Source organism: Falco cherrug, chromosome 2 (assembly GCF_023634085.1).
Source record: "Falco cherrug isolate bFalChe1 chromosome 2, bFalChe1.pri, whole genome shotgun sequence".
NCBI classification, from domain to species: domain Eukaryota; kingdom Metazoa; phylum Chordata; class Aves; order Falconiformes; family Falconidae; genus Falco; species Falco cherrug.
The window spans coordinates 18535854-18824211 of NC_073698.1; the positions used below are offsets into that span (position 1 = coordinate 18535854).

The window sequence follows — 288358 nt, forward strand, 5'->3', positions numbered from 1 at the left end:
TCCCCCCAAGAGGGATGGGGCAGAGACGTGGAACCGCAAAAGCTGAAAACTCACGGGTCAAGATAAAGACAGTTTAATAGCTAAAGAAAAGCTGCATTTGCAAGCAAAGCAAATAAGGGATTAATTCACCGCTTCCCATCAGCAGGCAAATGTCCAGCCACTTCCTGGGAATTAGGACCTCAGTGTGCATAGCAGTTCCTCGGAAAGGCAAATGCTTTAACCACAAACAACACCCTTTCCTCCTCCCTTCCCTAAGATTTTATTGCTGAGCACAATGTCGTATGGGATGGAATATCCCTTCAGACAGTCTGGGTCAGCTGTCCTGGTTCTGCCCCCTCCCAGCTTCTTGCACAGCCCCAGCCTACTTGCTGGTGGGATAGAGTAAGGAAAAAAACAACCAAAAAACCCCACCCAATCCTGGGAGCTGTGCAAACACTGCTGAGCAACATCCAAAACACTGCTGTGTTTTCAACACTGTTGTCATCACAAATGCAAACCACAGCAGGCTATTGGCTGCTATGGAGAAAGTTAACTTCATCCCAGCCAGACCCAATACAAGTGCTGATCATGTCCTCCTGCTGCTGCAGCAAAAGTCATCACAAGAGAAGAGGAATGCCTGTGCTGGAAGATGCACCTATAGAGGAGCCTGATGTGTCTGGGGATGGTGTATCACTATGTCAACCCGCAAATCAATTAAAAATCCATGTGTTAGATGTCTTATTGATGCTTCCCTGGGAGAAAAGCGTGCTGTTACAGTCCACGTTCTCTCCTTTTCTCAAGCAGAATAGATTATCATTGCACCTACGTTTATGTTTTGTCTGCATTCAAAATTCCAATCATCAAGCACTACAGTTTGATGGACCCAGGCTGGGCTCCACTGCTGGGTAAACACGTGGAGGAAGCCAGGAGGGAAGCACAAGGCCAAGGGTGTGTGGAGGAGCCCAGCCCCGGGCATGGCTTCGCAGGTGGGGCCAATGGAGAGGTGTTGGGGCCAGGACCAGGAGCGGCTCCACTGCAGGGGTGTAGTGAGGGGTGCGGCCCCAGGCACCGCTCCAGAGGTGAGGTAGGCACGAAGAGATGAGGTTCAGGGTGGGGTGTGAGAGCAGCATGTGCGCTGGCAAAATGCCCAGATCCTGGCTCTGTGCCCAGAAAATTATAAAAGAGGAAACTAGGAAAGGACCTACCAAATGACCTTGTTACCTGGGAAATGTAACTTCAGTTCCAGCGTGGACTGTGGTGATACCTTACTGGTGCGTGAGATGGTAGAAGCAATAGGAAGGGCCGAGGGTGGAATAAAATAGGCTCTGAGGAAGGCAACAGTGTGAAGAGATTGAGTAAAAGATTAGGAAAATTCCAACTAAGCTTAGAGTCTGAAGATAAAGCAAAATACTAAATTGGAACCTGCAGTATCCAGACCCAACAATCACCAGCATCGATGACTAGTAGGGAGGGTAGGAGAAACTGGTGAAAAGGACGGTGAGAGCTGCGGAGAGTCTCACCAGTCATTTGCAGAGAGAGGCAATGCCTAATCTGACAAAGCCTGCTAGTGTGTAGTTGACCTAGCAACATCTTTGGAATAATTTTGAACTGGGGGAATATTTCTGACTAGGTCATTAATTTGTGTCACGAAAGTGAAGTATTATTGACCTAGTTGTAGGAGGTTTCACCTCCGCTCTGGTAGATGATCAAACCACAATGACTCCTAGAGTCGGGAGGGGGAAGGATGCTGATTTGACTGCATTTGACCAGGAGGTTAGGAAGAGCATTGAAGACTGCTAGTACTGTGGCCTGAAGGGAAGCCCAAAGGAAGGAGTAACTCTTAGTCACTGGCTTACAGCCTTCTCCTATTCGATTTTTAATTCACATTACTTAATAACATATAATTCTCTATTATCACTGTCATAGAATTATATAATGCTCATTTAACAGAAAAATGGTAAACATCAAATTCATGTTCATGCCTGTATGCCACTACAGGAATAAAACAAACAGTAAAATACAGTACTTGTAGTTTTACATGGATCAGAAATTCTGAACTCAGACCTATCTAGAAATAGAGCTAGGCTTCTGAATGTGGAAGTTACCATCCTGCTGTTTTGTGTTCTTACTGTAGTTAGGAAACAGGACTTTGGATAGATTATTTGCACAACCAGGATATGCAGAAAGAGAGCAGATATTTTTCTTCCAGTGAAAACAGTCCAACAAAATAGACCTGAATACTGTCTAACTGCTGGGGTTAAGGGTAGATGCATTTAATATATATACTGAGGTATTTGCAAACTGGCTGAGTAACTTTGTTAAATGGGTATCCACTTAACCGTACACTTAATATCAATAATGTGTTAGTAACTTTATGAAATAAGATCTTATTCCAGTGCAAAGTGACTACAAACTGGAGGCATTGTTAATAACAATACTAGTATATTATGTTCATGTAGTGATAACATAAACTGTTGTTCAAAGCACAAGGCAATGGAGTCATTGAGGATTTTTCTTATCTTTTGTCTGTTCTTCAGTCCCCTGAATATTATGGTTATTTTCCACCCAAGTTATTTTCCAACCTAAGTTGTCTTTCTGATAACAAGATAAAGCCTGTATTTCCAGTGCAACTGCATATGATTTTACTGTAATGCTAGATTTCTGGATGATTTGAATCTCTTTATTCAGTGTCCTTTGAGTCAAATTGATGGTGAGGTTTGGTTTTTTTTTTTTGTAATGTTTATGTGCATCTGTAGGACGAGTTTGTTTCTCTGTCACCATCACGTGTAGAAGCCTGCCTTTGAAGAAGCCTTTGAAGGAGACTAATGACGTCAATTCATCTCATTAAATGCGATGTCAATGCAGGCATACATTTAAACATTTGTGAATCATGTCACTTCAACAGCTGTAGGGCTTCTATATAACAATCTACATGTCCTTGTATGTAGCTATGCTATCAATATTCTAAACAGCAATGAGGCAAAAACTACAGTGGTGTCTTAGACATTACAGTGCAACTTCATTGCTCCAATTGGATGCTCTTGGAAGACCAAAATGACAAATTACTAAACATGTGCATAAATACTTGTAAACTAATTTTAAACCAAACCAGCATATGTCACTGGTTTTGAAGGACCTGTTTTCTAAGAAAGCAAAAGTTGGTTTTGTTTCTTTTGAAACTCAGAAGAGAGGAACTCATATGTCACCAGTTCTCATCTCCTTATACATCCCAAAATCAGACCCTGAGTCAGAAGAAAGTCTCTAAAGTCATACGGACATATATGATACAAACAAATGCAGCTTCTACTCTGCACTGAAAAACTGTTAATGTTGAATTCTATATGAAAAAAAACTTTGATACTGATATCTTGATAACTGTTGATATGAGCCTTCTATTTCTTGGAGACTATCCACCTCGTACTTTCCTGACTTACTTTTAAAGGCTGCATTATGGTAGTAAAATGAAAGTCTCAGATGCTTTTGGGTTTTGTTCCTCTCTTGTCATAATCTGTTCTCCCCCCCCCCCCCTTTTTTTTTTTCTTAATATTATTTTATTGTTTCTGTATTTACATGCTGCAGAGGCAAAATGATGTGGTTAAGTGATCAGGGTAATAAACTGTGAGCTTATGTTCAGATAATGGTCTCCTACTGCTGAAGAAAATCATGAAGTAAATCCAAGCCATTTATTTTTAAGTAAATTTAAATCATTATTGGAGCAAAGTTTGCACCCTGTTAATGTTGATCCTAGACGAGAGAATGTGCAGTAAAATTAAGCTTCAAAGTTTCCAGGGAAGCTTCTCTCTTAGAAAGAGTAAAAAGTTAATCCAACACAGGAATGTCAACTGAGACCATTTGAGATATTTCAAAAGTAATACACTGTGAACGCTACTTGCACATTTAAGCTGCTGAAGACAACAGAAATGCTGATAAATTTACAATGGAGACTCTTAAAAATCTGCAGCTCATAGTAAACTTATCTGTTCACAAGAGTTTTAGTACTCTGAGCACAGCCTCTTCCTGGCAGCTGTAAGACCTGCAGAAAAGCCACTGTGAATCCCTGCTCCCCACACTCCCCTACAGTGCCGCGCCAACCTGCTGAAGTCAGGGAAATGCACTGAATTTAAGCATCCCATCACTACAGTGGCAAGCAGGGTTGAGGCCAGGTACTGCAAGGAAACATTTGCCTGAACATTTTAGATAAAGGCTTTGTAAGTAGAGAGATGATTTGATCTTTCATAACATGGTTACCCTGTAATTCCTTTTAACAATCAACTGTGTCTATCACAACATTTACAAAGCCTTTTCTGTCTTTCTGGAAAGAGCATGTTTTTCAACAGCTTATTTTTCACTACATTTTTTTTGAAATTTGAATTGATGCTCATGTCTTTCATGAATTACAGTGTATCTCCAAAGCGTCTATTTGGCAAAGCATATTTTCCCAGTCCATGCTGGCCAAGAACTGACACAGAATCTGTTCACCTTGTACAAGGATTTTGGAGGGGCCTAAGAAAATGCAATTACCCATTCCAACCTGCAGCAGCTGAGAACTGTGAACAGCTTTCAAAAAACCTATCTATGACACCAGTCCCTCCTGTTGCATTTGTTGCCCATCAAACCCCTCCCTGGAGCCGCAGTAATTGGATTCATTGCAGAAAGTCATCCACGAACAGGAAGTTTCTCGTTAATGTTACTGCAAGGAATGGGGTGGAGTGATTAGAAAGAAGATGCAAAATAGCTGCTATCAAGAGTGAGGATCAAAGAGAAGGAGATGAATGAGTGGTTTGGGTTGTTATTGCTTTTGAAAGGTGACTGAAGGGAAAACAAAGCCAAACACACACAAAAAATGTTGTAGTAAGTTAAAGCTATTGGTCTGGATTTCCAGTCCACCACGTTCACTCATGCTGCACTGTTAAAAACAATTCCACATTAAGATAAAGAAATCTTTTTATTCTCTTCTGTGAGAACATAAATACCAACTCAAATGCCTCTTCCTTATTCCTAAATTTAAACTGAAAGCTCTCACTGTGTACCCTGGCTTTTTTCCCTTTATTCTTTAGATTCTTTTCAAGAATGTGGTTTTTTAAGCAAGACTTGTCTTTTTTGTTATCCCTGTGTCTCATTCAATAGCGTAATATGGCATTATCCTGATATGTAATACGCCAATTTTTATGGCAAAACAAACAGTAAGCACAGATTTACAATGAAACACAGTAACAATAATGAATGGTAGGAAGAACAGAAGCTTTTTGTCACTCCAAATTTAAATTCTTTTTTTTTTTTTTTCTCTGAACCTGCCGATACTATCCCAAGCACAGAGGCAACCCTAGATGAAAGGACACATTCATGCCATGGTGTGTGTCTGTGAACACTCTGTGTGATGTGCCTCTTACAGTTTTATTCATCCCTAAAAGGAGCTACCTTCTTTACACGTCTGAAGTATTGCAATCAGAGTGAAGCCTAAGCCTCATGGACATCGACAGCAAAACTCCAGTGAGGACTGGATTTCAAGTTTTAACAGTATTCGAGCTGCTGTGTTTAAAAGGAAGCAAGTGTTCTGGGTCTTCTTCTAAGAGAAGCTAAGTTACTTGGATGTTCTCTGCTTTATTTACCCTTTCTGTGGTGAAGGTGCTATTTTTCCTGATGTCACAAGACTGTGGAGGGACAGGATAGTATGGAAAACCCAAACTGACCGATAGGTATTGATGTGAATGAATGAATGCATGCAGTTTTCTTCTGTGCTAGACGAGGAAAGCCAGAGCACAGCATATTCTCTTTGGACTTCATGGAATGACACAGCAGCATAAATTCTTCACAGACTGTTTACAGTCTGGGTGTAGAAAGCTGAGTACTGTTGCTATTAAAGCTCTACAGATAGCTGTCCAGCTGGACAACACACACATATACAACATAATGATATACAGCAATAGTACTGGGGCTTTTGTCACTTCTGCTTTCAGTTGCTCCTATTTGTGCCTCACAGATAATTTTTAGCAGACAGTGAATGCCTAAATAAGAATCTTATAACAGAAACAGTTTCTTCATAACACCCAGATTTTACAGGTTGTACAAATCAACTCAGAACCATCATTGGTACATATCAAGTTGGAATGCTTTTTCCCCAGGTACATTATTTCACCTTTATTTATGTTGAATTTCAACTGCCATTATACTACCTAGCCAGTTACCCTACAGTCTTAACAGAAAGTCTTTTGTCACACTAGATAACATACCGTCAGGAAGAGCAAGGCTGCTCTGCAAGGAAAGGTGAGCCAGGAGAGCAGGGTGACAGTGAGAGGCAGGCAGGGACAGTGTCCTCCTATTGACAAGGCACGATCCCACAGCGCCTGAGCAGGGTGAGCGGAGCAGGTCCTGTGGTGGTCATCTAGTTCAGCCACATGCCATTGATTGCCAGACACACAAGTCTGTGGTGATCCAAGGTCCAAGGTCAAGCTAGGGAGTCAACTCAGTGCATCAGAGTCCATGCCCAGATCAGCGAGGTGCATAGCCAGGCACAGGCAGACTCACAATATAGCTCCAAGACCAGTACTAAGGTGTTGCGACGGAGGGAAGACACAGTCACTCAATATGAGTGATCAGCAGACTTCGTTTATTGTACCTTACAGTCACCTTTTATGCCTTGTTATAATTAGCTCATACATATTACAAAAGTTAAGCTCATTATTGGTTAGTTGCCTAAATACCAAGCCCGCCCCTAGTTTCTCTTCTGTAGTTATCTGTTCCCACCTGCAACATTCTTTTCCCACCAAAATCTTCCTATTATTGTGTAACAAGAACAGCCAAAGACAGTGTATTTTGCTTTACTTCAGATAAGCTGAGAGCGATGTGCATTTTTGTCCAGCCAGCTGGACTATGTCTATGTGACCCTTTTCAGCTAGCCAGTTATCCCCACTAAGGCTTTGCCTCCTCATCCTAATTCCATTTTCAGATAATTTCTGAATATGTTGGAAGTCATGGGCCAGGGATTACTAGCAGTGCTTTCCCTTTACTCTTCAAAATATTTATTTGTGCAAGTATGCAAGAGGCATACATGTGAGCAAGATAGGAGACTGCCAAGCAACATCTGCATAGATGAGTGCTGACAGTTCCACAGTTATCCATGTCCCCCCCGGAAGCCATGAACCTGAGCTCTGTGGTAGGAAGTTTATGCTGCCAAACTCGACTGAGCGGCAGAGTCTGTTAGCTTAGACTGAGCGGCTGCAGCTGTCAGGCTCCTGAATTTGGCAGAAACCAATCTTCTGTAGAGCTGTCTAGAGCTCTTATGGGTTTTTTGTTTATTTGTTTGTTTTTATGAGCTGTTAAACCTGTATAATTTAAATCTGAAATAGAGATGCTAATTTCATTAAAGAACACTGAACATTTTGTGAACCAGATCCAAAAAATAGCCAGTGAAAGACTTGTTTAGGCTTTAACTTTGCCCGTGAATCAACCACATCTGCTGAAGTAACCTGTTTCCTGGTTGTGTTACTGTTGACACTAAAATGATTTAAAGGATTGCTAAATGAAGTGAAACTGGAACACTAATCTGCTGAGAGGCTCAGCAAAGCTTTTTAGGTCCATGTTTTCACATGCCTTTTATTGAGTCTTTACATTAGATGAACATTAAACTCTTTGGGGAGGAATGTGGGACAGTCATTCCAGCTTGTAGGAGCTTAAATGTCATGTCTACATGTCATACTGCCATTATAGTGAGTGGAGATCTAGTCAATACAGCTAATGGAGTCTAGAGGGGAATTCAGATGACTAAATGAGATGTCTCTTTCAAAATGAGCCAAATAGCTCTACAGTTTCCAGTGGGATTAAATATAAGCATCTAGTGCCCTAGGGTATAGAAGCATCTGCACAAGGCTGGCAGATATGACATGGGGCATATGGGACATCTGTGCCCTTCTGGAGAAGCAGCTGAAGCTTAGGCAGGATGCCTTACAGCATCTCAGATGGCAACAGAGCAACTGAACCAAGCCCCTTCGTTTAGATGCCGCTATGTATGTATCTACAATCTGGAGCTGAATTCCACCCCCGGGAATCTGATTGTCAAGAAATGTTAAATGGTTATGTTGGCTTGTCTAACAAAAGTATACAGAATCTCCCATAAAAACCCACTGTTTTCCTTAACAATGTTTCTGGTTTTGCTTTCTCCTGAGTTCTTACGATCAGCAGTAGTACAGAAATGTTACTGTTAGATTCAGAAATCCAGCTGTTCAGGCTCATGGCTGTACACCATCCATTGTGAACTGACCTTCAGTAGGAAACTGTAGACAAACCTGCACAACCTGAAAGAAAATCTCTTGCCGTTGCCTTGTATTTGCAAGTGGGCAGATCTGGGCATTTAGCGCAGCAGCTTTCCTGTCTCAATTTTTTAGAATGCTGCAATCACTCTGGTTTTCGGAGGTCACCTGTGGCTACTCATGCTGTCACGACAGCACTCTTTTCACCTGAGTCTTGACAACACCTTCTACTTGAAAAATGTAGTGCAACTGAAATAATAAAGCATGAAGATAAATATATTTTTGATGTGACTTTGCAGTTATATATGGGATTAATTTGGTTTGACAGCTTTACAGTTCATGCAGCTGTTACCCATATGGGCACACACTGCATTCCTATAGGGAATTGGCAGCAGGAATGGTTGAGTGGTATGGACATGGTCATGGTCATGGGTCTGGCCTCATCTGTCAGCATAAACTACCAAGGTTGTTTACCTTCAATTCCCTTTTGCCTTCCCACATTGCCTTTCTGTGACTGACCCCCAGCCCATGTCTCTTCTCTAAAATTGGTGTCATGACCCATTACTATCAAATATAGATCTAATGAGTATCAACATTTAAACCAAATGTGATTTCTACAACCAGAAGTATGCACATAGATAGGTCAGGCTGGGTGGATTACACTTCACAGCCATACAAAGAGGTGTTATTAAGTCATTGTAAACAGGAGAGAAATGTGCACCTCAGAATTGAGCAATACACCTAGTGAATAAACTACAGAATCAAAAATAACATACTATGACTCTTTCTCCAAATGCAAGAATAATCAAGCATATAAAACCAAGGATAATAAAGTATAAATGCCTGCCACATAAAAGTGCAGTGCCATTTTTTACATATCTGACAAACTAAATATATTGTACTATGCTAATAGGCTGTGAAAAACAATACATTAACTGCCTCCTGAAATGAATCTGAAGTACAAAGAGCCCAAGAACTGTGCTAAATACAAGTATTTTTTTCCATAAAGTTATTTTCTAATTAAAGGACAGCATTTCAGTACGTCATTTTTATACTAAGCCTCAGTAGCACTGCGGTGTATACCATTCTGTTTCAGAAATGGCATTCTTTCAAACGGTGTGATCATCTGAAAAGTTAACTAATCTTTCGTAATTGGATTTATCAACTCCATCTGAGTTAGGAAATCAGCTCAGTTTGCGAAGGAACTGTAAAATTTGTTCAAAATCAAACACATATTTATGGAGTTCCCTGAGCTGGAATAACAGCCTGTGCCTTGGGACTGTACACAGATCCTGACCATCACAAAAAGAGCAGGCTTGATTATTTAATGGTTCTTTCCGTTGTGTATCTATTACGATCACAGTTGATTACTCATTTTTATTTCTACAGGTCTGTTACGGCCCCTAGTGGCTTATATACACCTAAACATCCTCATGGTCCCGTCACCGAAAGCTCAGAAATGCAGAAAGTGCTACAGGGCAAACCGTAGGAAGCAGTGAAGTGATAGGGCCTGCAGAGCCTGGGTGTGTTTGACAGTTCTGTGAGGGAAAACAAGTTTCAGCAAACCCCATCACATATTCTTGCAAGATTTGTCATGCTTATAATTTTCAATCCAAACACTTCTGTTGACTTAAAGGAAAAACGTTTTGATTTTGTATTTGCTTTAACCTTCCTCCCGCATCTTCATAACAAAAAAATCTACATATCATAACATTTTGAAGAGACGGATGGTATTATTTAAAGACTGAAAGAATGACACAGTACGTCATTCATTTTTTTAAATTACTTTCCATTTTATAGGCGGTCACCTTGTCTGACAACCTGAGTGAAAGCTTCTTCCTTGACTGTGGAAGTGTTTTCTTTGGTTAGGGCTTTCAGTACAACTTTCCCAATGGTCAGGTGGGCCTTCCCTAGCAAAAAGTTAATTTTGAGGGTCCTGCAGACCAAATCATGAATATTATAATCACCACCAGCAGTCCATAGAACACAAAAAGTCCTTTGTTATTCCAGAAGAAATGTGTTTATGCCATCTTATTAAAAAGTTCTTCAGCTCTTTTCCTAAAGCATTCTGTTGTATCACACAATATCATCCAACACTTCCTGACCAACAGTATCAAGATTTTTTGGCATTTCTAGAGACTTGACAAGCTGGTTTTGCTTCTGTATTTGAAGAAACTTGTTTAATTTTCCCCCTTTGCTGTTTTTCACACACATAAAGTGTTTTTGAGGCATCATGGCACAAAGTTTAATTTTATCGTGTAAACTTAAATCTGTACTGAGTGTGGTTTTCACTTAAACATTTAGTAAGTTGGTTGCTGTCATTCTGATCAATATAATTAGCATGGCATTTAGCCAAAATTCTGGTAATCAAGAGAACAGCAAAGCATAAGTCCTCTTTCCCCGCCACCCCCCCCCCCCCCCCGACCTTTTCCTGGTCTGTTTCACCCCAGATTTTAAGAGGATAACGGACTTATAACCTGCATCTTCTGAAAGAATTCCAATTTGCAAACTTCTTGAAGGACAATTTTAACAACTGAGGCCTATTTCCATAGTGGTGGCTGTTAAATTGTCCATGGCCAAAGAAAATGAGTGAAGGACTGGAGGGCCATATTTCTCTCCATGAAGTCATTGTTTGTCATCTGGCAGGCTCAGGCTTGAAAAAGCAGCAGCTACTTTCTAAAATTATTTTATACATGACAGTTGGCTTTTTCAAACTATAAAACTATTTACCAATGTGGAAGGAAAAGACTTAATTCTAAAATTAACATTCAAATCCAGATACCTGTAAGATATCGTTCAGAATTAACTCTAGGTTGCTTATATATGTCTGTATTACTGAGGTTGCAACCACTAGTTTACTCCAAGAGTTTTTAAGCTGCACCATGCATTCATGTTTAGAGTAATAGTACGACTACTTTTTTTCCCAGAGCAGAATACATTTTGGAGTGTCTACTGAAAACCACATTCCTGCAATTTATATATTTGGTAAAAGTGTTTTCATTTTATTACTTCCACAAGAAGAGCACATAATGTCATCTACAAAATCATATTTATTTCATTTTGGGGAAACAGCAGCTCATTACTAAGAGGAAAGTACAAGGTCTCAATTATACCCCACAATATTCTTGGTCATAACTCACAATATTTATTCATCACAACTTACCCATTTGCTCAGGCCAGGAATTACTGAAACAGTGTTTCTACTGAGTTTTTGAAAATCTAGTTGAAGTTTTGCCTTTTAAAATTTAATTTCTTGGGTGATAGCCTTTTTACTATAGGGCTACCCAACATAGGAAAACCCATGGGCTTTCTTAATTTTTTTTTTCTGTACTCCTTTAGACAGATAAAAATTCATAATTACTTATGGGAACATTCTTTCTATTAAAAATAACATTCATAAATCTGACTGCCATTTGCATATTGTTTTTAAAAAAGCCTGAAGTTACATCATAGTACTGCAAATATTACACTGAAGATCCATCCTTTCACTGTGGGTTTTTTCAAGCTTGCATGTCTCATTCACAGACACTCAAGCACAATCCTCAGATGCAAAATCTTACATATCTCCTGAAGCATAGCAAGTTAAGCCTTGGAAGATAAGGAGAGGAGTGTTGAGAGACTCTTGGCCTCAGACAGCCTCTCAAGTAAATTCTCCTAGCACATGGCTGTTTCATTGAGAAGGGGTTTAGTGGTATTTCATTGATATCTTGTACTTCTGGGGTCCCTTCCTCTGGTTTGCTGATTACTTTCTTAGGTGATGAAGATTATGTGGAAAAAAGGAAAGAAAACAGGTCAGTACAAAACAATCAAAGATTTAATGGAAACACCAAAGTTTAACTTAAGTACACACAGTGTTATTATTTTTTTCTTAAATAAAATCAGCTTCTAGTTATCTTAAATTCCTGTAGAGATTTGTAAAGGGAATATTTAAGTGGGGTATGTGGTATGTGAATGAGAGTCTGAGCAGCAGCATGAGGTACCAGAAGAAATGGCACAGCAGGAGCGCAGGGAACGATGCACATGTAGCAAATGAAGAGATTAAGACCAACCATGAAATGCAAGAAAGAATATAAGTAAGAATGGGGAATTGGCAGGATGGGGGTGTAGGGCCAGCTGTACTACGGCCATGCCATGAAGAAAGCTCCACAACACAGATACAGAGCAACAGCTGTGCGATACAACTCAAATGAGGCTTTTGTCAAGAAAGAATATAAAGGATTTCAAAGATTGTGCACCATTGTCACCATTCAGGACGAACCCAGAAAAAGTGATTAGAGCTTGACTGTCAGGGCACAGCAAGGGCTTACTGCTTCCTAAGAGTCAGGGGCTAAGGCTGCTAGCACAGTGCAAGGGAGCAGGGTGTGCTCGTGGGTGGCAACCAGGGTCAGTCAAGAGTCCCGCTCATCAGACGAGTCTGTGGTGATGAGGCAGGTCCAAGGTCAAGCTGGGAAATCAACTCCCTGATCAGGGTCAGGATGAGGATCGGGTCTGGTGGCCACAGCCATTGACAACTGATAACCAGGCAGGTCCACACTGACAAAGCAGGTCCTAGGTCAAGCCAGGAAGTCAGTCTGCAGCTCAGAGGCCCAACGGGTGGGGTCTGCGGCCAAGAACAGGCATGGCTGTGGCTGAGCTGGGGACCAACATGACATAAGACAACTCCGGCAGGGCCTGAAGCTGCAGGGTGGAGCTGGGCCAGGGTGTAGGGGGAGGACTCAAGTGCAGCTGGTCAGGGCCATTAAGGTCTACAAGTGCCCTCAGGGCCCTGACCTTGATACTTGGTGCCCCTTGTCCTCCTTGTCACCATAAATAACCCTGCCCAAACACATGCATGTTTGTGCATTTGAGTAGGAAAGACTGAATCTGCATGAGAGTGAAATTATGAAGAATGACTGTTACTGAAACAGGTTTTTTTAGAAATCAAATATTACCTTCTTCTTCTCTGTGGTCTTGTATAGAGAGCCTTGTTACATTTATTGTTATAGCATACTCCCTTCCTTCGCTTCTCCAAACTGCAAGTAAACAACCATGCTTGAATCATTTATTTGTTAACTTGTAAAAAATAATTTTTTCTTCCCTTTCTCTTTATTAAAGTGAAAACCAGAAGGATCTCTGGTTTTGCCACAGTTTTAGGGTAGTACTATTACAAGACAGCTGAAGTAGTCTTCCACATCATAAATAAACGGATTTTAATACAGTAGAATTTGTTCCTGTATAAAAGGGAAACTTTTACAAACCATTGACTGTTTCTCAGACAAGCCCCTCAGGGTGAGAGGACAGCAGAGAAAATAGAAAGGTGGCTCCTTTTTTTTTGCAGGCTCCCAGACTTCCAATACAGGGCCGCGAGGCTCTTCAGCATTTTACCTTCTACTGCGGGAAACAGGACAGGCTGCTTTTGACTTTCTGGTTTTCCGTTCCTGGTATATGGATCCCTTGGCTAATGAGCAAACAAATCATTAAAAAGCATCGGAAACATATAAGCATAATTAACAGTGTTTTTCATGACAGCAGCAGAAAAAGTTGTTTTAGAAATAGGACAGCAAGATATTGTTTTTAATGTAACTTTTTTCATTGTGGATTTATGTCTGTGGTTACTCATGGACCACTGCTGCTGTTCTGCTATGAGTGAGATGAACCTGTAGGCAAAACATAGGCCAGGTGAGCAAAGACAGCATGTTCAAACTCAAACCTTTCACCTGTACATTTACTTACAAAAAGGTTAAACTTACTCCATCAGGGCAACAGCAGGAATTCTACACAGGAGGGTTTCTGGTTTTTCTTTTTCTATTACAGGCAGACAGAACCACTTAAAGTGGCAGCTGAGCCCTGCACCAGTCTGATCATGTCAGGTTGGGACCTTCTTTTGTATGTCAAGTTAATGTGCTGTAATCATGGGAAAGATGTTCCATCCCCCCTCCCCAAGCACATCCTTCGGGGTGGAACTGCACCTCCTGCAAACAGTTTTTAATCAGGTACTTCTGGAAAAAAACATTTCTGTTTCAAGAATAAAACCTTCAGTATCCTTCCTTATTCATCTTAACAGCAAATAAACACCTAGAGAAAACCACTGAATTCAAAGCTGTACCTAGGAGGAGAGAACCCACTGGGACATATTTAATGGAGATATTTCCAGCCTGTCCTGAAATTAGGAACTTAATGTATTTTAAAGAGGAAACAAACATTTCTATGATCACGGGTTTGCCTGATCTTTGGGAGGAGGGAAAACATCTTCAGTGACACACTCAACGTATGTACGGCAAAAGTGGAGCTAATTAAGACACTCCCTTTTCCCTCAGCTTTCTGGAATTCCAAACCCTCATCAGAGACAGTAATTATTTTGGGAGTCTTTCACTGTTCCCCTCATCAGCGTGTTTACTTCCTTCTTCTGACATTGCATAAATATGTTTGTCATTTTCTCTTCCTGATGTGGCACAATAACTCTGCAGCCTGGTTTTGGGTTTTAATTCTGCATGCCCATGTGGTACTAAAACTGACTCAGCGGATCGTTTCTGACCGAGCGACTGCAGAGCGATGCAGACCTTCCCCCCAGAGAGAGGTTAAGAATTGGCCCATGCAAAGATAGTGTAATACACATTTGCAGGTGTATTAAATCTGATTACTTGTAGAGATACGTACCTCTTATAGAGACCACCCCAGGTAAACATGTTGGCCCCCCTGTGAGGCCCAGCCAAGCCATGGCGCAGCGCAGGGCTCTCAGCCAAGGCCACCGGCTGCAGCTGTATTACCAAGGCTCAAACACACATCCAACTGCGCTTAAATCCAGCACCTTACACGCAAGGCCCACCGTATGTCTGACAAGTCCCTTCTGATTTTTTAAAAATGTGGCAGTTTTCCCCTGTAATAAATTAGCAAATAAAGCATTAACAGAGCTTTCATAGAACTCTGCCTCCTCATCCCTTGCCCCACTGCGCTGCAGAGGACTGAATTTATGTCAGTACTAAGCACATATTCCTTTTCTATTATGGCATCATTTCTTTACGGTTTTTCATTTCAATTTTGTCATCTCTGTCACAGAACATATTTTACAAGCTGCGCCAAGAGCCCATTTTTTGGGTTATACTAGACGAAGTGTGATTTCTCTTCAACTCTCGCGCAACCTCTCCACCTTTCCACAGGTGAGGGAAGGCCCAGAGCGCGGGCTCTCTCGGAGCGGAGCCGCGCCGAGCGCGTCCGAGCCCAGCCGAACCCGTCCCAGCCCGTCCGAAACGAGCCGAGCCGAGCCGAGCCCGTCCGAAACGAGCCGAGCCGTCCGAGCCCAGCCGAGCCCTCCCCGGCGGCGCGCCCGGCTGACGCACTCCGCGCGCGCCCAGCCCCGCCCCCGGCGGCCGTGTGGGTCCCATGCGGGGCGGCGGGGGCAGCATGGGCCGGGCCGGCAGCGATGGCGGCGGCGGCGGGGCGGCGGCGATGGACCCCGTGCGCAGCTTCGAGCGCTGGAAGAAGAAGTACACTCGGCGGACGAGGAGGCTGCGGCTGCAGCGCAAGGAGAGGAAGCGGCCCGAGTGGCAGGTGGAGCGGGAGGTCATCGGCCGCCTGGTGCAGCGCTACCCCGAGGTACGCGTGGTGCTGCCGGGCCGGGGGGGAGCGGGGCGGGGGGACGCCAGGCGGGCGGGCATGGCGGGCGGGCAAGCGGCTCCTCTCCTCGTGCGGGGTGTGTGTGGGTAGGGCTGCGAGGGGGAAGCTGTGAGGGGGAGAGGTGTCCTGGTGCGCACCCCGCGTTGGCAGGGCTGTGCCTCTGGCTGTTGGCGGTGCCTGTAGGTAGCTGGTTTGTTGGGCGACGCTGGACGGTGGCAGGCAGAGGGGCTTTCACCCCCTTGAGGCAGGGATGCGCCTCCATTCCTTGCCTTTCGCCCCCCGGGCAGAGGAGGAGCGGGCGGTACCCGCAGTGCCCGCGGCTCTGGTGGCGTGGCCGGGCAGGCAGCGGCCCCCGAGGGGCGCGGGTGGGCGGGGGCGCGGTGAGGAGGCGGCTGTGGCCGATCGTCACCAGTGGCGCTTGGCCCTTCTGACCAGGCGGCCAGCGCGTCTCGGCTGCTGGAGGTGGGACACCAGGAGATGGGACACCTTTCTCTCCGTAGAAGCTGCCCTACAGGCAGACATCACCCTAGAAGAGCACGTTGTTTAACCTCAAGTCAGGACATAGGTATCTGAGTGTAGAGCCAGGGTTGGTGGCCTTGGTTTTGTCACCCAGATTGTCTTGCATCCCTCTGGGGGATGCTGGCTTTTGAGCCATGCTGCTTAGTAGGTGGTACCGAGATTGTGAATAATTCTGAATAACGGCTTAGGTGTGCTCTGCCTGTGCAGTTGCTCTGCATCCTGCCAACTTTTGCTGAAGTTGCAGCTACTCCTGGAGAGAAGCGTGGCAGTTGTACGTGGCTATGCTGCACTCAGCGTAGCTGGTAGTAGAGGCTTCTTGGTGGTTGTAATTTGATTGAGCAGAAAGTAATGACAGGTCTGGAAGAAACATGTCTGTCGCCATGAAGAGGTCATATTAGCTGCTTTGGTTAAGATTTAGCAAGGTAATATTCTGATGCTTCACACAATCGTGGACTTTACTGGTTTGCAAGCAAACGATGTGCTTCTGAAGATGGTCAAATTATTGTTTTGAATCACATGTTATTTCTCAGGGGGAAAAATGGACTTACTCATAAATGATAAAAATTAAAGATGGTAGCTACATAATTAATATATTTTGTTGTGGATAAATCTTGAGTTAGCTTGATTTGGCAATGTCTTTCTACTCATGGTAGAAATAGAGGATTTACATGCTGACTGAAAGCAGACTACTGGAATTGTTAGAAGCTTGCATTTTTCTGAGTGGGATAACACTGGTGGTATGTACCTTTCGTTGTGGAATGAAAAACTTACATTGCTACAGTACAGTTGGACTGCTTGTTATAACCTAGAATGAGATTGCTGCCTCTGCAGGCTCTCTGGAGGGGGCACATCTGAACAAGAGAGAGAAAATGAATTAAAGCAGCTTGGCAAAGGCAGCGTACAGAGTTTGTGAACTGTCTGCACAGAACCCAGGGTGGTGGGCTTATTGTTTGTATACCAAACTGCAGTGCATACACAATAGATTGCTTTGTATTTCCATGTATTTGAACACAGGGAGGTGTATAGTGAAACTAATTTTGCATGTTGTCAGGCCCTAATCGTTTCTACATTTCATTATAGCTTGCATTTACTGGATAATGCCATATGCAGATTAGGCTGCAGTGTTACCTTAGGGTACTATGGCAATATCTGGTTATTCTTTCTTCTCTATCTCTTGTTTTGGAGTCCCATCACTGGTCGCTTAGTAATCTGTGCAGTAGTGTCATAGATAAAGTGATTGAGTTCAGGGGGTAGCTTTTCTTCTAATGTAGTAGACACATGTGCAGAAGCTGAAGCAGTATGTTGCTCCTGTGTACTGAAATTATATGTGTGTGGCATGGATGTATTGAGAGGCAGGAGCAGGATTATGAGAATCATCAACTGGAGGAGATACTGACTTTTTGGAGTACATACAGCCTCTGTGAGACTGAATGGCCAAACATGACCCCTATTCACGTGTCCTTTGCCCTTAGTTGGATTCATTTGAGGAAGATGATGACAATGAAAAAAAATCTAATTGGTTAAAAGGAGGCAGCAAGAATGCTTGAAGAAAAGGTGTATCTTGGGCATTTGGTCTCAGAGATGAAATGGCAGAAATATTTTGAAAAATGATCTGTGGGAAGCCAACATTCCCCCCATTTGATGCTGCATTTGCCTCTTTGTTCTCCCCCCACACAGTGTATATGTTCTCCATATACAGTTCTGCTGTATTTATGCTGTATGCATGTAATAAATGCCAACATACATACATTCCTTTATATTATTACATTAGTTCTTAGAGGGAAAAATTGCTATCTGTCATACCATTCCACTTTACAGGAATGCATCCGTGATAGGTAGTGGGGTATGACTCTGTTGCTCACAGATGTTTATAAGCAGGAGAGGGGTCTAAAAGGAACACACAAACAGTGAGTTAATGAAACTACATTCTTTAAGGGAATAATGTAACTCTTGCTTTTCTGTAGTGTGGTCAGTATTCCTTTCTTACTTTAATAGGGTGGTATATCTGGGTTGTGGTGGGTAGATGTACAGATCTCAGACATTTTAGTTTGAATAGTCCCCATTCTGATTTTCTGCAGCAGTCTGTTCCTCTACTCCTAGCCTGAAATGTTTTGTGTAGTATTTAAATGCAGTCACTTTTCCCTGAAACACATCCTATACATTTGATGCTTGCATTTAATTTCCACTCATTCTACATAGATTTCTGCTTTTACCGGCCTTATAGTCACCTCTGTCAATTACTTCCATAGATACTTGTGTTTATTTGTTGTGTATATGGCTATGTGAATATGTATATATGCTTCTGTGCCACCTATGTGCATTTCTGGGATACAGGTGATAATTCTGTGTCTCTGTGGAGCTTGGGGCAGCATAGGTAAGTGTTGGGTGTTGGGAGGTTGTGTCTGTGTGTATTTATAGAGGTTGAAGAGAGGCTGGTAGTGGTCATGCATGTATCCATCAGAATGAAGACAGGGTAAACATATGTTTGTCTTTGGATAGTTTTGAGGGCTCCTGGTCTCAACTCTTCTGGGGTTTTGCTGTCCTCTAGCTCCAGGAGTCTCCTGTCTGTGAACATACAGGTGGATGCCCACCTAGCTTTCTGTCTTCAGTCCTTCGTATCTCCTTCTCTGGTCCCTGACAAGGTTTTCCACTTGGTCTCCTGCATTTCTTCCCTATTACTCTGGACCTGGTTATAGTGGGGGTGAGGACTATGAGGAAGTGCCATGTACTTGGATCTTCAGGAGTCTCCAGTGGGTTCTGCACGAGGCAGATACCTTCTTAAAGATGAGGGAATCTGAAAGCTCTTCAGTAAGCACCTCTCTCTGAGGAGCACTGGCTGGGGTCTCTGACGTGAAGGCTGTGGGTGGGTTGGGTCTTCATGTGCTTTTGTCATCTTACATGTGGCATGGAATAGGGGTAGCACGGCTTCTGGATGCAAGAGGATCCACCTTGCACCCCCTCTTAAGAGTACATTGTTTATAATTTCCAGTGTGAGAATGACTGCAATGGATAAAGAGGACAAAATTAAACAAGAATGAAGAGATAACCAAGATACTTTGTTACTGGATTTTTTTTGTCCTTTGTTGACATGATTGTGAATGTGTGGCATCATAAACGGAAAATGTGAAATTTAGTTTCCATTTTCCAAATTTAGTGTGTCCAAATCTTGGGATTATTTTCTGTGTTATGTGTTCATAGCTGATCTGTTGTCTGTTGATCCAGTGACTTTGTTGCCTACCTGTGAGGCTGTTGATGGACATAGTCTTCTTCACAGAGTTGTGCTCATGAAAAGCATTAACAGCTTACCTGATGTGCTGGGAAGCTGTATGTGTAAACTCTTTCGTCAAGTTAGATCAGAATAGCATTTGAAGTATTGGAAACAAGGTGGCTGCTCTCTCCTAGAGCAGATTAGAGAGAGCTCACAAGTACAGATTTCCACTGGTTGGTGGTGTTTTGCACTGGTGTGTGTAGGTATGGAATAGATCTACAAGACCACCTACCTCTAACACCAGTTCTTCTCACTCCTGCCATTTAGACTTCATTTAAAAATAACCCAGTATCTTTGGACTTTTAAGGGTGCTGCAACAGAGAATTCTTGTGCTCCTCTAAGTTTGTAGGGCAGAGAGATAATACAGGAAGCTTTGTGACATGGCCTTTCCTAACATTCCTGTGCCTCACTCTTTTAATACTGTTTTCACTTTTTCCTTCTTGGACATCTCTAAAACCGCTAGGCTTATGCACGTAATGATTTTTTAAATTGATTTAGAGGAGTTAAAGGTAGAAGAGTGGAACAATATTTGTCTCCTTTGAGATTGATACATCTGTTCCTGCTGGGTCATCTAGATTTTTAAAAAAGCTGACCAGTGAAATACTTCAAGCAGCCTTAATTATTTAGAAAGATTTCATATTGCTGCAATAGCCTGTTCCATGTGTCACAAACCTGTTAAAATCCATCCCTTTAGTTTCACATAATGAATTGTTTGAATTTTTGTTTTCCCTCTCATAGGCATACTGTTTTCCTGTGCAGACAGTCTCTTGGTTGAAATTAAAATGAACCTGTACATATCACTGACTTATCCTTTAACATGCAAAATAAGAACACTGGGAATTAGCCTAATATGCAGTATTGTTTGTGATAGATAATATCTTCGAAATTATCAATGGAATTCAGAAGTATTTGTCAGAAATTGCAATTTCTGAAAGTCAACCCCCCCCACTTGTTTATAGTGATTTCTGATAGGAATTTCCCCCCCCCTCCCAGAAATGTAGGAGCTTAAAGTACATGCTTCTCAGCACAAGTAGGTTTTATAAAAATAACTCGCCTTTAAGATTTTTAAGTAACACTTGGCAGAAGTTTAATTGCTCTGCTAGGACACAGTGAAAGTTTGAAATTACTTTGCAAGAGCTTTGTCTTGAACTATGTCAAAACCTGGTTTTAATAAGGATGTTATTTTTTTTATATACCTTTTATTTAGAGATGAAATTCATGCACTAAATTACTTTTCTTGCTTTTACCAGAGAGAACTAGACTGAAAAGAGTAGTGCTGTGACCTAGGTGCTTTAAACAGGTATAAATCCTCAGTTTTTTCTAATAGGCAGAGCCTGTATGAGGCGTGGTACTTGAAGTAGATAGAAGTCTGATCTGACAGGTCAGTAGCTCTTCATTTGAGGCTGTCTCTGGAATTGTTACTGTGGCTTGTCAGGAACATCTCAGGACCATTTTGCTTGGTCCCTGTGTTGGGAGATTTCTGTTCAGCAATCCGTTAGAAATAAACGATACCTATTAGAAATGTACAAATCGTGTAAGCTCAGAGTTTGACAGTTGGAAATTTCAGTTTATGGATGCTAGTCAGTATACATGCAAAGCTGTTGTAGTCTCTCTTCCTCTTCATTTGCTCAGGCTTTATAGATACGGTAGTCGCCCTCCCCGCCTCGGGAGCAAATGGACAGTGTGGGTGGCAGGTGCTGTTCTTCTCTTGTCTGATCAGATTCATGTCCATTAGTGAAATACGGACCCACACGTGGAAAATGGATCTCTCCATTTGCTGGCATTAGCTACTCCGTCTGTCCCAGAGCCGCCCCAGGCCCCGGTTTCCCCAGCCTCTGAGGGTCGTGGTCCCACTCCAGTTGCTGACACTCAGCGCTCGTGCTGCTGCCCACCAGCCTGGCTGGAGGGTTGGGTGGTGGGCGCTCACCCGGGCTCCGAATAGGGACTGTGCCCGCACAGAAAGTCAATAGTAAGAATGTAAGAGTAATTACTATTAGTAGTAATAATAATTATTCTTCTTGTTATGTAAGAACATTTAGTAAGACTGTAGGGCAGGCTGTGGTGATGAGGTGCAGGGCTCGGTCAGACGAGCGTACGGACCAGCCAGCTGTTACCCCGACCAGCCCCTTTTATCCCCTTTTCCCGCTATTTTCTCACACCGGTTCGTCCCCAGTCCACCATGATCCCTCCCTTTCCCTGCCATTGATCGTCCCCTAAATGTCCCATAACAAGTCTTGCACATTCCCACAGACCCCTTACAACACCTCATATATTGTACAACATCCCCAAATGTTTTTCCTCCACAGCTCCCTGTGAGTCCCCACGCCCCTGCAGGCGCTACCCCCTGCCAGCCTTGGGGGATGGGGGGTGGCCCCGCTAACGCCTCGGTGGGGTTCACCCAGGGACCATGAGTGGAGTGCTCCCCTCTGGTGCTCTCGAGGAGCAGCTGAGTCAGGGTGGTTTAACTTGGTGTGCAGTGATGATGTTATTGGGGCTCCTTCCCTGGCGTTGTTCTGCTGGTTCTTGTGGGGGTCTTTGAGTTCAGTCATGAGTCTTCAATCACATAACCTAATGCTAAGTTTATGCAAAAAAAATCTTGAAGCTCGCACTGTAGAGTCAAAATGGAAAAGTGGTGCAGGGGAGAAATGTGTTTGTTATCTGGAGATATTTCCTGAAGCGTTTGTTTACCAGGCCTTTACCATGCGGAACTGTTTACCTACTTTTGTGATACCTGACCTTATACAGCAGCTGGAATGCACTTCATACTCATTGATTCCAGGGATATGAAAATATAGATGGGAGAAGGACAGCTAAGATCTAATAAGGTTGTAGGCTGTAAGGAGGCTGCCAGCAATGTTTGCATGTGGGAGCCGTAAGGGTTAAGTTGTTGTGGGTGCAGGTGAGCTGCTCTCTTTTTCAGGAAGGTAAGGGCTGTGTACTTTGCAGCATAGTAATGTTTTTTTCATAGGCTGGAATGGTTAAAAAAGAAACGAGGTAAGAGCTCCGAGTTGCGTCTTATGGGGTATGACAATCATTACTCCATTTGCAGTACCCTCTAAAAACAAACTGCTCCCCTGTGGATATTACCAGGAAAATGAATGTATGCTTAGTGTGTGTGGATCATAAACTTGGTGCTCATTGCAGCCACACAGAAATATGAAATAATTGGCTAGTTATGTGTTTTGCTGTAGATACTTTATTATAATCTCTACTGGCAGTTAGTCTGACTGGGACACTTTTGGAGAAAAAGGCTACAGAATTTCTGTATTGCTTAGCATGAGGCTTAATTGCAAGTTACGTGTGAGGCTTGTGGCATGCTGCGTTGTAGAAAATTTAGACCTTGCTTGCATACTGCAGTATCTTTTTAAAATATGATTTGAGAAAAAAACCCCCACTTTTTTTTCCCTGAATAATACTACATCTAGTTTTGGACCCCTCGATAAGAAAAAGATGCCAATAAAATGGATCCAGTTCAGTGGAGGGCTGTTGAAATGGTGGGGGCTGGAGCACTTGTGCTGTGAGGAGAGACTGGGGGAGCTGGGCTTGTCAGTCTGTAGCAGAGATGGCTTTGCGGTTGAGATGGAGACTTCACAGGAGCCCTAAGAGTCCCTGGGGAAATTGTTAAGGAGATGGCACAGGGCATAAGAATGAGAGATGAGGTATAAGCTGGCAGGAGAGAGGCTTGGTCTGAATTGCTTTTTCCCTTTGACGAGGACAGTCAGGCGGAGTGAGGGACAGGTTGCCTGGAGAAGCTGTCCAGTCTTTATCCTTGAGCGTTTTCAAGGCTGGAGTGGCTGGAGCCCTGAGCAGCCTGACGTGACCTCAGAGCTCACTTGCTATGAGCAGGAGGTTAGACCAGGGGCCTCCTGAGCTCCCTTTCAGCCTGTTTGTTCTGTGATTTCATGATGATCTGAGCTTTAATGTGTATCTTACTACTTACTAAACAGTTTATGGTAGAAGGGTGGTTTGGCTTAGCTCAAACTAGTATAGGTTGCCTGACCAGCTAACTTGGCTCAGGTCATACTGAACTACTACATCTTTATGTTAACAGCAACTTAAAGAACACTGTTTAATTTCTGTTATGCTTGGATTGTAAGCACTGATTAAACTTACCTTGTTTCAGATAAATGCAAGTGAAATTCAGAGATTTTCAGATTTTCCGTTGTCAAAGAAAACCCTAAAAGGTGAGTATGAAAGTTTCCTTTGGAAAGTAACTTAAGTAAAAACTAATATATTATTTATCCACATCTGAACATTTCTTTGCTTTAAATTAAATTTTAGATAACTGTTGCCATGTACAGCATTTTCTAAATGGAGGAATATAGCTCTGGGAGAGACAAAAATAAAGATATTTTTTTCTCCCCCTACTTGTTCCTGTCCTACACTCTGTCTTCTCTTCCTATACTGCAAATACTAGGATTGCAGGAAGCTCAGTATCGTGTGGTAACAGAGATACAGAGGCAAACCATAGGTTTGGCTTTACAAGGTAAAGATGTACTTGGAGCTGCAAAGACTGGATCAGGCAAAACCTTGGCTTTTATTGTCCCGGTAAGTAATTTATATCCTTCCATTTGTACTCAAACTAAGTTATCTGTGAAGTATTGTATGTCGAAGAGCTTAGATTAATAGATCCTAGGAGAAAAGTTGTAATTCAGCTGATCTAAATGTTTCACGAAAGCCAAGATACTAATTTAATAAAGCTGCTTGAGGTTCTGAAAGAAGTATATTTTGGCCATAGGAATATTCTGACAGAAGTTCCATTTTGATGCTTACATTGGTAGACATGTGTGATTTAGGAAGCGCTTTGTTTTCCTCTCAGGAATCTGGTGCAACTCTAGCAGTCCAATTCTTTGAAAACTAAGTGTATGAAATATAATGGTGAAATTTCTTCAGTTCCTTGGATGTTTTTAGATGAGTGGTTTTCACCCCTCTGAAATTTTAGGATTTGGACCTTACATAGCAAACTTAAGCTTAGTGATTGTGGACTTCCATTTCCTTATTGTCTTTTGTCAACACCTTAGAAATCACTTCAGGTGCAAGTGGGAAAAAGGGCTGAAAAACCCCTGTTGTGGGCAATACAGGTTGGACTTTTACTTAGAACATCATACTCTCCATTTAATTTCTTCAAGTTGAAGCTGTAATTGAGACATTTGCTTAAAGCGCACATATAAGTGGATACAAACCTCGTGTTTGTATTAATGTTTTGATTATGGAGGTTTTTTTGATTTAAACATTCCTTGCATTTTTGTGAGTGTGCAGTTCTTTGAAGCCTGTTCTGTCAGTAACTGTGGGAACAGTAGTAGATTGTTTTGAATACCCTCTCTAGTTGAGAGAGGATTTATGCTTTATGCTGGTTTTTTTAGTAAAGAATAAAAAAAAGGTGGCTTCAAAAAGTAGTCTTGTGAACTTGAGAAACAAAAATGAGATGACCCAGTTAATCTAGGAGTAGAAGTACCTTGTTTTACAAACTTTGTTTTAAAACAGTTTTAGGGGAGAAAAGTGATGAGAGGAGCTGGAGAGATGGAGTGAAATAAAAATTAATTGTATAAGGATACTTGACAGCCTTCAGTATTTCAGAATACCTCAGGTATTCATACATAGGAAATTTTTGTGTTAGGATTAGCTGACTAAAACAGTGTTTTTGCAGTGTGAATTTATAAGAGGAGGAGTAATCCTGGTCTGACGTGTATGGCAGCTTTAGTTGAAATGCTCTGTGTGTGGTGTGTGTGGATAGTAGTGCTTCAACTCTGTAACCAGAATTAAACCTGCAATAATGGACTTTCTTCTAGTTGCTCATTCTGTTTCTGGTTCCCACAAAACCTTATGAACATGGAAGTTTCTCATGATTTTCTACACTGATTCTCATGCAAACTATTAAGGCTCAATTTCCAAAATTAAGCACAGTAGGATTAATTATGCAGAAAAATGTTTACAATTCACCACCCATTACTGTCTGTCATAGATTGTTACTAGGGAACTTTGCTACATCAAGTATCATTACCATCAATTAGAACTGATATATAATCAAACTATGTGAAATGTATACTGATGTTTCTTCAAGTCATTATTTTAATTAGTATGGCTTTATCTTTTTTATGATGCTTTTTGTTACAAATTTGTTGTTGTTACATATTTTCCTTCTGAGATTTTTATAATGAGAATATGGTAATTTTTTTCAGGCTTTGGAACTCCTGTATCGCCATCAGTGGACTTCAGCTGATGGACTGGGAGTTTTAATAATATCGCCTACCCGGGAACTGGCATACCAAACCTTCAAGGTTCTGCGTAAAGTGGGAAAAAATCATGAGTTCTCAGCTGGCCTTATAATTGGAGGAAAGGTGTGTTCTCTTTTGAAGTTTGCTGTATAGAAGCATAAATGAGTGCTATATTAAGTGCAAGTTTAGGAAGGAAACCCTGGAAATAACAAGTTGGGGAACAGAGTAGTTAATGGCAACCTATTAGTGACAGTAGGTTCCCATTACACTCGTTTTCCTGCCTGTGTGTTCTGTGTCTTTTGAAGCTTTTGCATATTTATGGTCTTCCCAGGTTACATGACTGGATGGACCTTTCTGCCAAGCCTTCCAGGACTATTCTCTTAATTTAGATTATTCTTAAATGCTTTTTGCTCAAGCCGCAAGTGTGAGCATGCTGAAGAAATTGTGATATCTCTGTAGAAGGAGGAAAGGCTGATCCTTGACTAAAAACTATCAATAGGTTAAGCTGACCTGACTGTCTCTGGTACTGGGCTTCTGGTGTGAACAGCTAGAGCTAAGCTGGTTTAACTCCTTTTCAGGATCTGAAAGAAGAGTCTGAAAGAATCCACCACATAAATATGCTAATTTGCACTCCAGGACGGCTTCTACAGCACATGGATGAAACTTCATATTTCTATGCATCTGATCTGCAAATGTTGAGTAAGTTTTTTTTGAAGTACTTGACAGTACTCAGAAATATTTTGTAACAGTTCATAACTGTGTGGAGTACTTTCCTGGGTAAAAAGTTTATCCTAATTACGGTAGGCAGGTGGAATGGCATTTAAGTTCACAGGTGTACAAATTAAAATAGAAAACAGCAAAACGCCTTTCTTGTGTGTACTGTCTTTGAAACAGTTGCTGAGCATGCCTTCCTTAGGATGCTAAGAACAAGTAGGTGAGTTAGTAAGGAACCCAAACCTGATTGTAGTATTCTGTATAATCCTTTAGATCTTGGCTATGGCTCTCCAATTTTCCCTGACATGATAATTAACCATAGAGAATATCCATTACAGTGTGTGTATTTTGGGCCAGGTCTAGAAAACACTTTGAATGTTAAGACAGATTGCTGCTCCTTTCATTGTTTTGTTAGCATTCTTAACATTGTTTCTTTTCATCCTTCCAACCTGAATAAAAATTTCAGTGTAATGAAAAGGTTTGCCTGCCACTAAGTAGTGCATAATCTTTAGCATAGCTTGAGGAACTCAGAAGCAATTAAGACGCTAATGAAGCTGATAAAATGTCAAATTATGCTTGCTACACTTAGTACAATTCATGGCAGTTAGACAGGGATTGTGTTAAACATAGGCCCTTTTCTTAAAGCTCTGTCTCTGTGCTATTCTGTTTATACCATGAGTTTTAATGGTAGATTCAGCTTAGGTACAGGAGAGTCTGTTTTGCTGTCATGAGTAGTACAGCACTGTTTTATATTCCTTGCTTTTGTTTCATTAGTAGGACAGGGAGTTTGTAATTTGCAGTCTGTGTGCAAATTGCCAAACTGTTCACTTGAAATGCTGATTTTTTATGCTTCATCATGTGAAACTGAGAGCTGTATTGCATAGATTATGGGAAATGCTAGGATTTCTGTTGCAGTTCTTTAAAAATACGTATTGTATGGAGTACATGAATATCTAAGGAGAATCCTGTCATAGACAGTAATTAAGTTAATCTCTGCAGTTTAAATAGGAATGACATTTTGTACTATATGGATTTAATGTATGATTTTTTTCCTTATAAATAAAGCTAAACCTGCTTTTTCTCAAATCTGTCTCTCAATTCAGTTCTTGATGAAGCCGATAGAATTCTAGACATGGGGTTTGCTGATACAATGAATGCAATCATAGAAAATCTACCTAAGAAACGCCAGACCTTGCTTTTTTCTGCCACACAAACAAAGTCAGTGAAGGATCTTGCACGGCTGAGTCTCAAAGATCCAGAATATGTTTGGGTTCATGAGAAAGCCAAATTCAGGTATGTTGGGATAATTTTTTTTTCCTGGGGTAGTTAAACAGACAGTGATCCCACTTAACTGCTTCTCTGACTGTCAGTTCCTTGAATCAGAAGTTATGTTGTGTATCCTCCTCCTTCCTGCAGTGTCTGATCCTGTTGTGTGCCTTCCTGAAAGCAAGGAATTTCCAGATAAGAGGGTACTAGTTTTGACTGAATCATTACAGGGAGGCTGAACTTGCACTTCTCTTGTGGCTCCTCAGGCAGCTTCTCAGACTGGAAGTTTTTCTCCTCAGGAGCAAGCCCCCAGAGTGGCTTATAGCCTGAATGGAGTAGTGTCCTGGCTCCAGCAGCACTCATTTCTGAATTGCTCCTTTTTTTGTTGTTTGGCTTCCTTGCCTCCTGCATATGCATGCTTAACTGTGCAGAACCACCAGATGTGTTGCACAAATACAGTTATTTTGTGTGCCCTTGATAAATCTGGCTTTCCAAGGAAATGCTACCCTATTGGGAAGGTGCAGAATGACAGTCTTGTTTGTGTGTTCACTGTTAGATGCCCAGAGGAAAGCATGTGGCATTAGGCCACATGCAGTTAAGTCTTGTGGCTTTCTGATGTGCTGAGTTTACTGTGTGCATTCAGGACTCCAGCCCTCTGCACATGAAATAAATTTGTCATGCCATAGGTTTGGATCAGAATAGGAGACCCTTGCTAGGAGTGAAGTATGTGGTCTGCCAAGCTCAAACAATTTAATGTGTCACTCATTGAAAAAATGTACATGTTGCTTTTAGGCACATTTTGTGGTTTTTTTTTGAAATTTAAATGAAGAATGTTATTTAATATTTTGCATTTCTGTGGGCTCAGTCATCTAAGTGTCAAATCGCTTATGAACATGTATGATTCTTCTTCTGCTCTTCTATGAAATATGCATATATTTCCATATGTAAGATGCAGCAGAAAGGTGAAGCATAGTGCTAAAAATAGCTTTCCCAAGAGCAAATGAGAAATCATCAGCAAAATGAAGAGCAGAACCAGGTTGAGTCTTGAGGTGGTTTTCACTATTTGATTTGATTATCTCTGCATTGTACTGCAAATATCTTTTTTAAAAATCAGTAATACTGTCAAATGCATCTTAATTAAGCATGGTGGCTAGAAAAAATTGTGTCGTTAATATCCTCTTAGCAGAAAAGGATGTACAAGCATAGTATGTAGCTTTCATTTTAAGGACTGACTGTACCTCGGTTTCACAGATCTTGCATTTTTTTGTGAAGTCTATTTTAAAGTACACTTAATTTTTTAAAATATTTGGGAGAGTGCAATTTGATAATAAACTGGATTAAAAAAAAGGGAAATATTAATTTGTTTTAGAATTTAACTACCTTAGTATGTAATAGGTTATTGCCTTATGAGAAGTTTCCTCTGAAAGACTCAGAAAGGAAAAGGTGTTGTGGCATAATTCAAATTGAATAGCAGAATAAAAATTGGAACAGTGTCTTGTGATTTCATCCTCCCAAGTGGCCACCTTTAACAAAGTAATTTTGAAAACCCTTGGTGTGTTTAGGGTGAAGCAGAGAGACTGTAAGAGGTGGGTATTTAGATGTATTTCAAGGGTAAATATGCCAAAGAATTCTTAAAAATTTTATTTTATTTCTTAAAGAAAAGAAAGGTGAGTTAAGATGACAGTTCAGAGCTTTACAAAGTCACCCTGCCTGTCAGTATAATCAACAGAAGTACATCAGTGCTCTTTTTTTGGTGTATGATTAGACTGTGCTTTGATGTTGCTTTAAGCACAAATGATGCTTTAATAGGACTAATAGACAAAATTGCACTTGAAGTTAAGGCAATTTGAATGTCTTGGATTCTATGGATTCTTCATTGGCTGCTTAAACATAGAAACGGTTTGGCTTGCCAGTAGTAAATAAATTTAGAAGTAACGTTGAAAGTCATCCATCCCTCTCCATTGGCTTTTAGTAGGGAAATTGATTTGTCTTTCAAGAGAGCTTTCTAGTGGGGTTGCTAAGACTTGTTCCTCAAAGTAGGAGAACTTTCCATCCTGACTCTTTTCTTTTTCTGGGCATTTGTCAGACTCTCTTTACTTTGAAAGGTCAGGCAGCTCTGTAGATATTGCGTGCTTGTATATTCTCTCTCTTCTCTTTTCTTTCTCATTTTAATGTTATGGGAACTGATGGTATCTAAATGTACTTTTTAGATCATTTATTTAATTTTTTTTCTTAGTACCCCGGCAACTTTGGATCAGAACTATGTTGTTTGTGAGCTTCAGCAAAAAGTAAACATGTTATACTCTTTCCTGAGAAGTCACTTGAAGAAGAAGAGTATTGTGTTTTTTGCAAGCTGTAAAGAGGTATGGCTGTTCCCCTCCTTCCCCTGTAGCATTTTAAAACTATTAAAATGAAGATATTGATGTAGATGTCAAGGCACCAGAGCACCAGAGGGGTGAGATTCTGGATTAATTTGCAATAGGAAATTGGCAGAGAAACCAAACATCACCTATTCCTGTAGGCATGTCATGCAGGGCCTCGCTGACAGAAAGCTCAGTGACCCAGGCTCGATGCAGGAAGGTCCTGGAAACCTCGGTGTACTCAGCCATTTTTGTGCTGTGCTGTTAAAGAAAGAAGGCTAAAAGTTTTGTCACTAAGGGCCAGTTATTTCAGTTTTGTCTCATGGCACGTTCCATAGTTGGGTTACAGAGTATTTTAATAGTTGTACCTACTTTCTTTACGAGCTTTTCAATCTGCCTATATAAGAAATTATAATTATGAAATAGTACAGGGAAAAAATTTTCTTATGGTTATATAGGCAGTAATCCTTCAAATATCTACTTGTATATATGTCCTGGGACTGTTCTGTTGAAGTTATTTGTATGTGTTTGTATGGCATCAGTATTCCTATAACATACAGTGTGTATCAAATATTTTACCATATACAATAGTTTAGTAAATATTCGTTGCAGTTCTTCCACTTGTGCAAGAGGTTACACTATTTTTTGTTGTTCTGCAGGTTGGCTGGTGAGTACAGCGAGGTGGTAGACTTAGTTGTACAGAAATTCTCTGAGCTGCAGCTTGTTCCTGCAGTATACGCAGTTTCTTTAGCTATTTCCTTAAACATTAGATAGCTGCCTGCTATAAAATAATGCTACATCATGGTATTGTATGTATGGGTAAACAGATAGCTTTTGTAAGAGAAGCTGTTGAAGCTTGAAATAGTAAACTAAGACCATGTAGACTGCTTTGAGTTGCAAGTTTATGCTTGCAAAATACACTGTATACTTCTAGTGTTGTCTAAAAGCAGTGCTTCTGATGGACTTCGGATATTTTGGTCCCTTGCATACACCTTACTAGTCATGTCCCAAGTCATTCTTGTTGTTACCTACTCCGGTTCCTTTTAGGAAACGTCATCAAAAGGCAGGTCAATATTTTTCCACAGTTTGTTTCTTCTTTAAGTACCTGGGTGTGTGACAAAGTCTCAAAATAGTGTCTCTTGTCTCTGATACGGAGAAAAGTGTACTTTATTTGATGTGCTAAGGCAGTAGCTGGATATGAACTTGACAAGTTAACTTTGCATGGTATTTTTTTTTCCCCTCTGATTTGTTGGGTAGGTCCAGTATCTATTCAGAGTGTTCTGTAAGCTTCAGCCTGGTCTTCCTGTACTGGCACTCCATGGCAAGCAGCAACAGATGAAGAGAATGGAAGTTTACACTTGTTTTGTTCGGAAAAAGGCAGCAGTACTTTTTGCTACAGATATTGCAGCTCGTGGCCTGGGTATGTTCCCACAGAAGCAATAGTTATTCACAAAGTGATGATCTAACCCTGTTGAAACTTTTATCAGCCTTTATGCTCTGAAGACTGACCTGATTTGTAAGAAATGAGGTTGTAGTTAGCTTAAGAGCTCATTAGCGTATCTCAGATGGGATATGCTGCTTAGACTTCTGCTGAAGGCCCACTTCATTTGTGCTTATTTTTTCTTTTTGTCCCAGAAAGACCTGTGTTGCCACTAGTTTTGTAATGGTATTTGTTATCAGCAGAAGCTGCCATTTATTATTTATTTATTAAAGTCTGTGGACAATGTATTTTTCCAGCCATGTACTGTGACATATCTGGTACGAGAGAAAATGGAAATAGTGATGTATTTGCTTACCACATGCCGTAAGGCAAGATTTCAGCAGTTTTGAGTATTTCTGATGAACCTGTATCCTGTGGGTTATTCCAAAGCAAATGAAAAATCACTAACCTAGCAGTATGTGGAAATGAAAACCTGAAAAAATTGTAATGTCTGAACTATAATTAGTAATATGCACTTATACGTATAATACATTATATGACTGTATTCTTAAGGAGGCAGAAAAATAGATGAGGCAAAAGGCAAGAGTATTTATAGAACCTGTTGTCATTACCTGCTGAATTATGATTTATTTCTTTATATTTTCAGTGGATACTTTGGATTATTTTATTTTTTAAGTACTTGGAGGCATTTAGGTATGACACAAGACTTTTCAGGAGTCTACTTGTTCTTTCAGATAGCAAACTCTGTTGTCCAAAATGTAAGGTTTTGTCAGTATGCTACAAAAGGAAGGAAGGTGCTCTAAAAACTGAAGGTAGAAATGAAAACTGTTTACCATACCTTCTACACTGTCAAAATCTCACCAGTGAGGTTCTAATGTGGGTGTGATTGTTTGGGTTTAGAGTGTGAGTATGTTTGTGGAATACAGCATAGCTACAGACTTGGTCAGGAAGGAACAGGAACTTAGTCCAATGCAAAGCATGCTGCTGCTGGCTGACATGCAGCAGTTAGAAAATGGTTATTAATAATATCATTCACATTCAGTGTCGACTTCTTTGTCAGGCATGGTTATCCCTCCCATCTTTGAGAAGGACTATGATATTTTTGTATGTGGACAGCTGACGTAGTGCTGTCTCACCACAGCTAGCTTCGAACCCTGATGGTGCAGGATATTGATGCTGTATGTGAAAAGTGGGTCATATGTTGTTATTTAATTATTAAATGTAGTGGTGTTTTATCATCTGTGTGACACAAAGCATGTCTGTTCTTGTCAAGTGTGAAATTATGTTCCATTCAGCGCACTGCCATAATTTAGGAAATGAAGGCACCATTAATTTTAGCTTTCTTTGATGAAGAGAATGATTGTTTATAATATGATAATAAGTGCAATAAACTTTATTTTTATTTCAGAGGTTGCGCTCAATGTATGCAAATTGGTCTAAGTGATGGTTCTTACAGGAATTAATGCTCCAAAATAATATGTTGCTCTTGGATAGGAGGATTTTGAATACATTGAGCTTAAATTTTGACATATTTTTTTCTTTACACAGATTTTCCAGCAGTGAACTGGGTCATTCAGTTTGATTGTCCAGAAGATGCAAACACATACATCCACAGAGTGGGAAGAACAGCCAGGTTTGTTTTAAATTTTCATTAATATTTTAATGTTGTAAACTAGGTCATTATAGGAATAAATTGGCTAAAGACTCACTTGAAAAAGCTCAAGATAGAAATTGAAAAAAATCAAGATATTAATTGGAAAGAAAGAAGGGCTGTTACCACACAAAGACCCTTTTGATTACTGAAGAGTAATGGTTTGACTTAATCATTTCTTAGTGAGCTTCAGAGATTCCTTACAGCAGATGGGGAAAAAATATCCCCAGTTGTTTAATCTGATCAGGGAAGATTAATAGTGAGGAAGCAAAAATCTTCTTCTGCACTTGGCAGGATTACCTTAAAGGCTGAGTTGTTCGTGGGTGGAAAAGCTTGTTTTGCTACTGCCATTTGTAGATGAATAAGGCTTTAGGTTGTGGATCCAATTTCTTTGTGTCATTGAAGACTCTTCAAAAGAATGGAAACATTTCTTCCTTATTTTATTTTGGGGAGGAAGGAATCAACTAATGTTAATTACAGGTTAAATTTTTAATTTTCAAAGTCTTTGTAAAATGACATTCTTAGGAATAGCTTTAGTTAAGGTATTTGTGGCTAAGCCTTTATGATGGGAGTTACCCAGATACACTGTTGAAAACCCAGTCCTTGATCTCTGAAGTAGATTTTTGAGAAAACAAGAGCTGTCATTGCATATAATTCTGTAGATCAAAACCTTTATGCAATTATGTGAAGGATGAAATGCAAGACCTGGCATTATATCTTGTACATAATTTAATTTGTTTGTAGTGGGATTTGTAATATAGGTGGTTGTCAAATGTAATGACAGAGCAGTTACTTAGAATAGGACTTCAGCACTCTACACTATAGGAATTTGAAATCTGCCTTCCTGGATCAGATGGCATTACATTTTGGTGACCGGAGTAGAAGTGTGTGCTCCCAGCCCTCTTTCGGAATGTGGAAGTTCTAGCCATGCTTTCATTGTAATTGGGAACATTTCTGCCCAGTTATGTTCTGTGTTCTGTGCTCTCCATTTTCCTATCTACCTGTTAGAACGGAATGGACTAATAAATTTTTAAGTGCTTTTTGGAAAAAAACCTGTCAATGAACAAAATCAGTGAATGTTATATATAATTAGGTAAAACATGTAGCTATTTGACTAAATTCAGATCTAGGTGTAATCTCATGCATACCAATTTAGAGAAAAACATGTAGTCAGAATTCTGGGGTTTCGTTTTTGGTGTGTTTCCCCCCTCCGTTTCCCCCCCCCTTTTTTTTTAATCCTTGTGTGTCTTCCACAGAAGGCTTGTAATTTTGTCTTTATGGCATAATGTCATAGTGAAAGGGAAAATAATATATTTGTTACTGTTTGATTGGCAGTTTCTAGGAGGCTTCTTGAGCTCTTCCTGAGCTGTGTCACCAACCTAAAGCACCTCCTAGGAGTTATAATTCTCAGGCCTTTGCCCGATTCTCATTCAGTGCTGAGAAGAGTGATTGTAAGTAGGCTTAGAGAGGGGAAGCAGCTACATGAGGACAAGTAGCGCCCCTTTTCCTTAATGCTTTTAATAAGACGTCACTCCGATGAGGACGTTAGCTTTGCAACCTTAAGGGTATATCTTCAGTGGCCTCTTAAATACAACCTTCTGTGATTGCTTGAGGGACAGATGTAGAAAATTGGGGTAGAGAGTCTGTTCCGTAGGCCATGGGCTGTGCTGGGTGCCTGCCCTTTGCCTCACTGGGCTGTTGTTTACATGTGTCATTACGTGAATTTTTCAGTAGCCAGACCTTACAGAAACTGGGACTACATTTGAGCAGGTTGTTTGAGCTGGCATGGTAGTGACTGATACTGAAAGCAAATTCCTTCTGTAGGAAATGTTTTATGGGTATGTTCTGTTTCTTAATCTGTTACAAAGATCAAGGAAGGCTTAGCTAGGCTGAGCTTTCATTTTGGAGAAACATATATGTGCTGTCTTCTCAGAATAAGGCAGTCCTGGAAATAAATTTGTTTAGTGACCTTAATGGCATGGAATAAATTTTTGAAAATAAAACAAGGGAGATGTCTAATAGTTTGAAGTGAATACTGTGCACTAAGTAAATATGCTAATGCAGTTTTAGATGTGGATAATTGAGAATGTACTTCTCAGTGAACTCTTAAGTGTTGAGTAGGAAACCACTTGTTTTCAATAGCTACAGTTATTGTGTTCTAGAAACTTGATAAAAATGAACTGTAGTTTAGTAGTCCTCATTAATGAGGTTAGAGATAATTACAAATTTTCATGGTTTATGAGTATATAATTGCATAGAATGGAAGCTAAATTAAATAGCTCAACTAATTAAGGGACTATGTTAAACTGTAATTAAAACTGGGATGCCAAATACTGTTTACTTCTGAAATCAAATTATTTTGTGATGCAAAAGTAAAGATGAAAGTTGAGAATTTATTTTGGGGATAAGGCTGAAAAACCTTTTACTAACAATCATGGATGTGTTCCCACATCTGTTTTACAGTTTTGCAAAGCCTTATCTAAGTTGGAAGATAACGATTGATTTTTAGGTAGATAAGACCACCGTGTTCCCTAAATAGCGTTTCACTTGCATTTTATCCTGCTGAAGAACATAAATTGCAACTCCTGCACTTCTGATTTATGGTAAAGTAAGATCAAGAAAATCTGGATGTTGCCCAGTAATGCTTTTACTTTATAGTAGAATTGGCATATCTTGAGTGTGTGAGGTAGTTTTTTGGTTTTTGTTTTTTTTTTTTGTCTTTTAAACTTGAAAGTTGTGCTGCGACTGGAGTAATTGGAAGCTATTTCTTCCAACTGCTTTTAAAGTATTTATTTAAAGTCTTAACTAGTTCAGTAACAGAATTTCTAAAATACTGACAGTAATGTGGCCAGGCCCATAAATATTTTTCGCTATATTTTTGTCACACAATCTCTGGGAAAAGTCTGTAATTTAAACTACTTAATCACAGTCTTTTCCTGGGGGCTTTAGTTTCAAAAATTCTAATTAAATAAGAGCTGCTTGTAGCAATTGTATGCAAAGCTAATTTCTTCAGGCTTTTAATTTATATTGATGCCTTCTATTCTGTAGCCTATGAAGCCTACAGTTGAAAATGTTCTTTGATTGATTTTGTGAAACAAGTTACAGTGCCACTAGGGGGCAGCAGAAGGTAATAGTTTCTGAAGCACGCTGGTACTGTTTCTTCCCTGTTTTTCCAAACATAATTTGTAAGTTGTATGGCATGAAAAAAACATATCTAGGAATGCTTTTATTTCAGTCTTGATTTCATTAATGAGTTGAAGACACTGAAAAGTCTATTAATCTTTCTATTCACATGTAAATATCTTGTATTTTGGATGTACCTGCATCCTGGCACATTTTTACAGTTAATTTCTTTCTTTCCTAACATTACATTTCTCCTTCTACTCTGTTTTTTTTTTTTTCTTTTTATTTTTTTTTCCTTTAGAGGAAACTTAGAAAAACTGTTAACTTGAGTGATTTTTCTGTTGGGACTCTCTTTTTTAAAGACACTGACAGTGGAATGTTAAGCAGAATAAATCTTCTTTTGCTCTGGAGTTTTTATCTGTGGTATGTCCAGAACCTTAAGTAGGATTTAGGTCTGACTCCAGGCTCAGACTTCTGACGGCATTCAATCCAGGGTAGTTGGTTACGTTTCTTAGGTGCTTAAACTGATATAGGAAAATCAGCATAATTTTGTTGTCATTAAATATAGTGTGCATACAGGCATTGCATGCTCTGTCTAGCTCTACATTGAGAGGCTGTGGAGTCTCATTTCTGGAGACGTTCAAAACTCGGATGGGTGCGACTGTGCAGCCAGCTCTAGGTGACCCTGCTTTAGCAGGGGGCTGGACTAGATGATCTCCAGAGGTCCCTTCCAACCCTGACCATTCTGTGATTCTGTGATAGGCTTTTTGCCTTCTAGTGAATTAAATTCTGAAAACAAATGGAACAATAAAAGTCCATCTTTGCAAACCAGTACACTTTGTTGCCTACTATCTTTGTACTGGCTGGTATGATGATTAGAGCCAAGTATGAATAAGGACTTCAAAGATCTATAGGTTTTTTGATACCTTGTGAATACTGAAGAATATACACACATCAAATTGTGGAAGGGTGAAAGGACCAGATCATATAATGATCTTATTCTGTCATGAAGTAAAATGCTTTGAAGTATGCTCATTGGGCTCTCCTTAAGTAATTGCACATTATATGTGTGAAAGTGAGACTAATAATCCTTTAGAGTAATCCTTACAAATGGCAGTAAAACATGTGAAAATGTGAATGATTTAATGGAACTTTTTAAGGTTTGTTTTTTTTTTTTTTTTCCTTGGGAAATATATCCCAGGCATTCATATCCTGAATAAACAGTACAGTCAAGGTGGCAGCTCTTTGAGTATTGTTTTTATATTTAAGAACCATTGAAGCACTTTTGCTGATGTTTCTTTAAAAAAAATAATGCATTATTTAGACCATTTCATCGTATATTGCAGTCAAGTCATGATCCTAACTCAAGGTAAGTAAAATAGCTGCTAGTGGAGGTTACAAGAAATTGTTGACATGACATACTTGCAATCATATTATTAAATTCTCTAAAATTAACCACTGTATCCTATGTTCCTGACAGTGGCCTGCGGTGCTGCAGTCATACTGACTGGCACTGTGTTATCCATTAGAATTCTTTTCATAATGGCGTGGTATGAATGTTCCAATACACTGAAATATTAAGTGGCTAAGGTTATTACCTGCTGACATGAAGCTATACTCTAAGCTGTAATAAAAATAAATAAGCACATGTATTTTAATGCAGTAGAGGGGACACAGATGCTGTGGAAAATTATTTGCTTACAGCCTAGGCTGGAGGACCCAATGACCTCCCAAGACCTTTTGAGTTCAGTTTATTCTGAGATAGCGTGGTAAGGCTGGTGAGGCACTGCCTATTCTTGTCCATTATTTTTTATGACTAAGTCTGTCTGGCAAACAAGGACCACCTATCCAGTATGACTGACTGAAGGGGATTAATGTTTTGTGGTATGAGTGAAACCTGGTTGGATGACCTTGGCAATAGATATAAATGGGCTACTGTCCAGACAGGAAAAGGACATGAAGTGATCGGAGGAAAACCAAACCAAAGAAACACTAAAATAAACCCCAAAGCAATCTCTGACTCTATAGCAATGTTTAGTGATAATTTTCTTGAGGTACTGAACTAAGGTCTATGCAATGGAGAAATAGGAGTGAACAAAGCACCAGAAGTGAGCTAAAGCAAAACCAAAAAATTAAGCTAGTTCACTTTTTGTTGTTTAAATGCTCTGTGGGACGTTGGACCGTTCACAACCGTTGTTCTCCCTGGCTGAATTGAGGACCCAGCAGTCAACACACGATGTCTGAAGGGTTTGCCCAGCTGTGAATTAGCATGCATGCTTTCTGGTTTCTTGTAATTTTTGTTGGGCTGATTTCGTAGGACTTGCTGTAGATGGTACAGCGTGGTTTCAGTTAGCAGTGCACACAGATCTCTTGTTAAAGATGTGTTGTTTTAAAGAAAAGTATCTATTACAGAAAGAGACCATTGAACATGTAGATGGGATAGAAATTTAAAATTCATGCATTTGTTTTCTGTGCTTGTTTATCACTTAAAAAACCAGAATAACAAATTACTGCATTACAGAAGAAACTCAGCAGTGTACAAGATGTGATAAACAGTAGATAAAACTCTTCATGCTCCTGGGCTTGGAGAAATAATGTTTTCTTGATCTGAGGCTTAGATTTCACCAGTCCTCATCATGTCAGAAGACCCATAAGGTAGTATAATTGGAAACAAAGTTTGGCTGATTTGAGCCCAATCTGAAAGACCTAAAGCAGTTAGTTTGTTTAAGAATTATGTTTAAAATTGGAGCTTATATAATCAGATTTAATAGTTGATTTTTAAAACAAAACTATTAATTATTGAATTTCTGTGGAAGGCCTTAGGGGTAGATATGGATATTAGTTTCTCTTTGTTGAAGGATAGTGTGTGGGTGAACAGATTTATTTGTATGTGTATCAGATTGAAATGGGTCTTCTCAGAATAAACCTGTCCATTTTGATATGTTTGGAATATATTTTTATAGATTTCTTATGTTGTTACTTTACATAAAAAGAGTTGAACAGACAAACATCTGCATCGATGAAGTGCTTTTTCTTTCACTGCCATAGTTATTTTATGAAGGAATTGAAAAGAATTTTAAAATAAAATATGAACTGCATGATAGAAATAATAGAACTTGACTCGATCTAACTTTTTTCTAGTCTGTATTACATTAAGCATGATTGTTCGTTTTTTGCTAACCTGTAGAGTGGGAAACTGCTGTTTGTAACCTACCTTCCCAAAACTAGATGTGTATTTGCATACTCAGGTGGTGATTCTTTCTTTTTAGGTACTTAAAACTGATGAAGAACTGTACTGTGCTAGGTGTTTTTTTGGTTTTTTTTTTTTTTTTCCCTCTTCATCCTTAAATCTCAATTGCAATAGTGTTTACATTAACATATACCTCTATACTTTCACTGGCATATTCTTTCAGTCTTTACAAGGCTAAATCTTTGCTCTAGAAGCAGGGGTCTATGCTGCTTTTTGAGTTCTGATTATCAGTGTTTCCATGGGATGAAATTGTCTTGTTCTGGATTCTTGATGGAAACTAAAATTGTATGCAAAGGTTTAAAGAATATTATTGTCGCAAACTCAAGTGCTCCAGAATATTTATGTTCTGCAAAGGGTGAATGTTGTTCACTGTGAATGGTGCACAGTGAATAAATAACCGCTTTAACATGGTGAATAATTTGGCTTCACAGGGGAAGTAACTAGAAAACAGTTTGTATTAAGTTTGGCAATCATGTGTGATGAGCAAAGCGGAAGAACAGTACAAATCCTTAATTAGAAGGTGTATTATAATGCACAAACATAAAAGACCAGATGAATTTATGGACTTGGTTTTGATGCTGTTCCAAATGCTTAACTTACTGACCTTAATGTTTTAAGAAAAGCAGTCCTTTGCCTTACTTCTGATAAGTCTCAGATTTGATCTGGGTGAGAAAGGGACAGTTGAGAAGCTGGTTTGGCTTCCTTGATGCCTGATTTCCTTTCTCTGAAGGGATCTGCTGTGGAGAGTTTCTGCAGTTCAAATGTATCTGAAGATGGCTTGTTGGCTTGGAATGCAAACCTTTTTAGGAATGGGCTTTGATTTAAGCTCACAAGTTTTGCAGTGATACCTTACTTCCATCTGTGTCTTTTGACAGATGAGATGACAGCATATGTTGATACTATCCATCCTGGCCCATTTCGACTGAAATTAGATCCTTAGTCAAGTCAACTTGGTAATGTCTGATTTAAGTTACAGATTAAAAAAACCCCAAAACCCAAAACACATGGGTGTTTTTTGAGTATGATGGTAGATGTGTGACTTCTAAAGCGTAAAAATCATATACTTATGGTTCCTTACATGTTCGTGTGTGGTAAATATCTTCAAAAACATTATCACCTCCTTTATATTGAGTTTTCTGTAATGAGAAATATTCCAGTTCAGGGAACTGTGGTGCAAGTATTTTTATATCTGCAATCCTCCTCCCCCAAATCTTATGATTATGTCATCAGTTCCATTTTGTCCTGTGCCAGTTTTGAAAATAGATTATTTTTTTCTTGCCAAACAAAGCAGAAATACTGCCTTTAACTGTCTTGAAATTTGGCATCAACTTATATCTTCTGAAATACAAATGTTAGGGAAACATGTTGCAATACATCTGTTCAACCTGTATAATATTTCTTTTAAGGTCTGCATATCCATGCAGAGTATCCTTACAGATCTCTTTCCATTGCTTTCCCATAATTTTTTTTTCCTGTTGGATGTTTGCCCTACAGCAGAACACTGGTGCCCGATGACCATCAATCAGATGGTTCCCATTCCTATTTTATTCTGGTATCACTGTGACTCATATGTCTTTGACAGTTAAAATACGGTGCATTTGACTGAACTATATGTTACGATGGTCGTGGCAAGGATGTAAAATTACTCTAAATGTAGTTAGAACAAACTCAACTCTAGCTGCGTGGAAAGGTGGAATTTATTAATAACCATGATATGTTTTCACCTGTTGCCTTTGTGATAATTGTACTATTCTTTCCTTTAACAGTGTTGGCTAGGGATATACGCAGCCTTTGACTGGGTCTGATCAAGGATACATTAAGATACGTTAAGATTAGCAAAAACTGAGTGTCTGTTTGGCCTGCGTGAAAAGCATTTTTTCTCATCCTGTCCTCGCTGAATCGTCGCCATGTTATTAGTTTCTTCATGCTTGATACCAGCTGTGAGCTCAGGATGATACTCGGCCAAAGTTTAATATAGATTCTGTCATGATGAATAAACCATCCTCTTGATTTTAGTGTTTTAGTTTGTTTATTTTTGGTACAAAATGGAACTATTTGGCAACTCTTTGTTTTTCATTGCTAAGGAAATGGTGTTCCTGACATTTTAAACCATTTTTCTACTTCTAATTAGTCAGTATCACATTGTCCTAAATAATTTATCCCAGTTCCTTCTTGTCCAGCCCTTGATGCTTGCCCTTGATTGCAGACATCCTTTTTCTCATCTGCAGTCAGTGTGAATATATCATGCCTACCCTTTGCTTTATAATGCTAATGATGATTTGTCACAGCTTGCTTGTAAGTCAAGATTGAGTTGCAGAGAATTTACTTGCCTTTTGATAAGAATTGAAGCCAATAGATGCTAGAAAAAAAGGCAGATATGAACTAGAAGTACATGAATTTTATTTTTTTTCCTCCAAAGGCTTTCTGTAGGTAAGATGCAATTTTCCATAGAATTGGAATGAATTGTCTGGTATCCTAAGAGACTTTTAAAACCACAGCGTAAAGATGAGTCCGTGCTCTGGTTTCTTGATAGCTTGAGGAGATGACAGGATAAGTAATATCACCAATTACTACACAGTCCAAGAAAGTTTGATTATGTTGAGGTTGTTAATTTACTTGTCTTCAGCATAGCAGAGGTGCATACCTAGTGAATAATAAAGCATCAGAGTGAATTAGCCTTTTAGGCCAGCTGTTTGGTTTTGGTGATGATGGAAAACTTGAAGGCTGCAGTCAGCAAGAATGGGGAGAACTTCTAATGTCTTCTCACCTGCAGAAGAAGTCATCCTTCTGCTAAAGAGTTTCAGCAGCTGAGGTTGACTCTGCTGCCTTAGTGTATATAAAGGTTTAAAGGTTTTATCTGTCTACTGAAAATAATTAGGGAAGTGTTCTTTTGTTGGCTGTAGTGGAGAACTTTACTCCCCTAGGATACTAAGAGATGTTCTTTTCTCCTGTTTTAGGCATTGTAATGGAAACACATTTTGAGGAGAACATCTAAGTGTTCTTTTCTTTTTTGTTCATGCTAGTTTTTACTAGCTTGTGCTTTCATAAGTATGCAATATAGAAGCTTTTAGTATAAAAGAAAATTTTTGAGAACTTAATTTTCCACTTCAGCCTATCTTTTTGAGGTTATCTTTCGGACCATAATTTTATTATTAGAATATTACCAAGTTGTTCTTTTTTGAGAAATAAGATAATATTTTACCCAAGTAAAACTCCTTTTTTATAGGCTTGCATTTTGCTTTCTTTAGCTAAACACCCACTGGGGACTCTGAACAGATACAAACCTTCCCAGATGGTACTTAAGATTGTTTGATTTTTGGCTTTCTCGATTCTGTAATGATTTCATTTTTGTGTTTAGCTCTGAAGAACAGCATTAATATTAAACAGTCTGTTTTAATTAATTATATCACACAACATAAAAATGGGCAAAACCTATTCCTCCTTAACTTCAAGTACATTTAAAATACTGGCATTTAAGAGTGAATATTTCCACAATAGCTAAAGAAAAAAAATTGCATCAGTAGTTACCAGATGTCTTTCTGTCCTTTTGAATTTCTGAAGACATCAGCTCTGAGAAATATTTGCAATGTTGCCTTTTTTTTTTTTTTTTTTTTTCTTAGTTGTTGCCAAAAGGTGAGAAAGTGTAGGTGTTTGGAAACATCCGTCTTTTCTTTGTCTATTTTCATGTGATTGTTTCATTACTTAGCTATTTTCTCTATATAAAGGCTTTGCAAGACTTAGTGTAAACCTTGTGTCCATAGATGCCGGATTTAATGCTTGTTTTCTTCTCGAGGATCTATGGAATGTGCCTTTAGAATTAAAATCTCCTGAATTCGTACTTTCTGAAAAGATAACTGACCTAACATATAACATGTTTAGCACTAGGAGCACCTTTCAGGGGTCAGATTGAAGGTTTATCTGGTCCTGCATCCTGGTTTGAGAGTGATCTTCTGGATGCTGAGCAAAATCTATAAAAGCAGAACTAATGTAGAATGATATTTCCTGTACTGTATCATTCCAGTTTGGGTTTGTGGCTTGCAGGGTGGCTATCGGCACTCTCTGACCCTTGATGGGTATTTCTTCCATGATTTGTATGGCACTGTCCTTACATAGCGTGTTGCACGCTGAATAAAATAAATAAAGCAACAATTCAAGAATGCCAAGTCAGGCACTCCAGCATAAATGCCAGAAACAACAGAACTACACAAATTGCTTCATGCCTTTGACTAAATTTAAGGAATCTACAGAAATCCTAGAATCATAGAATGATTTAGGTTGGAAGGGAACTTCAATATCATCTAGTCCCAACCCCCTGCCACGGGCAGGGACACCTCCCACCAGACCAGGCTGCTCACAGCCCCATCCAGCCTGGCCTTGAGCACTGCCAGGGATGGGGCAGCCACAGCTGCTCTGGGCAACCTGTGCCAGGGCCTCACCGCCCTCACAGGAAATAATTTATTCCTTGTATTTAATCTAAATCTACCCTGTCTCAGTTTAAAGCCATTCCCCCTTGTCCTATCACTGCATGTCCTTGTAAAAAGTCCCCCTCCAGCTTTCCTGTAGGCCCCTTTAGGCACTGGCAGGCTGCTCTAAGGTCACCCTGGAGCCTTCTTTGTTCCAGGCTGAACCACCCCAACTCTCTCAGCCTGTCTTCACAGGAGAGGTGCTCCAGCCCTCTGAGCATCTTTGTGGCCTTCCTCTGGAGCCACTCCAACAGGTCCATGTCCTTCTTGTGCTGGGGTCCCCAGAGCTGAACATGGTATTCCAGGTGGGGTCTCAGGAGAGCAGAGTAGAGGGGGAGAATCACATTCTGTTCATGCTTCTTTTGATGCAGCCCAGGATACAGTTGGCTTCCTGGACTGCAGGAGTACATTGCTGGGTCACATTGAGATTCTTGTCCACCAGTGCTCCCAAATCTTTTTCCTTAGGGCTGCGCTCAATGCATTCTCTGCCCAGACTGTATTTGTGCTTGGGATTGCCCTGACCCACATGCAGGACCTTTAACCTGGTCTTTTTGAACTTAATGAGGTTCACACAGGCCCATCTCTCAAGCCTGTCAGGGTCCCTCTGGATGGCATCCCTTTGCCCCAGTGTGTTGACCCCACCACAGAGCTTGGTGTCATCAGCAAACTTGCTGAGGGTGTACTCTATCCCAAGTGTCTGTGTCACCGACAAAGATGTTCAACAGTGCTGGTCCTGGTATGGACCCCCGAGGAATGCTACTCGTCACTGGTCTGCACCTGGACATTGAGCCATTGACCACTGCTCTTTGAGTGTGGCCATACAGCCAATTCCTTACCCACCAAGTGGTCCATCCATCAAATCATGATTCGTAGGTGTTTATATAGTGTGATCAAGACTTTTTTGCCTTACTGACAAATGAGGGAGTTCTTGCTAAGAGACTAAACAGACATTCTTCCCAGATATTGAATCATTCACATAGCTCTTCTCAGAATCCTTTCCTTTCATAGCATCTGTTTTGAGGAGAAGAGCAGAACAGTGTGTAATTCTGTACTCTAAATCGGTGAGAGACTGGTATTGGCAGTGATATGATGTCTGTTTTCCTGTCTGATACAAGCCTTGGGTAGAAAAGAGAATATTTTCATCCTTCTTTCCAACAGTGCTCTGAGAGCTTAGGTTCTTTTGATGAATAATTAGCTGCCTTGGAACTGTGATCATCAGTTTTTGCCATAAAATGCAAAGTCCTCTAAGGTTTAGTGGCTTTCCAGGATTTCATTGCTTGTTCAAGCAGTGGCGGTGTCTGACATGCACCCACTTTCTGGAGATATTATCTGGAATTTGGCTGGGTTAAAATACATAGAGCTTTCTTAGAAGGTGCACTTGGTCTATGTACGAAGTAATTCGCAACCCTAATTATTATATAAAGGGTGCGAATATTCATGAGGTGTTTGGTTAGCAGTGGGTTAGGTCCTCCCATGCTGCTGGTAAAGATGATAAATTGCCTTAAACCAAGCATATGGGTTGCTTTAGAACTTTGTTTTAGAAAGGTTATACAAGCTCATGTTTCTGCATTAAGAATGTTTTAGGTCTACTGATTAAATGGATTAAAATCAAGTTAGTATAGTTTTTGTACAGTATGTCTTCCTCACCCACAAGCTTAAAGCAGTATTTTTTAGGACAAAGTCCAAATGTCTTACCATTTCTTTTGGTACTTTTACCAAACTATATATAACCAGTAAATTTACAGTGCTGGTATGTGGCAAAGACTGTCCTCTTACATCAATTTGACTTCCATGTAAAATTTCAAAACCTAGAATGTAAGAGTTAAAATCTCATGATAAAAAACATTTATTGAACGTTTTAAAATTACCTGTAAGAGTCAGTCCCCAAACCCATCATGTATAGCATTGGGGAAAAAAAAAACAACCCCAAACCAAAAAACCTACATCTGAGAGTGTTTTGTTGTGCTCTTTCAGATTCACCAAATGAAAGCAGAGAGCTGTAATAAAAGCTGTCAGAATGTTTTAACTGCAGATTTTGTTGCTACTTGCATTGCTTACTATGCTGTGACAGATAGTGTTTGTAGTTTTCAAACAGTTCTGCAGTACTGTTTTTGGCAAGTGATGACTGTTTATACTTGGAGAAATGTGGGCTCCCTGTAGTCTATCTGAAATGATTTTTATCCGTTAATGGTATGATTCTTATTTGGTGTGCCTGAGAACATCAGTCTGCGCTCTCTGGCCTCCAACTTAAAAGCTCTTTTCTTAAGGCAAGGAGCGTTGACTGAATACTTCCTTAAACAGCACTTGTCTCCCCTTTTCTGTGCAGGAGGACTGAACTGGCATTTTCTTCTGTCATTGATGAGCTTTTATTGGAAAGATGTGTGACTTACTCTGGCATTGTCTGTAGTCTCTGACCCAAGGACAAACTAATAACATCTCTCAGCCTTCTGCTGACAGTTTATACCTTTTGTAGAATATCCTTTCGTTGATGGTTCTCTTGATGGAGATGAGTGAATGCAGTTAAAGACCCAACTGGAGAACGTGTGCTGGAGTAACAGAAGCTGAAGATTTGTGGAATTGCAGCAGACTGACTGAAATAAAGACAGAGGAAACAGTTAACGTTCCTTATAGAAAACAGAAAGGACAAACCAGATATGCTTAAGATAGAGAAACATTTTACTAGTGTAAGACAGATGAGAGTGGAGTAGAAACAAAGCCAAAGGCCTGTTAATGTAGTAAATAATTTGATATAAAACGGCACTTTAAAGATAACACAGTGAGTATTTTCTGTTTCAGATAAATGGAATACTGGTAGTCATAGCAGTTTATGTATAGGCTTATAATCTGCTGCTGACTAGGGGCCTTCCTGTGAGTAGCTCTTGTCAGTTTAGAGCTGCTCTACATAGTAACTTACTACTCTCTTATTTTGCTTTGTCCCATGCATTGCTCTGATCAGTTAGTTGTCATTTGGATTCTGTCCAATTTTGGCATATTTCTGAAATCTAGTTGGATTGCTGTTTTTTATATAATGGAAGACTCATTGCAATATTTTCCTATCAATCTGTACTCTTAAGAACTATTTGTGAATGTAAATGAAGAAACAAGATATGTGTTAGGATAGATAAGAACTTAGATAATGTGCTAACTCCTTACTACTTCTTCAGTAGGACTTAAACCTATTGTTTTGTTTGTTTACTAGTGCTCTTGGGTGTTTCTTTCTCCATGAACATCGTCAAGTTACTACATTCACCAAAAGTAGGAACTTTTTCTTACACAACATAGAAAGTCAACAGAAGGTGCTTTAAGAATAAAATAGAAGAATTTTTATGTCTGTGCCAACCACCTATCTTGAGAAATTACTAACTCAGCTATATTTGATACAGCTGTTAAGTGTGCTGAAGAGTGAACACTAGGTATGTTCTTAGGGGATCAGTCTGAGGTAGTTTTTCTTCTGCACCTAAAAACTGCTTCTATAAATGGAAGAACTCCCTGATTTTATGCTTTTCTTTCAGATGTCTCTGTCACCTGTTAGAAGAATAGCCTTTATTGGATGTGCCAGTAGCTGTTGTTGTTGTTAGGGATCAAAGCACTTACCCTTTTCTAGCCTTTGCCTTCTTTCACTTGCAGGATATGCAAAGGAGAATCAGTTGTTACCAAGTGTTAAGACTTGCCTATTGGTAAAGGATGAATTCAAGCACCTAGACCTTCTAATATTGTAAGGTTTGATCAAGTGCCACTTGATTATCACTAATGTTTCTAATCCAGGGAAGAAAAGATCCGCTGATCTCAATCCATGTCTTAGCTCTTGACGTTTAGGGCTCTAGATACAGTTTTGAAATCAGCTCAGGTGGAAATATTAGCAAGTCACTTAACTGGTTTGCCTCTTCTTTTCCCTTTGTAAAGTGAGGATTTTTGTCTGCTCTTTGGGCTGCTTACAAGGAAGCAAATGTAAATTCTTGTCAATTATTGAAAACATCAACAAAATCTGTGTTTTTTGTGTGTTTGCTTGAGGTCTCTCTTTTGGTTTGTTTTGTTTTTTCCCCAAACAGATACAAAGAAGGTGGTGAAGCTTTGTTAGTATTGCTTCCCTCAGAAGAAAAAGGCATGGTGGAACAGCTGGCACAAAGGAAAGTACCAGTCAGTGAAATCAAGTAAGTGACTAATGGCCTGTCCGTTTTTCAGCCTTCTTTCGACAGAAATAATGTGTGATGAGCTATGACAGTCCTGATAAAGTGCTTGAATTGCCTAGAGCTGACAAACAAGGGAGATCATTTTGTTTCGATAGTGTTGTAGAAGGTAAAGACCTTGAGAGGTTACCTATTGCATCCCCTTTTCCAAAGGTAGGATCAGCTGAACAAATCATTCCTATCAGATACTTGTCCAACTTGCCAATTAATATCTTTACAATTTCCAAAACGATCTTGTCTATACTCAGCAGTTCCTATCATTAACGTTTTTTCTTCAAATACCTGATAAGCCTTCTAAGTAGTTTTAAGTGAGAGATTTCTGTTGTTCTGTGCCAAGAATGTATGGAAAATTATGTATGCTCTTACTCTTTGCAACTACTTTTTATGTAATTGAACATTATCATGCTATCTCTTTTATCTTCTTTTCTTCTGCAGATTAAACAACTACAGTTTCTTTAATCTGTCCTTGTAATTTTTTTTTATACCTGTCATTCTTGTTTCTCTTACCTGTCTTTTCTTTAGTTCTAGACTGTATTTCTCTAATTTTGTTGAATCAACTGAAGAACAGGAAATAAAAGATGTGACTAAATGGTCATTTTACATACTAGGAAGAGTGTAATGGTGAAAATCCATACAGATCTATGCTATCTGCACAAAAGAGAACTGACTTTCTGAGAAAGTTGCAGAAGCAGATAATGATACCATGTAAAAATAAAAAAAACCACTTATCTTTCCAATTTCTATTAAATGCAGAGTAATGGACATGTAGGAAAGACAAAAACACTAACTGAAAAAATAATAAAAAACCCCTGCCACTAAAAAGATTCGGTGGTAACTCCTTAATTAGCAGCTATAGGTAGGAAGGAGCTAATTGTGCTTTAAGCCTGTCAGCCAAATACTAGATCAGAAGAGGAAGTAGAATGTGAAGGAAATATGGAAGAAGAATTGAAAGCAAGCCAGAAAATGTGCTATGAGCCTGACTCCATTTTGAATACTTACTTAGTTCAGGTTACACCATGCCAAAAATCATAGAGTGGACCTAGAAGAAATCAGAGAAGGATAACAAGGTACAAAATTAAGTTTCTGTACCAGTGGGTATGAGCAAGGCTAGAACTGTTTTACTTTGAAAAGCTGTAGTTTCAAAGGGAGGACATGAATATGTGAGCAAAGAAGATAATTAACTGTATGCAGAAAGTGTTTGTGGAGCAACTGTTTTTGAGAAGAAATCAAAATAGGGTGAAACATTAAGTGGCTATTATTACCTCGTCGCTTAAACCTTCAGGTCTGCTCAAAATTAACTGGTTGTCATTTCTGTAGAGAATAGGAATACGCATGTAGCACTTTCCAGTCTTAAGGTTTAATTTTATTTTTTTAAAGTATTTTTGATGTATAGGATGTGCCATTTTGAAGGCACTTGTAAGCTGCACTTGTGAACGCTGTTTCTATATAAAAAACTGAGTACACAGCAGCCAGTGAAGTAAATACACTTTTTCTGGTCAAACATGTGTATTGATTCTGTGTAGCATGTGCATTAACTTCAAACATAAGACGACCTTTGCTAAACCAGTGAAAATAAGGACTAGAATGGAGTCAAACGCTACTAAAAGTCTAATTGTGCTTGAAGCTTTCTTTTGACATGGCTGTTAAAAAATAAAAAAAGAAAAAAAAAACAAAGAAAAAAACCCCTAACACACAGCAACAACAGAAGAACGAAATAAAACCACTCAACTGAGTATGGATAATGTCAGTAAAGAAACTGAGTTAGTCTAATACTTTCTTTTTAAGAATCGTAGTGCTTTAAAAGGATCTGTTGTATAACTACCACAGCCTAAGCAAATTGTCTCATTTTCGAAACTATCTTTTTCATAGCTATTCAGCTAATTTATCTTATTTTGATATTCACTAAATGTCTGATCTCATGCACATTATAAATATTTCACCTTTCTTTGACAGCTAAGCTTTTAACTTTTTGAGCAATGCATTTAATTATTTGAACAGCTTATGATAGAAAATAGTAAAAAGGCTCTTTAGCCTATATTTAGCCTTGTAAATACAAATTGGTATTTTTGTACCAGAATAACAATTAAATTTTAATAAGGCAAATATATAATATCCCCCCACCCCCCCAATGCATTTTCTATATATAAATCCAAGTTAGATATGTCTCTGGAGAGACATCCATGCCTGCATATTTTTGACATTCATGCTAATCTGATGTTGCATCAATTGAAAACTCTGCTTTTGCTTATTAATTTTTTTTTTAAAACTTCATCCTAAAAAATCATTCTTTTTCCAAGACACTAGGGCATATGTATAATTAATGCATTTAAGTAACATTCTTAACTGGAATCATTATAAGCACAGTCAGGGCTTTTGATTGATAATGCATTTTAACAGCCTGCCCCAAAATCCAGTTTTGCAATCTACAAAACCTGCCTTATTAGTATTTGTAACATAATGAAGGGGAATAGTTTTACTTAGAATTGTCTGTCTAGTGTGGTTAAGGCTTAAATGGTTTAGCCTTGTGCTTGTAAGAGGCTACAAGAAATTTTTTTTTAAGGACTTTAGTTAATTGCTTGTAGGTTGCAAACTAGTTTCATCCCACACGTTTTTAAGTACAAATTTTCCTACGTTGTTTACTTCTAGCCAGTTTCCCAATTAATGTAACCCTGGTGTGTTTTGTCAGTTGATAAATTGTTGAAGAAGTTGCATCAACCCATGGATCATGGCCCAGGTCTTCTGCTGAAGAATTCTGGTGGTGTTTGTGCATACTCACTCAATTACAGATTTTCAAGAACTGAGAGTTAGGAAGTAATGACCATTGCTCACTGCCAATAGAGTTTAGCTCTTTGAACTTCTGAAATTAATTCTGAAAGTTTTTTGTTTCTAAAACATCACTGTCAAAGTGTTTGTTTTGCTGATCTTGTTAACCTGTTGTTTTGCGTAGGGACCACAAGAACCCGTTTTCTGTTACAAAACAAAAAATTCCTTGTTTTGTATTTTCTGACTTGCAAACAGCTCTCAACATTTCTTTATTTCATTTAGCCAGAGCTTTTAAAATAATTCCACAACTTGAAAGGAGAGGGGGGAAGCACTTTTTTTGTTTCTTGAATACCTATTCAAAATGCTAGGGTTGGGCTGTTTTCTTAATTTCTAATTTTAAATCTAAACTCCTGGTAGATGCTGTTGGTATAGCATTCCTTTCTAATAAGCACAAGCTGCCAATTTACAGGTAGTGCTTTTAAAAATACTCTATTTTTTGTCGTTTAAACAGAGCAAGAGAAAATGCTAATTATGTAATAATAAAGACCATATTTTTGAGCATTCAAATATGGCAAAAAGATATTCTGAAGTATTAAGTATTATGTACACATTTATAAGGACTTTATGATTTCAAGTTTAAGATGCGCATTATAAACTGAAATTATTTTTGATAATACATTGAGACTACTTCATCGCATCCAATTTTGTTGGGTAACAAGATAAGAGCTGCTTCCTAAGGGGGTATCATAACAAATTTTGTGTCTAAAAATTTTTAACAAAGGAAGTGCAAAGATGTAGATACCCATAATGTAATACTATGACAAAAATGTGGTTCTTGAAGAAAACAACAATAACGACAAAACACCTTCTTTTTTTCTGACAGTGGAGAATACTTGGATATGTATTCCACATGACAGTAATAGTAATATTGAGGAATTGTTTGACTGTTAAAAATTTGCTGCCTCCCAGTTACCATGATTACTGTAGGACAATCCATTGATGTCACTAACCAGTGTGATTATGCACCTGTATGTGACCTGCTGGTGTGAGGCTGGCAACTCTGAGCAGCCCTCCACAGATCCCAGCTCTTTGTCCTCTCTCCAGTGATCCAGGTTGCCCAGTGTCATCATAGGGAGCCACGTTCCAGGCCAAAAGCACAGAGCAAAGCTTGCTGCTGGGTGGAATATGGAAACTGTTTTGGTACAGCATGGCGATACGGCCTTTTTGGTGTTTGTTGAGCTTTTTTTGTTTAAGTTTTGCTTTGGAGGGCGTGGGGAAGAGAGAGTATCTAGTTAAAGCAGTGCTTGTATGCTGGTGTTAAAAATGGGGGAAGTGAGAGGGAAGCAAGAGTGCATATTGACTAGGAGATAGAGTGCTGTCTGATCGGTTCGTAAGACCAAGCAAGCTGAGTTCATATTTACATCATGACACAATCAAGTGTGGCCGTTAATGCAACTGCTAGGCAAAACAACAGTTCCAAAAGTTTATACTACTCTTTAAAGGGAAGGCTTGTGCCCACAGAGTAAGAAAAGAAAAACAGCATAGTTAAAATGACAATGTCATAAAATCCCCTTCTAGTCTTTGCATAGTTGGTTCTTGCTCACTGGTTCTTAGCTGTTTAGTCAAACTTATAAATTATGATAATTCATTTAAGTGTTTAGATTTTAGGTTTGTCTCTCCGAATAGTCACGTGTATATAATTATTATTAAAAATGTATTTGTTCAGAAGGAAATAACATGGAAACTCATTAACAATAACCAGCTTTCTTATTTTTGGAATCCCGGCATGAGGCGGCATCTCGCCAGTGAGTGGCTGTCATGGTACAGTATTGGAGGGGAGAGAATCCAGTATAATGAACCTTTTTTTTTTTTTTTTTTCCCTTTAATATTCAGTGTTGCAAACTTAATCGTTAACAATTGCATAACCTCAAAGTGTGCTTAGGGCACCATATTCTTGGTTGACATTGCTTAAATTTGTACCACATTATCTTGCCATGCTTTTAACTGTAAAGTATCTTGTATTTTCTGTCTTTCAAACACTTTTCTTGCAAATTTCTAAATTACTAAAATTTATGTGCAATCAACAAAACCGTCTAAGATTATTTTCCATTATGCTTGGAGCCCCAATGACATATTGTCTCCTGTAAATAATGAATCTTATTCCTACAATAATCAAGTCATAGAAAATAAAGACTAAGAGTGGGCCCAGGTGAGAATTGGAACTCAGTATGCATTTTGAGTTTGACAGTGACAACAGTGAGTAGTTGACAGTCCCAGCTACCCTTTGAGTACAGCTCCAAGGACAATTTTGCTTTTATTTAAAGATTTCATGGAGACCATGTTTTCCTAGCCTGTGAGAATGTGCAATGGCCAGATGCTTTGCTGACACCGAATATGACACCTGCTATTTCTTTCCTGTTCTTAAAGCCTGCTATGCTGCTATGGAGGATAACCAAGCTGATTAGTCATGTTTTGCTTCTGACTAAACTATGTTGGCCATTGTGTGTTTTCTTATTTTCTTTACACACTTACAAGTTGTTTTTTGGTGTCAAGAAAAAAAGTTACATTATTAACTTCTTTTTTTGTCTCTTTTGAAGATGAGCACTATGTTTACCTGCCCTGTCTCATAGATTTTTATCTTTCTCTGATGAGTTATCAAGAATAGATACAACTATGTCTCATTGTGTTTTGACTTTTTCTGTAGTTGCTATGCAGCAAATTTCTTTTGACCTAGCTGATTTATCAAGGTACCTGTTGTCCTGCAATTCTGATGTGAGCTTGGACTGTGATGTGGCTGCTATTAGCTGTTTGATTGCAGCTACCACATTGAGTGAAGACAAGGGGGAAAAAGACACTGGCTAATTTAAGTGTCTTGAGGTCATCTCTTAGTAGCTTTCCCATAACTTAACAGCAATCTAACACTTCTGTGGGCTGTCTCACTACTGGTGTTCATGCTTTTTTATTATTTGTTTGCTTTTATTTTGTTATTCATGCTATCCCTTCTTTACTCTTTTTATCTCATTGTGTGCTTGCAATTCTTATTTTATCTCAGTGTGTTTGTATTGTTTTTATACTTGTCCTCAGTTCTACTTCAAGCTTTTTTTTTCAGGTCATTGTAAACATGTTGACTTCATCTATCCAGTTTTTTTACTCTTCCTCCTGTCTTTCCTCTGTAGTGAGGTAGCATGCTTTGTGTTTGTACTTTCTACAATTTTGTATTAAGCTAGCCATTGCTTTTATTTTGCTATTCTACCATTTTTCCTTTATTAGGATCATAAATATTATTATTGTTACCTTCTCAATCTTGCTTTATAGAATAAAATCTAGAAGAGCCTTCTGTTTATTTACTTTTTCTGTCTTTGGTGTCTTGTGTGCATTCCGTCCTGCATTGCATTTCAAAGACTTGTTGGTCAGTTTGGCCCCCACATGAATTTTTCATTCCTCTTCTTTTATTTCTTATGTCTTTACACTTTCAGAGCAAATTGTGTGCTGGCTTGAAACTGGAACTCAGCTTTTTGATCTTTCACTAAAACTGTAGCTAAATAGCTCTTGTGTGCAAACTGGAGTTTTCTACTGGCTGTATCTGACAGCAATAAGAAATTGAAATGATGAGGGAATAAAGCTTGATGTCTGTAAATGAAAGTATTCTTTGGTAATACTCTCCAAACCCTTGCTTAATTGCTGCTTTCATATTTAGTAAGAATAATAGAAGATCATAATGGCTTATGTTACAAAAAATGACTGTAAAATGTTTCTTGCCTAGTATTTTAATCAGAGCTGTTTTTTACACAAACTTACTGCAATGTTAAAGAAGCATGACTGTGGTTCGTTTTTTTTTTTTTTTTTCTTGACTCTAGCAAAGGCTGTGTTTTGTTGTACAGTGTGGGATGACATGGCACACAGCAGCAAGAAACAGACTAAGAAATCTGCTAGTTGTGCATCTCTTTTGACCTCTGCTTGTGGTGTAACCTCCTACCATGTTTGGTAGGTTGTATGATACACTTAAGTGGTATTAGCAGATCAAACCCAGAAGTAGGTAAGAAAAGATCTGGGCAAATAAACCTGGAATAGTATGGGGCTCACTGGAATAAGTGTAAAAATCCAGAGTCTGGGATAGAACTTACTAGGATTCTTACTAGGTTTAATGGTATTTTCTCTAATACAGTCATGGTTCTTTATTCACCTGATCAATATCTTGAGGAGCTCTTAAATCTTTTTGATCTCAGTGTCCTGTGTTTTTGCTCATCTGGCTGTAAGAAAGAAGTACTTAAACGTCAGTATTCCCAGGGCAATGGATCTTATTTAAACTTTCAAAAATGCTGAGAATTTCCTTATGAAGACTGCTATCTCAGTGAGTACTAGGATACATTATGCTTCCGGGGTTTTTTTCAGCATTTTTATAAATTCAGGAAGTTTTTCACTGCCAATTTTTGGCTTTTCATTGGAAGAAGTTTCACCACCTTCACTGAAAACTCTTCTCTAGATAAAAAGTCGGAGCTCCCATTTGTCTTTTCTGTATTGTTTGAGGAGTGTAGAATTCATCCTTAATATGGTTCCATTCTAAGTTGTTTCACAGTGGTAATAACTTTATGCATATTAAAGCAAGGCAAAAGACATTAAGATACTCTTGAGAACTTTTTAGGTGCTTATTTTTGTATGTTCTAATAATTAAAACTAACTTCTTTTTTTTTTTAATTAGAATTAATCCTGAAAAACTTACAGACATCCAAAAGAGGATGCAAGCTTTCTTAGCTCAAGATCAGGAGTTAAAAGACAAAGCGCAAAGGGTAAGTCATCTGCTGCAGTATAGTCCTTTGAGGCATGCTAGTTGAATAGAACTGCTACTGGAATAACTGACCTGCTCGTGTATGCCCTAGCAGCAGTGTTTGGAACTGCTAAATTATTCTGAGTTTTAAGCTTTAAAACACAGCATCAGTAGAAACAATAGTTATGTATTAGCAGTTGGTGGTAAGTATGCCTGTTATAACCTGTGTGAGTTCATATAGGCTCAGCACTGGCTCTGATGAGCACATGACGCTGATAGCTGAAGAGCCACCTGTCTGGCTGTGGCTGTGCTGCCAAAGTTAAGACATAGGTGAGCGTGTATTTTCTTCAGAGTCTTGGGTATGAAAGTAATTTTTGCTTTAGTAGTTACTGCTTCTCAGCTGTTTGAGGGTTTTTACTGTTTTGTTTGAGTCTTTCCCAGCTGTTTGAGATCTGAACCTGGGGAGGAGGAGCTCCATACACCAGTACAGGCTGGGATCAAATGGCTGGAAAGCAACTTTGATTGCCCCAAGTCCTTTTCTGCAATTGGCATAGTGAACGTGACTGAACATGAGCCAATGACATGTCTTTGCAGCAAAGAAGGCCAATGTGTTCTGAGTGTCATCAGGTAGAGTGTTGCTGGCAGGTCAAGGGAGGTGGTCCTTCCCTTCCCCTCTGCTCAGCCCTGGTGAGACACTTCTGGAGCACAAAGCTTGATTCTGGGCTTCCAGTACAAGAAAGACATGGACATACAGGAGGCAAGACCAATGAAGAACCACAGAGATGATTGAGCACTTATAATATCTTGTCTATTAGGAGAGAAGTATGTGTTAGACTTGAGTTAGAGTCTTCTGAGTGGTGCCCTGTGACAGGAGAGGAGGCGATGGGCAAAAACTTATATACAAAAAACCTCCATTTAAACCCAAGAAAAAAATAATAAATTGTGAGCATGATTGAATACTGGAACAGGCTGCACAATCTCCATCGTTGGTTATTAAAAACTGGGTGTGTTCCTGAGCAGCATGCTCTAGCTGACCTTGCTTTGAGCAGGGGTTTAGACTGCACGATCTCTGGAGGTTCCTTTCAACTTCAACTATTCTGTGATTCTGTAAAGCATAAAGCTGTTAAATTAGTACAAATACATCTTTGTTTTTGTCATGTATCCTTGGTTCATGATGAAGAATAGGACTACGTACCCTTTTCAGTTCAGTAACCCTTTTGGCTGGAGGGGATAGGTAAGTTGGTAGTTCTTCCTGAGGGGACTTTTCCTGGGGAGCTGGTACAGAACATTTTGAAATAATGATAATGATGATAATAATAAGTTACTGAAAAGTAGCAGATCTCATTCCATGGCTTAAGAAGTTAAAAACAGGAAACCGTGAAGGCCTCGCGTATCCACTTTCTTTATCAATTTTTATTGTTGTATCTCCTGAATATATACAACAGTTTGTACTTTCTCAGTGGTAAAATCCAATGCATGGAATAAAGTGTTTTAACTTTCACGTGGATTTAAATGAGAGGCAAAATAGCTTAGAATAGCTCTTCCAGGTAAGATGGAAATGTGTGTATGGGACTATGAATGGGATTTCTTTGCTGTGCTGATCAGTGTTGGGAGACTCCATGAACTATATGTGAATTTCACCAAGATTTTTAGCAGGTTTGGGGAAGGTAGGAAAACTTAAAATAGCTGAGAAGGTTCCTGGACTAGAATGAGCTGGTTGTAAAAGACAGTTTGTATGCAAGATGGCCTGTGAAACATTTCTGGGCATTGCATTGCCTCTTAACACCACTAGATACGTTTTCTGACCTTTCCCTGGTTTTACAATATTTTTAGGCCATGAACTCTTTGAGATAGAGCTGACTACTTGTGTTATTGAAGTGCTGCGATGTGTTGGTTTTCTGAGGTTGGTTGGTTGGTTTGTTTTTGAACCGTGTGAATAATCATGAGCCTGTGAATTCTGTAGTTGTACCAAGTGTCTTTCAAACTATGCAAGATCAGGAGTTCAAATTGAGGTGAAAGTAAACAAGATGATTGGAAGAATAATAAGATGTTTAGATTATTTTTTGTTATACGTATAGGTCAGGTCTAAAGAGCACTTCCAAAGGCCAAATAGTCAGAAATCCAGAAATACCAAAGCCTGAGAAATACAAGATTGCAGAAGTTCTGGATTAGTGTAAATACCTTTCTATTTGTCTGAGCTGTTTTGGGGATTGGTGGTGCCTGGAGATATTCTGGTAAACTTGCATGGTAGGTTAAAATGAAAAGGAGATCATGAATGCTTAAAGAGACTAAGAGTTGTAGCCTTTCTGTTGAACTGGGATCTAAAATGAGGCAAGTTGCAATATTTAAAACTCTTTGAGATTCATCTCACCTAACTTCAGATGTCCTATGTGCACTAGTCTTCCCGAGCTTTTATTTATAGCTGAGAGAGAGGAACGAGCACTTGTAGGAGGCATCCTGATATAGACACCTTAAACTGCCGTTCATCCATCCCAAAGGGTTTTTATTTGCACTGCAAAGGTAGCCTGTGAGGTGATCTAGCTTGGATACCTGCAGCAGAGACACTTTACTGCGTCAGAGGAATGTCATTCTTAATTTCCTAACAGGGAGTCTTAAATCAAAGTGCCTGAGGAAGTCAGTGGGAGCTTTGTGAATAAAATGTCTTAAGGCAATGTTCGAGGAACTACTTTTTGAAACTATTCCTTGCGTTTAGGTATCCCAGGTTTTTGTAGAGCACAAAGTATTACTTGTAGTGCATGGAATGGCAGCGTAAGCTTCATCCTGACACTGCACAGGCCAGATGTACTGGTGCCATATTCATACTGGTGACATGATCATCTGCAACTGCCACAGGAAGTTGCAGTTACACCAGTTTGTACCAGAAGTGACAGAGCAGCTGGTTGCGGGAAGATGAGAGTAGGAGGAAGCTGGCATCATCTTACTTAAAATGAAAATACTAATAAACCTCTGTGTTTCTGGCTTTGATTTTTTTAAGATCTCTTAAAAGTCAGAGAAAGATCATTCTGAATTGGGCAAAAGAAAATAATGATAAAGTTTCAAAATAGCACAAGAATAAAATCAAACATAGTCTGGCTGTCGGTGTTACAGATGAAAAATGAAATTAATTTGGAAGATTTAATTGCCATTTAATTACCCTTACAGGCCATTTTTTTTGCAATTTTTCCTTTATGGGTAGCAGTGCAGTGTTGTCTTGCAGACAGTCTGTGTGTGTGTGTGTGTATATATATATGTATGTTGTGCTTTAAAATCTTGAGGTATGGGCAAGTGGTTTATCATAGAAGTTCTCCGTCTTAATAAGATTTAAGTATGGGTGTTCAGATATGCTATGCAAATGTGCCCCAGTAGTCTTACATATCGATGTGAATAAAATGACAAAAGCAATGCAGATGAAATCCTGACCTTGGATATTATCTGAAATGCTGGGTTTCTCAAAGGCACGAGTGTTGTGCTGTCTAGTCTGTCTGTTGCGAGCTGCCAAATTCTTGACATTTGTAAGAAATAAATTCCCTACCTGAATGGTTCAGATAGCAGTGAAACAGCACAGCTATGCACAGTTCAGCTGGGATGCAGTTTACTGTGTTGAAGGCATAAGGTTTAAGTGATTGTGTCCTCTAGGCTTGTTGATTTACTTCAAGATGCTTTTACTTTTTTTAACAAAAAGAAAATTCTTGATTATTAATTGCTTCAAGAAACGCCATGGTTCATTTGATAGGACATGGTTCCTCTGCTGTTGCTTGGCAAGAGAGGGTGAATCAGATTGGGGCTCCTTTGAAACCTCTGCAGTTCTTCTCAGGGACTGATGCTGCCTTTTGGCATTTCTTGTAATTTTAATATTTAATACGTGTTCATCCAGTTCTGAAAAACAGTTTAAGAAAGAATGTGGTTTTCTCGCTAATTTGAATGTTACTGTGTAGGGGGTGCTGGGACACTGAAGTGGTGCCTGTCCATTAAATTCTTTGTTGCACCCAGAGGGACGTGCAGTGTGTTACAGCCTGGGATTCTAGTCATGCCCTGCTACTCTGAATTCTGTCAAAACAGCATGTAAATTGAATTTGGTGTGTTTTAACTTTTAAAACCATTATCCAAGAAATACATCAGTAAATCAAAATTTAAATGTAGCAAATTAGTAGAGCATAGTACTTCTTGCCTTGCATATTTCTAGTACTTGTACAGTAATCTCAGGTGGTTTTGGGGGCCTTTAGCTACTATTGTAATTGAGCTGTAATATATTTCTGATGCCCAACCATAACATTTTTCCATTATAAGTTAATTCATATAGTATTTTTGTAATGTTCAGTTATTAAAAAAACCCCAACATTGCAAGTGATATCAAAACAGCAAAAGTAGCAGTAGACAACAGCAATTAATAAAAAAGTAGGAAAAAAGTTCAGACTGAATTTGCTCTCCCTCAGCTGTCCAGTGTGTGTGCACAGAATGAACAAGTCTTAGGAGAATTAAGTAAAATCCAAGAGAGATGACAGTATTTTAGCATGAGGTTGTAGTGGAGGTACTGAAACCAAATCAAAATCAAAGTAGTACTTTGCTGTTTCTGTACTTCATTTCTCTTCTTGTAAAGTATCTATGCTGTAAGCCAGTTTACCTCGTGTAAGCTCTTGGAGCAGGGAATATCTTTTGCTGGAAGTGTTCACAATGCCTGAAATAACAGAGAGTGAGATCAGCTGAAGAGTTTAATCATCAAAATATTACTATTGAAAGATCTTTGGAGCCTCTTACCTTAATTAGATGTCCATTTCTTTGAACACAGAGCAATACCATTCTGCATACAGTCCATGACAAACTTGAAAATTTTTTTTGAGTCTCAGTGGCCTGAACCCTGTTGACAGCTGATAGGTGTGAGTTAGAACATCTGGCATTTGTCTGGTGGTTCATTCTTAGTTATTGTAGAGCTTGATGCATGTGCAAAAGGTGTGTTCTGTCTGCCCCTTATCTATCACTTACTAATTTCTAGACCATATGTACAAAAGATATACTAGTAAAGTAAATGGATGACTGTAGATTATCCAGCAGGTTGTTGGCATGCAGTGACTCATACAGATCTTCATATCTGCAGCTCTCATTCACAGAAAAAAAAAGATATTTCTTGTGCTAACTTGCTTTTTTTGATCTGTCACAACAGACAAGAGGTTCTGTTATTTATTTTCATCACTGCTTGCTAGACAGCAATAGATTAATGAGATCTGTCAAATTTGAAGTCTTTTCCTAAAGGGGACTAGTTATCTTCGTTAAAGTATTAATAATTTAATGTGAGCAAGCAAGGGTTTTATTCCACATGTCATTCTTTGTAGCAGCTGAATAGATTGTGCTAGCACCTTCCCCTGCTGAAATTAATTGAAGACATAATCTGGACAGGAAACTTTACTGAAAAATTTAACATTTGGAAAAATGAGGAAGTGAAAATTTACCTCTGTAACGCAGCGTTGGGCAGCTTGGGAAATGTAACTCCCAGCTCAACATATCTTACAATTAATAGTTTTTATTTCAGTTTGCCAAGGGGCAAAGTCTGACTATGACATTGAAAAGAAATATGAGACAGTATATTAAGCACCTTTGGAAATTTTTTTTTCTTATAAGCATTTACAGAATCCCCATGAGATTGATGCTTCTAACTGTTGGGTCTTTTCCTCCCCTGTCTCAGGTTAACAAGAAGTAGATTTATTATTATTTTTTTTAATTCCAGATGAATTATTAATAAAATAATTTTCTCTGACAGGTGCCTGTATATAGTGGAACAAGGGTGTGATTATAGTATGCTTAAATATAACCCTGTGAGCCTGATTTGCTGTTGTTTCTTGTGTTTGCTGATTTAAGCCTTGTAGATAGGAGTTTTGGCATATGTTAGAAATTAGGTTACAAGCAACAGAAATCCGAGCATCTTTTCTGATACTTAGACTATTCCAGTACTTATGCTGCTGCTGATAGGCAAAAGTAAACTATGTAAGAGAAACATGAGGAAAATAAGACTATTTCCATTTGGGAAGAATGGATTGAAAATGCAACACAAGATAAAGCTATTCTGTTACTCAGTGCTTCCAGTTTTCTTGATGAAAGTCTAGGATTAATTGAAACTTCGACCTTGAACTGGTCTTAATAAATGCTGTATAGTGAATTTATGTTGGTCACCTGAGTTGCATTCATTGACTCATAGTTGTGTACGTGATAAGCTGGTGGCAGGTGCAAGGTAATATGAATTATTTTGGGCCACGGTGAAAGGCAACTACATTGAGTTGAATCACTTTCTGTTAGTAGCTAAGGTTAAGTCAAGACATCTCAGACTGATAGCAACAGTCTGTCCACCCGATTCAGGTATCAGAATAGCATAACAACACTGAGAAGAGCTGGGAGAAATAAAACATTAAATCTGTGATGTTTCCTTCTCACAAATTTGAACATGGCACTGTTGAGAAATTCAGCCAATTAATGTGCATTTAATGAAATATTTCAATACTTAAAGTTGCATCACTTCTGTAGTACTGATAAATTTTGGCTGGTGGGTATTGTGTAAAAGAATTTCAGTCTGAAATCGGTGTTAGACCACTTAATAGTGAAATTTTGTTTTGTATTTAGAGCAAAAGTATAATGTTAGTTTCATATGTTGGTAATTGCATGGTTTCTTTTTTAGTTAAACACTTTTATTTTTCTTTCAGTGTTTTGTATCCTACTTGCGCTCAGTTTACTTAATGAAGAATAAGGAAGTATTTGATGTTTTCAAATTGCCTCTAGCAGAATATGCCCTGTAAGTATGATCAACTTGGAAAGTGAAAATTATGATAGCTTTAAATAGCCATTTTGATGACGTTAACACACAAAATTGGACTATATTGTAATGTATTTAGACTTTCATATTTATGCTGTGCTTTTTGCATACTTTCCAGGACTTTCTAACTAGAATTTAAGTGTAAAACCAATACATGTCTACAGAGAGAAATAACTTTTACAGCAGAAGGTACATTTGCTATATATGGTGGAAGACAAAACTTGTGAAATAAAAGGATAGAGAACAATAGGTATGGTTTCTTTCCGTGTCGTCCCTGCCCGCCCCCCGCGCCCCCCCCCCCCCCCCCCCCCCCCCGATTCACCCTTCAGACTCATAGCTAAATGTCAGCCTCTTAAACTGTAATATTTAAAAATAAATTGGGGTATCTAAAGACGATATATTGCAGTCTCATTTTGAGTGTGATTGGGACATTGCTCCTTGGAGGTAAATTACTTTTCAGAAGGTTCAGTGTGGTTGGTACAGATCTGCACTGAACTGAATAGCATCTATTTTACTATGTCTTTTTTGTACATATGTGAACCATTCCACATTTTGTATGGGAGGGAAATTAATTTTGACAGGTTGACTTTATAGATGACAACCACCTGAGATTGTTTTAAGATGTGAAGTTTTCAAATAGTCTCATGGGACAATAGGGTAGTCAGAAGGGAGCAGAAAGGTGCTCAGAGGTGCATGGTAAATTAATTTTATGTCTCTGGGATTTCATACAGAGAATACTTAATTCTTCAAACTTGTCAGCACATGGCATAATGAACTGAAATGTGACAAATTGCTAGACTGTGGAACACCTGGTCTTCCTGTGCTGTGCTGCAATTAACACAATTGTTTTTTAAGGTACATCAGCCTATTATAAAAGATGCCTTCTTACTTTATGGACTGAGAAATTTTTAAAAAGGAGAACTAGCAGAAACTTGAAAAAAATTCACTACATGCATTGCCTGACCCTTCACCTGTGTGATTTGTCAACATCATTAAATCCTTATTATAGGCCTTACTATGATAATTTTAAGTGGCAGAAGATTAGGGCTAAGAGGGATGACCACACAAATGTAACCAGTGTTTAAGAAAGCAACTGAAAGATGGTGGTAATGCTGAATTTTCAGAATCCCAGTGCCTCTTTTTGGATTTCAGCATGGTGTATCATCTAGTATCTGATACTGATGTGGACAGAGTAGTCTACAGTTCTGTTCTTCTCAGGCCTCTGTGCCAGGATTTGGTCCTTCATCAAAATAAATTCTAATCACAGCATTGCAAAGTTACCAATAAGTCATTGCTGTATTAAAATGGAAGAAACCAGACAGTTGTTTGGAGAGAGTAGGAGGGTTTAGTCAAGACTCTGAAATATATGGAAGCGTAATCAAAGAGTCAGAAGATAATAAATCTGGGAGGTAATTTGGAGATTCTGCTCTAAATGAACAGTTTGTTGGCACTCTTCTTCCCTGCTCTCCAGACTGATAGTCTACATAAATACACCTCACAGTCCTCTGGCTTTCAATTCAGTGCACATCCACTGATACAGTGGATCAGTCAGCTAAATTTATCTGAAAGGACCTCAGAGTCTGTTATGTTTGAATTCTGCATTCAGAAGCAACCTTGGTTTAGGTTCTGTGCACAAAGCTCATAGCAAAACCTAGAATGAGAATCCTTTCTTCCCTTCAGTGTCTGCATGTATGCTCTGAAAAGTATTTCAGCCTTTCTGTGGAGATTTACTGCTAGCTTGATAGATGTTACTCCGCTAAAAATCCTGCAGAGAAAATAGGCTGCTTGATGCCCCTGTCAGGTTTGCATTTCAGTCTGTCAGGCTGTTTGCCCACTTTCTCTGTTGCTCTCTCTTCTGGTACATCTGTGCACTGAGATTCTCTTAAGCTCTGTTTGATTGCGTCTGCAGAAAAACAGTAGTCTTTCAGATTTTTCTATATTATATAAAATTATTCTTACATTATATAAAAGTCTTAGATCTAGAAAACTATATATAAAACAAAGTATGTGTGCGTTTATACACACATGTATTCTAGAGATTGGTCACCTTTCAGCTATGGTACATTACTATTCTCTCCAGTATCCTGTCATTACAAATTGCTATCAAGAATAATTTGCTGGGGGAGGACTTGCACAGGCCTTGTGTTAACATAGGCAGCATTTAAGTTTGGTGAGGGAGAACCTTGATGTTTGCATAAAAGAGAAATTTGTCTTTTCATTGCAAAGGACAGCTTTGAAAGCATAAGAGAATGTAAACAAACAACAGGGTGGAAAGGAATAACTAATTAGTCTGGCCTTCTGAATAGGAGACAAGGTGAAGAGGAGGCAGGGATTTAAAGTGCCTGGGAAGTAAGATATTTCATTTTGTTAGATCTGAAAAAAAAAATATATATATATATATATATATATATATATATCAGTCTCCAGGAGCAGATCTTAACAGGTGAGTGTGCTGAATGGACAGGTTAGTCACAGCTTGAAGGGACTGCCAAGGAAGGCAATTTCCTTTGTGAAATTTGTCATGTCTTCCAGGAGGAATGCAGCATAGTTTTCTCTGTCTATTCATGTATTGGTACGTAGAAGAATAAATAAAGCAGGCTGAAGCCAAGTTCTGAGAAGTACCTGATAGATACAATATAGTATCTAGCTAATTTTGCAAGTATGGCTTACAGATCAGTGTTACAAAGCAACAGTCTGAAATGGGTGATACCAGGATACATGATTGATCTGTCTTCTCACTGACCAGAGAAAGCACTCAATGCACTCACCCGGGTCCCCCTGGCTATGGTTGTTGGCGTGACCCTTACTGCGTGGTCAGGGCAGAGGTTATCTTGTTCTTGCTGCCATGAGTAAGTACAGGGCTGCCCATCATGTCCCCCAGGCAGCGCCCATCACAGGGTTTGCACATCTCATCATTCATTTGCAAGTTCTTGGCTCTCCTTCTTGCTGCCCTTGCACTTCTACACCCTAGTTTCCTTCCAACTAAAAAACCTGCCCCAGTTGCTTTTTCTCAGTTGTTTCCTGTCGCAGACTCTCCAAACTATCAAGCTGCAACAAGGTCTTTTACCATCTCATACCAGCATACTCTTCATGCCAGTCCCTCTGCTGCCTTCTCCTCCTCTCTCAGCTTCTTCCTGGGCTGCTCTCCCTTCATTGGCTCTCAACCCCTTAACAGAACCAGCCACAGCTGCACCTTATCTACATCAGCCAACCCGCCGCCCCTGAAGCCAGCCCACAGCTGTATATTATCAATGATAATTAACCCAGCTTCATTCTTCTACGGTTTCCAGTCTTTTAACAGAAAGTATTTCTCATGCTGTTACCTGGTTAATCTCAGTCTCACACAGACCTCAATATACCCCCCAGCGACGTGTAGGGTTCAGGCATTTCTCATGCAACTCCCTCTCATCCACTTGGAGATCCAGCCATCCCTTTCCAAGTTTTCTGTAACTATTTCTGTGAGCTCCTGAGCTTTCTTATCCTGCTATACAGATCTCTGAATAAGCTGCAGTCTCCTCTCTCAAGGTCCAGGGTCATTATGCTTTTAGTCATCATCCTAGTTTCTTCTAGGATCTTGAACTACCTTTTCTCATTTTGCAGCCAAGCCTGCTATTGACCTTCACTCACCTTAGAAGTAAATGTACTTGCATATGCATGAGTAGCAGTTCCAATAGAGTGCCTCTTGGAGTTGATGTTCCAGCTAACTTGGAGAAACGGTCTTTAATGCACTCTGGAAATCTCTGTTGTTTGTGCTCTGCTGTGTTGCCCTTTGAGCAGGTGTCGGGGTGGCTCAGGTACCAAGAGCACCACCAGGGTCTGTAACTGCAACGTGGGGGCTTCTGTTATTTTTGTAAAGGTGGCTACACCTTGGTCTTCTAAGTGATTGGATTCCAAAACCATGACATTCTCTTTGTTGGGCTTCTCTTTGATCTAGACCCATAAACCCTTGATTAGCTTGTCCCTCCTTATTATTAGTAGAGTACCGTGCATTTGAGCTCTTTACCGTGGAAGGGATAAAACTGGCTAGTAAAGTAAACAACACAGCAAAAGCAAATTCTCTGTTCATTTTGGTTATTAATCAGACCATTTGGAAAGCCTGTTGATTCAGATTTGTGTCACTTCAGTTGATTTGCTCTCTGCTGTTTTCAAATGGTTGCTCATCCTGTCTTCTGCAAACATTTTAAATGTTAAATGTAGATGTAGCATATATTGCAAGGCAAGTAATACCACATTTCTTCTCTTGATATAGCTTCTGGGATTATTTAACCTTTTTCAGGCTATTTTAAATCTTTGTCTGTACCTGTTCTATAGTAAAAGAAATCACTGTGCTTTTTATATGTTCAAATCATTCTGGAGAAGTTCACTAATGGAATATGTCTAATCTATTTAGTAAATGTAGTAGCTTTAGTATTAGAGTGAAGCACTAACTTGTACAAAATTGTTGTACAGCAGTTCTGCAGAAGTGACCTTCACATTCTTTAGAATGGGCTTATATTTCAAAAAGGACTGGAAATCTTGTAGGTGCATATTAGGAACTTCTGTGACACTTAAAAATTAAAAGATTATACTGGTCTTAAATTTTCTGTTACTTGTTTTGTGCAAGGACAGATTTTGCACTGAGTGTCTAAGATTCTGTCTTTTTAAAGAGTTGAGAGATGCCCAGCTTTTTACCCAAACCAAATAGAGGCATAGTGAGGTTACTGTATTAATGTAAACATACTCAAGATATTTGTATAAGCATAATTAACAAACCTCAGAAAAGGCAGTGTTTTAAGTCTGTTACACCATTCATTTGAATGAATTTTAAAAAACATTTGCTAAGTTTGATTTTCCTTATTAAATAGCAAACAAAAGTGGTATTGTTTTTGAAGCCATACAATGTTCTTTCTTTGGAGTTTTACTCTTTTACCTTATTTCCTGAAAATCTTTGTCAACTTGCTTTGAATTGAAGGGGAGGTATCTGAGCATTGTAGGGGTTTTGTTCAGTTACTTCTATGAATTCCCTGACCGTTGTTAGGGAATGATGATATATGGCCATCTTAGTTTCTGTTGATGAATAGAACAGTCGGCTGTACTTCCATTTATAGCAGCAAAAGAATCCTTTGGTTTTAGTATTGCTTTTAGAAGCTGATTTAAAATGTCTTTCTGTAAGAGCTTTCTTCCAAGAAATCATTGTATTTCACACCAAAATATGAAACAGGATTGTTTCTTGGTTTGTCAGCTGAGGACTGCAGTGTGCTGTTAGCATGTTTTTACTGTTCTGCCTTAGAATTTATGAAATCTCACTAAATAGCTTACCTGCTTTTTTTGTCTGTCTTTATGAGAAAACCTTGCATACTTTTATTCCAGAAGAGTGTATGAAATGCCAGGACTAAAATCAAAGAATAGCTGTAACTCAGTTGGAATAGGATTGTGATCTGAGTAGCATCTAATGGAATCAATGAAAACAAGTCTTGTCCTTTCTAGTTGATGGAAAGAAAAGCTGGTTCGTGTATTCTGTTTTGTTTTGTGGTTGTTTTTTTTTTAGTATGACTGAACTTTAGATCTGGCAAATGGTTAAGAAATGAATTCTAAAGAAACTGTCAAATCTTACAATATGAAGAAATTTTAGCAGTAGTGGAATGTGTTTGTCCCAGATTTTTCGCTGGTTGGAATATACTCTGGAAAAGAGGCAGAATGCTGACATTTCTTTGAGAAGATAGGTAATCAAGAGTATTTGGGGTTGGTTTGTACGCAGCTTCCTTTAAGCTTATCTACTATTACTTTCTCGGCAAATTTGATCTTAACATCTTCCCTCCCCAAGTCTGCAGGTGGTATTCTTCTGGTTCATATGTCATTTGAATTCTGATAGCACTGGTCTTGGTAGGTTTGCTAAGCAGTGTAGAAAAATTGGCCAACACTTAAATGGTAATTAATTTTACGCTGTTATTAAAATAAGATGACAGTGCAGAACAGCAGTCTGGCAGGTGGGATTTTGTATTTGCAACCCTGTGTACATTGTGTCTGTCTGCATGAGAAAGAGAAGTGAGCACAGATTGTGTAGTTGCCATACAGTACTACTGCTGCTTGCAGTACTTTGTCAACAGCTGTCAGCAATACTTTGTGTAGAATAATGTTGTGAAATCTCGAAAAGCAATAAAGTGTTTCTCTTGCAAAGGATTTTTTCTGCTACTTCGATCGCCTTGCTGAAGAGATTGCACATTCATTGACATCACAGCAATCTCTTTATATGTGTTTTACTGTGTCTGGTGCTAAGGCCCAATTCCAGGTTTGAATCTCCTCCAGCTGCTGCAGTGAAGCATGACATCTGCTTTGTTTGACTGTTTTTGTTCCAGTTAGTCAATAGGCCAAACTTTAACGCTTAGTTTCATTGCAAAGGTAATTACTGTTAGTTGTTGAACACTGAAACAAGTTTAAGATTGCTGGTTGCTCTAATTCCAGTTCCCAAATGCATTGTGTTATCCTCTCAATAGTGCACTGTCAGTAACTGTGCAAAATACACTGGACAAAACCTTCCTTTGATATAAAAATCTATTTGCTTTATTATTGCTGTTAATTGCTTGTCAGAAATACTTGAACAAATTAACTTTACGTTAAAATTAAGACTTTAGTAATTGAAAAACTTGTTCCTCATCCTAACAGTGTGGGCTGCTTTTTGGTGCATGTCCACTTTTCAGTGTTTTAACCTGTGGCCAGTACCAAAACTGCCCTGTTTAATCACAGGTGTGGTTGCCTTTGAGTTGTTTGTTTGTTATTTAAGCAGGGTGCCTTTCCTGCTGATTGCTCAGTTCCACTGGCTACCATTAACAGTTCAAGGCTTTCTGGGGCCTAGAGTCCACTTTTGCTGCTCTGCCATACTGTTTGGATGCTTGATGGATTGTTTCTAATGACATTTCCACCAGGAAGCATAGATTTTATTTTTCCTCTGTGACATAACTCACGTTTCTTTATTCAGAGCAGTGTTGTAAAGGTAAGACATAATGCTGTCTATATGAGCAGCATTGAGAGGAGAGGTGGTGTATAACTGTGCATAATCTGCATCGAAAGAGACTAGTCTTTTCTACGTGTGTGAGCATGTGTGTATATGTAGCCATTTTAGTTTGTTAAATACTCCTTTGTTAAGTATATGTACAGCCTCTGAGTATTACAAACACCATCAGTTCTGTATTGTGTATTTTTAAATATAGCTGTGGTCTCTGTGTGTTCCTTGCACAGTACCTGTGTCCCCCCACATTTTTTATTCACCTAATGAGAAGGCTCATGAACTCTGAAAGAGACTTAAGTGTTGCTTTTTTAAATTTGGATTTGGTCAGGTGTAATAATAGTGGGCAATTACAACGTTTACTGAAATCAAATGATCTGTTGGAGACAGAGTATCTGCATCCAGTATTGTTGCTATACATTTTTGCTTTTTGGCTAATTTTTGGCCCTTCATGTATAAAGTATTAATATAACTGAATTGTCATGAATAAATGGGTGAAGTAATAGTGTTGTTCGCGCTGCTAGTTCCATATGCCATGAAGGTAAAGCCTTGCTGTAGAGGGATGTAGACAGGTGAGATTTCCTTTAAGGGAGAAACATCTTTTCCTTAGCTTTTTCTGCATTTAGTCACTCCATCACTGTGAGATGGTGAGGGTCATGTTCTGGGTGCACTTCTAGCAGTGAAGGGCTCTCTGAAAGAGATGAGTGCTCTCTCGGTCCTTGACATGACACCTGTGTATCTGCAATACCAAATTACATTGGTGTTTCTTCCACCATATATTACTGTGTATCATAGATAATTTGCTCTTCTCGAGAGCTTTTTCAGGTTCTTTGTTTGCTTTCTTTCCTGGGAGAATTTGTAACTCTTCTTGAGAGTTCTCAGTTATTTCATCTTCCTTCCTCTCCCAGTGTTTGCTTGTATTTTTCAAGCTAGATTGTCCTGTTTTAGCCCAAATACTGTTTTGTAAATATGTTGGTCAAAATGTATCAATATGAATTACCATAATTAAAATTGAATCACTTGAGCCATCAATGAGGGCTTCTAATGTAGTCAAATTTTGTGTATCTACCTTTCAGATTAATTAATTTGTTTAATTCCATGCTTTAGATCACTGGGTCTTGCAATGGCACCTCGTGTGAGATTTCTTCAAAAAGTTCAGAAACAGCTATGTGCAAGTGAGGCAGCTGATGGGACAGATCACTTGAAGGAGACAGAGCAAAATAAAAATGCCCTCTCGATAAATGAGGAAGGAGTGGAGAAATGCAGAACTAATTTCAGTGGAAGGTTGTCTGTTAACAGAACAAAGGAAAAGGAGAGAAGGAAAGAAACTGAAGAATGTTCTGCTGCCAGTGAAGGTGCTGAAGAGAGTGAGTCTGAGGATGAATCAAAAGAAGTATCTAAGGAGGAAGAAAAAGAAGTTCCTGTACCAAGTAGGGTACTAAACCCAGCCTCTGTGCAGTCCTTTGAAGATGATGACGATGACGCTGAAGATATTGATTTGCTGACAGTGAAACAACGGAATGTTTTTGGTGTGGAAGCTAAAGATAATCCAGAACAGGTAAGTGCACTTTACAGTAAGGCTTGTGAATCTTAATGATTTTGTATTGGACATGCTCCAAGTAAGGAGGAGGAGAAAAGACAACATTCTGCTCCTAGCAGAATACTCGCTTGAAGTCAGATGTGTTGTCCATATGTATCAGAGGTCAGAATTGCTCCCAAAAGATAAGTGGTGTGACTTAGGCTTTTATCATTTTGTATTTGCATAAAAAATATCCTTGTAGTCACTTTAGTTTTTCAATAACATGATTTGGATACCTGGGAAATGTTGATGGTTTTAATTCTTATCACTTACTAATTTGCTTGTATCTCTTTAAATAGCTGCCACGTTCAGTCATAATTTTGATGCTGTGCCACAGTTCATAGCACAGTTCATGGGAACCAAACTGCAATATATGATGAGCCACTTCCCGATACAAATCATTAAATGATCTTTACAATAATGTAACCTTCAAACCGTGATTTTTACTGTCAACAGGATCTTTACTATTAGGAATTGAGCCAGTATCAAAGAGAGCCAGCATGCACTTCTTGTAAGCATGGTTCTAAAGGCTTATTAAAAGTATTTATGTAGATCTTTCATTTCCTTGGCGAGTAGCTTTATAATTCAAGTTTTCTATGTCCTTGGTGTTCTGAGAAATATTGCTTTCATTTAATCTTTAAATACAGTGTTACAGTAAGGATGGTTTTGGGTTTGTTTTCTTTTTCTTTTTTTTTTGCGTTGTTATTTCTATAAAACAGATTTGGTAATGTGCATATTGTGAATTTTTTGTGTATCCTTTACTATCTAGCATTACATATCATGTATTTCTGTAGTAAAGGGATCCAAGTGAAATAGCCATCTGGTTCAGCAAGATGTTTTTCTGATCTTATATGCATGCAAGGGGAGCCTCCTGTTAAGCAAAATATTTATTTTTCCAACTGGTATTTTAAATCTTTTTTTTTCTGTGCTGTTATTTAACAGCACAGGGCACTTGTCATGAACTTGGGCTATTCAGCCCACTAACTGCATTTATAAGCAGCATCTTTCCTTGAGTATTTAGTGAAGCATATAAACTAGCTTTATCAGGTAACTTTGTCGAAGATGTGCAGTTGAAGAGTAACTGTCTGCACTCTTTCCTTTACTATGAGGAGGCTGCCACAAGTGCCATCTTGTCTGAGAACAGGGAGGAGGATGCTCCTGGAATTACCTTTCTGTTCCTGTTATTCTAAGCCTGAGCTGCCCTGCCCTGGCACAGCCACTGCCTGGCTGCGGCTTATACTTGTTAATAAATTTCAATTTCATGTAGAAAAGAAATTGCTCCTTTGAAAGCAAAGTGGAGCGAAAGATTTCTGCCTTAGTTAAAAGAATGGTGTTCTCACAGCTGTCATATTGCTCCCACAATTTTTCATTCTGAAATAGACAGGCAATTTCATGTTGCTTTTGTTTGTTGGAAAGTGAACTGGGAAGTTTTGTTCAGGAAATGGTAAAAGGAGAAACTTGATGTAAAAGAATGAACAAAAGAAATTTTATTGAAAGTACTAGTGATTTAGAAAATAATTTGGAACCTTGCTGGGTAACCTTTTAACATTTTTCCAGCATTAAACGTTTATAAGTTAGTGTATGCTCAGGCAAGTCAGACATTATTTTTTGTGTTTCAGTGTTAATAAAACTGCAGTGAGGGTTAGTGGTTTGTACTAGTGGTTTGTACTTGGCGTGCAAGTGTGGAAGGCCTTGCATCACCTGAAACCTCTTGTACATGGGGGCATAATAATGGAATAGCTATTTTTCTAAGTAGCTGTGAACAAAAAATCAAAAGTTTCAAGATACGTATTATGATGTACTTAAAATATAATCTAAATAATCTCCTTCAGAAATGCCTATGAGCATACTCTGCCTAACTGCGGGAACTATTCTTGGTTGATGCATATGATAGTGTGGTGTTTATTATTCTATGCCGCTTCTATATGAAAATTCAACAATTTTCACAGTAAAATAAGGCAATAGTGGAATGTTTCAAATGTAATGATTTTTTTTTTTTGTTTTAGTAGGAATAAGAGAATAAAGGTTCCTATCACTAATCATATATTGTCTTTTAATGTTTCGGTATGCAAATTCACATAATAGAAATTACATAGAAAGGTGCAGGCATTGTGCATCCTTTTTTATGTGTATGCCTCAGCACCACATTTTGTGGGTGTTAAAACCAAATTGGTAACTTCCAACAGTTCCTATGTGTTTTCACGTGTGTTTATTTTCTGGATAAAGGTTTTGAAGTGGTTATTCAGTTTCTATCTGTTCTGCATCAGTTCATATCTAAAGAATTATAAAGAACTGATTCCTCTGGTATGTGAGAAGCACTGTGCAGTGTGAGTGCAGTTTTCCTGTTGCTGTGTGTTGCAGTGTCCTTCTAGGGAGGTCTTGGGAACCAGTTTAACTATAGCGTACTGAATTGTTGCTGCATTTCTAGGATGACACAGGCATTGATAGTATCAAATGCTGCAGAGTCGGGAAGTATGAACATAGAGTGTATACTTGACTAGATCAGTTAGGAGGTTTTTTAATATCTATTCTGTGTGTTAAATAAGATGTGTTTCCACAGGACTCCTTAGTATGTGATCATCTAATTGGGAAATTATGAGCGTACCCACAAAGGTTGAACTGAGTTTGCATTTATGCTTTTAATGTGTGTGATTGATTTTGCAATTTCACTGTTCTTAGATTATGCTTCTTGTTGACAGCAAAACAGTCCCACTGCAATTGTTGAGCTTCAGGATGTTTTTGTAAATGGAAACATTACATCCAGTTTCAATGTTTTAATAGCTGGTTTTGGAGACAGCATAGCTTCCTCATCCTTGTGTCTTCCCTAGCTCCAGTGGAAGAAAGGAGCAAGAGGAGGTGTTAGGCTGGCTCCGAGTATCCTGTGTGGTGGTGTAGTGCCCAGACTTTTGATTCCAGGTGGTGTGGGCTCATCCATCTTTGTAACAAGGGGAAGGAACTAGGCAAAAGGAGCAGGCGTTATTTAAACTGATGATGGAGTAGAAGGGGATTTGTGTGACTGACTTAGAATATTTTGGTTTTGTTGACTGTCCACGGTACCCAACCCAACGGTGAAAGGTAGGTCATGGTGTAAAGTGAGACATCCAATGTTAGTTCTTCTAATAGCATGACTTGTGGCTCGATTCCTCTCTTTTCTCTTTCCCTTTCTTAGTGAGGCCCTTGGCTGCGTGCATACTTTGTCTCCATCATTTTGTGACAACAGAGAGAAAGAAAAATCTATTCTCTGCCGTGCTGTGTAAAAGAAGCCTTGGATAAGATGAAAGCTATTGGCAGATATTACAATTTTGTTATGAGCTTCTGAGCTCATTTTTTAAGTTACTCACTAGTCGCCCTATTTATGGATTTTACTTAAATATGTTGGGATTTTTTGCTGGTGATATAACTCATGGGACTTATGCATAAGAACATTGTACTTCTAAATAAAAAGGTCAGCTATATGCATAGAGGCATTAGCACATATGCAATATTTAGCTGTTGTGTTAACATTATGGAAATCATTAGTTTAAAGTGCATTTAATGGTATTAGCAGTATTTATGTAAAGACTGTAAGTACTCCCTGGTTACAAACTTCGTTTTTAATGCTATTTTTATGAAACTTGTTTTTGCATTTTGAAATGCAAATGCTATACTTCTTAAGCTTCGAGCATTATTTTGAGAACTAAGATTAAGCCTATAGTAGTTTCTTCTTGGATTTGTTCATACTTTGACAGCATGTGATGTCTCACAAGATGACTTAGACTTATCTTCTGCTATTGAATTTTCTGGTGTTGGGTGCAGAATATTGAACTCCTGAGTTCTTAAGATTGCTGTGACTCCCTCCCTGCTTCCCCATCTCTTGTTTTATGGACCCCTAAGACTTCTCAAGTGGGGTATTTACTGGCTGCTTGGAACACTCTAGTAAGCAGAAGAATACAGAGGGCTGCCTTAAATCTAATTGCAGATTCCTTGGAGTTAGTCTGGACTCTTGAAGAGCCCACTGTTTGAATGCTGTAACTATGAATTTTATATGCTACAATTCTGTCTCAGCTAGCTGGCTTGCCTTGTAATCCAGTAACATTACGTATTGTGGAATTTTCTTACACTTCTCAGACACATAAACACTGTAAACTGACATATTATGACCTGGGTATGTATGTGTTTATAAAACCAGGAAAGAACAGACAAGGGTAAATCTCCCTAACTAGAGGTCATGGGTGAGTCTAAACCAAGAAACAGAGTGATAGCTAGTTGTACTGTGGACTTTGCACAGGAAAGGATCAAGAAAACATCATTTAACATGCACCAAAGTGAGGACATAGTCCTCTAGAATTTTCTTCTGTGATGTTGAGAAGAAAGCCTGTTACACTCCACAGAAATCAAAATTAATTTTCAGAGATGTGACTCATCTTGATTGCTTCTTTTACATTGGCTTTTCCTTATCAATGGGATTTATCCTGTTCCATGTTATGAGATTTTCACCAATCTTGTGTTTATATACTGCTTTTTCTGTGTGAAGCATCATCTCATTCCTTTTACCAGCTCTTACTAGCTCTTATTCTTACGCTTTTGTATTAATTAATTTTAAATTTGTGACTTTGTCTCCTTGATGCTTTTCAGGGGTTGGCAAGATAGAAACTATCCAAAGGAGAGAAGAAGCAAGGGAGCAAGCTGGCTGACTCTTGTAGTGGCATTTTTTCCCTTAGGGATAGCCTTCTTTGCTCCTGCAGTAGCAGTGTGTTGTGTCCGAGAGAAGAAAGCTGCTTCGGGCATCCTGCTAGCTATAAAAAAGAACAATTCCTTGGAGACAGGTTGCAAAGCTAGCATTCTGGCAGAGAAAAATATAGAAGTTATTTATTTGTAAGTTAAATAAAAGTCAATACTGTGATACATTATGTACCATAAATTCTCCTTCCTAGAGAATGCAAGTGCCTTAGGTTCTCAGCCTAGTAACAGTGTGCTTGTGTCTTTCTAGTTGAATTACAGCAAGTAATGATTTATACGAAGTACAAAATATTTGCATACAAGTGAAGCAGGCTTATCTTTGGATATTAGCCCAAGTGATTAAAGGATCCAGTGTTATGAAAAAATACCTTTTATCAGCCTTGAGTGGGAATGAAACCTGCTGACGGTACCTCAAGCATCTTTATGCACAGCAGCCAACACAGAATGCATTCCACAAAGTAGATGGAAAATTTTAAAGAAATCACATTTTCTTTCCATGCAATTTCAGTAACTTAAATACAACCAAAACTTGTTTTTTTAAGAGTGTCTATGATGTGCAGTTATATATTCTATCTAATTTTTAAAAGCCTAGTAATTTAGGAGTGCTTCTGTAAGCTACACAAAGGACAGAGCAAGAACATTTTGTGTTCTTGGACTTCTCCTCCTCAGATTTGCAGGGATATTCATTCCCCTGGCTTTATTATTTTAAATTAGAACATTCATGACTTGCTAGATTAAACTGCGTAACAGAGGCTTTTCAGACAGTCCTTTGTAAAAAACCACAATCCACGTTAAACTCCAGATCCATAGATCACTTATTGTTTTAATCTTTTTTTCATTGCTCTTTCAGGTTACCTGCTTTAGCACCCTTCTGTCTGCTCCACGTCCATCTTCCAATTTCTCTAGTGATTTCTATTTCAGATAATTTTCTAGCAACTTACTAAGAACTTCCATAGTTTATGAAAAATTCACTTCAAATATTTAGATTTCTTGCATCTTTAAGGCAGCATTCCAGATATTTGTGCCAATCCCTGTGATGTGTAGGAAAATTTTAAAATATATAAGATTTGAAGTGTCTGAGTTACTGGTAAGCTATATATTTCACATAAATATCTGCTATATATCTCTTAAAGTATGTGTGCAGCACAAAATTGTCATTTTAAGTATTTTTAATCATGTTTAAAATCTGGGTAGAAAGTATAATTTATGAATTGTATTTGAATGTCTGTCCTTATTACAGATGTTAGCTTTCTATACCATAATCTATGGAGTACATAATTCTGATGTGCTGGGCTTTGCTTCTGTGGTAAATTTTACATTTCAAGGTACTTTTGAACCATTGTGAACTGTGGTATTTTTGAAGCCCACAGTCCATGTTGTGGACCTTTGTTGTTTTTGTAAATAAGCATCTGATGCAAAAAGATGCTAGATGTGTAAGGGACTTGCTTTGAATATTTTTGTTAAAGCTTTTTGAAAAGTACCTTATCCTTTGAGCCAGGAAAGGCTTCCCCAGATCTGATAGGAGTTGTTCACAGGTCAGTGGCTTTTGCAGCTGGCTGCAACATGCAGCTTGTCTTCTAGAACAAGGGATGTTCACAAGTTAGTAGCAACTCTAGCACACTTTTGAACTAAGCAATGCCACCTTTTTATTTTAGTTAGTGAAGCTGTGGGTTAAAAAAAAATCCTTAATTCCATATGCCATCTGAATCAGCCTCACAAGTTGTCTTCACTGTGCTGAAGTATCAGATCGTTTGCTGTCCTAATGAATGGAAGCTATTTTGCAAAGTGTTTCTGTGACTAACTTCACTGAAGGACTTTGAGCTCATGTTGAACAGTGTAAGTTTTGTACCTGTTCTTTAGTGAAGATCTTTCTGCAGGATTGATGGTTTGTCCAGTGCAGAGTGATGTGAGCAGGCTAGACTATTACGTGCTCAGGTTTCAGCATCTGGTGCAAATTCAGCTTGCAATGAGGTATGCTTTGTCTTGTGATTGAATAGACCCAAAATGACTGTGAGATGCATGATCTTGTATCTCAAGAAGTATTAGGGTACTGTATGATTTAAAATGATTCACTAAAATTTCATTTGTTAAATACTTCTAGTAGGTTACTCAGGCCTGCAGTAATAACCTCAGTTTTAATTATGCTTAATCACTGATGTATAGCCATGTTTAATATATCGCAGCAGTTTCATAGATGGGGGTGAGCCAGATACTCTGCATTAAAACTGCCTAGTTTTAATCAATATTCTCCAGAACCATAGGATTTTTAAAATCTAAATTGCCACGGTTTCCTTTAAAATCATTAGTGCCTGAATGGTTGCTGAGTGATGGCATTGGAAGTATTTGTAAGTGACACAGTTTTTGGATAAGTGATTTTCTGTAAGTTGAATGCTAAAATTGGGAAATGCTACTAGAAATCATATACAGCACTAATTTTTAAAGGCAATGCTGCTTCCTGAAATAGTAATAAAGCAGACTGGCTAACAAATAGATCTGGCTACTGTCAGCAAGATGTGTAGTTAAAATTATGAGAATTATTCTTTCCTGTATATGTGAGTATCTTCTCCAATACAGACATCTGCTACTGCAAGCACTGCTTATTAAACTGCCCATACTAATTTTAAACTATTTTGGGGCAGATTTCTGAATTTGTGTCTGAGCTGTGTAATTTTTGGCTGGAATAATTTGATAATTATCGAAAAAAATGATCGTGATTTTGGTGGTGATTCATCAGCTGTTAGCCAAAATGAGTCCCTGGGTAATTCATGACAGTATCACTAACATGCACATTGTAATTTTATGACTATTTTAAAAAGGAGAAAGTCTGTGCAGTACACTTTTTCCAAACAGTGACCTCCTGACTGGCCAGGAGCTAGGCCAGTGATCACAGAAAATCCGTTTGGTCATGTGGAGCTGATGCTCCTTGTTTCCATAAGACTTTTGATTTGTCCCACCTCTGAAAAATTGTAGTGTTGGCAGGAGCAGCTGGGAGAGAGTGTCTTACCTTCTGAAGGATGGGCTCTCTGCTCTCTGTTTTGGGTGTAAGGAAACAGCTACTGCCTCTGGGGATAAAAAAATCTCTTAAGGGAGCTTTACTTTGAATGAGTGAAAGGAAATTAAAACAATTAAGGCCACAGCCACTGGCTTTATTTCAGTCAAAAATAAATGAAATGTAAATGAAATGTAAATCTCTTTGGGCCAGCCTGGTGGTGAAGTCTTAGCGATCTTTCCATCCTTCATTACCTATACCATGCTGTTCCTGTGGTAGCTTTCAGCTTATTTCAGTGCAGGGTTTTTCCTCTCCTTTGCCCAAGCTGCGCCTGTGTGTGTTCCTCCTGTGGGAAATCTTGATCTAGCTGATGCTCACTGGATCAAGATAGACTGCTTTGTCTGCTCCTTATGGCCCTGTATGCTCTGTATGGACCCCTGTGAAGTAATAGGGTTGTGCCTGAGAAGTGAGATGTCTGGCAAACATGCCCGAGGAAGATGTGGCTGTGTTAGTAAATCCCTCAGAAAAAGCACACAGACAGGAGGTAGTGTTGATGTCCTCGAGCAAGGGAAACCCACTGGAAAACAAAATGGCAAATGTAACTTTTTGATAAGCTAAATGGCAGTATAATTTCTCTCAGATCCGTCACCTGCATGGCCAAGATCACAAAGCATTATTTAAAACTGTGTTTAATAATATTTTCCTGTGTTAATGTTGACTATGCTTCTTGCAAAGAGACTGTGCAGGTAGGCACCTGGAAAAGAAAAGCCAGCATTGCTAGTATTGAGATTTTAAGATCAGCTTTTCCTGTTCATTTTAAACTGGATCTGCTGACAGTGCTATCCTTGTTTCCATAATCTCTGCATTGAGCAAAACTAGTGTTAGTTGATGTTTTATTTCCATTGATGCTTTCTGAATCAGAGTGCTAGATAGAGGCCTCAAAACACCAGCTCTGCAGTGGCAGTTTTCTATCAGGTTCTGAACAGAAGGACTGGGTCTTGCAGAGCATAAAATGACAGCATGTATTTCTGTGTCTGTAGGTCTCTTGCTGCCTTGGTGGAGAAATAATGCGTATACCTCATAATTTTTGGGAAACAGTATTTTTGGAGTCATCACTTCCCCCTGTAAATACAGTACTAGTCTTGAGTCTGACTGGTCTGTACTTTTGGGTGGTGGTCTTGCATTTGGCTTCCTTATATCTCATTAGTGCAGGGCAGGGGCTTCTGGTGAGGTGGCAGATCCCAGTGTCACTCCCAAACTTTTTTTTTAAAAAAAAAAAAAACCAAAAAAACAAGCCACAAAGGGCAATAAAGAACAAGCTGATAATACCAAAATGCATATTAACAGCTGCATTAAGCCTTTCTGTCTGAGGCTTGTTTACATTAAGATACACTGAAAGCCAAAATGTACTTCAGCCATAGCTGTTCACAGACTTGGGCTGCAGCAGGCACATGTTCTGCAGGATGCTGTTATATTCCAGCCAAAGGAAGTCATGGGTTTGGGCTTGCAGAAATGGGTAATTCCTCAGTTTGCTCATGTATTTTGGGAATTGCATGCTGATCTAGTATTACATTCTCTCTGCTAAAGAATAAATCTCTGTGAACTGTTGTTACTTCCTGTGATGTCTAGCTGTTGTGAGATTGAGCATGGGAAGAGAGCAACTTTTAAGGACTTCTGTGAAAGTTTACACGTCCCAGCCCATGGATGAGTTCTGTATTTGCAAGACAGGTCTTCACTGTGTTTTCTAATGGCCTGTTTCTTGATGTTTTCACTTCAGGTTGAAATTTGACTCACTTGAATTGGAAATGGAAGTATATTTGCAGAATGAAGTTAAAATTTTGAATTGTTGTTTTCATGGTGTTTTCATTGCTATTTGTGGAGCAATTTTAGGGTCTCAGATAAAATGCTAGTTGTTTTATTTATCTTTTTTTGTTTAACAGCTGTGGGTTATTGTAATTTGTTGCTTTCTCTAGCTTTTGTGCTAATAGCTTCCCAACAGTGTTGTCTGAAAAGTATAAATAAGTTCTTATCTATTAATTTTTATGGTGGTCACAAAAAGCTGGAGCTTTATAAGAATAAGTATGCCATCTGAAATATATGTATGTGTGTGTGTGTGTGTATATGTTTATGTTTGTATGTTACATGTCAGAATGATGTGGTAATAAGAAAATAATGACCAGTAGTGGAAATCAGGAGGTGCTGTCAGTGAGAGACTGGTAGGTCTGTGGGTGTTGATGCAAAGTGTATTTTGAGCAGTAGATTGAATAGAAATATTCTTCTGATTTCCAGCTTTAGGACACAGATTTTGAATAGGAGTTTCTAGTGTGTGGCTCTTAGACCAATTTAGAAGCAGTGTTGGGAGAAGTAGGTGCATTGTAAAAGAAAGCTTTTTAAGTAGCTGTGACAGAAGCAATTAGGACTGATGCCAAGAGGGGATTGAAGGGAGAAGGGAAGGTAAGGTGAGAGACCAGAGCTGAAAGGCAATAGTTTTGTGTGGGAATGACAAATATATAACCCATCTTTCCAACCTGATCCTTGGGGATCCTCAGGGGTACTGTCTGCAGATTCCCGTCCTCTTAACATTGTGTTTCATGAAAAGTTGTACCACCTTTTTTGTGTTGATTTTTGAATATGTGTGTGTTGTTCAGTTACCACAGTTTTGAACACTGAGTGCTCAATTAGTGTGTGATGTCTTTTCCTACAGCTCTTTATTGCTACAGTAGTTGCATTTTATAGATGCAAAGGGAAGTGGTCATCTGGTCTGACTTCCCTGGATATTATAACCATGTTATTTTACACTGTCATTCCTGTATTGAATGCAGAAATGGAAATTTGCATAAGTGCATCTTTCAAAAGGCATCCTGTCTGGATCTAGAGACATGAAGATTAAAAATCTGCCACTACTAGTAACTTTTTCCAGTGATTTAACTCATTTGTTCAGGTTGTGTTGAAGAGGTAGATACAGGATTGAAGAACAAAGACAGCAGAGGACATGATAAGAGGACAGCAGCCAAGAGTAAAGATATTCCAATAAATATTCCTTTGGCCTGCAAGAGAGGCTTTATTTTAGCACATAGAAGAATGTGAGAAGAAAATGTGATACCGTTATGGAGGAGGTGAATGATAGGATATAAATTGAAAATGCCATGTGCAAATGCAAATTAAGGCAGCATTTAGCTTAGGGACACTTTGTTACTGAATGTTATCAAATGTTGCAAGTAATTTGGAAGTCATACCGTAGTTCCTTAGGTATGAAAAAGATGATGTGGGAGTTGAAGGTTGAATATTTTGACTGACCGAGCTTGAGTGAAATTTCTGCTCCTTGCTGGTTCAAGTATTATAATTAGCTTAACAAGGCAAGCCTTAAAAGAAAGAGAACTGTTTTATGTACCGTGTCTGCAGGTAGTTTTTTCTCTTTGGTTTCAAGATCAGCATTTACTCTAAGCCAAGGAGATGTTACATTTTCATCAGTCAGTTTTGTTCTTGTGGCTCTACTTTCACAATCCTTTTTTAATGTGGGAAACTTAAAGCATAAATTACTTTGACTTCTCTCCATTTTCAAGAAGTATTTTATTTGGTTTTAGTGCAGCTGAATTTTTCAGTGAGTCATTGAAGCTAATCAATCTTGATATTTCTCTGTTACTGCTAATCTTTTATGCTTGGAAAAATAACATCTTTATATTTTATTTTATCTTTGGTCACTTTTTAAGCACTTATGAGCAATAATAGTCTTCTGAAACATTTCATGATGTAATGTAGAGCAGCTGCTAATGATTAAAACTAAGACAGCTATAATGGAATATTTACTGCGTAAAATGAGAAGATACTAATAAGTAAATAGTGGTATGAGAAATGTTAAATTCTTCTAGTGGAAAAACACTGGAAAATCGAAATGTAAGTTTAGGTTAAGTCTTTCTATCAAGTGTGAGCATCTCATTGAAACACAAGTGTTGGCATGCTGTTTTCAGTTTTTGCCTTTAGTTACTGGAATAATAGTTAAAAGGAATTTCAAATGATGCTGCTGTTAATGTACTCACATTAATGTAATGTAAGTGCTGTGGTCTCTGAAATGGGTGGAGCTGTCTTGGCATCCACCCTGTGCTAGTGTTGGGGTAGGTGGTAGCTGATGTGGTTGAAAACTGATTTCGCTTATTGTCCTTTTTCTGTGGGTCTTCAGCCTGAAGAATTTATTGCCTGTGTGGCTGTACAGGCATCTCTGATTTCCTTCGCATGGTAACATATTCTCGTGTTGGAACTTCTTGACCCTATCTACAGAGCCAGGCAATTCCTCAGATATTTTCTTGAAAAAAAGATGTAAAGTAAATCATAGCAGATCATTATTTTACATTAAGATTTTGTGCCTGTCTGAATCTTAGGAGGGAATCTAGAAAAGGGCATGCTCTCTGCTGTTGCAAGATGTTGGCTACCAAGCTGATACAGCAACTATGATATATCGGTTAGGTAAGAAAAATCTTACTATCCCCATAGGGTGAATGAGAAGGGAGTTCAGGAGGAGGCTTTCCTGAGTGCTGGCATTTTGCTGGAGTGAGGCAGGTGACAGACTGGAAATATTTTTTTTTTTTCCAGTTGCTCATCTTTGCCTGGATGGGGTGGTGGCTGTGTCCCCATGGGAGGCTGGGAGCAGGACAGGCTGTGGGGAGCTGTGCTATTACAGCTGCAGGTTGCTGCTGCTGTGAGAGGCACCCACGGGCAGGGCTGAGGGTTTGTCAAGCAAGTCACAGCTGCTTCCTGAGGGCCCAAGGTGGAAGTGCTGAAACTGGCACTTGGCTTCTGCTGCGAAACAACTTGAGCTGCCCTGGCAGTAGATGTCTGTGCTTCCTTGTGTCTCACCTGTTTACTGCTTTAGTTTCTTTCAGGAACAGTGTGCTGCACCGTTCCCCCTCTCCTGGAGGAGTGACTTTGCTGCATGGTTCCTGGTGGGTTGTATGATAACTCTGAAGATACTCACTGAGTTAGATAAAGGGGGAATTAATGGCAAGGAGTTTAGCATTTAAACTGGAGGAACAGGTAGCTGTACTGTTGCTTCTAGCTCTCCAGTCTGAATGTGAGGAGGAAGCTAGGTCAAATCCACAAAAATGAGCAAAAGCAATTTTTATGCATGTGTAACTGTGTATAAGTAAAGCTTTTACAGCTAAAGAATTATTAGCTCTTCTCAGTTAGTCATCTGAGAAATGCAGTGTGTCTAAAAGACATATTCCCAACTAAATTAGTTCTCATTTTCGGAGCAGGAAGGCTCAAATCTACATTAAAGTATTTTTATAAAAAACAGATTAAATATAAATTCAGACAGAAGTTCTGTAGAGTTACATATTCAGCAAGTTAATGTTTATATTAAATATTCAAACTTTTAAGTCTGGATTATTGATCAAAGCGTTCTTTTCCTTCTACGTATTTCAGATAGTCTTCAGTGATCCTTGTGTAGGGTTTCAGAGGACTTGGGTTGTGTTGGGATGTAGCTTAGAGCTCAGTACCTGGATAGAAAGACCATAGGTAGCTGTGTGTGAAAAAGTGTCTCAGGTTGGCTTTCAAGCGATGGAGTGTGTGCGTGCGCAGAGAAAGGGGAGGAGAGTAACGTTTCAGTTTGGAATGGTAAGGGGGGAAAAAAAGATTTTAAGTTAGGCTAATAACGTTGCCACAGAATCAGTGAGTATTTAATTTCCAAATGCCTCATCTACTAAATTTGTTTCAAGTGTTAATCTGAAGTTTCATACTCTTAATTCTCTTTGGCGCTTTTGATGAATTCCTTTAGAATTTCATCCTCCTTGAAATGTGGTGGGCGTTTTGTGATTCACAGAAAAAATGCCATGTGTTGCTGGAAGCCGTGAATATATTTGCAAAAGAGGTGCAAAGCTCTCAAGGCTCAAAAGTATCTTTACAAATGTCAGTGACTATGGTTTACCTTGGCAATGTTTGATGAGGTGGCTCAGCATAACATCAAACCAGTTCTTTAGATATGGGTAACGTGAGGTTTTCCACAAGTATAGCTGTGTATTTAAGCATAATGATGTTAATGTAGTGACAGATGTTCTTCAGTCATCAGAGATTATATAGCAGTTAAGGAAATCTGAGGTGCTGGGAGAAACCCAGGTTATTTTCAATGGTGAATTCATAAGTGGTTTGTTTTCCTGTATTTGGTTTGTTTACTCTGAGCAAATGCTATGAGCTCATTTTCTATGCTATGTAAAAACAATCGTCTTTTGTTACACATAGGTTGCTTAAAATTCACTGGGCAGCAGTTCTGTGTACATTAATGCCTGGTGTTTGTGGACTGGGTGTCTGTAGTCTGTTGCTTGCATTTGCAAAATGATGGAAAACTGTTGAAGGTCAAAAGTTTGTCTCATGATAACCTGTAATGTGAGTATGAATAGTGCATTTGGGCTTTTAAAACTTACCCATTCCTTTTTTATTTATTCTTTATTTATATCTTAACATGGAAGAGGTCTAGCTTTTATCTTTGGAGCGCTCTGAACATGGGATTTCCTATCCTGCCTAGATCAATGAATTATAACTTCCAGTTACTACTGACAGTTTCACTGTCTTGAGACAGACTTTTGCCATTCCCCTACCTTCAGTGGAGGGGCTGAAATTTACCAGTGAGAGCAGTTTAGGGCTATCTGTCACCTGCCTTTTCAAACTGTCCTTCCTGAGATCCTGCTGGAGTGTATAGCTACTGCGCTGCCGTGTTCGCAGCCTAAAAGGACTTGTACAAAATAGAAATTCAGTGCTTGTGCTGTGAGACCTGGAGCATCTGAATGTCAAACTCTATCTGATGAAATTGCATTCTTCTCCTACTTTAATAGGATTGCAAGGATAATGTAGTTTAAATTTATAGTTGTCATAAGGATAAGGTCAGCAAGTAGATCAAAGATGAATTGGAATTGACCCTGTTTTCTTTTCACTTGAGTTAATTTACTGACTTACTAGGCTACCAGCTGCTTAGGATTCAGTGCATGACTAAGTTGTGTGGTAGGTTTTGGTTGTCTTAAACTTTTTTTAAGGAATGTATAGCTTACATACATAAAATATTTAATCCTTATATTTCATATATACAAAATGTGTAGGTACATAATGTATAAAGGTAAAATGTATTATATAATTCTTCATTTATATGTATTTTCATATATGTGAACCTCGTGTGTGTATCTATTTATCTGAAAAAGATGCTGACCAAATATTTCAGCCTCCAGTGTCTTTCCTAACAAACCTTATTGCTGAGTCCCTGAACTCAGCATATTTTATATGGGGTTACTTTTGCTAATGTAGTGGCAAAAGTGTGTGATAATTAACACTGTAATTTTTGTGGTATATCTTACAGTCTCAGCTAGGAGTACTAGCTCTTAACAGGAATTTTCACATGTTTTCTTTTGTGATTGTCTGGAAGATGCCCCGTTTTGGAAGTCAAAGGCTGCACAGAAGCAGAGTATATCCCCCTCTCAGGCAATTTTGGTTTTTCATATGGTGGTTATTGAATAAACTTACTTTTGTAACAGAAGCTGTGCCTCACTTCATGTTTTTTCCTCTCTTACTTTCTCTCTGTTGTTTTTCTTTCGTTAGTGGTGATTCTGTCACAAATGCAGGAGTTAGCTGACTCGAGAGAGAGAATTTATTGCCAATCAGTTTTCTTTGTGCAGAAAGATAAATCTGCCAACTTTCTCAGGCTTGTATGTAGTCCAAAATACTGGTCATCAGATTTTCAGGAAAGAGAATGAGTTGATATTGTCTTGAGCTCATTTTTGTATGTAATCAAGGCTGGATTCAAAGTTTTCCTGTTCATCCCAGGAAATGGTGCTAGGAGTTCCTGAAACGCTTCAGGACTAGTTGTAACATACTCAGTCCTGTTTACCTTCAGGTATAGGTTGAGTTGCTGGAGGATAGGGTTTATGTTATGGCTGTGTATGGTAATGAGTAGCTAGACTTGAGGAAAATCAAGTAATTCCTCCTGGGTTATTCAACCTACAAGATTTCCGTCAGTGTATGTGGTTATGGTTAGTGGCTTGAACTTTGGATGGTCCCTGTGCACCAGAAGCGACAGAAGTCACCTAACTGTTGCTTAGCATTAGCTCCAATTACTTGTAAGGGAGGGAAAAGATTTGGGGTCTTTGGGTTTGTTTTGTTCTAGGCAAATTTCAGAGAAGGTCTTGCTCAACCAAAAGGCATATACACTAATAATGTAAGTAAAAATATATGAGGAATTGTAGACTCTTAGGAAAGAAAGCAGAAACACACTGATACGTGAACAGAAATGGGAGTTTACTAGTGGCAATTACAATTTTTTAGTTCTTCTGGAGCAGGAGTTAATTTAAAATGTATGAATTGTTAATATTTCACTTTTTTATTGTATTATTTTTGCATTGGATATGCTAATGGCAGTTAAGACAGTGAAAACTATTTCTGTTTTATCAGAAGGCTGCTGCAGTTTGTCAAACATTATTTTGTGAACATCTGTCGCTTTTAACATTGGGTTGGCAACCCCCCAGTTTTTTGATGGGGGTTTTTTGATGATCCTAACATCTGAACAGGCTGTGCTTGTATTGGAAAGCTTTGGTGGCTCGCTGCATATACAACAGGCAACGCTTCTAAATACTGGGTCTAGACTAATTAGGTTATTCTAATATATGAGTTGTTGATGGAAGCACTTCAAACTTGAGTTGAAAGACTCTTAAAACAACGACCAAAAACCTACCCAAGAACTCTCTCTTGGGATTCAAATTGAGAAGTATCACTAATCCCAGCTGTGTAGCCAGAGTAACGTGCCAGCTGTCCCAGACCTGGGTTTGACAGCTTACTGCTGTGGGCAGAGTGATGAGTGGTAGACAGAAGGGAGATGTTTTTTCATGCTGTTGGGGGTGGGGGAGGGAAGCACTTTTTTTTTTTTTTTTTTTTTTAATGGTGGGTTTCCACAGAATGAGGAAAAAACTGAGGCATCATCATCATCGTTACTTATGCAGGCATTGCCAAACTGAGTGCAATGGCATTGAATAAATGTGTTTTTTTGGTAGATGAACTATTCAGTTCTTGAAGCTGTCAAATAGGATGTTTTTCAGTGTTTTAAAGGTATTGAGATACATGGGTTAAGGTGGATGCAATTTTCTGGGTAGATTCAGAACCTGAGAAAATGTAACTACCAACTTCAGAAGGAGAGGAAGTTTCCGTTAGGAAGTGTTACAGACCTTTCTGCATGGCCTGGGACAGGTCACTGAATCTTTGGCTGTTTTGTAAAACATTTAACTGTGTGTGCTTAAGCTTAAGTTGTTATTCCTGTAAGTGCATTTACAGATTTATGGGTGCACATGTCTAAATTGCCTTGACTCACCTGTGAGAGGATAAATCATAGCTATTTTTGGAGTGCTCAGATGATTACGTTGATGGAAACCATGTAAGTTCTGGCATAAATCCCCCATGTTTTACCAGGTAGGATATCTGCTGGCTGCATCCTATTCTGTGACCAGTGGTGGCAACCACCACGCCTTTCAGAGCTGAGTGACTTCAATGGACATGGTAAAAACTAATATTTCTAGTTGTTGCGAAAATTTCAGCATACTTGTATACCTTATTGTGTTAAAAAAAGAACCCACCAAAATACAGCATCTGATGATATTCTTAAATTGGAGACTTCTTCCCTCTACTCCTCTGTGATACGAAGTAAGTATCTCAAAATTTGACTTCAAGAAAAAGGGTTTGATAAAAAAAATCCCTCTTTCATTCTACAAGAGTTCCAGAGCATTCATTTCTATCTATATTAGTTAGAAATAAGCCTGAAAAGAAAGAGATTGAAAAAAAGACTTTTCAGGTTTTTGTTTTTTTTTCCCATTGGGAGATATTGTTATATCCCAATACCCTGTTGTTCTATAAAGTGTAATGCATTTTTGATCAAACAAAATTCTTGATATCCATTACTACCTGTGCATGAGCTTCAAAATCTAATTACATATTATATGAAAAAATTTCCTGCCTTCCAGTTCAATTGTGACTTTTAAATTTCATGTCTTTTTCTTGCGTTATGAAACAGAAGTGCATCTCTGCACTTATTACATACATTCTTAAATTTTTAATATATTTTTTCTTTTTACAGGCAAAGATTCTTAATGTGTTTATTTTCTTTACATATAAAAATTATTTTAAATGTTCTTCACCCTTTCTCTTCTGTGATTTTTCTTTAATTATTTCTCAATAGAGGAAAAAAAAAGTCATCAAGAAATCAAAATAACGTTGTTACAAAGTAGTAGCTTTAAAGGATGGCTTCCTGGAAGTCTGTAGCATGGTGAGAGGATTATATTACTTTCAACAGTGTAGTAATTTATTCTGGTAGTATTACGCAGCTTTCATTTTGATAAGGTCACTGAGGGTTGTACAGCATAATCCATAAAGCTGTTTGCCTTAGCAGTGTCCTAGTGCTGAAACTGAATGGTTAGAGGTGTACAAGCAAAGAAGAATGGGGAAAAAACCTCATGCTTGAATTTCAGAATCAGAGTATTGTTAGAAATTAAGTACTAGAAGTCTGGAAGGAAATACATAAAATGGGTAATAGTACAGAAGGCTGGTAGCATCCTGGCCTGTGTCAGAAACAGTGTGGCCAGCAGGGCCAGGGCAGTGACCGCCCCCTGTACCGGGCACTGGTGAGGCCGCACCTCGAACCCTGGGTTCAGTGTTGGGCCCCTCGCTGCAGGAGGGACGTCGAGGGGCTGGAGCGTGTCCAGGGAAGGGCAACGGGGCTGGGGAAGGGGCTGGGGCACAAGTCTGATGAGGAGCAGCTGAGGGAGCTGGGGGTGTTCAGCCTGGAGAGATGTCGCTCTCTACAACTACCTGAAAGGGGGGTGTAGGCAGGTGGGTTCGGTCTCTACTCCCACATAACAAGGGACAGGACAGGAGGAAATGGTCTTAAGTTGCACCAGGGGAGGTTTAGATTGGATATTAGGAAAAATTTCTCCACTGAAAGGGTGGTCAAGCATTGGAACAGGCTGCCCAGGGAGGTGGCTGAGTCACCATCCCTGGAGGCATTTAAAAGTCATGTAGATGTGGTGCTTAGGGAGGTGGTTTAGTGGTGGATTTGGCAGTGCTTGGTTAGTGGCTGGACTCAATGATCTTAAAATTCTTTTCCAATCTAAATGATTCTATAATTTTACACTCTGAAATCTCAAGTAATGCTATTTCTGTGCGAGAGGACTATCCTCTAGCATCACAAATCAGTGGATATTCTTACAAGGTATAGAGAGGTATAGAAGATCTGTGAACATTCTGTGTGTGACCTTAGCTTGGTTGCATGACTGTAGTTAGTACAGCCTGGCAAGATCACTTGATTTTTATACTGCTTCCTCTTTAAAAAGAAAATATTGCATATACCCAGACAGTATAATAGGAATGTTTTTGTTGAGTGTTCTACCCCCTCTATCTTGTCTGCTAAGGTAACTACTTAACACCCTACAGGAATACAGATGATATGTGAGCCAGTACCCCTAATAATGCAGAAAACCTCAAGCTAACAAAGGATGCTGATTCCAAATTCAGATGTTTTCCAGAAAAAAAATGCTTCCTTTTTAAAAGGAGAAAGGTGCTCAAAATGAAGTAGGGAATAAATGCTGAACATTTGGGGTTGGAGAACAGCTATAGCTCTAGCTAGCTAACTACAGAGCTGCATAGGAAAGATGCTTCTGTTCTCCATCAAAGAGAAAAAATAAACAAAACTTCCCCATTCTCCCTTGCTTGTGGCTGACTGGCATCAAAAAAATTCACAATTATTTCTAGGGCATTTACTGCAAATTAACTTTGTTGGGTGACCAGTCACTGATGCAGTGGAACTTTTAATATTTATACTTTTGTTCTAATAAAACCTGGTCTTGCTTCACGGCTTTTTAATTCAAATAAACCACTTTCAAATTCTATTATTTATTCCCCTAAATTAAGACATGAAGGTGAAAATTGTATCTTAAGGTTGTTTTAGGAAATCTAAACAACCAGTCAACAATGAATTGTTAACTAAAATAAACTTAGAGCAGTTTCTTAAAAGAAGGCTCATGTGTGCCTTTTTTCCCCAAGGACAAATTCAGACTATAGTCCTTCCAGTATCAGATGGAAATACATGTAGGTTTATTCACTAAAACAGTCCAGATTTTAAGGTCATCTCTACTTGGAGCCAAATTTTTCAAGGTGTTTAACACCTAAAACTCACAAGAGAAGTTCTTGAGTGTAATTTGTTTGATTCCAGTATACGAATTTCACAGAATCATAGAATAGTTGGGGTTGGAAGGGCAGCTCTGGAAATCTAGTCCAACCCCTGCTAAAGCAGGGTCACCTAGAGCTGGTTGCAGAGAGTCATGTCCAGATGAGTTTTGAGTGTCTGCAAGGAGGAGACTGCACAGCCTCTCTGGGCAGTCTGTGCCAGGGTTCTGTCACCCTCCAGGTAAAGCAGCTCTTCCTCATATTCAGGTGGAACTGCCTGTGTTGCAGTTTGTGCCTGTTGCCCCTTGTCCTGTGTCCTGGTAGCACTGAGAAGAGCCTGGCCCCGTCCTCTTGACACCCACTTAGAAGTTATTTGTAGACATGGGTAAGATCCCCTCTCGGTTTTTTCTTCCCCAGGCTAACCAGGCCCAGTTCTCTCAGACTTTCCCCATAAGGGAGATGCTCCAGTCCCCTCATCAGCTTTGCAGCCCTCCGCTGGGCCCTCTCCAGTAGTTCCCTGTCTCTCTTGAACTGGGGAGCCCAGCGCTGGGCACAGCACTCCAGATGGGGCCTCACCAGGGCAGAGCAGAGGGGAGGATCACCTCCCTCCACCTGCTGGCCACGCTTCTCCTGATGCACCCCAGGATCCCACTGGCCACCTTGGCCACCAGGGCACACTGCTGGCTCATGGGCATCTTGCTGTCCAGTTCTGCTGAAGATGGTTAATATAGCCCCTTGAAATGCTGCTTTAAAACAAACATTTTGAGTTTTCCTCACTGCTTCTGAAAGCAAACTTTGTAATTCAGTAGATAATAGATGCAGACTCACAGTTGTCCTTAAGAGCTGTAGTGTATGGTAGAGGTGACTTGGTACGCTACTGCTTGTAACTTTTCCTGGCAAAGTTATTACTGAAATAATCTCTGACATTAAACCCTGAATAACTTCCCAGCTGTGAGAAAAGTTACCTGATACACACAGAGTGAGGAGCTGGAGTTTAAAATATAAATGGGTTATTTACTTTGACAGTAGCTATATGTACGCAAATCTTTGGAATCTTTTCCTTCCCTACATAAAAGCAAAACCTGGTCACTTCATAGGAATAGCTTATTTATGGGGAGTTTTGTAAAGATGGTGCACTCTGTTAAGCATTAATCAGCTCTGTGACACAGGTGGCAGTACTGCAACTTATTTGGCAAATGAAAATAATATCTTGACCTTGGCAACTGGAATATTAATAAAATGGGAAACTAATCTGATAGTTTATATATATATACACACACACACAAATGCTGAGGCTGACACACTGCTGCATGCGCGTTTACTTTTGCTAGCATTTCCAGTACTCAAGCAAGGTATGCTCAGGTGTAGGTACTTTGAAATTTGAAAGCTCCTCTCTAAACAGTGTCAAAACCCCCAAAAAGACAGCTCAGGTCTCTAGACATTCTCAGAAAGTGTTTATTCTTGTTGCATGCACTTGCATCTTAACCTTTTTTAGCTCTTCAGACCTGTGCCCCATGCTTTTAAAGTAGTGGTGGTACTTAAAACAGGGAAGTTTAAAAATAATGTACAAAATACACTTGTGTAACCTAGTATGTGATGACTCTTACCTCAGAAATGCTTCTCAATAGCTGTGGCAGCAGCCAGCTTGCAGAAGCTATTGTGTTGCCTTCACTTGAGTGTGAAGATGCACTTCAAATAACCCAAAAGTTTGAAAGCACTTTGCTTGCGCAGGTTTTATTAAATAATTGAATTTGTAATTTTGTAGTTTGCTAAGACTTCATGAGTATACTTGTCTTGGCGATTTGTCCCAAGGGAGTCTTTTATTATTTCTTGAATGACAGTCTTAAGTGCTGCACTCAACCACCCTGATGAGTGGGGCTGAGCATGTGATTGGGGAAAGGAGCTGTTACTGACAACATGTTCCCTTTTAGATTTGGTTAGGGCAGTAAATAAAAGGTACATAATTTGCATAAGCCTATTAAGTGGTATTCTCAAGGGGAACTGTAATAATTTCCAATGCTGTTTTCAGTGCTGACAGCTGATCCATTTGCAAATTAGATATTGAAAAGGGTTCCAGTGAAAGGATAAGGTGGGGTGACTTGTGGCTGTTTACACAACAGTGACAGAAAAAATGCAGAAAGTGTAGGTCCTCCCGTGAAAAGTGAGTGCCTGGTCTCATAAATTGTCCAGAGTGAATGGAAAAGCAAGCTATGTCGGTATTTGAAGAGTAAGGTGATTTCAGAGACTTAAATACAGGTGTAAAGAGATTAGCGAGCACAGTGTAAATTACATGTGGATATCTATTTTAACCTGAGAGTATAGAGACGTTTGTTTTTCTGTGTAAAAGAAGCCAAAATAAATCACAATGAAGTTGGGCATACCTTATTTGCACTGGTTTGTTTAAATCTGTTTCACAACAAACATTTATTTGAACCACTCAGATTTGTGTGGAGAAAAAAAGGGTTTTGTCCTTTATGGTGTTTCTTGGAGTGGCAGATTGAGAAAGTTCAATACATCATCCTTCTTAAATAAGAAAGCTTCTATTTAAATTTAAAAAGGGACTTGTAGAGTAACTTGACTTGATGAAAGACTATGAAAAGGCAAAAGTAAACTTTCCTTTACATCTTTTTACCATTTCCAGTTTCTCATTTAGATGTCTTCTATAGGAGACCTACCATTGTGTTACTTTACCATTCGAGAGGGTGACACAATGGTAAGGTTGGCTAAAGTTTGCATGTGACTTGTGTCTCCCCAGAATAAAATGATTTGTTGATAAGCACAGTTAGGAAATAATTGTATCAGAAATGTCCCTCTTTATTCAGAGATGGAAAGTTAGTCCAGCCTGAATTGTTGGGATGCCATTCTGTGCTCAAAATAGAGCTTTAACATTTGTCTAGGACATACGAGAAGCAAATGTTTCCTTTTTGTTACCTTTTAACACAAATGTACCGAAGTGTTTGGTACAAGTAGTTTTTAATAATGTTGACTGGTGTAGAAAAATGAACTGTAGAGGCAAAAAGGGAAAAGATTTGCACTGTTTTAAACACCTTCATTATTTTAAAGCAATATTTGTTGTAGCTTAAAAATCAGATTTTAATTTGCAGAGTAGCCAAAATGTTTTTCAAAGTCAACATTGGATTGTGTTCCTAGAGTTTGAAATTACGATTTTATTAATACTGTGTAATTAAAATGACAAGTGGAAAATTAGGACTTGGCATTTGGGAATAGTTTTATTGATGTATTCCATGATATATTTTGTGTGCTTATCCAGCCTGCAAGTGTACTTAACTACTTAGACTTTTGGCCATTTATTGAAACTTAAATTAATGAAAGCCTTTTCAAAAGGTGTTATGGAATAGTTGGTAGCAGACACTGACTGTGATAATGAGTGAAACTATAATTATCTCTGGTCTCTTCACACACTGTGGAATATTTGCATAGGTGTCACAGAAATGTTTTAACAAATATAATTTATATTTGTTGAATGTTTTCTGATTTGAAAATATGGTGCCTTCATGCTCAGGATTAACATGTCAAATTATTGTTGCAGCAGTTTTCAGTACTGTGCCACTAAAATAGGCAGCTTTGATTAACTGTTGCAGCGCAGTCAACAGGATTATAGTTTGTCAAGCTGAGACTGCCTTGGTTTCAGCACGGAAATGCTTGCAGCAGGAGGAGCTTCAGCCTCTGCCCATTTGCCTGTGTAGCTAAGATTTGCCTGCTGTTCTGTGTCATAAATGGCAGGATCTCTAGGATAAAGGCTGTAACTCTTTCAAGCACTTGCTTGATCTCTACTGGAATTCTCAGAGCTGCACAGTATCAAGAAAAAATATTTTAAGAATAAGTATTTTGAGAACAATCGATTTGGAGAACAATCAGTCACTGGAACAACCTTCCTAGGGACATGATGGAGCCCCCACTGCTGGAATTTTTCAAATGTGGCTAGACAGAGTGCTACATAATCTCATCTAGGCTCCCTTTCCCATGAAAGGTTTGGACCAGATGATCTTTTGAGGTCCTTCTGTGGTTCTGTTTTAATGTGGTTAAGTCACAGGCTGGTAATATACCTGGTGAAAGCTATGTAAACTGAGGAGTATCAGGAGCATCCCAAAGTATAGTCAGAGCCCAAGGCATCAGCTGTTCAGTGCAATGACCTTAACCTGCAGCAGAGCCAGCGCTGCTGGATGCCTGACACCATCAGCAATTGGCTCCTAAACATGCCTTTTTTGCTACAGCTCTACAGGGTGAAGTAATACACTTTGATAAGCCAAAAGCCTCATGGTTATACTCTGAAAAAATTCCAGAGCTGATGGTTGAAGAACTTTATCCGTTAACATAGTGACACAGACATGCCAGGCAGCACAAGCCAACATTAAATTGTCCTAAGCTGAGCCACCACTGTCCCCAGTCATTAAGGATCTGATAAGACATGAGCAAGCCTGACACCCCAGCTTGCTCTAGAGTTGCTCAGTCCTTCATTTCCTTTGTTGCAGTGAGGTAGGCAGAAAGCAAATATTACTGCTGATTTCCGAAGAGTTCTTGGATGGGTTCTAGGGTTACTGTGTTGCTCCTCTTCTTGACTTGGTGTCCAGTTTCAAGTGGAAGTTGAAACTGGTGCGGAGAACTGTGCGTAGTGGTTTAGGTGCAAGTGCAAATGCTGGAACTGAGCTTGTAGATTTAAAAGTTGGACCAGAGTTTTGCTTCTTCAGGCTGGCATTCCTCCTAATATGGCTTGATACTGTGCTACCTTTGGGAGATTTGGTGGGGGCAGGAGGCAAGTTTGTTTACAAAAAAACCAACAAAACAACCTCTGGCAGAACACTTCAGAATTACTGGTCTACTCCTAAAACAGTAGAAGATGTATTATTTTAGTGCTTTTCATTAGGAAAGCACTAACAGAACTGATTTCTGCTCTTTCAAAGGTGTTAAGGAACGATAGGAATAGTTAAATTTTAAAATTGTTCTGAAGCTGGTTAAGTAAAAGGATCTTTAAGGTAACATCATCTTTAAAAGAGAGTCTTCATCCCTGTATGTACTTTATTTTTCTTGAATATGTTGCTTTGAATTATATGGGTGCAAATAAGTTTAAAAAAAGAAGGGATCTTATTCCAATTTCCTGAGATTTTATGTAATTCAGTACCAAGCCAGGATAATGTGCTTATTATGAGCAGCATGTGCACTTGCTAGTATCACACATGGCTCTGTGGCAGGGTGATTGGGAAAACCTGAAGTATTCATGATCAAGTCTGTGAAGTTAATTTTGGTGACTCACATACATAGAGGAATGGTTTATCATTAAAATATGTGACTGAAGGCATTTTTCATTCTACCTGTGGTGAATCTTCCCTTTGTTGGTCTTAAAGAGCATAACATACTCTGCCTCACTTTCCTTTATTCCATATAACAAAGAACAAAGTACCTGGCTAGCCAGGTGTTGATTCCCAGGTCAATGATGTGCTGATTCAGCAGAACTGGCAGGCTTCAGCTTGCCTTTGACTTACCAGGCTCTGTGTTGAGTCAGCAAACCAAGTCGAGAGCCTTATACTGTGCTTAACTTGGTAGGCAAATTTTCCTTTATAAGTGCTGCTCAACTTGTTCTGAGGGTTTTTTCAAGTGGTACTTTAGTGTTTTAGAGGGATACTTAGAGCTACTACATAGGATTGCACAGGTTTCATCGTATTTTCAAAGCACCTAGTGCAATCTGTTTCTTTCTAATAGTGCCTTTATTTTCATAGAATTTAAATGATGGAACTAGAGGGGGTCCTTAGAGAAATCCCCTGACCCCCAAGTTCATTGCAGGACAAGAACTGCCATGATAAAATGCTAATCTGTTTTTTAAACCTTTTCCTCTCCTCAGTAATTAACCTTGAGAAATGGGATGACACGGTTTATTTAAATTGCCTTTGGTTGTTTGTTTATTTAAGAAGTAGCTGAATAACCTGTTGTATAAATTAAAGTAAATACTTGTTTGCATTCCCTGTGCCAGTGCCATTGTAAGAAAGTTGCTGCCTGAGTAGTATAATAGGTTTTTATCTGGGGCCTTTTCCACTCATAAATATTGATAATTTAGGTGATACTAAATGAAATTGTTGGAAGTTTAACTATACAAAACTAAACTGGAAACGAGTTATGTTTTCTTAATTTGATGAAAATGTGATGACTTAATAAAAATTGTTTTGACTAGGAGTTACTGATATTTCAGAGGATTTTAAGTTTGAAGTAAAGCTGTTTAGTTTTCCTTCTTTGGCCTGGAGCTTTTAATGTGTTTAAAACAGGTTCTTAATCTTTTTCTTGCTGTTCGTTTTTGTCAAGAGGAAAGGATTTGTACTGGTACAGACACGTGCATTATAAAAATGAAGGAATCTTTCTGTCGGTCAAGACCTGATGCATTAGCGCAAGTGTTTTACTCAATTTGCAGATTGGCTACATACTTTGTGTTTTGCATTTTTAGAAACAACAGCAGAAAACCTGCCATTCTTATTCTGAATCCTTACACCGATCACTTGGTGATCATCCCCTCAGCTTAAAAAGGGGAGTGAACGTTGGCTTCAGTATTGAAATGTCAAGGTTGATCAAAGTCTTGCATGTGGAATGAGGCTTACCTGGCTGATTTCCACCTCATATTGCTCTGCACCTAAATTTGCATGCCTTCTGCAGGGGTGCACTGTGCACTTTGTAAGTCACCCCATCACTGTGTGCAAGCCAAGTGCCTTGGGATGGTGGGGGGCGGTGGAGAGACTGTGGTGTCACCCCACAGCTCTGTGAGAGCTGGTGGCAAGGCAGCTCTGGCCTCTTGTGTGACCCTTGTGCAAGAGCCATCAGCTGCTGTGTATTTTTTTGGGCTCATTCACTAGGAAAGAAGACGGCTGAAAGGTCTGAGCTCATGCCTTCTGTTTCAAATGGTGCCAGTCATTTCACTGATAGGGACACATATTTCAGTCTCTGCAAGGTTATAAAGTTCTGTCATGCATTTCCTAAATTTTAACAGAAGTATGTTTAATGTATACGATAGTGAGTCATTGATTGTACAGGGAGATTCTAGAGGCCAGTACTTACCTGGCTCTTTCCCATTACAGGATGCTTATGTGTAATCAGATTAATCTTCAAAATATTTAATATGAATTATTTTTTCTGACTATGTGATATGTTTTATATAGACAAGATATATATGGAAGAGTAGGACCCTGACAAAGGTCCACTGCACCCATAGAAAACACACCAGGAGTTTTAATAACGTGAAATGCTCATCACTCTTTGCATGAGGAAAAATGACACCTTTTAAGCATCCAGTCCCTAGAAAATTCTGGAGCATTCATGCTCATTCTTTGCCTATTCCAGGAGTGCTTTATTTTCTTGGGAATTATGTACCATGTCAGGAACCTGCTTGATTGAGAACTAATAAGAGCATGTCCTAATGTAGTTCATTTAATTCTAGATATATCATTATAAACCTTTCCGGCAGGGTACCCCAGTAACACATATGTGTCTTGTTAATGTGTGGATAAATTCCATCTCTAGAATATTGCCTTTGTGTTTCCAAAATCCTCTGATCCTATTTTATTTAGCATCCACTGTTAGTGAGTTCAGCAGGCCTAACACTTGTACATAGGGTGAGTTTTGTGATGAGCCAAGTGATTATGGACTAGTTTCATGGGAACTAATGTTGGAGTTGGAATAAGAATTTTTGTCAGCATGTTGTAAGGCTTTTTTTGGTGTGCACACGAATTTAGATAGCAAATACCGCGTGATGCTCTCACTGGTCTCTAGCCCTTAAATGTTGTTTCTACTAAAATATAGATCAGTATGTTAACACTTTCTCCTGTATGTGACAGCACTTAGGCAGACTGTGTTCTGTAAAAGACTGTATACCAAGCTGGCACTGTGAGGAGAGAAATGGGGATGCATGAACTGGCAAGACACTTCAAATCTGTGAGATCTCTTGGCTTCTGTTCTTTCTTTTTGATAGATTGGAGGTATGGAATTATCTGTGGCTGTGGCTGCTTAGTCAAGTAGCATAATGCAGTAAGAGTGAATTTGCAGAGCAAACCCCGTGTCTACACTACAAACATGGAGTTATAAGTTGATCTTGTCTATTCTTGCAGACCAACTGTCCATAAGCTGTCAGAACATGTGAGGTGCATTTCTGGGGTGCATCTGCAAATCTTTTTTTCACCATGAAGGAACCCATTTCATGTGCTCTAAGACTGCTGTAGTGTCCCCACCAGAACATGGCAGGTATGAGTAATGAGAAGAATAACTTCAAAAGCATCCTTTCATGCAAACGGAAACATCACTGAAGACACACCTGGTAATGCTGATGCTATATTTTGTAGCTTAGTTTAAATGATGCTTTTTAGTACATACTTTTTTGTTGAGTAGCTTTCCTCTCTACCTATTACTGATTATCGCTGATGTTTATTCAGCACAAAATGCATGTGATCTACCATATCAATTTACTTTCATTTCTAGCAGAGTATAAATTAGATGAATGTGTGTATGTATACTCACGAATGGGCGTGCACATACTTCTGTCAGTAAGTGTTAGTGTCTGCTTACTCTGACCCAACATAGTTCTGGTAGTGATTAAGGAAGGCATTCAGGATGGAGAGGTGTCCCAGTATTGTTTTAATGAGGAACAGCATAGACTTGGTCATGTCTTACTTTCACTGAAACTAGCTGTAAGCGTTACCCTCTCCAGCTCGGTGTTATAACTCCATTCCCTAGGACTGGGTTGTCTTCTTTCCCTGCAAATGGAGAGCGCGCTGTGCTTGGACACACTTTTAGAGGACCTTTTCATGACTCACTACACTCATTAGTCCGTGCCTTATGAAATTAGTTCAAACAGTGGGACATACTGACTTCTAAACATACTGTTCTGTCTTACAAGGTCAGTGTTTTTTTCATTGCATGTTTATGCAGTTCATAATGCAGTTCTCATTTTTGATATTGAGATGTTACTGTAATGTGAGTTCTAATTTAAAGGAGACAAGAAGTTATAACTGTTTGCTCTAATTTGCTTATGAAAGCTGCAAATGTAAAATTTGAATACCCAAAGCTCCTATTAGATATTCAGTTGAAATTTTCTGCTTCCACTGGGGACGTACAAAATGGTGAGCTCTTAAAAAAAATACTAAGACAGGGATCATGAACGCAAAATGATTTCACAGCATACCCAGCCTCAGTCAGTGCATCCAGAAGTGAGACTTACAGTGTACACTTACACTGCTGCAGATTGTTAGCGGTTATCTCATGGAATTTAAACCTCCACACCAATATGAAACACTGTGACTTCTCCAGATGTGTGTGTAGCTTTCCAAGTGCGGAGCTGACACTGCCTGGTGGTATCAGCCAAATGGGGATTATCTGCAAGGTTGGCCAGTAATGGGATTATGGGAGCTAAGCAGCTGGTTTTCAGTATTTTACTTGAGGGTTTGCTGGGATCAAGTAAAGCTATCAAGTTGGGTCAAGTGTTTGACTTTTACTCAGGGCTGTTTGTCATCCCTGGTGTTAGGGACAAAACAGGGAAAATTTCTGCAGTTACTGCCTCCAGACTTCACAGCAATTGCAGTATTAAGAATTTTGAGAGCTCTTTGGTCTTCTCTAACACTAAAATCTGCCACAGCTTTTACAGGGAGGGTAATGCAGATGATGTCACTTCTCTATTCCTTCTTGAAGTACAGATATGTCACTGAAGGGAAGGGGGAAATTAAATCTGGTTCTGGACAGTGACACAAAATTTTTGATGCCATTAGCTATCCGATGCAGTTTATAAAATAGCACAGTTTGAATTTAATAGTTCTACAGATGAAATCTACTGTACAAAAAAAGTGTATTTCTAGAATACAGCTAGAAGGCAAGAAGATTCTAGTATCAGATCTATGTCAAAACAATATTGGGTTTGTCAAGTCTTTGTATTCTTATCTCTGTTCCTGAACGCAACTATTATTTCTGCTTTGCAAGGTCACATTAAATCTTGTATGCCACCAGGATATTCCTCACTATTCAGTCCTAAATTTTTTCTTTCATCTCAATTTTTCTTTTAACTCCTTCCTTGTATTTTATTTGGTTAAAATTCATGGATTCACAGCATTTTCTTTATGAACTGTTGAAATGAGTTTATAATTTTGGATATTTTATTTTTTTTTTAAGGAACACAAAGTCTGGGAATGGACTCTTGGGTTTAGGATTCAGGTTCCTACGATTGCATGTAGAAACACCACCATCTCTTCCTGCCCCCCCCCCCCCCCCCCCCCCCCCCCCCTTTTTTTTTTCTCCGATTTATCTTTTTCTCTCAGATCCATCTTAGGACAGGCTTAGGTTTCTTTCCTGAATTATTGTTTGGGAAGCTGTAATTTTACTTCTCTGATGATTAAAAAATGTCTTCTGGTTTACACGTTAATTTTTTGTTAAGATTTAATTTTACCTTCCTTGTTCTGTGCAGGCTTTATTTTTAAAACTAAATAATTTCAATATTGTATTCATTCTCAATATTTTAGGGGCATATCATTTGATTCTATGTTGTTTGAAGGGGTGTTTTTTTATATACTATATAAGTATATAAAATATATGTAAGGAGGGTTTATTATATTGCACAACCTCATCCCTGTGACCTGTTTTAACATGTAGGATTTGCATGTGGTTGCTCTGAACAGAGGCTACTCCATACCTCTGATTATCTGCGTTGCTTTGTTCTGTATCTCTTGCAAGGGATTTAGATCTATGAGGCAAGACGATCAGAGCAGATGTAGCTATCAGAATGCAGAGTGTATCATGAATATATAATGTTTAGTTTTCTGTTTTGCTCTTGATTTATTTGCCTTTTTGATTGCACTTAAGTGATTAGCTCATGTTTGAAAGCTATGTATGCACAGTGATTTTGAGACCTTTAAGGGGGTGGTACAGCTAATGTAGAACTCTGAAGCGTGTGGATAGTGCTGTGCAGTCATTTTTCTGCGTTATTTTGTGTTTTCTGTAATTCAGTACAACATTTTATTACCAGGTTGCTCGGTATCACTGTGATCCTTCTCAGTAATTTGTTGTCTCTGGATTTTTCTAACCTAGTTATTCACTCTTCCTTCAGAATTTCTTGGGAGTGTGTGGAGCAGTGAAAATCCTAGCTGAAACCCTTGGAAGATCCTGTTAACAGCCTTCCGACATTGTGAAAAATGTCCTTCACTCTTTTCTATAAATCTACTCTTTATCAAAAATAAGGGTGTTTGCCCTTTCATCCTGCAGTATTTAATCCTTTATGCTCTTTCCTGGCCTTTCCAAGCTGTGGCTGCCTCCCTGTTCTTTTTCCTCAGAAAATATCATTAATGTAGTCTTTGTGCATAAGTAATTAATTAAAGTCTGAAAATAGCAATGCCCAGACTGTTATTTCTGTTGCTAGAGTGATAAATGTGGGCAGTGGGCAGCTGAGCAGCGAGCAAGCGGGATGCAGGCGCTGACGCCTCTTGGTGAAGCAGCTGCAGGAGAGGTGCTCGGCTGTGCCCTGTGGAGCCTGTTGGCAGGAGCTCACTGAGCTGGGCTGGAGGCAGGTAATCCAGAGCTGGAGGCAGATAATCCCAAGAGCTGCTGGTGGCCTGGAGATGGCTGGTGACAAGTCAGGCAGATTCAGCTCCTTTAGGTACATTTACAGTTCCTTTGCTCTTGTCACCTTTTACACTTTTCCACTTTTCTGTTCTTTCCTACCTACTACAAACAAGCTGATAGGCCTTCGTATTATGTCAGCGGTTCCTTCCTCCCTCCAGCTATTCATATGTCCTTACCTTTCCATGCACCGTTTGTGGCTTTTTCTTTTCTCTCTTCCATGATGCTTGGGAAGTTCCAGATCACATAGTGACAGCTGCTGTTGTTGTTCTGGGAGGTTCATTCATGGGCTGTCAGTTGGTTGTGCAGCCTACAGGCCTTTTTGGCTGTGCTTAAGGGACGGGTAACCTCCTCTGCAGTCCTGCTCTTAAATTTATGGTAACACCTTCATGCGAACTTCAGTATAGCTAGATGGCTCACAGCTGAGTTACACCAGTGTCTTGTTTTTGACTTAAGTAGCAATTTTCCATGTGGCACTGTATCAAAAGCTTTATTGAAAAACAGATTTTTCTGCATTTCTGGTCTTAAAAGCATGTCTTTGATAATTGAAGAATATTGGTCAACCCCTGCTGAATCTTGCCCTGTTTTATATTTTTGTGTTCTGTTATTGTTTCCACCACATCTTGTTCCAGATGAATCACCTGATGATAGTTGCTCTATTTTCCTTAGGCTCCCTTTTGTTACTGCACTGTATCATTCTGAAAGCACGTTCAGATAATCTGTAATCCTTTATTCTTCCTGCATAACAGCTCCAGTAGTATTGTTCTTACTCTGTCTTTATGTATAGTCCTAGGAATCAGTTTGACTTCAGTCCTGTTAGCTGACCTGTTCGATTTCTTTTCTCACGTGGATCGCTATTTCTGCTGCTTGTAAGTTTCCCAGTAAGTTGTCTTGTAATGGTTATTTATTCAGGAAACTCTATAATCCTACAGGTTTGGCTTTGCTTAGATAAATACATTCTTAAGAACTTCATGCTTGTTAGCAAAACGTCTTTCCTTATGAAGCTGATCAGTCCTCCGGCTGGTCTAGCTGCTTACTTTCTCAGCCAGCCCTTTCAGGGCTTTAATTTTTCAGAGTGTCCAAGACAGTAGGTGTTGGAGCTTGTGACACTGATAGTCCACATCTGGGAAGCATAGATCCAGAGGGACCGTTTCCTTGGAGAGAACGGTATGCTATTTTCAGGGACCTCAGGCCAGATTTCACTCTGTGGGTTGTATTTGCAGTTCCCCAAACATTGTTTTTCTAAAATGCAAACTGGTAGGTTTTAACTCTGTTGTTACTTGGGTTACTTTCTGTAGTGCCTGGGGGAAAGGAATGTGATTTCTTAAATGTCCGTTTCATATCAGCCTTTATTGACCATTAATGGCCAAGGATGGTGATAAACCCCCCAAAATCTGAGAAAAGAACATTCAATAGGAAAGTTAGAATCTGTTAGTTCTCATGATAAATAGATCTTTATTTCACATAGCCATCAAACAGCATAATATACTTCAACCCAAACTGTAGGAAGTGTGGGCTGTTTTTGTTTATTATGTATTTATTGAAAACTTTGTTTGATGTTATACCCCTGACTTCTGTCCTTAAATTTTATTTTGCCCTCCTGGAAATACTTCCTTTTAGTAGATTAAGAATGGCAAGGTATATTTTGTTAAAAATTATACTAATTAACACCCCTTTTTTTACCTGAGTGTTCCTTTTGTTCTTTTTTTTTAAATTACTTCTGAATGACTATGATCGTTATATTGAAATGGTCCAAAATTGGAAACTTTTCTCAGGCTATCCAAATACAACCACGTAAGTGATGATTGTAGTTGCTATAAACAAGCAAGCATTTTTGTCATTGCCTGTACACATTGAGACAAATATTCAAATCTGCTTTTAACAGATCATAGAATGGTTTGGGTTGGAAGGCACCTTAAAGATCATCTTCCACTAGAAGAGGGACACCTCCCACCAGACCAGGCTGCTCCCAGCCCCATCCAGCCTGGCCTTGAGCACTGCCAGGGATGGGGCAGCCACAGCTGCTCTGGGCAGCCTGTTTCAGAGAGATCATGAATCTTTGTGTTACTAATTAATGTAGAAATTTTTAACTTTCTGTTTATCTCCACTGATGTGTCACTTTATGCTCAGTGTATTCATGTTCCAACTGATAGGCCTTTAACTTTTTGTGTATCTGTGAAGAACTTGTTTGTTTACCTTTAGCCTAGCATTTCTTTTATAACCTTCTTGTATATGAAGCTGGAAGGTCTTTCAGTAAGAATTGCTTTACAATTTAGCTTTGCACTCCTGTGTTGCTTTTTAAAAGCAATGGATTTTTTTGGTGTGTTTTTTTTCTTCTTCCCAGTTTTGTTGCCTATGGAAGTTGATTTGGTCTCTAATGAGCTAATGCTGTGATTCAAAACATAGCTCTACTGCTCTGTGGTGATGCATGTTAACTTTGTTCCCTTTCTGATTGGACCTTATTGTTAAATGTTTTTTGTTTTCCTTTTGGTTTTTCATCTCTCACTTCATATCTTTTCCCAGTTTCACTGGGATAAACTCTTCTTTTTAAAAAAAGTCATGCATTAGAAGAAACTATAGCACTATAAATAGTGTACGTACAAGTAGTAACCAAGCAAATGCATGAAATATTTTGGGGTAGACTGCTCTTTAGAGAATGAAAATGAATTTTAGAAGATGCCAATGCCTGTTTGAATGAATTAATACTCTTCCCCCATGTGCCCCCCCCCCCCCCCCCCCGCTTTATTATCAGAGCTTGCTATTTGTCTTCTGTGCTTTTTATTTACTGTGTTATGTAACCTCCATTTGCTGAAATTTGCATTTCTGCCTTCATGAATACATTATTTTTCAGAAGCATTCTGGGTTGATGTAAAGCTTCATTGAAATATCTATTTATTTAGGAAATACATCTCTGGAGGCTCCAAAAGAAACAATATCCTACAGTGTTTAAGCTTTAGTATTTCTGAAGTATTTATTGCTTTAAGAAGAATTGATAAAGGAGGATAGTAGGATATTACATTCACAATCAGGATAAAAATTGCTTTATGGGTATAAATTGAAAGAAATCTAAGGTATTAGAGTAAAATAGCCCCCCTATCACTACCTTCATTAAATGGCGCACAGGCAAAGACAGTAATGGATTTTTAAGCATAAAGCTTGCCTCAGTTAGAGGTTAACAGTTTGCATTTTGGAAGAGACCAGTATAAAGCTTAACACATGCAAATTCCTTTTTAACTGCTTATTAAAACAACTGATCAAATGCTTTCTATCAGATTTATTGCTTGCTTTCATGTTGTCTTAGCCATGTATTTCACTAATGTAGAGTGATACGGTAATGGCTCAGCAATAAGGCAGCATCTGATCTGGGCATAAAGGTTCTGCATTGGGTGTTATGTTTTCTTATGTAGTACAGCATCCAGGTCACAACTAACGAGGACTTGTGAACTGTAAAGGAGAAGGTTGGGACACAAAGGAGATGTGCTGCTTCACAGTGATTCTCACTCACTGGCACAGTAAATGAGAATTTCCTTTGCAGACTGCAGCCACTGACAAATAACGCTGGAGAAACTGTAGGCGAGGAGCACTTACTGTAATTACAACATTGACAACGGGGAAGCAGCAGGATAAAAGTAAACACCTCGTATTTCACTCTGCTTTCCGTTACTTGTAGCAATGGAGATTTCTATATGTCTTATGAGCAATGGGAGTCTTCTGTCTGTGGACACTTTGGGCTGAGTCCAGTAGAATCTAGTGAGGCATTTCAGCTCCAAAATGCATCTAAGTTGCTGGTTTCTGAGTTTGGAACTGTGGACCAACACTAATCCTTGAGGTTTATGGAACGAGGCGAGCTGAACATTTAAGTAGCAGTGGAGGAAGTGGAGAGGCAAGACAATAAAAAGGAGTGTCTATCCTGAATTAATGTAGATTAGCAGTTCCTTTTCCGTAGTGTAATGTAAAGATCTTGCATTTGAAGGCAAGAAGGGAACACTAAAAATCTATTTCCTTTACTAACAAAATAAAAACCCCACCACATCATCTGTGGATGTTAATAATGTACATTTTAAGTAATCTGTGCACAGTCTTGACTAAATGCAGTTTATATTTTGTTCAGCATAGACTAGAAAATCTGCAAGTAAAGACTGGGATTTCGTTGCACGAGGCAACATACTGCATATATGCGGTGGCAGAGTTGCCAGTTTGAGGCAAGAAAACAGGTGGACACAAAAGACAGATGGGGAAGCACAAGGTAATGGAGACAATTATGAGTGTTGTAATAAGCTGTAGTTGCAGTGTACCATCTGCCCAGCTACGGAGGAAAATCTGGTAATACTGTTTTTTTCATTGTAGTGCACTATTTTCTCATTCTGCCTTAAGTATGTAGCAATGCATGTGCGTATATAATTATATGCCTGAGTAGTGTCAGCTGGTAAAGTTTTTTTTTATGGTGGCAGGGAGTTGTTCCTCAGCTCTCAGCAGCGTTGAACATCCAGATTTGTGGACGCCTGGGAACCGCTTACTGGTATTACAGCGGGTAAGGGGATATCAGTGAATGGTTGATCTTTAATAATAATCCAATAATATTTGTTCCAGGCTTGCAATGAAGTATTTTCTTCTATTGCTGCATTACTGTTTCAACTAGATATGACTGAGGTTTTTAAGATTTTCACTCCTGACTGCTCAGCTAAGAATAGTTATCTTTCATACAGGGCAGAAGTACTAGGGGAATAAATGAGAGCTCTATGTCTTACATGTGGCGTTTCCAGGTTTTGACTGAATTGGAGTATTCATACGAATTTTTTTAAATCTATCCAGTGTTTGGCTTCTGTTGCCCAAATCATCCTTTAAGCTCTGATAAACTAATTCAGCTCAATTTTCACCTAAGTAGTATGTGGTTACACCCCCCACACCCACCCCAACTCCCCCTCCATTCTGCTGAGTGTCCAGGAAAGTTAAATGGTAGGACTGTTAGATTGCTGTTGCCTCAAAAACCTCTTTCCATGAGTTTTGGGAACCTGCTGACCACTTTGGTACTAGGTTTAGGGTCAAGCAGAGTGTGGTGAATAATGTAGCTGGATGTATAGCAGGATGCTGAAAATACATTTTAAAAAGACAAATGGGTGGAGAAACTACAGTTAACTAACTGTTAACATGTGATTTGGGAAGTCTGGTGAAGTTTTTTTTTTGCATCGGGAAAATGTGAAGAGGGATTGTAGGTGTTTCAATAAAAAAAAATTGACACAGCTGTTACCTTGTGATTTCCTTGGCTTTTTTGCCATTGTAATAGTAGGATGCATGTCTGAGAGGCTTAGCAGAGCTTAATGAAAAGAAAGTTTTACCGCATCTGGAACACTTTCAGAACTTCTGGCAGTGTCCTGTCCTGGATAATCTGGTGGTGGCAGGGCAGGGTCCACATCAGGTACAGAATTCATAACATTAGATGTATAGATGTATCTGATCTCTGCCAGCTTATCTGTGTCATCTGCTGCTTTTATGCAGAAAGTCAGATAAGGTAGATAATACTGGTATTGGTTTCTTGCAGCTTGGTCTGAATTATTGTGTTCTAAGCATTCCTAAGTCAGAATGTTGGTATGAATGTTTTATGCAGGGAACTCGAACCTGAAATAAAATTTCTTAACATGAATTGAATGGAAGTTCATTGATGAGGTATGTCTGCTTATGAGGGCAAGCTTAATATAGTGTGGGGAGAATCTGAGAGGTGGTTCTGGAAAGAGCAAAAGTAGCAAGGAATCAAGATACATGTGTGGAAAGACTGATACTGGTAAGTTGTGCCATTTGAAATACAACTGGTGATGTGGTCCAGTACCATACCACCTTTTTGTGGCGGTGACACAGTAGCAGGGGGCATGTAAAGAGCACAAAGGTTTCTACGGAAGAGAACGTTCAGCACAGAGCTGGTGCATTTTGGGGACGTCCAAGTGAAAATTGCTAGAGCACATCTTGAAGGGTGGGTAGGGGTGACCATAAGAATAATCACAAATTTCTCATGAGTAGGCCAGTCATCCATGATTACTCCTGTAGTAGAGGGGTAGTGCTTCCCCAGGAGTTGATTGAAACCCCCTAATGTTCACCCTCCTGCTCAAAATCACCCCACTTTGTGTGCAGAGGTAGCCAAGAGAGAATAGTTTTCCTTGGCGCACTTGTGTGCTTCTCTGCTTTTCCCGTTTGCTTTGTACCCACTTTGTTTGAGAGTCTGTCATGTTCTGCACTTTAGGTAAGAAAGGCACCAAGTCTGTAAAGCACAGTCCTGTTCTCTGCAGGATGCCCGCTACTTGCTCTGGAGAATATTTGGAAGGAAGAAATCTATATAATAGTTTACCTTGTACACAGTTGATACTTGTACTGCATTACACATTGTGCCTGTATCTTCTAAGTAAAAATGGCTCCTTTACGGCTGAAAAATAACGTATCAAACAGCGACTGCTGGCTTAGAGTGGATGGGATAATGTACTAATGAAGCAGTTCGCAGCACAGTTGTTAAAACACTGCTACAGAAAATCTTTACCCTAAACAGTTGGTGAGTCATTGTCCCTTTAGATGTGAAAGTGACATAACTGCACTTTTTACAGGATCTGATCTGAAATCTCATGGTAATGCTTTGGAGTAAAATGACTTTATAATATCCAGATGGCAGAACTCATAACTGTCATGTAGGTACCTGCTGGTCAGTAAACTTCTCATCACTATGGTTTTGTCATGGGTTATGTCAGTAGGAATCACTTATGGCCAGAGGTGCAGTGTGTCGTGAAGCTAGAATGTAGTAATGATGAAAATTGTTTTGTGTTGGCATTTTAAAATTGTAGGTAGGTATTTGGGGATTTTTCCACCCAGTTGACCTTTGGAAGAAAAATATCATTCCTAGATTAATTTCTTTTAATTTCTTATCTTTCTAGAATTGTAGTTATTTTCCAGATAAGATTTTCAGAAGGTTCAAAAGGAGTCTCATGTCCAATTCCCTTTGAAATTAAGTTTGCTTCTCAAACCACCCAAGCAATTGAGAAGCATGTTAACTGTCGAGAGTTTTGATGTCCTTATGCTGATTCTGAAAATCTTTTGCCACAAAACAAACTCCTGGTGGCTTCTTTGAAAAATTCAAGTGTTATAATTTTGCATGTGAAGGATTTAATAGCCTCAAATCTTAAAAAAATAAATCGATACTGTCTCAACCACAGTCCTTGAAAATTAGCAATCCATGAAACTATGAACAAGTAAAACCTGATTGAGCAAAAGTTCATGGAAAAGGAATTTATTTCTGCTGTGGGAAGTGTGCTCGCATTTTCAGCTTGAATATTCAAAGTCAAGATTTTTTAAATGGGAATACCTGCTGCCAATTTCAGCAATTTTTTTCCACTAAAGGTGGAGAAATATTTCTCTCCTTTTTGTTTGGTTGGGGTGTGGGTTTTTTGTTTGTTTTGGCTGGTTGTTGTTGTTTTTTGTTTGTTTTTTTTTTTTTTTTTTTTTAATTTGGTTACTGGGTGAATTTATTTTTTTAAGTAAAAGTACGATTTTTTTTTTTCCTGTACATTTTATTTTAAGCAATGAGTGGGACTTCCCAGAACAAATTTTATTAAAGCAGTGTAAATAAGTGAGCAAATGGATTCTAAAGTTAATAATCTCTTTTACATAAGCTTGTATTAAAGGTAGGTATGAAATATATTAAGAAGAAATATTTACTGGTGTATGGGCTCTGTGTAATATGTAGTTTTGATTACTGAACATTCCACATTTTCCCTAGCTAAAATATCGATCTCTTAGCACTGATGGCCTGTAGCTGCCTCATTATTTTTCCCGTAGCTCTACTAAATACTGAAACCTTCTGATGTTCTAAACAGCAAAGTAGATAAATAAGGTAATAAATTATGGCAGTTATCTTCTGGGAACTGCTAAATGGATAGAAAATGTATTATGGTTATGTCCTTGAAAGCAGCTTGCTTGTGCAACGTAGTGTGAACTTTTTATCATGCTTCTTGTCATATCCTGATTATTGAACACTGAATACCCTGAACTGCTTTTTCCATTTAAAAACAAATCAGTCAAATGTCCTTACTTTCTTTGTAAAGTTTCATGTTAGACAAAGCATAAGAGAGAGTTGCTTGCTAGACTGAAATGAAAGATTACCTTTTATCCATAATGATCTCTCAAACTCTGCTTGTCTATGTTAGCCTAAACTTGAGTATGCTTTTTTATGTTTTTCCTCAGAGCAGTTGAAAACGATAGATAAAAAGAATCTTACCCACATTTCTGTAAATGGCTACAGGAATAAAATCTGTTGAATGTATGATAAAAAGTTATGGCACTGTGAAAAGCTGTATTGTTCAAGCATGGAAGCACTGTAAAAAGTGCTTGTAAAAGCATTTCAGATTTTTTTTTTTTTTCCCTACTGGAGTAGGCATAAGTCATAGTATTGTCTCCCTTATGAAACAACTCAAAATAATATCTATGCAGCAATACAGTGGGATAACCTCCGTTTCTATAGATGCAGTAGGAAAACGTACTTCCTTGAGTTTTCTTCCTGTTACATATGATCTTTGACTTGGAAAAAAATATATGTATGAAATGCTGTAAGCGTTATCTGAAAGTAATATACATTGTTGTGCAGAAGGTCACATTGGCTGTTCTTACAAACTGGTCTGTTTGCGGCAGCAGTATCTGACTGCATTATCACAGTTACAGAAAATACTTTAGAGACGAAGGAATTAAATTACTCCTTGCTTTCAAGTGGTTCCATTTTGGATTACTGTTTTGAATGGAAAAAGTTCACTAGCAATGTGGAGAGTGCAGGTGTCTTCGTGCCCAGCAGTGTTTCTTATGTGTGAGGTCTTCTCAGGAAAGAATCTGAATGCTGAAAAATTTTAGGAGAATGTTTTTGTTTAATCTAGAATAAGATATTTCAATGTGAATGCATATGTTTAAAATCCATTTTCCTCATTGGCAGTTGATCTGCCATTGTTCTTGTTTTCTTGCTTTTCCCAGTTTTTTCTCTGCTGTTAAATCTCTCTCCAGCTGCTTTTACATTCTGGAGTTGTGCACTTTCTGGATAAGTGGTATTTGGGATTCTTCCAGCTGTGATCAATGAGTGGCTCCTGGCAGAATGTGAAAACACTTGCAATCGAAATGGGAAACATTTCTCACCATCCTAGAAATCTTGACTTTCAGACTGATTATTCTTAACTGAACAACTGTCATCTGTTGTACATGACCCATGCATTCGCTGAAACTGCTTCAGGAACTGTTTTTGTAAGAGATTAGTATTTCCCTTATCTCTTATGCTACCTACCTAGATTATTTTTTTTTTTTTTTTAATGGAGACATCTAGTGAGATGTCCATAGGACCAACATGTTAACCCATAGACTACCTGTAAGATAGATCTGTCAGCAAAACTATTTTTTAAGTAGTAATAATAGATTCCTAGGCCTAAACCTGCTTTTTTTGTCATCTGTTTCAGATTACTTTTTCAAACTCCTGATTCTTCATTGCACCAATTTTCTTGAATTAAAATGTGCAAAGTTGCTGCAGCTGAGCTAAATGGGCTTTTCCATCTCAGTGGATTGAGAATGAGCAGGGGGCAGACCTGGGCAGGGGTTATGCTTGCATTGTGTTGGCCCAGTTGCACTAACACAAGCTGTCCCCGCGGTATTACAGGCTTTGGTATGCCTGACGGCTCCACTTTGCGTCTTCACTTAAGGCAATATAGCAGTTTGTGTGTGTGCCCAGGAGCTTAGCTAAGGCTCTAATGGGATAATTCTTCGGTGGTAGTGCAGGGAAGTCCAGCCAAGAGATGTCTGTCAGCAGAGAACTTCTTAATTTAGGGAGATTTCTCAGGAGACCACATTCTGTGAATTACAAGGATGGGAATTAAGCCTGAGAACAGACAATTTACAGTTTTTTTGGCAGTACTCATAAACATGCTTCAGGAAGGGAATGTATTATATAGGTTGTATTGCTTAAATTGGTATGGTCTGGCAATTGACCTATGTACCCAAGGTATCCTGCAACAGACTTCCCAACAGTTCACTGCACTGCCACTGGGAAGACTGGAGACATTTCTTTGGATGGCAGAAGTATCTTCCATTACCAAATGTTGAACCTTTTCTTGCAAATGGTCTGGCACTTACAGCTCAAATGGTAATGTCACTCCTGTCTCCTTGCTTGTGCCTTCAAGGGACTTGGCCTGGGCATGAGGATGGGGAAGAGATTATTACCTAATTACACCTAATTGCCCTATTTTTAAAGCAAAAGAAAGAAAATGACATTAAACTGAGCAAGCTTCTTGAAATCTGCCATTGTGTGAAGTGATGAAGGTATTTCTACCTTTGCTACTGCTTCAGAAGCAACAGAGAAAAAATCTTAGCATACTTCTTCAGCATATCTGCCTACTACATTTTGGTCACTGTATCCTGGCAGCTGGAAGTATTTTTAAATGAGTGTTTTGGCTTTTTATCGGTCTGTCATTTTCATCAGTCTAAGAATTGTAAAACTGAAAACTTCTGACAAACCACCACAGAATCCTAGAGGAGTAAGGAGGACTGAGAAAATAGTAATAACCGTTCTAAGTGAAACATCACCTTGATGAGCACTCTATTCTAGCAACATGCATTTATAAGGCAGTCAAGACTGGCCTTGAACTGAATTGCAGGCATAACCCCGAGGAGGGCTGTTTGGGACCAGCTGTCTGTGGCCAGAGTGTGTCCTTCACTTGTAAATTTGGTCTGAGCCCTCCCATTTTGTTTTTAACAGATTTTTAACTCTGTCTCATGATTAAGCGCTGGGAGTTAGGCAGTGTTTAGTCTATCTGAATACATATTGCTGAAACAATTACAAACTTTTAATTGCTTCTGCTGGAGAAAGAGATGTGTATGATTTTAATTAATCTTTTAAAAAGCAGGTTGAAAATATTAATTATGTAAACTGCTATACAAATTTGACCTTTTGTTAATACTTGACTCCTGCAAAGAAAGGAGGTGTGGAGGCTTTCAGCTCAAAGGCAAGATGTTTCACAACTTACAGGAAGGTAGACAATTTTGGAGCCCTAAGACAAGTGATTGCCTAGTGCTCTGAGATTTAGTACCTGTTTCTATAGGTAGCTATGCTTACAGTTATCAAACTTTTTTGTACAACTTGAAGTGGGCATACTTTTAGGCAGGGATTTTGCCCAGGGCATTTCTGTAGTGGAACAAAAGCAAAACCCTAGCAGTCTGATTCAGTCCTGTTGGCTGTGCCGATTCAAACAGATGTTGGACCTCCCAGTACTTTTCTCATCATGATTTACTGGATTTGGAGAGCAGTGTTGCTCTGTGTGCTTTGCATACTTGTGATGGCAGTGGCACCAGGCACATGTGCATGTTTTTCCTATACAGGAATCCAGAGAGTACATGTACTTTTCCGGATGTGTATTGATGTGTGAGATTCTCATTGTGTACCTTAAAATCATAGAATCATAGAATGGTTTGGGTTGGAAGGGACCTTAATGATCATGACCATGGGCAGGGACACCTCCCACTAGACCAGGTTGCTCCAAGCCCCATCCAGCCTGGCCTTGAGCACTGCCAGGGATGGGGCAGCCACAGCTTCTCTGGGCAACCCATTCCAGTGCCTCACCGCCCTCATGGTAGGGAATTTCTTCCTAATATCTAATCTAAATCTACCCTCTTTCAGTTTAAAGCCATTCCCCCATGTCGTATTGCTACAAGCCCTACTAAAAAGTCTGTCCCCGTCTGTCTTCTAAGTCCCCTTTTAAGTATTGAAAGGCTGTTGCAAGGTCTCCCCGGAGCCTTCTCTTCTGCAGGCCAAGTGACCCCAACTCTGAGCCTGTCTTCACAGGAGAGGTGCTCCAGCCCTTGGATCATCTTCATGACCCTTCTCTGGACTCACTCCGACAGGTCCAAGTCCTTCTTGTGCTGGGGACCCCCAAGCTGGATGCAGTACTCCAGGTGGAGTCTCACTAGAGCAGAGTAGAGGGGCACAATCCCCTCCCTTGACCTGCTGGTCATGCTTCTTTTGATGCAGCCCAAGATACAGTTGGATTTCTGGGCTGCAAGTGTACATTGCCTGGTCATGTTGAGCTTGTTGTCAACCAGCACCCCCAAATCTTCAGGGCTGCTCTCAATTCTGATTTAAGAGTAAATTTTGCTGCTTTTCTTGCTTAGATTCTCAAGTCTATTTAAGCTGCATTTCCGTCTTGCAGCATGGCTGAGATGCTGGCTGGCTGTTACTGAAGGGCTGCGTATCCCTGCATCGCTGGCTCTGCTCCCTTCCACAAGCTTGCAGGAGTGCTTGTCTGACTCTGGGAGCAAAGACAGCAGAATACGATTTGCAGCTGTCTTTAATGGTAGCTTTCTGCCAATTTTAAATCCTTGAAGCAGCTTTTCTCAGGATTAGGAAAGGACCTGTGCTAGTAAAGGGCAGCGATGAGAGGGGCTGAAAGAGAAGCAGCACGCAGGAACTGCAATACCACTTCTGGCAGTGTTTGTAGTCTGTACTGAATGCATGGAGAAAGGAGTCAAAATATTCAACCTTTTTTTAGAGAAGGAAAATAATAGGTATAAAATATATAATTTTTTTATGTTTGTTGTTATTATTGTGGCTTCTCCATCAGCCTTTAGTTGTTAGGAAATTATATCTTTCCAGATTATCCATGACTGATATTTGGTAGGAAGAAACTGGCTGCGTTCTTCTTGGGTCTCTTGCTGGATGTGAACAACTCATTCATTTTATCCCCCATTTTTTTCCCCTCCTTCAGTATTTACCTCGTGTTTGCTGTGCTCCTGCCTTCGCTGCAGTTCATCTTCCATGCCAAGCTGTTCATTTGCTCTGTGACATTGTGGGGGGCCCTGATATGGTTCTGAGGTGGGCTGTGCACTCCCCATTTGGGAGCTAAATTCAAATAAGCCTCATCTTGAAGCTAAACCCTCACAGACTGCCAGCTGTTATTACCTCTTCTCTCTTCAGTGGCCTCAGTAGTTCCATGCCCAGATTAATGCTTTTACTTTTGTCAGCTCTTGTGCATTGAGAGAAATGCATTTAGAGGCCTCTAAAGGAGGAGTATGTGCCATCTATGTCAATCTACAGATGAAATAAAACTCTTTAAAAAGTAATGATGGTTATTGCAGTAATTTACTGTTGAAAAACTTATACTGCCTAAATGAATAAAAACCAGTTCTGGGTATTTAAAAAAATACATGCAGTCTTTACTATTTGTGATCATAACCTGTGAAGGATATCATCCTGGTGTGGTAACTAAATGGGCATAATTTTTGGCTTTAGTATGTGCAAAACGGAGAAGAGAGAGAGCTGAGGTAAATATATATATCTTTGCAAAGGAACTTTGGCAGATAAGGGTGATGTAGTGAACAAGATGTTTTAAGAAGCTTCAGCTGTGCTATGTACCTGGGGCCACGTGTGGTAGCTTTTGAGGGAGAAAGGGAACGTCCCTCTGCTTGCAGATGGTAAAATATATTCACCCTTAAAGAAAAACATTATGAATATGTGGTTGTCTTATCTCACCTTTTGACCTAAGATTCCCCTGCAGAATATTTTGAAGCTATAATTTTAATGATGTTATGGCATTTATGTAAGCCTTGGGTGCCTCAATGATTATGCAGAAAAGTTTTTTGTGGGTTTTTTTGTGTATGGGTGTGTTTGGTTTGTTTTTGGTTTTTTTAGGGTAACTGTGTTTTAACTACTAGAACATACAGTCACATTAAAAAAAAGGATCTTTATTCCTCAACTAAAAAGGCCCCAAATTTTCAGTTCATTAAATGTCAGCTCAAGCATTGCCTTCTTGCTGTATCATTCAATAATTACATTTCTCAGAATATCTCAATTTAACTGTCTCGTACTAAGATATTAAGTGCAATCTGGGAGAGAAGGGGCAATTCTGGTTCTTCTGGAGACTGAAAAATTACAAGTTCCAGAATGTAGTATGTTCTCAGCGCACCTGAGAGGCTTAAGGGTTCTTTTCATCCAAAAGAAGGCAGACTTCCCTTCCTCTTCCCTTCCTACCTGTCTCCCCTCAACCCCGTTTTTGAGTGTGGGCCTTGGTTCATGTCAACTATTAGTGGAGGATGGATAGGCAGGATCTTTCACCTGCTAGAAAGTGAGAAAAGAACTCGACTTTGTCATTGTTGGAGATCTGTAATAGAACAAGAGGTACAACTCGGGTGCAGGTTTTCTAGCTCCTAGACTCCACATTAATGTGTTAGAGGTTTGGGTTGGTTTTGTTGGTTGATTGTCTTGTTGTGTTTGTTTCAATCCATTTTTTTTTCCCAGTTGACAGACAAATGATGGCTACATTTGAAGTAATTTGGTTCAATATCAAAGACATGTCCATGCTCTTACTTATAATTAGCCATGTTTTGCTGGAAATAAAATCTTCGTGATGGCCTTTTGCTCACAAAAATGGAAGCTCTGGAATGAGAAGGATGAGATAGCAGTCAACAAAATCACGTTTATTGCTTGTTAATTGACATTGTATGAGGAACACTCATTCATATACTAAGAAGTAATCCTCAGCTTAGGATGACTGCAAGCAGTTCATGTCCTTCTTCTGGCTGTAGAAGTGCTGGAGAATTCGGTGGTTGCTGTGTTTTTCTGTTGGATTTTCCCAGAGGAAGGTTGTGTTGTAATGATGCATTACCTTGGAATGACAGGGAGGGGTGAAATGAAAACATGTTATGTCTTGATCCGGCACTGCAGTTGCTAGTGTTATTAGTCATTATTGTATACTTGTATATTTTGAGTCTGAGGCAGTCTTTGGGTTATTAGGATATCTTGGCTTGTACATGTTCCTTTGAAATCTATTTTTCTGCTAATCTGAACCCCAAGAATAAACAAAAGCTATGTTAATATGTTTGGCTTTGAATTACAGCCTTCTGGAATGTCTTTATCTTCATTTAGTCAGGCATACTCAATTATAACTTAATTTACATTTTTGCCTAGAAATATGTGAAGTAGTTTACTATTCTGTGTTACACCTTTCTTTTAAATAAACTGCATGAGAAGGTCATGGTCTTCTGTCACTAAAGGCCTAATGCTTTAGAAAGGGATGTCGTTGCTGCTTGTGCTCACAGGTAGTGGATATTTTTCAGTGTAATGCAATAGCTGTACTGAAAAGTTCTGTGGTCCAGTGCATTAAGTAGAGACATCTTTCAGAGTGAGATACTGTCTGATTACTGTAACTCACAAGTATCTTAAACAAAGTGGTTTTGTTGATATTAGATCTTACAATGATACACTAGGTTTTTTTCCCCTTACTACTTAAATAATAATCTTAAAGATTTGAAAATGAGGTGCAGTGATTTTTGCAGGTCAGCTACAAAACCTGATGGTTGTCATATGCAGATACTGGAGTTGTGTGTAAATTACAGAATTTATAGTGCTCAAATCAAATGTTTGTTTTGTGGGCTGGGAAGCTTCCCTAGTGCATTCTTTAAAAATCTTCCTGTTCTGTGGAGGAGTCAGAGATATATATAGAAGACAAGAAAGAAAGAAAGAAAGAAAAAAAAAAAAAAAAAACAAACCACCAAAACCGTAAGCAAGCAGAGGGAGAGGAAAAGATAGGGAGGAAAAAACCATGACAAACTGATTGTGCAGTGCTGCTCATTCATGGTTCCTTCTGGTATCATGGGTTTTTATATCAGGATAAAATATAAACCTTCTTTCTTTTCGATATATAAAATGAAAGCAGTGAAAATTTTTGTCAGGGATGGAAGGATATAAATGTAATTTTAAAAAATTTTCAGGATTGGATTTGGATTTGTAGATGATAAATGCTGCTGTGAGGATATGGGAATTGTATTTCAGGAGCAGGCGTTGGTACCCAGACATTTCTAAATTACCTGTAAAGAAACAAAAGGAAACAGTTAAAGCAGCAGTAAACCTTTTAACATGAATGGGGGGTAGAGAAATGTGTGAAATAAAAAAAATCTTCTCTCATCTAGATTCATAGCTGGAAGTGCAGCTCTACTGATGTAAGGAACCCCTGCAAAGAGAGTTTGTGTTGAAAATGCTGGTGTCTTTGCTATTGTTTAGGTGGTTATGGTTTTTAAGTTGTAATTCACAGAATAAGTACAGTAATTTAATCTAAATTTTGCTATATAATCTTTTTTTTATCTTTGCTTTTTTTACTGACTTGCTAGGAAGAGAATGTTCAGCCTCTGTCTCTGTTTACCCTTTGCCAAAACTCCAAATTTTAAGTCTTGATAGCAGCTTCTGGAAAGAACAGTCAGGTATCACATGGAGTATACATTCATTCATAGAAAAAAGCATAATAATTCAGTAGAAAATTATTTTAGTTGTTTACAGTGTTTTAGAAATATTCTAGAGAAATACTGCTATGTGGTTTCAAAAATGGGGGTTAGATTTATCACTTGAACCATTTAATAAAGATTTCTGTCTTTAAGCTTGTTTTTTGTCTATGGCTGGGGAGAAATACTGGGCATTGAGCCATTTACCGGTGACTCTTTCTCCTTTTTTCTGCTATCGTAGTCTATATACAGATAAAAATGATCTTCTAAATCAATGCCTTTCTCTAAATAAAAGGAATTTTAGCAAATACCTGTCTAAACATAGAACCAAGCTCATCATGTAAATATATTGCAGAAGAATCCAGTTGTTTTCACAAGTTGTAAGTTGGTAGTTTTTTTAATCCTCACTCTTGCATTTTGTGTTAAATTCTGAGATTTTAATTTTTAGTTCTTTTCAATTTTTGTGGCTTAATTGGTTTTCTAGAAGATAAATGTTTACTGAGACATCCTCTCTAACCAAACACTTGCACCCAAACACAAAACTCTAATGAAATTCAGATTCAGATGTGATCTTCTGTCCTAATGGTAATCAAAACCAAAGGCAAACATCATCTAAGTGCGTGGTTGCCATAGTACAGTTCTGTCTTTGCTATGGTTTCTTCTATTTGTTGCTGTTTCTTTGAATTGAAGGGCAATTTAAACGGGAATGATAGCGTGGTGAGCTGCTGGTCTTGTGGTCTTGGTCCATAATGTGGTTAACAATATTGAACAGTGGTTATTAGAAGCTTTTCTTATTTCCTCTAGTTTTTGTTTTTCCTCTCCTGTTGCTGTGATTTGTGAAAGGATTCTTATCTATGCTATTCTGCATGCTGAGTGCTGTTTTTCTTTTGAATACCAACCTGGATTTATCCTTATCTTCACAACTGCTACTGTAAAAGCCATGTTCAGTTCCCTCTGTAGGTTGTTCTACCCTAGAAAATGCTCTCTCTCAAAGTCAACGTTCTTTCAGTATGTTTAAAAAGTAAATAATGCATAGATGTAGCAAGTGATTCAGCTGTCCAGAATTTCCCTGGCTAAACTGTAATAGTGTAAGGAGTTGTGAGCCACCAGTTTTGACTTTGTTCTTTCTCAGTATTTTCATTGAAACCTTGCATGACACTAGTTAAAAAAAAGCAAAATAACACAAACACCCACACACTGAAGAAAAAACGCCACAAAACAAGAACCCCATCAATCTACCCTTTTAATTTAAGCCATCACTTCAAAAATTCAAGATCATGTTGATCTTGATACTTAACTGATGTGTTTTAAAAGTTCATAGAGAAGCAAATAGAACAACATGTAGGGAATGCTGGTTTTGTCTTTTGAGTACCAACCTATTTCCATATCTTCATAATTGTTATGGTAAAAGCTGTTCTCAGTGATGTATATAGGTACTGTGCAAGTTGGTTGGATAGCGTTGGTGAATTTAAGCTTCCTAGTTTTTAACACTTAATCAAAAAAGAAAAAGAATACTTAAACAAAACAAAATCAGCTTCACTTGTATTACATTAAAAATACATTAAATACCCCAACACACAACACGCCCAACAAAAGAAGCTTGTTTTCCTAGGAGAGGTTGTGGGAGTTGTGTTGTGGAAATGGAGGGATGGTTTGAAGAGCTTTGCACTGCTGTTTCTCAGTTGCTTTGGCTTGTGCTGGTGTTCCTGATCGCACAAAGGGGCCTTGGGTTGTGAGCAGACAGCAGAAATCAGGAAGGACTGAAATAGCTGTCATTACAGAGAGGTGGGCTGGAAATGAAAAGAGACCACCTAGCTACCACAGATCATGAGGGAAAGCAGCATCCATACATCTCCTTGTGGTTATGCCGCTTCCTAGGATTTCTTCTTCTCCTCCAGTCTTTCATACTCAATGGTAAGACAGATGGCTGGTTGAGTCTAATTGTATTACCAAGAGGAAGCTGTTGGTGTTTAGAATTTTGTAGGTGCTTGAAGTAATATGCACTGGACTTTTAAACTAAGTATCGTTATTTTGCTTCTCTTGATGTTTTCCTTCTTAGGTTTTATAGTTCAGTACAGGATGCAAAGTTTGTATCTCACTGCTGCTTCTGTGGGTAGGTGTTTGTCAGGAGGAGTGAAAGTTTCTCTCTCCTCTAACCTTATCTCTGTTGTAGGTAATCAAAGCCTCATAGGCTGAATTTGGGAGGTTTATGGAGTTGGGAGCTAATGCTGTATGGTTAAGCTGCTTTAGACTTGTGGTTGGAGGGTACTCAATCTTCTGAAAGTTTCTTAGTGCCTGCCAGATGCAAACCATGTTTGTGGGCTCTCCACAGCGTGGGGATAAAGATGGCCTTTTTCTTTGTCTTTGAAGTTTGGTAGTTTCAATCTGGCCTGTGTCTTATTTTGTGGGGAATGACTTCTGAGTCTACGCTCAGTAGCTTGCCAGGGGGTTTGACATACATGGTGATAATACAAAAATAATTTCACCATACATGGTGAAAATACAAAAAATAATACTTGCTCCTGTTGTGGGCACTTTCTTGAAGAAATACAAAATCAGTGTGTGAAGTTGAGTACTGCATCGGTTCTTTTTTCTCAGAGGTGGTTACTGTTCAGTTCTGGGTAAGTAATGTAATGATGTTGGGAGAGACTGAAAAATATTTCCAGGTACAGCACCATTCTTCCTAAGAATTGTAAAGGATAAGCAGGGGGGAGGAAAAAAGCCCACTAAAGCCCTAGAAAAGCAGTAATGCCTGTAATAGCTACCAGGACTGGAAAATGGTTTATAACATGTTTTTCTACTAATGTTTTACTCAGCCACAATAAGGTACTCCTGCCTTCAGGCGCCTTCTCTAGTCAATATTCTGTGCTTGCTTTCACAGGTTTGTTGAGTTGAAATTAACAAGGAAATTATAGCTAGAAACAAAGAAACTTTACATTTGATGATTTGTAACAGTCCAAAGGTCAAAGCAAGTGTGTTTGGGTAACAGATGCTAAGTGCTTTGATCCTGAGTTACAGAGGATTACATACTCAGTCTAAACTATTGACTTCAAAAATTGTATTAATAATAAAAAATATTCCATGTTAGAATAGCAAAATTTACTGACATTTGTTTCCGATGCCCTGTCTTTTATGAAAAAAAAATATTGAAAAATAGTAAATCTTATGTCTTAAACTTGTCTTAATTTAGAAAGTATCTTAAGATACTTTAATTAAGATACTTAATTTAGTATCTTAATTTAGAAAGGCTTTGTCATAGATCCAGCAAAGAATATCAGACCTTTTAAGCCAGAAAACAAAACCCTCTCCTTTTTGAGAAAAACAGAAAAAAACTTGCAGATTAGCTGTATCGTTTCTGATCCTGTATCAAAATGTTTGAATTTTCTGTGCTTTTAAGAGCTAGTCTTTATTCTAACTCATTAAACAACCCAGCAAGCCATCTGGCATGTGCAAAAGGAATAAGAAATTTAGGCTTTTGATTAGTAACAACAGAACGTCCCCCAACCCTGCAGCTGAGCCCAAGTCTTATGAAATGTTTATAAACTAATGTGACTTAACTTCTAATGCTTGACTGGTATATACCATTTTAAAGAGGTTGATTATCACTCTGATCTTGTTTGATCAGTTTAACTATTGCCATATCTTTGTCGGCCGATTTTATAGGGCACAGAGCAAAATGTATGTGCTGGTGGGTAGCAGGCAGCCCCTTCTCACTGTCATGGAAGCATATGAGCACCAGCTGATGCTTTAACTTGTGTTACCAACTTGAGTTCAACTGCAGAATCCCTTCGGTATCTAACAGCAACATGGAAACCTGAGCCCAGATCATGCATGCCCACTTCGGTTCAGTCAATGGCTTATTTGATGGTATAATTCAGCTGTAGAAATGGATCTACTGAGGTAGGTGTTAGTTGAACAGGTTTTGATACACAACGTTTTCTGAGCGAGCCAGTTGGTGTGGGGAGCTGCTACGCCCCCTCAGCTCACTGTAAAGTGCCCAGGCTGGTGGCTTGCTCTGGCACCAGGGCAAGGACAGGTGTGTCAGCAGAAACCCTCCGTCCTCTCTTGTCTGCTGGTGTGACAGTGCTTCTGCCTGCAAAGCCTGTGACCCCAGATTTCAGCTGTTAGCTGAGCAGTTAAGAGAGGAGTCGGTGCTCCTGCCACAGCTGCATTTGCAGCAGTTGAGGTTAACAGATGGAGATGATCTTCTGGCAGCCTCCAGCAGCTGGTGGTGTCTGCTGATATGGTGAACTCATTGTGAAGAACAGATGAAGCTACAAGAATGTGGGTTAAATGCCGACCTGCTGCTTGTAAATTGTTAGGTATCTTCTAGTACAAAAGGTGAAAATGGGGAATGAGAAAGCATAATGGCTTGAAAGTGCAGGGAACTGAGAGGATGGCACTGAAGATTAGGAAAGCCTGAGGTCTGCTATGCATTGGTATTATGCTTCTTACAATGGATGAATCAGACTCCTGCTTGGTGAGGACTTGATGCTTCAATGTAGCCATTCAGATGTGGGGTGGAAGCAAAGACAGGTGGTGGCATTAGGTATTTGGGTGAGGGGGTCACAGGGATAGCGTGGATGGGGGAGGATGCCAGGAGCTGTGGTGGATGTAAACGACCCATCCTGCACCAAGACTGCAGCCAGTTGGAGGAACACTCAGCTCAGATATGTTCAAGATAGAGTGGCAGCTGCTGGGACAGGGAATATGGGGAGAGGCTTTGAGACTTGGGGGGCAGATGTTCTGAAAGATGATACTGGAGTCATATGGAGGGAGAGGCTTAGGTGGCAGAAGAGAGACTTTAGGACTACATAAGGACTCCAGAACAGTGTGAGAGGAGGTCCCTGGGAGAGGACCAAAGTTGCATTTATGGGACCCCAGAAATACATACACCCCATGGCTGACCTGCCTGACTCTTCTCCTGGACCATGTAGCCTCTCCCTTGGGACAGGGAGGTGTCAGAAACCACTGTACTAGCTAATCCAACTTCCTTCCTGGGCTACTTCTGCTGAAAAGTGAAGTCATGTAGTTTGTAAAATTGTGCCTACATCTGTGATGAAAATGTTTTGCTATCTGAGCCTGTTTGGTCTTGAACTGTTGACGGTCGGTCAGGAGACGGTGTCTGAAACTGAGGGAGCCTTGACAGCCATCCTCATTGAAGCATTTTCAATTTAGAAAGCAATGAGTGTCCTAATAAAAAAAACAGTTTAATTATCTATGGGGTGTTTAGAGTTTTATGCTAATACTCTCTCCTGTATGTTTTTTAAAATTCTGATCTCTTACCTTTTCTTAATGCTGCATATTGTAAATCTGCCAAATTCACACACTGATTTTATCCTGTGCTTTTTAGGTATATAGTGGGGGAATTTAGCTTACCATTTGTTTCTTCCTCCTCTTGTTCCTGCTCTTTGTTTGGAAATTTTGTCCTATTCCATCTTTTTCCGTGATACTTCGCAGCATCAAAATATTTCTCAAAATCACACAGAGGAGGGCGGGGGGAAAAAGGTACAACTGGAAGTATTGACTGTGTATGCATGCAAAGACAGCCCATTGGATATTTGTGCTCTTTCTTAAAACACAAAACCTTTTTTAAACCAAGAAATGTAAACAGCTGAGGTTCACATTTAAATATAATTTTACAAAATATTGTACCAATTCGAAACTTTCAGTCACCTTTTTTTTTAATTAGCATATTATACTAGTACCAATAATACTGGCAGAAATAAAAGATTATTTAAGAAGAAAACAAACAAACAAAAAAATCCCAACCAAAAAACCCAAAAGCAACTGGTGGAAGAAAATGCTGTGGTAGTGAGAAGTAGCATCGTACCACCTCGAAGTACTTCTCTTTAAATTGTTCATCTAGACAATTCCTGTTCTTTTCCAAGTAGTCCATATTTAAAGGTAAGGATTTTATGCTTACGCAGGCTCTCAATTTATGCTCGTAAGATAAGCGGCAGGAGTTAAGGAATAGTGCAGCTTTCTGAACTGTTGAAGGTGTGCCTTGGTAGTAGTAACTGCACAGTGCAACAAAAATCGTATGACAAGACTGAGGATGTAAGTGCTGCTACAGTTACTTTTTCTATAATAGATATGGTCATTACTTCATAAAACTGTGCTGTAGCTGTCATAAACCATTTTTCCTGTTAGGAAGACTGTAATTTTTCTCTTTTATAGTTCATATTTCTGTGCATTAGTGTGCTGACCATAATGACAGTGACTTTCTGAGTTAATTTCTTTTGCTTCCTTTTATAGTGGATTTGGTAGAGAACATGAAACTGATTAAAAATGACCAAAATAAAAAAGTGAGAAAAGAAATTTAAGGTTTTATTTTTCTCTCCAGTTGCTTTGACCACTTCCTGGTATTTATCAGAAGTTTAGACAGTTCAGTGATTGTTTTTCAGGCACTTTTTCCTGAGTAGTGGAGGTTTGCAGTCTTTACCGAATGATAAATGAGTTGTGGGTCTTCTCCTATGGAGTCTTCAGATCGTCCTACAGAATATCTGGTGCTATAAAATACCTTCTGCAATGACAGTTTCTGCTTGAAATGTCCTCTGTGTGGGTTGTGTCTTGTTAGATGCCTGAAACACATAGGGCCTTTGTTCCTGAAAGGAGGGCTCTCAGAAGAAGAGCTGGAGGTTGGGATCCTCCATGCTCTTTGGTTCCATGATGTTGCCACCAGATGGGTGGCTCTGTGAAACTTACATCTGTGTATCACATCTGTGGATGTGACAATTTATTGTCCATTGCATTTTACAGAAGTGATTGAAATGGTCCTCCCAGAGTTGCAAACTACCTCCAATTTGTGAAAAGACTCTGGATAAATGTTCCAATTGCTGTCAAAAATAGAAGTGACCTCTTCACCTCTTGTTCTAACAGCAAGATTGCAGCACAAAAAAATAAATGTAACTTCAGTATCAGTGTGGTTTTTGTACAGGGATACTGTTTTGCTGGTATTTGCTTTTTCTGGTCGCTGTTGCTTTCTCAGTGATAGCCAGGAAAGAACAACCTCAACCTGTTGAAACTGTTGTTAATGTCTAGGTTTCAGAATCTCTACTGACTCATTTGTTGGTTTCCCTTGTGTCTTTACCACTTTGTTTCACTGCAACATTCTTCCTGTGATGCTAATAACTTTTGTGATTCTGAATGTTACTTAATGCTAAGTTTGCTTAACATCTCCTAGCACTGATGTTCCGCACCCTGCTGGTACTGCAAGGGACAAGAGCTATGAAATAGGAAGGTTCTTGCATGGCCACTTGTGGCCTTCATTGACACAAAAATAACTCAAGCTGGTGTGCTGCAGTGCCTGGGGACGGTGTGATGACAAGTGAGATGAAAATGGTATCTGATCAGTTGTAGCTAATGGCTTTGGTCAGTTGTACTGGATTTCTTGTCTGATGAGGCTTGCTAAGAGTGTAAACTGGTGAATCTAGTGCCCTTACCCCAGAAAGGTTAGTGAGATTTGAATGAGTCGGGTGTCCTGCTGCCGACAGGATTTAAGTTATGCATAATTTTTATCAGAGTAAATGAGTTCCTTGTGATAAGGCCAGCTTAAAACACTTTTATGAAAAGGTCTGTTAGCTCATTTTTACTGAAAATTACTCTTACTCATGTGTTTTAGGAATTACATTTTAATACATCTAATTGCTTTCAAGAAAGTTTAAAGCATATACTCTGTGACTGGAAAAAATAATAAGAAATCTCATTTTATTTTATACAGAATACATCAAAATCAAAGATGAAGAAAAAAACAACTAAAACCCAAGAAGCCAAAAAAATCTTGAAGAAGAAATTTAGAGTCAATACAAAAGTAGTTTTTACTGAAGATGGAGAGGTAAGATCAATTCAAAATAACTGTATTTTGGCGGGAACTGAATTTGTAGTTTATATAAAGACAAAAATACTTCTACTTTATATCCATATAAAAAGGTAATGCTTCTCAAAAGTGTGTGGTTTTTGTTATGGGTTTAAGTTTTGCAGAACTGCTCAGCTTCCATTTAGAATTCAGTTCCATTGGGAAAAAGAGGAATGCTGGGCACTCGCCTCTGTTCACCTTTGTATGTGTAAGATACAAAGGAGCTGTTAGTGGATGTACAGAACCGCACCTCTTTTCTGCCTGTTATCTTCAATTTCAGGTTGAATCAACAGCCTATTTTTTCCTTGCAGAAATGTAAAACAATTTTCCTGTAGCTATTTGCCAAAGCTGCCCCAAGTCTTGAGTTAATGTATGGGCGTTAAGTTCTTGGTTTTCTTCCCAGCATTCACTATTTCTAGATTAAAAGTTTTGTTAGGAAAGCTAAGGAAGTACCAATTTTTTGCTTACTGGTGGTGATGTAACAGTGCATTGAAATTTTCCAGTAATTTAATTGGAACTTTTAATAGCACCTGGAAAAATGGATTGCTTTTGTATCAAAGGGAACTATTGTGGGTGCCAGTAACTCTAGGGTTTCATTGTGGCAATAACCTTACTAGCAAGTCTCCACACTGCATAAACCTTTGTGAAATGTGATTTCAAAGCTTCAGATGCAGTGTATGTTCTTCCATTTCCAGCATTAAGAAAAAAGCAGGTGGTTGTTTTTGGTTTTGGTTTTTTTTGTTTTTTTTTTTACTTTAGATTCAGTTCAGCAAGACATATACTGAAAGAGAGGTCACCTTTACAAGTATATAATTTACTTTTGTGACCAAATAAAGCATTTTATATTGCAGATGAAGGGACTATAGGTGTATAATTACTGACATGAGACAAAATTTAAAAGGTTTTAGAGGTTATATCTTCTTTATAAATGATCTTTAAATATTTTATATTTAAATATATTTAAATATTTTAAAGATATTTTAAAGCAGTTGTCTCATCTTAAAATACATGCACAAATGTTTTATGAATCTACACAATGAAGCAAAAAGGAGTGAGAATGGAGAGAAAAAAAAGAAGCACAAAGATTGTAGTTAGAAAAGCAGCACAATAGAGAAGGGGTACCTTATTTAAGGAAACATAACATTTGCATTGATGTATGTTGTTCCTACCTTTTTTCTGAGCTGTGTAAAAGTGTGCTTCACAGTTTACTGTTCTGCTCCATGTGCTTCTCTTTGATAAAGTAAAACTCCTTTAAGAAATGTATCTTTCTAGGAAATACAAGTACGCAAACTCCATTTTACGAAAGGAAGTGGGAACAGTAGGTTGGGTTTATCAGTATTAAGGTGAAAAACACCCTGTGTGCATTAGGGAGTCCTAAACATGTTTGGTTTTGCATTATCTCAAAGACATGCTGTCATTTCTTTTTTTAAATTACTACTCTACCAATCCATAAGCAAGAACGATTTTGCAAAGGCTGTCCCCAGGTGATGACATACCACAAGTTTAAGCTATTAAGATAGGTGGGGATTTTTTTTGGTGAGTATGTAGTCTTTGTCTTTCCTTTAGAGTTTCAGATATTTAAGGGAAGCTGGATGTGTTCAGCATGTCATCCACAAGTCAGACTCGAATCATCAAACATTTCCAATCCTGGTTTTATACAATAACAAATAAAACCCTCCACTGCTGTTCTCCTTGCTTCTCCCAAAACATGAACCTGCAGTTACGTTTTTTCCGTGCACTGTGTGATGAAAGCTTATCTCGGTTTTCTCTCAATTAATATGGTGGAATATTGAATGTTTACAAGAAAACGTACTGTTTAGATTTACTAGTGTTTTGTTCTCTTGTGTTGCATATATTCAGGAGAGTCATTTCTTGAAAGCAAATATGATTTTTCTCCCAAAATGATCAGCAGGATTATAAATTATTTGTTCTATTAGGCAAAGGGAGAAAAACAGGGGAAGATGCTCAAGTGAATCCATTAAACAGTAATATGGTGTAATGCAGATGCTATTTTCAAATATTCATTTTTGACTGAATGTGATGTTAAATAAACTTATCAGGGTTTGTATTGTGCAAAAGTTTTGTTTGTTTGTCACCTTTGCAAATGGCCTCTTCTGTTTAGTCTAGAAAAACGATGTATTGGAGTATTTAACACCTCAAAACTTTGATGTGGAATAAGTGATCCTAACCATTACTTTTCTTGTTGACTGTATAATTCAGTTAGTGCAGCAGTGGCCACCTGTGCAAAAATCCAGTTTGGCGAAAGCAGATGAGGAAGATGATTCCAGTGGCATCAACTTAGATAAAGTGAAAGAGATTCTGCGGGAAGAAGACAAATTTGACAAAGAAGAATACAGGAAGAAAGTAAAGGAAAAACATAGGGTAAGTTAATTTCAACCTCAGTTACTGAAGTGCAGAAATGGATACTGTGATACAAATTTCTCGGTGAGGAGAAGTACTTAAGTATAGTACAAGTTCATTTAAATTTGTTGATTTTTTTCAAGACTATATTGCACACAGGGGGACTGTTCAGATGTAAATAGCTGGATAACACAAGCATTATGCAATACCAGTTGTTGGTGACAGTGATTTATTTACAACTTTAAACTCTGGTGGGCACTGTTTGTTTTTTTCTTTTTAAGCAGTGTTCAGTGGAAGGGTTTGTTTCACAAAAAGAAAGTGCTTGACATATTTGCTCTAACAAATAATGAAGATGGTTAGGGGGAAGGGGAAGAGAAAGAATGTCTCTAAAATATCTTCAGACTACCACTTGCCTAACATTCAATGTTACATTTCAGGTAGGCAAAATTCATGTAATGAATTGTTGAGATAGTGTCATATAATTACATGGCTGTAATTTGAAAACGTCAGTATCTGCGGTCTGGCGTCTCTCTGGCATTTAAAAACTTTTAAGTTGCAGACTGTAAGTTTGCAAACTGCTTCTGTGTTACTTGTCATGGACCAAAGTAGAGTTTTCTGACCTTGTCATGTACCAGTCATATGGAATACAGCTGGCTGTCTTTGAGTTCAGGGATTGTTCTGTTAATTGTTGTGAGAAGGGTTTGGATTTCTCCAGAAAATGGATAAATGTTAAATCCCAGGACTTTGTGTTATTAAAGGCCTGCTTTATACTCAAAGCTTCTAATTTCCAAAGCATTAAAAAGTGTTGTTTTTTTGACCTGCTCTGCAAATGCTGACTTTATCCAGTTTGACTTTATCCACTGATGGCTAACGATTAGTGCTATGTATTCCAGCATCTGTTAAGGTTTGTATTTAAACAAAATAATTTGGTGGGAATTTCTGAAAGCTTCAAGTTATGTTTAGGCATTGAAGTATTCCAGCTAAAGTCAGTGTACTTCACATGCCTAATTTGAAAGTCTGCTCCTGTAGTCCTGTTACGGTCATTTGACATCTACAAAAAAATCTCACCTCTTCTTTAGTGAAGTGTTGCATTTGAAAGCAGCTGCAAACAAATTGTTTCCTGCGCTATAGGTGAAATCATAGTCAATTTTACAGAAAGCAATGCTATCAAATTTCAAGGATGCAGCTTAATAGGGAAGGAGAGACCGACTTTCCAATCCATCTGCTATTCACTAGCAGATTCATATACTTTGACTAACGCTTTTATATGTTTGACATCAGACTTCAGTGATTAAATACTTCATCAGCTGGTCTGTTAAGACAGCTTTATCATTACAATGCCAAGGAGAACAAATGACACTGATCTGGTATTTACCTGCATTAAAAAAAATTTCAACTGTGGAGATACTATGAAAAGAGAATGTGTCTTTTCAAAAGTGAGGCAGGCAAAATGAACAGGACTGACCACATCATCAATATCATGGGCATTTTTTGCAATTACGAAAAATGACAAGTTTCTTATAACCTAATTACTTCATGAGTGTTTTTCACGTTACACCTAATTATTATCCTTTATGAAATGAAATTTAAAAAAGAATGGTAGTATGTCAAAAAGAAGGAAATATATTTTTTAAAAAAAGTCTTCTGATTCAGGTACTGTGATATATGGGTCTAGTTTTTAGGGCTACCTTAGTGCATTCAGTTATTGCATGCACATTCAGATTCTGTATTTGTGGTTTAATAATTTGAGGTGAAAAATATTTCATATGGTAAATTCTCTGTACACAATGAAGTATTCAGTTTCCTGATCGTCATTTAAGTATTGAAATGGTCTTAGCAACAGTTTAGTACCCTAATATCCAAATCTAAAGGAGATGTAACTTAAAAGGGAAGAAGGGACAGGAAGGTGATAGGTGGGAGTTCAGGATTTACTTTGGTAGAACCTTGTTTGCCTCCCTGTTGTCTCGCTAACCTTGTGGTTAATGGTGATCCTCCATCCTCACTTCAGAAGGCATTCGAGTTTGAGATACCAGTTCATTTTACCTATTAATTAATACAAGCTACATAAGATAAGGCTGCCACGCGGATTGAATGGATTTCTGTTACTCTACCTTATTACTAAGTCACCTTTTATGTCTGTGATTCTTGACAGTCAGATGTTGCTGCTTAGGAAAAAGCTGTAATAGTAATAGTTAGGCAAGTATGTCAAGTCCTGCTCTTTTGTCACATCCAAGCAGAGACAAGAACCACCTCCTTTCTCTTGGGTCATGTGAAGCTCGTCTAGTGATCAGAAGATCTACTTATCCAGTGACCCATGAAGAAGCTACATTGTTAGTATTGTGTGGCAATATGATTCAGGCTTTTTTTTAGCAGAAAATGTGTAATTAGTTAAATTCACACTACATGGAGAAGTTCTATGGCATAATTTAGGTAAGTGTTATAGATAAATATTATTTTAGCCATTTCAGCCATTGGTTTCTCACTAATATTTTTTGGGGAATTTATCGCATTGTCAGTGGTGCAAGTCATCGGTCCTTTGTTCATGAAAGAATGCTAGGGAAAAATTTGAACTGCTTCACAGTAAAAAGGAATCATGTGGTTACTTTCACAGTGGTTATTTAATAATTCTCCCACTTCATAAATTTTCCCTTCCCAAAAGATAATGTAATTGCTTAGTAGCAGATACTTAGTTGAGATTTAATATTTGGCTGGCATCTCAGTGATGTGAAGGAAGAACAACTACTCAAGTGTATGTATCGTGACTGTACTGCAGAAGCCTCATCAGGTCCCTGATCCTTACCTGAATTTGTTATTAAAAGTTTGATTGTGTATGTGAGCCTGATGGACTAATGGTGTAAGTTATTTCCTAGCCTCTCTTGGAGGGAGAGGATGAAACCTGAAAGAGATTCAAGTGTGTTAACAACAAAGGATATGAAAGCAACAAAAAGTCTAGGAGACTTTCTTTTATTATTTTTGTGACTTCAGATTTTGTGTAAGTACAGCTGTCTTAGTGCTACTTCATGTCAGTTAGAGAGGAGCTTTTGAAAGGCACATACTTTCATCCCACCTTACACGTCTCTTCACTGGCATTCAGCAGTCCCTTCTATACGAAGTCTGAAATCCATCACTTGTGAATGTCATTGCTTTTTTTTAAAATCCTCCATACTTCACTAGCAGCCAAAATACATCATGCCGTAGCATGAACTCTGTCATCTGACCTTACCTTTCTGCAGTAATGCTAATGATTTCATTCCCATCTTTAATTTCCTTCCCACAAGCGGGCTACTGTAGATCTTTGTCCATTTGACACCTTTTCTAACAGCAGATGTGACATCTGTTTTTTCATTTTCCATCTTGATTACTGAACTCTCCTGCAGCTCTCTCCATGCTAGCTTTTTGAAAAGGCCATGGCTAATTTTTTCCTATCTGCTTTTGCTTCAGATTTGTTCAAGATCTTTGCTTAACTTTTTCATCGATTTAACTTTCATCTGTTCCTTGACTTCCAGCAAGTTTCAAATGTCTGTATCTTGATTCATATTTCCTCCTCTTAATTCTTTTTTTTACTGCTGCAGCTGATGCTTGGTGTAGTTTCTTGGTTTGTATGTTTGCCAGTTTTATTTTTTCTTTAAATCAATTTTTGAAACATGCTAAATTTATTGAAGTTACTATATAGGTAGATTAGAAGACCACTGGAGACAGATGTGTTTTCGTTCTGTATAAACCAAATGTAGCAGCCAGCTACTTGGTTATGAACATCAGCAATCAAAAAGTCCTCTGAAGCTGAATGTATGCTAACACCCGGAGCCTCTATATTGGCTTTAAAGTGGTGACTTAGAATAACAAAATAATTTACAGGGTGCTATGGAAGCATGTGTTGTTTCATCCGGTTTTCTGTATCTTGCACGTGGGTTCAGATTTCAATTTAGATTTTTAGTGGATGTAGAAAAAGCAGTGTTTTCATAAAGTTGTCATTTTATAGGTCATCTTCATTGAGAATCCCTCTTTTATGGTTTCTTCAATATAATATTGAACATTAAAGATCTTGGGGGGGAAAAAACCAACTTCTTAAAATCAAAATTTGCACAAAATAGCTTTTTTTTTTAGGTGAATATGGACTGTAAACTTAATCTGAACTTTCCGTGCAAAACCATTTCTGATGGAAAGCAAAAGTATTCAGAAGGTATCCACAGGCTATTACTTTTAAATCCATTTGTGACTGTCATTTATGTGAGCACAGTTTTCAGTATGATCAGAAAAATGTTTTGCTGCATTCACAAAATGCTTGGATTAGATGAGATGTGTGTTGCAGTGCCTTAAGGCTTGTCGAAACTTGCAAAGCATCTACACCCTAATTAGGTTTCCTTCATGAGCCTCATATTTTGTTATCCTCTCCTTCTTCTGCAAATGGTGAAAAACTGAAAATCCGATAGATAAAAATAAACCTGAGGTATAATTGTGATGTAATTAATGCTTATTGAAGTTTTGGAAGCAAAGTAAATTTTAGCAGTTAAGCACAAGGGAAAGGGCAGTAACACTGATCAAGATGATGTGAAAAGAATTCTGCATTAATGATACTTAATGACAGCTCAGCGAGAGCTATAGATTTGAGCTCTTTTGAAATGTGTAAAATGTTATAAACAACAGTAAAGGGAGAAGTGAATAAAGTATTCAGAACATGTTTTCACACTCCATTTTTCAAGTTTTCAACTGAAAATGCACTGTTGTTAGGAGGAAAATAGTGCAGAGAGGGATTCATCTTGCTTCTTAATAACCTCTCTTTCTGTGCACTAACCCAAGCTCAGAAAAATGCCCATAGGTGCTGAAGGAAAAATGAATAGGAGCCTTATTTCTTACCTCGCTTTCCAACAAGTAAGTTATACTGTGAACTTTGGATGATCAGTGTGAGAAGATGGTTAGAATTCTTTTATTTTCCAAAAAATTCTATTTTATTTTATTTGGAAAGTATTAGTAGCAAACAAGCTGAGGCTGTCTTCAGGGGCCTGATACTGCAAGATGCAGTTCTGTACCTCCCTGGAAGACGTGAAACAACTGTGGTCATAGAGGTATGACAGCAGTTAGACTTCAGGTCACAGGGGAGGAATCTTTCAGAAGATGTTGCACTGTAAGCATTGTATCATGTCTTGTGTTTTAAATGTAATATATGTTTTGGTTTTTTGAGACTCCTTGCGAAATCTTCTAGTGATGCTGCTGTTGCTGGGAGGAAACTGGAGATATTTTGTGGCCCTTGTGCTGCTGAAATGGTGCTGATTTGTACCACTTGAAGGTCAGAGTTATGTGGTGTCTTGGTTTTGCTCATGCTGTTCTTAAGTCATTAGAAAATACAGAACTATTTTAGAAACTATATTGAAACGAGTACCTCTGGTTTGTCTCCTGTTCCTAAACATGTTTGTTAATGGGACAGTGGGTAGTTTTAATGAGAAGGATACACCCTGATACTTTACCCTTTGTATATTTGCTCTCCCAAATATTATTACTTTAATTAACTCTTTCCAAGGCTAAAAGAAGAAATTCTTCATACCAGACGTTATGGAAAGACTTTTATAAAATAAATAGCTTGCAATTTCAGGAAGAGTATTCTTACCCCAGTGTAATAACTTTCTGATTAAAATTCATTCTTGAAAATGGAAGACTGCAGAGTGGTAAAAGAAGCCAAATCCCATGGATTTCAGCTCAGGAGGTTTCTTCTGCAGGTCTGTTAAGATGGAGGCTGCTGCTATTCCAGGTTACAGCCCCAGCCCTAGCAAGGCTGTGCATGTATTGCACAGATGTGCACACGCAATACACACATGGGTAGCCACAGAGACAAGAGCGGCAGAAAAGATAAACGCAGGCAGCACTCACATAAACATGAACAGCACAGGCAGCACAAGCTTATTCCTTCTTCTTGGCTGATCAGGGTTGACATTTGCTAGCAGAACTGTGAACACCCTCACTCCCTTGATTCACAAGCACGCTCACATTGCTGATACTTCAGGCTCATGCTATTATTTAAGGTATCTCCAGTGTCCATACCCACACCACAGGGCCCTTACACAGTCACTGGCCTTGACCTTGGGTTTTTCCAGGTGCTGGTCTTTCCACACAGTCTCTCAGTGCCTTTCAAATATTCTGTAATAAGTTTGTTCTTTCCCATAAGACTGATAAACATATTGTTTCTCTTGTTCTTACCAGCTATGAAGGTCTGTGTGAACCTTCTCAAGGTTGTGCTTGTGTGATTCCTTTAATGTTCATCTATCAGTGACTCAGGGCTTCAGGTCTCTTGCTACTGTCTGCCTTACTGCTCATTAGGGTTAGTGTACTTGGTGTTCTGTCTACCACTTCTCCTTGTTTTATCTTTGTCTCAGTGTTAAGGTATCCTTACAAACCACATTATTACGTTCAAGGTATCCCTAGAGAGACCATCCAGGTAGATTTAAACACGGAGTTCATAGGAGTATTTTCTAGTATTTTTTGCATTAGTATTTATGCAATTAGATATTGGGGAGAGTAAGAGAGAGACTGTAACTAATTAACATACAGTTCTTTAGAATCTGGAAAGGATGCTTCCTCTAAGGAAGAAAACCAGAGTTGTAATACAAGGGATGATATAACAGCCTCAGTACTAAGTGTAGAGCTGCTGTTTAAATGGCATGAATACTTCAGAGGGCATTTAGTAAAGAAGAAGTACTATACAGCTATACAGGATATCTAGCATGCTTGGAAAGAGTACTTGGAGAACTGCGGTCACCTTATGATGACTTGAAATCTGTATGAATTGAATTGATCCAATGAAAGATATAAGCTTTCATTGTTCATAAGCCTTATATCAAGTGCGTATATCTTATAAGATATACGCACTTGATATAAGGACTTTGGAAAAAGAGATGTAAGTTTACTTATTGAGGAAGAATTCCTTTGCAGCCTGCAGTTGGCCAAGAGTTAGAAAGAAACTGTGAGTTTATTTTTAAAAGCAGCAATGCTGGTAACTTTTAACTAGTAGGAGAAGTGTGACCAAATCAGTTAAGGTGGTGGCTGATATTTAAAGTGGATTATTTTTCCTTTATATGTGTCATGCCACACTGCATTCCTTTGCGTTGACTTCCTGCTGTAATGCCTTTGTCTCTCCCTTACCTCTGGTCCCTGCCACACTCCTCACCCCGTGCCTTGGCTGAGCAGCCCCGTGGTGGGCACAGCCATGCCCAAACGGGACAGCTCTCGGGGGGATGCCCTGTGTCTTACCCCTGCCGTTGGCAGCCCTGCTCCAGCTGCAGCTCTAGGCTCTGCCTAGCTCCCAGTCCTGCAGTTGCAAATGGTTTCTGTTGATGAGACAGAGTATGATTTAAACATGTTTTGTTTATGGCTTTCTAAAGTAATATTAGAAGTACTTGTAGCATATTGTAATACATCGTTGAATGCTGTGTACAACAGTTCCAAGATACAGGAAAGACCCCCCAGGGATTTACTTTATTTTGTCAAATTTTTACTAATGATTTAAAAAAATAAAATCCAATTAATGAAAAATAGATGCTGTACAGTACAAACCATTCAGTATGCTGGAAGATAAACGCACTCGTGAAAAATAGTATTAGTAGTTTGAAATCAGTGAATACATTAATTCTGAAGAGAGATTGCATCGTATTTCAAAGGAAATAATCTGAAGGGAAAAAAAATCTCAGTGTGGTATTATTCTCTTCATTAAGTAAAGCACTTGAATAGTCCTTCACTTTGAGGTGAAATTTGTCTGATTTTGATGTAATTGTACAGTTGGTTTAATGTGGTGCTCGGTGAGGATGATAAAATTCTCTCCTGTAAAGAGCGTGCTAGTGTAGGAGCTTGATATAAAGAGAAGGTTGCTGCTGAGAGGAGCGTTTAGCTGAATGGCCAAGAAGAAAAGTATTAGAGATGGAGAGATGTGTAAAGTCAGTCAAGAGAGTATTTGTTAAAATGCCTGTCTGAGCCCTTTCATAGCTGTAGTGTGCAGCCAATGCCACTGTTGAGTTCCAAGTGCAGAGCTATTAAGAGAAGGGGAAGGGACACTGACAGGTGGGTTGACGGGCATCCCTTTTCAGTCTTAGCAGCAGCACGTCTGGCCTCACTGTGCTGCTGGCAGAGGCAAGGGCTTGCTCGTTGTTCACTTTTCTTTCACTTCAGCAGCTGGATGGGCTTGAAGCTTGAAGTGCCCTTCAGTGCCCTTGGAGTGTTTTCTAAGAGTTTTCCAGCAAAACTGGAGTTCTTGGCCTTGTCTTGTTGATGTAAAAAATAAGAAAATGAAGTAACTGTGAGTAGGTTGTTTTTGTAGACCCTTGTCAGATGAATGCCAGGAAAATGCAGCTGTGTGTGGAGGCTGAAGCAGTGCAGGCTTAGCTTCAGCTAAGATGGAGCTTCCATGCCAGGCTGCTTGTCCTGCCAGAGGATGTAATGGCACAACTGCCCAGAGTGCTAACCTTTGCTTGTCACGGGTCTTTGAGGCATCCTGGCAGGTTCTGACTGGAGCTGCACCCTTCGCTTACTGAGGCAGGTGCAGATAGCTGCGGGGGTTTTCTGCCTTCACTCAGATCTGGTGTATGAGAGCTGGCTGTTTCCGTAAGAGTGGCTGCACAGACAGCTCAGGAGTCTGTGACCTGTCCAGATTATGAATTTCCATTCTTAAATGGTATCATTCCTTCAAAACTAAAAGCGGCCAGAATCAAAATCAGATCAAGTACATCTTCATCTGCCTTTTTCCTCTACTTTTCTCTAGAAAAATACTAATGTGTTTTGCGGCGTAACTCCCATTGACTTGGTCGTTAAGGTTTTAGGTCACAGCTGTGTTAGTTTTAAACACCATTAACTAACTTATTTCCTGATGTAATTCTCTTGTGTTTTCAGTTGAATTAGGGTTACCTTTACCTCTCTTTCTGTGTGTGTTTGTGTATGTGCATACAGGGTGGAATAGAAGGGTCTGTGAATTCATTTGAAAGAACCCCTTTGATTTCTGTAGGTTCAGAGTCTGGCTTAGATGCCATTTGCACACAAAAAAAGATGGTTACTGTACTGCCTCTCTATTTTAATTACTGTGATTTAATATCTCATTCTTACTGGGAGGCTATTTGTCAGAAACAAACTGCGTATACATGTCCTATCTTGTGTCCCTTTCCTCCTCAGTTGATAACATCCCAAATTGCTTTTGTGACAATATATGTATGTTAAACATACATATGTTTAAACCAGATGGCCTACTTACCAACTTTAAAAAAAAATAAAAAATTCTATCCTTAAAATGTGTTCAGATGTTAAATGAGAATTTTCAGTTTTGTCCACTGGTTTTCTGCATTGGTTTCCTTCTAACAATGTCCTTCCAAGGGTCAGTTTCTGCTAGCTCGTTTTCCTCTTTTAAATGAGAATGCCTTTTTTTCCAGCTGCCTCTTAAGACTTTTTCCAGTGCTTGTTTAATGTTTAAGGTTGTCACTGTGCTGTTTTTTACGTGCCTTTGATGCCACACTTTTCCTGTGTTGTCTTAAATAGGTCATACAAGACCTATGTGTTTCAGTTTCCCTACTTATAAAGTAAACATTAGCTCTAATATCAGCTCTACATATGAGGTTTACATCATTATGTTTATGCAGTTTGGTGCTTGAAGAGATTATTCAGTAGATTTTTAAAACCAAATGTTAAAGAGATTTAAAAAAACCTAAATAATAAAACAAACATAAAATAATCAGAAAGCTTTTGCTTTTTACCCTGAAGGTATTAAGATTTGTTTATTTAATAGTAAACAATTTTGTACTTAATTTCCTGTTGTAGTTTAACTGCAGCTGGCAACCAAGTACCACGCAGCTACTCGCTCGCTCTGACACCCCACCCCTCACCCCCCAAGTGGGGTGGGGAGGAGGGATGGGAAAAAGGTAAAACTTGTGGTTGAGATAAGAACAATTTAATAATTTTAATAAAATATTACAATAATAATTGTAATGAAAAGGGAAGAAAAAGAGAATAAAACCCAAGGGAAAAAAACACAATACAATGGCTCACCACCTACTGCTCAATGCCCAGTCAGTCCCCAAGCAGTGATCCGTGGCTCCTGGCCAGCTTCCCCCGGTTTATATACGGAGCTTGACATTCTGTGTATGGAATATTTCTTTGGCTAGTTTGGGTCAACTGCCCTGGCTGTGCTGCCTCCCAGCTTCTTGTGCACCTGCTCACTGGCAGAGCACGGGGAACTTGAAAAATTCTTGATTCAGAGTGAGTGCTGCTTAGCAGCAGCTAAAGCATCAGTGTGTTACCAACATTATTCTCATACTAATTCCAAAACACAGCACTATGCCAGCTACTAAGAAGAAAATTAACTTTATCCCATCTGAAACCAGTTGTTGTCTTTTTAAATAATACTCAAAGAAACACCAATAAGTTGATTCAATTTTATCTTTTCAGTAGGGAATGTTGGTTTGTTTCGGTGGTTGGAGCATTGCTTGCATGTAGATGACTTGCTAATCTCTGTAACAAGACAAATATTAAACTACATAGCAATATAAAATGTATGTAAAATAAATAGTTCTCACTTTTCTTCCTTCCACCTGTGCAGAGCACAACTGCTATGGAAGAGGTCACAGTTTCATTCTGTGTTGGCTCGTGTGTGCTGGCTGTGTAGCTAGATAGTATGCTTTATGGGCTGGTGCCTTATTTATTAGAGCTGGATTTTCAGATACCAAGTTGCTTGCAAGCAGAGCAGATAATAATAATAATGAAAAAATATTTTTCATGTAAGCAGGACAGACTTGGCCTGAAATCTGAGAGAAGACAAATGTGGGATGCTGCAGTCACTTTACAGAGCATATATGTACTTCAAAATTTGGGAGGAAATCAGCTCTTGAATATGGCGATGCCAGTATGTGAGAAATGCTATGAACTTTTGAACAGCTGTGTGTATTTTCTGCAACACGTCTGGCTATCCTTAGCTATGTCCTGTCCCTCTAAAATGACAGGAGATAATAAAATACCACAAAATTATATCAGGTACTGGTTCCAGCTAAGATGTGTCTGCAAATGACAGTTTTCCAGGCAACAGGGTGATTTGTTCCAAACCTTGGCCACCTCTAAGATCTATTGTGTGGTAGACCATCACCTCAGGTGTTAAATAGAGTAGGTTGGTACCTCCAAATTACGGCATCAGTATGTAAAGGATCATTTATTAAAAATACGGTGTTAAAATCTTTGATCAAAATCTGCAGGAGTTCTTGAGCATTTAAATAAAAAGACTTCAGATGACTCAGATAAACGTGACATTTTTACAGGAAATAGGTTTGCCATAGGCTTTTAAAATTCTCTCAGGGCTAAATGTGCCATAGGATGCATTAGTTGTATTGAGTGAAACTATTTCTTGCCTTTTGGTAAACAAATAGGTCAGTGAAATTTCAGGCTGGTAAAAGAGCAGTATATCACCAAATAAAGGAATTTATTTAATGTAAATCTGAGCAGTTACAACCCATGTACAAATCCTTAAAGAGAAGGAAAGGAGACTTTTATTATACAAAAATGTTTACAAATTAAAAAGCTAAAAAAAAAAATACTATAAGAAACAAAGCTGTTAATTATACATGGCAATAAACACTGTATTTTTTCCATATCACATTTAACCCTCTGGACAAAGTAAAATGTAATCAACTGTAGAAAGAAGTGAGTCAAAGAGGGGATTTCCTGGGGTGGGGGCAGGGAAGAACCTTCAGCTTTCAAAATTGCTGGGTTTTCTCTTTTTATAACTAAAACTTGGCTTTTAAACTGTTTATGTACTCATCTTTCACATATGCCTAACCTCAGCAATGACAGAGAGCTGCCATGCTGCTATTAATATTTTTTTTTTGCCAACTTGAGAACGTAGAATGTAAATGTTAGAATATTTTCTTTTTAGTAAGCGTATTGGAGCCTTGAGGAGAAATGAAAGGGTTACGAGTTTTTGGTCTAAAGCTCAACAGTGAAAGAAAGAGGAAACGGAGTGTGAAAAGCCAGTGGCAGACTTCGTAGCTTCAGAGTTAAGAACAGTGAGTGGCTTTTCCACATATTAGAAGCTGCTTTATCCGTGGCTTTGGCACTGTGTTGGGCAGAGCTGGTTCTGTTGTTGGTTCTAGTGCAGGAAAGGTAGAAGATTTCAGTAACCATACATTTTTCTGTTTGGTTAAAAGCCAAATGATTTAGCCATATTACATGATGATGACTGAAAACTTTCATCCCTGTGATTATTGAGGTTATTAGACATCCTTGTTAACTAGATGTGTAACTGGGGAGGGGAAAAAAGGGTAATTTACAGGAAATTTAAAAAAGCTGATCAAGAAGGTCTCTGAGCTGTGCAATACCATTAATGAAGAACTAAATGAAAGGAATATAATGCTAACCAGTGTGGCTTTGTGGAAAGTAGATGTGTAATGAACTGTGTGCGTTATATTTTTATTAGAGCAGAATCTGGTTTGTAAATACATTTGTGGAATACACTGAAATTTCTGCAAGGCTTTTTACTGAAGTATTTTGATTAATAAATAAACATGGCACAAATTAAATGAACCAAAGCCTCAGTCACTGGAACATCCCAAACCAGCTTCTGATTAAGCGCGTTTCTAGCTAACCCATGGGATTTTTTTTATGGGAAGTGTGTTATTTCAAGATACTTTTTTTTTAGTGACATGGAAAAAGCTTTCTTGCCAAGTTGGGCTCAAACAAAGAAAACAGTGTTTTAAGATAGGCAGAAATACAAATTTCTAGGAAGAAGAAATTTAAAATAGAATTTTAGGACTGATAGCTCTTCCCTTACAGATACAGACCTTGACAAAGATTTGGGTGACGTGGTTGTTGATCAAGTCAATGTGAACTATTGCTGTGGGATTTTTCTGACAGGATCAAAAGGGCTGATAGAATTATAAATGTACAAACAGAAGTGACAGGTAGGACTGGGGAGGTGGCGAGATCTCAGTTATGTCTGTTCCTGAAGTATTTAGGAAAGTAGACCTATATGCTGAGAGACACCTAGAGTTAATTTTCTTCACCTTGCAAAAGAAAGTTAAGAGGAAGCATAATAAGCGCGTATCTACATAAGGAGCTAAACTTTGATAATGAAGATTCCTTCAAGCTGGTTGGGAGACTATTTGAACATGGTCTAAAAGTCAAAGATAAGTAGGCTCAGACTATTAACAGCAGCTAGTTTTGAAAGCTTGTGGTGCACTGTCCTGCAGTGAAATGTTGTAAAATCTAGATAGAATATTATTCTGAACCAGGATATAACCACTGCAGTAGAGTGATTCAGTGATTGTGTTGTGCTAGTCAGGCACATTGATCCCATCACCCCTCCTGTTTCCTAAGTCCATGAACCTGTGGTTCTTGACCTATCCAAACTTTTCCTTAAATGATGTCTAAATAATCTGCATTTAGCCACTGTTCAAAACCTGCATACACAGTGTTGCTGACCTGTGATAATAAATGAATGTTCTGGCTACTGCCTTGAAGGTGAGGTTGCTTGGTTGTGGTCTAAAGGGGCTAGAAGCACTTTCTCAGGAGTTTAAGCTGCAATAAATTATTGCATTGATTTTTGGTTAGAGTTCTTTCTCATCATCAGCGTTGATAGCCTGGAAAGGACATCTTGCTGCTGTATGGAGAGCTGTTCGGTATAAATGCAGAGGAAAGTATGGATGCTTGACTTCGCTATTGTAGATAAGAGTATTTAATCAGATTGTGATGTTTCAGAGCTTTATCTGACAGCCTTATGGTGCTGTGTTATGAAGTTACACTATAACAGAGTGTCAGCCAGTAACATATATGATTAAGTATTCATACCTCGAAACATGATCTTATGTTTTCCTGCCCTAGTAAATTGAAATAGATGAAAAAATTTCCTCTCTAAATTATGTGCCATTTTTACAAGTAATGATTTATAGCTTGATAGAACAGTGATTAACCTGGCATTCTTACTGTGTTTCTTTAGATATTCCAAGAAAATCTAGACTTTTCTGTTACTTTTTCCCATGTATGAAAACTAATGTTGGACAGCTTAGTAAGTACAGGTAGTTACAGACTTATCCTTAGATGAACAGAATCTATTCACATGAAATAAATCAATATTGAATTGTTTGATTCAAATTTGCCTCGATTGATTACTTCTTACAGCTATCTCAAAGTACATTGTCCATGTGTGTCCGTGTGCCCATATTTCTTGCTAGCAGTAGCAATATAAGAATGAATGACATCACAGTTAAAATACTCATCTGAGTCTTTGGAGATCTGTGTTTCTGGCTGTGCTGTAGCATTTCTTTGTAACCTAAGGCAAGGTAGTTAATTTCTGTGTTTTGTGCAGCCATATAAAAGTGTATATATTTTTTATGTGGGGCTATTACCTTGGCATGGTAGAAAATACATTTGTCCTCTAGGTAGCAGGAAATAAGGTCCTGGCTGGGGAAAAGCATTTAAGCATTTGCTTAGCACACTGTGTGTACTTACACATGTACTTGAAGCTGTGTATAATTGTTTTCCAGAACTGAAGCCTAAGTTAGAGCCTGATGGCTGTTCCTGCATTAGCAAGTGAAATAGCCCAGTAAGAGGAAGATTACAGAATAAGGTAGTTGGTGCAGAGAACCAGATTGCATGCAGGGTGACAGTGGTGCGGTTTACACTGTATCAGCTCTTACCTGATGCTTTTAACTGAATCACTTTGAGGGAGGTCATTCCTCTACTCAGTATTCACTGCATCCTACACACCACCGCTGTCCCCCCATACAGGAGGTCATTGACAAACTGCAGCTGAGGTCACTGAAATGGTGGTCCTGTGTGGAAAGGCTGGGGGAGCTGGCTGTGTTCAGCCTGGAGCAGAGACAGCTTTGGGGGGACCTGACAGTAACCCCCAATGCTTACCGAGAGGTCACGGAGAAGACAGAGGTGGAGCACATCTCTTCACAGCAGTGCAGTTCAAGAGGGCAAGAGATGGTGTCCATAAGTTAAAACTTATTCAGTGTGACTGTAGTTAAGACACCGTCTTTTCATATAGCATAGAATTTTTCTATCTAAAATTTTTGTGGACTACTCAGTTTAAAAGCTGCTTTATCCTGCTTTGTAGTATCTGGCATATTACTCTGTAGCTCTGTTCTTTTTCACTTTTTCAGTGGCAAAGTTTGAAAATGGTCACAGTTTTAGCAGAAAAACAAGATAACCCCAGTGGTGACCCCAAAGAGTGAAGAATGCACAACTAAACCATTTTAAAACAGTGGGTGAAAGTGGAAAGCTTAAGTAAAATCATTAGAAAAGCGTAAGTAAAAATGATCAGAAATGAGTACAAATTTGACTTGGAAGAGAAGGAATCATAACATGGATGACCCCATTATGACTCTGAGGTCGTGATGCTTAGGTCTAGTGTTTTAGAGAGCACACTGTGTCCGTACCAGACAGTACTTGGTCCTGGTGGCTTCTTTTGCTCCATGTGCTGCCCTTGCAGCCTTAAATGAAATTATTATTTTTTACTGCTTTTTTAACTTTAACAAACCTTAACTAATAAGGCAGCTGTGTTGTATTTGCCTACAGCAGTGGCGTTTTTGTTGTGTTTCTTATCATGCACTGGAGGCCCTGACATGTATCTCTGAGTGTGTTGAGGTGTTTGAACCAGACAGCTTTGCACACAGCATTGGAGAACTGTATAAAGCAGTGAGACATAAACCTCATGTGGTTTTGTCCCTGTCTTTTGGTAGGGGCAGGGGCGATGAAATCTATTCGTTAAGTTTTGATTTGGGGAGGAGAGGTTGACTTAGAGATTAACACTTCTGTACTTAGGGCAGTTGGGAGAGAAAATGGCACATACCAGACAAATGGGTCACAAGAAACTGCATTTAGACACCAATTTTGAAAATCCTGGTGGCTCTGTTCTCCTTTTCCCAAGTCTGCACTCAAACACACTGTTTTTTCTAAACAACTTTGTGTGATACCTACCAATATGCTTTGGTACCATCGTTGTGGTGATATGGCACCAGGACTGCTGCAGCTATAGCTTTCTTGTTACTCCCACAAGTGAGCTGGAATGTGACTGGTCTTCAGCCTTCTCTGTGCTGAAGTGTTGCCCCTGGACTGGTGTTAATGTCCCCTTTTATGTAGACCTGGTTCTAAATGTGCTGATACTAGGAACAGCCTGCATTGCTCAAATAAACAGAGAGAGTTGTACTCCAGAAACATCTTTGTGCTAGCAAAATGTTTCAACGTTAATGTCATCAGCATCATTAAGACAAAAGAAAAAGAGGGAGTGGTGTGCTTTTCTAAGGGATATGTGCCCTCACCTGAATTTCTCTCCTTACCCCATGAAACAGATAATTTAAAGGCTGTTCAATTGCAGGGACCTGACATAGTCTATATTAGAGATGATCCTTCGGTTGGTTTAAAAATAAACCAATCCCAATAAGAACAACAACAAAAAAAGCAGCAATAAATGTCAATATCTTGGCCACTTTTGTATGCTCAGAAATCTGGCAGGCAGCTTTGAATGAATTTTATCAATGCCTTTGCTCGTTTTCCCATAGCAGAATCCCTTTGGTAGAGAGAACTTAATGCTGTAGTTTCTGAACTGATGCAATTACTAAGCAAATGCTATGCTAGAGCATTTGGTAATAACGGGGATGTGAAGGCTGGAGAGAGCTTGGTTTAGCTTTCACTCCCCAGTTGTCACTCCCCAGTTGTTTTACCAATTCTGAAGTTAGGAAGTTTGTTAAATGGATTGGTTTTCGTATTAAGCCGTTGAGAAATAAGAAAAGTTGGACCTCTCGATGCCATTTTAGCAACCTTGTTTTAGAGACAAATACTAACTTGCCAAAATACTTAGCAACATCATTCCTTTAAGAGTAACAAGCCTTGGTGAAGATTAAATGTGAGTTTGAATCATTCTTGTAGTTTTATTTACTTTAACAGCAAGAAGGATGAGTAATACCTCAATCAGATCTTTTTATTTATCCTTTTTCATCAGTAACATGTAGGGTGAATACGAGCAGTATACCATATGTGCATCAAAAATATCTAGGTAGCTCAACTTTAATCTTAAAATATTAAAAGAAAAAAACAAACAACCAGGAGTTTGCTTTAAAACTGTGCATCTTGTTTGTTTTAGGAGAAAAGGCTAAAAGAAAAAGCAGCAAGGAGAGAAGCCAGGAATAAGAATGCACAGGTAAGTATTTTTGTTATTTTGATCCATCTACTGATTGTGGGTTTGAAACCCTGTTTTTTAACTATTTAAATCCTTTCTTTAATAAGCAATGTTGTGATTAATGACTCTTTAAAGGCATTTTCTGTTTGTTTGCTTTTTCTTACTCCCTTGCTCTGATGTGGTTATAATGAGTTGCTGTTTAAGGATACTGAGAATGTATGACTGCATGTGTATGTATGTATGTATAAATACATAAAAGGTATGGAAGCCTTTTGGAATTGCAACCTCTTTATTCTGTATATCAATTGAGTTGCAATTTCAGCTGCAATGCTGATGCCATTTTTTTTTTCCTCTGAATACTCGGTCATGTTTATAACTTGCAGGAAGTAAGATTATTTTTTTTTTTTAGTCAAATCTCATTTAAACCTGTTTCTGCTGAACCTTATATTTAAACAGTGAGTGTTTACACTGAAGTTTATTCATTCACCTAGTTAGACCCAGAAATGAAACCTTTGCTATCCTTTTTTTTATATGCATACTCCTAATTTCCTAGAGGCTGTCCTAGTTTTTCATATTGCTTGGTTTGTGATAAACTGAGATTTCATTCAGCTGCAATGATTTTCCAGAATATGGACGGAGTAATGCGTGTCATTTCTCACACTGCATCTCCTTATGCTACACATGAATAGTTATAGTTCTTGGCAGTTAGCAAATATCTTACTCCCTTAAGAAAATCGATAATGTTCTTTGTTCAATTTTTGCAAGCTGGCTGTGTGCTGGGAGGCTTAAGTATAGGAAGATGCTTCATTCTGTAGTTCTGAAGTGGAAAGTAATTACAGTTTAAGATGAAAAGCCTAGTTATACTAAGTATTAAGTATGATTCTGTCTTCAGAGATGGCAAGCTATGAAAGCTGTTGGCATCGTGACTCCCCAATCAAGCAATAGAAGTTTTCTGCATGTAATTGAATATATAGAGTTGCCTACTTTTTAATGTATCGAGCAAGCATTTTTAGGAAAATTATGGAATGAATGATTAACAAACATCTTAATATAGGGAGATACAGGGAGAAAACATTGATCAGGCTGTATCACATTCATAAATGCTGCTTGTTAGTTCTGGCTCTTTTTAAGGAATTAAAAAAAACACCCAATGTCTTGTTATTCAGCAGCTGGAGAAATAAACCCATTCCTTTCAAAAGGATCTGCTTGCTGATGTACTTCTATCCTATTCTTTGCCAAGCAAATGTATATCTTTTCCTGTTGGAAAATGAATGAAGTTGATCTCTATTGAGGAATGATATACCCATGTGTGGGGTGTGGCCCCCATGGGTACAGTACAAGTTAAACGCAGAGCCTCATCCCCAAAACCACGTAAGATAAAACTGCAATCTGATGTACCTCCGCCTCTCTTCTGTGCAGTGCTTGCACTTAGAAAGCTGACTTACTGGCCCTGGTCTAGTGTGAAATTGGCATATGCTTTCTGAGAGTACCAACTGTGCAAACTGCTATTACTTTGACTTAATTTTATTCCTGAAGTGCTTAGCTCACTCTCTGCAAGAAGGTGCAAGCCTCAGGAGCTGACATGTCTCCTTGATGAAAACTGTTGGGCTTTTTGTCTTGTTCAGAGGCTATTTTTGCCAGTACCACATGCAGCTGAGTCCTGTCATTTTCAGTGGGGCTCATTTCAGGGAAGATGCTTCCATTGGGAAAGTCTGCCAGCTTGGAGCTGGGCCGTTCACGCCTGGAAGTGGTAGGGAGCTGTAGACGGCAGATAAAGGTGGCAGTTTCCGTCTGCTAGGTGTCTGAGGAATTAATTAAGAACACTCCCTGCTTCACAGAATGTTAGAGATGAAGCCACAGTAGCTGAAGTTCTCCATAGTGTGTGTGGGGTATGACTCAAGCAGCTCCTAGGAGACACCTGGGAAAAAGGAGGAAACAGTAAACACAGAAACTATTGAAACGGAAACTAGTTTAGAAAATACATGCTGCCTAAATCAGGAGTTCAAAAACATTTGCATTTTCACTGTTGGCTTCAGAATGTGGCTTGTGACTCACTTACTCAGCCATAAACAACTCCTTCGGCAATTAATAGCGCTTTCTTAAGAGAGAAGGCAATAAGGAGAACCAAAAAAGCAGGAAAGGTATTTTTAGCTGTATTAATGCAGTCTAACAGCTGGAGAAAAGGGCTCGATCAACAATTATGAGCTGCCAGTCACTTCAAAGCAGCTGTGGTCATAATTTGGTGTTCCACATCTACCCATTTGATTCCCCTTTTTTGTTTTACTAACTGGATCTCTCTCACATTGTTAACTCCTTGGGTTACAGAGTATTACTTATTATCTTTCACTAGTATGTACCCCACTGGGTCTGACATGACCAAAATGGCGATTTACTTTCCCATTCTAAATATTAAATAATAATTCATCAATTATGACATTTACATCTCTACTTCAGTATAATTTCCATTGTCCTGTTGTTGTTTGTGCCCTGTTACTGACTGGATGGGCCTGGCATGTTATTCTTAACGTATGCTGTTTACTTCCAAAATGAAAAGGGAATTTATTTGGAACTAAAACTTTGATTTACATTTTATTTATTTTTGCCCTTTAAACCATACACTTGTGGGTTTTAATCTTAGCCTTAATTTAATCTTAGATTCTTGGATTGTGATATTCTTTAGTTTTAGGATTTTTCTGTCCTGTACACGTTCATACCTTTCCTGTGCCAGGAATCTTGACTTCTTGATGTTTTTCATTTACTCTACCTAATTTTTTTTTACTTGTAGCCTATTGTTTTGTGGAGGAGGGGGAGTATCTCTGTTTTAACTTGATTTTTTTTCCCCCCTTCTTTCATTTCAAAGTCTTAATGCTTTGCATGAGCCCAGTTTTTTGTCTGTGTGCCAACAAAAAGGAAAGATCACAGGAGAGATGGGCCTCCTGCTTTTTCTCCTGCCACAGGAGCAATTGCAGGGAAGGTTTCGCTCAGCCTTCACTGCGCTGGTGTGGGGCAGGCTCGCTGCAACTGGAATTGAACAACCAAATTGTGGCAGGCTCTGCTGAATGTGCTTGAGCAGGGGATTGGATGAGTAGGTAGCTGCAGTGTTATTGACTCCATCTTGGATAAAGTCCCATGCAGTAAATAACTGGGTAAGAAGTGAAGGCTCTTAACGGATGCTTTGGAGAAAGTATTTCTTGGAATTTATGACCATTAATTAAATTTGAGTGCAAAAGGCTGTGAAAACAGATAAAAGTCTTTTTTTCTCTTCCTATTGAAGAAAATCTGGAAACTTAGGAAGGATTTTTTTTATCATCAGATAATTAATTGTCTCCCAGTTTAGGAGAAGTTGATGAGATACAAATGCAGTGTTGTAAGGTGAGGAAATTTTGTCCTCACTTACCTCATCTTACTCTGCTGTGCCTGGAAACGTTTTGATAACAGCAGTGGTAATGCACCTGGGCTGATAAAATGGCAGACCTTAAGTTCTCAAACAGATGATACTGTTCACTTGAAGATGTTGTAGAAAAAATTAGACAACTGCATTGTCTTTTGACCAGGAAATAAAGTGCAGAAGCAGCAGCAACATGGAAAGCTGCTCAGGGGCAGTAGCTGGGTGTTACTTCGTGAAGCCAGCCACTGGCCTCAAGCAGGACATCCCTGTGCCGTGCAGTGCTCTGCTCCTGACTTTGCTCTTTTACTTCTAGTAATCTATCACTTACTGATTTCTTAGTATACATCAAGAACTTCTATTTTAGGTTTCAACCAGTATTTAAAGGTCCTTGCTCTGCAAGCAACTGTTAGCTGCAATGAAGCTAAACAGGACTGTATTTCTCCTTTAGTGAGTTTAGTGTTTTGCTAACCTGATGCCTTCGAGCAGTTTTGATGTGTTAAGATTATGAAGCGAGGAAAGTTTTTTGTAGAAAAGGCATTTTCCTGGAGAAGCTGGACAGGTCTGTGTGTCAGGGTAGGGGAGCAGAGCAGGAGTCGGGAGAAGGTGCTGTTTCCTTCGTCAGCACTGATGTGCTTTGTGATCCTCAGCTATCAGCTCTCAACATCATGCAAGAAATGGTAACTAGCCCCTAAAAGAAGGCATCAGTATCTGCTAGAAGTAGTTCAGACAACATCTGTAAGCAGTGCCAGGAGGTAAAACTTGCTCAGCCATGACAGTTGGATGCATCAATCCAGCCATGGGCAATCCTATAGCAGTGACACCATGCTGGTGTCCAAGGCAGAACAGAAAAAACAGGTCTGACTAGCAGACCAGAGACTGCTTACCCAAGATCCCTAAGAAAAATGTAGCCTGGTGAAAACCTAGGGAAATCCAACTTGAACACGTAGTCCTTAGTGAGAGGGGGTTTCTGTTTTAGAAAGGAATGACGAGGGCAAATTGATGGAATAAAGTTGAGGATAGAGATTGTTATCAGGCTGTAAAACTGATCTCTTCTGAGAGAGAGCCAAGCACTCAGTTGTCAGAAGTGCTTTTTCATAGGAGTGAATTCTTGCTAAGTAATTGTAGAGCATTAAAAGATCAACAGCAACGGCAGGATAATATGCATGCTTTGGCTTTTCTCATGTCTTCTTTTTCTCCCCTGCTCTTTCTCTCCAACATATTTTGCTATTCCAGAGGAATTAGTACTTGTGTATAAGATTTTACATATTTTACAAAATACATACTTGATACACTTTATAAACATAATTTAAGATTTTCATGGAATCACAATGAAGTAAGGAATCTTTCTACACTGTTATGAAGGGATTTCTGTGAGCATGTATCTACAAAATACACCAGGGTGAGCAGGAAGCGCATACTTAAAGATATGGCAGATTCAGGCATTGATACCTGATATCCTGTCACTGCAGGTATAATCCTCAGTATAGCATTCTGTTTTTGCACCTTGTTGCATGCTCTGTTGAGTTTTAACCAGAAAAATACTTAAAACGAAAACGATCATTTTCTTTTAATCTCCAGTACCCGCCAGGGCATTGGAGATACACTTGTTGAATGTAGCTCAAGAAATCTTTGCACCATGTGGCAAAATTTAAACAAGAAAGGGACAGGCTCTTATCTCTTGGGTAGCTGTTGCTAATAATCCGCTGGGAGAAATAGAATCTTTAAAATATTGTGAAAATTCTGCATCCACTGTGTATCATTTCTGTGATTACCGGAACTGACTTCTGTTACCTGACAGCTCTGTTTCTGCCTTGAATTTCCTTTTCCTTGAGATCTAGGCCACAGCCTGGTGATTAGGCTGGAGGGTCTAGATTTGGTGTAGGTGTGAACAGTAATTTCAGTGTGGAAAGACGTTTACAGGAGTGGAGGAGGAATTTGGTCTGTGCTCCTGTGAATACAGGTTTCCAAATCCCTTTGATCAGTTTGTCATTAAGTGTTTTTGGGAAAGTCTCAGGGGATACCATGCATACCGATGGTTAATGGTGAAGGTGCTTTGGTTCTGGATCTCATCTCATGACCCTCCCATGGATGGTTTTGAAGAGCCATTGCTTTAGCTTCCTGCAGTTTCTGGAGCTGGAGCACAGTTTCAGGGCTAGATCCTTCTGGTGGTCTGGCGGATGTAGAGATTGTAGAGTTTATTTTGTTCATAGAAGACCTAAGGAGAGGGTTATGTTGTCCTGATGCAGTCTCAGGGTAGGCTACAACTTGTCACTGCTATTTGATAGTTGTAAAGGAATTGAAGTTTTCATTGTCAGTAATTATTCTTGAATCTGCAAACCACAAACAACAAAAAAAAAAATATGAAGCAATGATACTTCTGTTCCGCTACAAAATCTTCCGGTATCTTTTGTGTGTGGAGCTTATAACTGAAATTATCATGTGAATTAGATCCCTTTTATTAAGTCAAACTTCTTACTTAAAACAATGTAATTAACCTTAGTTTAGAAGTAACTCTGGTCTGTTAGCTCTTGTGTTCTGTACGTATACCAAAAAAGTGTAAGTAGCTTTATTTATTTATTACAAGTTTGTGTTTGTATTTTTTTGAATTTCCTTGAGAAGCTCTCTGGGTAACCAAAGCAATTTGGAATATCAACATTTTAACCTACTAATTAGCAATTTCAAACAGATTTGTAAAGGCAGAATCACTATTTCAAGTTCAGGTTGTTAAATGGATGGCGTGGTTTAACCCCAGCCAGTAACCAAGCCCCGCACAGCTGCTTGCTTACTCCCCAGCACAGCAGAATGGGGGAGAGAATCAGAAGAAAACTCATTGAGATAAAGGTTGAGATAAAGACAGTTTAACAGGTAAAGCAAAAGCCACACATGCAAGCAAAGTAAGACAGTTAATTCACTCACCACTTCCCATCAGCAGGCCGGTGCTCAGCCATCCCCAGGAAAGCAGGGCTCCGTCACACATTAATGGTTACTTGGGAAGACCCATGCCATCACTACAAACATCCCCTCCTTCCTTCTCATTCCCCCAGCTTTATACGCTGAGCATGACATCATATGGTATGGAACATCCCTGTGGTCGGTTGGGGTCAGCTGTCCCAGCTGTGTCACCTCCCAGCTCCCTGTGCCCCCCGAGCCCACTGGTGGGGTGCGGTGAGAGGCAGAGAAAGGCCTTGGCTCTGTGCAAGCGCTGCTCAGCAGTAACAAAGACATCCCTGTATTATCAAGACTATTCTCATACTAAATCCAAAACACATATTATACCAGCTGCTGTGAAGAAGATTAACTCTATCCCAGCCAAAACTAGGACAATGGAAAATAAATTGCTGAATCTGAAATACTTGTATTCTAAAATATTTTTAAAATCAATGGTCTAAAATACATAAGTTAATATTTGAAAATGGCCTGTATGGAAATGCTACCTGTATTTTGCTGTTTAAGAATAACATGTTGATGCTTCCAGTTAATATAAAACTTAAATTGCTTAAAGTACAGCTCTGATAAGTCCTTCCGTTCTTGTAATTAAGAATACGTTTGATTAAACGAATATTTCTGTCATAACCCTGAACATGTAACGTGGAAGGATTCTGATGGATTGATTTGCCCATTATGCACGCTTCTGTGAACCTTTTCATTGCAGCCACCAGCTCACTGAGGATTTGAAACACATTTATCAGATTGACAATTTAAACTAATTGGCCATAGCCATAGCAATTGAATTTTGTGCGTATAATATTCACAACTGTTATTTTTAATCATATGTAGTATGTAATGGCAGTCTGCTTCTCTACATGAAATCACTGAGGTGATTTCTTCATAGTCCTGACAGAAGCATAGATTAGGGGGGCTGTGGACCTTGCACATGCCCTCTTATCCTCTGAATGTCTGCTGGGATGAAGTGGATGCACAGTAGGTCAACACAAATGCATCTTCGTTACGGTGTCTGGCATACCTATACCCTATGATTTGTTTTGTCATTGCTTTCAAATTTATGATAGAGAGGAAGCTTCTTTTTTCTTTAAACTTTTGTTGTTTTTCTTATTTTGGGGGGGGGTCAGTTCCAAGGGAGCTGCAAGAAACCAGACAAGAACTCTTATGTTTGCACTTTGCAATGCACAAATATTCGAGGGCAAAGAGATTCCCACCTAAGCTGCAGATTTCCATTTCAGCATTGATTGACTATTTTCATGTGAAGGGTATAGCACCATGTTCTGTAAACTTAGATGGGGAAGAAGAGAGCACTGGGACTTTGCTTTGTAATTGCTGTCCGTCAATAAGTAAAATTTTGTTTTGGAAACAATTTAAAGATAACTAGCCACTTTAATGTGGTTTGGAATTTATATGTAAACTAGTAGCATCTTTTTCTTCTTGTCTTCCAAGATTTCTTGTTCAGTTTCGTCACTGATTTGATGCCCTCCTCAGTAGAACGCAAATGATCGCTTAGGCCCTGCCTGACTCTGGCCAAGGAATAAATGGTGATGGACAGTGCTGGAGCAGCACATCCACCAAAAGAAAAAGAGAAGGGGGTAAAAAAAAAAAAAAAGCTGTTCTACAGTACTATAAACTACCCTTTAGGCATTTTCATCTTGGTAAACAGACCACTATATGAGTTAGTTATAATGATACTTCACTTGTTAATCTGCTCTATGCTACTAGTTAGTAGTGTCTAGTAACCAATATTTGAAATTTCTCTTCCTCTAAACCACAAAATTTAAAGCTGTTACACCAAGTTCATTTGCTGTGTTCCATGTATGTTTTGAGCAGCAGATCAAGTTGTTTATTAGTGTGGCATACTTGTTCTCCTTTCCTTGTCACAGCCCTTTGGTGCCTTAACCAACACAGTACAGTAGAATTGCCTGGCACTGAACTTTTGGAGATCTTAACTCTCTTTCCTACCTCTACCCTTAATCCTGAAGATGTGAGAAACCCCAGAGAATCCAGAAGTAATGATCTGAGGCTTGCAGCAGCTTTCACACAAAGTTTTTATTTAAGAAGTGAAAATTCTTTCTGGATCGGTAGGTCTTTCTCTGTTCTGTTGTGAAAAGCATGTGTATTCATGTGCCTGAATTCTGTCTGTATAAATATTATGCAGGTGGTTGCATTTCACAAGTAAGCTGTATCCTTACTTCCTTATGTGTTTGAAACTTTCTTAGATTGTAGACTTCAGATGCAGGGACTCTCATATCTCAGGTATGAGCTTCTTAAGAATGAGTTAATTGGCTGATGAGAAGGGGTAGTCTTTCAGACGTGTTGTGATGATGCTGACATCCTGATGCAGTAAGGAATCATAGTTTTAAATCAAGCAGCTTTGTTTTCTCAGCATCCCCCCTGTTTATATTCTTGGAATGTGTTGCTTGCAGTATTGTACATAGTCTGCTATAACTAATTTCAGCAGTCGTAATTGCTACTAGTGATGAAAATTAATTTGTGCAATCAGAAAAGCATTATCTGCATTCTGACTGATAATGCTGCATCCCCAATGTTTAAAAATTCTTCTGACAGCTGGTTTTTTTTTTCAGAATATGCTGGGGTCATGCAGTCACCAAGATTCCAGCTGCTTTATGCTGAATCTTACATGAGCGTTAAAAGAAAAGGAAAAAGCTCTTAATGGCTCTCTCAGTATATATTTTTTTCCAGACAGTTTTTAAAGATTTAGTGTTTTGTCAGAGTCCTGCTTTGCCAGGTGTACTAGATCAGCAGTGTAGTATCCCATGTTTTACCACTGTGCAGTGTTTGTAACAGGTTTTCTGTTCTTTAACACTGTCAGCTGCATTGATAAACCAAACAGTTTGTTATTAGGAAATGCCAAACTAGTAACTAACACGTATGGTTATTTAAAAGACTGCATGGGTAGTCTGGTAGGCCTCATAGTTCCCCCAGATGGAGCACTACCTTCTGTCTGGAGGAGTCTGTTAGGACCTGTGTCTTCCTGTGTTGGCTCCAGGCCTCCCTCAAGTTTTCTTTTCCTTAAGGCAATGCACAATATTGGTTTTCTATTTTCCCTCCATTTAATGTTTCCTTTCCTTCTTGGTTCCCCTCTCCCCTCTGGTCTTCTGTGACATTTTTTGAGGATTTCTGGGTTTCTTATTTCTTGCTGTTTCCTCGTCCCCTTTTCTGTCTCTTCTGAAGGAGCTAAAGTCAAGCTTCTACTGCATCTATTTGGTTACTTTCTGCCTTGTAGAAAGTAAGAGCAGAAGCAATGGGGAGCAGCAGGAAGAAAGGCAATAGCATCATCTGGGAGCAAAGCCTTAGGAAATCTGCTTAGTGTTGTTAGAGAGAAGTTCTGTGTGTGTTTATTTTGTTTTGTTCTTTCTGTACTGTCTCATATTTTCCTGACATTCCTTCAGATAAATACATACTGGTTATATTTTGCTGGGCAGGGCAATTCCAGTACTGCTGGATAAATGTTGATTTTTTTATTTTTTTTTTTCTTTTTAATCTTCTTTGGAGTCCCACCATTCCTTCATTGCAGAAAAACCTGGAAGAGGTTCAGTCTCTATTACTCCTTGCACACATTTATCTTCCAACAAGAAACCTTTTACTAAAAGAGCAGCAGTAAGGGTTCAAAGCTAATTACTTGTAAGCTAAGTAACGCCGGAATTAAAGTTGGCAGTGCTTGTCCCTTGCTGTATAAATATATGCAGATCAGGAGAGATGACTGTTTCTCCCTGTCTCCTCGCTTGCACTTCCAGCTGAGCCAGATCCTCAACTTGGAGTTTGCTTAGTGTGTAGTAAGGGGGTGGAGGAGACTGTACATTTTCCAGCTATTCAGTGTTTTGATTTCCTTAGGGTGTAAGTGCCATCTGTTAGAGAAATGGATTAAAAATCCTTTGACAAACAACACGTACACCTGAACTGTGAGCTGGGACTGTTGCTAACAACCTTATAATATTTCTAGCATTTACTGATTTTTTGATTATTTTTTTCCCAAAAAACTTTTGTGTCTTTTGACTGTATTTCCCAGACTACTCAGGTTTCATTCTTTGCTAACATGTATTTTGCAAAACAGAGTAGGATCCAGGAAATCAGAGTTCTTTTCTGGACTAGAAATTATAAGTAAATTGTCTTTTAAGCTATGCTAGAAACTACCATGGACTCACATGATGCCTGGTTTCTTTGTTGTTTTTTTAATTTTTTTTTTGTTGTTTTGCTTTGTTTGTTTTTTAGTTTTTGCTGGGAGGTGTAAATCCAGGGAGACTCTGTGTAGTTGTGGAACTACATGCTGATCTGGTCCCCCTCAGCTTAGAAAGGATGTAGTAGAAAGCAGTCTAGAAGACATGAGGAAAAAAATCAAAAACCTCTTACGTTAATAGAGAAAGAAGACAAGTGAAGGGAGATACTTCAGTCAGTTAGGAAATATCTTGGTAAGAAAGTACAGCTCTTTATTCTTCATGGGGAAAAGTCCCCTAAGTACAATTCCTTCTGAAATTGTCATGCTGTGCAGCATAAACTTACACTGTGGATTTCGCCCAATGAAAGAATTGAGCTCAGTTTCCTCCCTACCCCACCACCTCCTCCTGTGCAGATGCAATTAAAAACTGGCAGAATGTGTGTGTGAAGGGGGACACAGAGAACATGGAGCAGTAGCGTGTTGTTCCTAAAGCTTATGCTTAAATGTAAGAGCTGCTAGTTGAAACCCGTGAAGGGTTGGTTTACAAATGCTTTGTTTGTGAAACGTTAGAGGTTGGGCGGCTTAACTTGGTTCTTTATCATTAGGCAGTGCAGTTAACTGTATTGTAACAGCTGAGAACTGTGACTTGTATATGAGTTAATGTGCAGTTAGAATGACTGTGCACATGCGGAACTCTACACACAGGTCTTGCAAAAGTATTTTGTGGCATTCCTACCCGTTTTCTTCATGGTGCCTGAAGAAGAAAAGCTATCCAAGTAGTGCATAAAGACCATCCTTTACTCATCCACTAAAAAACTTACTGATCCTAGATCATTGATCATTTGTTATACTTTGGATATTTTTCTCTTTTTTTGTTGTTGTGAAGTGCTTGATTTATGTCTTTCTGCTATGAAAAGCAATTCCTTATAAAATGATCCAGAAAACTATCAGGAGAAAGTGTGCATTTTCAAATAGAAAATCTTTGCTCTATTCCTTCTTTATTTAGCTTAACTGTTTAGATCCCCCAGACTGTGCTCAAATCATCTTCATCTGGGTCAGTTGGCTTAATAACAGTAGTTTGTTACACAGTACCCAATTTTAAATAATCTTCTTCATAGTGTGTGGTGCACCCAGAGATCTAGGAATAGGTTTGCTTTGTGGTAACTCCAGATGCCTAGTTGTTATTGGTGATTTCCATTTCATAGGTAACAGCTTGCCTTGTTCTTTGCGTGGTATTTGCCTGTAGTCTCATTTCATAGAATCATAGAATGGTTTGGGTTGGAAGAGACCTTAAAGATCACCTAGTCCCACCCCCCTGCCATGGGCAGGGACACCTCCCACTAGACCAGGTTGCTCACAGCCCCATCCAGCCTGGCCTTGAGCACTGCCAGGGATGGGGCAGCCACAGCTGCTCTGGGCAACCTGTGCCAGTGCCTCACCACCCTCACGGTAAAGAATTTCTGCCTTGTATCTCATCTAAATCTACCCTTTTTTTCAGTTTAAAGCCATTGCCCCTTGTCCTATCGCTACAGGCTATACTAAAAAGTCTGTCCCCGTCTGTCTTATATAAGCCCCCTTTTAAGTATTGAAAGGCTCCTCTAAGGTCCTCCGGGAGCTTTCTCCAGGCTGAACAACCCCAACTCTCTCAGCCTGTCTTCACATGAGAGGTGCTCCATCCCCCTGATCATGGTCCTCTGGACTCACTCTGACAGGCCCATGTCCTTCTTGTGCTGGAGGCCCCAGAGCTGGATGCAGCACTCCAGGAGGGGTCTCAGGAAAGTGGAGCAGAGGGGCAGAATCACCTCCCGTGACCTGCTGGTTACGCTTCTTTTGATGCAGCCCAGGCTCTCTGGGCTGCAAGCTCACAATGTTGGACTATGTTGAGGTTTTTGTTCACTAACACCCCCAACTCCTCCCCCTCAGGGCTGCTCTTAATCCATTCTCTGCCCAGCCTGTGTTGATGCTGGGGGTTGCCCCAACCCAGGTGCAGGACCTTGCACTTGGCCTTGTTGAACTTTATGAAGTTTGCACAGGCCCACCTCTCAAGCCTGTCAAGGTCCCTCTGGATGGCATCCCTTCCCTCCAGCATGTCAGCTGCACCATACAGCCTGGTGTCATCAGCAAACTTGCTGAGGGTGCACTTGATCCCAGCGTCCATGTCGCCGACAAAGATGTTAAACAGCACTGGTCACAATACAGATCTGTGAGGAACCGCACCCATCACCAGTCTCCACTTGAACATTGAGCCATTGACCACAGCTCTTTGAGTGTGACCATCCAGCCAGTTCTTTGTCCACAAATTGGTCCATCCATCAAATCCATGTCTCCAGTTTAGAGACAAGGTTGTCGTGCAGGACAGTGTCAAAAGTTTTTCACAAGTCCAGGTAGATCACATCAGTTGCTCTTTCCTCATCCGTCAACACTGTAACCCCATCATAGAAGGATGCCAAATTTGTCAGGCTCAGTTTTTGCCCTCAGTGAATCCATGTTGACCATCACCAGTCACCTCCCTATTTTCCATGTGCCTTAGCATAGTTTCCAGGAGGATCTGATCCGGATCTGTGCACCAGGTGAGACTGACTGGCCAGTAGTTCCCCAGGTTTTCTTTTTCTCTGTTTTTAAAAATGGGGGTTATAGTTCGCCTTTTCTGTTCAGTGGGAACTTCACCAGACTGCCAAGACTTCTCAAATGTGATGGATAGTGGCTTAGCCGCCTCATCCATCAGTTTCCTCAGGACCCGTGGATGCATTTCATCAGATGCCATGGACTTGTGCACCTTCAGGTTCCCTGGATGGTCTTGAACCTGATCTCTTATAGTGAGCAATTTTTCATTCTCCCAGCCCTGCCTTTGCCTTCTGCAAAGACAACTTCCTCTCTTGTGTTTATGCAGTTTCTTCCTTTTTTGGCACTTGATTTTCCCCTTGTCCATTTTAGTGAGGAAGGGAGAAATTCTTGTCTTCCCATGTGAGATTTTCTAAATTACTGCTACAGAATTGAACTGCATCTACAATAATCTCAGCGATTTCTGTTCTCACATTGTTTCACATTTAGAGGAACAACTGGGAAGGGGACCTTGTAGTTACAGGGGTTTGTATTTGTTGAGGGCTTCTCTTGTGCAGAACTTTCCAACCATTGCCTGTGTGATGATAGATATCAAATATAGTCAACTGACCGTTTAGACTAATGAGAAGTCGCCAAGTACCCTTCTGTTTGTGACACGGGAGAAGAAACGGTCCTGTATTGTCAAAAATGGGTTACTGCACTTTGACAGTTCATTGCCACTAATCTTCCTCTTGCTTTGTGGAGAATACTTGTAAGTAGGTGGCATTGCCTTGTAAGCCATTGTGTAAAACAGTTACTACTGATAGAAAGGTAGGTTAACGCGTTTGTCAGAGAGGAGAAAAATCTTGATGAAAAGCTGAAAGAGCATTTCTAATACTATTTGCCACTTCCTTTTTCCGTGTGTAGTTGTATGGATAGCAACGTAGCAGTTCTGTGAAGTACTCCATTAATGTATGATCTTTAGGTTACTGTTGATGTGGTACAGTATTTCAGTATGTTATATAAAAATTTATATTTTCAAATGGTTGTTCATAAGGATGAATTGATTTTAAAAATCAGTCAGCTGCATGTAATAGGATTAGACTTGGTTTATGCAAGTGTGTTGCTCTCCTCTCTTCGTTCTTGTTGGATGATCTGCCAAGCTTTGAAATTTTCAGCAAGAGAAGTGGGTGGACAATGGAAAGTGAATGATGTATTACAATCACAGTCAGCTTATGTTTACATGATTTACCTAAGTGACTATTTGAGCTGAAAGCTGATGAAGATCATCAGGTTGCATTTTAAATGGCAATCTCAGTCCATTTTGTTTGATAATTCATGTGTTGTTAAAAATGTCAAAAGGTATTAGCATTTTTTATTTTCCATCACCTAATATTCTAGTAGGTCACATATCTACAGAAATAGTACTAAGGGTAATTATCAGTGTTCAAGGTATTTACTAACTTAGGCGGTGCATAGGGTTTATGAAAGTCACCCTTCCTAAGCACTTGTGCATCAAAAATCCGTGAATAATAGAAAGGTAACCCACTTCTTTGGTTAATGTTGATTATTCTGATTTAATTTTTAAAATAGTTTATGTGTTCTTGTCATATCTAGTTTAGAAGAAATCTCAAGTTCACTGGTGTTATTTTTCTGGTAAGTGGTTAAGACTTGCCACCATTTCTGTGATGCTACTGGCAAGTTTAGCTGGAAAGAAGTCTAGTTTACCTTGATGAGAAGTTCAAATGCAGTAATTATCCCTGAGCTGATTTGGCCAGTGAGGTGTTAGGCAGGGGTCACGGTCTAAGCACACAGTGACTGAGTGCTGGGAAGCAGGTTTTTCTCAAAGCAGAGGCTGTAGGTGAATCCATCTTTCCTAGGGTGCAATTTGTCAGACTTTGGTCAGAAGATATTTTATACTGCTAGAGCTTAGTTTTTAGCGTCCTGTGCAACAGCAGCAAAAACTGAACAGGTAGATTGATTACATGAATAACACAGATCTGTAGATACTGGTTAGTCTTAGCTGTACCTTATTCTGAGAGCTATTGCCTGCTTCTGTACAGCACCAGAAAACTTGTGCTCAGGGCTTGGAATAGCTATTCTTGTGCTCTGTTACAGCTACAGTGAAAATAGTGTGCACAAAGGCAAAACTATTCCAAGAATTAATTTTTGCTCAGTGCTTTTAAAGAAGAGGTACTAGTGTTAAGTGCCTAGTGCTACTGAAGTGGCTGATTTAGCTTTACTTTCAATTATTCTTTTCTGACTGAAGGGGATGTCCTTTTAGGTGTAAACACATAAGTTTGGGGTTCTTCCCACATGAATTCTGTCCCGTTTGGGGTTTGAACATTTTATTAAATCACTTTGTTTTGGAGTTTCAGTTAGGCTGTCAATCATGTATTCATATCTATTTTGGAAAAATATACAATACTAGGTTGCCAGCTCAAATCTGTTCTTATTCTTTATGGTAAAATATAAGCATGTTACCAATCCATTTGCAGTATCTGAAAATGTTTCCCAGCGTGCTATCTTAAAAGGTTATTTTGTGTATTTTTGCTGTAAGGAACAGTTTTATTTACATATCAGGTTTTCAGTAACATCAAATGCTTCTGTTGTTACTTCTGACCATATTACTGAACAGTTGCCAAATATAAACTTTATGCAAAGGCTCTAGCCATATCTTGGACCCACAAAAAATGTTAGGATGTTGCTGGTCACAATTATGCAGATATTTCACTTCAGTACCTGTTTGCAACATTCCTTCCTGAGCCGTGCTGCTTTGTATGGTGGCAAAATTACTGTGATATTATCAGTATACCCAGAAGTAAAGAGCAGCATAAAGAAGGATGCTATGGCATTAAAGAGGAGAAACAAGTATTGGAAACTGGCTTCACTGAATTGGGAAACTGAAAAAGAGTCTTGTTGAACATTTCAGCACTCGTGTATCCTCCCTTGACTTCTATCAGGGCTTCATTAAAACCTCTATCTTGTGGGTATGACGTTGAAGGGCTCTATAAGAGCACCTTGCTGCCATGATAACTAGCATCATAAAAACAAAACCTAAAGTTTACTTATGTATAAGTAAAATAATATGTTATAGGTGTATTGCAAGGCGTCAACATAAAAGGGGAAAAAAGTCAATTTTTCTTCTGCTGTCTCCCTCCCTGCAAGCCATTACCAGTTTTGTAGACCTTGGAGAGACTCTAAATGTTATGCCTGTTTCAGCACAACTATCCACAAAGGAATTAGGAAAGCACAACAGCAAAAGTATCAGCAAGTCTAACCAAAATTCAGAGGCTTCACATAGTGGAGGAACTTAAGACTTTACAGTTTGAGACTAGTTTTCTTTACTGTGAGCCTCTGCTTCTGGAAACCCTCACCTGCTGCTCACTGAAGCTGGAAAGATGTAATGGGGAAGTACCCTTCTGAATGTTCTCTCTTGCATGATTTGTCTCTAAATTTCTGGTGTGGTTGCTATCACAGGGCCGTTGGCTTGGCTTAGGATGACTCTTTCCATGCAGTCATTTTGTGCAGAAGTAAATCCTTACACTGCCTTTCTTTTCTCACTCCTCTATCACTGATACCCAGAAATCCTCTTTGTAGGTTGACTGTGTCAATTGGTTTGAGCTGAACAACCCCCCACCCAGTTAGGCTGCATTTGCTGTCGCTGTGCGGGATTCGCATAAATATTTGCATAGAGTTTATGCTTTGTTTATTATATCTTTTACTACTTTTCTCCTCTCCTTTTTCTCCATGGATGTTACTTTTATCTGCTAGGCTTCTGAAATTATCTTTTGTCCTGTTTCACTTTCTTCTGCAGATTCTTGAATTTTTTGGTGGCTGTTCCTGTCTTGTTCACTGGTCCCGTCAGGTTCACTTGGTCACTGTTTTGCATCTTAATGGACATTGTTAGTTAATTCCTGAGAAGTATCCAGGGCATACTTTTAAGTGTTGGTCACATGTGATGCACACATCAGACTGGATCTGTTTATTTTCATGTGTGCTTCTCCCTTTGCTCTGTCAGATTTATTAGATGTCTTCATATTTACTAGTGAAGCGTTTTCTTGTTGCTGGTGCTGATTTTCCTTTCATCAGAGCTCTGTGTATTAATTCTCACAGTTTGGGGAACAAGTGTTGCAGATCCCAGCAGAGTCAGAGGGCTGTGGTGTGACTGGAGTCACGGAGCCCTGGCCAGACAGTGTGTGGAGGGTGGCAGGCAGAAGAGGATGAGTAGCACTCTATGGTTAGGAGCTTCTTGACAGCACATGCTCACAAACATCACGCCAGACACAAACATCGTAACAAGCAAGGAGCTTCTCAGTGTCTAACAAGGGAGTATATATGAAGTGGAAAGGGGCACAGGTATTGCTTCAGTTCTTGGAGGTGTAGGGGCAAAGAGAGGACAAAAGCCCGCCTGGAGCTGATGTAGTTGACATAGAGGAGGATGTAAAAGTTAAAAGGCTGTAGGTGTGCTAGTAGCAAAAGGAAGCTCAAGGAAAATATGACTGATAGAGAGACTGGCCTAGTGATGGACAATATGGAGACTCAGCTCCTCTTTTTATGGTGTGTTGGAGCAAAAGTATTCTCCCAGACCTCTGGGTGTACAAGTATGATTTGGGAGGAAGAATGAGAGAGCCAGTGATGGGAGTAAAACAGACTGGAGAGTGCTTGGAGAAGTGTAACATTCATGAGAGGTCATGGATGACTGGGAAGAGGCTAGTGTTACACTCCTCCCTAACAAATACAGGAAGAGGATTTGGGGTTCTGTTGGCTGAATATATTCATCTAGTCCCTTGAAGATCATGAAGCTTGTCCATTTCCAAACATGTGAAGGACCAGAAGGTAATCAAGAACAGTCAGTATGAATTTACAACAGGCAAACCATGCCTGACAACTTGTTTGCCTTCTGTAATGAAGTGACTGTAAAGTGCTCCATGTGGAGAGTAGTCCATGCAATTTACTTTGACTTTAGTAAGACTTTTGGCCCTGTTTCCTGTAGATTTCTCATTTGGAAGCTGTGGAGGTATGGAATGAAAGACCAGTCTGTCTGTGAAGCCCATAAAGTCCAGCAGGAGAAGTGCTTGTGCTGGCTGAGGATTGACTGGCAGTCCTGCTGAAAAGGTGCCAGGTGTTATGGTGAATGCTAAGCTGAATATGAGCCAAGTGTGAATAAGGCAAAATGGGTTACATTGGAAGATGCATGGTTAGCAGAATGAATAAAGTTACTGTCTTGCTTTTCTGCCTCTGGAGCTGTATCCAGAATACTCTGTCCAGTTCTGGGTTCTCCAGGGTGGATGTGGAAAAAGTGGTTAGGGTCCAGTGAAGTCTTCCAAGATGGTCTGGAGTGTAGAGCACATGACCTATAAGGAAAGGGTAAAGGAGCCAGACCCGTTCGGTGTGCTGAAGAGGAGGCTAAGGGACGATCTTATAGCGTGTTTGAAGGGCAGTTACAGAGATGGTGGAGCCAAGCTTTTTTTGCTAGTGGCAAATGATATAAATATGCCAAAAAACTGACTCGAAAGTTTCAGGGTGGATGCTGCAGAAAAACTTGTTTACAGGGAGTGTCATGCTGATGTGAAGTAGATTACTCAGAGAGACTGAATCTCCCTACATGGAGATTTTTCAGACTTAGATGGACAAAGAAAGCCTCAGCAGACCTGATCTAGTGTTTGTGATAGACTACTTTGTGTGGGAAATTGGCCTAGGGATTTCCAAATAGCTCTTTCCACCTACCTTTCCATCTCTTCCCTAAACAGCATACTCAGTTTTGGTTCCTTCCTTCAATCTTTATGCTTCTAGAGTTAGAGCTTGGAGTTTTCAGTCAGTGGGAGGTGAGCAGATAGCAGGCAGTAGCTAAATCTGGCACTGAAAAAATGACTGTGCCACCTGCTTGTTCCTCCAGAACTTGTCTTGGCACTACACTGCTACATGTGATACTGTCTTTTTTTAAATAGTTGCATTTTTCCCAGTGTAATTATACAAAACTTACATAAAGGTCTGTGGTGGGTTGATGTGGGCTGGATGCCCGGTGCCCACCAAAGTCACTCCATCGCTGCCCTGCCCAGCTGGGCTGGGGAAGGGAGAATAAAACAGAGGGCCCCTGGGTTGGGATAAGGGGGGAGAGATGGCTCAGCAGTTGGTGTCAGCGGCAAAACAGGCTCCGCTTGGGGGAAAATGAATTCAGTTCGTTGCCAGTCAGGTCAGACTAGGGTAATGAGAAATAAACGCAAACCTTAAAAACGCCTTCCCCGCACCCCTCCCTCCCTCCCGGGCTCGGCTTCGCTCCCCATTTTCCCTCCCCCCCCCGCCGGCCCTGCCCGCAGCCCGGCCCCGGCCCGGGCTCCTCCCCGCGGGGCCACGGGCCCTGCCCGGAGCCGGCCCCGGCGCGGCCCCCGCGGGTCCCGGCCCCCTGCGGGCACCCCCTGCCCGGGCTGCGGGGGGGAGCTGCTCCCCCGCGGGCTCCGTGGGCTGGGGGCACAGCCTGCCCCGCCGGGGCTGCCCCGCGGGCTGGGGGAGCCGCTGCTGCGGCGCCCGGAGCCCCCCGGCCCCCCTGCACCGCCCGGGGCTGCGGGGCTGCTGCGCTCGCACGGTCCCGCTCCCCTCTCGCCGCGGCGGCTCTTGCGCTGCAGCTTCTCCCCCTTCTTCAGCACACGAGCCGGGGGGCTCCCGCCGTCGCTGGGGGCTCGGCCTCGGCCAGCGGTGGGTCTGTCCTGGAGCCGGCTGGCACCGGCCCCATCGGGCATGGGGGAGCTTCCAGCAGCTTCTCACCAAAGCCGCCCCGTGCCCACCCCGCTACCAACACCTTGCCAGGCAAACGCAATACAGGGTCCCAGTTGATAGATACAAAGCAAAGAAACAGCTAAAATTAGAAGAGGTAAAAAGAAAGGTTGGGAAGCCATCTGAATGATCTTGTAAGCAACAAATTTATGCCGAGTTCTGCCAGTTAGGTCTGCTCCATTTATTAGGTCAGACTGTAGTTCAGACAGAGTTCATAGAGAAAAGGATGATGTCATGCTGAAAAACTTGCATTTAACATTTTATTGAGTATCAAAGTTGGTATGTCTTTAAAATTGATTGATATAGCCAGGATGTTTGGATTTGGCCCTTGGCAGAAGGGCCGGGTCCACTGTTTGAGCCTGAAGAGAGGAAGAGGGATTATTTATGAACTTTGAAGATAATTTATTTAGAAAGTTATCGGCAACATGCAGCTGTACGATGCGCTGAATAATTGGTGAAAGGCCTTTTGACTTCATAGTGCTGCATCACAAAAGGGAATTTTCTATTACGTGTATTTGTGGGGGAATTCCATACAGTTCCCTCTGTTGCTGGTGATGCAGAAAATACAGATCCCTGTATTTAATTTCTCTTCTATGAAGTTGCTGGATGGACACAGGTCAGAAACAAGCTCGATGTTGTACGTTGCATGCTGTCTTCTCTGTGCAAACATGTTTGTTGGCAGAAAGACTGGATAGCCCTTGCTCTTCTAAGAGTGCTCTGCTTGGATTGCCATGGGATGGAAACACTTTATGGGTAGATGGTGAGGGAGTCCATGCGAGTTCATGCTCTGGTTTAGTCTGTAAGGTTTTTTTTAATGTCTCCATTGCTGTAGTTGGTAACACCAGTGATACTGAAAAAAGTCAGGAAACACCTAAATGTAGACAAAGACTGAGAGATATGTGTGGGTAATAGTCACTTCTGATCCAACTAAAACACCAATTCTGTTCATTAGCTCTGCTTAAAAAACAGTTTGCTTACTTATAATTCATTATTACAAATCCTTGAGAATAATTTTCCAGGTGCTAAAGAAAATCTGCTGTATTGTTTTTTTTCTGACAGGCATTTGAAAGAATTCCCTGTATAATTCATTAAGCACTGCATTTAAAGCATAGTCTTTGGTTGAAATTATTTTCAGATTCTTACAGATTCGTATTTTTACAGATTGCTAATTGCATTTGACTGTCAGACAGTCAGTGAATTAAACTCCCTGAAGGCTTCTTGGTAGGAACATGAAAGAGTATTAAAAAGATTAATATAGCCTGCTTATGTAAAAGGGGTTGTGTTTGTTTGGTTTTTTTTTTTCTGTTTGGTTGGTTGGTTGATTTGTTTTGTTTTCGCTATGTCAATGAGAGCATTCACAGTAGCATCAAAATATTTCAAACTTTTGGAAGGATATCGCTTTCTATGACTGCCTAGAAGATAAGTAACAAAATGTCGCGGCACCTGTTAAAAGATGGTTACAAGAATATTAGTGTATATAAATTATTGTGTAATCCAAGGCTCTGTTCTGTCTCAATAAGCAGGTACCGACTTGGTGCAAGGATCAGTTTGTAACAGTCTGAGACCTATATTCTTCTAGAGTCTTTCTCTGTGTTAAAATCTGTGAATATAAGGATGGATTTCTGAGTTAAAGGATGTGGTTTCTGCTTCCTGTTTTTAACGGTGGTGGTTAGCAGTAGGATTAATTGTGTCTAATTCTAATATTCTAATAATAGAATAATTGTGTTCAGATCTGGTTTCTGATAGCCAGAGCAAGGGTAGTGGCTGTCTCAGTAGCCCGATGTTCACTTATGAATAATGCCCAGTGAAGTCTTTTCCAGATCGTGAGCGATATGCCAGTTTTGAAGCAGGTCTGTAAATGCCTTTCTGGGGAAATGAGGTAGGGTAAAGTGACTTTGCAAGGAGGCAGGGAGAGCTCCTGGCTGGGATAGAACAGCAGCAGTGTTTGTCTGAACAGGATTGTCTGTGGGCATGTTGGAGCACTACTAATTAACAGGTAGAATCTAGGACAGTGATGCGCCTGGTTCTTGTTGCTGTTCTCTGGTATTAGCTTCTGCTTAGTAACTTCCAGAGAAAGGCAAAGTACAGTGTAAACTTTCTAGACAGCTTGGGTTTTAGTTCCTTCTCTAATACGGTACAGTGACCTCCTGCAGGTCATGCTGTTTTTTACTATCCCCTTTTTTTTAAGCCTGAAGTTACAAATTTTAGTAATAATAAATGACCAGTTCTCATAAACATTGTATTTTCACTGTGTGTGAGTAATACTTCTGTAGTCTTTTGCTTTCACCTATTCTGTGTGCCTTCTGGCTACAGCCTGAGCAGCAGGGTCCGGGGAGGAAGAGGGTGCTGTGTCCTGAATCGGTAGTGGCAGCAAGATTTTTCCTGGTTGATTAAGTCTGGAAGTATTCCAAAGAAGGAGAGTATTTTTTAATTATGTATGGTGTTGAACGAAGATGACTTAGCCACGGTGAAAGTTTTATGTTGTAAATAGAACTGACCTGCAGTTTTATAATTTTTTTAATGTTTATCAGCTAGGCCTCAAAACAAACTGCAGATCTTTTCAGCGTGGAAAGTGTTTTATTTTGTATCCAGAATATGCACAGGAGAATAATTTCAAACACACAGCAAGAAATAGCAATTTTCAAGTTTGGCTTTGGGTTTTTTGTTTGATCTGCTGTCTTTGTGGTGATTTTGAGTAGGACTTGTACCTTGTCTCTCTCCATACTGATCTCTAAAATTACCTTTGGTAGAAAGGTGCCTAGCATCTTTGAAGTTGTCTTTATATATAACCATCCTTAGAAAGGCACTTTTAGCTCATGTGCTTTTCAGACTTTTGAATCACAAGCTCTATACTAGACTAAAGTAGTGTTATAAACAATATTAAGGAAAATTAACTACTTGCCCTAATTTGTGTTTCATTATCAAACAAAATCATACAGCATCTTTTCAGAACTTTTACTTTCTTCTTGGCTCTTAATTATTGGCAGCTTGAAACATCAAATAGATCTATAGCTGCTTGAGTTACTCATCTGTAACCCTCACCATTCAATGGAAATGTTTTCTGTTGGTTTTTACATGCCACTGCTTTTAGACAGCTGCATAATGCTGAAGAAGTAAGCTCAGAAGTCTCTTTGCCCATCACCCTTTACAGCTACAATGTTTCTGTTTTTATAATATATGCGTTTTAAGGACTGTATTTGTAAGCAAAGATATTGAGTTGCCTGTTGGAAAATTATGACAAAGGCTGGTGATAAAGTATTATCTATGTCTATATTGCAATACCAACAATTTGGTATCTAACTTACTGAAGGAGCAGGAGATGTCCTCTGTAATTCTAGTCATATTCAACAAACTGGCCTTAGAACAGCTTTCCCACTGTAAGGAGCTGCTAAATGAAGTGAGTCTGCTTTAGTCTAATTGAAGGTATTTCTAGAACACTCATTGCTGGGAATGTAAGCCTCATTTAAAATAGGAGTATGTAAGTCTTCATGGACTGAATTTTTAAACTATCACTTAGCTCTGAATTCTGAAATACAATTCCTATGCATCATACTTAGATAGGTTAATAAATTGTTATCTGGTATTTTACCCTGTCTAGATTTTGCAGACCTTGTGACTGTAGTTCTGAGTGCCTTGTAATCTTTTAATGTGTTTTTCCTCACAGCAGCCTGTGATCAAGATTTACTTCTGTTCACATGTACAAACAAAGAGCAGAGGGAGATGCTGAGTGGAATCCTTAGACTTTCTTTCTGACTTTGGGCCAGAGCAGGGTATTGAGTCAGTTTTCCCAAATGTCAGACTAGTTGCTTGCTTGACAGGCCTTCCTCTCTCTTATCTGAAATGCTTTTAAAAAGAGGGAAAATGTAAAGATAGAATTAAAAAAAATTACAATGCGTACATGATGTGATGATGATACAAGTATTTCTTTCAACTGATAAGTTAACTGTAGGCTAGGCCAAGTAGCCAGTACTCTCTGGATCCGCTGCTGCTAACATCATCTTCCTTCTGAGAGGCATTTCCAAAGGTGTCTCCCAGGCAATGCTGTTATGCAGTGGTTATCAGAATTTCAACAGCTTTGTCAATTACTTGGCAACAAACCATACTGACTTTCAAATGTGCCTAGATTACCATTGAAAATGAAGATAGGGATCATGTTGGCTTCTTGAAAACAACAAATGTTTTTGTAAATGTATTAAATCGTTTCCAGGTATAATATTGTATAGCCTTCTTAACTTTTCATGAATTGATTACCAATATGTTTATGGTACTGTTCCCCGAGTTTCGGCAGTAAAGTTTGCACATCACGGTGTCAGTCCAACAAAACAGTAAACCCCACAGTACTCAACCTCCATAACAGAGTCTCATTTGGAGAGGTAAATTGCGAAGATGTAGAAAATGCTGCTGCAAGGCTTGAAGCAAATAGTCTGGGGGCTCTGGATATGGAGGGGCAGCTTCCATAATATGGCTGAAGAGGAGGATAGACGACGGTGGGCCATAATTTCTCCTTGACTGCTTTGCCTGAAATGTTCTGGACCCTTCCTTTGGAAGGTGGTTCTTTGAAGTTCTTCAGAGAAGTCATAGCATTTGAAATTGTGGTACTTCCTTGTTGTTTGTGAAGCATCCTCATGAGACAGCTTTTCTAGGAATGCTTTTTAAAAGGCAGTGGGACAGATTACTTGAGAATATTCTTCATAATGGTCAGGCAATAACCAGTAGTTTGAGGAACAACTGATTAATTTTTTTCTTCTTTTTCACCATTGCATATGATTTTGTAAGTTCGTTCATCTCTTGGTTACCTCCCTTCTTGTATCTTTGAAAGTTACTTAAAATGAAAAATTCTGTCATCTGCCATTAGAGCTAAGGCCCTGCCTTTATGGAAGCAAGGTATTTAAATGCATTTTTAGAAAGAAAACCTGAATGTAGTTTTCCATTTTTTGTATATCTGATGATAGAATTTATTTTTACAGAAATCAAGAGTAAGTATTAGTTTGGACAGTAGCAGGCTACTGGGTTTTCTTATTCTTATTGTTATTATACATTCTTGTACAAAAAATATTTGAGGGTAGCTTGATCCTAATAATACAGCTGTCACGGAACAAAAATGTTGATTTATAAAGGTGGAAATGGTCTTTAAAAGTAATTAAAGTAATTCATGCTAAGGACATCTGTTTCTGTGGTCAAGTGGTTAGAGAGGCTGTCAAAAACTATCAGTAAATTGCATGTAAAGGATTCATGATGAGATACATTGGTGTGGCTTCTATGATCAGGTCATTAAGTTACACTAAAATTAAGAGCAAGTTGTTTGTCTTTCACATGAATATATTTTAATACAATAATGATACATTTTAATTTTTATTTTTTTTTTACTTGTTTCTGCTTTTTCTGGAAGCTGCAGTTAGCACATATTGCTGAGGATAGTTTTAAAGTCTGTTAGATACCTCATGGGTGCATTTTACTCTCTGGCTCAGTTTTTAACCAGTCACCAGACTTTTTTTATTTATTTGGGTTTTTTTCTGAATCATTAGGGTTTCGAGTTTCTTTTTGTTTTGCTCTGTAATTAAGAGGTACAGCATCCTCTGAAAATGTCACTCTGCAGATTCTCAGCTTTCACAGGAACTAGGAAAAACCTTCTTCCTGAGGCATTTTATAGCTGAGATTTTTGGTGATCATACTGGATCTGAGGTTTCTCTTGCAAACTTTTGGGAAATGTTGTAGTATGTCAGGAAAGTTGTTACGGAGTGGTTGCCTGCCTTCCTCTGTTACTTGAATTTTTTGTGCTATCTTAGATTTTGTTTTCAAGCAGTTGAATTGTTGGTTCTAAATAGTAAGTGGTAAACATGTCCAAACGTTGCGGTGTTTTATTTTTCTCTGCTATTTCCAGAAGTTGTTACTGTCTTAGGGGAAATTCCTACTGTCTGAACTTACCTAAGGGCGGTTGTTTTGGGAAAAGGTTCAGTGAACCAGATGACACTGAAGATGGCAAATGAAAAGGAAACTTACACATGACAATATATAAAATATTGTCATATTGTCTGTGTTGAAATACCTTGCAAATATGTGTTGATATAGTGGCACTTCTGGCACATACTGCTTGTGAGTATTCTTGCTCTGGATGTGATACTCGCTTTTTCGGTGGCATCACAGTTTAGATAAAAATTATAACCAGTTGTCTCAAATTTTCTGTACTGTCTAATCTCAATTACTTGAAACCATACTCAGAGCAGGAGTTTTGGTCTCTCTCTTTCCTCGTTACATATATTATTAGTTAAGAAAAAACCTGAAATGGTTAATCCCTGGATTATTTTTGCATGTTGGTAGGCGATTTCTTGTTGATGTTGAAAACCTGAGCACTCTGAAAAGATATGTTTCTTCAATTGTTGTGACTTCACCTTTTTGAATTCGGCTCCAGTTGAAAAGAATGTGGAATCATTAGGTTTACAGAGTAGCACTTTGTGGAAATAAAGAGAAAACATAATTGTAAAGCAAGCAGCTTTGGTGCAAATGGGTTTAGTTGGAGGTGTTGCTGTAGCCTCCAGTCATCCAAATGTTGTCCTGAATAGTTTTTGAATAAATTACACTTCTTTTTGTGTATGTCCTTATGGCAGCTACATTAATCATAACTACGCTAAAAGAGTTGCATGCCAGCAACAATTCTGAATTTGTTTTTCTTAAATGGGAAGATCATAAAAAAAATACTCTATGGCCTATTTCTTAGAATATTGCAACATCATAAATGAAATAATACATCAACTGATTCTTGTAGCTACCTCTTCAGTGAGACACAGTGGACTTTCTAGCAGAGAAGATTGTACCTAACACCATCTGAGCAGTGAATTGATTAGGTCACATGGTGCTGACTGAGAATTAAGATTTTTTAAGATGAAGTAGAATGCCTTTCTATTTTTTTAAAAAAATACTATTTTTTTCGAGTCTTAAATCACAGGCTGTTTAATAGGGATGACCTAGAGTGCAGCCACAAAAGCTTGAACGACAAAAGGGGACGGGTCTCATGTACATTGTACTTTCAAAGAAAAAATGGTTGGAAGCACAGCCTATCTCAGATATTCCAGATAAGTTTAGTAATTTCAATTTGTAGTTTTCTCATCTCTCAGTAAGGAGACTGAAATGAAGAAAGTGACCTTGTGATTTTTTTTGTAATTTCAACACATTTGCAAGTAGCCCATCATTTGTCAGATTGTACATTGATTTCCAGGACTATAGCCAATTGTTTTCTTTAAACAAGTCAGTGTAAATACTGTTTGCATTAAAGGAGCACCTTTATTTTATGGAACTGGCCGATGTGGTTATAAAAAAAGTGCTAAACTTAAACAGCTTGGGACAAAGCCATAAGAAATTTGTTTGATCTTAAAGATGCCTGCTAGTATTTTTTAGTAACTGAGTAACTGCATACTATACTAATTAACATTTATAATTAAGATTTATTTTAAAAGCTTATACTTATTCAGGTAATTAGCTAAGAATAATTGAGCCTAGTCTTTTTTTTTTTTTTTTTTCTTTTGAGCATCATCTAAGCTAGGATTAAAGGTAGGGCACTGTGGATAACAATTTTCAAAAATTTTACAGGTAAAATAACACTTCTTGAATAGGCACAGAGCAAATGGAGTTAAATTCTAGACTTTGCTGTGAGCTGTGACCCCAGTCTGTGAGACATGCTAAAATAGAAGTGCTTTGCCTTGACTAGATTAAAAAAGTTGTTTAGATTGGAAATTTGATCAGCTATATGTAATACCTGATTTTTAGTATGCCAGTTTTAACATTTAAAGACATATTTGAGATCCTGAAATGCTGCAAGAAGCTACTGTTGTAACGAGCTATAAGAGCATGTGGTTGTATGCAGTTAGGATTAGCTTCATCTAGGAGAACATGGGCACATGGCCGTCCTGTTTTGGAATACATGACTGCATTTTAAGCTTTCGCTTAGAGCAGATTAAAGCAAATACACCTGTTTCCCCGGAGACAGTCCTAGCTGGAAATTTGTGGGAGAGGAGGACAGAGAATGTCTGAAGAGAGATGTGTGAGAGGAGTACTGAGAATGTCTGACCATTACTGATGAGGGATAAGAGAGAGTAGGATAGAAAATGTCTGAAGAGAGATATATGAGAGGAAGATGGAGAATGTCTGACCTGGCAGAAGATGAGAGAACAGCAGCTCGGTGTTGCGAAGGAGAGTAAGAAAGATAAACATGCTTATCTAGTAGCAAAAAGGTGTCTGCATGCTTGTAGTGATACATAGCTATGTAACTGCATGAATGGTTTCTACCCTGAGCCTGGTGGTACGTACAGCTGGAATTTGTATCCGGGCTCAGAGATATAAATATGAGCTTCTCTGTACAGTAAGGTGTCTCTGGTTGAACCACAACTGGAGTCCGTGCCCTCATACGCCACAGAAATTGGCTGCTTTCTGCTCATAACTTACTTTGTGCATGTTGCTTACTGATGGAGATTTGTCAGTTCATTTAATTAAGAGTGAGTTGGTAGATATTGAGCGAATCTTCTGATGTAAAATTGCTGCATCTCTATAGGAGTGCTAGGCTGTAGTAGTGTGAAGAAAGCTCACCTACTGACTGAAAGTAACTGAAGTGGTTGCATATTCTTCTGCATTGGACCACAGGGGATCCCATCTTAAAGTGGCTCTGGGCAGCTTCAAATAGTCTAAAGTGTTCTGTGAAAAGATAATTTGTTTGTTGAAAATTACATTTACTTCTGGTTGGAAGTACTCCTGCAGAAATAAGCACATCTGATGTAAATTAGAGTGCATAATAAACTGAAATTTGTTTCTTGTGTGTGAATTCATTGACATAGTCTTTCAGCCCTTCCAGTGTAGCCTACTGGATTTTCTTTTGTCTACTTGCATTAAATATTATAAATTCCTGACTATAGGAAAACATCTAATTGGTGTAGCTATGCAAGTGTTCTCTAAATACCTGATGTATGGCAGAGTAAATCGCTGCTTTTATTAACAGACAAAAGGTATTAGTTGAAAAGAGTAATAGAACAGGTAATTAAAAGCAATAAAAAATACCTTGAAAACATCATATACCAACATGCATTACTTCTGTTACATGGACAAGCAAATTAGTAATGATAGTTTTGGAGAGGCTAGCAAAAAACTACAAAAGCATGAAAAGGCTCAGTATATGTGCAGCTCACTTTTTGTTAGCCAGTTATTTTTCTTTGACACCTAGAAAATTCTTCTTGTCAGGGTGCAGAGAAGGGTATGTCAGGCTTCCGTATGGCATCTGTGAGTGACTAGTATGCTGTTCATAGGCCATGATTTTGGAAACGGTGTGGACCTCCCTTGACCCTCTCTCTCCAGTGCTTGATGATATTCTTAGCAGTCCCAGCCTCTGCGTGTGTACCTGCATTGAGCAATTCCTGTTTAATGCGTTGTTTGTAAAAGTGAGAAAAAATAATGAGTGTCAAGTTTCTCTCAAAAATGTGTATGACCTGCTGAAAAATGCATGTGTAAGATTATTCTTTATGAATTGTAAATACTATTTTTTAAAAAATCAAAAAGGTACAGGGAATTGATCATTCACACAGGATAACACAGTTGCTGCAGTCAAATCACCATTCAGTTAAAAAAAAAGAGGCAACATCCTCTCATTGTGGGAAAGGTTCCAACTTTAATTGCTCTCAATTACATTTTGTACAACTGTGCTATGATGACTTATTTTTTCCTTTAAAATGCTAGTTTTATCTGTCTGTAGAATTACTGTTTAGGCCACTAATTTAACTCTTTGACACCTTTTGAAGAAATCAAGAATATAAGACTGATCAGCTGAAACATCTTCAGACTTACTACAGCATATGCAATACATTGGTTCTTGCCATTCTACCTATATTGGAAAGAAAATAAAGTTCATAAATAAGGTACCTGCAAGTGGAGCACTTGGAAAATTTCCATTTCGGTTTTGTCTTTGTTCTGCCTCAGCTTAATGAACCACATTTGTTCAAATTCAGAGATGTCAGTGGAGCAGCAGCAAGAACATTTTGGTGCAGTAGTTGTATGTCTTGCAGTCAGTGGCTCTATTTAGCATGCAGGAAGTTTATTGTGGTTCACTTCTCATTCTTTCCAAACAGTATAGAATATAAATTGGTGCATCTTCATTTCCAAATAAGTGTTCCTTAACAAAATGGTAGTGACTGCAGCACCCATTATACAAGCCATATCAAAAGCACTGAATAGATTGAAAAGGTGAGGAGGAATAGGAAGATAAGAAGAAATTTGACAAACTGCTTGTCCATAATTCTCTCCAGGAAAATTCTAGATTGAAATTCTAAGTAATTCACATTTGCAAAATGAAATTAACTCATCTTGAAAGTGCAGTACACTGCATGTCTGTGATAAAATGAATTTATCATTTTAGCAATGAAGCACAAACAACAAAGCTAGAACCAACCAAAATAGCTTTCCAATATTTGAATTTCTTCATGTGTTATTTGATGGTAGTTTTCAATTTATGAGCACAGATCTTTAAAACATATTAACCTCCTATTATTTGTGCTGTTTATGTATATGTAGCATTTCATCAGCATATGCACACAATCTGTTGGCTATAGGAATGATGTAGTCAAGAAATATTATTAAAAGACTGATCTTTCAGGTTTTCTGCACAAAATCTTGACTTCTTGAAAACTTGTTACAAGCACTGTATATTTTGTTTCCCTGTGATTGCCATCTGTGCAAGATGCTTGTTTGCACAACTCTATACACAAAAAGTGTTGGAAATTCTTTGTGCCAGGACAGGGCCATGCACAACCTCTGGCTGTTTACTGATCTGTAAAGCAAGAGGAAATACGCATGTAAAATCAGAATTTTATGGTAGTATAGATTACTTCAGAGATTTTGAAAAGGCAGGTTTTAAGTACAGTCTGTGCTGAATTAGTACTGAAACTTTAACTGGTGGAGCATTCTAGCTGTCCAGATTTCAGGAAACGGAGCGAAGTTGCTCAGATAAATCAGAAATTGTTAGTTTCTTCTCTTGGATATTAAGTAGGTTTCTCTCCAGCAGGAGAATAGCTTTCTGGCTTTATTATAAGACTATTTTTCTAAGACAAGAGTTACTCTCAGCTTCTGCTTAATACTGATTAGCCAGTAAATCTATGTTTGTGCATTTGGTTGGTATCAAAGAGGAAGCAATGTAGAGTTTGTAAATGTAATGTGTTGATTCCAAGGAATTTGGGTTTGGACTGTTCCAAAAAGTTATTTGTCCAGATCAAATAGTGAATGCTACAGTACTAGGCTAATAAGAATGTTTCTTGGCAAATGTAGAAAGAGTAACATTTGAAGAAAAGCACTGTAATGGTAAAAAAACCCTGAGACCAACCACAAAACCACCCCTCTTTCGTATCGTAGTATCAGTATCTTGTTCTCATAGGTTTCCTGAAGCTCAAAATACTGATTCCTTTAAGCTGGGCTTCCCTTGTTTGAGAAGTACTGTTTGGTTTTGGTAATTTGGTGTGCTAGTTAGTCTAGTTCCATTTCTTGCTTGAGAGCCATTCAAAGCTGTTTATTTTGCAAGCGTAATATTTAGAGGGACAATACCTGATAAATTTGCTGCTGTTTTTTGTTGGATGAGTGGTTCTTTGTGCTCACAAGGCTGAGATCCTGGATTTAACAGGCATTGCCAGCTTCTCCTGTCTAGCAAAGATACAGGCACTTCTAACATGACTGTGTGCAGGCTGGCACAGTGTCTAATGCTCGTTCAGAGCTGCATGGTATTTGTGCGTGGGGTATTCTGTTCATTAAGTGATGGGACTCCAGAGCTGCAAGGTGAATTGCTTGTCAGGGAAGATGCAGTGGGGAAGACCTGCGGCCACAGGTGGGATTAGCCTGCTGAAAGGGTTTCTCCCACTTGCAACTGAAGGGGACCCACCTTTCTCTTGGGCAGTTTCTGCCTTCACAGTAGAGGTGGCTGAGATGAACCTGAACCAGCTATGGATTATACCAAAACCCATGGCACAATCCAGAATCAAGGTTGTGTGGCTTTCATACGCAGGACAGCAAATTGATAGCTTTACAGGGCTGCTGCTGTGCACTTCTGCTGTCTGTTCTGGGAGAAGCAGATTCTGAGAGAAAGGAGACACTTAGGGCAGTTAGGACGTCAGCCTTCTGAGCTTCACTAGATGCATCTTTGTGTTTCTTGTTTGTTATAGTTGGGGGTTATGAAGATTCCTTAAATGTGATGTATCACATGGAAAAATACAGAGACACACCTCATCTGCTTAGTGGCGAGAGATCCTCAGAACCAAAGGACAGGAACTGTGGGAATCCAAGAGCTAGTCTGAAGCATCAGAGATGTCCCAAGAATATTTTGGGGTTTATTTTTTGATAATTTACTTCCTGACAAAAAAAGTAATCCATACCTGGTATCATTCAGTGACCTAATTTATCAGCCTGTTCTATACTTGGGATGCTGAAACGGATTGCCAGCGAGGTAGCTGAAGCCCTCAAAGAGAACTGTTCAGCAGTGGTGCCTCTTCATCACGACTCTGAAGAGAAGTTACAGAACAGTGACTTGAATTATGAAGTCCCTTTAAGAAAAGGCATTTACAAACAACTTTTTTATCTCTTTTAGTTTCGCATAATGTATAAAACATGATTCTGTGCCCATTTAATGAAAATAGACAATACAAAAAGCAAGTTTAATTAAAACTCGTAACTGGAGATGTCAGAATGCTGATCACAGGTCTGAGTGTACTTCTTTCTAAATTTAGTTACGTATTCTGAATTTCATGACGGATATTATGTACTCAGTGCTTTGGGAAGTCATGCATAATGTAACAAGGATTTTCACTTAACAGTACCTCTAGCAAATATTCTCTGTGCTAATATTGTATGCCAAGTAGAATGTGATATAACAAATTATTTATTTATTTTCAATAGGTCATTAAATTTTATTCTGAAAATTTTGTGAAACTGCAAGAACTTAAAAAGGAAGCGTAGCCCATTTAACTTACACGCGTGAGGAGATAGGTTTGTGGATGCAATCAAATCACAACTGGATTTTATAATCAGGTGCCTCTACTGAGGCAGAAATAATTTTAGTGACTCTGTAAAGCTGAAATCCTAAATTTCTCAGCTGCAAAGAGTAGTAGTCCTGAAGAAAGCAAAAATTTTATTTTAAAGATAAAATGTTCACCTTGAAAAGAAACGTGACTTACGTAAAGAGGACCAAGCACTTAAGGCCTACCATTTCTCAGATGGAGAAATACTGCTACCTCTCTGAAATTATAATAATTTTTAACATTGTTTCAAAGTCACAGTTCTTTTGCTTCTTTGTCTTTAATGTAACAGATGAAAAAGATTTCTAAGTCAAAAAAAAAAAAAAAAGGAAAAAAGATTGGTTTTCATATAGCATTTTAAGTATTAGGTCAAGAGTTGAAGAATTATGTAAACCTAAATCATTGTATGACAGGTAGTGCAGAAAGTAGCAATTGATCATAATTTTTATATATGGGGTATGTTATGGTTGCTGCCTTTGGATTTTTGTCAAGATTGAAATGGTAAACACAGGTGACTGCTAATTGATCCTTTATGTGCCTTTGTAGGTTCTCAGACCCAAATAAATCTTGAGGATGTGTCTCTAGGAGGTGCTAATGGGAAATCCTGTGTGTCGGTTTAGGAAAGATTTTTAAAGATTTATTTCTGCCAGTGGTAAAACACTTACATCAATCTGAGATGACTTGGGATTTTTTTTTTATTTCTTAAGAAGTAATGATTTGCCTCGGAACCAAAAAATATGGGTTGAAGTGTCATCCTGCAATCTGATGCGTTGTGTAGATTATTGCTGGAATCCCATAGGGACCTTGGAGATGCAGTAAATGGTATGTGTGCCTCAGCAGCTTGCTGGAGGTGCATAGCTTAGCACACCAAGGCATGTGCCTGTGAGTTTGGTGTTCCAGCATTGGGGTGGTTCCAAGACCAGCAGAACATCACGGTATTCTGGATCCCAGGTCTGCTCGCTGTTTGAACAGTATGTCGTCGTATACATACAGTCGAGTGTATGGCACAGAAACCAAACCTGCTGTGGAGGTTTTGTTAAAGATGTAACTGTACGATTTGAATTTTTTCAATATGAAAACAATGTGGACCTTCCTGCATTTTGATTTTTACCTGTTTTATGCTGTGTGAAGGCTTTCAGTGCTCCACAAAGACTGGAGGGGGTGGACGGTGCTGCCTGGAGCAGGTGAGACCAGCTGAAGCGGGTGGCTGACATGGACCTCTGTGAGGTCACTGCTTGGTGGCAGTTCTCCTCTCCCACATCCTGCTCATACACTTTGCTTTTCCAGTTGCTATGTTTCACCTCATATATGAGAACATGAGCATTTCTTGTTGGACTGATCAGTCAGTCTGCCTGCTGGCTGGGTGCCAGACCATCTGGCAGATTTGTTTGTGTTTTTTTTTTTTAACTCGCGATCTATTCAGAAAGTAGACTTATGGAGTCTTTTTGTCCTTGAGCAGGACAAGCATTAGCTCTGCTTCTCAGTTTTCAGCAGACTGGACGAGCATTCTTCAAACCTATCCAGGCTGGTGAGCTGTATGATAGTTGGTAAGATCTAAAGGAGAGAAAGTGAGGAAATAGATCAAATACTTAGTGAGTAAATGAGCAATCTGTTTTCAGGCTGGCCTAACAAGTAACAGGTTTGTAACAAGGAAGTTCAGTGTAGACTCTAGAAATACATTCCAACAGTGAGATTAGCTAGTAAGTTTGTGATGAGACTGTAGGAGCCTCGTTACTGAGGGCTTCAAAACCAAAGGCAGGAATGATGAAATTATACCTTCTTCACTGGGGAGCGGGATGGAGTCAGTGGCCACCAGCCCTGTTTTTCTGGAAGTCTTTGTTTTCTGTTGAAACAGTTGCCCTGTAGCATGTATCGAAGAGGCTTCTGTGTCAGGATAGATGTCCCAACTAGGAAGGTGAGAGGCAGTTTCTGGACTTTTGGAACACGGCCATTCACTGGGCTCTTCCTCTGTCAGAGGGCACGTAACAGTATTTGTCTGTGGGTACTGAAGTTATCAGGGTAGTGAGATTAAGCAGTCATCCAGTTGCTGACAACCTCAAGAAGTTATTGCTGCAGCAGTTCAGCTAGTCTTTGAACTCCTTACAGCAAATCTGAAATGCAGAATAAATTAATTTTACTAATTTAAACAATTTAAAACAAGCAAAGGTTCTGGAGGATGATAATATAATGCAGTTAGAGCCTAAACTTTACAGAATAACTCATGAATATTATACAGCGTCAGGCTTATGTTTTATTTGATGGATTTATTTTTATTGGTAGTGAAGATAGTGCTTTTCATCAGCGTGGCCTATAAAGAAAGCGTGGCATGGAGCTGTACTAAATTCTGTTGCTGGTGGAGGTCTATTAGGGTAATAAAAGCTTACGCCTTTGAAAGTGTTGTGGGAGTGAATTAATGAGTACTGGCAATATGTCTACACTCAAGCTAGTAGATCCTGTTTTCAGTTTGCTATTTCTGTTTCCGGTATTTACTAATGTATGGCAAGTCATAATTGCAAGCAGATTGTGTAATGCCAAAAAGTCAGTAGAGCAAATGAGCTGTTTGCACTGGAGTTCATAATGAGCAGTAAAGTTAGGCTAAAATTACTTTTCCTGACAGCTTTTTAAGCGTGCTACAATCTATTTTTAAATCAATAAGATTAACATTTATCCTTCTTATTCTCCCTTTCCTTGACATTTTGTATGTATGTTGCAAGTAATTGGGGAATGTGGGGGGGGCGACCATCTTCTAATTATTGGTAACATGATGGATAAAACTCAACAGCTCAGTAAAAAGACCAAAACAGTATTTAAATACCTACTTTAATTTGTTAGATACATTCTTTTCTTTTTGAGAACTTAAAAATGGTGGGTAAAATGAAGGTATTAAGGAGAGATGTATGAAAAAAAACCCCTAGAATAGTCTAAAAATAAACAGTTCAAGAAATAAAGTTGCTGATAAAGTTTCAGATAGTGATATGATTCGGAGAACAGTCATTAACTGGGAAAGTTAACTGTGTTTTCCTAAGAAGTTGTATCCTTTCCTGGTTCTGAAAGAGTATTTTCTTATTTAGATATATTTGCTAAGTTCAATTCAATGCACAGTTAAAAGCTGAAAAACTTACTAGGATTTGAGGAACTGCTTACTTTTGTTTATTCTTGCAATCCTTTTTCAGTCTGTGAATATAAATTAGGTTTGAGGCTCTTAGCCTTACCAAAATCTCCTAAGATAGGAAGCTCAGAAGTAGTAAATTTTGTTAGCAGCAGAGAATGTATACCTTCATAAATGTTAAATTTGCAATATAGCACCTGCTTGGATGAACTTAACTTTTCTTCCATGTATCTGCTGTATTTAAGATGCTTCTACTTAAACTATTAATTAGTAACTTTCAAATAATATATGATATGCATTTTAGAAAAATAAGTAAAATCTGGTTGAAATCTGTTTCAATTTTAGATGGAGTAAGAGTCAACTTGACACTAACCATGATTAAAAAATGAATGGTAATCACTTGGCAGATAAGTGGTGGCTCTTTTATAATTTGCTAAAATCATTATGGAACTCATCATCAAAGGAAAAAATGGGACTTAAAGTAGCATAAAAAAGCACCAAATTTTGTGTAAAGTCCAGTGTAAAACAACTGTGCCTTAGAATACTGAAATAAAAGCAAAAGTAGCAGTGTTTACTTGTGTAAACCACTGTGAATTAAGAGTATGTTGATTCTAATCAGGTTTATAATTAATGATTCAATTCACTGATGTAAATTGATCCACTCTGACTTTGCTATCTCTGATTCCTCGAGAAACAAATGTAAAATAGCATTGTTTTGGTACAGTATGAAAAGTTCGATTTGTACCTGCCTGTGCAATGTTAATAACATTATGTCTAGCCATACCTAAGCTTGATCATTCAGACAGTTTTACCAAAATGTAATTTTCAGGGAGTCTGATAGAGCCATGTTTCACAAAAGCTATTCCCACAAGAGCTAAATGCCAAGGTAATCAATCATATAGTGTACTGTATGCTGTTGTTATGGATATAATACATTATTTATGCAGTATAAAGATTTTTCAGGTGTTGTTGAAATGAATAGGCAAGCGAATGAACAACTGCAAGGTATAATATGCCCTTAGCTGAAAATTGCTGTTTCCTAGATTAAAATTTGTAAAGATGCCTTCAATGCTTACGGCATATTTGAGATTGATTTGCTGCAAGTATGAACTTTCAAGGGGTAGCAGGAAGTCAGTTAGAAAGCTATAATACACTAATTACACTTACAGATGAGTGCCTGTTCTTCTACTCTTAATATTTGCATACCACTTGTATTTTGGTTACTAAAGCCAGAAGTTGTTACTCAGTCACTGGAAATAGGGTAGAGCATTTTGGCAGCAGTACAAAACCCAAAGACTGAGGTAGAACAGTGTGGGTTCCTCAGTGAGCCATTGCATGTGATCACCACTGATACATTTAATGAATATAATTAGGCACCAGCTTAGGCTTTTGATGGAAAGTTGTCTAAACCTGCAATTTTCCCCTCATTGCATTGTTTGAAACATTTTGGTTTTGTGCTGAGAATGAGATGATAGTTGTCTTCACCAGATTCATTTAATAAACTGCAATGTTTGTGCAAGAAGCCCTACAAGACTGATAGAAAAAAGTACAGCGCTGGGGAAAAAATGGCTTCCATAAATGACTACATGTTGAAATGACCTTCTTTCCTTCTGCCTGTCAGATCTGGCAGTACTTTCTAGTTGGTTTGCAGGAAAATCTGCAGTCATACCTGCAGAGTAATTTTCAAACTGTGATCCTGTTACACTACCTGGCCGAGGAGCTCGGTAGCTCAGGGCCTTTGAGGGGCAAAGGCAGAGCGCTGCTATACTTGCTGTCCTTGACAGATTTTTATTAGTTACCTACATACCTTTTGAGCCCATGTAAACTCTTAACATCTTCTGTATTCTTTGGCAAAACATTATTGGCTTTGCCACTTGCCATGTGAAGAGGTGCCCTTGGGTGTTCAGCCACATGTTCCCTAGTTCTGCTTGCTGTTGATTTAATTGCTCTATATCTGCTGCTAGCTGTTTGCTGGTTTTCTACCTCCTTCTCAGTCAGCTTCAGTGCTGTTCTCATGCCTTTTTACTCTTCCTCTTTCCTACTCTCTCCTGTTTTTTAAATAACTTCAGTCAGCTTTTCTCACCGTCATGGTTCCATTTGTCAGCACTCTGTCATCTCCATCAGATCTCTCAACAGTCTTCCTCTTTGTCCCTTTCACCTTTGCCTTATGGTTCTTCCCTGTTCATCTTTGATTCCCATTCCCACGCTGGCCTTTCTTACCTGTCAAGCTGCCACATTTCTTCATGCCCTTCTTTTCATCGGCAATGTAGCAGGCATGTTTCAGTTCTACTCAATAGACATCATCCATCCTATTCTTTAGCAACTGCTCTGTGATTTCCCTCTTAACACAGCTCCTCTTCTCTGAGAGCCCTGACAATCAGCCTCTTCTCACCTGTTGCTTGTTCACTTGGTTTTTCCACATCTGCTCCAATTTTTAGGGGCTTTGCAGATGTGACCACCCTCTGTTTTGATGTCTGTCTTCTCTAGTAGTTCATAGTTTGTAATTTCAGGAATCTCGTAGTCTTCAGTCTCTTTAACAGCGTTTTGAACAGCTCTGCCTTTTGCTTTTTTCCTCCTCTTAGTGGAGAAATCCTGTCTATGAATACAAATTGTACTAATGAGTCTTATCTCAGGCTCTCTACGCCAGCTCTACCTTTCTGTCCGAATTAGAATCTTAGCTGATGTTTCGTGGCTTGGCCGATTCTCAAGAAAGCAGTTACTATGGATATCACTGCTATCTCTCACTTTAGCCTATGCCTTAGTATTGCTGTGGTCACTTTGTGGTGCTTATCTAAATCTTTCTTAATGCTTCTTTTGTTCTTTCATTTTCCACAGATGACAAATTACATGCGCTTTCTTTCCTGAAGAGAACCCTTCTGTAGCTTCTCCCTGTACTGACATTCCTCAGCACTATTGCACACGTGATGCTACATTTTATCTCAGTTCCCTGAGTAACACTAACTCTCAGCAAGTCATCTTTTTTTTTTTTCTTTGAAGTTGCTTTACATTATTTTAGACCTGAAAAAATATTTTTCTTTCAATTAGTTGGTCTAGAAGATCTTGCCTCATATAAATCTTTATTGTTTCTCCTACTTGACATTTTAAGATATGTCTTTCCTCTTCATTCATATATATAAAATTTCTGTCAAGGGATATTATGATTTTCTGTCTGCTGGTGGATGGCTGCTAGTCTGCCTCAGAAGCTTTTTTAGTATCTTTATCCAGGATCCCCTTTGCAGCCATGCCTGTGGAAATAGGAGAGGGCAGGTCTCCTGTTGTGTCATGCCCATTGCTCTTAATCTTCCCCAGGCAGTTTGCTTCCTTGTCCTTCTTCATCTGTTCCTTTTTGTCTTCTACTTGACCCTTAGGCTCTTTGGTCAGGAGTTGTCTTTTTGCAGAATTCTGTAGAAAGGGATTCATGGCTTGGGAAGGTGGATTTGACAACAACAAAAAAATAGTAAATGACCCTGCAAGTGTGCAGCATCAGTCAGGTGCTTTCTGATTTACTCGTTACTTGTTTGCATATTTGAACAAATGTGAATCTATTGCTGCTGCTAAATAGGTTCTGAATGAAGGCAGACAAGGTCTTGTTCACACAGCAAGCAGTTGAGTCGGTGCCATGAGCAGCAATGCTACTTCTGAGTTTCTTTTCCTCAATTCTGTATTTAGGAGCACCAGTAGCAGTTCAAATAACTTTCACTGTGAGGAATTAATTTGATTCATATTTTTCTCCTTGTAAACGTGCTATTTTACATATGTATTTTGTAGAATCATTTTGACTACGTGAGTTAAGCAGTACAGTGAAAACATGAAGGTCTTGTAGGACAAGTGCTTAATGTCAGTGTTGCATACTGAATACTAATCAGTTCTTTCAAGAAAAAGAGCAGAACTAACCAGCTTACAGAAATCATGTGACTTCTGAGGTTTCCCTTCTGATTATTTCACGTCAGTGTTGCTGTTGATCTGTTCATTCTTGAAAAATACATGGCACTAAGCAAAGGGTGCTTTCTGCTCCCAGTTTCTGCTGTGAGGAGTGGTGATGGTGGGACACCTCTGCTGCATCACAGCAGAGGATGCAGTTCCTTCAGGCTTGTTCAGAAAGCAATACGGAGAAAATTCTCTTGTGTAGGCACTGTCTCTGTGGACGTATGCTGTGGTTCCCTAGAGAAGACTGATGTGTTGAAATGTTTGAACACAGAGACTACTTTGGAGAATTGCTTTCTGTGTTTGAGCTGACAGCCATGACTGCTGTGAACCTAAAAGTGGAGAGAAAGAGAGAGTGTAAAGAGACAGTCCAAGGATTACGTGAGGAGAATATAAGTTTAAAAACAGTGTTCTGCGTTATAATTTTCTGGGTTTGTTGTTTGGGGTTTTTGGGGGGTTTTTTGGTTTTTTTTTTTGAGAGGGCCTTAGCCTTGTGGACATGTGTGTTGGCATGTTTAATTCTCCCAGACTTTTGTACTCATTTCTTTTTATAAGGCACAGCAAATAAGACCCTTTTTTTTTCCTGTACTACTTGCTTACTTGCAAGCAAAATGATACCTGACAACTTAGCATTAGAAAGATTTCAAAATAAAAATTGTTTAGACTTTTCTGGTTTGAAGCCTTTGCATTATTAAATGCTTTACATCAATTTTGTTTCAGCCAGGGATTTAGTGTGCATGGTAGTAGCACCTCTGTATAGCTGCTGCCATGACAGGTGCAGGAAACTTTATACTTTGCCAGAGATGAAGCTACTACTGTGTTAACTCAAATGCCAGAGACTTTGTTTATGGTACTAAAAATCCTGGATTTGATCTGTTACAGCAAATAAATCAACTGTGTGCTCATGCCCATATATTATTACACTGGAACTATTAGCTTGCACTCCTGTGAAATCAAGCAATCTCTAGAATCAAGAGTATATGCAGAAGGTTAAGTCCTTCTGCTTATCAAAATTTCATATATTTTAGTGGGTGCTACCCATCTAGAAGCTTAGTTTCTTTTAAGTTGTATTTTCATGTCTGTAACATGAATTATATTCAAGTTAACAGAATAGTTGTTTTATTCTGACCTTTTCCACTAGAATTTTATTAGCTTACCCTTTTGTTAAAATACCATCAATAATTGTGGCTAGTAACAACCTGAAGAGTCTTGCTTTACAAGAAGTATTCTACATGGGTCTTCTAAGAGCAAATAAAAAACTGAAGAGGATAAGGTCTAGTTGTGAGACATACCCATTGTAATTCAAGTGCAGATAAGAACAAATACATTAAAAAAAAAAAAAGTCTTTGAGTAGATTTAGAAGTCCTCAGCCTTTCATTGTGATGTAGATGAGTTTGTAATTGTAAATTTACCAGATTATATTGTCTTTCTATATATACATTCATTATGTTGCTGTTAATTCTGGTATGAACTATGAGTACTTTGTAGAGATCAAGTCTATGGATAAAACGTATACTACTATTAAAATGACAGAAGCTTTACTAATATAAAAAAACCCAGAAGTACATGTGTGGAAATTTCTACGTTTTTGTGTTTTCAATGGTTCTGAACTGTTCGTGTGGCAGGAGCCATTTCCAGCACAAATTGCTTTACTGTAGTTATACAGCAAAGATTTCAATGTCAGTATATATGCACCAGTGTATGCTAGTTTGGAACGCAGACTTGCCCGTTCACTGACCACAAAATGTGGGGCATTTAGGAATGCCAAGAAAGAAAATCAAGTATTTTCACGTACGTTATTTGAGACCACTGGTAAAAGCAAGTTTCTGCTGTCTAAACTAGGCTAATTGTATTATTCAAGATACCAGGTTGCTTAAAAAGGAACAAAGAACGGGTGGATGAAATTGAGTCTTGGTGTGACTGCCAGTGATTGGGAAGGGTGAATGGTTTGGAGATGAAGCTTAGAGTTATCTGTCCCTTCTACTGAAAACCAAGAATAATATTCTGTAAAGTGGTGTGAAAACCAGGAGCTATGGCTAACTCCTCCCAGAGCCTGAAGATCAGTTAGATCATCTTGGTGCAAAGGCTACGTCTGTCTGTCCAACTGGCCACCTTGGTTTCTTCAGTCTTTGGTTTCCAGTCTTTCTGGCCAGACCCATGGAACTTGGCCAACCTTTCTGAAACAGCTGACCCTGTTCAAATCCACATCACCTCCTTTTTGTGGTGTGCCTTGAATGCACCTGTGTACTTCAGACCCAAGAGGACAGAAAGTCCTACAACAACCTGATCTCTGTTCTTGCCACCCTTCTGTATACCCAATCCTACTTAGATCCATAAGAAGAAGCGAGCCTAGGAGGAGTGGCAAAACTAATTGTGGAATGGACCCGTCACCAATTGTAATTAATGTTCAGTGTTGATGCAGGTAACAGAGCGTAGATGATGAGAGGAAGAAAGCTCGCATGACTTGGTCACAGCTCATGAAGGCTAACCTTACATACCACTGCACACATCTTAGAAACGTGGACAAAAGGTGGCTTTTCCCCTCTTAGCTTGCAAGATCCTTCCCTTGGTGGAAGTGATGCTTTCTCTCTGGATTTGAAGGCTATTGGTAAGTGTTAGGTGGTATGGAGCATAGCTGCCCAGTTTCAGCATGGTTTAGGCAGCTCTTTGTAGGTTTGATCAGCACTTGGTTTGCTCCACTGGCTCCCAGTGAGTTTTCAGTATCTTGATCTTCAAAGCAACTGTTGGATCAAACACCCCAGCTACATCAAAGGCTGTATTTCTATTTGTGAACTGCCAAAATAGCTGTATTCCTTTGGGGCAATGTAGATGATGAAATATCAGAGCAACCATGTATCAGCTGGGGACACAGTATTGTGGGTTGGGGTACAAGCTATTTAAAAAAAAACCCCACAAACACAAACTGCGAGGCAATCAGGTGAATCCAGGGTAAGACGTTTTAAAGGGAATGCTACAAAACCTCTCTGGTGAATATGTTCCTTCATAAACATGATGCAGCATGAGCTCCCATTTTTACCTGAAAAATAACTGTCAAAAAGAAGAAAATTAATAAAATTCAGAATGCTGTCAGATCATGAAAGGCATTATATTTTGAAGTATCTTTTTATACAAACTGTAATGTGCTGAATTTTTAACAGTGGTGTATGTGTGTAGGGTAACCTCCTAGCAGTATTTAATGCTTCCAGTTTCTTAGCACTAAAATCACAAACAGCACTTACTGGGAGAGGCCATATTATTAGCAAAAGCTAAAGGGTGGCATCATTCGAAAGGAACTGAATGTTGTTCAAGCATGGCTGTTGATGGATTCAAATCAAGTCTGATCAACTTCTAAACAAACCTTAAAGGTGTTGGTTTTAGCTGGTCAGAAATAATTGCCCCACTGTCCTTTATAAAGTACTATGAACAGAACTGATGGTGCCTAAACAATTATTTCTCCCCCCTCCACCTGGATGCTAGGAGCTGATAAATTGCTTAAAGGGTTGAACTTAAAAATTGCAACTCCAGACAATTTAATTGTATAAAAAACCCTTAGTAAATTAGATATAAATACCATAACAAATACGTATTCTATAAATTAAATCTTGGAAAACACAACACTTTCTGTACCTGTGCAGGTTTTCATGGTATGTTTTTTTCAGTTCTCCCTTTTTATCTGATGGTAATAGATTATTTACACCTAAGTGCTTAATGCCTGGTAGAAAGGAAACATCATTCTGCTAGTTTGAACATTTGAGTTCCTTGAGTCTCTGCTTTCTTAAAAAGGTACATCAGTTTCTTCATTTTAAGTTTCTCTTAAGCCTGCCTGACACATTTACCTGAGCTCCACCAGCCATCCAGCCTTTACAAAGAGAGTACATTGTCGTTATGCCTTGTTACAAAGACAACTAGAAGTTGAATTGAAGGTATTCTGTTGAGAAGCAGGGCAAAAGCTCTAGAGGAACCTGTCCTGTTTGCCTCATCTGGTGCGTGTTTCCAAAATGACTACAGTAAGGTAGAGTGTGATCATTGTCGACTTGGTACAGCGTGGAAGGTTGAAGGCAATGAGGTTTCCAAAACCTTCAGCACAGAAATTTTGCTGAATTTTTCTAAAATGTTGAGTTTGCATAAGAAGAATTTTTTCATGCTGCAGAGGGAGACTATGCAAATGCCGAAATATTTTCATCTCAGTGCCATGTTCAAACTGAAAGTCTTTGTGCAAAGTTTCTGTGGAACTAGACTGCAAAATACAGGGGGCAACCTGGTATAAAACAAGAGGTGGCTTGTCACCCAAGAGCTGAATTAAAATAGCAAGGTGATTTCCACTGATTTCTGTTCTCCTGACCGGCCTGATTTGATGTCTGAATGGGTTTCCTTCCACAGTTGAACTTTGTAATAAATACACATTCCAAAGCACATTGTCACTGACTTTAGGCATAAAGTACAGGTGGTCAAAATGTGTTCTTCAGTTAATCTCTTCTGTGATAGCAGTTGCCTTAGGAAGGATTGAATCCTGAGTCTGTACATTGCATCCTCTTTGTTTCTGGAGAACTTTTCCAGGAACTATGACTTCACTTTTTTTCTCCAGCTCTTGTGGTGAGTAATGTAAAGTTAAGTCACAAGATTTCATCTTCCTGACTCGCTGATAGACATTTGAAGCAAGAGGGGGGAAAAATAATGAGATTCTGTTGTTCAGCTGTGGATGATAAATGTTCATGTTCAAGTTCTTAACAGTTTCAGGGTCATACAAATATTTTAATGACTATGTAACTGGTGATACAAGAAATATGTCCTCATGATTCCTGAGGAATTAGAGAGGCGTTGCTACCAATTATTTCTTTTGTTATAGTAAGCATTACCTTGAACACAACTCTGCAGATTTTCTGCTGGAAAAAATGATTATGAATGTGTAATGAAAACAAAGGTTTGATCTCTGTGTAATTGTCTTGTATGTGCATATATAAATGACAAAACTTAGGAAACAATGAAGTCTCAACATTTTACTGACGTAACTGAGAATATGAATGAACAGCCCAAGTCTGAAAAGATAACTGCCATTAAATGTTAGTATTAAGAACTCTGTTGCATAGTGCCACACATACATATTAAAAAATACTTTGTTCCATAAACAGCTTTGAATAAGAATTCTCTCTTTTAAATATATGATGGATATGCACTGGTTCTCCCTCCCATTGCACCTATTCTTTCAATACAAGTAAAGAGCAAATATTTAATGTTTAAAGAAATTTAAATGTACTATAATTTAATGAAGAATGCTTCTCATATGTGGAAATTCATTAACAAAAAGGTGACCTTTTTCTGTTTTCTGTTGAATCAGTAATGCTAATATTGTACTAAAAGATGAGCTAGAATATATTTTTTGTAAGCAAAAAATTCTTTAAAAACCCCACAAAAACGAAATAACCATTACTGTGAAATAGCATTGGAAGTTCCTGGTAACCAACATGCTTTTCAGTTAGTGGTTATGTTACCTTGGGCACTTTACAGTGCTGCTGCGTCTGATGATGCTTCCAGTGATTGCATACACCCAGCTATAGAATTACCTTTACTGGTATTTCAAATCAGTTAAGAACAAAATGTGTGTTTAATATGTTTTTCTTCTGCCTTCTGATTGCAGATCTGGCTCTTAGCCTGTTCTTTTGCTTGCTTTCAGTGTGCTGCAGAAGTGTCTCTGGACAAGCAATAAGAGACTCTTGCAGTGCTGACTAATGTTACCCTTCGCCAGCTCATTTCCTTTCACTCACTCTATATGCAGATACAAAAGGGAGCTTTGGTGCAGTTTTTGTTTTAATTAGGTTTTTTTTATGGTGAGGTTTGTGCACATAAAGACAGTGTTCTTTTAAAACATGGTGATGGATGGAAATGGTGAAAAATCAGAACAAAATTGAGCTTTAAATATTTAATGATAAGAAATTATTTGTAGAATGAATGATCATTTAAATTAGTACTGTTTTGGAAACTCAGCTGTGTGCATGCTGATTAGATATATAAACAAAAGGTAGTGATATCTTTAATTGAAGTTTCTTTGCATTTGTTTTTGCTTTTCAGCATAAATAGGTATGGACCTGGGTTCATGTTGCTTAGAAATGCCTGTAAGCTTTTTGTTTGCATTTTTGTGTACATATACAATTGCATAGGCATCCCCTAGTCCAACTTCATGCCTGTTAGCAAAAATTTACAAAAGTGGTGCCATCAGTTCGGGACTGCATGGAGCAGAACCCGTATCTGCAAAAGCAGTCAGCTTTATTATATTATCCAAGACTTCTATGTAGCAGCATCTTCTATCCCATGTTTGTTAAGGATTTAGTGAGGCATTCCCACACCCTGGGGAGACTCCCTAATGTCATCCCAAGACATGCTGCAGGGACAGAGGGAAGCTGAGCCCCAGAGAGGAGGGATGAGGAGGGTCTGGGAGGAAGTCTGAAGAACGTGCATCACTTGTGGTAGATGGCTGAGACTCCCTTAGAGCAGTTAATTCAGCTTAAGCAGCATTTCACTTTTGAACTGCAAGGACACCCAGATGAGTTTTAAATCAGAGTATTTCATGAAATACAACTTACAGCAGTGATTAATGTGTCCACAAGCTCGTATCTCTTTGCCAGTGTGTTTCTGTGAGACAGTAAAGCTTTATGTTACTTAAACACTTACTCTCAGATGACTGTTCATTAGTTGCTGCCCAAATCTCTCAGATTTGAGATGATGATATTGGGAAGGTGGACTTTCAATGTAAATTCTTCAACCTTTAACAAACAGCCTTGGAGGAGGGCATTAATAATGAAAGAAATGATTCTGTTTTGCTGGCTACAATAGCGGTGGCCTTTGACTGCAGTTGAGGGTGGTGGTTTTTGTTGTGGCCTCCCTATTAAGAGGTTTGTGGCGAGTCACATGGACTTGTTTGTTTATCTTGTAACTCTCCATTTGTCACTTGACAGGCTGAAGAGGAGACAGTTGCCTTTCTTGCTCACAGTGGAAGTGAAGAAGAGTTTGATCCAAGTACTCTTCCTGATCCAGATAAATACAGAGATTCTGATGAAGAGCAGGATTCAGAAAGCGAGGACAGCTATAGGTATGTACACATCTTCCACGTTCATTTGGAAATGTTAATGGTTTCTAGAAAATGCTTTGTTTAGATGTTAGGAACTCATTTTACACTCATCCTCTTGCTGCCAAGACTTGGTGTACATTTGTTTGTTAGGTAGGTGCTGAACAGAAATCTTTGCTAAAGGCTATTATTTTCTCTTCTGAAGCTGTATGAGAAAGATTTTTGAGTCATTGTTGAAGGCATCTCAGTGAGACTGTTTCACGTGCAAAAACATTGACCCTGGAGTTTTCACGTGTTTCTGTGGTGGGTTGATGCAGGCTGGATGCCCTGTACCCGCCAAAGTTGCCCTGTCATTCCCCCTCCTAAGCTGGACAGGAGAGAAAATAAAACAGAGGGCCCCTGGGTTGGGATAAGGGCAGGGAGAGATGGCTCACTGATTAATGTCATAGGCAAAACAGGCTCAACTTGGGGGAAAATTAATTAATTACCAATCAAATCAGAATAGGATAATGAGAAATAAAACCAAATCTTAAAACACCTTCTCCCCACCCCTCCACCCCTCCTGGGCTTGGCTTTGCTCCCCATTTTCCGTCCTGCCCCTCAGGGGAGGGTCCTCACCCCCCCTGCCCAGCCCCGGTGCGGGGTCTCCCCCACGGGGCCACAGGCCCTGCCAGGAGCCGGCTGGCAGTGGCTCCATTGGACATGGGGGAAGCTTCTAGCAGCTTCTCATGGAAGCCACCCCTGTAGCTCCCTTGCTACCAAAAATTTGCCGCACATACCAAATACAGTTTCAGAAATGCATTTCTCTACTGTCACATTACAGGTTCTGTCTGAAAGGAGAAATGTTGAAGTCATCTGAGGGTTTGAATGAGCCCTCCATACCTGTGCTATGTTATATTTGTGCATGGTGAAGCTTGTTAAGTTTTATGATTCAGTGTTACTCAGGCTCTTCAACACTACAAACGGAGTGGAATCTGAGTTAGAAGTAAATATATAATAAAATTAACAGTGTTAAACTTTTCTTAATTTAAAACAGTGTTTTTAATTATATAAACCAGAAGATTTTGTTTCCTGTAGATTAACAGAAAAGCACGGGGTGGGGATGAGGATCTGTAATTGATGGCAACATACTGCAATTCTTCAGCACATAGTGCAGGATGACAGAGGGATATCATACGACGTCCTGTGTGGTTTTTGTCATTTGCTTCACTGCAACAAGAATTCCATTGGTGTGTTTCTGATAAACAGCCTGTCATGTAACAGATTCAGAAACATGACCTTGACACTTAAATGGGAGTATAGATCTTTATTTTTCTTTCTTCTGGATGTCTAGGTTCATAAATCTCTTGCATTTCATATCAGAAACAGCTAAATCCTGGTGGTTAGATTATCCCTAGCTCCATGTCACTGCACATTGTAGGGGCAGTATGTAGGACTGGGTGTTGGGACATGGATTTAAGGACTGGATAGCCCTAAGTTAGCAGATTGGTAACCATGTTCCATGTAGCCTATTCACCAGTGTGTTGGTCAATAGAACTGACAAGGATAGGGGAAATGCATTGCTTTTTCTGAGCAGCAGTAAATTGTCCCTTCTTTGTGCAAGGGGGAGAAAGAAGGTAACTAAGTCAATTATAGTTTCTTCTGGTTTTTCACTTCCCCAAGCTGACTGAGTATCTCCACTCCATGTAAAATGAATTAAAAAGCTGTGTAAAATGTAAATACAGCTTCCTAAAACCAAGCAGAAAATGAGACCCATCATTCATAAACAAGATTCATCCAGTTCCTTTTGTACATATGACTACTTGACTCTACCCATCAGCTTTTGATGAGGGAAGCAGTAGAATTTGTTAAAGAAGTTCTCTTTTAATGAAGTTTAAGACTTGGTATTTGTTGGGGAGGGCTATGTAAGAGGATTTGTAGGTTGTTTTTCACATGTTGGTAATGTTGAAATATTTCTGTCCATATTTGATAAATGCATCCTCTAGTGGTATTCGTGTATTGCTTGTAGTGGAACCAGGTTAATACAATGAAACTATTCTCAGTTTCTCCCGGGTAACATCAATAACATGGTTAATATTGTCTTTCTAATATATGAGATTCTAATGAGTAAAACCTGGACCTAAGACAGTGATTTGAGCTGGAGGATCATGTAAAATCCCATCTTGTTGGAAAGGGCCATCTCTGTTTGGTCTAATGCTATGAGACAAGGACCAGAAGAAAAGTGTGTTTAGCAATTCTGCATTTGCATAGGACATTAATGGAGGTGCCAAGAGAAGTATTTCAGGATACTCACGCTTCTCCATCTGGGACCATAGCAGTGCATGTTCTGTCATTTTGCCTTTGAGGGCAACTTCTGAGTTGACTTCTGTAGTAACGTGTTGCTGCAGGTAACAAAGTAGAGAGTGAATCTTGATGGTTATGGGTAGTTTGTTTCTTGGAAGGGGGAAACCCAAGAGTTTATTGAGAAAGTCTGAAGTAAAGCTTTGGTATGCGGTTGGACATTGAGTAACACTTGCCTTGTTCATTGGTGTGTATGTTGCTACTGAAGGACAGATTCCTGGAATCCGTTAAGCTGGTGGACAGCTGAACTGGTGGGAGAATGTTACCAGCAACTGAGTGTAAGAAAACCTAGTGTCACAGTACTACCTATTAAATATTTGATTACCTTAGGCATTTTCTCATTATTGCTAAATCGTTGCATACTTCCTGTAGCAAAAAGGTAGTATTTTAGTGTCACATTTCTTAAACAAGATTTTGCTTTATTTCAACTTGTAGCCTTAGCTAGGCTTAGTTATCTTGACAATACAATGTTTTGTAGCATAAGTACTTAATAATGATACTTTCAGTATCATTAAGTAACCATTTATCTAGGGGATGTCACTTCTGTCTTTTTTTATGTATTCATTCATCACTTTTTGTATTGATCCTTTTTCCAAAGATGTCAGCTAGACTCCAGATTAGCTAAGCTTTAAGAATAAAAGTTGACAGAGATGGACAGATCCTTTTGGCAGTGGTAATCAGTGCAGAATTTTTTGGAATCGATGGCTGATCTGACCCCCTGGAGTCAGAGTGTCTGCTCTCAAGGAGAGCTAAGATTCGAAGAAGGTCTAGGGTCTTGGTCATTTCCCCTTCCTGCAAAGTAGGTTGGAAAAGAAAGAACATTCAAAAAGGGAAACAGGACCATAGTAATAATTTCTGACGAAGTATTTTCCTCGGCAAAACTCAAAAACACTTAAAAAAAGAAGTCAGTATGATTTTTGTAGGCAGGAATGTTGAGTCACATAGTAACTTGCCCTAAGGTCGTGGCAGTGACACGTGCCTGGGAATAAAATTCAGTCACCCAGAGGGTCCATTGGGTGGTCTGTCTTTGCCTTTGAAACTACAACTAATCACATGTGGTAACTGATTTTTAAAAATATTTTTCGTGTTTTCAGTATGCCAGGTTTAGACATGTAAATTTGATAACCACATAGACACAGTTTAATCCTTTTTGGTTTTCCAGTTTATTGGACTTGTTCTTACTTGAGTTACTTTTTCAGGGAGTGTCGTCTTGGAACTTTGTTTTCTACAGTATTTCAGTTATCCTAAGGAGATTAGTCTTGAATTTAATCTGTACTGAAGAGAGTAACTTTGGGCACAAAAAAATACACTATATATGTACCTGATTCAACTGGAGCTGAGATACGAATTGTTTTTTCTGCCATGTATTAAGGCTTGCAGGTTTTGATTTACCAAGTGTACTTTCAGTGTGCTGTTTGGATAATGTTTGGAGGTGCGTTTAGAACAAAGTGCAACATTAGAACCTTTTCCATCGTACTCTATCTACATTGTATCTGTGTAATTCAAATACAGCTTAAAATCCAGGAAGTTTTACCAATTAATTTTTTTTAAAAAGTGATTTTTGCCTTGAGCCTGGCTAAGGATCATGTATTTGGAAGGTTGGATTTCATTTGGTCTTTGGGACTTAGCCGTGTGTGGAAGCTAATTTGTTTAAAAACTCTATTTCGGATTTTGACTAGGAGACGCTAAGGCTCATGAAATAAAGGACATTTTATATTATAATTTCTTTAAGTTAATATAGAGATTTCAGATGTTCTGTATACTTGAAAATATAATGGATGGCCATTTAATATCTCAGCATTATTCAGTTCTTTAAAAGGTGGTCTGGCAAAGGAACAATTCCAATGTAAATTTTGTTACTGTTTTCACATGTAATTTTGGCACATTCTTGCCATGCAAACCCGGATGACTTACACAGTTACATTTTTTGGCATTCATTTTATGACTACAAAGTTGCAATTTGGTTTTGCTTCCTTAAGTAAAAGGTTTGTGCAAATCTGTCCTGTCCATTTAGTGCTCTAGGGGTTATAATCTGTCTGGGTCACTTTTTTGGTCTCGGTTTGGGGGATTAAGCTTTCCCTGGCTAGGAGCAAGACATTCTTGGGGTAACAAATGTCTCAAGAACTGCCATAGCTTGAAGCTTCGTAACCAGCTTCTGTCAGCTTCAGGACACAGTACTGGTCTCAGTTGTTTGCCCTGACTTTTGGTTCACTTTTTAATAATAGAAAAGGTCCTTATCTTCCTCCAAGGAGGTTTAAAAATGTTTTTGTAAAATTTTCCATCTTTACACAAATTAACTGAATACTTTCCTGCATTTCTGTCTTGTTTGTGTTTGCTGGAGGACTGGGGTAAGGAATAGTAGATGTTTTCAGCCTTTCTTAAGAAGGCAAGAGGACTGAAATTTGGAAAGTGAGTCAAATTGCTTCAAGTTCTTCTCCAGCATTTAAGCTGAACAGGAGTTAACAAGGACCCAAAGAGCAGTTTCAAACAGCCTAGCTAGTCCTGACATTCAGAGCTTTCTAGAAGAGGCTACATAAGTTTAGGCACTGCTCTGAAGTACTACAGATAAACCTGCAACATCAAAGACCACAATTTTGAGTTTATAATCGGCAGTGATTTCCAGAAGCAGATAGCAGAGACACCGGTATTGTATTATATTATAGCCAGGCACAGGCTGGGAGTGGATTTGTCAGTCATTGCTAAGAATAGTAATTTAATTGATGTGAGTGGTGAGAGCAGCTAGGACAGGTAGCAGAAGGAAGAGGAGAGTGAAAAACTCTGGGATGCTCACAAGGGCAAGAGCAGTGGGCAACAGCATGCCTATACATAGATTTGGAAGATGACAGCGTTCAGGACAAAATGACATTTCTAGGAGTGCCTGAAGGGAGTGTGTCAGAATTAAGAGCCATTGATGGCTCCAGTGTGCAGCGCAGCATGTGGCAGTTAATCCCATGCTGGCTTGGGCCAGCCTAGGGAACATCAGTCATGTCTTTACAGGCTAAATGGATTTGGCCAGGGTGCAGGCTTAAGTACTGGACATGGTGGTTTGTATTGTCCACAACTGCTGTGACTTTGGATGGTGCCAACGAGAGCTCTTCTGGGCAATGTCCCAGTGTATTTGGTGCAGTAGGAGAGGCCAAGGACAGTTTCTAGTGGGGAGTGTTGCTGAAGCCGCATTTCTTTTAGGTGTGTGTGAATGAAAAGTGTAGTGGTCTGTTCTCTGGCTCTGAAGTTAGCTTTGAGGCTCAATATAGGTATGTCTGGAGACTTGTGAGGTGCTCTGAGCACCCTGTAGGAGGTTTTTGTGAAGTAGAGGCACAACTGAAAAAGAAAGATGCGGTGAAGGATATTAATTTAGGGCTGGAAAAAGAGGAAATCAAGAAAAGCAAGAGAAATTGAATGACCAGTAAGCCTATGGGTAATGGGACATGGTAGCAGAAGAGGCTCGTGGTGAGCATATGGCCATGGAGAAGTGGTTTTGACCTTGCATGAGGAAGGAAAGAGGTGCAGGGGATGTATGCATGAAAAGGAGGAGGGAGGATGATGGGGACCTGGTGGATCAAGAAGAGTAAATATGAGAACAATCTTGCTGGCAGTGGGAAGGAGGGGTTTCTGTTAAATCAATGCTGATGCCTTCTGCAACTCTCATAGAGCTGTGCCTAACTGTGTGATGACTTGTTCTTGGGGCTGGGAAGTACTGACCTAATGATTTCAACAAAAACAAGTAGTAACACACAGTGAAATTAGGCTTTGAGATCAGAAAATAGAACTCTGTTCTGTTTTATATTTCCAAAATTCAGAGTTTTTGCTCAAAGTGTTGGATTAAAATAGAAATATGTTGGGCTACAGTAGCTGCTACTTGCTTTAAGGGGGAAAAAGTGCTTCTAAAAGGGATAATTCAAAGCAAGTATCTGAGACCTAGGGTATCTTCTTTCAACAGTCTTTAAAAATAGACCATCTGTCCATGTTTAAGAAGTAAAAAACATTGCTAATCTTTTCTCCCTATCTGTGCCCCCACCCTCCCCATTTTAAATTTTGGGAGCTCTACAATTCATGAGTTAAATTTGCCTATGAATAAAATTCCCTTCCAGCCATACCTCTACAAGCAGGGTAATTAATGACTGCAAGCATGTAATACGAGATTAATTTTTGTATATCTAGCAACATTCATCATATTTGGTTTAAGGCTATCAATGTAAATTGTTAATGAGGTGAAAAATTTAAGTGTATCAAATAGGGTAGAAGAAAAGCAGCTAGATTTCTTAAATATTCCTTTTGCAGTCAAACTGAGTTTCTGATCTTTTTCTAATCCCTCAGCGTCCTTAAATAAAAATGTTGAGGAGGAACAAAGTTACGATTGACCTCATTGTTACCTTCTTTAAAGCTTTAATAGGTGCGACTGATCACATTAACTCTTAGATCAGCATGGAAAAGGTCTTGGACATGAGGGGAAAGGAGAAATGTCTTAATTTTGGTACTGTTTTTTTGTGATTTTATGGCCAGTCACCAGCTGACAGGGGGCAAATTGCAGTTTCTTATACCTTCTTCTTATACCAGGGTGCTGATGCTGACCTACTAAGTTTTATGTGATCCTTGATGTTGTTGACATCACATTGTCTTTTGAGATGATTAATGTGCAAATCATGGTGCTCCCTCTAATGTGTTTTATTCAGGTTATATGAGTGACTTTGTGAAGGCCAGAACTTAATATTGTAAAAGGTCTCAGTTTAAGGGCTTGATCATGGTGTTTAGCTTCAAAATTGGACGTTGAGATATGGGATTGGTGTTGATAGAGATGTGATGATATTCCTATGCTGTGGAAGTCTTTATAAGAGTTAAACTCTAGCTCACTATATGAAATGTACCTGATGGTAGAATTTTCTAGTGAAATTTGGTAACCTATGCTCTGCAGGTCAGACTAGATCCCCTGTGGTTTCCATAAACTTGTCAGCTACAGAAATTACCTTTTCAAAAAAACCCCAACATGTAGTAAGCCATCAGCAAGTGTTTGCATGAATGGAGGAGGCATGGGTTGAGTATTAACTGAAAACTCAATTCATAAATTAACTGTCAACAATTGGAGAATGATAGTGGTCATAGAAAAGAAAAGGAGAACAATGGATCTGAAGAATGTCAGTGTCAGATGAAGCTGAGGAGGCATGACTATATATGCAACAGTTAGGTAGGTGGTTAGCAGCATCTCCAAAGGCAGCAGCACATTTCAGAGGAGGTTAAGCCTTTGACAGAGGGACGTACAGCAAATTAAAATGGTTTTATTGAAGCCACGGTGACCTCTAGCTAGAGCAGTTCCAACCCAGAGCAGTGATATGAGAACCAACTCCTGAATGATCTGAGTTTTCAGACTGGTATATAAAGATAAGATGAAATTGCTTAGGGCAGATACACTGAACGGAAACTCTGGTGGTTCAGGGCTGAGTCAGATGCTGCTGCTTTATGGTCAGCAATGTCTGTGATGGGAACAGGGAAGAAAAGTTCTGTTACAGCTTCAGACATCTGATTTGAGTCCACTGCCACTTGTCTGCTAGAGCCTTTAGAAAGTAAAGGTGACTTCAGAGCGGAACAGAGATGTTGATGGTTGGCTGGAGTACTTTTTTCTGTCATATCTTCTCTATTCTTCCCATGCAATAATAAGAAGTATTAAGCATGCCGTCTTGCTGTAGCAGAATGAAGCTGGGTTAATTATCATTGATAATATACAGCTGTGGGCTGGCTTCAGGGGCGGTGGGTTGGCCGATGTAGATAAGGTGCAGCTGTGGCTGGTTCTGTTAAGGGGTTGAGAGCCAATGAAGGGAGAGCAGCCCAGGAAGAAGCAAGAGATGAGAGAGTGGGCCCTGGATGAGGTGAAACGAGGAGAAGGCAGCAGAGGGACTGGCATGAAGAGTATGCTGGTATGAGATGGTAAAAGACCTTGCTGCAGCTTGATAGTTTGGAGAGTGCTGCGACATCTTGCTGGTCTGGTTTTCATTTAAATATTTTTTTTTTCTTCTTCTTCCATGTTATGGTACTTCAGCTTTAATAAATGATAAAAAGATGGACTTGTCTTTTGCTTTTAGTACTATTACACTGGTATTTCATTACAAGTAGATTATTCATCCCTTTTCCTGCAATTGTTTTTTATAAATCTAGTTTTAGAGCTGATTTACATCAGTGGAATGGCCAGTAAGGGAATCATAGAATCATTTAGATTGGAAAAGACCGCTAAGATCATCAGGTCCAATTGTTAACCCAGCACTGCCAAGTCCACCACTAAACCACCTCCCTAAGCACCACATCTACGACTTTTAAATGCCTCCAGGGATGGTGACTCAACCACCTCCCTGGGCAGCCTGTTGCAATGCTTGGCAACCTTTTGGTGGAGATTTTTCCTAATATCCAATCTAAACCTCCCCTAGTGCAACTTCAGGCCATTTCCTCTTGTCCTGTCCCTTGTTACTTGGGAGAAGAGGTCAACTCCCAGCTGCCTACACCCCCCTTTCAGGCAGCTATAGAGAGCGATAAGGTCTCCCCTCAGCCTCCTCCTCTCCAGGCTGAACACCCCCAGCTCCCCCAGCTGCTCCTCACAGGACTTGTGCCCCAGCCCCTTCCCCAGCCCCGCTGCCCTTCCCTGGACACGCTCCAGCCCCTCGACGTCCCTCCTGCAGCGAGGGGCCCGACACTGAACCCAGGGTTCGAGGTGCGGCCTCACCAGTGCCCAGTACAGGGGGCGGTCACTGCCCTGGCCCTGCTGGCCACACTGTTTCTGACACCAGCCAGGACGCTGCTGGCCCCCTGGCCACCTGGGCACACTGGGGGCTCATGCCCAGCCGGCTGTCAGCCAGCACCCCCAGGCCCTTTCCCACCGGGCAGTTCCCAGCCCCCTGCCCCAGCCTGTAGCGCTGCCTGGGGCTGGTGTGACCCACGGGCAGGGCCCGGCACTGAGCCTGGTTGAACCTCACACCACTGGCCTCGGCCCATCGGCCCAGCCTGTTCAAATCCAGGAAATAACACAACACAATATATTTTCATTACCATTTCTATATGCTGTAGCATTCTGACAGCAAGTAAGAAAGAAGCTGCACTGGGCTTTATGGAAGGCACTGCAGTAATTAATCTTCATTAGGATTGCTGCCATGGCCTTGTGAATTAAAATTTATTACATGGAAAAAGGTTTGTGGCACAGCATGTTTGATTAGCAAAATGCCAATATTTATGGTATAAATTGTTCCTAACTTTTCTGAACTGTATTTTATTAACAGATTCATTCATTATTCCTGTATGTTTCTTTGGGAAAGAGCTTGTGTGTGCTATATTGCAGCCTGGAAACTTGACTCATGGCCTGCAATTCAGTGGCAAGGGCAGTTTGTTTCCAGAGCAGTGATGGTAAACCTAGGCTCCAAAGCAAGCTCTGATAAATGTTAACTGAAGCAGAGCCTGTCTAGAGATGTCATGGTAGTACCACGCTTTTTGAACAACAGCAGCTTGGCTGTGTGGCTGCACATTTCAAATGACTGACTCTCAAGCACTTAACAAGCTGTATTTAGGTTTTAAGACATACTGTGAAGCCCAGAAACAAGTTAAATAATAGCAATTAAAAGTTTTCTGTCTTCTCAGTATTGCCTCAAAACATACTTGTGAAATTATTTTTGAGTAGTTAGAGTTTTGTGTTGTGTAGCTATCAGGGTCATAGTTAGATCCCCTGTTTCCCAGATGCCATTCATATATGCTGGCATTTATTTAAGGGACAGGATTCATAAACCATGCTTTAGTGTTTGAGTAATAAACAGTACGTATCAAACAGTAGTATCTTCCTTCGCTGTTACAGCTGTGCAAACAGTGACCACAGAAATTACTGAGCCTGTTGATAAGTTGGCTGTTAGTACCTTCTCGCCTGTGTAAACACAGCCCAGTCCCAGTAAATCCTTCCATCAGGCAGCTTCAGACTGCACAGGTCACTCAGGCAGCTGAAAAGCTAGATTGCACCAGATGGTAAAAGGAAGGAATTATAGTCCAGCTGCATATGCTGCTTTCTAGGTGTTATAAATAGAAGACAAAAAAACCACGCTGGCTTTGGTTTGCATCTGAATTGTGGAGTTGCTTTCTAACTGTGTTGTTCTGTCAGAAAACACTTCACCTTAGAACAACTTTATTTTGTTTTGGCTATTTGTGGATGCAGCTGGTAGTGTATCAGTTTGGGAGGAATAAGGGGCTATTTATGCCCATGGAAAGTGACCAATGATAAGATGGGCTCTGCAGGGTGGACTGACAGGCCTTTGGTCAAAAGAGACCGATTCATTTGATGGTTAAGTGCAGAAGTCATCCCCATATAGCTGCTTTCACAGTCAGTCCTTTTACATGCATACCTGAGAATTATACATATTATATCTCCTCCAAAGAGCCTTCTGTCCAAACAGCTAAGGAGAAGCACCCAGATGGAGTACAGGATGCCCCTTGGCATCACGATGCCAGATATTTCTCCTGGTTATTTTTCAGCTTCCTTTTAAAATTGACTCTTTCATCCTTCCTAAAAGCTATGTGTCTGACTGCTCTTGCAGAGCAGTACAGCCCTTCTCTACGCCACCCAAGCCGTTGCTGGTAAAAATCCATCCTGCAGGGCCAGGGTTGGGTGTGGGACTAGCTGATCTTTAAAGGTCCCTACCAACCCAAACCATTCTATGGACAGGCACTGTCTGTCTTCTCTCTGCATCTCAAAATTACGAACATCTTAGATGCTCCACATCACTGTCTGCTTTCCTTCCTAATTGCCTTTGTCAAATACTGTTTTACTTCTACTTTTTGTGCATCACGAGAACACAAACCTTTAGTTCTCTTCATTGCTCGATGGCTTTGCTCCTGCTTCCTGCGTTATATGTTCCTCCTTATTCACTCTCCAGCTTACAGCCCAGTAGGGGTGAAATTAGTGTGAAAATATACCTGCTAACATGTAGATACATCTTTAGTACTTAATCAAGCACCATGATCCCTCAGTAATAATAAGAAACAGCTTGACTCAGCATAATCTTCCCACAAAGCTTATGATGAAAGTTAATCATAATTGTGTTGATGTGCTTTTTGTTTGTGGAAAAAATTAGAAATCTCACAGTCTCTTCTAAATGCATTTTGTATTTAAATGCTATACCTTACAGACATGTAGGCCTATGGGCCCCTGAAACGCCAAAAATTAATATAATTTTTGGTATTTAAGGTCTGCTATTTCCTAACTTGTGAGATTTCTGCATTGTTTTATTTGCAAAATCTTTTGAACTAATGTCCTAGATGAAGCGTTAGTCAATTATGAATGCAAACAGGGCTTCAGAATCCCTTTGAATGCTGGAAATAATTGGCCCTTTTGCAAACAAGCTAAAATGTTTTTACTTAAGGAGGTTTAGTTTTACTTTTTAAAGTGAACCCCTATACTCTGTCCTGATCAAAGTGAACACCATGGAACTCCAGCCCAGACCCACACTGGCCACTTGGAACAGTGAGAAGTCTTAGTCCTTTAGCATGTTTTCATATACCATCAGTATAGCTTCAGCATTTATGGACTATCTTAAGCGCTACAGAGATAACTAGATCTTTCCCCAGGAAAGGAATAGAATAAGCATTGGTAAGAAATGAAAATGCCACCCCCATGCAAATGACAGCTGAAAGCAGTCAAAGTTGCTGTATCCTTTGAAACATCCCATTTTAGGAAAAGTATTTGCTGCACAGTCATCAGCTCTTCATAGAATCATAGAATGGTTTGGGTTGGAAGGGACCTTTAAAGATCTAGTCCAACTCTCCTGCCATGGGCAGGGACATCTCTCGTTAGATCTGGTTGCTTTACAGTGTTTCTTTAGGATAGGTGGAGAAGGACAATATAAAGGCAGGGTGTTAGATTTGTTTCAGTTGTGGGAATGCAAGGTGTTTCTCATAGGATTTCCCTCCTCTCTCTGTGCTGTAGTAAGCAGGCGGGAGTTGGCATTGTTGTTCTATGAAAGGTGGGATGGATGAGAGAGGGAAGCAGGTCACACGTTTGCAGTCCAGGGCAAGGCCATCAGATCTTACGCTATTCCTTCGTCTCGATGGAGAGGCAGCCAGAAAGCACCATGTGTAAGCCAGGAAGAGGAGGAAGCATTGCGCTGCCGATCCCTCTCAGCCAGCATTCAGGAACTTCTTTGTAAACTGCTACATTTGGGGGTTAATGTTTGGGTTAGGCTGGTTTCCAATGAGTGGTGAAACCAGTGTTTCACAGGCTGGTAAATAGTCCTATTAATGGAAAAGCAAGGTGGGCAGCTGGTGGTGGTTTGAAGTGGGCATTGCATCCCTGTGCTGTCTTCAAAGGACAGTAGTGCCCCGTTTGAGCTGTTTGTTATAACTGCTGTTTCTAACTGTTAAGTCTCTAAACAGTATTTCTGAATGAAACATTTCGCAAACATTATGTTTACATTCAAGCAATTATAACAATTCAAGCATTTTGTTTTTGTTGTTGTTGATACGTCTATTTTTTTAAAGTTAATCAAATTTTCTGGGTAGAAATTTGCCAGATTTTAACTGAAAATCTGAATTTAGCAACCTGTTTTAGAAAAAACATTTTCCGTTTATGTCATATTCCTTAAAATACAAATGTGAAAAACTGAGAATGCCATTTTGTTTCAGTTAACTTCTTTGGAGGGAGTGGTTTGAGAGGGGTTGCATTTTACTCATTTTGGTATGAATTCTACCCTACAGCTTAGGACAACCAGCTCCCTATAACCTGGTACATGGATATTATATCAGATTTTGTTAATTAGATTATTTTAATCTTAGATAAGGTGATTTATAGCAAATTTTCTGTTAATGGACAAAAAACACATGAAGATATGTGAAAACCTTGGGCTTTCCTCCTGTTGCTGTCATGTGGCCATGTGACAGAAGTCGAAGTATTGAAACAGATACGCAGCTGTTTCATCCAGATTGAAGGCTGCAAAACGCTATTCATCCAAATCAGCAGAAGAAATAGGAATTCACCAGGGAAAATAACCGGCTTGGGTTTTTCCTCTTTCTCTCATGGCAAAGAGGTGGTTAATATCTCCCAAGGAAAGCTTCTGAAAGAAGGGGAAAGAGTGGCTTGAATTACATAGACTGAGATCAAAACTGTATTAAATGTAGGATTCGCCAATGAAATGACAGTTCTGGTGTTTTTATTTTTGTCCAATATTTATTTTAGACAGGATCTTGAATGCATGTAAAGGTCCACCGACACATCACTAAATCAGTTTTGTCAAGTTGTCAGTCAGTCTATAAGGCAGCAAATAATTAGATAAGACTGATAGCAATATCTTGATATACTGTAATCAATTAAGACAGCAGAACATCCACCATCACCTCGGCCTAAAAGCAGTTCTAATTTAGACATTCAGAGTTCATCGGCTTCTATTGCTTTGCCCTTCTGAATTGTAATTTTGTTTGCACTTATCTTGACATAAATTTGCCTTGTTTAAAATGAATTGTTTGATTACATGATTAATATTGATTACCACAGTTGTTAAAAAGACTAATTGATTTGTTTCTGCAGTGAAGTTGAGGAGAGGAGTGGAAAAAAGAAAAGAAGCTGTAACAATAGTACTGCAGCAGAAGAAATGCCGCGGAAAAGAAAGAAGACGAAATTCAGCCAAGAGGAGGAGGAGGAGGAGGACCCCTGTTTGCCATTAGATACTGGGCTTTCTCTGGCAGAGGATGAGGAGCTTGTACTACGTCTGCTCAGCAGTCACAGCTAATTATTTTTCTGCACGTTTTCTTTTCTGGGACATCTCCACAATTTTGTCAGGAGTCTACACAAAATTAATTTGGCATCTGGGCAGCTGGGTACCAGTGGACGTAGATAAATGAGTTCCATGTGCAATGGGATTGCCTTAGATTGCCTCATAGATTATAGACAATATTTAGGTTGATTTATAAGGCTTTCTAAATGAACTTTCCAACCTAAATCCCCAGATGTCATTTTGCAGTAACTCGTTCATAAATTAAAATCTCCCAAGTTTTGAAGCAATTATCTTTTTTTATTTTAATCTTGCTTTAGATAAAAACAGAATGCTCCTGTCTTGACTCTGTCAGGTTTGTTATTTTAAAGGTGTGTGTACTAAAATTATGAAAGAAGAAATACTGTTGGCAGTTCAAATCATATTACTTAAAAATAAACTGCATTTCTTCTTCTGTGTATCATGCACATATTTTAAAAATATTTTAATAAAAATTACTGAAGCCTTGGTGTAAACTTTTGGTGTCTCTTTCAGCTTTGTTAGAAAAGCATTTATTTATCCTCCAGTTATCATTCCTATTCTGTCACTGGTGTTGGGCAATTCAGAAAACCCCTTTAAGAAGCTAAAACTGAATCTTGCATTTGAATCCCATGTGAATTAGAACACAGTGATGGCACAGAAAGGTAGAGCAATACGCTGCCTGTTAAAATTGGTCACAAGGTAGGTTTTGTTGCAGACTTAGAGCTGGAAGTGAGCGCCTTTTTTTTTGTTATGATGAGGAATTCTGTTATTATGAAGATTTTTGTTACAATGAGGAAAAATAATTTATTGTTGAGCATATTTACAAGTTTCATCCCATCAAACCGTGGTTATTTGTTGCAGGTTTTGTGCATGCTCACTGATAACCACTGTGCCTTGATGAACAGCAATAAGACATAGGCTATGTGAGTCGTTTCTTGGGGAAGGGAAGAAGCGGGTATTCTCTCCGAAGCAAAATGAAATATTAATACAATACCAAATTCTTTGTTGTATAAGTAGATTTTCTTCTCTTGCTTGCACCCAAATGCCAGCTATAAGCCAAACTCACCATTGTCTTGCTTGCATTCTTGACTACCCCCTCAAGAATATTGGCATGTTGTTCAGGAAGAAGCATGGTAAACTCTTGCAGGCAATATGGAAAATTAGGAAAACTGCTGAGCATTTTAGACATCTCCAAAACAACCTAGGCAGTGGGAAGGCTGCTGTGCGAGAAAACAAAGGGGAGCAGGAAAATCCAGTGTTTTGTTTGCTGGCACAAGTTTTTTGACAGCAAACAGGCATGTAAGTGATGACTGTCTCAGCAGACCTGTAAAATTTACGTGACAAAATAGAGAGTAAACCACTGAGTAGGTACAAATGCCTGAGGGCTTTCCCCTGTTGCTTCCCTTCAGCAAATCATAAAGTACACATTGTCTCAAAAAGTTTGGTCTTCCCATCACCTATATGAAGGACATATTAAAGTAAATACTCCCTTTTTTTCAGTATCACTTTCCCCATTCTTTTTTGTTACAGGAATCCATCAGCACCAATTCAGTAAGCCTTTCTTCCTCTCCCTGTACCCCATGCTATCTTTTAGCTCAGTTACCCAAAACTGAAAATACACTGCAAATTCTTGTCTCCAAATGTTGCTTCTGCTGTTCTGCCAGCAGACAGGGCATCATAGAAACAGTGTTATAGGCAGAGCACATCCACCATGCGCTCCTTCCTGACAATGTGGAATGAGAAGAAATGACCGGGTTTCACAAACAGCTAAACGTGAAAGATGGGACCTGCCTGGCAGCTGAAGCACAGGGTTGTTTAGTCTGTGGTGCCATGGTGGGCAAAATACTGCGATCTGGAAATAGTATCGCTGATGAATCTGTTAATGAAGAAGGATCTGCTGTGATGCTGTTGTGACTGTGCTTGGGCTCCGTCGTGTGAATGGCTGTAGTGAATGTGATGAGCGGTGTCGGCACGTGTGCCCCTGCGCTGGGATAACAGAGGTCCTGCTCCTGCAGTCATGGAGGAAGGTGGTAAACTTCAGTGCAAGGAGCACCAACAGCAGAAAGCTATTGAGAGATGAGTGGGATGTAGGTGATACTACATACGCTGTTGTATGCATCTTATTCAGAGGTATTCATAGTGTACTTTGGTGATCCTTTGTCTTGTACGTCACCTGATGTAGAAGGTTGGACACAGTTTGTTGAGGCAAGTGAGTAAAAAACCAAAAGATTTCCTGTTTCTTACTGGAATATTGTATTTGTGTGCTGGGATGTGAGGGAAGTATTCTTACCCAGTGAGTAAGACTAAAAAAATATGTATATTGGAAGAGTGTGCTGCATTTCTATTCTTGTGATGTTTTCATTGAAGTAATGAAGTATGAAGTAATTTTTCAAGTGCTCTTTTGTATTTTGGGATAATGGAGTTTCTAATGTACTTGTGTTGTCTGTCACAGAGCCATTGTTTCTCGAATCCTTACAGAGTTTGCCCATCTACTTCAGACGTGGCTGTCCTTGAGGGGATGGTGTGTATCTAGAGCGTGACTCCCACAAGAATGGAGCCTTGTGAAAAAGGAGAGGGAAGGGACTTAAGGCAGATGCTCCATGTGATGAGTGTATCTAAGAACTGTGAACTACTGTGTGTGCTAGAAAGAACAAGGGGGGAAAAAAAAAAAAAGCCAGCATTCAGCATTTTTGTAGATCGGGTTTAAGGGGCTCCTCACCAGCCCTGTTTTTAGCTGTGCTTCTGGAGTAAGAAAAAAAGTGCAAAGCACACAAAATGTGTATTAATCTTAGAAATGTGAGGATTGACTTAACTGAAGGGTGTTTTCCAGGGAGCTCGTTTGCATTTCACACTCGTGGAGCTCTCAACCTGCTGCCAGAAGACCTGGCGTGTGTGTGTGCAGGGCTGATGGGCAGGTGGAGTGGGGCCAGCTGGGGGTGCCACCCATCATCATCCTTTATTCTGGTCCCAGATACAGCATGTGCTGCTGCAGCATCAGAAGAAATCCCAAGCTTTTGCAAGTTTTTACCTCGCATGCATTATAATCCTGGCTTGACGCAGGAGAAACGGAAGTGTGGAAATCCTTTGGCTTGCCTGTAATCAAAGACTTCATTGATGACTTTACATAGTTGAATCCACAAATCCTAAATCACTTCTGATGTAGCAAGAGCAGCTTCCCATTGGCATCTGAACTGCCTTCTGTGCAGGACCCTAACCTTCATGTGTTGTGGTGCCTGGTGCTGTGAGCGCCCTGGGGTGGATTTTGGGCTTCTCGCCCCCATAGGCTGCGGCCCTCCACAAGCAGGAGAGCAAGAGTCCTCTCTGGGGACTCCATTAGTAGCAGTAGCAAGATCTGAGTATGGTGGTGAGTATTTTCAAAGGCCATTGGTGAGGAGAAATCCTGAAATTGCCGAGCAGGAAATCTTGTTTGAAATAATGAATTTTCATATTACTTTGAATTTGTACTTTATATTAACAGTGATTGATTTCCTCTTGCTGCTAGAACGGTTCCAGTGTGTTGATTTATAGCTGGGTATAGTGCTAAAACTAAATCTAGTACATTTAGCTAATTCTGAAGCTATACATCAGGCACTTATATAATGGTATACTTTAGTGGGCTTATATTTAGAGTCAAATTTTCTCTTTGTTGCATACGAAATAATAGAGACATATGTTTACTGGATAGTTTATTACCACCATTTGTTTGAAGCCTCTTTTGGGTGGAAACTGGGAGTCAGGTAAAAGTCATGAGAGCATTGTAGGGTTTGGGTTTTTTAGATTAAGTAGACTGACACAAAATGTGCTAGCTACCAAAGGTGTCCAGCTTGCATATTTTCATGAGGCTTATAAAATGTGTCATTGCAAAGATACTGTTCTGTCTCAGCATCATAGAAATTTCTGTTAAGTGTTCACTTTGCCTTACTGATGCAGCATATTAAATCATGTGAATAGTATAAGAAATCTAGGCTCTAACAGAAATGGTTGCAAATTAATATTTAACATTTAAAATTGTTATTTTTTAAGATATTATATGAATAGAAATGAAAAATAATTTTTATTCCTCCTGTAACTGACTGAGTCCAGCCAGAGCATGCAGTCGTGCGTCCTGCTGTCTGGCCAAACTCGTAGAGAGAGAGAAATGCCTGAAGCAAACCATTAAAAACCAGAGAGCTGTGGTACAGAACATACAATTCAGACTATAAAAAATAGTACAAGATCTGAAGATACTTAAGTGACCCTGTGGGTTTCTATAATCCTGGATGCGTGTGATTAAACTGATAGAAAACAAAAGAAGAAAATGTCTCTTAGTAAAGGTTGCAAACGGGTATTTTTCCTTATCGTACTGCTCTCTAGTTTGACCTGATTAATGCTTATTTATTGTGAGAGACTGACTGTGCCTTGTAGCAGGGTTGGTAAGCTGCGGGAGGCTGCTGCTGCAGAAATGGCCACTGTGGTTTAGGATGCTGCTGCTGCTGCTTTTATGCTGGAGGTCGCTGCCCTACGCCGTAGCTGTCCTCTGACTAATAACCTGAGGTTTAAATGAAGCTGGTTGGTTCTTTCCTGATACAGATGAATCCTTACACCATCCATTTCGCTAACTGGGCAGAGGGCTGGTAACAGGCAGCTGAAGGACAGTAACACTTTCTTGTGCAGCAGCTGCTTTTGCTGTTAATCTGATGGGGACCTCGAGCAGGGCGTAGCCAATTCTTGCACCCAGCGTGCTTCAAGCTAGACAATTCAGAACACATCTTAACTGCAAGTGAAATACAATTTCCAATCAATAGTTTTAGTAAGAAAAGACTATTACCTTCACTTTTGGACCATATTTCATTAGATTTCTTTGTTTTATTGCTCTCTTCTCTAGTGTTTGCAGCTCCTCTGAATTTAGTCTCATCCTTTCAGATTAATGTTTTATTCTCAGAAGGTTCTGCAAGTTTTTATCTTTAAAAGGTAGAACTAGATGCCAGAAAATTGCATTGCTGTCGTCTTTGTAAATCATAAAAATTGCTATCAAGGCTTTAGTCTGTACCATGACAACACTTCTATAATGAAGTACTCCCCAAACTTCAAAGGCAAATGAGTCAATCAAAAACATCAACGCATTAGAAAGCTAATGCAGGAGAAGATTCTTTTCAGACCTGTTAGGAGGTATTGCTGTGATTAAATGCATAGAGAGAAGTTGATCTGTTCCAAGAATGCCTTGTGCTTTTCCTATTTTTGTCCATGTCTGGTCAGGAGCCATTTTTCACAAAGAAAAACATTCATCAGATTCAGTCATGTAAAAATGATTGCTTAAATTACACTGGGCTATCAGCTAGTGGATTTACCTAGGAGTGGAATCTCTTGGGTAGATGCTATCTGTAAGTTTTGCATATCATCTGAGATGTGTTTTGACTATAAAATACGGATAAGTTTAATTAAACTAAATTAGTTTTGTCATGCAGTCTTTTAAATCCTTTTTGAGTTGAGAAGTAGCCATACTGAGATTTCAGGTGCATCAAGAGGAAACTAATGAGCATTGTTCTCCTGATCACATGCGTGATCCTGGAGGAAGGTAGTATTGCTGGTTGTGGCCTCTCCAGGGCTACTGAAGTCCTCTCTGTCACGCACAGCATGTCCCTCTGATGCTAAACCGAAGCTGTTACAAAAGAGCCACGTGTAAGTACAGGCTGTAAATTGAACTTGCAGTTACCAGTGTTGATGTGCTTGAGCTTATCACAGTTACGGTGAAATGGAATCTCGGTCAATTTTTTGCAAGTCCATCATACAGACATTGTGCTGCACTCCATATGGAAGTGAAACAGTTCCTCTGATCTCTATGTTTAATGGCCGTACTGGTGTGATCCTTCCCACCAACTGCATTTGATTACACTGAAGTGCAGCTTGTTTTTATTCCATGAGCTCAGTGAAAGCTAATGAAGATAGCTTAGGAACTGAATTTAAGTTTGCTGGTCACAACAAATCTCTTAACAAATTGCATTTCAGTAGGTTACAGGTTTTTTATGTCACTGTCCTGAGCACAGTTTTTATTTATTTGGGGATGTTCCCAGGCCTTTGTGGAAAACACTGGAATTTGTTTTGTGTAAGAGGACCTTCTGTTACCCTTCCCAATAATTTAGGTCTTTACCTTTTAACAAACACTCAGTGTCTGTACAACACTAACCTGATTGGTTTTGGCTGAAATGGTCATTAGTGAGTGCAGGGAAATGCTGTGACTTCAGTAAATGATTTGGTGTCATCCCATACGAAATCGCACGCTCAAATGACTGCATTCATGTTGCAGATGGATCCTGTTCCTGGAAGGGAAACCAGATGTGCTGCTTGCAATTCCCAGGTCATGATAAATGGCACAATTCCTACATGGATGCTGCTAAACCTGCCCTCAGTGGTCCTGACCCGCAGGGATGGTTATGTGATGGGGACCTGGGACACAGTTAACAAACAATGGTACACAACCAGTGAGGTTACGGTGAGCACCAAATATCCCATTTTGCTCTTACACTGTCTGAAACACACAGAGCAGCGCACAAGCCCTGTTCTTTCCCCAAGCAACCAAGAATGATATTTTTCTTTATCTGACAAATTTTAGTCTTCCTCTGTAAATCTCTCCATCCTACATCAGGAAAATAAGAACGTCCGGTAGCCCTGCGGCAGCTATCAAGTTTGTCTTTGGCACCATCTTGCCAAAACCTTCCCTCCCCTGTCACAGGGCAGAAACAGTCCCTAGCAGAAGCACAGGGCTCTGGCTGACTTGCCTTGGCAAACCTGTGTGCTGCAACGTAAGGCAGTAACAAGGTGACATGAGGATGTCAGCTGTCAGGGGCTGGACCAGGAGCTTTCTTTCAAGCCTAAATCCTCACTGACAACTTTTTTTTTCTCTTTTTTTTAACTCCATAAATTTGTTTTCTTAATCTTACACCTAGCAGAAAGCCAGTGGAGTGGATTGCAAGGGATCGGCGTGCAGGGGAAGCTGAGTGTGCAGGGGAAAGCCTCCACTGCTGCCTTCCCTCAGGCTGTGCTCTCGTCCAGCATCTGCTCTGTGGCTGTGGCTGCTGGGGTAGATGGTCTGTGACCCACGCAGCTGTTCAGTCATCTTTATAAAGATGAGTTCTCCAGCATAAGGAAACAAGTGCGCTGGGTAGGATGAAGAGCTTGCATTTCTTAAATATATCTAAGAATGCGCTAATCTAGTTCCTTGTCTAGTGACTAATTAAGCCCATTTACTCTTTCTGCCTCTTCTTGTAGATGCTGATACACTTTCTGCAAAATGATTTGCTTCTTCAGCGCTTAATTTCAGCATAAACAATACCAAGCTGTTAGTGATGCAGAATTGCCTGGCTAAAAGAGCAGCTCTCCTCCAGAAACGTGCCAAATAAAAGCAAGGGAGGGTAAAATTCTGCATTAAGCTCTCTTATTCTCCCCCACCGACTTTATCCTGTTAAGCATCTGAAGTTCTTGGTTCTATCCTCTAGTTCATGTGGTGGAAGCGAAGGACGGAAATGCAGGACTTGGCCACCTTCAGACTGCTGCAAACCCCCTCTGCCCAGGGCTGAGCAGCTGCCACAATCCCCCCCAGGGTGGGACCTGGATAGCAGCATCGCTCCGCTAAGGGACGATGTCTAAGCCCCTAACATTGGGGTCTGCCGCGGTGTGGGGTCTGCATGGAGACACATGGCACAGAAATATAGCAAGTGCTGGGAGACCCTTGGCAGGACAAGGAGTAAAAACCACCATGGACAGCAAAGACAAAAGGGGTGAGACACTGGGGTGGGAGGTGGCCAGTGTCTCCTGCCTACTGTAGTCTGGCTGGGCCCCTCAGAGGTGGCTTGGGGAGGTTTGGCCTTGGGGAAATGTTCTCTACTGGCCATCAGCGGCTGTCTGCTCTGGATGTTCCTGTCCTGCAGGTGCAGCCATGGGGAACAGGCATATGCAATTGTCCCCCAGGGCTGCCACGGTGGCCAGTGTTGTCAATGCAGTCACTTCATTTTTTCCTGAAATTTGGTCAGCTCCTCTCTGGTTATTTGACAAGTGTGATTAGCCAACTATGCCATTTTGCAAGACTGTATGCTTAATATAAGCTCTTTCATTGCATTAGCTACTCATAATTATTTTGAATGTTAAAAATATGACTCTCTCTGCGATAACGTAAGGTCTTAGACATTTAACAACAATTCACACTCACATTTCTGGTGGGTAATATTCAATATCTCACCTAAATGTTCTCCTCTGTATTGTAAATATTCGTAATTTTTCCCATCCACTCCTGACTGCCTGCACAGACACTGAAATTTTCTTTCTGTCACTCAAGTCATAAAGCATTAAGTGGGGCAGTTTTTCTCAACTAAGTGAAAATATGAGCTTGTCTATTTAGCTCTGCAGAGATGTTAGCATCCATTCTGCGTTCAGTTAATGTATGTGACTGCAGCAGCCACAGATTCTGCAGGAACAAGTAACACCACAAAATCATGTGCTGAATGTTTTATTAGGGAAATACAAAGCTCAGTGTCTGATCCCCTATGATAAATCATCTAAAATACCCTCCCTCCTCTGCTTTCAGCCCCTACCTCCCCCTTTCCTAGTCTGCTGTGTCTTACTGTGCATTGCCACCTATTTGACAGGCAGTACCTGCTGTGGAGCAGCCCAGCAAAACATCTGCGGTCCCCCCACAGTGAGGGGCCAGCAGCGGTCTGAGGGCTGGCAGGGAGCTGGTGTTGGCCTGTCTGCCACCGTGGTGGCGGCTGTGCCCTGCCTGTCGCAGCGGTCTCTGTAACGCCTGTTGTGTTCCTGCGAGTTGTCTCATCTCCTGCTACAGCATCCCAGCACCAACACCTCCACTGGCTAGCTGGGCAGCCAGGGCTAGCTGGGCAGCCAGGCCCAGCAGGCAGACTGTTCACCCACTGCAGCACCTATTTACAGCCGCCCTGACCTCTCTTGGCTGTCTGGTTTTGATCCCAGAGCAACTGCCGTGCCCACTCCAAGCACAGCCCTCAAAGCCGGGCTGAGAGGTCTCCCTGAGGATGACCGGAGCCATGCAGGGCAAAGGATGGTGCTGCAAAGCTCCGGCAGTGCTCCCATATATGTGTGTCTGGGTGAGGTTGATCTTTCCTGAAATGTGAGGTTGCTGACTCCTAGGTCAGAGTCAGGGTACTCTCACCAGAGGCAGGGCTTCCCCCACATTAGTCCTTGTGTACTTCAAGGTCAGAGTCTGTGTCCAGGAAGCTCTCATGGACCATCTGCACAGTGTTAATTGGCTATCTGTGGACAGTGTCTTCGGTTATCTGTGCATTTATTTTATAACTACTTTGCAGATTTGTCATGGTTCACATGTGCTTGAAGTGAGGAACATGTCACCTCTGCACTGCCAGCTCTCACTGCTGCCCATTACATGTGACCTCTGAAAAGTGTGTAACGTTCAGCGAAGCAGAGGGTAACGAGTGAAGGAGCAGGTATGCTCCCTAACACTCAGCATCCCCTCCAGTGGGACCACTGTCCTCGGGTGGTCTCTGATCCACTGTGATAACTGTTCAGAAAACATCCTGATTTTATTTCGCAGGTCTGGAGTGCATCCCTAGTGCAACAGGTGCCGTCTGGACAAGTGATGCCCCACATGGATGCTGAGCCTTCTGGTCAAGCGTTGAGAAAATGATACAAGTTCTTAAAAGGCTGATGTTATGCACAGTGTAAGAAAGATTACAGTGAATGGAAATGAACAACGACCGACTTGGAGAAAGAGGAGAAATTTTTCACTTTACTGAAAATGCTGCATCAAGTTGCCACATCATTAAGAAAGCCACGATCATGATCAGATTAGTGGATGATTACCCTATAAAGAGCAACTTTAGTGTTATGTATGAACAGTAATGAAAATCTGTCTAGCATGGCTCATTTCAATTAAAAATAGGTGTTTCAGCTGCCGTTTGCTGGTCTGGGATTCAGCTGCAGCTAATGAAAGTGCACGGTCTCTGCTGAGGGTTTTAAGGATCCTGTTTTGCAGCATGTTACACTTGTTTTCTGAGTAGGTTGATGATTTTGATGACCCCAGGTGAATGCTGAGCCAGCAGCAGAGCTAGGAAGAGAACGTGGGTCTTTGATGCAATGGTCTTTCCCCACAGGTGCCTCTGGCTCTTGTTCCAAAAGGAGACACCAAGTCTGTTGTGTGCCTTAGGAGAGCCTGCTGTTAATCTTCTCTCGTGCACATCAGTGCCTGAAGAACGCCTGGCATCAACCCACTACCCTCATTTGAAAATGGCAGAATGAACGAGGACCTCTCTGTGTATTTATTATAGTGCTTTAAGTACCGCTTGAAGCATCTAAAAGTCACTGGGTCAACTCTTTGAAATGTTTGGCACTTTCTGTGCCTCAAGGTCAGCAATAAACGCCCTGCTGATTTGTTAAGAGCAGAGGTAGCCTCAGGGCTGATGCTTCTGAAAAAAGCTCCATTTTCGACCCCAGCTCCAGGGAAATGATCCCCCAGCTTTTGACCTGTCACCTGTGCTCATGCAGAGCAGCACTTACTGGTTGGAACTGCGTTCAAGGACCTATATTTAGCCAAAACTTGTGAAAAGAGCCAGTGAGACTGTCTCGGGGACAGCTTTGGAGAACTGCTGTTGCTTTCCAGGCAGTGGTTCAGTTGTATCGGCAATGGTGGGGAGGCCCAGATGGAGGGGAGAGCAGGATTTCAGCTACTGATGTCACCTTAAGTGTGGCTATTGGGTTTCTTAAAAAGCCCAAGTAGGTAATCCCTGCATGGGAGGCGGGAGGGAGGAGAGGTTGGTAACAAGGCTTTGGGAGAGCCTTTTTCTTGCTCAGTTTTCTTGCAAAGACACAGTCAGGAGAGTGAACCCAGCCAAGAAAAAGGGGCTGACCATGACCCTGCAGAGCTTAACTGTGTGTGGGGCTGGAAGGGGGAGGGCTGGATGCCCAGGTCTTGGAGGGAGGAAGGGTGAAACAGATGCACGTTTCACTGGTGGCCTGGTGAGGGAGGAGTCCTGACCATGTTCTGCTGCTGTGGTGAGCTGGGACGAGGGACGAGGTCCGCTCCAGTCTAGTGCTATAATGCACATTGTCCTTCAAAATCCCAGTTTCTCCTAGCTTTACTGGTCTGTCAATGGACTCTTGCTCATTTCTACCTTCCCCTGAGGCCTTTCCCATCCTGAAAGGAGGAAGCTGCCAGGGCTTTTCAGCAACACCAGTGCTGAAGCACAATTACACCACCACCCTTGCATGTGGACAGGGAGTTGGGGTTGTCTCCTTGCTCCTTGGCTTTCTCCAGGCAGCTGACGTTTTTGGAGAACATGACTGCAGATGCACCAGCACATAAGCATGGCAGGATCAGGAGCATTTAAAGCTGTTACAGTCATGGTGGCGGTTTTTCCCCTTCCAGTACAGGGTGCCCATCTACGGGCAGTAACCTCAGAGCTAAGAGCCATGGGAAACCACCGGTGGAGTTCTGCAAGAGTGTGTCAGGGCTGCTCTGCTCTCGTTGCTGGAGGTGTGCGGCACTGCTGCATTGTGGAGACCTGCCCTGTCTCACCAGCGATGGTGGGGCTCGCTCTGTCTGTCTGCCTGCCTATCTATCATCTGTCTTCAAAAAGATGATGCGGGATGTGGAAGCCGGGCTGATGGTGATGTGGCTAGCTGGGACACTTGGGGAAATGTGTTATTTGCTTGTACAACAAATCCTCTGTCTTTTTGGCTTTCAAAAGCATCAGCTGATGAGGGATGGGGTTTGTGGGGCTGCTTTCAGCATAGCTGAGCCCAGTCCGGAGGGGACATGTGGCCATTTCAGTGAGACAAAGCGTGCACAAGTGACACACTGGGCAAGATTGTGCTACAGCCTTTTACTGCCCTCTGGGAGGCTACCTGTGCTGTCCCAGAAAATGCCGTGGTTGATCTATAAGAAAAAGCATTTTTGTTGACTTTAGACCACTTGAAATTTTTTCTCTATGGCTTATCAAGAAAAATATACTACCCAAACCAAATTCTGCTTTAAGACTTCTCTGTTTAATCTGGTGTCCTGAGCAGCCGCATCAGCCAGGTGGCGGTGGGCTGTGCGAGGGCTATCGGGCAGAAAATGGTGCTCTGTGTCAGCTGTTGCGCTGGGAGGTAAGCGTGCTCAGGTCAGGCTGTGTGCTGAGATGCTTTTGAGTTTCTTATAGCTTTGCAAGAATTAGGCAATAATCAGCCGCTGACAAAAATAAATCTGTAAATTAGCAAGGACAACACTAATTGCTTTCTCGTCACTTGATTGGTGGCCTTGCTAAAGGGTTTTCTGAATTTGGTGGAGAAATGATTTTTAAAGGAGGGAAAAGTACTTGGCTGTTTTCTGGCACGCTTTGACTGTAACTGTACATGTGGAAATGAAACTGCAAAGGTGACTGGTTAATTTTACCAGCCTGTACTTTTTGTTTAGGAACAGTTTCTGTATCTGTTATTCTTTCAGGATTTTGCACTTGATACATATGCAATTCAACTGCAGAAGTAATTACACAGAACCACCAAGGGGTTATAATTCATTGTAATGTTAAAAATGAGAAGCTATTCAAAGGTGCCCTATATTCAGGAGAGAAAACAGAAAGTTCCTTTGTCTATAAAGCAGATTTGATCATGGTCTGAAAATATTCAAGGCAGGACCTTGCTCTGGAGCTATTGTAGGCAATGGCAATATGCATTAGCATTGAACGTAGCCTCTGAGCTCACTCCAAGTTCATTTTGCTTTCTCTCCTGAAGCAAACAAGAGGTTTGTCATTGAAGTTGGTGGCTGGCAAGACGAGGATGCAGAAACTCTTGGAATAAGACGAGGGATTGATTTTTGCATCTGCAAAACCTGAGCTCAGATGTGAAAAACCCATCCTGATCCCTGCTCTGGCACTGGTCTTAATTATTGTTTATTAAACCTAAGAGAGGCTCTGCCAAAAAGAAGACATGGATGCAGGCAGGCTGTTTCTGAGCCCGTCCTCCACCTAGGAGAAATGTGCAGAGCAGGTGGCACCAGTGGCCGTGTCCCCAGAGGAGTATTTCCAGCCTCTGAGGAGCAGCCTGGGAGGAAGGTCCATTTAGAAAGACAAAGGGACAAACCCTGCTTGCCTGAACCAAGAGACTTCTGTGTTGTCCCTTCCCTGTCCAGAAATGTAGCTGGTGGCTACCAGCATTGCCCCAATGGAGCTGTGTCAGTTTAGAGCAGCTGCGGGCTTGTCTGCTCAGTACGTGAATGCAAAACATGAGCAAAAACCTGGAGTCTTCAGTGCAGGAGATGCAGGGACTGGAAACCAAAACAGATGGGTATTGCCTGGGAGCGGGGGCAGGTGGGGAAGGGGATGCCCTGTAGTGGATGATGGGCTTTGAGTACTGTGAATCCCTCTGGTTCGTGGTGATCTGTGGTGTTATTGCCCTGCCTGCGAGCTTGCTGCTGCTTCTCAGTGTATATTCAAACACTTCATACTAATGATCATTTATTGCGAGCAGTAATGCAAATGTGTTCTCACCAGTGATATGAGAAATCTGCCTTTGTCTCAGCTTTTCTTCTGGTTTGACAAGTGCTTTATAGCAGGCGATAACAGACCCTGACACAGCTGAGACGCTCTTGTAGCATTTTGTACCTCTGTCAGTTTAGCTGAGCTGATTCACAATCCATTTTAGGGCTGATGAGAGATTTTCCCAGGATTTTCCTTTCGTGTGTAGCAGTATTTCTGTGAGATGTTTTCATGGGGCAGCAACCTCTTATTTGATTCCCAGTCGTGTGTCCTGGGCAGTGTTGTTCTGAAAGCAAGGCTCTCCTATGCTGGAGCTCACATCTGCTTTCCAGGGGCACAGGCATCCCCCGGCATCACGCAGCAAAACTTGGGTTGTTCCTTATTATGGAAAAGACTCAAACTGAGTCTCATTTTGAGGCATAAGAGCAGAAAACCTGCTTCAAGGAGTTTCAGCTGCTGCTCAGATGGCCATGAAATGCATGGGGCTTCTAAAGAAGTGAACATTAATAGCTACTCTCATCAGAAATACGATATAGTGGAGGGATTGAGGGCAAATGCAAATTTTTGTTATTTTGGGTGGGTTTTTTTCTAGTATTGCATACAGATTTCCTTGGCACCAAGGTAACACTAGGAGATAACTCCTCAGAAGTGTAAGGATGGCTTTGCCATGTAATGCATAACTTGAAGCTCAGGACTGGGATTAGCTACGTTAGTGGTATTGCTGCTGTTATACAAGCGTCATTTCTCTGCAATGAGAAGAACCAGAAAGAAGCTTGCAGCTGTTGAAAAATGTTGATTGAACATATACACCTGGCTTTGTTTGGGTTTGGGTCTTCTTCAGAGTTGATAATATTTATTTTATGGTCCCATTAAAATTGCCATATTGTTCATTTGCCAGGAAAATAAATTGGTGGATATTTCATATTATCCAGTTGTATTGATCTTCTAGAAGCTGATGGGATGACAACTTTTATCATTGGACAGCAGATTAACACTTTAATTGATATATTCTGAAAGCTAATAGAGGCCAGCTGGATTCCTTGTGGGAATAATATTTATTTTTGATGTTGACAAAGTGCTCCACAGCACAAGTCATATGGTGTGATTTAACAGTGATTAAAACTTGGCTGCAGACATAGACAACTTGAGGAAACCGCCAAGCAGCCGAGACTGGAAAGAGTGAAGACCTAGACGTGTATAATTACTTTGTGCTCTGTCACATACACACGTCTCTGTCTGTCAGTGAAATATCTAGAGAACGACTGCAACACTTCAATTTTTCACTGTCAATCACCCTCTAACCAGCACAGACGTGTGCGTGTGTGTGCCATGTGCAACCTTGTTTAGAAACGCTCTGGAGAAGAGGTTATCGAGATCGCACAGATAAGTACAGGTGAGTCAGGAAACCTCACATCTTCCACCTGTGGTATCTTATGGTGCAGCTTCTCTGATGTAATCATGCTTCTTGCCTTATATATAACAACCATTTTTTCCCATAACTCATGTTTCCCATTTCCCATGCGCATGCTTCCCACTGTTCACAGGGGAGAGGAAGAGGGAATGACATGGGGACCCTGTCTCCATGAAAACCCTCTGGTGAGCGCACAGGGACAGTTAGTTCAGGTATAGCCATCTCATCAGAGGGATCCCACCACTAATTTTTTGCTGTCTGATCTTTTATAGATCTGTCTCCCAATTTGCCATAAAGAATTATCTTTCCAAACTTCCTCCAGTGCTTTGAATGACTCCGGCAAAGATTTCCCTGTGTTTTCAGTTTATACATTTGATTTTTTGTTGTATTTCTCTAGGAGGGAAATGTTCATGATGACAAGGTTAAAGGATTTCATTGAAAATTGCAGGTGAGCTTTACCCACAGCACATCTGTTCTGCAAAGAGCGAAGTGGAGCAGCCCTGCCTTCTCCTTGTGTGCTTCTGCAGGGTCTGCTCTCAGCCTCTCATCCACAGACTGAACCATTTTCTTTTTATTACTACTGAAGGCTGTGACTGTTTTTCAATTTTCTTTCATTTGTGGCAGGTACAAGCTCTATCTGTTTTTCTGTAATTGATTCCTGTTCTCATTTCTCTCTCCAGCCTTCAAATGAGCTCTGCACTCTGCAGAGCCCTGTCAGCGTCTGCAGCGGCTGGAGCTCTGCCTTTGCAGCAGCTTTCTCGCACCCGCCTGTGGCATCCCATCCGCTGCCGGTGCTTCCTCTCCTCCCGTGGGACCCACTCGTGCCGTGAACCGCACCGGTGCTTGGTGGGATTTCTGAATTTGTTTTTAGAACACTGTGCCCTGCTTCTTGTTGCTTCGTGTTTGAGAGTGGGCAAACAGTGGGTGTGTGCTCAGGGCAGGCTGAAGAGTTTCCAGGTGTCTCTGACACGGGATGGGTTTCTTAGTTTCCAATCTGCTTACCTGCAGCAGGTAACTCCCATTCCTGAGCATGGTCTTCTGCATCTCTTACTGCTCTAGTAAGGTCACTCACAGGAGCTAAGAAGCTGAGCAGGCACCAAAGAAAGTGCTCGCTAGCTCCTGCAATCTTCGTTACCTTCCTATGAGCTGAACTTATCTTTGTTTCTGTGTTGCTTTGCTGTAGCCCTCTTAGTTTTGTCAAATCCCAGCTGTGCCTCCAGGAGCTCATGTCAGAGGGGGAGTGAAAGAGCAGAGTTGTCCCACAGGGAACATCTCTGGCCACTGGCGTCGGTCCCCCGCTCTGGCAGGTGGCTGCAGCATCCTCTCCAGACAATTAGCATTCTGCTAATACTTGACCTCTTCTTGCTCTCAGATGTAATCTTATCTCCCTTGATGCTTGGAGCAGCTGCAAGAGAAGAGAGAATCCCCTCAACATTTACAGAAAGGTTTCTGTTTCTGCCCAAATGCAAAAAATCATCAAGAAAAGATTTTGTTTCTGTTAGTCTGGGTGAGGAATTTGTTTATGAAACTGAACTCATGTTTTCCCTTGGCAATGCTCTCTTTTGGTAAATCTTTATGAAGCTGATATTATCATCCCTTTCCCAGTAGCTTCCTATTTTATCGTGAGCACAGTCTTGTGGCAATTGACCTTTAATGTTGACTAGGTCTTGGTATGGGTAACCTGCAGGCCTTCTCCTTTGTCAGCCTGGAGGTGATGGGGCTTCTCAGCCTCAGGGATGATGGCTCTCAGCACCTTTTTCCAAAGGCCTTTGAGACCTGGGGCTCCTCTCAGCACCAGTATTTCCTGAGCTGGAGTACATTACCTGTGGCTCCCCCAAGGGGCTCCATCCTGCCTGGCTGATGGGACTCAGGGGAAGCCTCTGCTGGAGGTGAGCAGGGTCCCCCCGGCAGCCCTGGCAAGGCAGAGTGGGTGCCATGGGGGTCTGTCGCTGGCGGGGGCAGCCGTGGATGAATCATGCCCCTGTCTCCCTTGCTGGAAATGGCAGGGAATGGCTTGAGGGATTTCTGGCGCTCCAGAGACTCTTGGCATCAAATGGTGCCATGCCTTGAAGGCTGAAAGCCTGCTCGCTGGAATGTAAAGCTTAATGGATCAGATGCCTATGGCTAGAAATGAGCTATACACAGAGTCTGGGGTAAAGAAAATGTGTTTGTGGAAGTCTGCTTGCAATGAACGATGGGGCAGGCAGGCGATGCCTGAATAAAACCTTTGCTTTTGGTGAGAGGTAGGAGCTGAAAACCTTCCTGCATCTGGGCCAATGTCCTTAGGAGCATGAATGGAAACGTTTCTCATATCTGATAAAGGCCTGGGGTGCGCTGTCTTAATCAAAGTGATAGGATATCACCCTCAGTAACTCCAGTTATTACCTGTGCTCGTGACATGGGAATTATGGACAGAATCACAGGCTTTCCAATTTGGTCTCTAGGAGCTGGTGGGAGGTGAAGGCTTTGGGGGAGCAGTTGCAGGTACACGCTTCATTGGGAAATGATTTTTTTTTCCCTTTGGAATGGCATAGTAAGCCCATACCTATCTTCTGTTAAGAGAGAGAGGGAAGTGGTTTTACTCATTCCTTTCTCTCCTCTTTGAAGCTTTCCAGGAGAAATGGCACTGGGGCAGTATAACAGGTAAAACTGCCCACACACTTAGCGGTGTCTTGGTCCTGGGGAAAGAAAACAAAGCAAACCCAAACTTGTGCCAGACAAGCACTGTCCGGATAGGATGGAAAGCTGAGGTCCCAAGGTCCTGTGGCATCTGATGAGGGGCTGTGTGACTGGTTCCTGCCAGGCTCCCCACCTACCCCGGTGAGCTGCCTTCTCCTGGGTTTGCAAGGTTATGGCTGGGGTTTCTGCAGTGCGTGTGCCCATGCTGTGTGCAGGGCACGCTCAGGGAGGTGCTGCACCTGCAGCACATCGGACCCACCGCATGCCCCACAGCTCTGTGTGCGTGTTGCAGATGCACCAGCTCTGCTGCACAAATCTGGAAACTCAGCTCAGCTTGCCTTGGAGACAGCTGGAAAGCATCTGCCTGCTGTAGAGCGTTAACTCACCGATTTAGTAGGTGACATTGTGACATCTTCCCCCTCCAGACCACAGAAAGTCTCAGCGCCATCCTGGGGACACAGCAGCCAGCTGCACTGGTTCTCTGGTGGAAACTGAAAATATTTCGACCACGGAGAAATTAGCTTTTTTGTAGTTTCTTTCACATCACTTTGGGATGACTTAAGGCTCTGGAGAAGGAACACAAGATGTCTAAAAATTGAAAGAACTGGTGCTCCTGAGAGGGATTTGCCAAGTGTTTGGAAGTAGTTACGTGGTTCTGTAATGCTATGTGCTGTATAAAACAGTCTTGAAACTGTCATAGTTGTTTTGTTTTCTTCATCTTAGTGATTATTTTCACATATATGTCACAGAGTTTGAAAGTAACATTTTGTTGTGTTTACTGCTGTGGAAGGACCCAGGGTCAGTGACCGTGACGTCAGTGGTGTTTACCAGTTGTTAGTGCTCCTTAAGCAACAGGTACTGTGGCTACTTTGGCATATTCTCAATGAACAGCAGTGGATTAATTAGAACATTTTAAACCCTGTAATATCTTGGATGTGGTCTTGTTCAGAGGAAGAGAAAACCTGGCAATGAACAGTTAAGGCAATTCAATTCCAATTTGTATTTAAAAATACTTTGCACATTCTTAATGCTGTGTTTGAATAAGAGCAATAAATATGTATTCCTGTGAAAATCCATTTTCTTGCCCAGGGTATAAATGTCCAATATGAAATCTCAGAGTGAGGAATATGGTCTCCCTTGGACAGAGTGTTTCAGTCTAAGTGTTGTATAACTCATACTCTGCTCCTGGTGTGGTGGCATAGAAACTGTTCTTTGTATATAGCTTTATATAACTGCTGTATATAACCTGGTATACCTTAACTGCAGCAATTTAAAAAGCAATGACAATTTATTCCCAAGTGTGGTCCCTGATCAAAGTTGGAGTCTCCATTTTAGGTGTTAAATATTTATTCAAAGTGCAGATCATACATTTCTGGTTCTGTGCAGGGAATTTATGATAAAGCACCGTTCCATGTTGAACACCAAAATGTCTTCTACTCCTGCCTTTTTCTTTTCTTTTTTTTTTTTTTTAAGTAGGTGATCATAAAATAGAATTAGACTAGTCCTTTTACTTGCAAAACTTTAATGAGCTCTTCCACTTTTATTGCTTAAGTGTGCAGGTGCAGCAGCTGTGGGATGCTGGGTGTGTGCCTCCTCCCTACGCTGGGTCTCTTGGTGCCTTGCTTGGGGGTATGTGCTGTCACTTGACAGTTTGTTCATTGCTCCTGGCCATGCCAGTGCTGTCTGTCTGCTTTGTCCAATGATGGCACCTTGGTGTCCCAGCCGAGGACAGGTGCTCCTTTGTGTGCCAGACAGGAACTTGACAAGAAACAACTGGTACACAGGACTGTGATCTTAGTGGGCAAAGTGAGCAGATACCTTCCCTACCCAGTGTAAAGACAAGGAGGGATGAAGGGTGAGAGACAGGCACCCCCAAATGGGAAACTTAACCCAATCTGAGATACCCGTCCAAAGTAAGAGGGATGAATCTGGAGGTGTTTCGCTATTTGCTACAGGTAGAGCCTGGACAACCAGGTGACTAAATTTAGATAGCTGATGTTAGCTGAGCTGAGTCAGTCTAAGGGAGTGCCAAGGATGCACAGGGCGTCTGTGTGAAGGTGGAAAGCATAAGCCAGGGCTTTTAGCATTAGATCATTCGTAGCACAACATTCACCTGGAGTAAGATTGCCATTTACTGATCGACCCATGGTACTTTCCACAGTGCTGACCCAATGTTCTGGCTGAGGTGAAGTTTTGCCTGCTGGAAAGACTGGGAACAGTGTCTACTGATGTAGGTAAAGTGTCTAGCGAAATTATTGGTTTTGGCAGATGGACTCCATTTCCATAGTCCTTCATAATTTTCTTCTTCTGAGAGCCTTCTTATTTATGATTTCAACCCAATAATGCTAAAATGTATTGTTTGCTTCATATACTATTCAGTAACTTTTTCCTGAAAAGCTGTTTGATTTACATTCTTGTTTTTACAGCCGTGATGTTGAGTCAGGGAAAGAGAACTACCTGACTCTGTGGTCAATAAGTGACCAGTTAGCTAGGTCATGACAAATCAAAGAAACTGATATCTCTTGTTGCATATGCTTGTGAACAAATCACAGAATAATTTCGGTTAGAAAAGGCCTCTGAAAGTCATCCAGTCCCACCCCCTTCTTGAAGTGGTTCCAGTTAGGGTAGGTTGCTTAGTCCAGTTGAGTTTCAAACATCTCCAAGGACGGAGATTGCACAGCCTCACTGGGCAAACTGTTCCAGGAATGACAGGAGGCAAAAACATATATACACAGAGGTGGGAAACAACCCATAATGCGACTGGACCAGCAATGCGGTGGGCACTGACCTCAGCTCTCCAGTTTAGCTACTTAATGACGCTCACCAGAAATATTTTGCATATCTTGTTCCTAGTGACACAAAACACTCCATTTAATCCAGAAGCATTTCTATATGCTATTGAATTAACAGGAAGACATGGCAATTTCTAAGACTTGTTTAAAAGTGAACTTCAACTATTTAACTACTGCATAGTCTCTTGTTAAATAGAGGTCTCCTGTTCGCAAAACTAAGGGTGAGGGTCATGCCTTATATCTGATGAAATTAATGCCAGCTCTGACTCTGAGGACTGAACCCTGAATGAGTCTATAGGAGCAATTAATCATCACAGGAGTGAAGCATCACCTTCTTTCTTACACACCACAAGTTAGGACAGGAACTCATTGACCTTCTCTAGGAGAACTGGGGCAAACAGAGATTCTGATCACTGTCATGTTGGAAACTGAGAGAAAATCCCCTGAAATGACATTGGAGCAGAGCAGCAATAAACAACCTGAGAATGAAGCCCATAATCTCTTTGTCCCTCTGCTATACATGTTTTCTCTGTAGCCTAATTTAAGAACAAACCTTAATTTGTTTGAGAAATCCAAAAGCAGCCTCTGTAGTTCATTTATTTGGGGACACATATGCTGATGAGCCGGAGGAGGATGTTATCTCTGTCCTTTTACAAGGAGACAGATGTTATCTAACACCGTGATGTATGCAAGAGCCAAACAGTGGCACATAGGTTAGGAATGAGATGGCTCTTTTGATTCCTGCAAAGCACAGTGGAGGGCAGCTCTCTGAGGACGACTGAGACGTGGGGAGCAATGGGAACTGAAGGTTACACGTACTTTCATCTGCACATTCCCACTTCATCCGCTTGCAATATTAACCATTGCTCTGCACCTTCAGAGCAGAGCTGCCAGGACCTAACACCCATCCTGGTTATCTGCAATGCTCTTATTTCCGTGCTCAGAACCACCACCACTCATCCCCTCAGCCCTCTCTTTAGTAAATCTCCATTGTGCATTTGCAGCTGTGGTTTAATTTTAATTAATTCAAATCTCTACACTTAGGACACTGAGTTTAATGGATACTGAGATGGCACTGAGTCATATACATGCTCTCGCTGGACTTGGTCTTGGTTGTCCTTCGATAGGATGGCCTCAGTTCACTTACCCATTTCATCCTGTAGCTGACTTTATGCACAAGGACTTAACTGACGACTTTCCCCACTTTTTGGACATTGTGGTGCCCAAGTTTTTATAGAATTACTGCAACAGTGGAAATGTGAGCTGCTCTGGTAAGCCAGGCTGCCTGGATAATGGCACAAAGGGGGTGGGTGAGGCACAGTTTACCTGAAAGTTTCTCTTACAGAAGCAGGGAAGAAGTGTCCACAGATATTCCGCTTGTGTCTTGTCAGCCTCTGCTTGCCCTGTCAGGGTCTTTTTGTTTTGTGTTGGTGCTCTGCCCTCATGTCTTTGGGGCATTAAAAGAGAAGAATTGTGCAAAGTGATAAGTATATTGCTCTAAAAAAACACATTAGGCGATGCGATGAGTGCTGCTGGGACTTAATATAGCTCTTTACTGTGGGGGTGGTTAAACAGAAATGATCAGGTGTTTAGGAAAAATAGCGTCAAAGGCTATTTCAGAAGAAATACTGTCAGAGCAGTATTACCCCCAGGTGGTAAGAGCCTCATGTTGAGAAGAGCCTGGCTCCAGTAAGCCAAGGGAAAATCGGCAAGTACCTGAGCATTGCGTCTGGTTTTGCTTTAGACCTCTACACCCCACGTTACCACCACCCCTTGTGGGCCCATGTTGGGTTTGGATGCCCTCCTCTGTGGTTAGTGGCATCTGAGAGTGGACTTCTCTGGTGGTACTTGTGGATTTGTGCCCCTAAGCCTAGGCGAAATCTCTCAGAGCTGCCCTCGTGTGACAAATGGGTATTATTCGCTGGGCATGTGTGTGTCTGTAAATAATGCAGACAAGATTTGACCTTTACTGTCTGTCTGTTCTTTTAAGTCTCTACAGACATATGAATGTATTTCCTATCACATGCAATAGGTGGTTTCTGAGGCTGCACAAATACCATGGACTCGTGCCACACGCTTGGGGCCTGGGTGATCTCAGCTCACCATTACCTTAGTCCTTTGCATGAGTTTCAGTGGCAGCCTTCTCTGGATGCTGCACGTGGGAGGGCTGCTGATGTCCATGTGGCTCCTCATCCTGGCCTGCTTTCTGCTCTGAGCAAAGCCTGAGGGCTAGTGCTAGGGTGAAATGGGGGAAGGCTGCAATGCCGGTGTTGCACCTCTTGTTGGGTTAATTAAATATCTGGGTAAAAATGTCTGAAGTGCCTCAGACAGCTATCGAGCAAATAGATGTCTGCTACAGGTATCTCAAAAATTACCTTTGTAAATGGGACTCAGCTAAAGGGACGTGTTTGAAAATGTTATTCCTTATGTTTAACGAACAAGAAATCAATGCAACAGGACCAATCATACTGTTGGAAGGAAGCATGACCCAAATAAGGAGTTGAAAGGATCATCTTCTATCTCACCATCACACTGGGCAATGCTGTTCCCTTTCTGGTCTGTCCTTTGTTCCCTGTCCAGGCTGTGCCTAAGCTGCGGATGCTTAAAGACTGAGGTTAGGCTTTATTTATTTGTTTGATGAGGACCTCATGCAGTGGGGCATGTGCTTTGGCTGAGGTTTTCAGGTGCTACAGTAGTAAGGATGGATCCCTCTTCATCCTTCAGTTACCAACACACACTCTAATTCTATATAAGCACTAAAAGAGATGGTAGTGATTACTCTTATTCTCCAGCTCACAGGGGAAGGAAACCTGTCGCCTGGTCATCTAGCTGGATTTACAGTATCCCAAAGACTGTGCACATGGAAGAGATGACAGTTGTTCGATAAAAGGCCCAGCAATTAAACCCCCGACACTGCACCCTCTGCTTCAGATAAAATGACATTAGCCTGCCAGGAAGCATAAAACAGAAAACTATATAATTACACCGTTAATTGTAGCTAATGACCAGAGAAATAGATAACCCTTGGTAGTACAGAATCAGTCACTGGCTTCCTCGATTATTTGGTTCCTGATGAAAAAAGGAAAAGTAGGAAAAATGTTGTCCTTTAACCTGTGGTCCAGTATTTGCTCTTAGTCCATTGGATAGCATATTGCATCATATCAAAAGGGCATTAGATTGTGGCTGGACATGCCATACTCCCAGTTTCAACAGAAAACAGTACTGCAAAGCCCCCTTTGCTCTTGCCTTGTTAGCAATCAGGAGAAGAGAAATTCTCACAAAATGCCTTTTCTCCCCCTTCTCAATTATTGTAAAACACCTCAACTCTAAGCCAAATCACAGCTCACATAGTCTAAATGGAGCACATGGGATCCAGAAAAGGAATTATCCCAGAAGATATCATCCTTATGATCAAAAATCCAGCAGAGGAGGGCAGGAAATTTTCCATGTATTAAAAAGAGCTTGAAAAGCAGAGCTGCAGAAACGTTTAAAGTCTTTTGTACTGCAATGTCTCCTTATCTATTAGATGCAGCTTGAATGTAGCTTGTCTGCTTTAGCTCTGCAGTGAATCTTTTTTGTCATTCTAAAATCTGTAAATAATGAAGGCTATCTATTAGGACAGTACCAAAGGTCTTTTTTAACCCACTTCATAAAGAAGTCCTGCAGGCTACCATTTGGAAAGAGCCTGGGCCGCTGTATCTCATTTGAGCCCTAATGTGATAAAATGAGGAGCGATGAGATGTGAATCTTAAGTTCAATCCCGATGTTGGCACAAATCAGACAATGAAAGTATCTGCCTGATTAGGCAGTTAAACAAGAAGAGATGAATCAAAATATCCTTTCCATTTCAATAACTCCTGTGAGATTAGGGACCTTCTGAAGACCCTGTCAAACTCCCTTTCACTTTAATACACCTCCCTTTAATTGAAATGCTGAGAAAAAGGATGAAGGCAATTGTAACCTGAGGAGTCTTGGGTGTGTTCCAGTGTTGCAGAGAGACTTTAAAAGGGTTGAGGGACTAGGAGTGACAGGCTAGTCCCCTGAGCAATTGTTTTTTATGTATACATATATATATAAATATATATATATATAAAAATATATATATATATATATATACACACCCCCCATCTTTCTGCTTTCCAAGTCCCACTGGGTTTCTGCTGTCTGGTGCGATGTGTTTTGTGGGTTGACAGATCCTCTGAGCAATTCAGAAGCGCTGCTCAGCCATAACAGCAAAGTCAAGTGCGGGGTCAGAGGTGCTGAGCAGGGTGTGAAAGGTGAACTCGTCTCCAGTTGCTCCTGCTCCACCCATTTAGTGCAATCAGAGGTGCTACTGCGAATGCCTTTATCAGAGCCCTCCGCCGGCACGCAGCGGGTACCAGCGTGCCTTCCTCTGCCTCTCTGCAGACTGTGGTCTTGGTTCCTGCTGTGGCTGCAGGACCGTGGACTCTGCTCAGAAGTCCCCCGTGCCTCTGGTGCTGCGGGGAAGCTGCCTGGTACCTCCAGTGCACGCACAAAGGGAGACCATCCCCAGCTCTCTGTTAGTGACAGTGCTAAACGCAGTGAGCACACACTCAGCACCACTCCGACTGGCAATACAAATCTGGCAGCTCCCTCGGGAAGGGTGACGTGCTGGTAGCAGGCAAAGTAAATGCAGAAAGTGCTTTGCAAAGGAGACATTTGCTTAAAAATGTCTCTTCCTTTATTCCTCTATGTTATGCTGAGTTATTTGTCCTGTTTTGGATATGGAATAAACTGCTCTTGTTCTCCTGCCTTACATTGCATCCTGAACATCTTGTTCTAACTGCTTTGGGCTTCCTATAGTTTCTGGCAGGCTGAACAAATAAAGCCGGTAAAAAAAAGCCATAAAATCCCAAACAGATTTTTCAACCAGTTCCATTATGTTGTTTGTGCTTGGCTGGGATATATTACTGTGCTGGATTATATTATTGTGTGAGTGTATTGTGCTCCTTGGACAGAGTTGAGTCAGTGCCGCTCCACAGCCGAGCTTTGTGTGGGATCGGTGGAGGCTGGTGTGCCTGCGCACCGTCAATTCTTTTGTCGTTTGAGTCCTGCTTTACTTGATTTTCTGGCACTGCAGACAGTGTATTCCAGGAAGTTCTATAGAAAATCTGCAGCTCTCAAGTGAGGCCTGCAGGACACCCAGCTGTAGACACTCAACTGCAGCTGAGGTGAACAGACTGGGTCAGGTAGGATGAAGAGAAACCAGAGATCACCTCTGAATGCAAGTGAATGAACAGAGCATGAAACCTCTCGGAGATAGAGGCCCTCAGTGGATGGGCAGAAAAATAAACTTAAAGAGGTTGGGAGATTCAAAGCCAATGTAAGAGTGCTTTCTGTCCCAGTTAGATCCTAAATAAACACTCCAATGTTGGAATGATGTTACATGAACTAAATTTTAAATCTGTCTAATGAGTTTTGTATTCAGTGAAGTCCTTTCTTTAAACCACAAGGCTCTAATAGGACATTATCTGCTGGTTTGGAATTCCCCCTTCAGACCTTTAGGAATCCCCATGAGGTACAAAAATATATTCATTCAATTTTCATACTGAATATTGATCATTATTTTGTTTCTATAAATGCAAACATTCATGGTTTCAGTATATATTATAGCAACTACTGTGCCTTTTCAGTGAGAGCAATTCTGCTTGTACTGCCTTAGAAATAACCAGTTGGCATGTTTTTAAGGTGTTTAATTATTGCAGAGTATTCAGAGATAGGAGAGAAGAAGGTGCTAAAGTAATCTACAGAAAAAAAATAATTAAGGATTTGTTACCACATATTTACTAGATCCCATGAAATAAACTGAATGAATAAAATTGAATTAATACCTCCACAAACTCAGCTTAAAATCCAGGTTACTGTGTGATTTTTAATCAAACCAGTATTTTCACTACTTATTTTGTTCCAGATGCTGTTACGCTCACTCAGCACAGTGTCTACGTAAAGTTATCTGGAATTCTATCAGAGTTAGGATACATGAGGTCAAGTTCATTGCCTGTTACTTATTTATAAAGAAACAAAAATGCGTGGGTCCCCTCATAGTGCAAATAAATAAAAAAGTAAACAATATCAACGTACCCCCTGTCCTAGAAAGCATATATTCTAATCTTGACATGTGAAGAGGGGTGAGAGCATTACACACCATGGAAAGAAGACAGAAGAAGGTAAGTCTTATAATGAGAAGTAGGTATAGCTCTGAGGTTCTGTTACATATATACATTTTTATAGGCTTCAGTTCCTGGGGTGACGAAGGCAGCAGTGGGTTTTGAGAAGGCATCTGGTTGAGGAGAGATTATTAAGGCCTTTCCTCTTTTGATTCTTCCAGTGTCACTTCTTGTACGTTCATCTGTTTGTAGAAGACACTTTGGCTGAACAATCAGCCTTCTGATTATCAATGTTGGCCAGAAGGTCCTATGCTGTGCATTTCCTATTTGTCTGGTGGGTCAACGCACTAGATCCATCCGTGGCTTCATCCTGCCTTGGGGCACCTCCTGGGCAGGTGAGACCTGTCTGCCTCTGCCCAGCCAGCATGGACACAATTAATCCTGCGTGAGCTGGATAACAAAGGTAACATTTCATTTTCCCAAAAGTCTGATGGGAGACAGAAGGTGCTGAAAACCATGTTGGCACCTACTGGCCTGCCTTGGGCTATGTGACTAGCAAAGCCATTGGTGGCTATGCTGATTAACATGGGGAAAAAATAATTAAGACGGGGCGGGGGGGTGAGGTGGGGTGGAGGGAAGGAGGGGAGAGAGGGGGTGAGCATACACAGTGTGTAAAACTGTGTAGAAGCTGAAGCCCAAGGGGAAGAACAACAAAGTGTAGGATCTGAGCTGTCATCCACAGACCCACATATTGACTGGTCAGAGAGATGCCCTGTGCCCCAGGTCCTTGGTGCTGTACTGGTCTACGTAAGGCTGACAGGGCATGCAGTGTGTGATCTGTGAAACAGGAATGGCTGTCCAAAAAAGCACTTGTGCACCAGTGTGTGGAGTGTTTTGTGGGTTTAGTTGCTCTGCCTTGGCAGTAGACTCCAGAGCCCCAGGTAAGAGGTCTGTCTCTCTGCAAGGTGTAGGGGAAGACTGAAGCACGGATGGAGGGTAGCAGCAGGAGGCAGCATGCTGAACAGGTGGTAGCTATGACAAAGGTCACTTCAGATGGGGATGTGTTTTAAATTGTTCCTTCTCTGAGACTCAAATATTTTCTCAAAGCTAAGGAAACGACCTTCATCAGTCTGGTTTACAGTTGGAAGCTTTTCCTGAAGACTAGTACTGCCAAAAAGGGAGCAGGGATCAAGCCTTTATTTTACAGTACAGCAGTTAGGATGAGAGGGATGCTCTTCTGTCATACAGAAGACCAAGGCCAAACTTCTCCTTGCCTGAAGAAATTCAGTCCACTTCTCTTCATCAAATAAGGATTTTTGCCCTATGCATGAAAAAAAAAAAAAAAGGGATTAGAGAGCACACAACCGAATGCCTATGACACTTGTGTTCCCACTTGAAAGATTTGGTTTCCAGTCTCAGCTATATGAACAATTTATACATTAATGCAATGACTGCTTGACGTAAAACACCCTGAATATGCCCCTTTCAGCAAGCCTGGCAGCTGGGCCCTTGTAGATAAGGCTCTTCCACTGGGAGATAGAGAATAGATTTGCATTAGGTTTAATTAAATTTTACTTTCTATTGTTTGGAATAGCTTCACAGATTGAGAAAGGATAGTGATGTTTTCTATTTAAAAAATCCTTACACAATTTAAAATTATGGGCAAAGTTTCATGCTTCTGTATTATGGCACTTACCTAGTGTATCATTAAAACACATGCATTCATGCACGGCAGCAAAGACGGTATTTGGGGGACAGCCCACAGGAACATAGCAGTGAATGTTATAGCAGCTGTTGAACAGGCAGCTGGCATGGATTTTTATTGTTTTATTTTTCAAATGTAACACATTTTTTTCATTAAATTTCTAATACAAGTAGATTCACTGGTTCTGTGTTCTCTTTAACAGAAGGTACAATTTTGATCCATTTTGTTTTACAACCACCCATATAGATGGCTGAATTCCTTCTTCCTAGTTTTGAGTGTAACAGTTACACCATTTTTATTTTTATTTTTGTTTAATTACCATGAGAAAATGACAAAATGTCTTTTAAGACCTTTGAAAACACCTCTGGTTATTTTTTAAAGAACAAATATTTCTGCTTTTAAGAAGATTTTTACAATGCATCAAACACAATTAAAGTGTTTGAGTTTCAAGAGAAGCTATTTCATGACCTCTTTAAAAGTAAGTTGAGAACTCAGTTTACCAGTCTTTCTTTTATTTTGACAGCCTTGTTTATGTTGATTAGCACTGTACTCTACTCCATACATGCTGCCAGCAAAATTAATTTGAAGAGGATCATGTATGTGGCTCAGTCCAGAAGATGACACTCTTTCACCCCGCTGAGGATTGGGAACATGTTCTCTCACCGAGCAGCATCACGACCAGAGAAGGAGCAGTGAAGAAGTGACCAAGCATGGTACCAGCCCAAACACTCTGGAGATGATATCTCACCCCTCCCTTTTTAAAGTTTTGGTGTAGAAATAGTCCTCTGTCTAAGGGAAGCCTTTTCTCTCTCTTCTGTCTACCAGTTCAGCAACTCTGTGGATGTCTGTGACTCAACAGGTTGCAAACCAGTGTCCTGCACTGACGGTCACTCCTTTGTATGGCCACCACTCCCCAGCCTCATCCACTGGGCATCTCTGCAGGCAGTGGTACCTCTTGGCTCTGATGCTATGCTGGGGCTAATTCTGAAGCTTACCTTTTGCTGAAGCTTCTTGCACCTGTCCTGGTCTGAAAAATCCCCAGGAGATTCCCAAGGCTCAGCTCTCCTCATGGCTCAGTGCGTAGCTTTGCTTCCTAGACATTTCCCCTTCTATTTTAAGATGGAAGAAGTCCAGATGAGCTCTCATTTTCCCTCCCACCAGTAGGCTTATGCCAGCTTTAGTTTGAAGCAAATGAGGCAGTTTTGTTCCTAAATACCCGTAAACACACTTCTGCGCGTTTGACTGTCTTTGACAGCCTTCTCTGCTCTGCCACTTGAAACTCTGTGGCAGGGGGACACACTTGTTCAACAAATTACTGTCTTTTCTGATTATAACATCTGGGGCTATTATTTGCAGGCTATTACGTGAGCCAAAACAGTTGTGTATGAGGCACTTGCCAGGGCTTGATTTCACCTTATGGAAATGATGGACTGTGAACCTAAATAAACACAAATATTTCACCCCATGGTTTTGATCCTGAATCCACTTACTAATGATTGGTGGCTTAACTTCCTTGTCATTTTGCAAAGTCCCACTTTTGCATGTTATTCACTGTCTACTATTAACTTATTTCCTTTCAGAGTAAACGACACTTGCTCTCTCCTTTCTTCTGCTCCTTTGGCTGTAGGAAGGTATTTCCAGAGAAATGGGGGTCGAAGCTGAATCCTTTCTTTTTCCATCTGGCAATGCTACTGGTGCTGCTGGTGGTGATCCTTGGCTAGGAGTGGGGATACAGGTTTGGCATTCCTAATTCCTGGACTGCATATGCACTTTTCCCACTGCACAGTGATTAGATGCTGGGCTAAACCCATTTTTTCACCTGTTTTCCTTTCATCGTGGAGACTCTTCCACCTTCCCAGTCCCATAGTGGCTGTCAGTGTTGTCTCTTGAATGTTGAAACAAAAATTTGGTCCAACTGATGTAATTGGGTCTCTAAGACATTTACTGAACCTGACCCTCACTGCTTTTAAGCTCTTGCTTGTCCACAGCAGACGTGCTTTCCCCCACCTCTTTGCCTTCCTCTGAGGTTGATGGTGTTGCACAGTAAGGTTGGCTTTGACACACTGTGCTTCTGTTGAAGTTTAGAAAAGCTGCAAAGGTCCCAGCTCCTGGGTTTTGAGGCTACAGCAAATGCCTAAAGGGACATCTTTTACTGGCACAGACACTGAGGAGAAGTATTTTGTGCTTATCTGTACTTCTGTTATACATAAGGAGAGAGTACTGCAGTCCTTCACTATATTGCCAGCAGTACAAGTTTCTGTGCTAAGCTCCGTGATTTTCCCATAAACTAACCCTCACATATTTTCATCCTCATCATTTTCTTAAAGGGATTGTGAAGTTGCCTTCAGACAGACTCTTACAATGTTGCAGGTTGGGATCCTTCTGCTTTATTGTGTTGCTTCATAACATATGGGAAGAAATAGTGCTTATCAAACAGGAGGTGAGATGAAGCAGAGGCTTTGCCATCCTGTCATATGTTGCAGAACCTACTGAACACCCCTTAACACTGTTTTAGTGCAGGGAAAACTTCCCAGATGTTTTGAGTGGTTTGATTTTAGTTTGAGCAGCAAGATGAATTCGGAGCTGTGATGAAGCCCACCGGGTGCCAGGCATCCCATGTCCTGGGGATGTCCCTGCCAGGGGCCAGGCAGCCACTCCCACCGCCTGAACCCTGTGGTTCCTGTGGACACCATTGCCAATGTATATTTCATGTGAAGGGGGGGGGGGGGGCGGGGCGGGGAGGAAGAAAGAACATTGTGAACTTGAAGATCAAAGCCGTTATTTAACGGTTTCGTACATTTTGCCTCAAGGGCCTGTGATCTGGGTCCTTGTAGCAGTAATGTGCTTGAGATGCATCGAGGTAGTCTGATGTTCATGTGAAATTAATTTGACAAGTCTAGAGAGACATGGGTGAGGAAAGTTAATGAAACAAAATCTCCTTCAATAAAATTAAGAAGCTTATTAACTCAGCAGCTTTGGGGAAATACTTCCAATCTAGATGGATACCTGACAAAAGCCCCATCAAATTTTCATAGATGCAATTGATTTCTTCCATTTAGAAACACTTAGTTAGAAGCTTCCAACTAGGTTGCAACCTGTATTGTTGAAGTGTTATTAACCCTCCAAACCACTGCTACTGACATGAAAGATATGATTAGGAATGAATGAACAGCCTGATCTGAAATGAAAGCCGCTGACCTAAGGCACATCTTTTTGCCAGATGCCAACATGAACACTTTCCTTTCTAATGTAGGTGATGGATATGGTGGCACATTGAAGTGCTTTGCCCTGTTAGCAGGACCAGCCTGGGATGAGCCTGCCTGTGGGCTGGGGCTGCTGAGACTTTTTGGGGCTCCACTAGCCACTGGCTGGTGGGAAGCCTCTGCCAGGGTTGGAGTGGGCTTCCCTGCACAGAGGTGCATTCTGCAGCACAGCTGTACCCTTCCTGCCTCTCCAGCGCCATCCTTCCCAAGCCTCTCATCTTTTTAGAAGCCTTGGTTACTTCCTATGATCCCTCTTTTCAAAATACAAATGTGAATCCTCTGATTTTTATTCCAGTCCTGTGGGCAGAGGTTTTCCTCACTGTTGGTCTGCCCTTCAGCTGGTAAACACATGGCATATTACATATTCAGAGTACTCACGATAATTGTTATTTAATGAATTTCTGTTCTTTTCCTTGCATATAAGCTGTGCAGAATCAAAGGCCTCATCCCAAAGACTAGCTAACAGGTGTGTCTTCTGGAAGCTGGTGGAAGTGATGGTCTTCTCCACTAAGGTAGAGAAAGTGTGTGTTTAGGGAACTGAAAATGCAGTATTATCAGATGTGGTAAATGCTTATTATTAACTGGCTGTGTGAGTATGGGGGAAGAGGGGAGTGGGCGAGAGTCCAGGTAAGTGGTGGATTGAACCTCATTGGGATGTATTCTGCTGTTTCACATCTAGGAAGCACTAACCATGTCTGAAATGCTGCTTATTGACCTGTGTAGGTCTTGTTGACCTACACAGAAAGCACTAGGATCACATGAAGCCTCTGGTGCAGCCAGAGTTTGACCACACCAATGTACCCAAGCTGAGTTTTGGAAACCTGGATTGCTTGCCTGCCCCTGCAAGATCCATCCTGGTGCCAATAGGATGGCTTTGCTGAACTAGGAGACAACTCCATGCTTGAAACGTGGTGTCATTAGTTGCTCAGAAATTGATGGAAGTTCTGCAGTTTACGCCAGTGCTGGAATTTGGTCCTCTGAATATCAAAACTTACACTGAAACTTTGGAGATGTTGCTGAATATACTTTCTAATAGCTCTTCCAGGGTAACAGATCAAGTGTTTTAATGAATTTTGTTTCCATACACCTTGCGGTAGCGTTCTCTATTCTGGATTAATGGCCTATGAAATCCTGAGTTTAAATACAGAGGTCATTTGTAATTTACAGGAGGGCAGAAAAGTGTCAACTCTCCCTTAATGATTCTGCTGGTTTTTTTCATTCCTTCGACCTCAAACAGCCAAAAGGATTTTTCTTTGAAAAACCTTTTGCTTCCAACGATGAGACTCTGGGTGTTGAGCTTCAGCTGTGATTGAATTTATATTACAGCCAAGTTATAAACCCTTGAAAATAGGATTTATAATGGAAATTCCAAGTGCAATCTTAACTGTAACAGCCAGCTTGATACCACAATAGTACTATTAACATTCTTCAAATCTGATGAGTCATACCGATCTAATTCTTTACATAACCCTTTTCCTTTCTGTGGCACAGGCCTTGTCTTGTAATTTCTAGTCATGTGCTGGTGGCTATGCTCCTTTAATTTTGGGGGAGACAGGGCACAGCTGATATCAGTGCTACGGAAATAAACTCTTCCCAGCAATATAGCAGGGCCATGCCTTGTATACTTATTTATTCAGTTAAAGGTCAAGTTTGGGGCAACTTTCACTAGTGTGAATTATCAACTTGATATCGTATTTGTTATTTGTATAATGTCTGTGTAACCTTCTCGTTCTTATATAATCATGCAACATTTAAAAACACAACAATAAATAATAATAAGTTTCAGGAAGCTATGAGAGTGAAGACCAGAGAATTGTAACTCTTTCTGTTTTCTACCTGTTTTTTGTAAAGGAGAGATGAACAATAATTGGCATGACATCCTGCCCCAGTGATGAATACCGCATGCACTGTCCTCAGCATGCGGTGTTGCTATAAATGCATAAGGTGATCCTAAAAAGGGAAGGCAAGTATCAGGGATGAGAACAGTGAAGTCACTTTGCTTGTCTTGGTCCCTGCAGCAGAAGATCTGGATGACCTTGTCTGGCCAGAAAGCAAAAAATCAGATTTGTGAGAATTATGAAGGTTTTGGAAGTTGTGTAAATTTCACAATTGAACAAATCTTCAATTTTGTCTAAAAAGGGAGAAAAGCAGCATCTGAAACAGCTACTAGTTTGGGAGGAGAAGGTCCAAACTGACTAGAGCGGAGCAGGTCAGTCAAAGAAGAGCTTGAGTCTCCAAATTCCCCAGTGGCAGGACCTTGCCCCTCCCTTGCCTCTGCTGCCTTGTGTCAGGGAAAAGAATACAATATTTGACTGCATATATGAAGTAGAACTAATTGCTCAAGTGAGATTAAGAGACTGTCTGGGGCTGTTGGCTCTGGTCTCCTTGCCCCATCCATCAGCAGAGGGTAAAGAGAAAGAGGAGGTGCCAATGGTGGACCAAGCTCTCAGCAGCAGAGCAAAAAGTACCAGGGATCTAGGCTTCCCTCTGCAAAGAAACATTGATTTGTGGGGACCTGCTGCTGCAAACATAAATGGATGAGGGTCTAGAGGAAATACGGCAGTGTGGGCCTACACTTCTGTGGGCTATAGCATAGTCAGGTCTCCCCATTACATTTTACTGCATTTATCCTTCTCTCAGGTAGCAAAGTCTTCTAGCCTACGCCTCCTTATCCTGCCATTAAGCGATTCGTGTGGGTGAAGCCTTCTGCTATTTACACCTGCTGGTGAGCACAGCCAAGCTTTTCATTCTGTCCATGGGCTTGCCAGGACCTGCGCTTGCGTGTGCCTTGCAAATTGAAATACAAGTCACACTTTGGGCATGCTGAAAGCTGACAGCAAGCTGCCTCCATATCGATTAAATGTATAGGCAGCGTCTCTCCTCAGCAGGGTTTGACTGCTGCTCTTCAGGCCCTTAATTTCCACAGACTATTTCTGACAGGTCAGTAAAAGTAACGAAGTAAAGCAAGCCTCTAGTGAGCAGGCTTCTGTTTTCTTTAATGGGATCCTGTGCTGTAAAATTTTAGGGGTCTGAAAATTGGAGAAGCTTGCAAGCCACTAGATTGCTTCTGTAAATAGCCAGAGAATTAAAGGCTCATATTCTCTCCGCCTCTTCAAAACTGAGGCATAGCTGGTGTTTCAGCTCCATTTGGAGCTGAATTTATTTTGACATAATCAATTGGGAGATCGTAGTTTTTTTCTTTAATAGGTCATATTATCATAATTTAATGTTCTCCCACAGTTTAAATACATTTCCAGATTTATCCCTGTGATCTTTTCAGCAACTTTTCTAAATCTAAGTGTCAAACCTTCTGGGAAGAAGAGGGTCAGTAGTACTAAAACTTGATTGATGCAGTAAGATTACCACTTGAATTTCTATTATATTCAGGTTTTATGTGGTCCTCAGCACACACTATTAGCTGTTCTTTTGTTTGGTTAAGCTGGGACTCTGTGACTGTATATACTCTTGCTTTTGAAATGACGAGCATGAGAAAAACTTTACCTTTTACTTAAAAAAAATAACCTTTCAGACTGTTGGAATGGCTTGTGATGTTAAGTTATGACTTGGCAGAGAAACAGTCACCACTGAGAAAAAGTACTTTTACATATTTTTGGAAAATCTTTGAAAAGTATATGATTAATAAAGATTTGAAGGTCATATTTTAAGTTTCTTGGGTACTTTAGGAAAGGCTTAACCCCTCCCAGACAAGTCTTGCCCATTTCCTAGGGTGAAAAAATTTCTGCAGCTGTCTGACCCACCTATCTGCTTGCCTCATCCCACATCTATGATAGATTTTGAACCTTTTGGTTGCTCTTAGACAAACTTAGGAGACAGAGAGGCAGCTCATGGGCCTCTGAGAAGCTCTGTGGAGATGGGGGAGTTGTAAGCCAGGGCATCCCAGGTGAGGGTAGGCCAGGGGCAGCTGTCACCACCCCACGGAGTGGCGGGTGGCACATGGGCTCCGTGCAGGAGGAGAAATGTGGCGGTTGTATGTGGGGAAAGGACCTTGTGGACCAGAGCAAAGCACACTGGGACTGGGATTGGTCTAACACAGGTGATTAGGGGGACCCAGAAGTCTCTGTCATAGGTCATGTCAGATCAGTCTCTGGCAGGAACCACTGACTCCTGCTTGTTCACGTCTGTTGAAGTCTACTGACTGCACTCGACCAATGAGGGATAAAACAAACCTGCCTTTAGGAGCCCTTGCCTGGCTGGATGTAGTTTTTGAATGGACAGGATGTTTTGGCTGTGTCAAGATTATGCAATGCATTTTTATTACAAGGAAAACAAGTACAAATTTTAATTATCAGTTTCTGAGGATTAGAAGAAAATGCATGAACACTAAAATTGCCTAAGTTAAGCCTTCAACAAGAAAGCAACCAGTAGAATTCAGTGAACAGAAGGACCACCTTTACCCACTCCCCATGGGTGCTTTGTGAGATTCATTGCCCATCATATCCATAAGAGATTCCAGGATGAAGAGGCAGATGTCATATCCTACAAGGAGCTGGGAGAAGTCTCATAATTGCTAGCTGTATTCTCGTGGGGGACCTCAACTTACTGGATGTCCACTGGAAACACAACACAGCAGAAACTGTTGAGGAGGTTCCTGGAGCATGCGGAAGATAACTTCCTGGCACAGATGGTCAGTGAGCCAGCCAGAGAAGATGCCCCACTGTATCTGCTGTTTACAAACAGGGAAGGACTGGTGGGTGATGTGCTGCTCAGAGGACATCTTGAGCATATCGATCATGGGATGAGAGTTTTCTGTTATCACAGAAGTAAGGAAGGGAGGTCAGCAGAATACATACCTTAGACTTTCAGAGGGCCAGCTTTGGCCTGCTTAGGAGACTGGTCAACAGAGTCCCCTGGGAGGCAATCCTGAAGGGCAAAGCAGTCCAGGAGGGCTGGATGTTCTTCCAGAAGGAAACCTTAAAGAGACAGGAGCAGGCTTATCCCCATGTGCTGAAAGATGAACTGGCAGGGAAGAAAACTGGCTGGGCTGAACAGAGAGCTTTGTCTGGAACTCAGGGAAAAAGGGAGAGTTTATGGCCTTGGGAAGGAGGGGCAGGCAGCTCAGGAGGACTGCCTGGATGTCATGAGGTTATGCAGGGAGAAGATTAGAAAGGCAAAAGCCCAGCTAGAACTCAGCTGGCCACTGCTGTAAAAGACAACATGAAACATTTGTATAAATACATCAGTAACAAAAGGAGGGCTAAGGAAAACCTCCATCCTTTATTGGATGCGGGCAGGAACGTTGCCACAAAGGCTGAGGAAAAGGCTGAGGTATTTGATGCTTTCTTTGCCTCAGTCTTTTAACAGCAAGACCAGTTTCCCCCTGGGTACTCAGTCCCCTGAGCAGGAAGACAGGGAAGAGGAGAAGCAGAATGGAGTCCCCACAGTCCAGGAGGAAACCCGGACTTAACCAGGTCAGTGACCTGCTGCTCCACTTAGACATGCACAAGTCTATGAGCCACATGGGATCCACCCAAGGGCACTGAGGGAGATGGTGGAAGAGCTCACCAGGCTGCTCTCCATCATTTATCAACAGTCATGGCTAACCAGGGAGATACAGGAAGACTGGAGGTTAGCTAATGTGATGTCCATCTGCAAGAAAGGCAGGAAGGAGAATCTGGGAAACTATAGACCTGTCAGGCTGACAATGAAGCTGGTGAAGGTTCTAGAGAACAAGTCTGATGAGGAGCAGCTGAGGGAACTGGGGGTGTTTAGCCTGGAGAAAAGGAGGTTGAGGGGACACCTTATCACTCTCTACAGCTACCTGAAAGGGGGGTGTAGGCAGGTGGGGGTCAGTCTCTTCTCCCAAATAATCAGCAATAGGACAAGAGGAAATGGCCTCAAGTTGTACCAGGAGAGGTTTAAATTGCATATTAGGAAAAATTTCTTCATTGAAAAGGTGGTGAAGTGTTGGAACAGGCTGTCCAAGGAGGTGATGGAATTACCATCCCTGGAGGTGTTTAAAAAATGTGTAGATGCTGTGGTTAGGGATATGGTTTATTGGTGGACCTAGCAGTGCTGGGTTAATGGTTGGACCTGATGATCTTAGCGGTGTTTTCCAACCTAATTTATTCTATGATTCTATGACTTATTTTGGCTTACTGCTCTGGTGCAGCCATAGAAGATGTCATATATTTGGGAAGAAAAGGTACTTTTCTGTATTTGCGATGAAGTCCGTATGACTGGACATGGTGCTTAGGTCCAGAGGAGGCATGTTTCACCGTGGGTGTTTGTTGTTTGACAGATGTCCTAGTGATTTGGAGGTAGTATTAGATTTTTGGATAACCACACTGCATGAATGGATGTTTTGTCCTTTTTCAGCAGAAGCCATCTTTCTGAGCCAAGCTTCATGCTGGCAAGATGCCCTCTTGGTGTCAGTCCCCTGGAGCCCACCACAGTGCTGGGGGTCACTGTGCAGGGGTGTGGAGGAGGAGTGATGGGGATTTCTCCATCTTTTCCTGCAGCTGTCACAGTGATGGCAACAGTTACTGCTGCTTATGCTCTCTCGTATATTCTCCTTCAAGATTCTTGATTATAGGTACTTAAATATAACTGCTGTGGATTTTATAGCACTCTGGGACAAGATAAAGGAGAATGAAAACCAGTGAGGCAAATGGCCCTTTCTCTGCTGTTCAGGGAAGACTTTAAGGTATTTTTTTTCAGGATAATTTATGAAAACCCTGATCAGATTATGCAGTTGTTCCCTGCTATCTCAATATCATCCTCATGAGAGCACTACCAATAGGGCTTGCCAGTATATTTCTGAAGATCTCTTAATAATATTAGTCTTTCTGCACCTGGGGAAATGTTTTATGAAGTAAATTTATATTTGTCCTAATGAAAATTCTATTATTATTTTTAGGCTTTTTCTCCAATTTATCAAAATCATAACATACTCTTACACTTCCAGCCTTCTATCACCACTTCTTTGTGGTTTCCACCTTTAACGAACCCAACTGGAAGTCACCTGACTGAACTGCCATTTGCTTACTATATTGAAAATTTTACCACCTAAGATTTACAATGGATTTTTATATAACTGAGAAAAGAAAAAGAGAAAAGAAATCACAGATCCCATCAGCAGAGTCCTGGCAGTTTGCCTGGAAGAGGGAAGGTGCTGAGGGGTCCAGCTGCAGCTGCTGTAGCTGTATGAGGACGCTGTGTCTCATTCAACACCGGCCGAGACGAAAGGGAAACTTCCACTCACCTTAACATGGGCTGAATCGGGTGCCTTTGGCAGGTAACCTTTTTTCCATATGGGAAACACAAGAGAGAGAGAGACAGAGAGGAAATCTCAGCTTTACTGTGATCTTAAAGCTCTTAATTAAGATGCTTGTGGTGTGTTCCCTGGGAAATATTTATAATTTATAAAAAGAAAATTTGATTAATTTTTTCCTGATTATCAGTCTCATCAAATAATTTGCTGTGCAGTTGTCACTGAATACTACCAGGTCATTTAGAAACTCAACTTATTGTTTTATTGATTTTAATGGGAAACACTATTAATAATTTTTTAAAAAAATGTTTCATCTCTGATAGAAGTCTTTTAGTGGGAGTTTAAGAAAATTATTCACAAATTAAACGATGATTTTATTCCAGTGGGAAGGTGAGAGTTTGCATTATTGATTATTATTTCCATGATGCCATAGTATTGCGCAGCACTTTATGCACAAAAGTGAAACTGTCAAGTTGCAAAGAACAAATGATCTGAAGAGGCAACATACATGTGGAGATGAGCAGAAAACTGCTGTGGTGGGCCTCAGGTCTTGTACATATCCCCTTCTTCCTTTTCTTCTTTCTTCTTCCTCTTTCTCTCTCTGTCCCTCCCTGGTTTCAAGCCTACAGCATTTTTGAATGGATGATTTAGATTAATAAATGATCTAGAAGAAAGGGCTTTGGAAAAGACTTGAAGGAACAGAGGGATGCAGATGTAAAAGTGAAGCTGAACCTCAGGATATAGAGGTAGTGGTAGAGGCTAAGATTAGAGGGACCTGGGAAGGAGTGAAGGCAACATGAATCACACAGGCAGAAACAGCATGAGGGCTAGGTGGGCAGGTAACTGAAAGTCCTGCTCATCACCACTATTTTTGTTGGGTTTGATGCATAATGAGGCTCTGCTGCACGGACTCTTCATGTCAATGACACAGAGCAAAGGATAAGAGGAGAGGCAGAGGGACTAGCAAGCAAGAGGCATGCTACACCTCATAGATAAGAATAATTCCAAATCCTTTCCCAGATTTGTGCCCTTGGGCTTGTACTCAGTATCTGTCAAGTGGCACATTCCCGTGAAGGAAAGATAGAAGACAGGCAAATCCCGACTAGCATACCTCCAATTTGCTTCTTGTGGAGGAGAGCAGAGCGATGGTCCCAGCTCTTCTTCATCTAGGGGAGCTCTGGCAGGGCAAAGGGCAAGGGTGGTAGTAACCAGACGGTGACAGCAAATACTATTTCAACATAAGAGAAAGGATTTTCCTGTTTTTACTCTGGTTCCAACTAGGATAACTTCATAGATTTTTTGTATCAAGCCATCTTCCTGGACTTGTTTTGTAACCTTCAGGACAAGTACAATATTGCACACAGATGTTAAAACTTTTCCTCTCTAAAGGAACAGGCTGAGTTTATGATGAAGTAACATTAAAGGACGAAAGCCAGGGTCATGGTGGATGTTTTATCTTGTTCTCTGAATGTTCACTTACTGCACTGGCCTCCTACATCACCTGGAAATACAGCAGCAGCATATGGTGAGGCCTGATTAATCTCTGGTGGATGAAGTCTGCTCTGTCTCTCATCCAGTTTGCAGTGTATAAACTAAGGATTTGGGGAATGAGGGAGAAACTGGTTTGTCTTATTGTACATCCTGCTGTATGATAGAAAAGGCAAGTTTCTTGCCTTTTTGTTTGGAAGGTGCCAAGGTGTGTGACGGCCCCTGAATCCCATGGGAGTTCATCTGCAGCCTCAGGTCTGCCTGACCAATGCTCCGTCTCCTGCACAGAGATTCACTTTTTTTCACTGAGGGCCACACGAGGGACTCTCTATCCTGGAAGATTCTCTGGGGATCAACACAACCCTAAGCAGATGTTCAGGCACTCAGGGCAGCTGGCTGGGCATGTGTGTATTATTTATTTATTGACTTGTCTATGGTGATGTGCCTGTGAAGAAAGGCATCTGGGCAGCTCAGAAATATGGCATGGCCTGAGGAGGCAGGAAAGCGTTCTCACAGCTTACCCAATAAGGAATAAAAAAGGGTAATCTATCAAAGGCATTCCCTGGCAGTTTGTTTTATTTGGTTTTTTTGGGAGTATTTTTTAGGTTGTTTTTGTTGTTGGTTGTTCTTGTGGAGGCTGTTTTTCTCCCCCAAATTTGAGTCTGGTCCCACCTGTTCTGCTTGGTTATTTGTGGCATTACCTCCCCAGTAAAATAAGAAATAATGCCCATGTCAGAGCTTGCCAGGAATGCAAGAAAATATTATTCAAACCTCTCTGCAGTTTGTATAAGTCAGCCCTACATTGTTCATGATAAGATGTGGCATGAAAAGTCGTATTGGAGCAATGCAGAGGACACTGAAAGAAATCAGTACTGGGCCCACATCTGGCTAGTATCTCTGTGCAAAGTGGAACATCAAGGAAAGGAAGAGTTTGCAGCAGGGACATGGTCTTTCCAAAACAGCTGAGGTACCACACTTGATATCCTGTAGTGTTAACTTGTAGTGTTAAGCCAGCTCTGTTTTCAGAGTTTTCTGACTAACAAACCTGCTGTGAAGGTAGACAAACTTCTGATAAACGAATCCTTCATCCTGCATGCTGCAGATGCACTCTTCGATTGGTGGGGGTTTTCCCCCTCCCATGTTTACATATAAGATAAATCTGCTGTAGTTAGTGGAGGTTCCTGTGGAGAGAAGCTTGTGGATACAAAGGAATAAACTTTATCAGGCACATTCTACAATTTTTCTTTTAGCACAGAAGTTGAAGAAAGCTTGATGGCTTTTTTCCCACTGCTAAGTCTGTAATTTGAATTTCTGAGCAACATGCAAGTCAGTAGACTGTGTGTTGCTATAGGCCTCTGCAGGGCAACCTGGGATGCACAGACCTGCAAGAGGCAACAGTGCACGGGCACCGAGAGCCTGGAGGCAGCAGAAGCTTGTGTGCATCAACCTGCCACCATTCTTCTGGAAGATGCGATTATGCAGGAACAAATTACCTTCCAAGAAAACAATCAACCCCAGGAATTTTTAAGCTGATTTTGTTTGAAAACTTGGCTACACACATGCATACGCTCACTGAAAACAAAAGGATTTCTACATTATTTCTGTCCCTACAGGCCAGGGTTTTGGAGGGAAAATAGTGCCTAAAAATAAGCACACACCACGTTACTCCTAGATCTTGTTTTTTGAGGAGATTAAACTGTTTCTGATGTGCATCCAGTAATAAGCTCTGGAAGCAGCCAAGAGACTCCAGGTAGCCAGCTGATCCTCTGGGCTGAGCAAGTCATGACAAATAAGAAGTGACTTTGCCTAGAGAGAAACTGCTGTTCTGAAAAAGGAGTTACTGACATTACGGGGTTGACCTAATCTCCATATGCCTGTCTCCAGACTCTGTACTGGCCGTTGTCCTCTTTGTCACCATTGACTGGTGATGACCCCTATTAACCTTCTTGAAACAAAAGTGCCAGTACACTGGAGGACACCATCAGGGTGGAAAAGCTCTGGTTATGACACTGATGAAGGACAGCGGTGTCTGCACAAGTGAAAGTCTGGGTTGGCTGTGCTTCCCATGAGGAAATGAAGGAACGGTCATAGCAGCCCATCAGCATCCTTGGGGCAAGGATTAGTTAAGAACACTTCTTACAGGCTGCTACAGTGGCTTGAAAACTCATCATCTTATGGGAAAAGCAAACAGAATTACCTTGCTCATGTTCAGCTGAACTAAAAGTAAGAACAATGAGAAGGAAAACCAGGAAAGATAAGGCTGCAGTGGCTGGCATGGGGGCTAAGGTAAGTGACCTTTGCTTTGATGTTATGAGATATGACGGGGACCAGGGGAAAAAAAAGATATTCCTACTTGTAACCCACACCCTAGGTACAGGGCTGGTGTATCAAAACACATAATGCTACTTGAGCTGTTTTGGATGTCCAGGCCCAAGGAGGCTGCTGCTTAACATGTGTTTGTCAGGAGCGTGCCCCGAGCACAAAGGCAGCATATGGAGCACAGTCCAGTTGCACCAAAAGCCCCTCATATCCCAGAGGGGAAAACTGGCATCACAGCAGAGGCTGAGTGTCTCTTCTGTAGGGTCTCACTGGAGCACCTTGCAGACCACCGAGGCAGGCCAACTCTGACACAGTCCTTGCTGGGTGAGAATCCTATGTACCCCTCCCATGGATGAGGAGAAAGAGTGTGTGTGTGATTGATCAGCAATGTTAAATGCTGACAAAAGAGCCATAGGAACTAAAGGGAAAGCTAACTCTCCTGCTTTTAATACATTATTTAGGAACCCTGAGATGTGCTGTCTCAGCCTGTGATGACTACTGAGTGTTGCTGATATTTTCCATGGAACAGAATTAAATGAAGTTGAATTTGCAGTGATAGTACAGCTTATTCCTTCACTGGCACGTCAACACTACATGACTGTTTATTAAAGGGCTCAGAGGATATTTCTGGTACACCGGTGCAGCGCTGCCATGACAGCACTGCTGTTGGCATGTCATGGTTAACAGGAGAGGCACAGAAAGCAACGCTGTCTGCCTTGTGTGCCGTGTGCCCCCAGAACAGCTGTGGGGCTTGGAGCATTGGCCTTGCAGGGCTTCTTTGCAGGAAAAGCACATTCTTCCCTAAGAGACCAATTCACCTGGTGGGATTGAAATACTAGTTTAAGGAAGTTTATATTCAATGGAGGGCTGTCTCATATAATAGTCCGTCGTTAGGCTTGTGCCACAATTGTAGAGACTTTCAGTCCAATGTGCAGGTGAAAATACAACTGAGGAGATGTAAGAATTAATACTCACAATGACATTTTTCAGGAGTAAACAGACTGAAAATTTCCTGTGGAACTGGTCAACTCCAAAGACATCACCTAAGTTGTTGCCTAGGGGTATATACAGCTCTGTTTTGTCAGTCAAGGGCAGAAGGATCGTATTTGCCTTTCTAGTTAATAGTGTTCTTGTTCTTGTCTTCTGATGTAGAGTGTATATTGAAGTTTCTGTCTGTCCTGGACCAAACAGTGTTGCTGTGTTGCACATCATTAGTGCCAGATCAGCTTTCTGTCACAGTGAAACCCTGCCTATAGCCCTGCGGCCCTCTTGAGGCTATGGGATCCTGGCAGTAATGCTAATGAAGCCACTGTCTGTGTCCTGGAGGGAATGTGGCGGGTTCCTTGCCTGCTTCCTTATGAGGCTGCTTCTCATTCAGTACAGCAGGGGAAAGATCATGTAGATGGAGCCAAGCGTTTTTTTATTAGGTAACTGATTATTTTAGAGATGTGCCCCTGGACTTTGTTCAGTGCAGACCTATAGCAGAACTGGTTTATTCATGTTAGGAAAATGGAGGTTAATGAGCAGGTGAACAAGTCTTCCTTTGTGTCTCAGTCCTCCCACACCTCTGATCATGCTTTTGCAAAAGCGTTGGTGTGTTTTCTTTGTTATTTCACATCTGTGCTTTGCTCTGTAGTGCTCTGCTTATGAGCTGCCTTTGGATGTGGATGTGGTCACAAGCCTCCTGTATTCTGTCTAGAGTGATGACCTGGCTTCCTCATCCGAGAATCTGCATTGCTTCCCTAACATGAATTTATAACAGTTGGGTTAATCCCCTTGGATTTGATAAGCACATCGATCAGCCATTTTGTGCAAGCTGACACCATCTATTGTTTCCGGATGCATTCCTGTGGAAAGTTACCTTTCTTAGAGCAAAGGGGAAAAGAAAGTGTTAGGAGAAAGAGGAATATCTTTGATTTTCCCCGGTCCTGTCTGATCTGCTGGGCATGGGCCAGGTCAGGCAAAAGCTCTGTTCAGATTGACACCTATCTCTGACTGTGGCTAGCAAAGGCAAGAGCATAAGAAGAGGGCAAATATGTAGTAACACTTAGCCTAATTCCACAGCTTTGGCAATCTGTAGCTGAAAGACTGTGTGAACCAATGATGGCCTGTTTTATATTAAAAAGCCTTAATGCATTTTTCTTCTGCACTTATTCAGTCACTTTTGAACCTTTCTATATTTCTAGTTTCCACAATTTTCTGGTGGCAACGAATGGTTAAATTGGACTGCAAGAACAGTTTTCTCCATTATAAAAAGTAGGGTGACTTCTCTTATCCTGTTGTCTTTCCTCTAACCTGTAGATGTTTAGTGGCGTTTTTACTGTGATCTATGTAATTTCCAGTTAAAATCTCTTCTTATTCCCACTTTTACCTCTTCAGTGTGCTGCTTTTAGGCTCAGAAATCTGCTCTGTTGTCATTTTTTTTGCTTTTTCTCCCCCAGTTTTCTTACTCTCTGATTCCTCAGGCTGTGGAGGTAGGATCACTGTGAATGCCACGTTCAAGCATAGCAAGAGGGAGAATAAAGACAGCAGTTAAAGAGAGCATTTTCCCCTCCATTTAGTCTGTGTGCTTTCATGAAGCACAACCTGAAAGATCTTCCTCTTCCACCCTCACTCCCTGCCTCACATCCATGCATGGCAGAACCTTCTTTTTTTTTTGCTTTGCTTGCACATGTGGCTTTTGCTTTACCTGTTAAACTGTCTTTATCTCAACCCATGAGTTTCTCACTTTTACCCTTCTAATTCTTTCCCCCATCCCACTAGTGGGCAGTGGGCAAGTGGCTGTGTGGGGCTTAGTTGCTGGCTGGGATTAAACTAAGCAGAGCTCTGCTGTTAGGGTGTGAGAAGGGGAGTGTTTTATGTGGAGAAGATGGAAATGTGGCAAAAGGGAAAATAATGCTCCTCTGATGTTCTGACTAATAACATCAAATGTAATTGTCAGGGTCTGTCTTCCGTGTGTATAAGCATTGTATTTCTGGTGGGCTGCTGTCTCCCCAGCTCTGCAGATACTGGGCTCATAAACTCCCTCAGCCCGCCCATCTCCCTCCAACTCAACCCTCCTGTGAATTACCTGTGAGTCCTCCTTTTCTAACACATTTTCAGTCAGATCCCTGAAATGAGTCATCCCACTGCTCCACAGCCTTTCCTCTCCTACCTGAAACAAATCACAGTGCTCAGGGCCACCTGCATCTACTCTTTCTGGAGTCTGGAGAAGGGAGAGGCTGAAGAATCACTTTGGAAAAGACCTGGCAGAGTCCCTTGGAAACTGTTTCTTGTCCATCACTGACAGGACCTGGTAAACTGCAGAGCTGATGTCTGACAGCTGCAGTGAGCATGCACAAAAGCAACGTGATTTGCCCCATTGCAGAAACTGCCTGTTCCCCTGGCACTTCCCGCTCGGTGCCTCTTCCTGCACCATGTCCATCCCGTAGCTGAGCTGGGCAGTGAGATTCGATGCCCTTCCCTCCCATGGGGTGCAGCGCTGCATGGGGCAGTGCATCTCTTGCAAGCTGCTGGTTGTCCTCATCCCTCACTGATTCCTGTCACAGAGAAGGAAACCACCAAAAACCTCAAAGATATAAAATAAAAGATATTTGCCACCTTTAAATATAAACTGATCAACTTGCTTATTAAGATGAAAAGCAGGTAACGTCGGGTCATTACATGTACATAAAACAGCAGAGTGTTTGGATCACTTCGTATTTATGTTGGTGTAGTGGAGGAGCAGACCCTGCCCTCTCATGACAAGGCGGGTGAGGAGATGTCGGCAGTGGCTGCCACCCAGCTGTGAGACCTGCGGGTCCTTCTTAGCTCTAAATAGTCTGTGCACATGTGGCGGCATCTGTGTGGCCAGCTCACTGAAACTGCCTACCTCTACATGAACGTCAGAGCCTCTCTGCTTTTCAGGTGACTAATGGTTCCCTAACGTGTATGACTGAAAGCAACCTCATGCAGGAGCCTGCAGATACAAGAAAATAAGAAGTGCGGGAGGCCAGGCTACCGGTGCTGGCAGCAACAGACGGTGCTGACGTATGGTCCTGCTGCCCACCTCATGCATTTAGTGAATTATCGTGTGAATGACGGTGGCTGTCCTTGAAGTCAGCAGATTTTACAGGGCGCTTTAGTGCTTGCAAGCTCACAGGCTTCCTCCCTCATCACAGTTTACGGTGGTGAGCAAGAAGGGTTGTGGGCAGGGGTTGTGTTACCAGTGTCAACACAGTGCATCCCCCTGGGGATCACGTGGCCGCATCTGGGGAGCACTCCAGGTGGGTAACAGGGGGAATCATGTGTGTTCAGGTACTAGCCTAAAGTGAGAGGCTGTATGACATTTGGGCTTTTCTCCTCCCTGCGTATTTACAACCGACCACTGCTGTGTAAAGGCATGTTTCGACTGGGAAGTGAAGAAGTCTCCCAGCTCTGACTGAGCTGAGTGCACAAAAAAAGTGACATATGGGTGCTACAGCAATGCCCAAGAGATGACAGCCTGGCTCATTGCTTTGCAGAGGAGGACCCAAGCAAGAGCCTGCAGTGCTTTGTGTGGGTGTTCAGGTATGGTAGAGGGATTCCTGCACTAAGATCATTACCAGTGCGAAGCAATCTTTCTGTCTCTTTGTTTCTCTGCCAGTAAATGCAGAATTACTTTTGTTTTATTAAACCAAAACTTGGGAATTTAGAGGGTTTTTTTCTACAGGTATGTGGAAGAGCTGTTCTTTGTACATGATTACTGGGAAATGTGCTGTGCATACCTGACAGGCAATCTGATATGGTGCAAATGCACATCTTTATTGTGAAGGCAGGCAACAAATCAGCTTTTTTTGATCAGTTATGAGATCAACTCCTACTTGATGCTTGTGATGTTGAGGTGTTGTGATAACTTGAGCTGATTCCTGTAAGTCAGTTTTCAAGCTCTTTTCCCTACTTGATGATCAAGGATAGCAGAGTGCATAATTCATGGCCTTTCATATTCATGTTTATATTTTCGGTTTACGGTAGGCGAACACATTTGCCATTTTAATGAAATATATGCCCACCCACTACTTGGTTACTGGAGTGAGGATTAACCTGATAAATATATGTACTTATCACAATTCAACTTCAGGAAGAAGGTTTCTGAGACAGTCTCCCTGCTGGCAGTTCAGCAAGGTTTTTGGTTTCAGCATATTTGGACCATTGGATATCTCTTCGTCTGGTACAATTCTCCTTCCCCTACTGCTGATGCAGTTGTGTCTATAGGTGAAAAAGCATGAGTACATTTTGAAACAACACTGCATGAAGCAGCTTTTAAAAGCTTGCATGAGAGCTTTCCTCTGCTCTGGGATGACTTGTAGGTCTTTTTAAGAATTTCATTTGTTTCTTCTTCTTTTTTCCTTTGAATAATAATCTTTGTGCCATAATCTTTGTGATAGCTGGTTTGGCTCTGATAGTCTTCAGTACTTCACTACTCTGATAGTACTTCAGTGATGACATGATAAAGCTGAACATGAGCCAGCAATGTGCACTCACAGCCCAGAAAACCAACTGTATCCTGGGCTGCATCAAAAAAAGTGTGACCAGCAGGTCAAGGGAGGGAATTCTGCCCCTCTACTCTGCTCTCGTGAGATCCCACCTGGAGTGCTGCATCCAGCTCTGGGGCCTCCAGCATAACAGGGACATGGACCTGTTGGAGCAGCTCCAAAGAAGGGCCACAAAGATGATCAGAGGGCTGGAGCAGCTCTCCTGTGAAGACAGGCTGAGACAGCTGGGGTTGTTCAGCCTGGAGGACAGAAGGCTCCAAGGAGACCTTAATCTGTTATTTCAACACTTGAAGGGGGCTTATAAGACAGATGAGGACAGACTTTTTAGTAGGGCCCGTTGTAATAGGACAAGGAGTAATGGTTTTAAACTAAAGGAGGGTAGATTCAGACTAGATGAAGACGTTTTTACAATGAGGGTAGCAAACCACTGGAACAGGTTGCCCGGAGAGGTGGTAGATGCCCTGTCCTGGGAAACATTCAACTTCAGGATGGATGGGGCTCTGAGCAGCCTGATCTAGTTGAAGATGTCCCTGCCCATGGCAGGGGGTTGGACTAGATGACCTTTAAAAGTCCCTTCCAACCCAAACAATTCTATGATTTGCTCATGATGTACAAATTCACTGCAAATGAATGGGGTTTGTAGTCAAAATGTACATAGGGATAATGTACACTTTGGGGTGCTTTGAGAGATTGCCTTTTCCCATAGTTCACTTTTATTTTCTTTGTCTTGTCTGCTCTTTATTCACACATTTACAGTAACACCAATTCTGATCTTGCTGTTGTACTTTGCCCCCTAAATTACCTGTATCACCTTCTGTGCCTCTGGTGGAGTGACCAGGGCTCTGTCCACTTGGTGCCTACACCTTGTCTCATGCTCCTACCACAGCACCGATGAGGTTACCCTGGTAATTAGGTAGTTGCACGAACTAGCCCTTTTGTGCAATACAGTGGTAGGTTACTGGAGTGGAAAGACCCTTCTCCCAGAGGGATGTCATGAGAAGGGAACAAAAATGCTCTTGAAGCATGTTTTGAGGTTCTCTGCCTGTTTTGGCCTGCTGCTCCCACGTTCAGGTGCTGCTGGGGCGTGGGGCTGCCTTTCTCCATTGCAGGGTGGAGAAAGACTGCTCTTACCTTTTTTCCATCTTCATGCAGCCCAATAGTAATTTTGCAGTGTCTCCTGTGATCTAAGAGATATCCTTCTGACATGTACATCCCTCTTCATGACCCTTTTCTCAGGTACTGGGAGACTGTGCACTGCTAGGATTATAATTTTAATTTTTTATTTGTTTTACACCAATATTTTAGGCCCCTGGTGACATCATTATGGCTTAGCTGGAACAGAATGGTAAAAACTATGCAGGTGTTAGAATAGCACAGAATAGGAGGGAATGGAATAGAATAGAATAGTTGGAAGGGATCTATGATGATCATCTAGTCCAATTAGTTATCAAGGATTCAGAAACTCACTCTTTCCTCCTTGTAGCCCACACAAGTACATAAGAGAAAAAAGGAGATAGAAAAAGTAGTATATTTTGTCCCTTTCTATGCCAGTTTTAAGGGGAGAAGGTACCAATCTTGTAAATTTACCCATGGACACAATTCCTCTTCCTTGCAAATAACGGGGGTTGGGACGTAAAGTTAATACTGTTTCTGCACCAGCTCCTAAAATAGATCATGGTCTTTCTAATGACTGTGTTTACAGTGCTCCTCACTCTGACGTTTAGAATCCTGCTAGCATTGCATACTCTTATGCCTGTTTCAGCATCACCAGTGGCATTTTTGTCCCTGTCAGCAGCTGCAGAAGAAAAGCCCTTGTTCCCTGGGATGTGTCCCACGTAACTGTCCATCTGCTGGACAGTCCCAGCCCTGCTCAGGATTACTTCTCCTCTTTCATTTGCAGCTGAAACTCTCCACCAGCTTTGCAGTGTATTATCCTAGAAAAAAGATCCTGAAGTGGCTTCTACTGTTGCCGTAAGAACTGGGCGTTCGTTACAAGAAAAAAACTGCTTGCTCTGCTTGCACACCCCACCTGGTGCTGAATAAGCAGGGTAGAAAATTACTGACTTCTGGTGCTTCTTGTACTAAAGAAAATAGAAAAACCACTGACAATTGCTAGTACTTCCCTTGTGCTAGGCAATTGTCAGGAACACTTACGTGGGCATTAATAGGCTCATACACTGAGCTGTGGGAAAGACCTATCAAGGGGTGATCAGTCCTTGCATGGTTGCTCATCTGGTAAGTGGAGTTTTCTGTCTGTGCTGGCTGTCATGCCCACTTGTTTTGCCTCCGTGTTGGCCTTTATATATCCAGATTTCAAGAGAAAACACTCCTGATCTGCCAGTCCAAATCAACTTCACCTAGAATAAGCTTTGCAGATACAGCAGAGTCCATGAGACCATATAATATAGCAACTAAAATATTACTCTGCAAGGTAGTTTTAACTTTGCATCATCATTTGCAACCTGTGCAATTATCATTGCAGGCTGTTTTTAACTGATCTGCCCAGTTACTGAAACACAGCAGAAGGTGCTTTCTGTGATTAAGATGTGTCTGGTCAGTGGGGAGGTGAGGGTGCATGGCATTGTCAGCATATGAGCGTGGCTGGGGGAATCTCCAAGCTCACATCGGCCAGCAGCTCTGTAAAAGTGGAATTTGGGGGTTTATTTAACGCTTAAGTGTTTCTGAATGGTCATCCCTGGTCCTTGGACAACCGGAAGGGGCTGTAGCCACTATAGGCTTGAGCTCAGCTGGTACCACTGAAGACATCCATGGTTCAAAAACCCCTTCGATGGGCACATATGAAGAATCTGAAGCCTGTGGCTGGCACTTTTGGAACCCTTGTTCTTGGCTTTTTACATCTGATTTTGGTTAGTCATACATACATTTGATATAGATTGCAACTTCTGTATGAAGCATAATCGTCTGCAGTCTTGGAAGTGTCCTGCGTATTGTACTGTGTTCGAAACAAGCTCATCAGAGATTTGGCAAATATTATCTTATGTCATTCACTACTGTGTTGGATAATGTGAAGCTTAGCTGAATTACTTGGAAAAAATGACAGTAATAATCAACTATCATCACACAGAGCTTTCCTGTGTTCAAATAAATCAGCTGCCAATTTCTGCCAGACTCTGCAAGGAGTGTCACAAATTATCAGCAGCTCCTTGCAGTTCTGTCTCGGGCATTTTGAACAAACACAAGAATTTCTAAACACGTTCTGTTTTCTGAATTCATATAGGGCCAGATGACTATGTGTCTTCCTGGTTTTGGTGTGGGAGGGGGTGGTGTTTTTTTCTATTTTTGCATAGAAATCCCCTTATGAATCCTTCCTGTCTATTGCTTGCTTTGGAATTAAAATTTTCTCAATTGCACTCAATAAATCAATTTTAGCCATGCTTATTATCCACAGGGAACTGCTTTTCCATCCCAAAATTCATAAACATTGCAGGGAGCTTGTTGTTCTTGTGCAAGCTGGCCTGATGACACCTATTTTCTTAGAAGCTTCACTTGTATCATAATTTCCTCCTTCTCACATGACTTTTGCTGGCTTTCTTATTTGCAGACACTAACAACTGTTATGATATCATGCATCACTGTTCTCAAGTCTCCCTCCTCTTTAGCATTACATGAGAAAGAATCTGTTACAAGACACTTTTTTGGCCTTTTTACAGGTGTTTTGTAATTATAAGATTATGTACTGAAGAGGTACATGAGCATGACGTATTGGTGGTAGAGAAGCCAGATTTCTCCCAAGTACATTCACAAGAGATGTGATACCTGTTGCAACAATTATTACTATGGTGTCATGCACATGGTAACCAAACTTCTGGCTTCCAGGGTCAAAGAAAAATAATTCTTCTTTGGCCTGAGCACGATATGCTCTGTTGTGTTCAGATTTGTTCCCCTCTGGAGTGCTTTCCTGCAGCAATCCTCCTCCAGCCGCTCCTTGTAAAGCAGGTCACTGAAGTGCTGTTTTGATGGTAAAGTAGATTTGCTGTGAGGGTGACTGCCTCTTCTGTGTTTGACACTGCTGTTCTGGTAATGTCCTTTTTCAGTTCTTTTGAGGAGTTGGTATTTTTAACAATTGTTACTTTCACTTGAATTGGATCTAGCCCGATTCCTTCAAGTGACCAAAATTGCTTTGCTACATACTGAACGGTGATCTGTTGCAGCCTGCCTCTAGCTCACGCTGTAGTTTGGGAGGAGCATTTCTAGCCTTTATTGTGCTTCTTTCTGGTACTGCCAGCTGCTAGAACATCACCAGGTGACCTTAGCTCTTGTCAAGCTTGTCAGGGTTTCAGGACTTCTTGTAGTGTGGTCTTGTTGAATAACTCATGTGTGGAGGATACACCAAAGGGCATTCACCATTAGCTCTGTCTTCCTAACAGATACCTGGAAGTGGTTAACATGATGAGCTTTCTGCCCAGCCTGTCAGTTCTGATCTTCCAGGGGTATTTCTGCATAGTTGCATATAGGTCATGGCTGTCATACTCTGCTTTTTCTGGGGTGGCCAGAGGGATGGCCTTTAGTTGAATGTACTGTATGTGCTGCACTTTCAGGTCCTTCAGGACTTCCTCCTCTACCGCTGGGCATGCTGCCGTGTTTCATGGCACACACCGACCTGCTGTGAATGTCCTGTGTTCCTGCACTGCTTGCTTCTCATTCAGTGCTGCAGGTGGCTATGGCCCAGCTGTCTTTTTTGTGGGTTTTGTGATGTGTTGTGTTGTGATGGATGCAAATGAGCCCCCCTCTCCTGCATTTCAGATGTGTCACAGCTTCTTTCTACAAGATTTTTTTTTTAGTATTATATTTTCTCATTATTTTTGCTTATATTCTTCTGAGTTTGATGTCTTTAATATCTATCCTTCAACAAGTGAAAGAGCATCTTTTATTAACAGCAATAGCTGAGTTAATGACTCATCATGTACCCCTGGTCCTGCAAAAGATGTTTCTTTACACCAAGGCAGATTTTGAGGAAAGACATAGATTGTCTGAGTTTTCCTTACCTCTCGGTGAGCTTGCCACTAGAAACCTTGCACTGTAAATGTCCTTGTGTTCTTGCCCATTAAAAGGTAAATAGTCTGGTCTTCAGACCCATTAGTTTCCTCAACTCTTATGAAAACCAGTTCAGCAGGAATAAACTTGATGTTGACCTGCAGAGGAGTTGGACTAGTGATCCAAATTAGCAGGGGGTTTGGACTAGATGGTCTCCAGAGCTCAGCCACCCGGCCATTCTGTCAGGTTTCTTAATTTTAACTTAAATGTAACTTACTCTGTGGGTATGTAGGATCCACCTAATTTTTATATTTTGTTCAGGCTTCAAAACTGGAAGAAAAGTGACAGTGTAACACTCAGGATTTATTGGCCTCATTCAACTCTCCCTAAAATAATGTTCCCTAAATTGTTAGCTTTTACCTTATCCCCAGGTATACTGTGTTGCCACCTATTGGGAAGCTGTTTATCAAAACATAACAGGTGTAGTGTTGTAAAGATCCGCAGCATTTCCCCTGCATCTGCAATTTCTCTAACTCCTACGGATTGCCCTGTGTATTACGGGTGTCCTGCTCACTTTGGTCACTGTAGGCAGCTCGTGCTGCATGGGGGTAGCAGCCTCACAGCACCAGGGCAGGGACAGGGCAGCTGGCAGGGCACACCGCTCCTGCAGCTAGTGCAAGAGCTGATGCTCATGCTGGGTCCCCCACCCAGACCTCCCAGGACCTTCCTGCCTCCCAGGGCTGCGAACAGCAATCATGCAGCCTAGCAAAGGTGTCAGGGTGCTGCAGGCAAGCTTCTGCCATGGAGGAAAACCTGTCCAGGAGGGGTTTCCAGCACAGAAAACTCAGGCGGCAGTTTCCTGATTGCTGCATAGTCAAAGGTATGTGTGTTACCCCAAATAATCTGAAGTGATACTCTGCACACGTAGCAGGACATATGATGAGAATATCTCTGATGAGAAGGCGTAATTAATGTAACATGTGAATTTATTTCAGATGAATTATCATTAGACCATGATGTCTCTTTGAAGCCACATGATCATTTGTAATTATCTGTAAGGGCTCTTTCTGAAATCTGTGCAGGCTTTTCCTGCTTGCTCCTGAGCCCTGGATGTGGAGATAAAGAAAAGCCTTTGTTCATTGTCTGGGTGCCAGGCTGCAGAATGATTATGCCTTAAAATGTAGTGAGAAAGCAACTAGCACTGAATCTGGCTCTGGGAGCTCACCTGCAAGTCAATTCTGTGCACACCTGTCTGCAACGAGGGGCTGCCCAAAGCCTCCCACAGCTTAAATCCTGATCTGGGAAGAAGAGACCTCTCAGATGAGTATGGAGGAAGTAACCAGCTTGGTGGAGTGTGAACTGGCTGCAAAGGTGCTTTGCTGCATGTAGGCACGTTCCAGGGCAGAACATGGGTGGATAAGTGACTGTATATAATCAGCACTTATGTATGTAATAAAGGATCTCATTTGCGGTCTGTACCTTCATATGCCACAATCATTGCTCTAAGCCATAATGTTTTGAGACATGAAACCTGGGCTTTGCTAACCCTAAAGGTCAGACTAGTAGGCTAGTCACATGAAAAGAGTTCCTGGAGGATGTATTTCTTCAATATCAATATAAGGAATATGTGTTCTGGTGCATATGTCGGGAAATTTCAAGGCCCACCCATGAAAAGTAAGTGATAGTAACCAGCTGTAGCCTGCAACCACCTGCCTGACCTGTGCCTTGGGTGGGTAGCACTGGACCTTTGTGGCTGTCGATGTTTGGAGCAGTGCAAAAGAATTAAGTATTGCCATCTAAGAACTATTTCTCACATTTCTGGGGAATGTTGGTCTTCAGAAAAGTTATGTCTTTTCTCTAGAGCAGAAAATTTATGTTCACCACATAAGCACCCTTGCTAGAGGAAAGGGTGAATATACTCATGAACGTACTAGTTTACATATGTGAAAACTTGTGAACTGAAAATTAATGCTGAGGGTTCTTTTGTTCTTTCTTTTTGCAGCTCTCCGCATCGCTGACCCACTGGCTAAGATGTTAATTCAAAGGTTCCCAAACTGCTTTGTGAAATCCTTGATGATGCTCTGCAGAGAGCAGACAGCTTGTTTGGTAACAACTTCCTCCTCTTTGGCTCAGGCAAGTAGCTGTAATTTAAAGAGGACATCTGAAATTTTATTCCTGCTGTGCCTTTCCCTGTAAGCAGTTTGTTTAGCTGCTATAGGGAAGCTGTACAGCCAGGAAGACTTTTCTCTACAAGCCAATCATTTAGGCAGTAACATGTGCACCAAGAAAAAAAAACCTGAAAAACTGAATCACTCATATTATTTGTGATCTTGTATTTGTGTGTGTCTGCTGCTGGATGGTAGCAGCCCATAGGCACATTCTTATCTTGTGACACGTGAAGGTAAATGCCAGACCACTTTCTCTTTAGTGGCAGCAACCAACCTCTGATACCTCCCTGATTTGCTGAGGAGTGAGAGTGGACACAAAAGCATGTTGTCTAGATCAGATGGTGTGTGCTAACTTTATTCTTTTAGTCATACTTTTCCATGTGTCTATGTGGGCAAAGTCTGAGAGGTGTCTGGTACATTATGTCTGTTCACAGCTCAGCTTGAAGTGACCTTGTGCCAGCGTTCCCACTTTTACCTCCTAACACCAGCAGATAGCTGCCAGCCAGCTCTTCCTTCAGGCTCCTGAGCTTCTACTCCCTTCCCCCCTCAACAAATAAACACAATTTAAGCCAGCAGTGGTAAGGATGGGACTGTCTGCAATGTTTCTGGTGCTAGGGCAGTGCAGCTGTGAGTGTTGACAGAGGTAGCCAGAAAATTGCAAGTTCATTTATTTGGGTTTCTTTTGGTTTGGTTTTGCTCCCTCCCTCCCAGGTAGCCTTCCCAAAGGCTTTCCAGGGAGGTCTTCCCTCAGTTCATGAGGGTCTCTGAGCACCTTTCCTTCCTTCTTTCACCTCAATTGGTTTCATCTTCTTGCTTCAGTCTCTTCACCTCCAGGTTTTACCCCCTGTGGCACCTTCTTCCCATTGCCCTGGGCCGCGCTGGCAGGCAGGGCATCTTCTCTCCCCCCTCCCCAGGGAAGCTGCATCCTGCTGCCTGGCTATGCTGAGCCTGCCACCACAAGAGCAACTTTAACTGCTCCTTGTTTCACCAGATCTTGCATATTTAATCACTTCTGCTAGTGTAGAATTAAAGGAGGGTCCCTGGTGGCCAGTCCCTGTGTACTGTGTGAGTGTATGTGAGCCGAGACAACTGTCAGCCAGCCTTTTGCCTCAGCCCCTCAGTGACCCAGTAACTGCTGATAGTGTTTAATGCTCATGGGCTGCTTGATTGGCATGGGACTGGGTGGGTTTCCTTCTGCAATAATTAACAGGGTCACACTTTTTTCTGCTTTCATTCCTTGAGTACTCAAAAAATTAGAAACATGCCCTAAAAGGTGAAGTATGAACTGTTTTTGTGCAGGGGAAACAGAGCTGCTGTTGTCAGCATGGACACTCTGTGAGGTTCCCAGATGTTCTGAAAGTATGTCTGTCTTCAGGTTTCATAGAACTAAGCAAAAGTTTCCTTTCATGCCTCCCCAAAAGGCTGCCAAGACTAATGCTTTCTATTTTAATTTAGAAGTCTTGATTTACTTCTTGGTTTTTCATAACAGTTAGGAATCCAAATATGTGTTCTGTTGTTGATACTCCGATGTGTTTTTGAGTTAAAGGCTTTTCAATTTTTCAAACAAAGCCTGAAGATGTTAAAGGAAATTTGGAGAAATAAACGCATCTATCAACTGCTCCATGAAAGACCACTTCCCAGCTGTTGACCATGGAGCTGCAAATAACTTCAAGCAGAGAAAACTGTACTGCAATCCCTTAAGCCTCACATGCAAACAATGTAGAGCAAGGCTTTCATCTGAATTACTAAAAATGTATAGCTATTAACAACCCTGCCTGCATTTGGCCCTGCGCCCAAAGAACATATATGATGTTTATCATATTATCTGAAGTCTCATGATGCTACTGCCCAAGGCCAGGGTCTTAATTATAAATAATTAATTTTTTAAAGGTTTTGAATTGTCTTGGAATTTGGTAAATAGTCTAGCTGCAGAGCTTTATTAAGAATGTTCTGGGGTTTTTTGTTCTTGTCCTGTACTTGTCCTACATTCTGATGTCTGAATCAATTAAAGAGGTTCCCAAAGGAAGAAAAAGAACAGCAGCTGCAATTCCATAAGCAAGAATATATCCATTGCAGATAACATTTCCAGTTCTGTATATAGAGTTTTTAGGCTCTGTTTTATTTGTAAGACCTTAGGAAGAAACTCAGTCATCATTTGGAGCTCATTGAAGATCTCTGGCTAATGCAACATGTGGCTTAAATACTACATCTTACGTTGACAGAACCAGGCCAGCATTTCAGATACAAGGAGCAGCTACCTGCCCTAGTTTGAACTCTTAAGTACACCATAAGCGTGAGACTGATTCTTAAGTGGCTTTAACAGCCCAGATTGAAAGGAGTTTTGTTTGATCTGGGTTGGTAGTTTGGAAGTACCTGTGCTACCTACCGAGGTTACTCCAGCTGCAGGGTACATACAGCTTTGTGCTTAGCTAATAGAAGATTAATGGGTGGTGCCAAGCATTCCTCTTTGTATCAAAGGAAGATGGAGGGCTTTGCCATGGTGCATGACTGCAGATAAGATGAAGGACAAAGCAGAAATAATAAAAGTTGAGAAAAGGGCAGCAAAATGAATAAGGAATGTAATACTTCAGAGGCTTTCCAACTAGAGAGACTTTTAAAAGATAATGAGAACTTCCAAAGAGAAAGGTTATGTATTGGACAAACGTAAAATATTCATACCATCTTCAGAAAGAACTGGGTGACCTTGAGGACTGCAGTAATCGAATGGGACTGAAATTTAACAGTACAAAATGAAAGGTCAGGTACTTGCAAACTAATAACAAAACCTTTATTACAAATTGGGACCCTATCAGCTGTAAATGACAGAGGAGGAAAAGCTTCTGGAGGCACTGGTATATAAAAGAGCAGCTGTAAGTATCCAAAATTATGTGTCTGTGAAAAGACTGTTCAACTAGGCTAGCTGTCTGCAGTAGTGGTAGGAAAATATCGATGCCATTGCGTGTGGAATGCTAGAAAAATACCGATCCCAGCACTAGCATCCCAGGCTGCATTAGGCAAAGTATTGCCAGCAGGTCAAGGGAGGTTGTCTTTTCCCCCTGCTCAGCCTTGATGAGGCACACCTGGAGTGCTGTGTCCAGCTCTGGGCTCCCCAGTACAAAAGAGACCTAGACATATTGGAGTGAGTCCAACAAAGGGCCACGAAGACGATGAAGGGCTTGGAGTGTTTGACATATGAGAAGAGGCTGAGAGAGCTGGGACTGTTCAGCCTGAAGATGAGAAGGCTCAGGGGGATCTCATCGATGCACGTAATCCCTGATGGGGGGAGTAAAGAAGATGGACCCAGGCTTTTCTCAAGTGTCTAGTGATGGGACAAGAGGCAATGGGCGCAAACTGATACACAGGAAATTCCATTGGTGACTAAGCACTGAAACAGGTTGCCCAGAGAGGTTGTGGAGTCTCCATCCTTGGAGATATTCAAAACCCACCCAGGCATGGCTCTGAGCAGCCTGCTGTAGGTGACGCTGCTTTGAGCAGGGGGTTGGACTAGATGATCTCTAGAAGGGCTTTCCCATCTCAGTTGGCCTGTGCTTGTGTGGCTCACAGGAGATAGATTCAGGCAGTAAAGAGAGCAGGGAGCGGTCACTGGGATGAGAAGGGACCTGGAATGTCAGCCCTGCTTGGAGGGCTGAAACTTCTGTCTAAAAAACATATGCAGTGTGGGAAGTGGGGATGTAAGTACTACAGAGAGAGAGGAACTATTTATTGCAAAAGGCCATGGTCACACAATAACAGCCGAGTTGATGCTTGCCATAAATAACTGGAAAGTTGAAGTCAAAAAGGGTTATTTAGACATCACAGTAATCACATTTGCTAACAACCTTCCAGACAGCAAGGACGGGGGGGGGGGGGGGGGGGGGGGGGGCGGGGAAATAAAGCTAGCAAAATCTAACTTCTTTTAGACAGCTTCTGGAAATGGTTAGAAACAAAATGCTATGATACAATGTCTTCATGAAGTGTGGGGATCCTACTCCAGTTTCTGTCTCCTCATGGAACAAGTGAATGCTAAAAAGTAAAGTTCTTGATCTCTGCAACTCACATTTTTTTAAGATACTACTAAAAAAGGATTGTCAGGACTTGGAGAGAATAAGAAATCCAAACGCTTAAGACACCATCTGTAGTTAAAAAGGCTGTAATTTAGAGCCATGAAAGAGACTTCAGCAAAATCAGTCATGGAAATAGTAACGTCACTGTCAAGATGGGACTTAACAGGGTTAGAGGCCTGGGGACATTGCTTTGAAAATACCAAACAATATGATTAATTTTGCTTTAAACTGATTCTTTCTTATCTTTCTTTTAAGTGCCATTTAACACATCAGAACAGATTAATGGTTTAGGTTCTTTCTTCAAATGCCTTGTTGAAAGTATCTAACCAGTTCCAGAAAGGTGTATTGGAAAGTGCTCTTTCACTGCTTAGGATGAAAATTCCAGCTAAAATTCTTCTTGTCCTGTCACTTTTGTTAAAGATGGAAATTGGCTATAGTATTTTTGGGCTCTGTTGAATGTCTGCTTTGATAACGATGTTATGAAGACAAGCTACAGGTTTTGTTCCTCTATACTGTTGCCTGGCTCTAGAAAGGATTTTCTAGCACCACTTCTTTCAATTTCCTCCAGACAAGTCACTTCTGCCCCAAAGCTTTAAGCCAAATGGACTAAACTGCATCTGGATAACTTCTCCTTTGAGGGTAGTCTGTACATCCACACTTCCACAATGTGCAGATCATTCAAGCTATGTGGGCGATTGCACATGACAGAAATCTCATGAAAATGATAACAATTACATTTCACACAATTGTTAATGGCAATTAATTTCTTCACAATGGATAATTACTATAATTTATATTGAAACATCTGTGGGCAAATAGAAGGCAAAGCAAACCAGTGTAGAGAAGTTTTGTAGAGCTGTAAAATAAGTAAGTAGATAAATAGCTCCAGTCCCAAATGCTTGAGTAAGCAATGCACAGAGAGTCTGCAGCATCGAGAACTTCTCCTTCATGGATTCTGGGTAGTGCATGTGTTGTTATAGCCCTTGCTGCCTGGTTCTCAGCGACAAATTTGATGACTAGGATTGCTCTGTTTGATTCAAGCGCATGGTTTTGGCTCCTGTACTGTTGTGGCTTGTGCACTTTTCTTTTTATGTCAAGAAAATATCTTAATGTGTCCGTGCTATCTATTGTACAGCCTTTTGGGTACCTGATGGTGAAACACCCTCTCTCACCTGAGACCAGCTTGGCATTGCTGCAGCACCTGGGAAGCAGAGAGCTGCCGAAGGGCTGCAGAGATTGGCTTGCTGTGCTCCTTCTGAGAGCTGCTCTTCTCACTCTCCCACAGGCACAGCTACATCCCAGGCATTTTTCAGCCTGGCTGTTAATGCCAGGTCCCCCATCTGAGTATGCTTGCGCCACACCAGGCCTTTCTTCCTGCCCTTTTGATGCATTCAGAGTCATCTCTCGGCTAAAACCAGGAATAGCAACAGTGGCTTTCACCTCTTCTCAAATAGTCTGTGAAGGGCCTTGCACATCTGCAATGTCTGCAGCTGTTTTCTACAGCACATGTGCAAAGGCTGTTTGCAGGCAGCACAGTGAATTTAGTGGGATGTCTAACATCAAGCCTCATCTTCCAGTTCATTCACCCTGTTGGACCGCTCAGGTGTGGTGGTGCTCCTGCCCAGATAACACTCGATTCCCACTGCAGCTAAGCTTCAGTCTTCCCCATTTCCTTGATGGTTCAAACTTCTGCCAGCAAGTTGAGCTAAGTTCTCCATCACATTGCAAAAAGGTGGGATGTGTGCAGTATTAAAAAGTTTTTGTCAGCTTATAGGCAAATGCTGAGGAGTAGCTGTGGATGTGCAGTGAGTCACATCAGCTGGGAAGCTGATGTCTCCTAGTTGTATTTGCAGGCCCACATACTGTCCAGACATCGGTGCTTTATCACAGCTTTGTTCTCTACTGTCAGAAGCATTACACTGCAAATCTTCCAGCTTACCTAGCATGCATGACTGTAAATCTTCACCTCTGTGGCTGCAAATTCAGTCACTATCTCCAAAATTGCTCAGTAGCTCATGCTGGGAGATGATGCACAAAACATCAGCAGGTCTGAGTGCGAATCGAACCTAGGGCTGAAGAGACAGGGACTCAGAAAAATTTGGCAATGCGGATTTTGCTGCAGGTAGATAACGTGGGCTTGATATCCAGCAGCTGAATACATTTGCCATCGATTTTAGCTAATGAACCATCTAGAACATCTGTTTGGACATTCAGGCTGAAGAAATGCCCTCCCAAGGGATAGTACCACTGAGAAATGGATCAGAGATTCTGCTAGTTCAAACAGCCCAGGAAAGCTGTGGTGGCCTCCCTTGCACTCACTAGCTTGTTTCCTCATGGAAACACAACAACCTCCTCATCCTCCCAGGAATTGCTGTCTGTCTCTCTTCTGATAATGCAGACATTGCCTGAGACTTGTGCTTAAATGGATCGAAAACCAAATAAAACAATTATCTTTGCTTGAAAATTATGGTTATAAAGCAATATATAAACATATTGCTAAATATAATATATAAAAAGGAGAATTAAAATTGGATATGACTTGCTAGACCTTTTCAGTGCTCAAAAGTTTGCATGAAATCACTTTCATGTGTAAAATACTCTCTTCTGATGACAAGGGGAATGCAGAACAAGTGCAGATGGACAATCATTCAGCTGGGGGTGTTCAAACCATGGCTTGTTGCCTTTACCTGGACTCTGCGATGGAAAGCTCTGATTTAAAAAGAAAAGTGGCAATAGTTTTGTCATGTGCAGCGTGTTCACACTGAAATTATCTGCAGTTTTTTTAAACTACTCAAAGGGATGCTGAATACTTGCAAATTCCCTAACGAATCTGCAAGTTGATCTGGCCCTGTATCCACGCTGAAGGGGTGGAAGAGTCTCAGCCTCTCCGCTTGGTGCCAGGTCACCATATCAGGTATCTCAACAATGAAACAACTACCCTTCTTTTGCCTTTGTCTCTGAGGAATATTGGAATACTGCAGACCTAGCAGAAGGGATTTAGAACAGAGTGGTTTAAATCAGAGATTCCCATTTCTGAGGAGAAGAGTACGGGGTTAAGGTGCAGGCCATGTTAATTCCTCCTACAGGAATGGTTTTGCTCCATGTCCTGCCTGAGTCCTTTCAACAGGCAGCACTGCAAGAAGCTGAAGCCACCTGAGCCAGCTGTTCTGTGAGCTGAAGACTGGGCTTCTTTTCCAAGGGAAACTCTTTGGTGTATTGACTGATCCAAACATGATGCTAGCAGCACTGCAAGTATGTAAAAGAGAGTATCTCCATATTTCCAGTGGAGAGATGGTAGAATTAATTGCAAGGACTTCTCCTGACTGTGTCTGGAATCATGTGCAGCTCTGTCTTCAGACTGGAAAATGTCTGCAGAAGAATTACTGTGGGTAACAGGAGAAGGAAGAGCCTGTCATACCCGAAAACATTTAGCTTAGCTGAATGGAAGCTGAAGGGGATACAACTGCTGTCTGTGAAAATGCTGGTGGGAAGAATGGGGATGTACTGGAAATAGGGAAAGTGGTACAGGAACTGAAGGTATGTAAATGGGCCAGGAGCAAAACCAGGCTAAAAATGGAAAGGTGTCTCCCCATCATTACAGTGGTGAAGCCTTGGAAGCATCTTCTAGCCAAGATACAGTGATTACTTCCAAAATGGAGCTTGATGTGGCTATGAAATGGCTTTATAAGGTGTGGTGCCAGTGGCAGACCTCTGTCACTAGGAAGTCTATTCCTCCTGTATTATCTGTTTGTTGAAATTGCTTTTAAGTGCCAGTATTTTCCTCTCCAAAGAAAGGCAGCCACCAGAAAGAAAAAATGGCACGCACACAGAGCATACATCAGGAAAGTGGCAAGGGGTCCATTAGCCCTTTTGTAACAGTGCTCAGCAGCTCACTGAAGTCTCTGCTGAGCTGGCCACTTAATTGTAATATGTGCATCTATTACCGGCAAAATTAAAATTGCACAGGGAAACAAAAACAAGTTAGGAAGCAACCAACAAAAAATCAATGCATTAAAATCTAGTCCTTGATGCCTCCACCATCTCCAGGGTTGTGGGTTGTGATTCCTCTTGGGAAGTGCAATAGCAAAGCAGCATCCTGTGAATCATGTCATACTGTGAAATATTGCTTTAAATTTCACAGAATAGAGATCTGCTGCAAAAGTCTTGTTTGTTCAAGGTTTGGTCTTTGTTTCTTCCATTGTCTAGAGGAACTCAGATATGGGAATATTAATATTTTATGCCTGTTCACAGACAGGTCTTTTTTCACTCAGGTCCCTGCAAGCAGATGTTCCTTATCTGTTACCATTTAGAGGACTGCTATTACCCTCCAGCTGTCCCTGTTTCCCTATGATTAGGGATCCAGTAGCAGTTACCTAAATAAAGAGAATTTTCTTTCACATGTTGTTGCATTTTTTTAAAGAATTTAATTGTCACTCAGACCTCAAGGATTTTCCACAGAGTACATTTGGCTAGACTTGTGGGTGATGGTCAGCTAATGTAGGTGACCTTTCTTGATCCCACCACCTTTAACATAATTTTATTCCCCATTATTCCTTATTTTCTCAAGCTACAAAGGAGGCCTGTCTTTCTGAGATGATTTTCAGAATTCCTGCTCTGGTTATTAAACTAGTAAGGCATCTTCAGTGTTGTTTTAACTGTTGTAGCTTATTTATGCTGATGGTACCATGGGTGAAAAGGAACTTTCTGTTCCTTTTGAGTTAATGTTGGAACAATGAAGGAAGACTGTTCATGCTTATTTTCTTCTTTTTGTTTGTTTGTTTCTGAGCATCTTGGACTTGAAGGTGCCAACAACCTTCAGAAATTCTGCTCTTTTGCACTGGTAAATGCACTTGAAAAATTATTTATATGTAAATATAAAATTCCATATGAAAACTCCAAAACTCAAAGCTCAAAGAGCCCTGCACAGTACTTTTTCAGTTTGCTTTTCAAGGCTTTTTCTGTAGCACTTCTTCTCCCCAGTGGATCCATATTCTTCGAGTAAGACAAGAACATTACCTTATGCCTGAGGCCTGACTGAAGTCAATGAAAGGTTGTAAATTGACTGCAGTGGGTACTGGATCTAGGTGCCTCTCTCAGTTCTCAGGCAGGTTAAGCAAGCTTAGTTAACTAGAAAGTATTTTTCTCAGTGGTGCATTTCAGTCTGATTAATATTTTATTATATGCCTTTTGGGTTAAAAGGGCACTGGAAAATGGTCTGGAGGTAGGAGAACAGGTGAAGGCAGCTGATTTGTCTAGGGTGAATGTATACATGGTCTGTCCTCTTTCAGTATCCTGTTAAAATGAATTTGGCGTGCTTTGTTAGTAAGAAGTCAATGAAATAGTTTGTGCATCACAGGAGGTTAAGTGCATGTAATTCCAGCAAACCAAACCAGGGCCAGCAGTGTTAACATACAATAACTGGGCCCATTCTGTAAAAATGATAATTCCTCATTGTGGCTGTTCTATTTCTGATCCCTTCTTTGAGGCTTTTTCTTTATATACCCTGCTGTGATTGTCAAAATTAGGCATAATAAATTATGATGTTCTATACTTACATGGGTAATCATCTTTAATTTTTCAGTGGACATTGGTCTGTATCAAACATACTTCTGTGACAAGGCATACTTCATTTCTCAATTTTTTGTCCTGTCATAATCAACCATGTGAATGGTGTCCTTTAACCAAAGCAAGGGACCTCTCTGGCAGCCACAGTGTCTGTTTGCCCCTTCTCCTATTGCTGGGGTAAGCTGGGTGCAGAAAGACCCTCTCACATGCACGAGGCTGGTGGTCTGGAGTGTCCTGCAGACAGGACACAAGCAAGCCAAGACAGCAGGCTGTTGAGCAAACTGCCCTTGTAGAGGATTAAGAGTCAGTAGGGTGAAATCAAAGCGCACTTTCTTTGTGAAGCACCTTCCAACTGTTCAATCTCACTGACCAAACTCAAGTTCTGTACGCTTCCACAGCCCCATTTAGTTACTCTTTGGAGCAAGAAAGTAGATTGAGTTTGTAGCAGCGCTAGCAGTGTTTAGTCTCTCAACACAGAGCCAGTTTCATCTTGTGAGCGGGAATGTTCAGATAGCCCCAATAAAAGGAAGACCAGATCTAAACTGCTTCTTGGCTGCACCTCTTGACTGTTTTTCCTGTTGCTAGGCAAAGAATCTGGCATCTGGATGCCTCTCAAATAGTCAGGGAGAGAAGAGGTTGCTTTCTTTATGGGACAGTTCATGCAATAATGTTTGGATGACACTCAGCTATCCTTAGTGCTCCCTGTGGCTCATCTCAGTCCTTCTTTGTACCAGGCTCTTTCACTGTGACAGTGGCCAATCTCAGAGGTTATCATAGCAATGGCCATACTGCCTCAGGACAGAGTCCATCTTGCCCAGGACACTGTCTCCACCAAAACCCAACAGTGCATGCTTGGATAAAGACAGTAAGAGTGATCATCACCCTGGAGTAATATCTATGATCCCAGAACTCAATGGTTCAGGGACTTTCTGGATAAGGGGTCCCATCCATACTACTGTACTTAAAGGCCACAAATGGCTGATCTTCCTGGAATTTGTCTAAGCTCTCCTCAAACCTGCTTTAACCCCTCTGCCTCCACCATGTCCTGTGGCAGTGAGTTCCCCAGTGCCATCATGAATATTGCAGAAAAAGGGTTTGATTTTGCTTGTTTAGCTAGTGAGGTGAGGCGGGTTATGACTTGTAGCTTATTCTTCTGCATGATGAGGAGGTCATGGCTACAGCGTGCTGGTGTGATGCAGAGTTGCTGGATAGCTAAGCCCTCCGACCACGACAGCACAGTGCTGAGGTCCTACTAGCACTGTGCCCAGCTGTGCTGGAGGAGCCAGCCTGAAGCAGTCTCTTTTCATGCCTCTCCAGTACCCACAGTCTCTCATTGTAGCAACTCGCCCAGCATAAGCACCGCTGTCCACCAAGCTGGGTGCAGACGTACCCCTTCTTTCTTCCTTGAGAAAGGAATAGAGCAGCAAGCCAGGCTTCCCTGTGGGAAAAGAGCAATCAGGATGACACTCAGCCTGGATGAGGTGACAGTAAAATGGCTTGTGGGCAAAAATAGAAAAGAAATTATGTAAGCGAGGGAGCAACTGTGAGTGGGTTTCCCTTTTGAAGCCAAATTCACTAAATGGGAGGCAAGTCCTTGGCTACATCTTGATGTAGAACAGAACTGGCCCCATCCATTTTTCTACCTGTCCTTAGCTAGAAAATCATGACCTTTTTTTTAGATGCAAACATTGCTGCAGTGATCCAGGCTGTTCGCTGTGAGACTCAACCTCTGCAATGTGCTCTGCCTGGGGAAGGATGCAGCTGCTTCCCCGCTTTAGCCGTGCTTTCCGCAAGGGACTTGGTAACATTTATGCTCTTGAGTCTTCCTGGCTTTTGGTCTGGTTCTGGATGCAGTTCAAGGTATTGATTTTAAATGTAAAATACTTTGCATCCTAGTAGTAATATTGCTTCTCGCTGTCTGATACTGTAGCAGCTATGGTAAATGCCTTTAGGAATAGACGGAAAAGGGCTGGTATGTCTGGTGAGAAGCTCTCAACCAAAATTTTCAGTCTTTTTTTGTCTTACCCTGAATGGCTTCTATTATGTTTACTTTTGAATCTCATGTTTTTCTGTGACTTTTTGGGGAGACCCTGGGTCTTTGTCGGTGTTAGGAAATGAAACGTGCCTGAGGCTGCTCTCAACAGACGGTGGTCCGTGTCTGTGACATTAAATTCTCATTCCTCCAGCACAGAGTGGCCAGTTGCCAACTGTACTTCTTAGCCTTGCTATCTCCTGTGCTTTGCTGGAGAATGGTTGGGAGGCTCCCAGAAGGCCTGTGGCAGGAACCACAGTCACAATTTAAGAGTCCAAATGATTCAGTTCCAGTGATCAGGAACGTTTCCTGGCACTGCTTAATTTATTAATAGAAATTTAATAGGGATGACTGATTGCCAATGATTAGGGTAAGATTTGCAGAAGAACTAACTATTGATTTTGAGATCTTGGTAAGGTTTTACTGAAAAAGTTGGTATTTCTAATTATTGACTCGGAAACATTTTGGGAGATCTTTTGCACAAATAAACAGCTTTGGGTATAGACAGTGTGACTCACCAGAGCAAGAACAGTGGTTCTTGGGTATTTGCTCTGGGTGATGACAGAAGAGGTATGAGAGGATTATTTCAGGATGCTGATGTGTCTGTGTTACCCCACAGGTCACTTGGCCACAGTACATGCGGTCCGGTGAGGAATGCTGGAGCACCATGAGCAATGGCTAGTTCAGAAGGGCTTGGGAGTCCCTGAAGCAAGAAGGGGCCAGCTGGCTCTGTGAAGTGGTCCAGGTGACCTGGAGCAACTATTTCTGAAAAGGCAGTGAGGTAGAACAAATCTGTGTCTCTGTGGCATATGGCTAGTCCTATTTCTGAAAGATTCAAGTCAGTTAATCTAACACCTAGGCTGACTGATCAGGACTGGATTGAACTCTCTAGGATCAAAAGTTCAGGAACAACATGACATACATAAAAATTAGAGGTCAGGATAGATGTTGTTTCAGTTTATTTCAGGCATCCATCAGGAGTTATTGTTGTTGTTGTTGTTAATCTTTCATAAAGTTTACCTGGGATACGTCCCCGGTTAGGGAATATTTCCAGCTCCATTCAGATTTAGAAAGGCAAGGCTGAGGGAACTCTGGCTGCTGAGGGAATGGGGGAAGATGATATAAAAGTGGTTGTTTGGATGTGCAGGTGTTCGGCAAAAGAGAGCTTTAAAGATTAAATTCTACTGGGAAATAAATAAGCAGCCAGCACAACTCAGTGCCTTGTGCTCCTGACAGTGATCTCTGCCTCCAACAACAGATTCCCAGTAGCTGCACATGCAGCAAGTTGTTATATAGTAATAATTTCAAAGTTTCTTTAAAAAGGAAACTTTTCTGATGCCTTAAGGGCAAGGTCTGACTAGCCTTGTGGGTTTCATTAGTAGCTATTTTGCGTCTTCCGTAACATAAAGTTAATCCTGGAAATTTAGGTTAAAGCCTGACTTTTATTAAGTCAGACATTACAAAAAATATCGATAACTGAATGCCTTTCTCTTCCCTAGCCTTGGGGCAGACTGGGGTATGTTCTGTGTTTTAGGAAAGCCAGGATGTCTCTCAAGTTTTCATTAATTTGAGGTTTGCTTCACAAAAAATTATAACAGTATCTTGGGATCTTGAACACTGTCATACAGATCTTTCCTGAACATCATTGCACCATGCATTTCAAGTGCACATCTGGGTTACATTTCTAAAAACCACTACAGATTATTAAATTGGGAAAAACAAAGTTATGCTCAGCATGATCTTACATTTTCTGGCTATAGGTCAGAAGAAAAACATTATTAGGAAGAGCAGAAAAGCATCATTCATCTTCCATATATTGCAGCAGCTCAAGATTGTAGCAGGGTAAAAAACACTTGAAAATCTCTGGACACAACTTTAGGAGTTCCAGAGCATATTGGCAATTGAGATAATAACAATGATATCTTGTGATTGATGGCAGATTAGGGAAAATCTTGACTGAGAATTGATAGGCCCCCATTAGTTTCTGTTCTTCGTCGTGCTGCATCTGCACCAGCCTCTGGGATTCGATTTGGCAGCTGGTTTGTAAGCCAGAAGAGTCAGATGCAACCTTAGATTTTTAGCTTTCTGGAGCTGACATCAGGTTGAGTGTGATCTGATTTTATTTTATTTCATTTTATTTTTTGCTAGTAGAGGTTATAGATTTGTTGATTGTAGTGTCCTGACAATGTCTGGGAAATTATATTCTCATCCCTTTTCTTTTTCCTCTCTTTGGTCAGAGAGGGTTGGCTCACCTGGTAAGAAATTCTAAAGAGGATCATCTAAGGCCTGAGTAAACAGAAATTCCTTATATTCAGGTGTGTTCAAGTTCTAAACCTGGGAATGTTCCTCAGCCACATACGTATTTATTGTAGGCTGTATGGATCACGCATGGCTTGATGTTACAGATTTACAAATCATGTGTTGTATGTATGCTTGTAACATGATTTTTTTTTTTCTCCAGAAGATGCCCAAGCGTTTTTCAAAGATACTGAGACAGCAGTGACACAGAGCCAATTCTTGAATTAGGAACTGGGGTTGTACAGAGAGCTCCAAAGGGAAAACTTTATTAAGTAGATTTCACATACTCCTTTCAGAGTCCAAGCAGTGGAATTACCACAGAGTTATACAGCATCTTTAAGAAAGAGAAGAGTTTGGTTAGAACTTCAGTTTTAGCTCTTTTTATGGAAAGAGGTACAGCTCATCTCACAAGGTGAAAACTGCTGTTACTTTTAAAAGAAGCTGTGTTTTAATTGCAGGTGTCAACTTGAATACACCCAGTGCTACTTAGCTTATGACATACGGCAAGAATACAGCCTGTGGGAGTAGATCAGCAGGATTTGCATTGGCTTCAAAGCTTCTCTGCATTAGAGTTAAAATCTTTGTAGGACACTTTGGGTGGTTGCCTGTCAAAATTCATGTTTAACATTTCTTCTTCCAGCAGCACAAATAGAAGTCAAGGGGTGAGGGGGTTGTAATAGATCGCTTTGTGTTAGGTTCTTGTCTGCTTGGTCTTTTATAAGCTTTTTTTGTTCAGAACATTTTATAAAGGAACGAGAAATTAGATAAACGTCACATGCATTTCAGATCTGCATGTGGAAATTTGTATTCAAACTGTAGAAGCGTTAGGTTAGAGACTGCTGTTTACAGCAGTGCTTGATTAGAGGGAAAGACATTTTTTCAGAAATTATCCAACAAAATGGAGCTCTGTGGTACTGTCTTCCCTTGAAGTGGGTACCCAGCCCTAATCCTTTCAGACCAAACTGACAGCAATTTACAAAACACAGCTTTGTTAGCATGGTGCTTGCAAAGTTTTCTTCCTTTCATCTGTTCAGTAAGCTTCAGATTTTCATTTTTTCTGTAATTGGCATTTGATTCTGGGGTTTTAGCTTACATCAGATGCAGCCTTTCAAGCACTGTGTCTTTAGTCCCCTGTTGATGACTTGTAGTGAAGGCCAACAGCATCCTGGTTTGTATCAGAAACAGTGTGGCCAGCAGGACCAGGAAAATAAGGCTGCACCTCAAATACTGGGTTCCGTTTGGGGCCCCTCACTTTGAGAGGGGTGTAGAGGTGCTGGAGCGTGTCCAGGGAAGGGCAATGGAGCTGGTGAAGGGTCTGGAGCACAAGTCCTGTGAGGAGTGGCTGAGGGAACTGGGGTTGCTTAACCTGGAGAAAAGGAGGCTGAGGGGAGACCTTATCGCTCTCTACAGCTGCCTGAAAGGGGGGTGTAGGCAGGTGGGAGTTGGTCTCTTCTCCCAAGTAACAAGTGATAGAACTAGAGGAAATGGCCTCAAGTTGCACCAGGAGAGGTTTAGATTGGATATGAGGAAAAATTACTCCACCAAAAGGCTTATCAAGCATTGGAACAGGCTGCCCAGGGAAGTGGTTGAGTCACCATCCCTGGAGGTATTTAAAAGACATGGAGACTTGCTGCTTAGGGACAGGGTTTAGCAGTGGACCTGGCAGTGCTGGGTCAATGGTTGGACTCAACAATCTTAAAGGTCGTTTCCATCCTAAACGATTCTATGATTCTGTGATCACTGGCAAATATGACAGGAGCCAGTTCCTTTTGTCAGCTAGATGAGATAAATGAAGCAGTGTTAATTAGCTATGGTCCATACACTGCAGCACTTTCCTCATATGCACAGAGGTGGCAGAATACAGCCCTGCCTTGAGGGCAGTTTTTGAAGCCTGGTGTAGAGAGATAACCACACAGTTACATTCAAGCTAGTGACATTTGTGCCCCTAAGCTTTCAAACCCTTCTTATTGCTCTGAAAAAAATCTAGAAACATCTGACCCTGAAGTGAATAACAGCAGAAATGTTCGGCACTTCTGAAGCAGTTAACATCTGCTCATATATTAGTTAATTAACAGAGCAATATTAATCTTTGGAGAAGCCTTGTCTTTCATCAGATATAAAAATTAAAAGGAGATAGCACTGCTGACACAAGGATTGCCCAGGCTGCACACTGATCTTGTCATTTTAAATTAAAAATTTGTCCAGAAAGGAAAAACTGCATTTTGAAGCCTCCCATTGACTTCGTTCTAGCTTGACTAAGGGCCCAAGTGTGACTTGTCCACATTAGTCACACCCTTTCTGGTTTTATGTAAGATTTAGTGTCTCTTGACCCCTTCTAAATGACATCATGGAAGAAGAATTACAACCTGTTCCACATCACGTGAATACATGTATTTGTTGGCTTCGCATGTATATGTATTTGACAAGTTGTCCCCCCAGATTGTTTCGAATTAGTTAGAAATGATGGGGCTTCACCAGCTATTAGTCATTGCAAGGTGAATGTCATGAACTGCGTTAGCAGTAGTATCTATACAACATTTCCAGTACTAAGCATTTTTCTCTCACCACACTCCTGTCAGAAAGGGACAGTGTATTGCCATCTTCTTACTGACATAGAGCTGAGATACATGAGGTGAATTTCAGCTCAAAATTCAAACACATACATTTAGATGTTGGCACGTCTGCAAGGTAACTTGGCTCCTGTTACAGTTGATGGAGATCTAGTCCATAGGGCCTGGAGAAGGGTTGTCTTCACCTTAGTGGCTCCTCATGAAATCATAGAATGGTTGAGGTTGAATGGACCTCTAAGGGGCATCTGGTCCACCCCCCTGCTCAAACAGGGCCACCTAGAGCCAGTTACCCAGGACCATGTCAGGTGGCTTTTGAATATCTTCAAGGATGCAGACTCCACAACCTCCCTGGGCAAGCTGTGCTGGTGCTTGGTCACCCTCACAGTAAAAATGTGTTTCCTTAGTTGTGAATAAGGACCTGCATGAATCTGGGTCTGACTCAGAGAAAGTGTGACAAGTCACACACGACACTTCAAGCCAGCACCTTCAGCAAGTAGAGCACATTGTTGTTCTGGGCAAGCTCTGGAAGTTTGCTTTAAGAATTAGTTTGATCAAGAACCAGTGAATCAAGGACCTTTGCAGGACCCTGTTGGGCAGGGCAGATAAAACCACAGAATGCTTTTGGGCAAAGCCAGGAACTGAACTCACTTCTCCAAAAGGCCACTTTTCTTACTGCTTTAGTCAGTGCACCGTTCCTCCCCTTTATTCAACTAGACATGAAATGCAAAAAGTATAACAAAAATATCACTATACGTGTTCATTCTGTAATCTAAAGGTTATGTCACTTGGTGGGAGACAGAGAATAAAACATTCATGAGGCACAGAGACCTGACTCGTGCAGTTGGTATCAAATTGTTCAGTAAAACACACGCACATAGAGCAGACTGCAAATATCACTGTATTGACATAACATGCCCACTGGGCCCAGCAATTGAAATGGCAACCAAACTGTGGAGAGTACACTGGCCTGGAATTTAGAGACAGAAATGAAAAGAGTCAACCATGAGCAGCTAGTACTCAATAAAGACAAGTATTAGAGAGGCTATTTAGGTAAGAGAAAAGGGAAAAGTGTCTCCTTTCCTGAGAGAGAGATGTCTTTATTACATTAGTTCTGGCAGGGCACTTTATGATCATTAAGGAGTCTCTTTTCATATAAGAGAAGAAAAATAGAAATAAGCAATAGATCTCTGAATCTTCCTGCCAAAATAACCAGAGGTGTTACAGAGATTAAGGTAGTTTTAAACAAAAAAGAATCCCACCATACCAGCGTTCTGAAATCAGACTGAACCTAGAAACAGATGAGAAAAATACACCAATGTGTATCTTCCTTGATTGTTTTCATTTTTGTGTCTAGGCACAAGCAGGATTTGATGTGCTAGAATACAGAGGGAAAATGTACAGTCAAGTTGTTACTGTCTCGGCTGGACTGAAGCGATGCTGAAAACCCAGATGGCAATCCTTTTCTCCATTTTGTATCCTCTTGTTAAGACAGTGCAGAAAAGCACCTGGGTATTTAACTAAATAATAAAAAAGAAGGTTTAACATTTTTCCTGCTGTTGTATAATACACTCGCTGTGCTTGAACTTAGATTGTGTTGCTACCTTAAACCACCTAAGAAGCTGGATTTCTGTGCTAGATTCCCATTATAAGCAAATCACTTTCTGTGAGCCTGCTTCTGTGCAGTGTGTTGAAGGCTTCACGGACAGATTTTTTTTCTTTTTTTGCTGTTTTAGGGCAAAGTGAGTGAGTAAGCTCAGCAGAACAATGCTCAGTTATTTTTACACTTACTCTGTGATATTTCTGTGGAGCAGCAATTTATAGGTGTAGCGAGCTGAGGCTCTTGCACTAGTGTTTTGGCTGTTTGTTTGCTGATGATAATGTTTAGCTAATTTTTTTTTTCTCTGCAGTACTGGACCCTATAACTGCAACGATACAGAAGGTGATTCGTATACAGCCTATGGTTCTTCTTCTGGGTTATGGTGCTTTACAGTGAAAATACAGTAGTGAAAATGCTATGTGAGAGAGCTTCTACTGATATGGAGCCATCTCTGGTTTTTCTATACAGCTGGGCTGCTGAAGTTAATGCTAAGGTAAGTGACTACAGATGCTTTAGGCCATCACAATGTCCCTTTGGTTTGATTTACTGGGAAGCCAAGTGAACTTTTGGCCCATAACAGTAATATCTGTCTAGCAAGAGGCAGATGCACGACGTCGTACTGCATGTGCTGGTCGTTGCATGGCACACCTATTCCAGCTCTCTCCTTTTGTGCTGTGGAACAAGGCAATTCTCCCCCAGCTCATCCTGGAGTTGCATTCTCACGTGTATCAACCTGTGATTACCTCAGCAGGTCAAACCTCCATTCAAATGTGCAATTCTTTTCCATCAAGGGCAACAATAGTAGCAATGTGACCAAACACCACCCTTAAAGCCTTGTATTTGTTGTTTAGGACCAGTGTACTTCCAGAAGAGAGTATCTTCAGGACAACAAAGCATGCTGAATGCATATCTAATCCCTCCCTGATGCCTCTTGTTCCTTACAGTGAGGGAATTCCATTTTGCTCACTGCTGGATGTCTGTCTGACTCCCCAAGACAGCTGCTAGCTTTTGAACTTCTATCTTTTGATGTCCAGTTTCTGTCTGGGCCAGAAAGAAGGATGATCTACGGGGAAGGACAGAAAAGTCTAGTCTAGCCAAGTCTCACAGCCATTCAAAGTGACTTTGCTATTTTAAAGCAAAGATATTAAACTATATTTATACAGTATATTAACAGAATATATTAATGTATTAACTGAACGTATTAACTACAAGATAAAATGTTACTCCTGTGACACCAAAGAGCAGGGCCACAGAATCTCTTCCAGTGTGCTCCCTCCCTTCTTTCTCCCCAGCCAGGCTCTCAGCCTGAGCGTGAGCTGCCCCTGCCACTGCCTCCACTTCTCCTACCCCAGCAGGGCTGGGGAGATGTTGCTGGAAGGGGTAATTTGCCTGCCCTCTCGGTGGAGCAGCAGGGAGGTGTCACATACAGCAGAGGAAACGGGGAGCCTTTGGTGCTGACACAACTTGGGCTGAGAAGACCTTTAACTGACTCTTGTGAAGTGCAACAGAGAACATCTCTGAGTGACGGACACTTACAGAGCACATCATGATGCCCAAATGCTTCCAGTTTTGCCTGAAAAAAGGGTTTCTAACAGATGTTCCATAATGCTACATTGGTTCTTGATTGCCATTAGGTTTCCCATTGGTTTTTTTTCCGCCCCTTTTTCTTTTGTCATTTGCAACATGTGCTTGTTTTTTTACGACCCATTGCACATGTGCTTGTGCAGAGACTTTTTCTGTAATTGCTTATTCTGTGATTCTTCTTTACAGAGCTGCAAGCTCACATTAACGTCAAGGTGTATCCTCACATATTTGTGTTTTGTGATTTAGACATGAACGAACAGATCCTTTTACTGATGTGCTCAGAGACAGTGGCGAGGGGAGCGGTATACCAGCTTGGATGATCCAGATTTGTTATGACAATCCCTCTTAAATTATTGAATCCGTCTTGCTCTATGCTAATTACATCTCTCTGGTGATAAAACCAGACCTGGCAGAAAATGGGAACTTAACTTTCATGAAACATTTAGACAATAACAGACCTATGGACAATTACTAACCTGGATTTACAAGGCACAAGTCTTATAATCTCATATATTTTTAAACAGTTGTAAAAATTAGTGAATAAGCAAGCAATAGATGCAATATATTTAGATTTACATAATTTCATGCAGTATGTTCTGGATTTTTGCAGTTAAAAAGTAGTTTGGATTATCTTTATTATGAAGATTATGGCACAATATAAAAACTAAAATGTGTGCCCTAATAAATCAAAATGAATTAAGTTATTGAGAAGCTTGTATGGGATTTTATTTGATCCGATTTCATTGAGTATTTTCCTTAATGGACTTGAAGAAGGAGGAAGCTGCATGATAATGAAAGTAACATTGTTACTGAGACCAGGGAATAAATGCAGGTAAATGCTACAAAGGGATCTAGACTTACTGGAAATTTGAGCAGAGAATAACAAATTAAAATAAAACTTAAGAATTGCTAAATAGTAAATACAAAATCCAGGGATCTGCAGGAGAAGAAACTCTGTATAAATTGAAGACAACCCAGAAAAGAAGGAGAAAAAACACTCAATCAATTGCTCAAGGAAAGATTAAAAGGGCAGTTTACCTGTCCTGCTTTGTGATGAGAAGAGTCGGGGTCAAGGCTGTCATATACATTCTTATGAAATCTGTGTCAGAGTTCAGAAAGGAGCTTTACCAGGATAACGTGAGAGCTGTGCATCTTGCCAGCTGACACATTTCTGCAAAGTGGTTCTGCTTAAATGCTCTAGAGGTATCACACTTTGGTACAAGCCTTGCATACAAGGTGTCTTGGGAGGGAAAGCACACATTTGTCTGTGAAGGTTTGAAAAGAGTGAGCTGAAAGGAACAAACGCAACATCAGCAAGATCAGATTCCAGCCTGTCAGAATCAGCTCAGTTGTTTCAAAAGCAATGTAAGGAGCAAATGAAAAAGAGATCCCAACTGAAACCTCAAATCCAAATGTTCCACAGCTGTTTGGATTCAGGTATAGACTTTGTGCTCACTTTCATCATAAGGAAAGAAACTACACACTGGATGTGAACACCTCCCAGGTGATGGTGAGGATCTCTTCTTGACACCCCCCACCCCTCTGCCCTTACAGTCCCAGGATCTCTCTGACTTGGGTAGTGTTGGGTTTTATATTTTTTTTTCTGCACTGCCTTCACAAGCCCAGTTCTCTTCCACCCCTCCAGCCAGCCAAGGTCAGCTTGGCAGTAAGACAGACTTGCTCTCCAGAGGAATTTGGTTGAGCACACTGCTGATGTGGCACTGTGGTATATTAGGTCTGGGCCTGACCTGGACCACAAACGAGTGTTAGCAGGGGAGAAAACAGCAGCAAGCTTTTTCTACCCTGTATCAGCAGTGTCATTGCACTTTTTTTGACTTTGGTTTCAAAAGCAATGAAGTAGGGAGGTTTCTGTCATTACTGCAATCAAGATGTGGTGGACTGGTACTGTTTATTTGCATCTCCTTTTACCCATCACTCTGCAGACACGATACCATGTCTGCCCAGTTTCCATGTGCTGCTGCTCAGCTCCAAAAAGTACCAGGCAACTGCAGCTGGAGACAGCCTCAGGGCTGCTCCAGGTTCCCACCAGTGCAGTGAGGATGTCTGTTTGCTATGCACAAAAATGTTAAGTATTTGTATTCATGGTCTTCTTTAAAAACCTTTTTTTAAATAAAAGTAAAAAGAGAATTACAACATGATTCATGATAGCAGTCAGCCACCTCATCTTTGGGTGGTCAGGCAGAAAAGAGGAGGGAACAGGAGGAATAGGTGTCAGATTTTCAGTTCCTGACCCATTACTCAGGTGTGGCAGGTACTGTGTGACCCTGCGTGAGCCATTTCAGTGCCTGCCATGGGCCTGAAGTTCAAAACCAGAGACAAGTGCTTCAGCCTGCCTCATAGGCAGGGCTGCCTTTGGTAGCTGCTGGCAGCCTGTGGTTGGAGCACAGGCAGTGAGCATCCCTGCTGTCCCAAGGCAGAACCAGGGCCTGGCCGTGCTGCCTGATGCACAGACGCAACTGCTCGTCACTCTTTTGAACCCAGATGCTAGCATCTATTTTAGGCTCTGTAATGCTTGGATCAAATGCAAGCCTTTATTTCTGTGCCTCTGACAATCAAGGCAATGTTCTTGCTTGTCCGTAGGCTGGGGGTCATTCTCTGCCTCTTCACAGAGTGACGCCCTGTAATCAGTAGGAACAGTATATGTAATAGTAATAAAAAGCTTAATACGAAAACTTGCAGCATGTCCTACATAAAAGACTTTTTTACAGTATTTTGTTTCATCTTGGGAGAACTGTGTCTCCCAGAAAGTAGCTCAGGGATTGACTGTGCCCTCATGCCCTGCTGTCATTGCACATAAATCTAATTAAATTAAAGGTTCAGATTAACCAACACAAAGGTCTCCTCTCTAGGACTCCATCCCACGCTTTCTGTTGTATCTCATTCCATCAATTTATTCAGTGTCATGTCTCATTATTCTGCATCACACACTACACTCTGAACGAGACGCAAATTGTCCCTGCAGTGCCCTGGCACTACCACAGCAAACAGCACTTGAGGGCATCAGCAGCTCACTCCCAGGACTGTAATGGCACCACTGCAAAAAAATTCAGATCAGAATTGTTTGCTGGGACTACGTGAGAGAATTTGCTAATACACTTCCCTAGGAAGGCATTTACTGCAGGACAGAACTGGAAATGTGAGAGCATTGTCAAATGCTTTTTTCTCTACAATAAGCTGACTGAGCTAAGACTTTACTACCCTGGAAAATGCTCTTTGCATTCACTTTGTGTTTTACCTTGTCTGAAAATTGCTGTTTTGGGGAATGGACATTGAATATGTATACTTTTTAACTGAACATAATTACTGGTTATTTTCAAATAACTCTCGGGAACCCTCCAATTTTCTGTTGGTTTTGAGATGGACTGAGATGAGATGAACATTCCATCTCTTCCATCATTTATGAGATTGCACCATCATATTTTCTGTATTTTTTTGTTCCATTCTTTACTCACTAGTGTATTGTGGCGTCAGTTGCATGCCAGCCTCAATCTTCCATTCTTTAAGCAGACTTCCAGTTCTTTCAGTGAACAGTTTGTCAGTAGCTCTTGTGTGCAAGGTTTATGCATGCAGACCAACTCGATAACCTGAAGGTTTCAGTTCTTCTGATTGCCTGTACTTTAAGAGTTCCTCTAATGATGTCTGTTGAGATGTATCTGATAAGAAAGTCCTATAATGTCGCCTGTGTATGCTGAGAGAGGGAGGCTAGGTTTTTTAGGTGTATAGATACACATCTGGATTTCTATCCACAAACAGGTAAGAATGATCAGCTGCAAAAGCGAGCTGTGAAGAAAGCTGATAATCTGCATTCTTGCAATAGGTAAATAAATCTAACTGCATCTTACTTTAAATATGAGTTGAAAATACTGTGTTGTTGTCGACACTACAACACAATAGCACAAACCAAGCTATGACCTCCGAACAGAATGCCATAGGGCACATGAAGCAAAACTTTGCTCAGCATCATAGAGATGCCTGTTTCAGCATTGTGCCCTCTTTCACGTACCACTCCACAAGTTCAAGGCAGACCAGCTGGAAAGAAGGGACAAGTACAAAAATGTCTGAAGCCTAAAACCATAGACTTGGAGGGAAGGCTGAAAGAATTGGGTTGGATGTAAGGAATTAGAGAAGTTACTGAAGTGAGACACAATAATCTTCAAATATGTAAAACAGAACTGCACAGAAGCCAGTCAAATGTTCTCCTTATCCATTACAGAGATGAAGTAATTGGCTTAAACTCCAACAAGGGAGGTTTAACTTAAACATTAGGTGACATTTGCTACCAGTGTGCTAGGTGAGCTCCGGAGCAGACTGCTGTGGAGCCTGGGGTTTCTTCATCATTGGAGCCTTTTAAGAACAGACAAGCATATGCCAGGCTGGCACAGATAGAGCCGATCCTGCCTTGTGCATTATGATGAGCTAGGTGACCTCTAAACCTCTTCCAGCCTGGGTTTCTTCAGTCCCTAGGAAAACTCTGAAATTCTTCACTGCTGTCTAATGAGGACAGCAGTGAAAATCTATTCCTTGGCAGTGATTTGTTTGGGATGCTTTTACTGCAAAAGCTAGCAACTTTTATTTGTACTTTCAGGTTTGTACTTTTGTACTTTTAAGGATGAGGAAGAAAAAGAGCAAAGGTAGAGGATGTGCTATAGTTTGTTTAGTTGTGTAGTCTCTTAGTTACCCTGTCTAGCTGAACATGGTAAAAATATCAATACAGGTTCCAACTCTGTCATTTCTCTCAATCAGAAATTAAACTTTCTTCTGCCAGCTGGGTCCTTTCCTTTTGACTGATACAACAGCACTGAGCTGTTCATCATTTTTCTTTGCTGGTCAGCCCAGAGAAGCAGCTCATTGAGATTCTTTGGGGTGGTTATTTTGTGAGAAGTGCTATAGAATTGCAAATCATTGTTGCTGGTTAATGAAATGCCTTTCAGCAAGTAACAATATCTTTTGGCTACCTAATATCTCTCTTGTTGCTTCATTGTATTTCCATTGATTCTTGAAAAAAATGAGATTTTTACAGTTCTTTTCCCTTCTGATGACTTCTTAATACTGTCTTCTGTTGTTTGCCAGGTGCTGGAGCTGACTAAATTATTTATTTGGAATATATAATCTGATGAATGTGCCAGCTTCTGTTTGAAAATAGTTTTGAATCAGCAGGGATTTCTGCAAATGTGGCTGGTATTTATAAGTGGTTGCTAGATAGTTTGGAGGAACCTGCTGATGGCTGGTAAACCTCAACAATTCATTATTCAGAGGGTGTAACTAACTGAGCTGTTAAGACATAGTGTTTCTATTCCCTGACTAGACAATTGAAAATTTTCAAACAGGTAAATGGTGAATAACGAATGAAGAGTAATAGCCTTGTGTGCAGGAGAACCCTTCTCCATAAAGGGAAACACAACAGCTTTTATCCTATAAGTAAAATCCTATTTGTATGCACGTTTGCAGACATATGTATACATTTATGCCTATAAAAGCCGTTCGACATTCAGGTGCCAGCTGCCCTGTTTTTGAGCAAAAGGCAGTGGAGCAAAGCCAATCTCCCGCCTTCAGATTCCCTCCTGCTCCCTCTCGGCCTCTGAGGGGCTGATGAAGCTGCCATGAAGACAGCAGCACAGCAGCTCCTCTCTACCATGGGTAAATTGTCAGGGCTATCAAGGCTGCCTCAGAGCCTACAAAAAGTGTTCATGTTGGTTTAGGGAATGGCTGCCAAGCATTTAGAATCATGCTCCCCAGTGTGCTCAAAACATCTGCAAGGACTCCGCAGATGTGATGTGGGGCCTTGGGTAGGGCCACAGCCTTTGGGAGCAGCAGGTGGGCACCACTGGGACACCCTGCAGTCCCCACACTGATGGGAATTGCTAGTGACAGACTACTGGAGCCTGCTTTTTTTGGCTGGGGGACCGTAAGTGTTGCATCCTACAGTGTATCTTGGGAATACACAAGCTCAGAGTTTGCTTGAGTGACCCTTGCCAGCTCCTGCCAGAAAGCAGCCAGCAAAACTTAGATCAGCACTTGCTAGTCAAAATACATTTGCCCACAACTATGAACCAGTGATATCTCAGCTAAACTTTTAGAAAACTTCTTGTCCCATTGCTGACTCTGCATACTGGGTGCTGCACCACTCAGGAGGATGTAACAGGTGGTGGCACCTCTGCTTTCCCAGCATCTTCTAGTTTCCTAGTGCTTAGACT

At 40.4% G+C, this 288358-nt stretch overlaps 1 protein-coding gene and 1 long non-coding RNA gene across 2 annotated transcripts; one reads left to right on the forward strand and one right to left on the reverse strand.

Moving 5' to 3' along the window:
- Positions 1–11296: 11296 nt before the first annotated feature.
- On the reverse strand, positions 11297–15488 carry LOC114014654 (uncharacterized). Its single transcript, XR_008730941.1, has 3 exons — positions 13590–15488; positions 13157–13237; positions 11297–11974 (listed from the first exon to the last, which is right to left on the reverse strand). It is a non-coding gene; the product is annotated as an uncharacterized LOC114014654 (long non-coding RNA).
- Positions 15489–15547: 59 nt separating this feature from the next.
- DDX10 (DEAD-box helicase 10) lies at positions 15548–207763 on the forward strand. The gene is made up of 18 exons (XM_055702317.1): positions 15548–15797; positions 23729–23789; positions 24023–24153; positions 25785–25943; positions 26399–26519; positions 27638–27827; positions 30037–30163; positions 31418–31580; positions 33150–33234; positions 48138–48239; positions 55738–55825; positions 62490–62578; positions 70689–71139; positions 126621–126734; positions 128976–129137; positions 146209–146265; positions 193082–193215; positions 207065–207763. The coding sequence occupies exons 1-18, from the start codon at positions 15585–15587 to the stop codon at positions 207264–207266; spliced, it is 2649 nt and encodes an 882-aa protein (XP_055558292.1). The 5' UTR covers positions 15548–15584; the 3' UTR covers positions 207267–207763.
- The last annotated feature ends 80595 nt before the right edge of the window (positions 207764–288358 follow it).

Excerpts from the sequence above, each read along its gene's own strand:
- DDX10 (XM_055702317.1), top strand. The coding sequence starts at position 15,585 with ATGCGGGGCGGCGGGGGCAGCATGGGCCGGGCCGGCAGCGATGGCGGC. Across the intron at positions 48,240-55,737 it reads GTACCAGTCAGTGAAATCAA|AATTAATCCTGAAAAACTTA; the intron begins GTAAGTGACTAA and ends TTTTTTAATTAG. Across the intron at positions 129,138-146,208 it reads AAGTAAAGGAAAAACATAGG|GAGAAAAGGCTAAAAGAAAA; the intron begins GTAAGTTAATTT and ends TGTTTGTTTTAG.